Source organism: Rattus rattus, chromosome 4 (genome assembly GCF_011064425.1).
Source record: "Rattus rattus isolate New Zealand chromosome 4, Rrattus_CSIRO_v1, whole genome shotgun sequence".
Classification (NCBI taxonomy): Eukaryota; Metazoa; Chordata; class Mammalia; order Rodentia; family Muridae; genus Rattus; species Rattus rattus.
The window spans coordinates 64,801,903-65,090,260 of NC_046157.1; the positions used below are offsets into that span (position 1 = coordinate 64,801,903).

The 288,358-nt window shown below is 38.7% G+C and overlaps 1 protein-coding gene across 2 annotated transcripts; it reads right to left on the reverse strand.

The window, feature by feature from the left end:
• Nucleotides 1-131,418: 131,418 nt before the first annotated feature.
• Nucleotides 131,419-233,216, reverse strand: Usp25 (ubiquitin specific peptidase 25). Of its 2 annotated transcripts, XM_032900515.1 has the most exons (26): nucleotides 232,789-233,216; nucleotides 211,740-211,817; nucleotides 208,031-208,178; nucleotides 196,641-196,764; nucleotides 194,520-194,682; nucleotides 189,368-189,454; nucleotides 184,973-185,110; nucleotides 181,785-181,861; nucleotides 174,856-174,929; nucleotides 172,091-172,239; nucleotides 168,548-168,675; nucleotides 168,121-168,216; nucleotides 166,969-167,130; nucleotides 166,217-166,443; nucleotides 163,066-163,136; nucleotides 161,756-161,984; nucleotides 159,548-159,748; nucleotides 154,326-154,465; nucleotides 150,465-150,578; nucleotides 148,460-148,555; nucleotides 140,904-141,082; nucleotides 139,572-139,650; nucleotides 136,990-137,069; nucleotides 134,284-134,407; nucleotides 133,084-133,279; nucleotides 131,419-132,791 (listed from the first exon to the last, which is right to left on the reverse strand). In XM_032900515.1, exons 1-26 carry the CDS (start codon nucleotides 232,831-232,833, stop codon nucleotides 132,619-132,621), a joined length of 3,378 nt encoding a protein of 1,125 aa, XP_032756406.1. In that variant the 5' UTR covers nucleotides 232,834-233,216; the 3' UTR covers nucleotides 131,419-132,618. The 2 variants fall into 2 exon arrangements, with proteins under 2 accessions (XP_032756406.1, XP_032756407.1); XM_032900516.1 differs by lacking the exons at nucleotides 148,460-148,555; nucleotides 150,465-150,578.
• Nucleotides 233,217-288,358: the final 55,142 nt, after the last annotated feature.

A 288,358-nucleotide genomic window follows, 5' to 3' on the forward strand; every position in this document is an offset into this window, starting at 1 on the left:
AAGAAAAAGAACTTCAGACCAATTTCCCTTATGAAGCCCAAATTACCCAAGATACAATCCACAGACCACATGAAGCTCAAGAAGAATGATGACCAAAGTGTGGATGCTTCAGTCTTCTTAGAAAGGTGGAAAACATATTTACAGGAAGAACTACAGAGACAAAGTTTGGAACAGAGACTAAAGGAAAAGCCGTCTAAAGACTGCCCACCTGGGGATCCAGCCCATATGCATACTGCCACCAAACCTAGACAATAGTGATGAAGCTAAGAAGTGCATGCTGATTGGAGCCTGATACAGTTGTCTTCTGAGAGGCTTTGCCAGAGCATGACAAATATAGAGGCGAACACTTGCAACCAACCACTGATCTGAGAACAGAGTCCCAATCTGAGGAGTTAGAGAAAGGATTGAAGGAGCTGAAGGGGTTTGCAACCCCATAAGAAAAACAATACCAACCAACCAGAGCTCCCAGGGACTAAAACATCATCCACAGAGTACACTGACAGACCCATAGCTCCAGCTGCATATGTAGCAGAGGATGACCTTGTTGGGCACCAGTGGAAGGAGAAGCCCTTGATCCTCTCAAGGCTCAAATCCCAGTGTAGGGAAATGTCAGGGTTGGGAGGTGGGAAGGGCTGGGTGGATGGGTGGGGGAGCACCTTTTTAGAAACAGGAGGAGAGGGTATAGGATAAGGGGTTTATGAACCAGAAACCGAGGTTAACATTTGAAATGTAAATAAAAATATCCAATAAAAAATGAAGGAGAACCTAAATTTTTCATGATAAATAAGATTTTAGCAATTTATGAATACTAGCTCATTGCTATAGAATATTCTAGAAGGAATTCTTTAATCTTACAAGAAGGGAAAGCACACCAAAAAAAGTCACAGAGGAAAAATAAAGAACACCAGAACTGAAAATCAAAATTAATCTGAGAAAATGTCACAAAATCAACAATGACAGTAATTGATACAGATATTTATCCAATACCACTAAAAGTGTCTCAGTTTCTCCATAAAAGTCATAGCCTTCCAGACAGAATTAGGAAACAAGATTCATTCAAAAGCATCCCATCAAGAATAAGCCACCTTTCAGTAAAAATCAAGAATGAACCACCTTTCAGTGAAAAGGATGGAAACATTCAGAGAATCTCAGAAAAAAGCAGATGTTGTTCTCCCATTATCCTATAGAGAGACTTTGAACCAAAACTAGCCAGAAGAGATAAGGAGGGTTTTATTTTAATGACCTTAGAGTCATTGAACCAAAGCCTTTCAATGGAATATTACAATCCTAAATATGTATGTGTGCCTTAATTGCATTAAAGTCACACTGTCATTCTAAACCCACAGACTGAACCCAAAATAGCGAGGCTAGTGACATACACAGCTTACTCTCAGCACTGGACAGGTCAAAAAGGGGACACAGAGAAACCAAGGAGCTAGATGAGATCATAAATCAAATGAACCTAACATATACTTCTAAGTCATCAAATACTAAAAAGTGCACATTCTTCTCATCAGACAGACCACATGTTAGGATTCGAAACAATCCATATACTAAAATTGAAAAGATATCCTATATTCTGTCTAACCACAGGACAATAAAGCTGATATCAACACAATAGAAGTTGTAGAAAGTGCACAAATACACAGAATCTAAAATATGCAATAGTAAAGAGTACCAGGTCAAGGAAAGAACTCAAGGATAGTGATAGTGAGGATAGTGATAGTGATACTAATAGTGATTATAGTGATAATGATAGTGATGGTCATAGTGATGATAGTGAAAGAGTGATAGTGATGACAGTGATAGGGATAACGATGATAGTGATAGTGATGATAGTGATAGTGACAGTAATAGTGATTATAGTGATAGTGATGATAGTGATAGTGACAGTAATAGTGATTATAGTGATAGTGATGATAGTGACAGTAATAGTGATTATAGTGATAGTGATGATAGTGATAGTGACAGTAATAGTGATTATAGTGATAGTGATGATAGTGAAAGTGATAGTGGTGATAGTGACAGTGATGTCACTGGTAAGTGCACAGAGTAGTCAGAAGCACATTGAGTACTAGTCTCATGCACTTCACCCCTCCAGAAATATGCCCAGTAATACGGAAGCTGTTGCTTCTTTAAACTAATTAATAAGACAATGAGAAAAGTAATTAAGACGATGCTTTAAAATGCTGTTTACTCTTGCCTTAAGTTACTTAAATTAATACCATATAGATCTGTTAAAGAAAGAAAGAAGGAAGACTTGCAATTCGGTTGAGTGTAGCCTTATCTCGATTGTCCTTCTTTGAACGTCATCATCATTGTCTATATGTTTGGAGATTTAAAACCTTGCATGTTTTTTTCCAGATTGAAGTTAGTTATTTACAAATTTAGTAATGCACAGAGAAGTAATCTGTAAAGGGCTTCAAACTGAATGGGTTTAGAAAAGGAATGAACAATATCTTGGAAGATAAAGTGCCAGCTGACTGGTCTCTAGAAGGGATAGGAGTCACCATCTACAGCCAATAAGAGGAGGACAGCCAGCCAGCTAAGACTGAAAATTACCCATCTATACTTGGGTAAAATATTAAAAGTTCTGAAAAATCATTTTTATATTTTCCTATTACTCTGTGTTTATGTGCAGGTGAATATGGGTGTGTGTGTGTGTGTGTGTGTGTGTGTGTGTGTGTGTGTGTGTGTGTAGGAGCTGTCACTTGCATATACAGGTAGATGTGTGTAGAAATCACAGACAGCCTCATGGGACAGAATCTGACCCACAGTGTGGGTTTCTATCTGGCCTGGGGCTTTTGAATCCAGCTCTGCTGCTGGCCAGCGGGGCTCCCGGGATTTCTTGTCTACTCCCCCAGTACTGGGATTATAATGTATAATTGTACAATGTCTGGCTTCTTATATAAGTGCTAAGCATTAAACTCTAGTGTTTATGCTTCCTTGACATTCACCTTTACTGGCTGAGCCACATCCCTAGTCATAAAAACCAAATAAATATAAATTAATTAATTACAAAGAAAATCTAATATATTTTATTGATATAAGCTAACTGCGTAGGAGTTTTGGCTCCTTGGGAGCTGCAATAGATACTTAGTAAAGCAGTGAAAAGGCAGAATCTGTTAGGATGACTAGTCTGCAGCTAGAAAGTGTTCTACTTCATTAGCCATCTTAACTCTGATGTACCTTACGGATTCTTTTGCTTGTCACTGAGTCAAGAAAAGTAAACAGAGAGAGAAGAGATTTGGAATGTTAGCATTTGTTATGAAAAGCATCATTGACTCTAGGAACATAACGCTCTTAATACAAGGAAGAGCACAGTGGAAACTGGAGATAAGAAAACAGCGGCAAAGGGGAGACTATAAGACAATCCTTATTAAAGCAGAGTGTGCAGATTACATTAAAAAAACACACAGAGTAAGAATTGAAGAGATAAAAACAGCTACCTCCAAACTATCACCAGCTATAATCTCATAAAAACATATCTATTACTTTAAAAGGAAAATCCAAATAACGAAATTGAGTCTTTTCACGGCAGGACTGAAATGGGCTGAAATGACTTTCTCACATGCATTTTATCACCCATGGAATGATCATTTGAGTTCTTTCAGGCTATAAAACAAATACGCTTCAATTCATTATGCAAAGAGCCCCCAAGCATTTATTTTCAATGATTTTGTTTCCCAAAATAGACAAAACCCAATACAAATCTTGCATTCAATTAATTTTAGGCATGCGTACAATAAATATGTCTCAGATTAGTTCAAAATTCATTCGTCCCTGAAAGTAATTACAGTTTGGGCAGCTAAGTTTGAATTTCTAATAGAGAATTACAGAAAAGAAAATTAACGAACAAATCAAAATATATAATTTTTTTTTCCTTTTAGCTACTTCAAATTTAGACATACCACACCCTCCCACCTGAAGTTTTTTCTCCTCATAAGTCCAAGAACACCAAATCAAAGCCATGTAGGTTGTGGTACCAGAAAACACAAGTAAAAAGAATTTTCAATTGAAAATAAATTCTTCTCTCATTCAATACATTGGGACAGCAGCTTCTCCTCCTTCCATTCCTCCTGCTCATCCCAACTTCCCCTCCTTTCCCAGATCCTCTCCCACTCTGCTTCCTCTTCCGGTAAGAACAGGCCTCTACCAGGCAATGACCAATGAAGAACAAAACACGATGAAGTAAGACAAAGGTAAAAGAATCCATACTGAGGCTGGACAAGGCAACCAAACAGAAGGGAAAAGTCTGAATATGAGGGAGAAGAGTCAGACACAATGTATCCCACTATTAGGAATCCCACAGAAACATCAAGCCAAGAGCCATACCATGTAACCAGAGGACCTGGTGACGACCTCTACAAGCCCTGTGCTTGCTGCTTCTGTCTCTGAGCCCAAGCGTGCCCTGCTGAGTTGATTCGTGACCACATTCTCCTGCTGTTTTCCATCCCTCGACTCTTACAGTCTTCCCTCCTCTTCCCTAGTGTTTCCCCTCTCCAACAGGACAATCTGTATTCTTTGAAATAGTTCAAGTCGCCACACATTTTACCTGACGGGTGTTATCTTATGGAGTCAGTGCTTGCATAACAGAATGCCACAAGCTGTGTGTACTAAAAAATAGAAACTTATTTTCTCACAGGTTAGGTTGGAGGTTGAAATGTTAGGATGAAAATGGTGACAGATTTGAACTGCCCTGAAAACGTGTCTTAGGCTTACCACTAGCCAGCTCTTTGCTGCCTGCCTCAGAGTCACTCAATGCATGTATGACACTCTGTGGTCACTGTTGTATATCTACATTTCCTTTTCTTTTTTTTTTTTTGATATGGAAAATTTTTATCATGATAGGCAGATTTAAAAAACTTGTTTATCTGGATAGCATGCTGGATTACAGGTAAACCTAAACGTTCCATTAAAACTAAGTCAATTCTTTAAGATCATATTTCTGCATGGAATCATACAGTGATCCAGCCATGGGACATTAGAATTTCAACATATGAACTTGAGGCAATAGAACCCCTAAATACTGTACTGCAAAACACACACACACACACACACACGTGCGTGCGCACGTGTACACACACGCACACTGTGTGTGTATATGTAGTATATATTAGGGAGTAAAAGAAATATACTGCAAAATATGCCTATATCATATTCAAAAGTTATAACATTTTATATAAGGAATTTGAGCATCGGGGGATTTGGACATGCAGGAGCTATCATATATATGTATACACATATATTTATACACTTTATGGATACTTCTCTTTATTTTCAGAAGTTATATACTTACAAGTAACTGAAAGCATGATGCTGCAACATACAGATGAAGCCACTCTAGCAAATAGCCCCTCAGATACATCAGCTGTTACAACGCAGGCCAGCCATAGATTGCTATCCCAAAAGTCCGCAGATGAATATCTTCTCCAAACCATGGATATCACCTTCTAATTTTCTGGCGTGGCCTCGTCTATGTGTTGGTGATTCTCTTCCTTTTTTCCTAAATGTATCACATTGTTGATTTATTAACGTTAACTCTTGCCTGAACAAAGCTGATATACATTATAAATTTACATCCCAAGGATCTCAGAACTATTGCCTCCTGATATACAATACACATCATGCCACGTTAAACAAAAACATCCTATGAAATTCTTATGAGTGTGGATGAAGCATGCTATCTGGGAGCTGCTTTTCCCCCTTAGTGTATCCAGGCACCTTTGTGAACTGGGCTGGATTGGAAAGAATGAGGCTTAGCCAGGCAGATGGGGAGACAGGATTTTCTTCACCAGAGATGGTTTTCAATGGGATGGATCTCCTTGTTGGGGGGAATAAGAGCTATCTAAGCCTGAGGGGTGGTTAGGGGTTCTAGGCTGAATAATATTAATGACTGGAGCCAAGGGGCTAGGAAAGCATCATTTGCATGAAGTGAAATTTCATGTGCTTCCTGTATATGTTCTTATAGGTAGAGAGGAAGTTTAACCTAAAATCTAGCCACCAGGCTATGTGACTATCTTAGGGGCTGCAAAGGTGATGTGTGTGTGTGTGTGTGTGTGTGTGTGTGTGTGTGTGTGTGAGAGAGAGAGAGAGAGAGAGAGAGAGAGAGAGAGAGAGAGAGAGAGAGACTATTAGACTCCTAATGGTTGGCATAAAATTATAACTATATAGTAATGCATTTGTCAATCTTTATTAGAGAAGACTCTACTTGCAGTAAATGGTGATAAACACAAGGGCCAACAACTAGTTGAGGTCCAGGGAATAAGAAACTCTAGAATGCTGACCCCTAAATGGAACATATATATCAAGCTCTGTCCTTCAAATGCTCAGGGATCATTGCAGAAAAGAAGTAGTGGAGTATCAAAGCTGGAAATGGTGAGTGACTGCAAGGAACAGTCTCTCTGGATACAACAGGGTACCTGCATTATGAGCTCATAGAAGTTATTACAATATGCCTCAAACATGTGCAAGTCAAGGGCAGACAAAATTCAAGCATAGAGAGTGGATTTTATCAGAAAGTGTCATTACTAGCTAAGGATCTATTGACAATTGATATATTTTGGAGGAAGACATTGAGTTTTCTTGAAGAGTGCAGCCCTTAGTAAGACAATCATACTCCAGTGGAAGGCTATTTACCCAAGAATATTATGGTGGCACAAACTGATACTGAAGGGTTTAAAAACTGTGGGGAACACATGCAAAGTTAACTTTGGCTGACTTCTTGCTTATTATTAATCACTAATGAGTCTGCCAACATCTTTGTTTTGAGTTAAGACGTGCGTTATGTTTTGCCAAGTTCTTCAGCCTATGTATATAAGACTGAAAGAAATGGCCTTAGTCAGACACAGATACTGTGTACCACAAACTTGCCACATAAGCATTTGTGGTCATGGTTTATCTTCCTGGAATTGGTCATGCTTTGTGTTTCTTGCCTTTAAAAGCCAATGGAATAAATACACGTGTTCACTGGTGTGGTATTAACCAGCAGCCCTCCTAGGTCTGCCCCTTTTATCTTTCCTATTATCGTCCTCACTCCATGTTGACCTTGGAAAAAGGGAATTTGGTGTGGCGAGTATTTCTCAGGACATAGGAAAAAATAGATAAGGGAAAGCAGAAAACATAAGGGTGCTTAGAAAAAGGAAAAGTCAAAAAGAAAAAGAAAAAAGGGAAAGAAAAGAAAAATGGGAAATAGAAATGGGTATATGTTTTGCTAATGTAGGACAAGAGCAATTATATAGGGTGTTGTTGTTGTTGTTGTTGTTGTTGTTGTTGTTGTTTTAAGATTTTTATAGAAAAGGTTTGCCTTTGGTTTCCTGAGGAAGCTACAATAGACTTAGCAACCTGGAAGAAATTTGGAGAATGACTTCAAAATTATTATGATGTGTATGCACGAGGTAAAGTATCTGTAGATACTTGTAGTCTTTGGATCTTGATTAGGGTTAGGAGAGAAAAGAGGGTTTCAGAGAAGTAATCCTTCACCCTGTCCAGGACACTTTGGCAAATAAGAGAGAAAGCAAAAGTAAGCGGTCCCAAAGCAGCAGTCAGGGCTCACTCCTGTCCCGCTCTTCTCAAGCACTGGCCAAGTTCTCTCCCTCCCATCTCTGCTTCAGCCGCTGCAGAGGCAGCAACACTATGCTCTGACATGGGTGAGCTATTATTCAACGTTGCAGGTTAAGGTCTAAGGAGACATATTCATGGAAAATTATATTGATAAATGTAAATGTTGAAGGTTAGAGGATGTAAAGAAACTTGGATGATGATTTAGAAATAAAAATGCTTCAGTTGAAAGACGTTAAACATTGGTAAACACAAGTAAAGGTGTTTAAAGTTGATAAATGCAAATTATAAATGTTAGAGTGTCTAAGAAGGTTCTATAAAGTATATAAATGCAAGCTATAGAGATATAAGAAATGGTTTAAGGTATAGAAATAGAAAATGTTTCATATTCTCCCCACATGCTATTGTTATTTCACAATCCAAAATTTTAACATTGATCAATGGAATTCTGATAAGTTGACGGAAGATTGGCAGTTTACAATTCAGCCACAAGCTCAAGGTTTTAATTTCCCTTTGGCTGTTTTCCTGAACATTAAATATGTTTCTCATCATGCTAAATAAAAACCTGTGATGTAATATATATATGTATATATATAATACAATATAATATATATATATATATACACATTATATATATATATACATATATTTGTAAACCTAAAGCTTTTTACCTGGTCTCAGAGGCATTGAGTCTACCCCTGTTGTCTAATAGACACCTGTTAACTACTTTTCCTAAAATATGGATTTCAATACAATGGTAAATAATTATGTACATACTTTTGTAAACTTCATATAATCTTCATGAACTCAAGAGTCCTAAGACTTGAACCTACTTGTCACAGATCAAATGGACTCCAGATAAGTACACCTGTCTATCCTGATCCAATCTGAGAAGTGGCCAAAATATAACTTGTATAAACTAACATATATCATACAGTTTAAAAATTATATATATTAAAACATGTATATAATAACAACAAGCATGTTCACACATGCATATGTATATATAGATTATCCACATTAAATAGAAATTTTACAAGTTAAATATAAATTATGTACATTGAATATGATTTATATACATTAATATACACAGTAAATTTAAATCATACGCATTAAATGTTAATAATATACCCTAATTGAAAATTATATGTGTTAAATATAAATCATATATTTTAAAATATGAATTAAATATGTGTTAAATCTATAAAATATAGGTTATAATTTAGATAATATACATTTTGCATGTTCTTCAGGATAAGGAATTATGGAACGAGACCATAGAGCTCTAAAAAAATCAGCTACAAAAAATAAAGGAGAGCTGTATACTTCTTCACCAGAAAATTTTATTTAAATTTTTTAACCTTGGATGGCTGCTGAGTGTCTAAGGCACCCTATAACAAGGCACACTGATGCCCAGGTGAAATAGGGGATCGGCTGACTGGCATAAGGCATGGTCCCCATCCAGTATTAATATGCAGAAGGGGACATATTAGTGTTTTATCACTAGATGCTGAAGGAGCACGTGGTAATCAGAGTTATTGGTGAGACATGCTGATGCTGGACAAAATTGATGCTGACCATGATCTTGCCGAGTGCTCTGATGATGACAAAGGGGAAGCTGTATTGAACATATGTTCCTGACCCACCTCTTCTACATCCTGCTGTATGGGTAACACTGGAAGTGCTTGTGATGTCTAAAAATACTCAGATGTTAGAATGTCCTAGGTCTTAGAGTAAAAAGTACTTCAAATTAGTGCATTATACTGCTATGGGTCAGTGCCTACCCAAAGTTTTTTCTATAAATAGTACCAATACGGATGTTTTTTGGTGGACCCACATATTTGGAGGAAGACTGTAGTGCAAAGCTTTGAGATGGGAAAGCCTATAGTTCAGACTGGACAGGCTGCCTTGCAGCAGGCTTTTAGACCTTGTAGGACAGAGAACACAGGGACTGTGGAACCTATCTTTGGAAAATCAATCAAATGGAGAAGTTATTATTATGACCTTCCTCTTTACTTTAATATGACAGGTTATTATGACTCAGTCACGGGCTGGTCTGGAAATCAATCCAATACTGTACAAAAAAGTGACATTTGGCGGGGTGGTTTTGTACATTTTCAGAGACATATTTGGAAATTGATAGCTGCCTTGTGTGATGTTATAAAATTGGAACAGTTTCTGGGGTTAAAGTAAATATGAGATCCTGCATTACTCCACCTAATCTTTAATTAATTGGTTATGCTACCTTTTTTATTGGCTCTGATAATGAGTTCAATGTTTCTTGTTTTAATTGTCTTTTGTCCAATTGTGTTTCTGTACTGCATGATGGTCAATCTGTAATGGTAGAATATTTAACCAGTTTTTATCATGATCCCTGTAAATTTATTTGAATCCTGGTACTCTGAAAAAGGCTTACAAATATTGGAAGATTTAGATCACACTATGGCAAGGAGCAAACCTATAATTGGGCTGATCATTTCCAGTGTGGTTGCTCTCATAACTCTTATAGCCAGTGCTACTACTTCTGCATTAGCTTTAACACAACAGTTACATATAACTAGTTCTGTTAATCATCTTGCAGAAAACGTAACCAATGCCCTGAGAATTCAAGAAAATTTAGATAGATGGATAGAACAAAGAACTGACACATTATATGGTAGAGAATAGATAATGGGAGATGAGCTACAAGGAATGAAAATCAGAATCCATTTGGAATGTCATTTGAAAATGTATATTGGAAGTCAGTATAATTGGACCAAAGTAAAAAGGCACCTTCATAGTATATTGCATGATGCTCCTACTTCTTTGTTAGCCCTGCATGATAAGGTTGTAAGTTTAAGAAACACAATGCCTCTGTCTTTTGGTACTGCTGGCATCACAAATGATATTCTGAAGTAGTTACAAGCCATTTTTCCTTTACGGTCCTCTTTTACATCTCTCTTATTATGTATAGCAGGCCATGGCTTTCTGATATTTTATGGCATGCCTTTTACCAATAGTTTTGGAATATTTTTTTTTAAATCCAGAGCTTTTACAGATGTCAAAGCAGAGTTATGAAAGACCAAGCTCCAGTGTCTTCCCTAACAGAAGTTAGTAGTCAGTGATGGGAAAGATTGCATTAAAAACCTTCTTAACCTAAGACAGACCACAAATATAAGACTATTCATGTGCCAATGACAGGTAAGGGCTGGATTTTCAGATGGCCACCTAAGACAGGCACAACATTCTGCTCCATGATTGATAAAGAAAGGTAAGATTCTCTTAGAGGTGGATCAACCTAAGATGGGGCATGGATGTTAGGATTCATGTACTGATGATACCTAAGACAGGCACAGTCTTTCTTTGGATTGTGTAGACAAAAAAGAGAGACCTGTGGGAAACATATCTGGAATGATGACTTTGGCTGACTTCTTGCTTGTGATGAATCATGAATTACTCTACAGACATCTGTCTGTTTTTAGTTAGGACATGTGTTATATTCTGCAAGTTCCTCCACTTATACATATGTCCCTGAGAGACTGCCTAAGTCCGAAAGAAATAGCCTTAGTCAAACATAGATACTGTGTACAATAAATTCACAACATAAGCATTTGTGGTCATTGTTTATTTTCCTGGAACTGTTCATGCTTTGTGTTGCTTGCCTTTAAAGGACACTGGCAAAATACACTTGCTTGCTGGCATGGTTTTGGCCAGCAGCCCTACCATGCCTGTCTCTTGCAATTTTTCTATCTTTCCTATAATCACCCTCACTCCCCCTGTCATGGTTTCCACATTGACTGACATTGATTGTCTCTGACAAAAACAAAAGAGCACAAAATAGAGAAGAGGAGTGGATCAGGGAATAGTTGAGGTAATGGGAGATTGTGATCAACTACATTACATGGAATTCTCAAATAACTAATAAAAATATTTTAAAAACTAAATAATAAGGCAACAAGAAAAGTAATTAAGACAATGCTTTAAAATGCTGTTTATTCTTGCCTTAAATTGCTTAAATTAATACCAGATAGATCTGTTAAAGAAAGAAAGAAAAGTGGAGACTTGCAATTCAGTTGAGTATAACCTTATCTCTATTGTTGTTCTTCTGCAGAAAAGCACATTATTATCACAAGTACTATTTCTTTTATCATTTATATCATTTCATATAAAGACAAGTTGTTCATGATTTAGTCCCAGGAACAATTGTGCTTCTCTTGATGTAAAGGTTTTAGCATACTGAAGTAGGTAATAGTGTATATTACATTAAGCCTGTATTATTCATCTTGTCTTTAAAGAGTTGACTGTTCAGTTCTAGAGAATGTCAACGGTAACTGGATATGTCATACCAGCACAACTCCATAATGTCTGAATTAAAATATGTACATATATGTATCTAAATTATTAAAAAGGAGATATAGTTCATTTCTGGAATAGAAATTCTAGACTTTGTGGTATATGATAAACCATTAGCTCCTTTTGTATGCTGTTGTAAAATATGCTATTACCTTCTTTAGTATGCTAAAAATTCTTCATAATATAAAAATATTAATAACAACAAAAGTTGCATTTAAAAATTACAATTTATTCATAAATGACAGAAGAAAGTACTGTACAATTTTGTAAGATCTAGAGAGCTGAGCAAAAGGAACTCAGTAGGTAAGAGCACTTACTGCTCTTATAGAAGACTTGAGTTTAGTGCCTGGCACCATACAGAAAGCTACTAACCATCTGTAATTGTAGATCTAAGGGATCCAAATACCTCCTGTTTCTCAGAATAGAAGATCTTTACTGATCCTACATCTGATAAAGGGCTAATATACAATAAATACAAAGAACTCAAGACGTTAGACCACAGAGAGTCAAATAACCCTATTGAAAATGGGGTACAAAGCTAAAGAAATATTCTCAGCTGAGGAATATAGAATGGCTGAGAAGAAACTAAAGAAATGTTCAAAATCTTTAGTCATGAGGGAAATGCAAATGAAAACAACCCTGAGATTCTACCTCACACCAGTCAGAATGGCTAAGATCAAAAACAGATGCTGGCAAGGATGTAGAAAGAGAACACTCCTCCATTGTTGGTGGTATTGCAAGCTGGTACAACCATTCTGGAAATCAGTCTGGAGGTTCCTCAGAAAATTGTATATAGTACTACCTAAGTACCCAGCTATACCACTCTGGACATTTACCCAAAAGATGCTTGAAAATTTAACAAGGACACATGCTCCACTATGTTCATAACAGCCTTATTTATAATAGCCAGAAGCTGAAAAAAACCCAGATTATCTTCAATGGAAGAATGGATACAGAAAACATGGTACAACTACACAATACTAAGAATACTACTTAGCTATCAAAAACAATGACTTTATGAAATTCATAGGCAAATGGATAGAACTAGAAAATGCAATCCAGAGTGAGGTAACCCAATCACAAAAAAAAAATAGAAAAAAAGAAAAGAAAGACACATATGGTATGTACTCACTGATAAGTGGATATTAGCCCAAATGCTCAAATTACCCAAGATACAATCCACAGACCACATGAAGCTCAAGAAGAAGGACGACCAAAGTGCAAATGTTTCAGTCCTTCTTAAAAGGGGGAATAACAATATTCATAGGAAGAGATATGAGACAAGGTTTAGAACAGAGACTGAAGGAATGGCCATTCAGAGCCTGCCCCACCTGGGTATACAGCCCATATTTACATGCAGCCACCAAACCTAGATAATATTGCAGAAGCCAAGAAGTGCATGCTGACAGGAGACTGTTATATCTGTCTCCTGAGAGGCTGTACCAGAGCATGACAAATACAGAGGTGAATGCTCACAGCCAACCACTGAACTGAGGCTTGCAGCCTCCCCCATTGGAGGAGTTAGAGAATGGACTGAAGGAGCTGAAGGGGCTTGCAACCTCATAAGGATAATACCAACCAACCAGAGCTCCCAGGGACTAAATCACTACCCAAAGACTACACATGGACAGACACATGACTCCAGTTGCATATGTAGCAAAGAATGGCATTGTTGGGCATCAATTGGAGGAGAATCTCTTAGTCCTGCCATGGCTGGACCACCCAGCGTAGGGGAATGTCAGGGCAGGGAGGCAGGAAGGGGCTGGTGATTGGGGAGGGGGAACATCCTTATAGAAGAAGTGGTAGGGAGGTGGGATAGGGGCTTATGAACAGGAAACTGGAAAAGGGAATAACATTTGAAATGTAAATTAAAAATACCCAATAAAAAAGAAAAAATGTTCACATATCTATACTTTTTTACACATACATACTTACAAATATTTAATGAACCCTGATAAGTCTGTTATTAAAGATTAGTCATTTTAATGTACTATAATTCATGTACCTGAAGACCAGACTCCTGAGCCAACCCATGCAAACCTATGATTACTGTGCTTTGGCTCAGCTGTAGACTTCAAAATCCTGTATAGGATACTGGGTACTTAGAATCCTCACATGGTATGCTGTGTTCCATGTGTTTCTGTATTCCACAAAACTGATAGAAGGAAATTCAGCTGTACCACAGGCATGTATATTAACTATCAGTGGTCATTCTGGGACTGTAAAGACTCACAGCATATAGTAGCATCTTCAAAGAAAATAAACAATGCTGAAAATGCACTAGAAAAGAGAAATAATCCACCACTTTCCAAAGCAAATCAAATATAAGATTTCTTTCCTACAAGATAAATATTTGTATTTTCGCCTACTGAAAGAACTTATGAAGCTCAGAAATTCAGTAATTCTTTCCATAGTTTGACTATGGGTATATTTAAGCAAACCTACTGCTTTAAAAACATTACTTTGGAGCCATAAATTATAAATGTATTAGTTGAACCACAATTACATATTTTCCTTTGTGTATTGACACATTTAATTACTAAAATAACCATATAGGTTCTTCCTTTTCTCCCTCATTTTAGTAAAATTAAAAATTCCTTGTGCGAGGACCTGGAGAGATGGCTCAGTGGTTAAGAGCACTCACTGTTCTTCTGAAGTCCTGAGTTCAAATCCCAGTATCCACATGGAAGCTCACATCTGTCTAATGCCACATTCTGGTGTGCATATGTGAATGACAAATACAGAGGCGAATGTTCGCAGACAACCATTGAACTGAGAATGGGGTTCCCATTGGAGGAGTTAGAGAATTGATTGAAGGAGCTGAAGGGGTTTGCAATCCCATAAGAACAACAATACTAACCAGAGTTCCCAAGGACTTAACCACCATCCAAGGAGTACACATGGACAGACCCATGGCTCCAGATGCATATGTAGCCGAGGATGGCCTTGTTGGGCACCAATGGGAAGAGAAGTCCTTGTTCCTGCCAAGGTTGGAACCCCAGTGTAGAGAAATGTCAGGGCGGGGAGGTGGGAAGGATTGGTTAGGGGGAACATCTTCATAGAAGGTGGAGGGGTATGGGATAGCAGGTTTATGGATGGAAAAGCAGGAAAGGGGATAACATTTGAAATGTAAATAAAAATTCAATAAAAATTATATATAGTTTGGATTTGAAAAAGGAAAAAGTACCCGTATACATAAAATAAATAAAAAATGTTACAAATCCAAAAATATTACATGTATGACAGAGTAACTTTATATGTCTGTACATACTTTTATGTAATTGCTGGTCTTAGTATTTGTTAGAAACAAGTTTAGATAGAGAAAGAACAAGTCAGAAAAGCAAAAGTGAATGGTAAAATTCACCCATGTGTCCTGTAAAGTAGTAAAGAGAGGCTAAGTAAGGTTGTTTGAATGAATGTCCTCTCTCTCTAAGCTCACATATTAGAACACTTGTTCTCCAGGTGGTGGTGGTGTTTGAGAAAATTCTGGAACCTTTAAGGGGAGCAGCTTTCCTAGAGAGGAGGTATGACAGTAGGAGCAGTATTGATGATATCTAGTCTGACCCCATTAGCTGCTTGTTTTTTCCTCACTGCATGTAAATGAAAATATGATCTACTAGCTTCCTTCCATTTCACATACCATATTCCTGATTATATTTCACTGGTCAGAACTGGCCAGCAGTGCTACATAAATGATTAATTAATTAATCACCTAATTAATATATGAGAAATATTTTGTTTGCTTTAGTTAGGGTATAAAACTTAGTTTCCTAATCAGAAGTAACACTCCTTTCCAGGAAAATACAGGTGATTTCAAACAGTGCAACATGGAAACATCTGAGAGATGGCAATGTCCACTACCCTCCAACCAGCCAGTTACTAACTAAATACAATAATCAAATGAGTCCTAGACAAATCTCTTAGTACAAACTCCTCAGGAGGCCATAGTGATATTGTTCTGAATGAAATGTATTTTCATAATTTTCTCTTTCTTATGTTTGACACAGAAATGGGCAAAAGGGTATGTTATATAATACACACGCTCACACTTCTACCTAATAAGGAATGGCATCATCAAACCTCTTCCTTACATTGAGCATTTCATACACTAATTTAACTTGTATCTATTTTAAACTTGTTCCAGAGGGGTAAAAAGACATTGCAATATGATTCACTATGTTACCTGAATTTGATTAAGATGTTACAGGACTAATCTGGGGTAAATGTATTCTATGTTCTAAAGATAGGATTCCTTGAGAAAGATGGAAAGGTAATGTGTCAAACATTTAGTAGTCTGTTTTTATAACGAGTGGTAATTAAAAGCTAGGAAAAAGAAGTCAATGAAATGATTCCTAATGATATTCTGCTATTCTTGCAGATGGGAGCCTCAGATAATCACCATCACAGAGGATTCACCTGCCAACTGGTGAGAGCAGATGCAGTCACACAACACCCGTGGTGTCCTGGAATAAGGGGAAGGGAGGGTTGTAGGAGTAAACCCAAGAAGACCCACAGAATCAACCCACTAGTGCTCACAGGGGCTGAGAGACTCTGAGCTGACAATCAGGGAGACTGTGAGGCTGACCTAGGTGCTCTGCATAAACAGTTGTGTAGTTTGGAGTTCTTGGGACAGCTCTTGACAATGGGAGCAGGGGCTGTCTTTATCTCTTTGGCCTGCTTTTGGGACTCTTTCCATCCTAATAAGTTCTCACATCCAGGCTTAAGATGAGGTCACTTGTTCTCCAGGTGGTTCTTTTTTCTGAAGAGAAATGGTGGATTTGGGAGAAAAAAGGTCTTGAACCTTTAGAAAAAGAAAAGGAGGAAGGGAGAAAGAAAGAGAGAGAGAGAGAGAGAGAGAGAGAGAGAGAGAGAAAGAAACCTTTCCTAGACACAGAAAGACAACCATGATTGGTAAGGTGACAGCTGCTCAGGGAGGCAGGGTTCAGGGACTTCATTAGCCGTGGGACACCAGGGTAAGCACAGTCTGAGGTGCAGTGACAGCCGGGAGCTGGTCTGGGGTCCCTTGGCCTGCAAGGGAGCTAGGGAAGTCTGGTTCTCAGGCTGACACCCAGGTACCACTGGAAGCTGGAAGAGTGAGACTGACCCCATTTAGTCCAGGGCTGAGGGGGGAAAGAGGAGGAGCTTGATCCCACGGTAAGGGCCTTTTTGTGGCCTTGGCTTGGTGGGAGGCCAGAGCTGGGATGCAGAGAGACCTGACAGTGGCTCTAAGGCTAAGGCCTTCTCCATAGAAAATGAAAAGAGACAGTCCATGGCTTTAAGGCATTTATTATCTTAGAGGATAAGTAAAAACATACCCCACTTCTCAGCTTCTCAGGGTGGGCCTAAGATTAAATACCTTTTGCAGGAAAGAGTGTCTGAGAAGAATAGCTTATTGGATAAGTCCTCCAGGCCTTTGGACACCTTATTAAAATGGAGATCTGTCTTGATGACCATATTCCCTGTGGATTATTGCCCTTATTTCATAGGGGACTGGTCACAGAGGCCTGGTGCCCGTGAACAGGTGGAACTCCTATTGTACCTTCAGGATCTTTAGGGTCTCTAGCCTTAGCCCAACTGGGACCCAAGATACCTTTCATGGTCCCACCATTGGTACCTAGCTCAGTCTTCCTCAGAGAGGAGTCACGCAACAACCAGTGTGAGCAGATGCAGAAACCTGAAGTCAAACACTGGGCAGAGCTAGGAAACCCCATAAAATAGAGGGAGGAGGAAGGATTGTAGGAACCTGAGAGGTTTAGGACACCATGAGAACAAGGACCACAGAATCAACAAAGCAGGGCTCATACTGGCTCACAGATACTGAAGTGACAAACAGGGACCCTCTATGTTTCTGAGCCAGGTTTTCTGCTTCTATCTTATGGTTTTATAGCTTGGTGTTTTTGCCACAGCAGGAGTTGGAGCTGCCTTTGACTCTTTTAGCTGGGACCCATTCCATTCTACTGGGTTGCCACATCAAGCCGTGAAATGGGGGAGAGGGAGTCTAGTCTTATTCACTGTTAGGTGATGTTGGTGGATATGTCCCCCTGAGAGGCCTGCTCTCTTTTCCTAGAGCATCTGACCTTTCCTGCATAGTACCGGCCAGCCTGAGAAAGACACGAGGATTTTCAAACAGTATGGCTACTGTAAGAGGCGCTCAAACTAATTTAATTTGTCCTTTGCTCCTGAGGTATGTCTGAGATCTTAATGGCCCAGGGTTGTGGTGGAAGGGAAGCCTCGACACAGTATATTTCAAATGAGGACAGGAGTTAGCTACCTCTCCTCTCCCAACCTGGCACCATAAAGTAGGCAGCCCAACCATTAACCCTAGTAAGAATTTATTATCCTGACAGCCAGGCTTCAGCCCTTGTTTGACCTTTTGAAGGGCCCCCATCCCCACCCTACCATCCCTGACTATGCAGATGAAGCACCTTGCAACCCCTTTGTCCTGGTAAAATGATACACAACCTACAAACCTTGCCCCAGAGTCTTTGGTCACCTCGCCAGGGCAAACCTCCTCAGGATATAAATCATGCCTGATAATGAGAAATGGGGCAGCTTTTGAGGCGATCATGTTAGCATGAAACTGCTGCCTTTTCGTGTTCTAGGAGGCTGCCAAATATTGTTCTGAATGAAATGTAAATTTTCAGCAGGAAGGTTTTCTCTTTTAATGGCTTATGTTTGACACAAGAAATGGGCAAAAGGGTTATGTTATATATCTAGTTCCCTGACTTCCTCTCTTATGGAGGGTGACCAGGAACTGTATCCCAAATGCCTCTTTCCCTCCCATGAGTTGCTTTCAATCCTGGTGTTCATCATCAAACAAAAAAGTAGATGGCATCATCCTGTGAACCCCTTCTTTCATTTGAAACCATTGACCCACAAACCCATGAATCATTTCTTACCACTACAGAGAAGACAGTGAATTTAACTTTGCAAAAATCTATTTTAAACTTGTTCCAGAAAGAAATTGTCATAAAAAATATTTTACAAGACATTAACAGCAATGTCTTAAAAAAGACATCAAAAAAGAAATCAATTGAACGGCTGAGAAGACATTTTGAAGTTTAATATAGGAACGTGGACTTCCTTAGAAAGGTGTGCTAATAGGGCGCTTATGGGATTAAATAACAGGTAACCCATGGGACAGAAGACAAGAACAAAGCTACTACAGGAAGACTTGATCTACTGCCATCTAGTGGAGATTTAATTTCTATTTTTTTAATTTACTACCAAAAACAAGTCCAATTTTCAAATGCTACAGCTTTTAAATAATAAATTGTGTCAGTGGCTTTCAGCCTGTAGAGAGAGGTTACACTGTAGCCATAGCACCCTGACCCTGCTCTGAAGTCCTAACTTGAATATAATCAAGGAAGTTACACTTTCCAGTGTTTTATAGTTTGGTTTATGAGCTTATTTATTTTAATGACCTTGCTTGTGACAAAAGAAAAGGATGCTGGGAGATCTCCCTTCAGCTGCATTCATCATCCTGAGAATGGATACATTAAAAATGTTGATTTAAAGATGTCACATGAATAGCTGGTGCCACAGCTACAGCAGAACCCAGTCTCCTCTGATAATTATTCTCACTGAAATATTATAGAGGCGACAGACTTCCAGTCCAGTGTTCCTTGATCATAGTGCAGTGTTGATTTCCCTTTAAAGTGGGTTCATGACTTTAGCTTTATTTAAAATTCCTTGACCCTGCTATCTATTTCCCTTTCAGTATTTGAAACCTGGGTAGAAACAGAATCGAAAAGTAAATCAGTAAAAATGGGACTTGGGCTTTAAGTTGTAAACCTATTATGAGCAATGTATGTCAGCCTTGAGCGCCTTAAAAGTAATGATGAAAGGTCACTTTTGGTATTTCCTCCCCCTCTGCAGACTTAGTATTAGAGGCAAAGGTGACAGTACCAGGCACTTGAAGAGCTATCATTAATGATTTCTAAAACAAACTACTAATTTGACTGGCATGTATGAAAGCACACCATTGTCCCATGGGACTGTTTGACCCAGGAAACTATGTACTTCCCTAGCTCTACTCACTTCCTGTTCAGCAATAGGAGGAGGTAGCAAACAAGGAAGCAGGCTCAGAGAGGGTGGTCACAGTTGTTTTGTTTTTCTGGTTTTCCCTTTGAAGAATGGAAGCTAGCCATGGTTAAGTGCTAGAAGGAAAGAGCAAACGTAAGAGGACAACGGTGAAAGGAGGAAGAAGATTCATTACTTGAACAAGTCCCTTGCTTTGTTGGAAGGTACAGTCTGGAATCCTAAGAGGAGACACCACCTCCTCAGAAGCAGCAAGTGGGTATCCACATCACAGACGGCATCTGTTTGACAAACTTCATTTGAATTTAACACACAAAGAAAATATTTTTATATTTTTATATTTTTATATATTATATATAATATAATATTTATATTATATTTTATATTTAATGAGATCTTCATATTCAATCTTTATTTAGTGTGTTTTATAAATTTATAATTTAAAAATCCACATTTTAAGTACATCCCTTCTTTGTTTTTATCCACGTGGGTATTTGTCATATGAATCTCACATCTGGTCCTTAGCAGAAAGATATAGAACTGATAATAGAATGGGATTTAATAGTTTTACAAAAAATGTATAAAGTTTTAAAGCATTATGTAGCTGAAATAATTTAGATTATAAAATGATGCATTTTCATTTTTTTCACATTTAATTTTCAAATTTGTGCTAGAGAAAATGTTACTTTTATAACCAGAATTCTTTCTAAAATTGCAATTTAACAAACTATGGTTCTTTTTCTGAGTCTACCACAAATTGCTCAGAGAACTTGGACAAGCCAAAGATCGGTTCTTTCCCACACTTCTCTGTGCACATTTGAAAAATGATGGAATTAAACCATTATTTTCAATCTGTGTCAAACTCTGAACGGTTCTGAGTTTATGATGATATTGTTCTCATTTTAAATAAGCATGAATTAGTATATAAATTGCTGATTATTTCCTTTACACTCGTGAGTCATTAAAATTTTAAGATATTCAGAGGCTTTATAAAGACCTAAATAACAAAGAGTGTGCTACCCCAACAGATGAATAGCACTCAAAGATCCAGGATGCATTTTAAAAGATGAATTATGAATCTTGGAATAAGTGACTACAATCTATTCTCAGTGCAATAAATGACAAATATGTTTTCTATTCATACTTAAAAGTTAGGTGGACAGCAAAACATGTGACAACTACCAGAAAAAAAATGGTTTTCTGAGGTCCTTATTTACGAAAGGAAATGTGAAATCATGAACAACCTGCACAGTAAGCATAGAAACTGAACATGCAAGTAAGAGAACAAATGGGAGGAAGGAGAATATGCCCAGCAGGAGTTCATAGGACAAGTCAATCTCCTTTATGGATCAGATATTGTCTTCCATCCACAGTCCAGAGGCTGGTGCACATTTGAGCAAGATAGTTATTAAAGGCAGTATTCCTTGCCCACACACATATCATAAGACCGCAGAATTTTATCAGTAAAATGTAACTTTATCATTCCCTAATTGTACCCATGCTTTACCTTTCTGTCCTTTAAATACTCATGATTCACATCAGTCCAAATGCATGACACTCAAGCAAGCCTGATAGCACGTATATGAAATTTCATCACTCAGAAGCCAAGTCAGAAGACAATGATGGCGCTGGAGAGGTGGCTTGGTGGTTAAGAGCACTGAGTGTTTCTCCACAGGTTCTGAGTTCAATTCCCAGCAACCACATGGTGGCTCAAAACCATCTGTAATTGGATCCGATGCCCTCTTCTGATATGTCTGAAGATAGCTACAGTATACAGTATTTATGTATATAAATAAATAAATAAATAAATAAATAAATAAATAAAATAAGATCAACATTGTGGTGAATCATGAAATAACAATGGGTCTCGAAAGTATTTATATGAAATTTCAAGATTCAAATAATCTGCGATTTCAAAAAAGCTCAGTGTACATAGCAACATGAAATATTATCTCACCATTATATCCTTCCAGTATCTGAATTATTATTTTCTTCATATTTGCCAACATTGATGTTGTATACACCTCTTGACCACTAGTCACCTACTAGCCATTTTGATTGCTCCGTGGAATATTGTGGGTTCTCAATATTTCTGCTCAATGACTGCAAGCTATACAAGTAGTAATGCTGGAAATGTTCACATAGTATATTGTTATAATAGCCTATGGTGTTCTTAGTTATATTACTAGTTGTTAATATTTTAATGTGCCTATTTTAGACATTAAACCTTAGGTATGGATGTGAGGAAAATATAGCTGTTTTAGTTATTTGTCTTGTTATGATAAATACAAGAGAAACAACTTGAGAGTTTGGTCATGATTTCCATAGAACAGTTCATCGTGGTAAGAAAGGAGTGACAGAGCAGTTCCACTAAGGTACAAGTAAGCACAGGCCGATTCTCAGATAGTAGATTCACCAGAGACAGAGGAAGAAGATTGGAGTTAGAAGCAGGATAAAATCACTAACCTCACAGGTCTAGTAGACAAAATTAAATGGAAATGCAACAGAGGAAGCAAGGTAGATCCATGTCCTATGTACAGATGTTCCACAGTTGAACCTGGGAGGTATTAACTATGCTCCAGTAAGCTAGTCATGCACCTAGAGTGGTGCTCAAGTGTGCTGAACTTCAACACCAAGCTTTCTTCAATAGATATTCCATATTCTTCAACTCTCCAGTATCCTAGCAACTCCAATGGATCTTAGGGCTTCACCTTCCTGAGTTTAGATACAGCCATCTCAGGTAGTCCCATGTAGGCAATCTGGTGTCTCTGCATATTTCACGTCTCTCATACTTTTCTATAGAACCTTGCCACAAACTTCTGCCCTTTTGTGACTTCTTAACTGTTGCATTCTGCATGCCCAAAAGATGAGTGCCATGTGGCTAATCTTACTTCCTGCTGGCAATTCAAGATATACCCTGGTCCACTTTGACCCAAACTACAGTCACCGCCTGATGCTTGTGTGTTCAGAGTTGAGGAAATACCTCTACAGACATCCCTGTTAGAGTGTAAATTCCTGTGGTCACATTTTTTTAAAGAAATGTCATACAAATGGATCTTTCTACTTATAAACTGGAACCTTTGATAAGTAGGGTTTGCCCTCAAGACATCTTTTTCCTCTTATTTTAATGCTAAGTCAATGGATTCTCTTGGGTGAAGCAAATCAATAATAGATACAACTGTCTTGCCCACACCTACATTCTCCACAAGCTAAAGGAACTCACATACTCTTTCTTCCAAACTGGCAGGTTTCTCTGATCTTGCAGTCACATGGTTTTATTTGTTCTGGATTCTTATGTAAACCTAAGACCATCCAGGCCATAATCAGGTCACAGTCTGAACTCTATGTCATCCTCAACTGCCCTCCCCCAAATAAATTAGTCCAAAAACTTTCAATCAAACTTAACTCAATTTTCAGGACAGAAATAGTATATGTTCCTACACACATATAAGTACTATATTATTCTTTTCCCAATACAGTCGTTTTTCTCATTTGTAATATTATATGCATAGTTTTTACCCTTTATTTTCATCAGATTTTGGTCTCCCAAATTCTCAACAGAATCATTCATTAAGCTGTGTTTACAGTTTTCTGGGGGCTCTTCTAGCCAACATCTCGAGTCTCTTCCACAATCATCCCACAAACAAACTGCCTACGATTCACAAGGTGAACAGCTCAATGCAGCAATCCAACATCTAGAACCAGTTTTTTGTGTTAGTTACTTTAATCATCATAACAAAACTATTTGATAGAAGGAGCTCAAGAGACAGAGAGTTGATTATGCTTCATCATTTCAGAGGAAGCAATATCAGTGAATGCATGATGAAAAGACTCCATGGCAGCAAGAGTATATGGCTGTATTTTCTTATGTGGTGGCAGAACCACAAGCAAGACAGGAAGTAGAAAATCGTTAAAGAGGCTCAAAGCCCATTCCAAGTTATCCACATCTAGCTGATCACACAACCTCCCTAAACAAAATAACCAGCCGAGATTCAAAATTTCAAGCACATGATTCTGTGGGAGACATTTCATCTCTATATGTATAGATTGTACTATATGTAGAGATTGTTAATATTCCTTATTTCAGGAAGATACTGTAGGGTTTGTGATATTTACCTGTTAGGCTAATGTAGTGGAGACTATTATAAATGGACAATATTACTATATGACGAGCATTAGGACACAGGTATCATGAGACATTGCATTCCACTGACTTGCTTTACTGTTATTCTTTAGCACACACAATAGTTTATCAGGGTTTTTGTGTTTTTGTTTTTGTTTTTGTGAGGGCTATTTTATGTCATCTTGACACAAGGTATAGTCATCAGAAACTATTTGACAAACAACAGAAACAACAACAAAAATGTCCTCAATATCAGGCTGTATGCAAGAATTTTCTTAATTAGTGATTGATGGGGGATGGCCCAAGCCTTTGTGGGTGGTACCACCCCTAATCTGGTGCCCTGAGTTTTATAAGAAAGCAAGCAGAGGAAAAAGCCAGTAAGCGTCATTCCTCCATGGCCCTGCATCATCTCCTATGTACAAATTCCACCCTGAGGGTGTTTCTGTGTTGACTTCCTCCAATGATGAACAGTGATGTGGAAGTACAAGCCAATAAATCCTTTCCCTTCAGTTTGTTTTTGGTCATAGTGTTTCACCACAGCAGTAAATTCTAAGACATTTTTCAATAAGTATTTGGTGAAAATTTACATGCCAGATTTTTTTGTTGATATTGATATAAACTAGAATACACATGTAGATAATGGGTGAGCTTAAATTGGTGTTATTTCTGGCATGACCAACACATATTTTTGAAACTTGTTTCTCACCAGGTTGCTATGGTACATGACATGGTTAGGCTGAAGAGACAGAGGCAGAAGGAACAGCGTTTGAGTCTGAGTTTGTGTTTGTGGAGAGTCTGGGCTACAGGTTGAGGAACTGGACAGATGACTCAGCAGTTCAAGCACTTGCTGCTTTCAGAGGACCATGTCAGATTGCTAGCAGCCAAGTGAAGTGGCTCACAGCTGACTAGAATAGCGCCACCTCCAGAGGATGTAACTAATGCCTCCACCCTCCAGGGGTCCCTGCGCTCACATGAACATAGCCATATACAGACAAACACCTACTTATAATTAAAAACAATAATTTAAATCTTTGAAGATATTTTTAAATAAAATTTATTTATCCATGTAGTACCCACAGTTACAAAGCCAAAACAAAAGTTAGTGTTAGCACTATGCAAATGTCCTCATTGAAGAATTATACACAGGGGCTGGATCATTGGCTCAGAATCTGAGCAGTATATCTCTTACAGGGACCACGTTTGATTCCTAACGTCTAGAAGGCAGCTCACAACTATTTGTAACAACAGCTGTAGGGAATTTTTTTTTTTTTTGGTTCTTTTTTTCGGAGCTGGGGACCGAACCCAGGGCCTTGTGCTTCCTAGGTAAGCGCTCTACCACTGAGCATTTATAATCCCCAGCCCCAGCTGTAGGGAATTTTATGCCTTTTCTGACCTCTATGGGCTCTCCGTACATCTGATACACATACATACATGCAAGAACATACACCACACACACACACACACACACACACACACGCTATTAAATATATAGTTTTAAAACTCTTTAAATTATATATGAGAATGTTTGAAAACATACTTTAACCAGGATGTCAAAAGTTTGTTATATATTGACTGTATAATTCATAATTTAAATGCATAAAATTAAAAAAGAATCATAAAAGGTCACCATGGTATGTGATAAACCAGAATTATCCTGAAGAAAATGGAACGTTTGCCCTCGATAATATGCTGAAGCCTATTCCCAAATAGGTGATATATCCAGTTAATCAATTATAGAAGGTTAATTCAATCCCAGAAATCAAATTTAAGTAAGCTTAGTGAAGAATTTAAATAGTACATGTCCATCCGTGTAGCGGGTATAACAAGTCCCAGGCCAACCTGACTACACAGACCAGCCCTATATCAAAAATTAAAAGTAAGTTAAAAGTTAAGTATATTCTAATGCCCCCCAGTGGTGTGCAGCATAATCTCTGGTGATGTTTCATAGGGCATTTACTAATTGCTACAAATGAAAGGCTATAACAGAGAGTGTTTAAAAGCAGCAATGCTCCTGAGTAACTTAAAATGGAGCACGAGGGTGGGAGGTCAGTGGGTAAATCTCTTGCCATTCAACCATAAGGATATGAATTGAGATCTCCAGCACACACATAAAACAAAGGCACAGAGGTTGCACATCTAGATCCCTGGTCGTGGGAGTTGGAAGATCATTATAGCTATATCTTGCTAGCCTACCAGTGGACTCTAGGTTCAGTACAACCCACGTCTCATAGAGAAAAATCAAGGAAGATGTATAATGTCAACATCTCCCTTCCAAATGCATGTTCACACAAGCAGTGTATGCAACACCTCCACGAAAATCAAATATTATACATATGCAAGTAGATGTAAAAAAAAGTTATAGTAACTTCTGCTTTACACACACACACATATATACATACATATATATATATATATATATCAATTAAGTATATCTAAATGATGACAAATTTAGCCAAACCTTGCGGCAATCATACCACGAATAAATAAAAAAACATAGAGCTTGAGAAAGTAATAAGAAACCTAAATAGAGAGGTGTAATTCATTCTTTAAATGTACATGTGTATCATTACTACCGAGTTTACATGTTTACCATTGAAAATCTGTTTGCCTTGAGGTCAATCATCAGCATATTTGAGATTCTTTTATCCTTACAAATATGTTAGATTATCATATACGGAACTCAAGGTAAAAGTGTCGAGGAAGAGAGGGAGGGGGAAAGAGAGAGACTGAGAAGAAAGAACTATGTATATTACCTTTATAAATAAATATGAAAATTTTTGTGTTACTCATTCTTAGGGTAGGATAAGAAAGCAATCTGATGTAATCAACTTGCACTCATAATTCCTTGAATCCAGTAATATCTATTTGAAGTTTTGATTAGAAATATAAATAAAAGCAATTTGTCACTCCCATTATACAAGAGTTTATGTCCTTGAGGGTAGCGTTTTTAACATCCTCTGTTTTTTGTTAACACTTGACCATACAGTGGTTCTAACCAGGATTTTTTATTTGAGTGTTTTCTCAAAAAGAACTAAAATCACTATAGGAAAGTTCGCTGGCACCAAGAATCTGCTCATTGAATACCAGAAGCTTAGACTGTGGTTACGAATTTTAGGGATGCCATTGACTGGGGCCTAAATTCTATTCTTTTTTATTCCACATGTCTTAAATATTAGGATTACTCAAGAATTCCAAAAAATGTAGAAACAGTTCCCTAAAGTTTACACATAATCTGGGATGTTCATACTTTTTTCAAGTAAACACAGATCATAAAGGGAAGAGAAAGCAAGCTAAGTTGATGGAGTTGATGGTAAATATTATTAGCTTATCATAGCTATAAAATTATGCCACTGTCACTAAAAAACTCCATCTTTTTGGACAATAAAGGACATGAGTTTATTTTTTTCAATAGTATCATGATCAAATAAAGGTTTGGATCATCAGAATCTTTTAAGGTGGGTGCTACTATAACCATGACTAGACTGAGAACAGATAATTTTCATATGTTAAGATCTAAGGTAAGGGGGTCTAGAATCAGAACCAACCATCCAGCCAGGAATCATACCCTTGTAAACCTCCACCCTACTCAGCAGAATTCAGTGATCACTCCACAACGATAGGTACAGTTCTTCACAGTTTTCTCCGTATCCACATAAGCATTCACACATCTCTAAATTACTTCACCAATCACGCTTCTTCATAAATTTAGAAATAGTAAAACAGCTCATAAAATAATGAGCTGTTGTTCTAGCCAACAAAGGAGTAATTTTTAGAAATATAAAAGTAAATGAATCTTAGAAGAAAACTATACTAAGAAGCTCTAAATAGAGAATTATGAAAGGCAGACTGGAAATCACAGCACGACGCTGAAAATTACTAATAAAATCTCAACACCACATGGATGGTGCTAGTGTCTGCCAAACTCAAAGAGCTCTGCTTCCAAACTTGCTGGATAGCCCAGTAGCACTGTGTAGAGCTTTCAGTGTCAGGAATCCCGTTGAACAACAGACAAAATGGATTAAACTCAAGTGAAAGTCATGGAATTCAAAGTTATCACTTTTCTAGTCTTTTCAAACGTTATAAAACAAGGTACTTTAATTTGTCCTATACATTAACATATATTTATATAAGAGATTTGCATAATGAACAGAATAACAATGTTGAAACTGAAGTTGAGTGAAGTCTATTGTTTGTACATTTTTCTGGAATATGATGGAAGAGCATACACCATGTTTATATATATACACGTGTGTGTGTGTGTGTGTGTATGTGTGTGTGTATATATGTGTGTGTGTGTATATATATATGTGTATGTGTGTGTGTGTATATATATATGTGTGTGTGTGTGTATATGTGTGTGTGTTTGTGTGTGTGTTTGTGTGTGTGTTTTTGTTTGTGTGTTTGTGTGTGTGTGTTTGTGTGTGTGTGTGTGTGTTCCTAAATATAACCTGCCCAGTCTGTGTAAGAGCACACCTATTGGTTATTCAATACCCAGTGGTATGAATATATATATATATATATATGCATATAAAACAATTAGTGAAAAGGGGGTCTAAGAATTTGAGAGGGAACACAGAGGGGTATATGAAAGTGTTTGGAGGAATGAAAGTAATAGTGGAAATTATGCAGATTACATTATAACATCAAAAATAAACAAAAGGAAACTCGCTGCTGGTATAACACTGGACTGAAGTATGAACCAAATGAAATACACTGTAGCAGAAAGGATGGCACATGGCACACAGCCTACCCACAGGGAATAGTAGCCATTAATCCTCATCTTTTTGTTTCTTTTCTTGTATAGTATCCAGGCATGCATGTAAAAAAAATCATACTTAAGAGCTACAAGATGTTAGTGTCAGTACATAAAGACACTTTATGTGCCCCAACATATTGAGCACTGTGCTGAATATTGACTGTGTTTTCATGGCTGGCTAGAAAGTGGCACCAGAGTACACATATACTTTAGTCCAGTGTCATCTAATGCTTTCCCAAATTATGAACAGCTGATTTGTCCTTCGTCAGTCTATCTAATAATTCTGTGCTGGCATAAGTGTTTATCTCTACTTTCCTAAGTCAATACTTAATTTTAGAACAGGCATCGCAGATCATGGTATTAAGGGTAACAACACATGGGGAGGGTTTCCATTACTTCTCTCTAGTCTATCACAATTTTAATAAATGTAGAAAGACAATGATACTCAGGGGTCCCATCTCCAACCATGAAGTGGGGTCAATTACTCTTTATATGAGATGCTGAACATCTACTGTGCCACTCTCTGTACACTGACACACAATTTTATAACAGAAGATGTTGGGAAGACTCAACTCTTTTTCCTGTCTTCCATAAATATTTACTCCAAGTGGCCACAAGTTGGTTCCCTATATTTAAAAGTTTCAAATTCACCTTTAACAACCATGTAAGTGTAAACATTTCATTGCTGAGATAACTGGAGATTTTAGCAAAATAAAAAGGATCAAAACCAGCATGATTATCTATTTTAAAGTGACGCTCAAAGAACTCAAACCTATTTGACCACTCTTGTACCTTAAAATAAATTAAATTAATAAAACTCCCAGGTGTCAGCTTTGCAAATTAAAAAAATCAAAACTATAATTACTTTAATGAATATTAAGATAAATAATCGTTAATACTGATAACATTATACTATAGTTATTTTTTAAAAAAATTAAGATCTAGCCTTCTTCTTCATCTACCTATATAGAGCCCAAGCCCTGCTCAGAGTGATCAATTTCAAAAGCAAATACAATTTACATTAGGCCTAGATGATTACACAATCCTATCTTCCTGACTTTTCAAGTAAACATCATTCGGCAGAATTAAAACGTACTTGTCCAGTACTGCTAAATACTAAAAGCTATTTCAAGCTATTCCGGGAAGCAGAACGTACGTATTTAGAGCAGAAATTTTACTTCTCCTTACTTTTACAAAATATGCTTTTAAAAAGCTCGTTTCTGTGCATTTTTTAAAATATTTTTCCAAATTGAAAAAAAAATATGTTACATGTTCTAGTTCTTTCGTTTCCTTTTCTCAACAAGTGGGAGTCGACACTGCAATGGTTTTTCAAATCCTAATGACAGAGATTGGAAAACGTCTTAACAAGACCATTGTTTACCAAGGAATTAATTGCAAGTGTCAGAAGTACTATCACCAACAGGAAACTTATGGAGAAAAGTAGCAACTGCATTCAGTAAGGGCATGATACTAGATTACAGATGTAAAAGACATGTGTTAATTTCAACAGGAAAAAACTGGAGTCCATGGATCCTGACCTCTTGAACTTCAACTTTAATCGCTCAGTTTTCCCATGTAATTAACTCATTCATGTAATTGATAGTACAGTTTGATACCATAATTTCCTTGCCATAGTTACTTTGCAATTTCATTAGACAAAGTACACTTTTTTTGAGGTCTTTAAAGCATCAAATTCTGCGAGCTTAATTCTGCATTTGAAACTGAACGAATTACATTTTTCCTGCAACTGGTTATTGAAAACACACACAGCGACAAAGTTGTGTTCTTTTCTGAGCCTCCCTCTGAAGCTCCATTGAAGCGAATGGCACAGCACAGATATGGTAAAAACTGACATCCACAGTACCTAGCAGTAATAGCTGACAGCATTATAGCAGTCTCTGTAGGTCTTGCAATTTTTATACTGATTTAAAATATATTTATAGTTCATTAACTGGAATATGAAATCCAAATGTGGAAATGTAAGTCATTATTCTAAGACCTAGCAGCTCAAGGTCAATTCAATGTGGTCTCCGACTGTAAGGGTGTAGTCACACATATATACACATGTGACTATAAAACTATTAACAGCCACAGATGCAGGAATGGAGATACAAAGAGAAGGGAGGGGGAGAAGGGGAGATCTGGCTATGATTTGCAAAGATTTTACAAAATACAGACCTAACCAGTTGCATGGAGCAAAGGAAGACTTCAGTGGCTGAGAAACAGAAAGATGTTCCCTAGAGAGGCATCCTAAGGTGCCACCTGAGCGTTTGCTTTACAGAGATAAATTCAGTGACCTCATCAATGTGACAATAAGAGAATCAGAGCCGTTAGTAGAATTAACACCTAAGGCGGAATGGTGTTTTCTCCTCCACTTCATAGCCTTCCTGGGAAGAGACAACGCCTCTGCCTGCGCTGTGGTCTCCATCCTCAGCTCCATTTTGCCACACCCCTTATAGGACCTGGCTTGGATATCCACAGAAGCACACACACAACCATGCCCTCACCAAACACTTGACATTTTAGCAGGGTCTGGGCAAGCAAATACATTTAGGTGTATGCCCTTCTCCCCCTCCACCCAATACCCCATCAATTCAAAGGAATGGGAGTTTGAGCTGTTGTCACCTGGCATGCTCTATAAAATTTCAGCCCGTTTCCTTCAGCCTTCCACTTTTAAGCATCGGTTTTCCTAGCGTTCCCCAATTCTAAGAAATCATAATTCATAACAAGGGGGGAGCTGCAGAACTTTGGCTGACGAGGTCGTGCAGATGTTATTCCTTAAGGGGGACAACTGTGACTGTCCATGTGAGTAATGGCTGCAAGTCGGCTAGCGGCCAAAAGTTCTCTTATACCAGAATGTAGAAACCATTTTCGTACTGAAAGAGGGCCCCCAGTAGGATAATATATTATTACACATGATTCAAATTACAGGATCTGCAGCAGGGGAGCTCATGACTGATTCAGACAGTCGCCCCCTGAATACTGATGACGGGATGATGGAATGCCTCGTGAATTAAAAGGGCCATGGGTTTCTTGTCTAAACCCTTCATGTGACTACGCCTAGCATTGTGCTCGCTAAGCTTCTTTAAAAAAAATCGTGCACAGTTATGAAACCTTTGTTGGTGTTTTTTTTTTAATTCCACGTCTGAATAATTATATACGAAGCTTTCCTTTAATAAAAATGGACAACTGACCTTTCCTATCAGTTCTAGACAACCACATGCCTTTAACGGCAACAATGCAAGAAATAATGAATTAAGAGAATTAATAGTGAATTAATAGAAAGCACGCTGAAGTCTGTCCCAGTTTCACTCTTTAGGTGTCTGTAAAGTGAATAGAAATCTTTTCAGACAGCACAGTTCGGACTTTTTAAGTCATCTGTGGAACAAAGTACCTTATCCTGACCAACAGATCACAAATGTGTGAGACGACATTGTGCTTTCAAATGTTTTCTGTGGACAAACGGATTTTTTTTTTCTGTGACTATGATTTCATTTGCTCAACTCTGGTTAGATAATGATCCCATAAATTCGCTAAAGATATTGAACTATAAATGGAGATCAGGCATTTCCAGAGAAACATTAAAGCAGCTGTTATATATTATGCCTCCCGAGAAACAAATGGCTGTGTCATATTCTGAAATAATATGTAAGCTGTCCCCTGCACTTCTTTTCAAGCTGGTTCTTGTATTCAGTATTTCTGGTAAATGGATGCAAATCAGGTGCATTGTGCTGCGATGGGAAGGGAGAGATTTGTTCAGAAATGACCTCAGTTCTATTCATTAATAAGATGGCATGTTGGCCGAGAGCAGGGAAGAATGGAATAAAACAAGAGTGGACGTTCCTTCATCTGACAGACGTACATAGAAGCTTTTCCTTGGAGAAAGCACTGTATGTAAAATGGTCACTACGACATAAGATCTGAGAATGTGAAAGGGACCTCCAAGATGCAGATTACTTAGAAAAAAAAATCACCACTTCCATGCCCTCCCCCAAGCCCCTTCCCGAATCCCAATGACATTGTACAGCTCTAAGTTGCAACTTGAAGAAAACATGTATTTCATTAGAGAGTGCCATCTAATAAATAAAGTTTGGGATATTTTTCTGAGGGGTTTTCTTTCTTTCATTCTTTTCTTTTTCTTTTTTCTTTTTTTCATTTTAAGAAGGAGAAGACAATACTTGCAAGACCAAAGCAAAATAGCGTTGTACTTAGAACCACTTCTGTTACTGCAGACATCAGTTGGAGCCTGGGTAAAAGCTACCAGAAAGAACGTAGCCACATTTCCACATAGCATTTTAAATTATGCCACCAGATTAATGGTAGGACCTAATCTTGAGGGGGGAGGGGTAACAGGAAAAGGAGAAGGCTATGTTAAACAAAGTTCATTACTGCATGATGTAAATGAGTTTCTCACCAATGATGTCACTGATTGGCTGAGCTGCAGGACTGGCTTCGAGCATGGCCGGATTGGCTGCTAGCTCTTCTGGTGCCTGCCTGCCTGGGCAGCGGTTGAATCAGATACTTTCTGTCTCTCTTGTTGTCGTTTGAAGCAAATCTTGTTCAGCCCAGCTGTGTCTCCATAGTAGTGGCACCCTAAGAGAGGCTCTCCCTCCTGCTTCCCACAGCTCCTCTGTGAGGCCGTCGTTGCTGAGTGAATACCAGCCCTTGGCACGAAGCCCAGACAGCGTTCTCAGATCCATCTATAACACACACATACAAAAAGAAAAATAAAAGCAGTTCTTTCATCTGAATTGCATCCTAAGGAGGATTAAGGCTTCTATTGCGACTGATTTGTGTTCTTTCAATTTGATGGTTAAAATCGTTTTTGAAACACAGTATCTTCTCATCTGCAGCAGAATACCATTGGTTAAAATTGGATAAAACAAACAAAAAAAAAAAAGATGGGGGAATCCCCCTTTTCCCATGTTTACCTTGATTACAGAAACATACTTCTTCATTTTCTTCCTAATCACCATAACTGATGCTTTTGGTCCCCTACCAGAATTTTAAACTCTCAGCAGATTTCTAATTACAGCCAAGTCATTATTTTCAGGTAAAGACATGGGATCTTAATTAGCATTCTTTTTTTTAGCTATGCGAAATGAGACAGGGCATAAAGCAGAGATGATCTATGGAGAGGCAGAGAGGGAGAGGGGGAGAGAGAAAGTGAGAGAGAGAGAGAGAGAGAGAGAGAGAGAGAGAGAGAGAATATATCTGTATAGCTTTTATAGTTGAGCTGATACCCCCTCCAAGCTCTCCCTCCACCACCACCACCACCCCCCTTGCAAAATAATGCAGTCATATGAACTTTACCAGACAATGGAGTACCTACAGGCTCTCCCCTAGACAAGTCCTTTATAACAAGCCAGTGCTATGTGCTGCAGACAGTGGCCAATCGGCAGGCTCCTTTCTGCAGCAGGGACACAATAGGTGCATTGGCCACACTGTCCTCCTAGACCCTGACAGGAGTTCAGGTTCATTTATTGCACACTGGAAGGCACATATGTCTTTAATATTCACTGTGAAATTATCAGTGCGGCTGTCTTTATTTCACTGTGATTACACCAATCTAATTACTGCGCGAAAGCTGCAGGAGCTCTATTTGCACTGAGTGACGCATAGGCATGTATGCAGAAAGAATATGCACGAACATGCTGGCTCACTTCAGGAATGAAATCCACTGATTATTTCCTTCTAAAATCTTAATGCTTCCTCCAAAACACTCGGATGAATGTAGACATCATTTTCTGCCTCAAAGCAAAAGTATGTGGGGTGTGTGTGTGTGTGTGTGTGTGTGTGTGTGTGTGTGTGTGATTTAAACATTAGTCTGGTTATTTATTGGTGTGAGCTGTGGGGGTAGAATCTAGTCAGCAAATAAAAGGTAATTAAGGAGCTAAGGATTTTTCTGTATCACTAAGCATCAGAGTAAAGGAGCTAAGTGATCCACACGTCTGTCTGCAGCTATGCTTAGATGCTCATTTGTGTGCAATTCAATTGTGAGCATCTGCATACGCTCCATTTGTGCATTTCCATGTCACGCAACTGGCAGATCTTGCAGCACTAATTTGACTGCTTAAAAATTTAATTTTCTATGACTGTAAGATCAATATATTATAGCACGGTCTTGGGGCAAACTGCTAGTATTTCTGTGCACTTCATATGTACATACTCATAAACAGAATAGCAGAATGACCAGTGATTCTACAGCAGAGGAAGAAAAGACAGGATCCATCTTATAGAAGAGCTCATTGGTATAGGATACAGGCAGAAAGATATATGAGGACATTTCACGCCTGTTTTATTTTGCTCTCCAAATTAGAACAGTAACTGAAATACTGGCTATTTTTTTCAGGTGGTGTTTTATCCATGCTTACCTGTATTGATTGGAATCCATCAATAAGGCAGGTGCTTAAAAAAAAAAACAACCAGTACTTCATTTATACCCACATGAATACATGTATATATTATACATCCATACTGGAGAGTAAGAGGCCAAACAGCATTCCATAAATATTTATTTCATAATCCTCTTGTAATATATGGAAACTATGAAATATGGAATCAAGTCCCTTTTTGAGTACCGTATTTTAATGTGGCATTTACTAAGTGCTACCGTCATCTTAAAAGAAAAGGATGGGTCTTCATGTCTATACTTCCCAAAATGAAGTTAGAGTAAGAAAGAAGGAGATGATAAAAGACTAATGAGACTGAGAGATCACAAGGCTCAATCATAAACAACACTAATAAGACAAGAAAATATAACATTTTGTTTCTGAATTGGTACATGCTTTGAGGTAATAAGACCTGAAAGAAAAGGTATAAATTAGTTATTTGCTAAGTGGGTTGAAGAAAAATGAAAAAAATTAGCTAAACTTCTTGCTATTTGTATTGGTGATTTTTCTATTAAAATGGAGTTTCCCTAAATATTTAATAAAGTTATGCAAACTACTATATAAAAATTAAATTTAACTATATAATCTTAATGCTATTTATCTTGGTCCTGCTCTTACATACACATATTCATACGCATGTCTATATGCATTCACATAAGTGTACACATTCACATGTACACATACATATGACACATATATGTACAGCTGTGGCTGCTTTTTTTTCAAGCTGTATTCATCTACTTACTTATTTCAATTGTTTGATCTGATGATGCATTAAGAAAAGTAAAGGAAATCATAACTGCTAATAATAGTTTTAAGTAAAAATATAAATTAAAATCTGAAAATATTGCAAAAAATTTAAATTGCAATAATGCAAACAATATATTACAGAATTTGGGGAGTGTGTGTGTATGTGTAAAGAAATTAACTATGTATAACTTTAAACAAGATTAGTTGATTATCCATACTTGACCGGCTTAAATTAACAGGTATTTATAACCTCGTGAGTATCATAAACACAAAATTATGTACCTCGCAAGGCGTAAAGTCCTGCAAGTTCATAGCAATCCTGTTTGTGTTACCAGGTATATGTGAATTCAGTATTACTCTTCCTAACTTTCTCATACATCAATCATTGTTTAAAATGGTGATATCTTATTATATCATCTAAATGTGAAATAACTTTATAATTAAAACTTATTTGAATTATTTTTACTAGGGAAGCTAGACCTAGTTTACAGTTTACAGATTTAAAAGACTCATTTCAGATATGTGACATCCAACAACAATTAGTAACTGATCTGGTCTATTTCTACCCTCATGTTGCCTTCCTTATTAAAAATACAGCTCTGACCTGCCACTGTCAGAATAGTCTTAATTGGTTGAGTTTTACTACAGATAAGAAACTGATGGCCTACTCCCTTAAGATGAAAGACATTCATTTATAACTGCATAGGGAATGCCAGTGCCATCTGGGCTCACAAGATGGAGGCCAGCAAACTTCTTTATGAAGATCAAAAGCATAACCTGAAGATTTACAGTCGTGATGATCTCATCAAAAGAGTCACGTCAGCGCAAATTGGCTGTAAGGCCGTAAAATAACAGCCAGTCATCTTAGCCTTATAAATAATACAATGGCTTCTATAAGAAGAGCCAACTTGGAATGAAATGCAAAAACCAATAAATTAAAAGACAACTTGTCAGTCTCCTAAAATGACTCATGCTTTCAAAACAACTTTACTGTGTTTAATAGGTATGGAAAATATTCATAGTATAATTAACATCAAGAACTACACTGTATGCCTCTGCCTCGACAATGACAAACATTCAGATCACAGAAGACGATAAAGTTCATTTTCAAAATGGCTCTAACTCCAGCGTGTGCTCACAAATTCACAAGTTGAAATTTGTGTAGTGTGTCTCAGCACGGTCATAATGTAGCACGTAAGTGAAGTTTATTACACATCGGGTTTGTAAGACTAATTTGTCTTCTAAAAGTTTCAATTTTTTAATTAGCATTATTTTTGGTAAGGTAATTTTCATTAGTATAGTATAATAAATAGTGCCATCTAGATATCTCAAGTAAAACTGTTGCAAACTAATAAAGAATCTAGTTAAGAATATTCTATTTATTAAAAAAAGGCCACAGGACTTTAACAACTGTGACTATGATGGGCTGTAATCAGTATCTTTTATTCTCCCATAAATTACAAGGAATACCAGAAAACTTGGAATTATTAATATTAATTAATATTAATATCATTAATTTTTATTTTTTGATAGCTTAAAACATGTATCGAGTGAAGTTTGTTGTTTCCATCTCCCACTACATTCTCTCATCCCCTCCCTCCTATATCCAGAAACTTCCGAACCCTCACAAGTCGTGTCTTCCTTTCAAATGTTTTCAACTAAGACTTACACTGAGGTCCTAATATCATCTCCTTTTCCATTATTATTTTCAACTAAGAAAACTCATTTAAATAACATGTTGAATTGGATGAAAACATAGCCATGCTGCCATGTGGTGAGTCTTGAATCATCATAATGCATGATGGCTGAAGCTGCTATAAAAAGGAACATTCATAATGGATTATATCAGTACACACAGAGAAGAAAGTCGACTCTTACAGCACCAGTGTGCAGAGGAAGCATGGTCTTGTCAATTTTGGACAATGAGGGACTTTTGTTCACATGGCTATTCTGCTTGACAGGTAATAGTATGGGAAGCTAATTTGCCCACTAGCTTCTCTCAACGTTTTATTGTCCACAGTTTCTTTTGGCTTACTCCTTTTGTGGTGGCTAGATTATAGGCCCTCCAAACTTGTTCGCATCCCAGTAACCAGAAACTATAATATGTCTCCCTCTGTATCAAAGAGGAATTAAGGGTTGGATATCACAAAGGTTGCTATCCAGCTGCGCTTTCAAGAAGAAAATCATTGTACATTTTCTGAACTGTTCTACCACAATCCAGTGACTCTTTAAAAGTGGGAATGTGAAACAGAGAGGACTTGTGAGAAGTTTTAACAGTAGACCAATGGTTTAGATGCAATGATGGTTTTCTAGGAGGGAGAGGTAGCTGTCAGTGTGAATAGAGGTTGACTTCATCCTCTGATCATCCTAGGCAGGTTTTCACGTTGTGTACCCACTCCTTCTTAGGCTTCTGTTGGAACATCAACTCTCTCCTCTTCACAGTATTTTTCACCAGAGTATGTAAGAATCTTTCTCCTGTACACCATGTGGTCATAGTGACCTGATAGATTACCCTAGCCCTTCTTTTCCTTTAAAGATTGCTAGCCCTCTAGTTCGTACTGCTATGAATCTGAACTAATCATATTCAAAAGAGAAGGATTGTTTCAGTCCATGTCTGTTCATCAATATGACTCTGGAAAATCTCCTGTTTCCTTCACCAATAACTGACACCACCCAAACTTTCTGGTAGCATATGTAAAAACCAAAGCTTCCTATTAGATTCATCTCTCTAACTTTGCAAGTGATCTTTTATTTCCTTAAGGGAGGGATCAGGAAAGTAAGATGGCACTCTGAAAGTAGAATGAGAGTGACTGATGGGTTCTGAACCCAGGTTTAGGAAAACTAGTTTTAACCAGCAGTAGATATGGATAAAAATTAATGGCAAATGAATCCTAGATGCTTTGGGAAATTAAAATAGAGAGAGGTACAATTAAGAAACAGTAAGACTATATTTACAGGGAACCCACCCCACATTTGTGGACAAACACCTTCCCCTCCTACAGAAGAATGAAGGCCGACTACTGGCAGTCTAAAGATGTATATAGTGTAAATACTTACTCTACCCACACTGTTTTCCTCCACAAGTTGGCTCTTAAAGCGTTAGCCTTCACATGCTTAATCTCAAGAAAGATGAATAGAAGGTTCTTTAAAGCATAGGACTAAATTTTCCACAATTTATCATGCAAAGGCAATGACAAACAGTGTAACAAAAATTCAACAAGAAATGGTAATTGATTAAATCACCCTATAACTGTGTATTTACACTGATGGTGATAAAGTATGATTAAACTCAATGTGTTTCTTTTCTAAGTGGGACACAGCCACACTTTCTAAACATACTGCTTCAAATCTTTTCCCTTGTCTGATATTTAAATAAACCTGACTTGACAATCATATATAAAAGTTACCAAAGCTTTGTGTTTCTATTTTTACCAGTCGATGATTACATATAGACCAGGGTTTCCTACATAATTCTCAGTTCTATACTCTTACCCACAGAAAACACTATGGCATACTAGGCAGAATAAGAAAGTAAATAACAGAAAAAATTGTGCTAGAAAAATCATTAGTATTAACCATATTGCATGCTTGAAGTCCCAGTTGATAAGTCTCATCATGAATACAATATTTCTATGACCTTTAAAGACCCCACTGCTCAATCAGAAATATAAACCAAGTTTGACAATACAGGATAGGAAGAAAAAAATGCATGCTATGGGAAAAGAAGGAGAATAGTGAAAAAGAATTACTTCAGAGAAATCACACTTCCAAATGTTTATTTTTAACATTATTTAAAAAACTAGCAAAGCTATTAGATCCATGGGGTAGGGGAATTTAGATAACAAAAGTGGTATTGAAAAATAAAGTTGATGCTAACAAGAAACAAAATTTGTAAGATGATATCAAGACGTTCACATTTTAGGAAATAGGTTTTGAAATGATTAAATCATTGGCAGTGCAAAGCATTTATAACCTACCCAGTAAATATTCTGCAACTATGAAAACTAATCGCCAGAAAGGGTTTCCTAAATGTCCACCAAAATTAATGGACAAGGAATCACACCTACCATGCCATGCTAGTAATTCCCCAACATCTGACAGATTCTGGTTATGACCATGGATGGAGTAGCTGATATTAACAAATGTCTCTATTGGAGACACCTTTGCAGCTGAACAAAATATAAATATCAATTTACATATCTGTATAATTCCTGTAATAGTATTGAAAGGGTTGGATGACGATCATCACAAGTGAGAACTGAAGTGCTGTGGTCCTTGGGAAATGACTCGTGCATGTCAACCCAGTTCTGTATTCATCCAAACTTCCTTTGAATTATAGTTCCTTTGAATTATTTCAGTACAGAGAACTGGAGGCAAACAGGGAAGAGTCTTACTAACTATGGAAGGTGCACTCAGTACTGGAACTGCGGGAGTACCTGACACCCACTGATCTTACCACAGGATGAAAAAGACAAATGACACCAGATCTTCAAAATCTATATGTAATTTTCCCTCAAGTCAGTATGGCCCTCTTCTTCCATGCACAGAAGTCACAGACTCTAAGAAACACAGGTAGAGATGCCTGAAAACTGAAAATCTAAACCAAACCTTCCACCAGTTGTGCTGGATGGGAGAGGAATCCTCAATAACACACACATAGGGTTCTGGGATCTGTTTCATCCTGGAAAAGTTAACATTTTGCCCAAAAGGAGTAGGATTAAAGATAAATCAAATACAGTAACTGGGAAAAGTCATAAACGTAAATTACCGGCCACACATATTGGCAGGAAGTCCGATTTCTCATCCAAACTTTCATGTGTTTAACACAATAATGTTAAAGCATGTTTGTATAGAAAAAAAAAAAGAAAGAAAGAAAGAAAGAAAGAGAGAGAGAGAGAGAGAGAGAGAGAGAGAGAGAGAGAGAGAGAGAGAGAGAGAGAGAGAGAGAAAAAAAAAGATGCAGGTATAATGGTCACATGCAACTATTCTACACAATAATAATTGATATTTTATATTAGAGATAAGTGTGGAGAACCTTTGTAAGGTGTTATCATTAAAAAGTAATTTTGTGAAAAGTTTTCCTGTCCAACTTTTCCTGTTGTTTGATACAACAAACTTGGACATTTAAAACAAAAAAGGGTGGTTGGGTGGGGGAACACCCTCATAGAAGAAGGGGGAGGGGGATGGGATGGGGGGTTATGGACAGGAAACTGGGAAGGGAATAACATTTGAAATGTAAATTAAAAAATCCAATAAAAAGTATATTAAAAACTAAAAAAAAATGAACAAAAAAGGAAAAGAAAAAATCTTAACATAAGAGATTAAAAATCACATTAAAATATAAAAAGGCATGGAAGTTGAGCGAAGGCTGGTCCTGGAGCAGGGCAAGAGAGAGCAGTGGAGTCAGGGTGATCATGACTGACATTCATTATGCAAATGTATTAAAGTGACAGGACACCAATTATTCTTCTTATAAATATAGGCTAATAAAACATTAAAAAATCACACTCACTGATAAAAAGCAGATTAATGAATGCACATGTAATGTGTTCAATGATACAAAAATAAAAGCCCATCCACAGAATCCTGTACCTGTTGAAGATATCCATCAAAAATAAAAGTAAATTAACGAATGTTTTAGGCATGTGAAAACTTTATGCCCTCTTACTATATAAGAGCCGCAAAAGAGTTCTTCAGATTAAAGAAAATAATCATGAACAAAAGTGTCGAGAAGTAACATTATTATTAATATCAAAATAATAAAACGTGGTATTTCAGTCATTCCCAAAGAAAAACTCTGGAAAAGAAATGTCAAAAGCAGAAGGGCATAAATGACATTCAACTATTATAACAAGGTTATTGTACCACTAGGAAGGTAAGAAAATAATGGAATTCATATAGAACATAAGGTCAAATAAAAATACAGCACAAAACATGATAATCAGATCTGCAAGCTAATGTCTATATCACTATCTAAAATATGAATAAGAATAAATGAAATACAAACAAACAATATAAAGAAATTAAAAATAAAAAGAGTAACAAATAAATGGAACTAAAAGACAATAGCAAACTTCCAATGTAAAGTCTACAGTCTCAGTAACTAAGTTACTTAAACACAATACTCATTTCTAATCAAGATACACAAATCTGGTTGAATGCCATGTTTCTAGGAAAGGGCATAATTTGAGTAAAAAGATTTATAAGTAAAAGCCTGCAGAAACATATATCACAGTAATATTTAAAAAACAAATGAAACAACAAACACTTGATAAAGACAAGGAAATGGGTCAGCAGGTAAAAGATACCCGCTGCAATGCCTAAGGAGCTCAGTTCAACCCTTTTTATCCATGTGGAGAAAAGACAGGGGCAACTCCCTCAGGCTGTCCTATGACATCCTTACACTGGCATACTAAACTGAATAACTAATAAAAATTTAAACAAATTGATAAGAGGATAATGATCCCAGACAAAAGTAAAAGGAACATTATGGAAAGTAAATTAGACATTTTAGAATGACAAACAACTCAATTTAATAGGGAGGCATGGCAAATATTACAGCATATCAATCTGGTATCACAACTTTTTAGTTGCATAAAATAAATCTTTTTCATAAAAATGATTTCAAGAGCAAAAGTAATCAATATAATTTTCATAACTAAAGAGAATACTTCAAAAATCACTACATATTTTACTTTTTCCAGTTTTACATGGAATATCGCATTTAGGAATTTATGTGTTGAACCATAATCAAGTCTCACCAAACTTTAGATGACTATAATCAAACTTATATTTCCTACAAACAAAATAAAATTAAAGTAGAAATCAATACAACTCAGTAGATATAATGTCTCCTCAAAAATATTCAAGCGTTCAACTAATTTTAAAACCAAATCATGTAACTAAGAAAGGAAAACCAATACTCACTATTTTCAACAGCTTGTAGACACAACTGGCTAACCAAGTAGCATATGATAAATGTTATTGGTAAATATTTTCAAGGTTAAATGTATATGTTAAAAAATAAAGGTACTGGAGCAGTCATTCAGAGATGCTAGATTTAAAAAATAATATCTATGCAAACAGGAAGAAAGGTGTCTTGAGAGACGGCAAAAGGGATTCAGAGCTCTTCCTGTTCTTCCTAGGACACAGCTCTGTTTCTAGCATTTATGTCAAGTAGCTCAGAACCGCCTGCAATTCCAGGTCAGGGGAATCAGAGACTCTCTTCTAGCTGCCATTGGAACATGCATACTTTGACACAAACACAGAAATAAAATAAATCTTTAAAAAAAAGGAGAAATTATATACAAAAATTAATGATGCAAAAATGAGTCTACAAAAGGGAAATTCAAGATGTACACTGAGAATGTGGGGGACCTAAATGCTACAACTCATTTTTAAGAGTGTTTCAAAATCTAGTGTGATATACACTTCAAAGTCAGAAAGCTCAGAAGAGAAAAATGGGATGTAAAATCAAGAAAACCCAACATAGAAAACTGAAGGAAATCTCTGAGAGTGGTTAAAGGTTGTCTCAAGACAGAGATGTACTGTACACTTGGGGCATGACAGGGAAGGCAAGAAGAACAGGCTGGAGCTTTGTGACTCACAGATAACGAGCTACAATCAGAGAGAGTTATTTCTAACACATGAGGAGGGCATGTGCATATACTATGAGTGGTGCATTGTGTATGTTGGATATGCATGTGAGTGTGAAAATTTGTACCATCATGAAGATTCAAGGAGGAAGAGGACAGAAGACCTCCTCTACAGCTTTCTACAATATGGCCTTGGGTCAACTCTCCCCTGAGTCCAAGCTAGACTGGCTGGCCTTAACACGTGTGTCTCTGTCTCTTCCCGTGCTGAGGTTACAGGCCTACACTGCCATGCTGAGCACTAAAATGTATCTTGTAGATTTAACCTCAGGCCCTTATGTTGGCACAGCAAGCCTTCTCACCTACTAAGCTATTTCCCGGGGTCCATATTTTCTTAACCTTAGCAAATAATGTTTGCTGTTGTCTTGAGCCCTGTGTTCATATGGATTAATGAAAAATAGTGCTTACTTGTCTGCCATTCTCTGTTCTCTTGAACATGACCATTAATCCCACAGTGAAGCCCAGCTTTGACCTACTTAGAACTTAAGTAGCCCTATTTAAAATTAAGAATGTTTTGGGCTCATGCCCCTACTCACATTTCTGACAGCTGTTTAAAGCTAAGCCAAGAGGAGATTCTCAGATGATGAGAAAGTAATTTCTCATTATAAAGTCACAATTTATTACATGTAATAAAATCTAATCCTAACTTATGTAAGTGTAATTCTTACATAATTAATAAAAGTCAATAAAAACTTTCCAAAAATAAACATTGGGTCAAGACTTATTCTTAATGACACTGCAGTTCATAAGTAAAGATGGACCTGAAACATTAAAAAATATAATTTATAACTTTTTTATTTATTATTGAATGTCTGTGTAAATAGAATGAGATTTTTAAGGCAAAGCAGACTTTGTCAAATATTCATAATAGCATTCCATATTGAGCTGTCTAAATTATACACAATTGCAAACTTTCATTCAAACAGTAAGTAAATATGAGGCAGTTACCTTTCTTGAAAAGGGTTGATAAAATCTCCATCAGTAGAATTTAAGGGCAGACTGTGAACAAGCTGGAGTCTGCATATGTGAGTGAGTGCTGTATTCATGAACATAATTTTCAAACCTTTTAGAGGATATGCATCAATGTATTCAAAGTGGCTGTGCTTTAAATGCTTTGACAAAGGAAATGTGGATTTATTTCTTAGCTGTAGCTCTAATAAAATCAAAAGTAAGTAAAATGTTAAAAGCATGAATGACACCAAACATTTTGTTTAGCTTCATGATGATGAATGTACAGGCAAATGAATGTATAGGTATGGCTTTTCTGCGTGTTTTCCACATGCTTTTATATATATGTTGACAACAATGCAAATGATAGTAAACGATTTCCGTAGTTAGTAGGCAATCAATGCTAATGTCTGTGGTGTCCGTTTCTGTATGGCGTATTAGAAACATGGGGACTTATCCTCATCCTGTTCCTTTCTCTATGATTTAATCAGTACACCTGAAATAGAAAGGCAATAAAGTCAACAGCAAAGGAATACAGTGGGAATACTACAGGCTCAGAACAAACTCCTGTGGACTTGTGATGATATGAAGTTGAATTTCTTACTGCTGTCCAGCTCAAAACATATAGTTGAAATATATTATTTCCCTCAGTCTTCTTAATAAGTACTACACTTGTCTAAGTTGTATTTTATGATAAAATAGTTTCCAAATACATGACTGAGAAGTTTAAAGTTTAAAGAATTTTGAGATATATATATTAAAATATATATTATATAAAATATATATTATATATTTTAAGAATAACTTAAAAACCATTTAGAATTAAGAAAAATTTGGTCCACTCACCCACCCAAAGAGGGCATCTAACCACAGAGAAACTTGGTGTGTGAGGCTGGGGGATATCCACGGGGCCCCCACCTGCTCAGAAGAGAAGGGAACATGGAAAAGATTGTGTGAAGGGGTGACAAGTAGGGGGACAGGATGTAAAGTGAATAAGTAAAATGATGATGATGATGATGAGGAGGAGGAGGAGGAGGAGGAAGAAGAAGAAGAACAAGAACAAGAACAAGAAGAACAAGAAAAACAAGAACAAGAAGAATAAGAACAAGAAGAATAAGAACAAGACCGAGACCAAGACCAAGACCAAGACCAACACCAAGAACAAGACCAAAGACCAAAAACCAAAGACCAAAGAAAGACCCAAAGACCCAAAGACCCAAAGACCCAAGACCCAAGACCAAAGACCAAGACCAAGATGACCAAGACAACCAAGACCAAGACAACCAAGACCAAGATCAAGACCAAGATGACCAAGACCAAGACAACCAAGAAAAAGACCAAGACCAAGACCAAGACCAAGACCAAGACACCAAGACCTAGAACAAAATCAAGAGCACAAGAACAAGAACAAGAACAAGAAGGGTCTCAGCAAAAAAGAAGATGGACAAATGTCAGCATAAATTTGTAGGATATTATCCATGAGTAAAATTAAATTAGTTAATTAAACTTTAAAAAGTATATAGAATAATTGAAAGTAACATTTGAGCAGGTTTCAAATCTGTGCTGTAATGTGAAAATTGTGAATGGGTCAGAGAGCAGTCATTTAAAAGGGAAACTGAAATAAATTACTGAGTAAGAAACAAAAAAGTAAAAGACAGCATAAAGAAGGAGTGAAGCATTCGCATTTTGATCATCTGTCTTGAGTTTCATGTGTTCTGTGCATCTAGGGCAATTCAAGCATTTGGGCTAATAGCCACTTATCAATGAGTGCATACCATGTGTGTCTTTCTGTGATTGGGTTACCTCACTCAGGATGATATTTTCCAGTTCCATCCATTTGCCTATGAATTCCATAAAGCCATTGTTTTTGATAGCTGAATAATATTCCATTGTGTAGATGTACCACATTTTCTGTATCCATTCCTCTGTTGAAGGGCATCTGGGTTCTTTCCAGCTTCTGGCTATTATAAATAAGGCTACTATGAACATAGTGGAGCATGTGTCTTTGTTATATGTTGGAGCATCTTTTGGGTATATGCCCAAGAGAGGTATAGCTGGGTCCTTAGGTAGTTCAATGTCCAATTTTCTGAGGAACCTCCAGACTGATTCCAGAATGGTTGTACCATATAGAAGGGGAAGGGGAGGGGTAAGGGGGATGTTGGCCTGGAAACCAGGAAAGGGAATAACAATCAAAATGTAAATAAGAAATACTCAAGTTAATAAAGAAAAAAAGAAAGAAAGAAAGACTGGGTGCTAAAGAGAGCAATGCATTAAGAGGTCAATGCAGCTGGTATTTGCCTATGTATTTGCTGTATTCTGGCTGTGTCTCTCATGAGACATCTACATCCGATTCCTGTGAATGCCAGCAGCAAACCACTGAACTGAGAACAGGACCCCCGTTGAAGGAATCAGAGAAAGGACTGAAAGAGCTGAAAGGGCTTGAGACCCCATATGAACAACAATGCCAAACAACCAGAGCTTCCAGGGACTAAGCCACTACCCAAAGACTGATCCTAGGCTCCAACCTCATAGGTAGCAATGAATAGCCCAGTAAGGGCACCAGTGGAAGGGGAAGCCCTTGGTCCTGCCAAGGCTGGACCCCCAGTGAACATGATTGTTGGGGGGAGGGTGGTAATGGGGGGAGGATTGGGAGGGGAACACCTATATAGAAGGGGAGGGGGAGGAGTTATGGGGATGTTGGCCTGGAAACTGGGAAAGGGAATAACATTTGAAACGTAAATAAGAAATACCCAATTTAAGAAAGGAGGAGAAAAAAAAGAGGTCAATGCAGACACTGTCTTCTTGTAGGTCCCCAACCAAGACACCCGGTTCACCTGCATCTTTGTCATTGGCTTTATAAAAGTCTGAACCTGTGATTACCAAGTGTTTTGCTTGGATAGTGGAGGGAGAATTCTGCAAAAATTTTATAGAAGTAAAGAGCACATAGGAAGCAGTCTGCGTCTTAGACATGCTCAACCTAATGACACCACCATCATAAAGTAGCTTCTGGTTTTCTTTTTTTTTCCTTTTGTGATCATCAGGAGTCATTCCAAAGGCCAATTTCATACTCAGCAAAAAGATCCCATCTATTCTTAATGCTACCAATTCAAGCATGATGTCAAACATGATGATGTGTAATGTCACGCTGAAGCCTGGGCACTTCCTGTATACATTGATCTCCAAACCATGACACATCATTTGAATTCACTCTTTACAATGTAATGTCAATTTATTTTTGTTAATTTTATGAGCATATTCCATTCCCACTAATCTTCTTTTCTATGGGTTGTGTTTCTCCATTCACAATGGGTATTCCCATCAATTACTTTATCCTGTTATGTATTTGTTAAGCCTATTAAAATGCTTAGGATGTTAAGAGGTATGAGTTTTCCTCTTAGCACTGCTTTCATTGTGTCCCCTAAGTTTGGGTATTTTGTGCCTTCATTTTCTTTAATTTCTAAAAAGTCTTTAATTTCTTTCCTTATTTCTTCCTTGACCAAGTTATCATTGAGTAGAGCATTGTTCAGCTTCCATGTGTATGGGGGCTTTTTGTCTGTTTTTGTTTTGTTGTTTTATTTTGTGGTTTTGATTTTTGTTTTTGTTAGTGAAGACCAGCCTTAGTTCATGGTGACCTGTTAGGATACATGGGATTATTTCAATATTCTTGTGTCTGTTGAGGCTTGTTTTGTGGCAGATTATATGGTCAATTTTGGAGAGGGTACCATGAGGTGCTGAGAAGAAGGCATATTCTTTTGTTTTAGGATGAAATGTTCTATAGATAGCTGTTAAATCCGTTTGGTTCATAACTTCTTTTAGTTTCTCTATGTCTGCTTAGTTTCTGTTTCCCTGATGTGTCCATTGCTGAGAGTGGAGTGTTGAAGTCTCCCACTATTATTTTGTGAGGTGCAATGTGTACTTTGAGCTTTCATAAGGTTTCTTTTATGAATGGAGGTGCCCTTGCATTTGGAGCATAGATATTCAGGATTGAGAGTTCATCTTTGTGGATTTTTTCTTTGATGAATATAAAGTGTACTTCTTTATCTTTTTTGATAACATTTGGTCCAAAGTCTATTTTACTCGATATTAAAATGTCTACTCCAGTTTGTTTCTTGGGACTGTTTGCTTGGAAAAGTGTTTTCCAGACTTTTACTCTGAAATAGTGTCTGTCTTTTTCATGAGGCATGTTTCCTGTATGCAGAAAAATGCTGTGTCCTCTTTCCTTATCCAGTCTATGTCTTTTTGTTGGAGAATTGAGTCCATTGACGTTGAGAGATATTAGGGACCAATGATTGTTGATTCCTATTATTTTTGTTGTTAGAGGTAGAATTATGTTTGTCTGGCTATCTTCTTTTGGGTGAGTTGCAATTAGATTTCTTTCTTGATTGTTTTAGGTTGTAGCTTCCCTCCTTGTGTTGTAATTTTCCATCTATTATCCTTTGTAGGGCTTGATTTGTGGACAGATATTATGTAAATTTGGTTTTGTCATGGAATACCTTGGTTTATCCACCTATGGTAATGGAGAGTTTTGCTGGATATAGTAGCCTGGGCTTGCATTTGTGTTCTCCTGGGGTCCGTATGACATCTGTCCAGGATCTTCTGGCTTTCATAGTCTCTGGTGAGAAGTCTAGTGAAACTCTTATAAGTCTGCCATTATATGTTACTTGACTTTTATCTTACTGCTTTTAATATTCTTTCTTTGTTTTGTGTATTTGGTGTTTTGACTATAATGTGATGGGAGAAATTTCTTTTCTTGTCCAATCTAATTCGAGTTCTGTAGACTTCTTGTATGTTTATGGGCATCTCTTTCTTTAGGTTAGGAAATTTTTCTTCTATAATTTTGTTGAAGATATTTGCTGGCTCTTTAAGTTAGGTATCTTCACTCTGTTCTATATCTATGATCCTTAGGTTTGATCTTCTCATTGTGTCCTGTATTTCCTGTATGTTTTGGGTTAGGAGCTTTTAGCATTTTGCATTTTTTTTTACTATTGTGTCAATGTTTTCTATGGTATCTTCTGCCCCTGAGATTCTGTCTTCTATCTCTTGTATTCTGTTGGTGATGTTTGCATCCATGAATCCTGATCTTTTTTTCTAGGTTTTCTATCTCCAGGGTTGTCTCCCTTTGTGATTTCTTTATTGTTTCTATTTCCATCTTTAATTCATGGAGGTATTTTTTTTTAATTCCTTCACCTGTTTGGTTGTGTTTTCCTGTAATTCTTTAAGGGATTTTTGTGATCCTCTTTAAGGGCTTCTATTTGCTTATTTGTGTTGTCCTGGATTTCTTTAAGGGTGTTATTTATGTTCTTCTTAAGGACCTCTATCATCTTTATGAGATGTAACTTTAAATCCAAATCTTGATTTTCTGGTATATAAGCAGTATTTGCTTTGGTGGGAGAACTGGATTCTGATAATGCCAAGTAGTCTTAGATTCTGTTGCTTAGGTTCCTGCACTTGCCTCTGGACATCTGGTTGTCTCTGGTGTTAACTCGTCTTGCTGTCTGTGACAGTGGCTTGAGCTTCCTATAAGCCTGTGTGTCCACACTCCTGGAGACTGTCCTCCCAGCGTGATCTGGGTACAGAGAGCTATGTCACAGGATCAGTTCCAGGCACAGGCAGAAACTGGAAGTATCCTGTCCCAGTCTGCTTCTGGGTTCCTGTGTCCAGAGGGCTCCACGTAGGTTCCTATTATGCCAGGAATGTAAGCAGACATGGTGGTCTCCCCTCTGCTCTCAGGCTTGTCTGCACTTCTCATGATAACATTTTAAATGAAAACAAATAATATAATCCATAAAACAGAAACAACTAAAATAATTATATCAATAACAAATGGAATGACGGTCATAACGCTTACTCTATTGGTGGGATTTAGGTTATTTCTAAACAACTACAAACCATTCATACAGTTAGACATGTGCTGTACTGTTGTGCCAATGACTTCTGCTACTAAAAATTGTTGCCTAAAAGATGTAGTAGTGTTTTCTGCTTTCTTATTTGCTTCCAAGTTGGCAATTAGATTACACATAGTAAATGGTGGTCTGAATGAAAACAGATGCATAGGTTTCAATACTTGTTCCCAGTCACTAGAATGATTGTATAGGGGCTAGGAGTTATGGCCTTGTTGGAGGAGGTATGTCTATGGGGGTAGTCACTGCTGTTTCAAAAGACCCACATCATTTTTATGTCTACCTCCTACTTTAAGATCAGGATTTAAGCTCTCACCTGCTCCATGCCTTTGCTCACCTATCATACATTCTTACCCTATAAATTTGTAAGCCCCCAAATTGACTCCTTTCTTTTTTAAGTTGCCTTGGTCACGATGTTTTATTACAGTGATATAAAAGTGAAGAAGATAGTATATTACTGCTATTTCTTTTGTTATCAAATTAAGAAACAAAAATTAACACAGCAAAGAATTAGAGAGGGAAAATGATAGTCCTTTCTCTGGATGAATAGAGAAAATAATGGATTAAAATCCAAAACACATTTCTCTAGTTTTACCTACATATTTCTGAAAAACACATTTCTTGCAAAGTCTGGTTCCTGAACAGCTTCCAGTTTTGAAAAAAACAAAGTGGAGAACACTCAGCATTCATTTTTACACATGAAAATCAAGTGTTACTAATTGCATAAAGGTGAAACCGAGTAAAGAGAGCCAAGCATTACACCACATGAAATTTCTTCTTTGATAAAATAGAACAAAAGACTACAAAACTCTTCACTGTTCCTCATGAATGGGCCAATACAAATCCATTCCTGGAAAATACATAACTGGTAAGAGTAGCATGCTCTCTCATGCAGAAAAAGGAAGCGGAGTGGGGTGGGGGCGGGTCAATGTGCTTCTGCAAAAAACATTAAAAAATATACTATGATGCAAACTTCCTGTCAAACGATGGACACCCCAGCTATTTGCCTCCCCAAAATTGGCCTAAATGGTACTCAAATGGTTTAAAATAAAAGCACCAACTTACAAGGACAGAAGAAAATGGTAGAAGGACTAAAAGCATTGTAATGAGTGCAGTAAAATCTTGGAGGCCAGTATGTAATGGAAATAATAAGAAGAGAAAGATAAGAGTCTTTTTGGAGAGAAGCCATAGTAGAAAAACCAAATAGAGTCATAAAACTTCAGGAAAGACCAGCAATCAAAAGAAATGACTATGTTCAGATAACAGAGAGGAGGCATGTGGCCATCAGACATAAGATGGGAAGATTGGTAGAACATTTGAAACAACTATTAAAATAGCAGATGCCTTTGTTGAGGCTGGATAATACAGTGTTCAGCTCCAAGATTTCTTTGGAAGCTGAGCCACAGAAATGGTTTTTTATTTACAGATGGGCATAGATTATATGCTAGCATTTTGATTTAAAAACATTTAATCCTTATAGTTTAATAAAGTAGAAAATAGAATGAAAGTTAAATGATACAAGTCTGCAGAATATATAGCAATAATACTTCTAAACTTCAATCCCCATACAATTACCTCAGGTAGGAGAGAATTGAAAAAAAGTACAAAATCTTCAAAATATGGTGGCCCTGGGGGCTGGAGAGATGGCCAGCTGTTAAAAGCAATTCCTGGTCTTATGAGAAGCATTTCATTCTGAGCATGCACATGGCAGCTCACAACCATTGGTCACCTCAGCTCCTGGATTGTTGCTAAAAGCCTTCGGAACCTCATAGGTGATACACGTGTGGGATGAACTTGCATATGTACAGGAAAAACACTGTACACACTGAATAAAAATAAATAAATGATATTTAATGAAAGAGTGACCTTGCCTTTTCTATCCCTTCTTAGTTAATGCAAAAGTCAGAACACCTTGACAAAGCAGAGTTTCTATAAGCAATTTGACCACAGTTATTAGAACTATTTCCACATCTGTTTGTTTTTACATTAAAAGAACTGGATGGAATGAAACAGTAATCAATCAAGACCTGGAAAAAAAATTGAATAGCATCAGAAGAATCTATTCCTAGCTGGACTGGAACTCACTATGCAAACCCAGTTGGCTTACAACTCCTAGAGTGTATCCCTTTTCTTCCCTCTGGGTACGGTTATGAAGGGTATATGTCACCACAGCTTGTTAAATTATCAAAAGAAGTTTGGCCTTTGTTCATGTTTGGCCACTGAAATGTTGAGACAGTCACTTCAAGCTTTTCTTTCTTTGTTATGGTGTAAGGGAAATAGGCAGGTTGTGTAACTGATTTAACATACGTGGGAAGCAAACATTTACGAATAAAATATATAGTAAGGAGAATAAAACAACACGGATTGGGGAAACAGGTGGAAATTCTGACTCAAACCTGCTCCCCAACCTTCCCAGTCTCTGGACTTCCACTGTGGAAGACAATAGTTCTATATGAACTATGATAATTGATAATTGTATAGTATAGTAATGTGCATATGTAAACTGATATAATAAACATATATCACACAATGAACCTCTTATTATATAATATATGCAATAATGTGAGTATTAGTTGTAGTACATGCAATATCCAAGCTGTTTAGTCTTTAGGTAGTAGTGCCATGCTTTTCCTTTAGGGTAAATGCCTCTATCTAAATAATGTTTGAGCTTAATCCAAAATTTAAAATAGGAAATCATCGACTCCTTCTAAAACTCATTGGGAAACTCATGTTTTACATGGATGTAGACTAAACAAGTATAGAACTTTCTTCACACACACACACACACACACACACTTATTATACTGAGTTTTATAAATTTAAATTTATAATTAATAGTATACTTTGGTCTTTGTATATTAAATATTCCCCAATGTATGAAGACTATCAGAATATCATATATAGCCTAATTTTAACATTTTTATTAATCTTTAAACTATAAATATACCCCATATTGCTAATAAAAAGTCAAGATATGATAAATTTTAAATATGAAAATTTTAATTATTTTATAAAGACCAACTTTGTATTATTTATTAGTGATATTGGAAAGTCTTTTCACTGAAACTTCTTTGCCTTAAATGTTATATACTTTTGGTGGTTGAGGTGACTTAGTGGGTAGAAATGCTTGCCCCAAACTTGATAACTTATGTTGTATCCTTGAAACCTATCTTGGGGAAAGAAAGAAGCAACTCTTGCAGGTAGCCATCTAAGCCCCATTTGCATGCCCAAGTACACACACACACACACACACACACACACACACACACCATGCTCATATTTTCAAATAATATGCTATCAGTTTTACATATTTTATGCTTTCCCGCTTCATTTTGTTTAATAGATTTAATGATCTCTTGTTAATTATATTATATTTTAATGAAGCGTTTTATGTAAAGCTAAATGAAGTAATAAAAGCAGTAAGACTGTAATTAATTCAAATCTGAATTTCTAAGAGCCAACACTACTTTCCAAGGGGTGTGCTACTCCCGTTTTATACTTTCTGATAGTAAACCTTCAACATCTTGTAAAATCTTCCGAACCTTCATGCTGCTTCAGTTGCATCGGCTTCCAATGGAGTGACTACTCTTCTATCCTTGTCACCTTGCCCATCAGTTGTCACTTCATTGTAATACACAGCTGTACTGAGTAGAGCAAAGTCTATCAATGAAGAAATTTCATGGCTTGCTTAGTTTACATCTCCCATTGCCTTCCCTAGCAATAATTGATATAGTAATGCTGTGTCCATTTAAAACAACCACATTTAGAGGCTGGCGACATGGCTCAGTAGTTAAGAGTATTTGCTACTCTTCAGAAAATCCAGGTCCAGTTTCCAAAAGCCATGTTAAGTGGCTTGCAACCACCTGTATCCCCAACTCCAGGGGAATTGACACATTTTTTTGGCCTCGGACTTTACCCACACACATAGGCCATGCTAGAAGATACACACATAAACACATAAATAAAAGTAAAATTTAAAAATATAAGACATCCAGAATAGTTTTAAATTGCCATAAACTGCATAGTTTGTACTTCCTGTCATATTTGCACAAATATATGGAAGCATATTATTTTTATGAAAATAGTTCCCATAAAGATCAATATGTTATTATTTTAGAGAATTGTTTTCGAGTTCTGTGATCAATGAGACTATAAAACAAGGTTTACTCTTGAATTTCAGACCTCAAGCTAATTATTAATCACCTTCACATGAAATTGTTCAGACTTCATTAGCAACAGTTAAAATTCTGCATTCTTTTCTTACAAATAAAGGCAAGTCCAAAAACTATTTTCTTTTCTTTTCTTTTTTTATCTTTATTAACTTGAGTATATCTTATTTACATTTCGATTGTTATTCCCTTTCCCGGTTTCCAGGCCAACATCCCCTTAAACCCTCCCCCTCCCCTTCTACATTGGTGTTCCCCTCCCCACCCTCCCCCCATTACCACCCTCCCTCCAACAATCACGTTCACTGGGGGTTCAGTCTTGGGAGGACCAAGGACTTCCCCTTCCACTGGTGCTCTTACGAGGCTATTCATTGCTACCTATGAGGTTAGAGCCCACGGTCAGTCCATGGGTAGTGGCTTAGTCTCTGGAAGCTCTGGTTGGTTGGCATTGTTGTTCATATGGGGTCTCGAGCCCCTTTAAGCTCTTCCAGTCCTTTCTCTGATTCCTTCAACGGGGGTCCTATGTATTCGCTGTATTCTGGGTGTGTCTCTCAGGAGAGATCTACATCTGGTTTCTGTCGGCCTGCACTTCTTTGCTTCATCCATCTTATCTAATTGGGTGGCTGTATAAGTATGGGTCACATGTAGGGCAGGCTCTGAATGGGTGTTCCTTCTGCTGAGGAATGCCAAATGGCTGAGAAACACCTAAAGAAATGTTCGACATCTTTAGTCATAAGGGAAATACAAATCAAAACAACCCTGAGATTTCACCTCACACCAGTGAGAATGGCTAAGATCAAAAACTCAGGTGACAGCAAATGCTGGCGAGGATGTGGAGAAAGAGGAACCCTCCTCCATTGTTGGTGGGATTGCAGACTGGTACAACCATTCTGGAAATCAGTCTGGAGGTTCCTCAGAAAATTGGACATTGAACTACCTGAGGACCCAGCTATACCTCTCTTGGGCATATACCCAAAAGATGCCCCAACATATAACAAAGACACATGTTCCACTATGTTCATAGCAGCCTTATTTATAATAGCCAGAAGCTGGAAAGAACCCAGATGCCCTTCAACAGAGGAATGGATACAGAAAATGTGGTACATCTACACAATGGAATATTACTCAGCTTTCAAAAACAATGACTTTATGAAATTCAGAGGCAAATGGATGGAACTGGAAAATATCATCCTGAGTGAGGCAACCCAATTACAGAAAAACACACATGATATGCACTCATTGATAAGTGGCTATTGGCCCAAATGCTTGAATTACCCTAGATGCATAGAACACATGAAACTCAAGAGGGATGATCAAAATGTGAATGCTTCACTCCTTCTTTAAAAGGGGAACAAGAATACCCTTGGCAGGGAATAGGGAGGCAAAAACTATTTTCAAAATATTATGTTCACCACAATGCAGGCAAATCCAGACCATAAAGTACTCACAGTGTGCTATTATTTTGTGAATCAATGTTAATATGTATCCAGAAGTCCTTGCAAATTTAAACATCAAGGAGATGATGTTGTCACTTTATCTCCTAAGTACTGTATATATGAATTGATATTCTCTCAAAAATTGGGAAAGTTACAGCATTTTCAATATTTTGATAACTAAAACTCATTGCTGAGATATTGTGTAAATTAGAAATAACTACTGATGACTGATTTTTGCCCCATGTCAAATTTCTTTTTTTTTATTTCCCTCAATGGATCAAAATAACATTCTTATTAAATGTGTTTTACTTCAGGTACTTTCAATTTTCATTGATATAAAATTTTAGCATTCTTAAATATTCAATGGTAAACTAATTATAAATTTATTGAAATAATTTATGTTGATTTTTATTAGAAGATAGAGATAATTTATTTTACATTGTGTTAATTGTTATATGCTACCAAAAATATATTTCAGGTTTTTCTGGGTATTTCTCTCCAGCTTCAGAAAATACTGTAGGAGGCAATTTGTTATTTTGTTTCATAACATCTTTGCTGTTTTCTTACAAATTCCAAAGTCTTCTATTTATACTATAGCCAAGTATTGTTATTAAAAAAAACTTTCTGTCCTAGTAAATGTCTCAAATAAGAAACTTAAGTAATGATTTGTATATTTCTAATAAATAAAGGATTTAATGAAACATGGAACACTACTTTTCAGGAATTTATATCCCATGATTCACATGGGTAGAAATGAAAATGTTTTAAAAGTGAGCATACAGAGGCCATGAAGTACCAAAAGATATTGTGGCACCCTTTGGCCATTAACTTAAATTAATGTGTGTTAAATATGTCTGTTAAATATGTTAATATGTCTGTTGATGGCCTAACTACTTCACATCTCTCTATAGTCTAATGCTTTGAGAATAGAACTTTGTAGTGCTCCAAGATTAGTCAATTAATTGGATTGGACAAAATGGGACACTAGTAACTCTGAAGCACATGGAGGCTTGAACACACATGTGTGAACTGGCCCTTCTATCTTCACCAAGTGAATGTTCTTGGAAAATCAAAAAAGAGCTTATTTATTCTTGTAATATAGACCAGCACCATCTCTAAGGTCAGTCAAGATTCATGAAGGCACATAGCTGGCTTGTAGTTGACACAAGTCACACAAACCAACTCAGATCTGATGATGAAGTCAACTACATTCTACTAAACCATATGTTAAATAGATTTCATTATGATTATCATTGAATCTCTATAGCCACAGAGCCTAGATTCGGTCGAATATAATATCATGTTGTCAAGTGTATTGATCATTGCAACTTGGAGTTACTAGCTTTCTTCTTACCATCCATGAAATGGAAATAGATTTTTCAAAAAGTCAGATGAAATTTTGAACAACTTCCTCAGATGAATTGGTTAAATATAAGCTCTAGTGGATTTTCTGTTGCCTCCCTTCTAAGACAGTATAAATAGTGCGACTGGACTTTATTTTCTAGGCAATGTGAAAGAATGGGGCAATAGCAATGCGTCAGTGTCCCTCACATGCAGTAACCATCACCGTGTTTGTGTTTTCTGTACATTTATTTGAGCATAAGTAAGGTTTATAATTAAACATAATTGCTACATATTCTTGCTTTTTATTCTGAACCAAGAAGGGTTGTATGAGTTAAAAGCATAATAGTCACAATCACTGAGATCAGCATTAAGTGCATATCAGGCCTTTTTAAATAAATCTGAGACTTCTGAATAACAACAATACTAAGAGAAGGAGGTTCTTATATATTGTCTTTTAGAGTCATCATCTACAAAACTGAAATTTAAAATTGGTGTTACAGCATCTATACTTTATAAGACAAAACAATTTTGATAATATTTTTTCCAAACTAGTTTTTAAAATGTACATATGTAGGGGGTAGTTCTGATGCTAAGGTCCTAGTCCCCAATTGGTTCTTGATCAATCAGTGAGGATGCCAGGAGTCAATTGTTGGGCAGAAGGAAAGAGGAAGGACTTTTGGGTCCTCACTGGCAGGCTAAGAGATTCAAGGGGGGAGAAAGATGCTTTGGAGGGAGCAAAGGTGACCAGCCATGTGAGATCTCAGGCAGAGTGAGCATAGGCCCCTTCCCCAGGTGGGAAATCAGAAAGGCAACTAAGCTACAGGCAGTTTGGGGTTTCTCATCAAGGAGAAGGTAACTAAGCAGCTAAAGTTGAGGGCAGATTTGGAGTGCTGAGCTAAGAGTATTGGGAAGGGCATGCTAGCCATGGGAGATTAGAAACACCCAGAAACTGAGTCAATAAGGCAGGTTGAGAAGTAAGTTAATGTGGATGTGTGTCTTTCAACCACAGATCCAAGGGAACCTGGGCAGGGCTAGTAGCATGGTCTGCCTGGAGCTTAATGAGGGGTAGTAAAAACAACACACTGTATACTCAGGGTATATACATATAAAATGTGACACGTTAATGAAATGACACCAAATTGATGACTAGGTCAGCAAAATAGTGAAATGAGTGTTTAAGAGTTACGTTGAAAATCAAAACAAAGCACCAATATGTGTTATCCATTTAGCAAGGATTTATGATAACCCTTTCTGTTAAAGGTTAAACAACAATGACAATTCCATATTACGAAGTAAATTCTTCAATGAATTTAAGGGAAGATATCAATACAAATTACAAATCTTAATATTATTGTTGTCCAGATAAATTGTATGAATTGGTTTTGCAGTGATGTAACACCCAAATAACAGTTAGGTAAAAGAACAACAATTTGTTATTGTTCACTTAACCATGTAGGTCTGGTCATCTGGGCTCACCTGCTGTGGCTTCTCCAGTAACTCTCCAGGAAGTGGTCCAACTTCCATAGCTGGTTGACAATAGACTGGGTAGACAAGGATAAAGGAACTTGAGACTTTCATTATTAGCCACTTATTTTTAAAGTCTACTGACAGCTAGAAGGATTCCAAACATTAGCCAAAGCTGGGGTAGATCTTGAGAGTGATACTCGGAGCTTGCACAGTTCTCTTTTCATCTGTATTTGAAATGCTCAAAGAAATGGCAATTTCTAACTCATATGATAAAATTGAAGTGTAGGTTGACAGGGGTATAGAAAGGATGGGAATTTTTTAGTATTTTAACAAAACGCCCTATTCACAATGTCAATATCTTCTAATGAGCTATACTAAATATTGGGGCTATGGACATTTAATGTACAAAGTTAATTTCAGCATTAAAATCATAGAAATTATTTTCCCAAATCTTAGAATATTTATTGTAAGTAATAATGTGTCAATATTTTAAATATAAATGCTTGTGCTTATAATATGAGATGGAAAATTAAAATAAAATGGTATGAAAGTGGCAAGAATAAAGCTAAATCAAATCTTTAAAGTAATATATAGCAAATATTTGTATTAAATGTGTTTATTTATCAGTCCGTTTTTGACATAATTTTCACAGAATGTCAAATTTATTGCACATTGCCCTCATGATATGGGATATAAAGTAACTAAATGCAATACAATTAAACTGCTCTTATAGAGGACACTTTATAAGAGAATCTTACAGAGTGATATCTGTGATTTCAGGGTACAGGAATATGGTATCAAATTTCTTTGTCAAGTAGGATTTGAAGCTTTTCACTTGAACAATGAACCTACAAAGCAGAACATGGGTGTAAAACACGTCTGGGATATAAAAAACCAAGTATCCTCCTAAGGGATTCTGTCTCATTCTGAAAAGAGTTGCTAAATGTTTTCAAACAAGTCTAGTGATGGTTATACATAGGCACTAAGCTCTAGGCTAAATTAATATTAATTATTATTGTATTACATTATCTTTGTATTCAGTCCTCCCTAATTAAAAATCCTCTTAAATCCTAGACTAGAAAATGAAAGCTATTCTCTCGCGGTTAAGTATATTTTTTTATTGTATAGCATTGAGCTTGATCTGTAATTCCAGATAACTTAGGTTATTATGAAAAACTAATCCATGTAACTCTAACTTTTCAATAATTGGACATAATTAGTTAAGAACCTTATAGTCCCTCAGGGGCCTATGATAATTTGCTACAGTAACAAGAGGAAACAGACATATTTTATGTAATGAATGAAGTGGCTATATAACACAACACCTACTTGTCTACTTAAATTTCCTGAATAGGACTTTGGAATGACCGTTCTAAGTTTTAAAATCACATAGAGTAACATTTCCTTCCACAGCAAAGTATTAAAAAGATCTGTTTATATTTTATTTCCCTGAATGGGTATTTTTATGGAGAAAAGAAGAACTTAAGGAAGAGTGACAGAGTGAATAATAAAGCTCCTCAGAGTTCAGAGATACACAAAACTAATGAAAACATTCCAGGAAATGAAAATAGCCAAGAGCAACCAGGCATAAAATATAAACCACGATGGAGATACATGAAATGGAAACAAATAAAAAAGAACAATTGCTTCCATTTCTTCTTTATGTATTGATTATTTTGCCTTAAAACAATTTCCTTTGTTATTAGGTAAGCCTTTATATAAGATCCATACTATTATATAAAACATCTTAGGTTGTTTCATATTTGAAGTTTTCACATAGAATTTATAAATAATGCCAAAATAATTTTGGCCAATTTACTTTCATGCCTACTGAACCACACTATATACGTCATGTCTTAGGACAATCTCACATCACTCATATAAGAACTACCAAGAAGAAATTTTGTTACTATTAAATTTTGAGTCGACAAAAATACCAACCATACATTGTTAATAAATTGTTCAAAGAGTAAGATATTAAATAATGAAGTTTGGTTAATTTTGATAGTCATTCTGTTCAGCAAATTGCACAGTACTTCTGGGCCAATGTTTGTGTCAGGCATAGGAACAGAAGAAAATCCACCTCAAATAGGTAAAAAGCCCTGTGAGAAATCAGAAGGCTTCAAACTAGCAGCAGAAATAATGGGGATAAGACAAAGACTCAATGAACAAAATAATTATTTGCCCTGTATCTTGGTCATTGTTCTATGGCTGTGAAGAAACACAATGGCCAAGGCCACTCTTATAGAGAAATAATTTAATTTGGGGCTGAATTAAATTTTCAGAGGATTAGTCCATGATCATCATTGTGGGAAGCAATCAGGCATGGTTCTACAGCAGCAGCTAAGAACTTTACATCCTATATTCTTGGGCATCAGGAAGAAAGACACTGGGCCTGTCATGTGAAAGCCCACTCCCAATGGCATACCCTCTCTAATAAGGATCTACCTTCTAATCCTTCCCAAACAGTTCCACTAACTGATGACGAAGCATTCAAATACATGAGTGTATCAGAGGTGTTTTCATTCAAGCTACCACAATCTGGGAGTTAACCGTGACTAGCTTTTGTTTACCCTTTCTGACTTTGAGTGGCTTGTTTTCTAACATAAAAAATAAAGCACAAAAACAAACAGGAATGAAAGACATAAATAAAGAGTTTAATTTGTCAAAAGAAGATTGTAAATGCTTTGCAGCAGCTAAGTTCAAAAAGCCGGATATTACAGTATCTTGGACACTTGAATTTAATAGAGAAAAATTTAGGTATATAAGCTAGATCTTGTGGCTATGGTTTATTTGTAATATCAAACAAAAGGACAAAAACTGGTTTTATAGCTGTATAATTAATAGTAGTCTGAATGCTTATGAGAAAAAAATACTAAGAACTGATCTGAGAGTTTGCATTATTGTTGCTATTTTTTTTTTGCAGTTGTGTATTTCTATGTGTCCATGACACGAATGAATGCATATGTACATGTTCAGGTACTTATACATGTGTGCCCAAGAGCTATGCTTGCAGAGACCTAATGTCGATGTTGATTATCTTCCTCAGTTGTACTCAACTTTATTTTCAGTTGGGGATGACTCAGATCGAATAGTAAAAGCACAGGCTAGAATGATGTGCAAGTGAAGGAGGAGTCTGGGAAAGGGTCCTATGAAATACAGAGAAGGCAACCATGATGGCAACTACATGGAGTTCACTAAAGCAATTTACATATTTTGATGGCATAATGAGGCTTCTGACATAGAGTTTACCTTAATAATTATTTAATCATATGTACTTTTATTTGTTTTGAAAAAATACAAGACTTTGAAAAATACCACTTTCCTCAGTCTCAATGCAAAGTAATCATTTCCCAAAAGTTAACCCTCCAGCCTCTGTGTAAGCACAAGCATTTACAGAACAGCAAATTGTCATTCTGGTATTTTTTCTTTTTCTTTTTGTTTTTTTTTTTTTTTGGTTCTTTTTATTTTTCGGAGCTGGGGACGGAACCCAGGGCCTTGCGCTTCCTAGGCAAGCGCTCTACCACTGAGCTAAATCCCCAACCCCTCTTTTCCTTTTTCATTCATCATTTTGTTTACAGTTCAAATGATATCCCCCTTCCAGGTCTCCCTTCCATGAACCCCCACACCATCCCTCTCTCCTCTAAGAGGGTGCTCTACCACCCACTCTCCCACTCCCACCTCACTCCTCTAGCATCCCCTTTCTCTGGGACATCATACCTCCACAGGACCAAGCATCTCCCCTCCAACTGATGCTAAATGAAGCACTCCTCTGCTACTTACGTAGCAGGAGCCATGAACCAGCCCGTGTATACTCTCTGGGGGTTTAGTCCCTCGGAGCTCTGAGGGGTCAGGTTAATTGATACTGTGGTTCATTCTATGGGTTGCAATCGCCTTCATCCCCTTGAGCCCTCCCCCTAACTATTCCACTGGGATTCTGGGCTCAATCCGGTGGTGGGTTGTGAGTATTTGCATCTGTCTTAGTCGGATGCTGGCAGAGCATCTCAGAGGACAGCCATACCTGGCTCCTGTCTGCAAGAGCATCTTGGCATCAGGTTGTCTATACAGTTGTCAGGGATGACTGAGAACCATGGGAGGACGTGAACAGTCCCATAGGCTTGCCATGCTTCCAGGGGAAAATTGCGCCAAAGGTGATTCAAAGAAAGTCAGCCGCAGAGGAATTGACAAAATAAGACAGTATGTTAAGAATTTGAACAACAGGCTGACAGAATGTCGTGCTAGCTAGAAATAGAAACAGAAACATCCAAGGACTAAAGAACTACCCTGTTTACTCTGGGGAAAAAAATCATTTCCAGTCCCTAAAGGTTCATTTTCAATAGTATTTTTCAATTATTCTTTGAAATTTTTCGAACATAAGTCCCATACATCTTGATTGTATCATCTTCCCACTCTTCCATTTCCCCGCAGGGCCCCATGACAAAACCCCCTCTCAATTTCATGTCCACTTTTTGGAACAAGTACTATTCTCGTGAGCCCAGTTAGAATTCCTCAGATATACATTGGTATACAACCACCCGCTGGGCCATGGACAACATACCATTGCTTGTAGCCCCGAAGAAAAGTGATTCCTTCTCCCTCAGCAGCCACCAACTACCAAGAACATCTCCTCTAGCTCTGAGGCCTCAATATTGCTGATTCGGGCTGGGATTTCAACCCACTTTATCTCACACAAGACTTGTGCATGTAACTATAGCTGTATATGTTCATGTGTGTAGCAACATCATATCCAGAAGGTAACATTCATCTTGTTCAGACATTGAAGTACCTGAAAGGAGTCTGTTTGTGACAACCAAACTCTAGAGATAAAGACCTTTCATGGACACTATCAAGCAAAGAAGCTATCTTCCAGTAAAGGAACAAAAATATGAATAACAACAGAATCCACCTTGGAAACACATCTGGAGATGATAATTTGAGATAAGTATCCATCTCGAAGATGGGGAATTTGAGAGCCTCCAGATGAAACAAGTAGTTCCATTTAAGGTATGCTACATTTGGTATTGATAAATATTTCACAATGAATACAGGAAGCATGAGAAATAACCACAAAACCCCCTTCTGTATGGTCTAAAATAAAATAGTTCAGTAATAAAGATCATCTTTAAGCATTTTATGCATCAGTAATAGAAATTCAATTAAACATTAAAACCTACTAATAAAAATGTCTCTCTAGATGTTATAAATGCTACAATTAGTGTAACATTTCCATATAAGCAACCAAATATCATCTGTATGACTGCCATTGTAACTAAATATTTTATTTCACTTCTGACAAAACAGGAAAAATATAGTATGGACTTTAATCCAACCAAATAAGCAAACTATCCTTCATTTTTCTAAACCAATTTTGATACATTAAATCCATGTTGCTATATATCACTACGAAAATGTTTTAAAAGCTAAGGATAAGTAACCATATAAATGGTGGGAATTATGATGAAAATATTAAAAGTTCTTTTCTCTGGAATGCTGTTGTTAGGGAGGGCAATAAGAATATTCCAAAAGGATTTTAATGAAGCTATGTCATATTCAGAGAACAGAAGTATTTTAGTCTTCCTCTTATCTCCTTAACCACAGTGTGTACCCACATACCATGGCATCGGGGACACATGGAACTGGTTTAATTTAGATTTTAGTTACATGCTGTATCATCAGGAACTGATACAGCAACATAACAAACAGCATATGTGAGCCTCAGCCACCCCTGAGGAGTCTGTCCTATGAAAGGCAAATGTTCAAGAAACAAAATTAATATTAATATCTTCTGCAAAAGTCAAAGGGAATACTTCTGGCTGGGCTGAGTAATCAGAGCATCTCCTTAAGTAAAACTGCATTTATTTCACATGAGGAAGGGGACCTGGTAGTCTCAGGTATTTAGTCTTCTTAGCCTAATTCCCCAAACTAACTTTGAAGTAGTATGCAGAAAGCTCCTCCTTGAGAAAATGAGATGCGATGCATTAACATGGCAGACTCGTTGCCAGGGAAACCAGAATATTATAGAAGAAGATGACTGTCAGCGGTGCAGAATTTCTCCACGGTAGATGTGCTTAGAACTCTACCACTTTATGACATTTTGGAATGCTCAACTCCAAAGATCATAGTGAATAATAACAAACCTAGAAACAGCACCCTCATGGACCCAGGCAGTGCCCTTCCCAGCTCTCTAAAACTGAAGACCTACGGATGAAGGTTTAAAAGCCTTAAAAGCTTGAAGTGAATGTTGAAAGCTTATTCCACAACTGCTTCAGTGGTCTAGTTTCCTGAAATGCCATGTTCTGACCTCACGTTTTAAATTTTTAAGCTTAATATACTTATTTATTGTGTGCATGAGGGGTTGTGAGTGTGCATGCTCTAGAGCACACATGCAGGGGTCAAAGGACGACTTGCAGGACTCTGTTTTCTTCTACCTTGTGGATGCAGGAGGTTAAACTCGAGGTAAACTGCACAGCAGAATGTCGCTTTACCAACAGAATCACCTGGCTGATGCCTAACCTTATCTTTACCTCTAGAATCAAACTCATTCAAAATGTAAAGGGCAGTTTCTATGTGTTCAATTCAGTGCTGGGCCTACCAAGATCAGTGCTGGGGTCTACCTAAAATCGGTGCTGGGGTCTACCTAAGATCAGTGCTGGGGTCTACCTAAGATCAGTGCTCGTGTCTACCTAAGATCGGTGCTGGGGTCTACCTAAGATCGGTGCTGGGGTCTACCTAAGACCAGTGCTGGGGTCTACCTAAGACCAGTGCTGGGGTCTACCTAAGACCAGTGCTGGGGTCTACCTAAGATCAGTTCTGGTGTCTACCTAAGATCAGTGCTAGGGTCTACCTAAGATCAGTGCTAGCCAGTGCTGGGGCCTACCTAAGACCAGTGCTGGGGTCTACCTAAGACCAGTGCTGGGGTCTACCTAAGATCAGTTCTGGGGTCTACCTAAGATCAGTGCTGGGGTCTACCTAAGATCGGTGCTGGGGTCTACCTAAGATCAGTGCTGGGGTCTACCTAAGATCAGTTCTGGGGTCTACCTAAGATCAGTTCTGGGGTCTACCTAAGTACTTTCAGGTACATCTCATTCTCTACTAAGATGACTGACAGCTTGCAATAAACCGTTCTCATGGAAAGGTTTTGGTTGTGGTTTTATTTCTTATAAACCTCCTTCTTCCAATGAGCTTTGAGCCAACCTGATTAGAACCAAGTATTCTCTTTCTGATAGTGGACTGATATTTAATATCAACTGTGTTACTGGACACATCTTTTAAAGTGATAAAGTGACTGCAGTCCTTGCCATTTCTTAATTTTCTTCACAAAGAAGTTTTCCAACATACTGCTTTTATCTGAATATTTATGTCCTCTCCACCCCAACTTCACATATGACCAGTGGATGATGGCAATAAGATTGGATTTTTGAGGCTAAATGTAGAATAATGATTGATAGTGCTTGCTACTTTTCTAAAAGGCACAAGTTTTGTCCTAGTACCCATGCCAGGCAGTTCCCAACAACCTATAACTCCAACTGCAGAAGGCTCAACACTTTCTTCTGGCCTCCATGAGTACTGAACTCATGTGTGTGCATGTAAACACAATATCTCCTCTTTCTCTCTCTCTCTCTCTCTCTCTCTCTCTCTCTCTCTCTCTCTCTCTCTCTCTCTCTCTCTCTCTTTTCTCTCTCTCTCTCTCTCTCTTTCTCTCTCTCTCTCTCTCTCTCTCTCTCTCTCTGTCTCTCTCTCTCTCTCTCTGTCTCTCTCTCTCTGTCTCTGTCTCTCTGTCTCTCTCTCTCTCTCTCACACACACACACACACACACACGCACACACATACAAACATACACACATACAAAAATAAATATAAAGCCTAAATGGTGTTAAATTTGTTATTACATATAATACATATATTAATTACATGGTTTTACATCATGAGATTCTTACAACTAATAAATGCATAAGTGCATCATTTTTAATTTCACACTGTTCCACTGCTGACCTACTGCATATATTTTAAAATTAGAAAACTATAAGGTTTCTAATTTCTGCCTATTGGAAACAGTATTAAAATGGCTCTAAGTCACCATATGGGCAAGATGCACCCACATCTTGGGTGCACACTTCATCATCCATTTTTAAGAAATATTCAGCAGTGAAGTTGCTGAGCTGATGGCACATGGTTACATGTGAAGAGTTTTATTCAGCTGTCGTCAAACAACAGTCGGATGCTTCATTTGCCCTCTCTCCCATTTATTTCTCATAGAGTCAGTTAACACTGGCCATGTGCTTGCTGTGTCCTGGGCAATGGGTCCTAATGAGATGCAGAAGAATGGCACCATTATAGCCAGCTCTTTCCAGAATACACAGTTGAGAAACAGGATAAACAGATACTGTAAATGCAACATTATAAGCACTGAGTTCTAATGTCATGCTCAGGGCTAATTAAGGGAAACTATGCTTCCAAACATATATTAAAGCGTCAACTTTTATATGTGTTTTCTCACTGTCTGGCCCCAGGCTTCATATTGGCTGGGTTTTACTGCATTTGCTCTGCACAGAAAAACAAATCTCGGCTTTGGAAAACTGAAGTAGCTTTTATAGGTGTGATTTCTATGATCACAGTTCAGAGACCTTTAGCCCTGTGACCATGACAAGTAAATGTTGAGTCAATTTCTCAATATGTAGAAATGAGGATAAAGGGGATTTTCAGATTGTAGCAAAGATCTGTGTTAAGTTAGCCTGCTTCCAAAGCATTTCCTAACCAGACACATTTTCTTTAGTGTTCTACTCTCAAATACCTCAGTGTCCTTCAGGGACATCTGGTAATGGGGACATCTTTCTCCCTCAGCAGAAGAAATTGAGATGTCTTTAATATTTTCTTCCTGTTTAAACTTTATATATTCATTCTAAGGGATTCTTTTAGTAATTTTTTATAGAAACTCTATTTTATTCTAATGATATATTATATTCTGGCACTTGACTTTGAATAACTGAAGAAGTTACTGTAAACTGAGTTCCTAAAATAATGTAAGGCACGTTACTAAAAATCTTCCAACAACAGTGGACAATCAACACACACACCAATATTTAAGGGCACAAAGGACAGAGTGTGTTTAATGTTGTGAAGTAAACTCCTGCTTCAGACTGTTGAGGTAAATAAACAGATTTAATGACTTTAACTTTAGTACTTTTCACTCATGTAAATATATAAAAAGTCACAAGTGACGTATTCCGATCCTCTCAGGCAATTCATTAAAACTAATCACTTTTCCCATTAATTGTTCCGGAGCTGGTTTATAGTCCCATCACAGATGGCACTTGGTATTTTTTTATTTAACTGTGATAGTGTTTCTAAAGAGCAAAGTATGCCATGTTTGCCTGTTTTTGTTAAAAAGAAAGACGTCGAATGGAGAAACATGAAGTAAGTGTTGATTAGTATTCGTGCCTTCAAGAGAATAATCAGCTGAAAGGCTCTTTAGAGTTTAGAGCTCACATAAAAGAGCTCTCAATGCGAAACCATCTCAACCATTTGGAAAACATAAAGAGGGTCGTCGCTAGAAACATGACGCAGAGAGAGGATCTGCTCTGACCTATGGAGCAGCAGTGATACAAGGTGGACCAATGTGGCTCTTTCTGGGCAACACATGCTTCCCTCTTAATCACTCAACCACCAGTACAGATTCTGTTCCCAGACATATTTCTCTAGTGGTTCATTTAATTAATACTGTAGCATAGAAGTCATTTAATTTATCTAAAACCAAGTCTATCTAAGTGAACCTTTATCATACAGAGGATTTGTGGAGTGCCATGGAAAAGAGAGAAATATTCTATCTCGCTAGAAAATATTCACAAAGGGCTTACAGTTCATGTGATTTAATGAATAAAAAGCAATACACTTTTAATGTGTTATTACAATCACTGTTTCCATTTACACTGGGTTTTTAAAGCTATTTAAAAATTCATATTTTAAAACAGCAATACAAAATCACTCCTAAAATTGAATGATATTGACTTCTCTTTTTCCCAAGTGCACCTTAGAAAATCTCTTCAACTGGAAGAGAACTAGTTTACCGAATCATAGTAAACATTCTGTCTTAGATGTAAAACATGATTCTTGCAAATAAAGTATCAGTGAACTTACTATTCTATAGAATTCACTATTTATTTTCAGGTCATAAAATCCAACAATAGCTTCAAAGTCAGATCCATTTCCAATGCTGGGAGACACAAATGCAACACTAATGTTAAGGGAAGTTCTGGAGGAGTTACTTATATTCACGGACAGTTTAAGGAAAGGCGTTGTTTTGATGAGAGAGAGAGAGAAGAGAGAGAAAAAAGAGCTCCAACAAAAAGAGAGCTATGTTTAAACTATGAGGTTAACAAACTGAACTGACCAGAGCACGGTCTATAGCTCTCCATTCACAGTTCATCCAGTGTTGTGTTTAAATCTTTTATATGCCGACTTGAACAATGAATACATTTTTATGAACAACATGATTAGAAAAAGCAACTTATAAAACCAAAATTATATGTGTGCTTATTACCTAAGAAATAAATCTATATTACATTTCTCTATCCAGTTTGGTTTCCTATAGAACAAAGTTTTATTTTTCTAATTCCCACTAGCTTTAACAGTCACTATTACCTTTTCTATAAAACTTTGCTCTTTATTAAATGCTGCATTAATAGCTAACTGGAAAAATAAATATTCCAGGGCAGTCCCACTTTAGACAAACATCTTGACTCTTCTTCCCATGTAAACCAGTGTCTAATTGACACTATGTATTAGTGTTCTTAGAAACTTTGACCTACTGAATGCTTTGTATCCCTGATGTAAAACCTGTTGCTTGTTCAAATTCTTACAAAACATGTAATCACTCGCCCTATAGTGTCCATAGGTAAAAATAAATTTGGAAAATGGATCCACTCAAATAAAATGGGATGCCATATAGTTAGTTCTACAAGTCTGTAATTACAGAAGGAGAACAATACCCTCTGCTAAAATCAATGCATATAGATGGGGGGGGTAATATAAAAGACAAGATATGTTGAGAACCAAATAATTCCCCCATGGTTCGGGAGCACTTGGGGGCATGTTTTGAGAAAATCAAAATTTGTTAAACAGGAAAGGTTTCTGGGTCAGTGAGGTGACTCATGGGGTAAGGTACTAGCTGCCAAGCCTTATGTCCTAAACTTTGTCCCTAGGACCCATCTTGTGGAAATCAACACCTATAACATATCCTCTGGCCTACACACACACACACACACACACACACACACACACACACACTCTCTCTCTCTCTCTCTCTCTCTCTCTCTCATACACACACACACACTCTCTCACACACACACACTCTCTCTCTCTCTCTCTCCACACCTCTCTCTCTCTCTCCTTTTCACATCTCTCTCTCTCTCTCTCTCATACCACACGCACACTCTCTCTCTCTCTCACACACTCTCTCTCTCTCCTCACACACACTCTCTCTCTCTCTCTCTCTCTCTCTCTCTCTCTCTCTCTCTCTCTCTCACACACACACACACACACACACACACACACTCTCTCTCTCACACACACTCTCTCTCTCTCTCTCTCTCTCTCTCACACACACACACACACACACACACACACGCACACACGCGTGTCTCCCCTCCCTATATTAAACATAAAAAGAGCAATACTTCCTTTACTTTTGTACAGTTTACATCAGTCTTGGCCTGGTCCACTCTAAGAAATAGTATTAAAAAATTATTGTGAACTCAACTTTAAAAACATCTAGCGAGAAATCCAAATAGCATATTTTGTAGGAAAAAAAAGATTTTGTCTTGTACATAACACACATCTGATTTGAATAAATGAAATTTTTTGGTTTTTGGTTATTCTTCCCTGCATGGTGTTTTAGGACCTGGTCTGAGAGAGACTTCCACTGGGTGATTGACACCTTACATCTCACACAGGCCTCAGTATTTGCCACAGAAGAGCAGGAGCGAGCTCACGAACCTAAAAGTTCCCTTTCGTGGAAGCACTTCACGTCACAGTTCATCAGTAATCTGTGTCCCTGACATGCTCTGAAACATTTTAAACAAAGGCAAAAATGTACATTGTGATGAAGACTCTACTACTCCTATTTTTATTATTATTATTATTATTATTATTATTATTATTATTATTATTATTTTATCATTTTCACCAAATATTTAGTTTACATTTTCCCACCTGTGACGGTATCTCCACATGGAAGCAACCTGGAGGCCCAGCATACATGAGTAAAATCCATTGACGCCAAGTAAACCCGGGGCTTTTCATGGTCCAGAGACCTGTAAGTGGAAAAGCTAACTTTCCTTCCCATGTAAATGTATTTACAAATGCTCTGCAAAACGTGAACTCTCTGGTTCTAAAATGGTTCACCCCGTTTTAGAAAGGAAAGGAATGGGCAGCATATACAGCCCAGTCAATCAGAGCGCTGACATTTGCAGAACTCAGGGAGCGCACAGTGGGTAGCTGCTGTTCCTACTGGATGAAAGAAACCTTTGTCTAGTTTGTTACTTTGGCTCTATTCTGAAATGCGGGTCTTCAAGACTGCGCACCTTTTCAGCTCTTGCTCACCTCGGTGTGGATGTGAATCAAGGCCATTTTCAGGCTTGCCCAGTCAAAGGTCTCTCCAGTCAAGGCTGTGGTTTCTTCAGCAGTACGTCTCCCTCAGATACTTAAGAGGCATCTTTTCTGTTTGTTTGCAGGCATTCCTAGGTTAGTCACCACACCCACACTAGCAAATACCAGGTCTGCAAAACTCCTAGAGTTCATTAACGTCTAAACTCCGTCCTTCTGTTTGCTCTCAATTTGACTACTTTAAAGTCTATCTGTCATAACAAGTGGGGAGATCTCACCTTAAATTTTTTCTAAGATGAGAATTTTAATCAATTTAAGGACTATAATCAAATGAAAGTTTTTAATTTAATGATTATTACACATAGCATTGGGAAAAAAATCATTTCCCTTCCTATTTAGGCTCTAAAACACTGGATTTTCAACAGTGGACTTATGCATATTTCTAGATCCACTTACTTCTTCCAATCAGTTTGTGAACCAGAAGACTATTTCTCAGGTTTACCTTTGTTTTATAATAACTTGTAAAATGGACAGAAGTGGTAAGCATCACTTTCTTAAACAATAGTTCTATTTATAACTCTTATCCAGGAGCTAACAGTCACCTAAGCTCTGCTCTGCCTTTCAGGTTCTGATCGGAATACTCTCACCAAATATTTGATTAGAACCAAATGCATGTACTTTGTCTCTGCCAGAATGGACTTTCTCAATGCCTATGCATTACCTTCCAAAGGCAGACAAGTGCATTGTACTCGAGTCCTGTTTCTAAAAGTAACTTCTGTGTAAGAGATTATAGGTGACAGCCAATTATACTATACACCTGATACAGTGTTCATATCTAAAATATATAGAGAACCCCAAAATCATGGATATCATGAAAACAAATAGCCCAGTTAAAAATGGAATACAGATCTAAACAGAGAATTCTCAGAGAACTCAAATGTCTGACAAACACTTAACGAATTGGACAACATCCTTTGTCATTTGGAAAATGTAAATCAAAATACTCTGAGATTTCATTTTATACCCTTCAGAATGGCAACAATCAGTAATACAAGTTACAGCTTATGCTGGCAAGGATGCAGAATAAAGAGAAACACTCCTCCATCACAGTTGTGGAAGTACAGCATGTATGGCCACTTTGGAAACCATTTTGGCTATTCCTCCAGGAGCTGGGACTAGATTTATCTCAAGATCCAGCTAGACCATTTTTGGATATGTCACCAAAGAAGGCTTCACCCTTTTATAGAAACATTTATACAACCATGATCATTGTTGCTTTATTTATAAAAGCCAGAAATTGGAAACAACCTAGATGTTTCTCAACAGATAAATGGACAAAGAGAATGTGGCATATTAAGACCATGAAAAAAATTTAAATCCCCTGGTATATAATACCTATAAAATTTGTATACTATACAAATATTGTGTGTATGATAATATTATATAATATATAAAATAATACCTACTATTTGTGTATACTTTACCGGTAATTTGAAAACTACTGCAAAAATAAATCAGAAGCCATGAAGTTGGAGACATTATTACACTTACCCTGCCTCAGTAGACACTACTGTAAAACAGAGTTCTCGACATTTGCTTTACCCAGCAACGTTTAAACATACGAGGCAGAAACAAAGAACTTGTTTTTTAAGCCCTGAAATGTCTTCCTGCCTAACAGCTAGCAGAATAAAAGCTCTCTTCTTCAGTAAGAAAGCAAACAGTGAGCAAAGCCGTAAGGTCTCTGCAAACACGCAGTACTATTCTCCGGCTAGGAGTCCCTGGCTCCAGGCATGCTGGAAAGAGTCTTGGACCAGAGGAATAAACTAGTAATAAAGACACCATACTTACAGTGACCCTTGAGCAATTCCAGATGCACAAGCAGAGCTTCTGCCAAAGCTCATCTGAGAGGAGTGGGCTTAAGAAGTAAGAAGTGCCAGGGCCATGGAGTCTTACATGGGCCTGAGGGAGAGAGAGAGAGAGAGAGAGAGAGAGAGAGAGAGAGAGAGAGAGAGAGAGAGAGAGAGAGAGAGAGAGAGAACAAGAATCCAGATCCTTGGAATGAAAACATAACAGAAGATTAATTTTCTTACTTAAATTTTTTTCCAATTTCATAAGTGAGCACATGTCATAAGCACATGTCATTTTCTAGGTTCTATATTTTATTGTGTGTTTATCAGCAGCTAGACTCAGCCTTGTACTTATCTTTGTCTGTCATTATACTATTTTTAATAATCTGGTGAAAATTCCTACGTTTTATTTGTTTCCTCTGTTTCTACAATTAACTTATAACCTCTAGAATCAACTGTTGTATTAATTTATCGTTAATATCAATTATGTATTCAATTATAATATATTGTTAATTATTGGACTAGTTGCTGTCAAATCACCCTTTGTTGATTTCTAAAAGCTACTTTAAATTATATACAAATTTGTAACACAGTTTAGATCTTCCACAGTTATATTAAATGAAGAACCAAGGTCATGACCACCATGTAATATTTCACACACCCATAGCATTATGAAGATCGTCTGGTAGTCATTTTTGCAGAGATATAAAAATTTTATAGTGCGTACTTTCTGTGGCTAAAAAAATACCCATGATATCACACTTTCAAATATACTCAAAATCCAACAAGAACTTTAATGTTGAGTAGAAGTAAAACATTTTTATTCTCAAATAAATTTGAATGACATATATTCATCTAATAGCACATACATTATAAAGTTCATATTCCATCAATAGCAAACTGAATCTTAGAAATTGTTCCTAAGTGAGAGTTCTGGATGTGCTAACCATTCCCTTTAGACCTAGCTTTATCAACTTGACAATGTACAGATATCTCAGTATCCTACATAATTCAAAGTAAATAAGAGTAAAAAGTAAATAACTCACACACACACACAGTGACAGAGTACAGTGCCTTTCTATCATTCTGTCCCAGCCATTACACAGATACAGAATCAATGAAAGCTCACCAATTCTCTTCCCGTCAACTCATCAATATAATTTTTATATTTGCTGCAACTTCAGGGCTATATTAGTTATTAGTGATAGAGTGGTGACATGGCTTCCTTGGGTCACAAACAGTTCTAAATCTTAAGCCAATGAAGAAAAGTATAGGGAAATGCACAGTGTACATGTACGTGTGGGGTCCAAACTGCAATCCATGGAAAGGAGAGGGTTATCGTAGGACTGATGCAGGAGTTACAGAGAGATAAGACACCAACACGTATGGTGTTAGGCAGACAGGAGCTGGGCAACACCCATGCAAACAGTGATATGTACTGGTCATTCACCGGCAGATACAAGCATACAGGCAGGTGACACGCAGACCACACGCAGTAACACACGGGTCCACAGTATAGCTGATGAAGGCAAATGGTGAAGGAAGACCTCTGATCTCAAAACCATATTTATCTAAAACCCACACAAAAGTAGCACTTTTGCCGGAAGTAGTTGTACAGCACATTAGATCAGGGTTTTCATTTAGATGTCCCAGATTTATGATATCGGCTATATTTTGGTGACTCGTGGTGTTCTAAAAGTCCAGCAGAAAGCATCTATGCCCACCCAAAATATGCATATCAATACATACTGTCCAAACATAAACTGGCTCATAGGGCCTCTGTTCCTTACAATGTTCTGTGAGTACTTAATTCCGGAAAACTTTGAAAAGATGCAGGCCCTTGCTATTTGACTTGAGATTATACCTTAGGCAGAATCTTTGTATACATTGTATTCCTCTTCCTTAAAGATATATATATTATTCTCTATATATATATTATATTATATAATATACATATAATATTCTCTTCCTTATTGAGATATATTTTAAACTGTATGTGCTTGTGTGTATGTGTGTGTGGACATGTGGACATGTGAATGCTGGCATCCACTGAAGCCAGAAGAGGTGCTACAGGCAGTTGTAAGGTGAAGGTTCTGGAAGTGAGCTCAGGTCCTGTGGACGAGCAGCAAGGACTCTTCACTGCTGAACCATCTCTCCAGCCCCAGCATCCTCTCAATCCTGAGAGTCAAATCATAACTCATTACTTCTCTCCATATTGTCTGAATTCCCGGATGCACACTAAAACGAGTTCATAAAAAATGTTAATTTATTAAACACACTAGTGAAGGTTTACTGGGCATGATTAGTACAGACCTTGCAAATCCATACAATCTTGAAAAGGCATCTCCCGGGATGGATCTGTGTTTATTCCAAATACAGATTCTTGGAAATCTTGTAAGCCATACACATATATCTTGTTTTTCTTCTATCAAGTGAAGGAGAGATGAAAGTTACTGAAGACCCATGAGGAGATGAGACATGAATCAAATGCACTTTAAAATTACAGTGTACTAAATCGTAACGTCATAGAGCACACATTTAACCAGTGTCATAGTTCAAGGTTTTCGTGATTAGAGACTCAAAATAAATAAAATATTTTATCTTAAATGTAAAACCTAATACTCATGTTTCTACAATTAAATGAAATTAAGCTGTTTCTTTCTAGAGCGCGTGCGTGTGTAGGAGTGCGTACAATTTCATATGTTAGAGATGGGTCTCTGACTGCCCTGGAGCTTCCTGGGTAGTGTAGGCTTTCTGGTCTCTGAGCCCCAAGGATCCACCTGTACCACCTTTCCCTGCCCTAGGATTGCGAGCACATGAGCCTATAGTTGGCTTTCCGTGACCTCTAGGCATCAAACTCGGCCCCATGCTTGTGCGGGAAGCACTTTACACAATTACTTTTTTAAAATCTAATACAAGCTCTTTTTCTTTTCTTTTGTCTATCTACATCCTAATTATGCATACCTACATCCTAATATATGTATATTTGTCTAAGTGTTCATTGAATTCAAAATGAAAATAGTGCTTATTTCAGGCATGTAAAATTTCTTAATTGAATATAATTAGAAACCTTTAGGTGCTACAGTTTAAGTATATAAATATGCACATATTTGATTAACTTTTTGTCATCATATGTGACAGCTTAGTTGGCTTCTGTTGGTCCTTAGAAGCTTACGGCTGTGGTGATGACTTTAGTGTATATGATTACAGGGCATTTGGGAGAATGACTGTAGGATCACAGTTACAAAAGCTAACTTTAACCAGGCTCAGAAGTCCTGGCGTGGAAAAACACTATTCCCTTTATTCTACAGCAGCAGGCACTTCCTGAAACATCTCAGCTACTGGTCTCAGTTTCCCCAATCCATAAATGGTGATGTTTGAGACCTTTCAGACTTTTACAGTCTGAATTTCTGGAAAAAAATCTGCTGGCAACATATATCAAGGAAATGGGAAATTTGTGTTCTCAACCAAATTTTTTGTCCCCAGCATAAGATTATTCATTGTTTCTATATGCTCTACAACTTTGAAACATTTTTGGCAATAGGGATAAATAATTGAAAATGAAAGATGTATAGATATGGATTTTATATCGTCATAAATAGAGGTATATAATTTTCTATGTAAACATTATATTATATTAAATATTCCCTTAATAATACTTAAATAAATATTAAAATACATTGTCTTTAGTCAGATAGTAAATTCTGTTAGTTCTTGATTGTCTTCTAAACTGATATCATAAATAATCAAGTAATTATTTGGGAAACAGAGAATTTCTTTACTTCAAATGATACCCTGAATTAGATTTCTCAAATATATATAAAAAATTTTATTCTCATGTGAACTTGCATAGCAATTAGTGGAAAGAAAAGTAAACAAGAGAAGAATGAACCTTCCCATCTCATACAAGAGCCAGCAATACTCTCACTTCATTAATACAAAAGCACATCTGTCATGTTCATGTTAAATATTTATTAGTAGTGAGTTGGTTCATGAAATACTGGTGAGAATATTTTTCATGAGGAAAATTGCCTTTAAAATAAATCTTGTATGTAATGTTATACGCATTGGAAGTTGAAGGACAGCTCCCAGGGGAGCAAGCTAACTGGGCTCTTAGGTATGAATATTTTTTTTAAATCTACCCTCATTTCACCTCCTTACTGAATGCCAGATTGTTCCATGAACTGAATTCATTCCAGTCCGAACGTACTTAATATGGATAAACATTATAGCAAATGTTAACAAGGCCAAATTCTACTAATATAAAAATTTAAAAACAAATAATCATAAGGAAAACAATTACTAACTGTGTCTTATAACCAATGCCTAGATGAACTTTTACAATATGCTACTCAAAAAATAACAAAGTATAACTTTCTCAAGTCCTTAACACTCATCATTTGAACGGCTTTTAATTTTTTATGATGACTCCCAGAAAAAGTATATCACATATCATATATGTGGGAAATGTTTGACAAAACCATACCTAACCTTACTACATGTTATACACTTGCATTTTATGTTACATTTTATTACCTTTTTAAACCACTGTTTAAGTTCGAGTTAATACTTTTCCAGACTTAATGCAATATCCTGAACCTCAAATTGTAGTAGAAAGTAGAGGCAGGGAAGTCTTTAAGAAAATACAAAAGAGAGGAAACAGAAAAGTAAAATGGTGTTGGGAAAATGAAAATAATGGATAAACACAGAGAGAAGAAATTAGCAAAGCTTAAATAAACATTGCCAGACAAGAAGATTAAAAAAACAGTGAGGGTTAATCTTTAGCTAGGGGCAGCCTCAGAAAATGAAATCTCCCCAGGATTTCTGAAAGCTGATAACCTCACAGATATCACTAGAACAATGATATTCAGTTAATGTATAAAATAAGTCTAAACTACAAACCAAAGTCAAAGAATATTTGTGAGTTTTTAAAAATTATAGCATATTGCATTTTATATTCAATGGCTATTTTTATTATTTTTGAGTCTTGATGAATTAAGGATGAGTACCCATTCCATTTAATAGCTCTGGAAAGTCAAACGCTTTCCCTATAATTTTCAAATTCCCTTGTGCTCTCAACTTGCATTCAGTTCTTAAGATCACCTAACAACTGTGCAAAGAGCCCAGATTTCAAAGTTGGAGGGATTATTTTATGTATGAGTCTAGGTTGGATCACTTCTGTAAAAGGGATAAATGACAAAATGTAGTAGAAACACTCTGTAAATCAGAATGTCCCAGGGCACTGCAGTTAACCTCAGACAATCACATTTTCACAATCCCATAGAATTTCAAAAACTTTTCCATGGAAGAGTCCATTTATAACACAGAACTGTTCCTCTATATTTTTCTAAACCAGTCATTTAAATATAGATTTGTCCTCTTAGTCACCCCATTGCGAAACAGTTCATTTGCTTTCTGCCTTGCACTGTACTTTCAGAAAGCCCTATGGTGATCAGCGAAGATTCTGCACAAGTCTTCTGGACATCTACAATATGAGGACGATGTTTAATGAGATCTTCAAAAATTAAGTGATGCAGAGATTGAAGGATGTCTTCATTTGGGGCAAGACTGAAAACATGTCTATACTCTCCCGTGGTTTTATTATTTTAATTATTCTCTATGTTCTAGCTGCTACATTCCTTTGGTTCTCAAGATTCATTCTGGGTTATCTTGAACTGTATGACCCTCACTGGTGACAGAATGTAACTTCCATGAGGGCAAGGGTTTTTGTTATGGTTTTGAGCAGTATTCATGTGGAGCCCAAAGCAGTATTGCTTACATTACTGATATTACATTGATGTTTGCTGGATAAAGCGAAAGTTTCATCTTTGTCTTTACTCTTTATATTTTAAACACGTACCCAATCTCTGGATTCATCCGGCATGTCCAAATCTTCAGTCTAGAATGCAAACTCTGATATGAAGAAACATGGACTAAGGGCTGCTTAACTAAGGTTAAGAATAAGGCCTTCCTGTCTTCCTCATAACATATGTCATTCATGCCTGACAGTTTTGTATGGAATCAAACCTTTGCATTGGTGAATAGGGAATGACTCTGGGATGTTGTTTTATCTCTCTGTGACTGTCTTCATAGTGGATCACTGAGGAGCCCTTTTATTCTCTCTACTTTATTCTTCAAGCTTAGAGCTTGAAATCCAAACAATGGATTTTTTCCTGTGTTTTCCTTGGAGCTGTGATAAAGTAACTGTGTCCTCTACTGGACTGTTAGGAAATTGAAAGTCATATTTTAAAAGGCAGGAATATCTTTAAAAGGGAACAAGAATACCCTTGGCAGGGAAGAGAGAGGCAAAAGATTAAAACAGAGACTGAAGGAACACCCATTCAGAGCCTGCCCCTTACATGTGGCCCATCATAGAGACCCAATTAGACAAGATGGATGAAGCAAGAAAACCGACAGGAGCGGATGTAGATCGATCCTGAGAGACACAGCAGAATACAGCAAATACAGAGGCTAATGCCAGCAGCAAACCACTGAACTGAGAACGGGACCCCGTTGGAAATTTGGAAGAGCTTGAAGGGCCGAGACCCCATATGTACAACAATGTCAACCAGAGCTTCCAGGGACTAAGCCTTAAAGACTATACATGGACTGACCCTGGACTCTGACCTAAGGTAAATGAATATCCCTAGTAAGGACCCTGGGTCCTGCTATGAACCCCCCAGTGAACTAGACTGCCGGGGAGGGGCAATGGGGAGGGGTGGGGAGGGGAACACCCATAAGGAAGGGGGGGGGGGAAGGGGATGTTTGCCCGGAAACCGGGAAAGGGAATAACACTCGAAATGTACATAAGAAATACTCAAGTTAATAAAAAAAATAAAAAAAAATAAATAAATAAAAGGCAGGAATATATTTATGTCTATCTGGGTAACTAAAACCTTCCAAAAGTTATCTATCACTTAAATTTTGGTCACAGCTTCACACTATATCCTAAGAAATGTAGGACATATGTGTGCCCAAGGACGAGATAAAGGGGTGGGGCTAAATTCACCCTATCATGACTTGTGGCAATAGTCTGTCTTGTGGAGGAGAGCTTCACTACTGCCAAAAGAAGGCGTATATCCATCTGAAGAATGTAAGTATCTCTGACAGACCTTAGACGCAAACCCTGCCATAAAGGCAACCAAAAATGTATTTATTCTTTGAAATTTTCATACATATGTAAAATGTATCTTGATCACATATATTTATTTCCCCTGCCCTACTCCCCAGTATTCCCACAACACATCTCCCTTCTAATTTCATGTCCTCTTAATTTAGTTTCAAAAAGACCTAATAGGCAAGGAGATAGGGGTCATCCAATGGAGATTGGCAACCTACCATTGACCACATTTCCAAAGAAAAGTGACTTTTTTTCCTCTAGCAACTGCCAACTGCCATGTGCTACCCAAGTGTTTCTTGCCAGTTCAGATATGACAAAAAAAATTATCCATCAACATTCATGGATATTCATGTTGACCACATTAAGTAGCAGAAATGTAAATATTATCTATTTGTTGAATTCTTCTCTAATGTTTCATCTTTCATACCATGCATCTAAATTCGCTTTAGAGTCTGCCTATGATTCAGTAGCTTAATCATAGAAGAATCTCTGATGCTGACTCATACTCTGTTCAGCAGTCAGTTCATTACGCCCCGTATGCATAACTGAGTAAGACCAGTGTTTGTCCTGGACTATATACTGATATACTTCTTTGGGGGAAAGGAAGAATTTTTAAAACATGTCTGCTTGCTAAAAAGTATAGATTGAAAAATACAGCATTGATAAAAATGTCTCTGGAAATAGCTCAAATATTAGCTCAAAAATTTTATTTCTAGTAATATGCACACACACACACACACACACACACACAAAGTTATTCTGTTATTATGTTCTTTTAGCAAAAATAATGATATTTAACATACCGAGTTTCAGGTTCTTGGCCATGTTAACAGAGTCATAAGTGGATTCTATTTCGTGGGGTACACCCCAGATCAATCAAACAGGATTGATGTCCACATGAATTCACAGACTGCAGCAGCATGCACAAACCTTCACTGGTTTAAACCCAGACAATGCTTCCAGTACTGAGCAGAAAGTAGGCATGGGGACTCATCACTAACCGCAAAGCAATTTACAATGAATATTTACTTCCAAAAGGAAAAAAAAACATTTTCTTCAATGAATGTCACTGGGTATTTGAACCATATTCCATGACACACCCCATGCCCAGGAATAGTTGTCAAAAAAAAGAAGAAGAAGAAGAAAAAGAAGAAGAAGAAGAAGAAGAAGAAGAAGAAGAAGAAGAAGAAGAAGAAGAAGAAGAAGAAGAAGAAGAAGAAGAAGAAGAAGAAACAAACAAAACCCTTTATGATTGTTGTTTGTTTTTTGCTGTTGTTGTTGTTGTTGTTTTGTTGTTTTGATTTAAGGTTTTTTGTTTTGATTTTTGTTTTGTGTGGTTTTTTTGCTGAGAAAGAAAGTTGGTGGAGAAAAAAATTCAAAAACAAAATATAGTATATAAAATATTTCAAAGAAAGAAAAAGTGAGAAATTCACTTAAAATACATCAGGGAAGACACAAGAATATACTGATGAATGGTAAGTGAAGTAAAAACTCATAATTTGAAAACTACATAACTTGATATCTACTGAAACTTTAGAAAATCTAAGGTTTTTTTTATTTTTTATGGCACAGAAGTACATAATGCCAGCCCCGAAAATCAAATAAGACCATTCCTTAAGACCATGTTGATAACATACTACAGGGATTTTGAAATGATTTGCCATGATTAAAGAGGGTGGTTTCACCACACATGCATTAGAAAAAGAGGAGAAAGCCATGCATGGGAAACGAGCTAAAACCAAGGATGAGAGTGGAGGAATAGTGTCTTCACTGGGCCTTTTGACATTTAACCAGATCGATGCACTTTAACGTCCCCTGCAAATAAAATAACAATTGTGCTAGTTAAACATGTCCTCCCTTCCTCCTGGAGACACGCCAAGGCTCCACAACTAAACATTTTATCTGTCCGAAAGGAAGACCAGGCCACACACATATGCCCTCTTGTCTGTTTCCATCTGTGTTAGAAACCTTAGCGTTTCGGGTAAGTTACATATTGGTCTTCATATTTATAAAAGCAGTGCAATATTGGTCTTTGCTCCCATAACTTATTCTCAGTTCTATGGGACTTATATCAAGGTCATCAGTCATAATTTTCATACATTTGATGATGTAGTTTAACATATTTTATTGAGCACGCGGTACTGCTGGTATACATTATTTTTCCTTTTACTAAAAGTTTTAAACAGGCAAAAAAAAATTCTGGACATCTGTAATAGGATTTCAAAGCCTAAAGAGATATTAGAGATCACCCAGCATCTTCAATTTTATATATAGAAACTACGACCCAGGGAGCTGAGGACAAGCTATGCTTACTGAGATGTGTTACAGAATCAGAAGGGAGATTGCAAAATCGGGAAGCAAGGACATCAGTGTTGAAATCAACCCACAGCTTATAAGTGTGAAATATGAAGAAATTATTGAGCCCTCAACAGGCGATTGTGACATATTTAAAGTTCACTGATCTGTTTGTGAAATTAAGTTTATTCATCTGGAAAAAAATGGAGATCATAGCGAAAAACTTTCCAGTTAACTGGAAGACACAAGGATTATGTATTAAAATGCTTTAAAAATAGTTTCATTGCTATTTCAACTTACTAGCAGAGTTTTGGTTTTTTTTTTTAAAATCCTCAATCTTTTTCTTTCTTACAAGATATGATGTCCAAGTGAGCTATTCATGGTCTTACATGCCTTTAGTTAAAAAAATAAACAAAAACAAAAAACAAAAAAACCCAAACCCTGCTTCCTGCCATTGCTCTTCAATAATGTCCTTATGACGCCTACCTAGATGTTTAAGCCATAGAGTGGGCCTCAACATTGAATTTGAGATGCTACAAGCAACCCACAGCGAAAAATTCAGGAAATGCTATATTCTAGGGCTTTGGACTTGAGAGTCAGAGTTTATGGATATAGAAAAAGACTTCTAGCCAGGTCTGTAGTAAGAAAATCTGTTTATCCAAACATTCTTTGCCACACTTAATAAGTGATGGCTATTCATAACTAAACAATTAAACGTTGCCCAGATAACTTCTTCCCTAAGAACTGCATATGAAGGCATTGCAAAAGGCACAGAGGCAGGGGTTAATGGAATGGATAACTTGGAGATGATGGATTGGCCGCTTGTAAATGTTAAGTGTCCAGACAAGTGGCTTACTTTTAATTTGCACGATTCACATTCAGGCTATGTAAGTTGCAGGAAAAGCTAAATGAATACAGAACTTAGTACTATTTAAGTACCAAAAATAAGGACTGAAGAGTAAGGTACTGGTACTAGCTATCCACCATTGTTACTGCAATGAACACCTTGAATTTGTAATTTTAATCCTTTGGTAGTTTTTCCTTAGTGAGTTACATGTCTTAATTATATATCCACAAAACATTATTCTGTCCCATTAAAAAGTATCTCAATCTGTATATGGGAAACCAGCAAAAAGTTTCTTAAAATTAAAACTGAATTATCAAGAAGGAAGCCTTCTTCCTTGATGGACTCGAAAGTATCTGTCAGCATCGATAAAGAAGTGAAACGTCAGAGCTTCTTTTAAGCTCTGAAATTGCAGAAGCCACGGTAAGGTCTCTACTTTAAAAAGAAGGATTTTTCTACAGGTAGCTAATATTTTACAGATTACAAACCATCACCTCACACACATGGACAGAGATGGACTGTCGTGGGTGTAACTTAATCTCCACATTCTGGCCATCTCAAATCTCTAGAGTGTCACTTTTGGTTTACAATCCAGTTACATCACAATCCCTCAATAGAGTTACGGCCTGCTCTCTAATCTCTCCCTATCAGGTATCCTGTGAGGAAGGAAGTTGCAAGGCCCCACAAGAAAGCAACCGTGGCATGAATGATTGCATTCGGTCTCTTTCCACAACAATATCTGTAAGTCTGGGAGTGATAAATGGAGCCCACGTTATAAATGAGCAACAGGGTCAGTAGCACCAAGGAGCCAAGGGTTCAAAGAGAAGGCACAGCGCTGATGGGTTCAAGAAAAGGCCACATTCTGCTGGCGTGCCTCAGTGCAGATAAATCCTCCGAGATGGCTTGTTGCAATTACAAAACAGAATTAGAAAAGGCTGTTATTAAAGAGCCAAGATTTCTGTCCAGGAGTTGAACAAAGAACATTGATTAGCACAAAAGACATCCTTTTTCCAGTGGGGAAAAAATCCTGACATGACAAGATTCCTGGTGGAAAATATCTTCAAATTGCTAAACGATTCCTTGACACTGAAAGACAAGTAACTGGATAACCTGTTTATTTTCTTGGTGTTCTTTTTTGTAACCTCCTATAAACAGTTATAAAGAGTTCAGGAGACACTGAATAGCTTCTAGAGCTCTTTAGGCTGCTTCTTTGCCCTACATAAAACCTCCTGTGGTGAGTTAAATAAAATTAATATGCCCAGCACTTATGAAATAAAATAAATGACATCTCCAAGATTATATCTGTTAAAGACCTTGTAGGATGTCAGAATGAAATCATCTAAGAAATTCCCATTTGCTTCTTACACAGGGAAGATCATGAAACACCGTAACCACACCGTATGACTAGTAACAGGGAAACTAGGCTTTGGATGGTACGATATTAAACCCCTGATGCCTACTTCAATCTTTTGCCCAGGAGGTGTTTTTCTTAAACACATAATTACTGTTAGCCTTAGATGGGAGTTTTTCCCTGGAGACAATTATTCTTCCCCAGGCTCGATTGCTGTAGATGTCTGTGTAGGTTTCAGGGTCTGCTTTTGCTTGACATTCACTTGTTCATGAAGTCCATTCGCATCACTCGACACTTTGTTAGCATCGTGGTACAAAACTGGGTTAGAATATAGGAGGGAAGTAGTCGTTTCAGTTTCCATTTCTCTTCAGACAGAGAGATCTTATACCAAAGAACTCGAAGAGAGGCAAGAGAACACCCTGCTTTAGTTCTATTCTCTTACCAGGACGTCATGATCCTAAGACAGCCATGGAGATCTCTTCCTTTGGAACAGTCCTACAAAAGGGTAAAAAATAATGCACATTTCTCTACGAGTGACAAAATTTATGGTAATGATTTTCTCTTAAACAAAATAGGGTGTAAAGTAGCTTTAAAACTGCACATAAAATATAACAATCAAACTTTAACACATTTCACATTAATTTTTAGTGTTTTTATGTTTATACATTTTAATCGAAATATAATTATATCACTTAGTCTCTTCCCTTTCCTCCTTCCAGCATCCTTTCTCCAAGACTCGCTCCCTCCAATTCTTTTCCTATTCCTTCACTCTCAAAGTGATAGCCTCACCTTTCCCAATTATTACTGTTACATATACATGTGCATATGTTAAAGCTATATAAATATAACCTGATGGGTACATTTCTATTGCTCTGTGTGTACATAGCTATAGGAATGACCACTTTGCTTTGGGAAAACTAGGCACTACTTCCTTTGATAGGCTAACTCTACCAACAGACATTAGTTGCCTGTAGTTTGTTGTCTAAGTGTGAAACTCTGTAAGTTTCCTTCTTCAATGTTAGCATGTCTTTTGATATTGCCACTGTCCGGATCTTGTTTGTCAAGACACTTCTAGGCAAGTTCCACAGCAGACTTCCTGCTACTCTGACTCTTGCGATCTTTCAGACCCTTCTTCTGTGACACTCCCTGAGTCATAGAGGTAAGAGTTGTGCTGTACTTGTATTTTGGGGGATTACAAAAAAATGCTAGCACAATTGTGGAAGATGACAGACCTTCACTGTTGGTGTAGATGAGAATTGTTGCAGTCACTCTGGAAATCAGTATGAAGAATACTAAACAATTTAAAATATAAATTACCATAAGGCCCAACCATATAGCTCCTTGGTATGTACCCAAAGAGTCCTCACCCTGCTCCAGAGACACTTACTCAGCAATGTTCTTTGTCACCATATTCACAATAACTAGAGAGTGGAAACAACTTAAATAGCCTTGACAAGATGAACAGATAATAAAAATGTGGTCCTCAGACACAATAGATACCATTCAACTGTAAAGAAAATTGATATCATGAAAAAATTATATCAAGTGAGATGAGTCCAGACCCAAAAAGACGTGTGTCACATGTTCTTTCTCATCTGCAATTCTTAGCTCTAAATCTTCAGTAATGAACATATACCATGGAATAGCCACAGAAACCAGGAAAGTATGAAGGTTACAAATGTTGTTTGATAAAGCTTTGAGGATTAATATTTTTTTTATGTATACCCAAAACTATACCGAATACATTTAAGTATCTACACATACCTGGAAGGAAATTTATGCCACATGATCTCACAGTGCACCTACAAGAACTGTGAAGTAGCAAAAGTCCTGTAGCCAGTAGGAGAAAGCTCCTTTTGAGTTATTGGTTACAGTTGTCTAGGAGACTCCAGAAGCAATACACATAACTATATACGTGTGTGTGTGTGTGTGTGTGTGTGTGTGTGTGTGTCCTTAAACTTTTGTAATTCATAAACAAAGAGCACAGTCCGAGAAGCATTTAAACTCTAATTTCATATGTGATCATTTTGAGCATGCCTACTTTCCTAGGGAAAAAGAATCAAAACTTTAAACATTTAAATTTTACCACAAAGGCTCAAAAACTGATTTATTCACTGTATTTATATCGGTCTTCAGGTCACTTGCCTACTGACCTTGAGAGTTCCTGGCTGACTGGCACTGAGTTCCTATTACAGAATCCTTATAAGTATCTGGCTCTGGAAATGCCCTCAACCTGTTTCCTTTCGGTTTGTTTCAAAGGTGTGCCTTTTCTCACAAGAGTAAATGTAAAATGCAAATTTTAATATTTTCAATCAAATGCACAATTGACAATCTTAGCTAGAAGAATGAATCTGGGGACAATGAAAACACAGGTGACAAAGAGTGAGGGGCCAAAACGCAAATGCATGTGAGCCTATGGTAAGTTGTGATCCAGTGGAAGAGTGTGGTCAATTTCAAAATGCCCCCACGTACTCTGTACTCTAGGAACGAAAAACATATTCAATGAAAATCTCGGTCCAACAAGAATCTAAATCCTTTCCTCATGCTAGAATATTCTAATTATGGTGGCTAGAAAATCCAAATGGTAGGGTAATTCGCACCTCTTTGGTGCGAATGTGAACGAAACATGGCAACCATCAAATGCCCTAGCCCCTTGCTGCTGCTGCTGCTGCTGCTGCTGCTGCTGCTGCTGCTGCTGCTGCTGCTGCTGCTGCTGCTGTGTTGCTGCTGGTGGTGGTGTGGTGTTGGTGTTGGTGTTGGTGTTTGTTGTTGTTGTTGTTGTTGTTGTTGTTGTTGTTGTTGTCCTGGGTGCCTTTCTTTCTGTTTGGACAAGGTCCTCCATGAAGATGCCAAGTGGAGAACGGCTCGTCATCTCTTTACCATGGAATGCATTCCTCCCGCTAACCCGTCCTGCGATCGTCACTGTGCCGCTGAGCATCTTTCTCGGGGCTTGCACTCAGCTGTTTAGCCCTCCTAGTTCAAGCGTCACAGTAAAATGTTTCCTTTTGTCTTTGCTAAGGGACAAGCATTGCCTGCAGTTGGCTGGAGACGGAAGACTTAAAGCCTACGTTGAATTTTATTGTTGTTGTAATGGTTTTTACCATAATGAAATTTAAAGCATTACCAGAGGGGGGAAAAAAAGCCGTGCCCTGTAGTTGGGTACTGCTTATATTTCAAAACACGTTAGCGTGAAGCTACAGGCAGATCTAATAATAGAAATGAACTTACCTAAAGATGCATTGATTTTTATATTAGGTCATGTTGAGAATTTACAAAGAACATCTAGTGTACAAAACAGAAATCCTCTTGAGAATAGCATTGATTGCAAGAAGGTAATATTAGAAAAATAGAAACCCTTTCCTCCCAGAATGGTCCACATTCATATAATGGATTTAGTGCACTGAATAGTTTAGAAAAGGTCATCTTTCAGATAAATGATAAATTTGATGAATTTCAGTAGATTTAATCATCCCTTGAGATTTTATCAAAACAATAGAATAAGAAATGGATACGAGAAAAAGAAATCTATTCTACCCACATAATTTGTTTACCAGAACCAGTGTCAGTTTACTCGTGAAAGTATAAATTTCTGTTATCATTTAATCTATTGGCTCAAGAAAGCACCTTACAAAATAAACCCTAATCCTTGTACTACAAACTATAATAATTTCATAGCTTAAAGATGAACAGGGAAATTTTATACATGGTATAAAAAGAAATATGACAGAGAAGTAAGACATCTGTGTGGATTCTAGAGAGCTGACCTACGAGACAAGCAAATAGATTGTGTTTTTAATTCTTACCTTATCGTAAGCCTGAAATCAGCTTCCAACAGTTGACCATTTCGCATTTATAGGTTTGTGTGTTTACATAGGAAAGCAAATCCCGTTGACAGGTTTTTTCTTCTTTAAGGTAAATTGTTGTATATTCCGGTAATTTCATCCTTTGGGTTTATATTATCTGTCCATATATGTATCCTTAATTTTTATTATAATTTATTTAATAGATTTCATTTTGAAATATTAGGAGACAGCTTTAGTTTTTTTGTGAAACCCAATCCTTTGTTGAGTTTCTCTTTATCTCTAAAGAAGTTCTGGTTAGGGCGCAAGAGAGGACTCCGTGGTTAATTCAAAGTGAGGAGGGGCTGAGGAAGCTGAACGTTTCCAGCAGATGGCAATGACAAGCAGAGGCAGAGTTTGGAGTTAAAACCTGGTCAAGTCAACTGCCTCCTAGGAAAAACATCAAAGCCCTTAATTGGAAAGTTCCAGAAGTCAAAGTTCCTCAGAAGAAAGAGTAAGCAGTAGGCCAAGGCCTCCCTCACCTCAAGAACCTGGAACTCACAGACAAGAACTGCAAGACGCCTATTACAAACATGTGCGGGAACTTACCAAATAATGGGCACGGCATGAGGAAGAGAGGAATCGCATCAGAGAAACAAGGAAAGAAAAAAAGAAACCTGAATTTGAGAGAAAGACTTATAAGGAGGGAAGAAGGAAGAGTGGGAGGAGGAAATGTTTTTATAAAATTATCAAAAATTAAACAATTTTTGAATGAAGTCGGAGAAGAGGACAGGATGTACAGTTATGGTCAAATAGTTCAAATTTACATACTATGGACAAAATGAGTTGTGAGGATGAATGGTGTTAAAATTTGCATGTTATGAAGGTATTTAATACCACCAAATACTTTAAAATAGTTAATGTGGCAAATACTATGCCTGTATTTTACCACCAATGGTAAAATATAATATGATAACTTAAAACTTTAAAACAGAATCCAATAAGATATCTAGGGACAAATACAATAGTGGTTGAAATGAGAGTATTATCAGATGGTAAGAGAAGGTTTAATGAAGATTCAATACATTTATATGTACTTAATACAGACACCAATAAGGAAAACTGTCAGCTCCATTCAATACACCCAACGTACAGCTCAGTCCACACACATTTCCTCACACAAGCTAGCAGATCCCCTAGGAGAGATCATCACAAACCATCATCACTGTGCTCAGGAAATGAGTGTTGAGTCTGAAGGCTGAAGAGGATTGGAAACCTTCCTTAGAGAAAAGTACAAGTATGGGACAGTGTTTTGAAAACCTTGTAGCAGTATCAAATCAATTCTTGTTACTTACAGCTCACCTAAGGAAATCCTCCAACAGTTCCCTATGTGTATTCTTCATACCTTCGTGAGGAATGGTAGCATGACAGACCCTGTTGAACGTCCCTACTAGAGACATAAAGTCGATGAGACACAATCACAGCCTTCAAAAGAAGTTAAAATCTAGGTAAAGTACTTTGATGTGCAAGTACGTGTAAAAAAATTTTTAGACTGTTAAGTATCACGCAGGGAGGGCTGGTGCCCTGTTCAATCCCAGGATCATTTCAGGGAAAGTGGGATTGCCAAATCAAAGCTGGTCTGACCTTAGCAAGCTCCAAGCCATTATGAGTAATTCAGTAATTCCTAACTACACACAATTCACACACAGGCACAGGCACAGGCACACGTGCATGCACTCTTGAGCATGTGCACACACACACACACACACACACACACACACACACACACTAAATGCTTAAAGTTTTGAATGGAGGAACGCTGCATGCATAGACTGTGCTGCTCCAAGAAACCAAAGGTGTGGCATATACCCCTCTAAGCTGTTGGTAAGAGAGGCCTTTGAGTCTCCCACTATATTACAGGTTATTGCCACTGTTTTTGATTGCACACCAGAACAAACGTTTAAGGCCCTATTGGGGAGGATACTTCATAGTTAGGTTGCAAGACGCTGGGAACTCAATCTGGGTCTGAGCTAAAAGTTTCCTCTATGATATCTAGCTTTCACAGGACTCAAAGATGCTACTCAAGCTGCTGGGAGAGTCCTACCACTGCTGTGAATCTCAGGAGCTACTGTGTGCTCACTGGTGAAATATTGGCATGACTGTATTTGAAATAACAGGCTGCTACTATTAGATTTGAAGTCTGCTTCACAGAGGAGAATTCATGAAGACACTGAAAATATCACCAAGAACAGTGCCTGAGAAGCTCGGGACCCTAGGAAAGAACTACTACTGTTTTGATAAATGGGCATTGTGTCAGACTATTTAATACTTACCTTTTTAAAAATCTCTGTTAAATTGTTTATTTACTTTCCAAAAGTTGCTCCCCTTCCTGGTCTCCCCTCCCCAACTTCTTCACCTCCTCCCCCTCCCCCGACCTTTGAGAGGGTGGTCCTCCACCCGTACACCCTCCACCACATCACCCACCAGCATCCCTCTTCCCTGGGGCATCAAGTTTCCACAGGATTAATCATATCCTTTTCCACTGAGGCCATACATGGCAGACCCCTACTACATATGTGCTCAAGGCCACAAACCAGCCCATGTATGCTCCCTGGCTTTTGGCTTAGTCTCTGGGATCTCTGAGGGGTCTGGGTTAGTTGTCACTGTTGGTCTTCCTATGGGGTTGCCATCCTCTTCAGTTAATTCAGTCCTTCCTCTAACTCTTTGATAACCTCAACCAGTGGTAGTTTATGAGTATCTGCATCTGTCTTAGTCAGTTGCTGGTAGAGTCTCTCAGAGGACAACCATGCCACGCTCCTGTCATCTACTCTATGGCATCAGTAATAGTTTCAGGATTTGGTGTGCACACAGGATGGATCCCAAGTTGAGCCAGTAACTGGGTGGCCTTTCTCTCACTCTCTGTTCCATTTTTGTCCTTGAATTTCCTTTAGACAGGAACAATTGTGGGTTAAAATTTTTGAATATTGGTGGGTAGCGCCCTGCATCAACTGGGGGCCATATCTATCCACTAGAAGTAGTCTTTTGCGGTCCCATCTCCCCACTGTTGGGCATTTCAAGTAATGTCATCTATATTGAGTCCCGGTAGCTTCTCATATCCCAGGTCTCTAGACTTTCTAGAGGTTCCCTCTACCCCCAATTTGCACTGTTGCATATTTCAATTGATTCTGACCCTCTGAGAGTTCTTTCTGTCTCTCCCCATACCTGATCCTTCCCCTCCTTTTCTCTCCCCACCTCCCACTCAGTTTCCTCTCTCCATCTGCCTACTACAATTATTTTGTTTCCCTTCTAAGTGGTTTCTGGTATCCACACTTGGGCCTTCCTCCTTGTTATGTTTCCTAAGTTCAGTGAGTTGTACTATGGGGATTCTAAACTTTTTGGCTAATATCTATTTACCAATGAGTACATGCCATGTATGATTTTGGGCCTAGGTTTCCTCACTCTGGGTGATATTTTCTAGTTACATCCAGTTGCCTTCAAACTCCATGATGTCCTCATTTTTACCAAACTAGATAAGATGGATGAAGCAAAGAGGTGCAGGCTGACAGGAACTGGATGTAGATCTCTCCTGAGAGACACAGAGGGAATATGGCAAATACATAGGCGAATGCCAGCAACAAACCACTGAACTGAGAATGGGAAGGAATCAGAGAAAGGACTTAAAGAGCTGAAGGGGCTTGAGACCTTATATGAACAACAATGCCAAACAACCAGAGCTTCCAGGGACTAAGCCACTACCAAAAGACTATACATGGACTGACCCTGGCCTCCAAATTCATAGGTAGCAATGAATAGCCTAGTAGGGACACCAGTGGAAGGGGAAGCCCTTAGCCCTACCAAGGCTGGACCCCCAGTGAATGGGATTGTTGGGGGAGAGAGGTAATGGGGGGAGTATGGGGAGGGGAACACTCACATAGAAGGGGAGGGGGAGGGGTAAGGGGGATATTGTCCTGGAAACTGGGAAAGGGAATAACATTTGAAATGTAAATAAGAAATACCCAATTTAATAAAGATGGGGAAAAAAGAGCTGACTGGTATTCCATATTGTGAATGAACCACATTTCGGTATCCATTCTTTGGTTGAGGGACATATGGGTTGTATTTTGCTTCTGGCTATTACAAAGAAGACTGCTATGAACATAGTAGAGCACATGTCCTTGTGGTATGGTGGAGCATCTTTTACCAGGAGTGCTCTAGCTGGTTCTTCATTCACTAATGCTGACCTCAGCCTTCCTCGACATCTATTTGCGGTAGGCAGCAATGAATGAGAGACTCCCACAACTGAGCCATATATGAAAATAAGTAACTGGAATATTCAGTCCGAAATGGGCCTTTTATATCAAGCTACCACCATCTAACGCTTGGGACACATTGCTGAAGAGGAGAGAAAAATAGGAAGGACTGCTGAGAACAGAATCTTCTACACATGACAACCAATGGTACACATGAGTTCTTGGAAGCTATGATTTCCTGCACCTGATCTCTGCAAGAATGGCCCCATGACCACGTCATCACACATGACGGAGCAGCTCACTGGGCCCTATTCCTTACTGAGGATCTAATGGGGGTGGAAATAAAAGAATCAAAGTAGGAGAGTCATTACAACAGGAGGGGTGGTAAGAGAGAGTAATTGCAAAGAATGACTAAAATTCAATAAATAAAGATATAAAATTGTTAAAGAATAAAATGTTTAAAATAAATAACCCATGTGTTCTGCCTCCTCTTTAGAAAATAAAGTCTACTTCTCTGAAGATACTTCCAACATAGCAGGCTGGGGATACGACCAAATGCTGCAGGAAATATTTAGGGACCATTACTTAATTAGCAATTCTTTTGAGCCTTGGCTAAATTAAACTAAATAAAATCATTTTGTATTTCAGTCATTATAGAAATTTACCTCCTTGAAAGTATTGTGTGCATTCAGTTGTACTTCATTTCAAAATTTCGTTTCCTGGTAATGATTTTGTTAGTTAAGGAAGCAAATGTTACCTATTTATGAAAACTTGGTGCTTTATCAGTTTGCTTCCATCAGAAAAGTTCATTTATTACAATACTTTCTCCCCAGAGAATCAGAATGTCTCAGAAAAAGTCTGTTAATCTAAAAATTTTAAATGCTAGATGGTAAAAGATTTTGGTGCACAGGTAGATATGTATTATAAGTTTAATTATAAGTGTAATTATGTATTGGTAAAGTACACCAAGACATTTGCCATATGCTAAATGACATTTAATTACTAATAAAACTTAGTGTTTGTGTATTAATTATATACATTATTATACTTTTATGAATATTAATTATTAATGGTAATTTTGAAACAAATAAATGTTTCTACATTAAAAAGTAAAAAAAAAAGGTCATCAAAGAAAGGCATTGATATATTTGTACAAATAGTACGAGTGACTGAAATCTCTAGGAGATAGGATATGGTCATCAAATTTCTCTTCAAACAACAGAAATAAAATGACTATTTCTGATACCAGCCTCTGTTGACCAGCAATCGTAAATGAGATTTTGAACACATTGCTAGGTAACTTTCATAGCCCACTGTTAGAAGTCACCTAAATGGGTATATATATTCCAAAGTGGTACAAGCACAGAAGGAGTGTTTTCATAGAGAAGAGACGAAACTTAGAGGTCAGAGTTAGAGGGAGATTTTCTTGGGGCCTTATCAAAGACTATCCACATGACACACTGCTTTGTTGAATGAACTGAAACCTAATTGGGAAACTGATAGGTGGTGCTGACTCAGCTGTGAAAAGGCTGTCATCAGGAAGTGACATGAATGTTGCAATTATAAACTCTCAGCTTCAGCTGTCACTTGAACAAGACTGGGCCCCTCAGCCTTCTAGTAAGTATGGGAGGCGGCTTTATGCAGCCCATTTTTACCTGTGAACCTGTGGGCAGTAACACACACATTCACACACACAGAAATCAAATAATGCCCCCCCCAGACCAAAAGCCATAATGTATTTTTGCTTTCTCTCAAGCACTTTATTTTCTCTATAAAATACTATATAGTTATAAAAATTTTGTAATCCATATACTTTGGATTCTGGACCAACCATATTCAAGAATTCTAGATATACTTAGAAAACAAAGAATATCAATGGAGAAATAATCCATGGTGTAAAGATACCATACCATATTTTCTTCATCCATTCATCCTTTGATACACAGCTAAGTTTTTTTTTTCAATTTGGGGCTACTATTAATATAAAAGGAATGAACATGGTTATGTAATTGTTTCTGGAGTAGAATGAAGAGACCTTTGGATGTATGTGTAAGAGTGTGTTTTAGCTAGCTCTCACGGTAGACTGAACCCCACCTTTCTGAACAACCACTATATTGATTTCCATAGTGAATGTACAAGCATGCACTTCTACCAGCACTGGATGAGTGTTTCCCTTACTCCACATCCTCCCTAGCATAGGCTGTCGTCTACTTTATTGACCTTGAGCCTTCTGGTTGGTATAAGTTGCAATCTCTAAGTAGTTTTGATTTGTATTTTCCTGATAGCTAAAGATGATGAACATGTCTTCAAGTGTTTGTAGCCAGTTAAGTTTCCTCTTTTGAGAATTCTCTCATTAAATTTTTACATCAATTTATAATTGGGTTAATTGTTTCCTTGATTCCAGTCTTTTATTTATTTATGTATACAAATATATGTGCCAATAATAATCAAAGAAAAAGAAGCATCGCTTTGAGAGTGGGGTACAGGGGAGAGATTTTTGGGGAGGATATTTGTTAGGAGCTGAAGGAAGTAAAAAGAAAGAAAATAATGTAATTCCACTTTAATTAGAAGCCCATTTTAAAGCATTTATTTTTCCTGATATAACTATATGGAAGATGATTATGTAGCTTACAATAGATCATCAATGACGAGATATAGAGGAGGTTGTTATATTGATGAAATTTAACTCTCAGTATGACCTGTCCATGACACAGTTAAGGCAATCTTTGGGGTAATGAGCCAGCTGGAGAAGAACCAGATTTGAAATATAATAATCCCAGGAGAGGAGGCCCAGGACAGAAAGCTGGAGGCAGTTCGGCATTGGCTAATACCATGCTCAATCATCTGCTACATTAAGTTTTGGCCAGGGGAGCTAGCTGGAAAAATAAAGCAGAAACTTGCTCATTACACAGGTGTAAGTTGACTAAAAAGAGAGTAAATTGCTCAATAATTATCACCTTCTCCCTAAGAATCCCTCCATGAGCAAATCCCTCCATATCTAAGAGCAATGTCTTTCATAGAATTCTTTGGACACAAAGCAAGAAAAGAGGGAACACACCCAAAAAGAGCTTTCAAAAAGACCCTAAAAATCTTCACTTTGCTCCTGTAGGTTTATTAGATGATGTTTCCCACAGAGGAACAATTATAATTCTCCCTTCAGATCTCTCTTTCAAGAATTCTTCTAAGTCATCCAAATATACTCCTATTCCCCCTTTCAGACCAAGAATAATGTTTAACATTCTTAGAAACTAAAAAGAGAAACTCCCTTCAGCCCCTACTAAGTGCCCTCCCTTCATTAATCTAAGTATCTGAATTCTACTTTTGTCTTTCACTTCTAAACTCCCATAAAATCTCTCAAGGTAAATCAGCCAACATGAAACACCAAGACACCTCCTCACAAGCCAAAGGAAGGGCGTGCTGCTTTTTTTGTCTCTGAATACAAAAAGAGGCTAACATCTTACACCAGCTACATCACCAGAATTCTGATTTGGATATTTATTTTCATATTTTACTTTAAGGAAAATTGGTAAGTTTCTTTTAAAAATTGTTTATTTCAAATAACAGTCAAAATTGTGTTAATAAAGTTTTCACATAGTTGGCTCCCTTTCCATAAATTTCCATCAATATATCTATGCTTCTTTCGTATTTTTAGTCTTATAATTAATTTGACCCTCTACTCCCCTATTTCTCCAGGCTCACCAGAAGAGCAAACCTGAGTTGTGAGCATTGTCCAGCATGGAAGACCTGTGCCTTCTGACAGGTCAATTTTGCCAATAATGACCATCTGTTCTTCTGGCTCTAGGCTTTCTAATTTACTCATCATTGACCTGAATTATGTAAGACTAGACTGAAACAATCCTCATGTTTAATCCCCTACTGTACATACTTCACCATCAGCAAACATTAATAGTCACTTCTGTATCTGCTCTTCTCTAAATCTAAGAATTGAATGATCAAGCTTTCTTCCATTCTACATCTATTTCTCCTCCAGAAAAATGATCTGTATTGGCACATGACTCCTTCTGAGGCATGGCATTTTGGTAGGTAGACAGAATTTAAAAGATGCCTACCAAAGATATCCCTCTATTTATTGTTAGAGCACCAGACCCTAGTAGTGTATGTAATGAAGACTGTTTTAAGTCCATACCAAAATTCTCTGATTTCTAACTCTAAATGTGTATGGATTTTATAAAGAGGGGAAGAGTAGTGAGCAAGAGAAGGAGAAATTGAACAGATGGATCTCTACCAGATTCCTGCTAGGTGCTGTACAACTCAGTAATAATGCTGTAGACTTAGAGAGAACATCAGAATCAGTCCTACAACCTACACAAGTTTCTCTGTGCTGCGTGTTTGACCTATTATAAATTGGACTTTCCATGACAGCCTTCAATTAATTTTCTACAGTAGCTCACAGAACTTATGGAAATATTGTCCTTAATTAGCTTCCTTTAAATGATGTTACCAAAAGCAACTGCATGGAAAATTCAAGAAAGGCAAGGTAAGTGGGAAGAAGCGTGGTAAGTTCATGCCCTCTATGGTTAAGTCAACCTGGAGGAACCTTGCTGTGCTCAGAATTCCTTCCAACTCAGTTCTTTCTGGTTTTATGGAAATTTCATCACATAAACATGATTGTTTATGAACTCAAACTTCAGTTCCACTTACCTCAGAGACACTGGATGTTAGGGTAGGACTGAAAGTTTCAACCTTGCAACAGTCACTTGGTCATTCTGTGTCTTTCTGCTGCAAGGCAATAAACATGGACCTTTATTTTAAACAATAGAAGACACCTGCAGAAACATTTGATCATACATTATTATTTGTGTGTCATGTGTGTGTGTGTGTGTGCGTGCATACAGAAGAAAATTTCTCTTGGGAAAAATGCACCTGTGTTTAAGATTAACAATATTATATTGCTAGCACTTTTTTAGCACTCAAGAGTTTATAAACCCTAGCAGGACCAGATTATGAGAAATTTTGTTGCTGTTGTTGTTGCTGCTGCTGCTGTTGATGCTGTTAATTTGTCTTCTATGCATCTTTGTTTCTTAGGAATGTACTGAAAGTTTATTAGGTCCAAGAGCTCTCAAGAGATGCTGATACACCCCCCTCTGTGCAGAGGAACTTAACATTGCACACCACAAGGGTGGCTTTTCCTCTATGTGGGACAGGTTTCACTTGCATATCCAGATGGCTTTCCCACTCACATTCTGGAAATCCTTGGCACAATGTGTTCTTTCAAAAAATATATCTACAAATAGCATAGAAGGGAAAAGAAAAATAATGGGGGTAGGGGCGTCAAGTGGGGAGGGAGCTGGGAGGGAAAGAGTGAGTAGAACTCAGGTGATTGAACAAGGTGTATGTGGTTTAACAGGTTCAGTCATCTGATTTCTCCCTACAGTCCTTTACTCACAACTAATCAAAGTTCAGAGAATGAGTGACTTTGGAGTACTCAGCCCCAGATGGGACATTTATTTATTCCACCTCTCCAGGCTCGGGAAAATCACAAAAGATGAGTCAGAAAGATTGTAAGAGTCAGAAGTCAGAGATGACAAGATTAACTTTCAGGCATGCCAAGGCTATTGAAGTCACGAACTCACAATAGCGGTGACTGTCTGCAGTAGATAAAGCTGGTCAACATTCCAGCACAGAGAGAGAAGGACATCAGGAGACTCTACCCTTAACCAATGATCTGTAGTTGATGGCTATTGGAAAGGGAGGGTCATTTTTCTACAGGGGCACAGCCTCTCACGGGCTGTCCATGCTCCAGCAGATAGTCCCCTATCAATGCCAGATGGGCCAGCCAATCCAACAGTCACCCTCTCTCTGCCTCCTTCTATGATGCCTGTGCATAATGTGCTCTTATGAGCTGAACACCTCTCCAGCTCTCAGCTCCTCTTAAAACCAAGTGACCTTTGATGTTCAAGGAGCATAGGGATAAAAACAAATCATGAAAATTAGAGAAAACGTTCCTTTTCATTGCTCCAAATATGAGTGGTTTGCTTCAGTGATGTTTTAATATGTTCTAATTGCTGATTTATTATTTTAAGTTCCTAGCAGAGAAAAAACATTGCAAGCATTTTTAAAGGTCCTGTGAAGCTGGACACAATTCCTTACATACAGCAAGGCCACAGATCGATATTTAAAACACTTCAAAAGTTTAATGAGGTTTTTCTGGGATGTCTGGCTGAAAAGTACCCAAACAGTCTGCGACAAGAAGCTAGTGTGCTTTCTGGTAAAGAATTTTTTTGGTCATGCTGGCATTGCACAATTTGCTTAAACCTGCCTACCATTTAGGAGGTTACCATTTGCCAAGCTCACAAAGGAAAGGTTTGTGAAGGAAAAAATTCACCCTCTCCTCCTTTAGCCTTCTGTATCTTGTCCAAAACAGACTGAGGCCAAAGCCAAACATTTAAGGGTTGGGCTCAATTGCTCTACTTTAAATAGGAGTCACAAATAAAACTGTCAAGCAGTAAGAATAAACGCAGGGAGCATCCTGCCCGATGCGGTAGACTTAGTCTAGCCAGCATTGCCAGAGCAAATACGTCCATAGGGCTCAGTCAATGACTGGCAAATTTTGCCTCAAACACAACCACAGCAAGTGGAAAAGAAATCAGTCCTCAAATCCCCTCAGCGAGGCTTCAGATGTTGTAAGCCCTGTCTGCTATTGCAACCTAAATAACATTTCAGACCTGTTTTCTCCCCCGAAATCTGAAAATAGATCTAATCACATAGTTTCACATTAAGAATTAAAAAAAGGAAACAATCAATTTTCCCTTAAATCTGGGCTCACAACAAATACACAAAGACAGCTTAAAAGGGAACATGCTTAGACACAGGAAGGATAAGGTTTACTTCAACACCATGAAAAAGAAAAGAGAAGAGAGTCTTTAAAGAAAAGCACATTGTTATCCAGTAAATTTCTACTTTGGTGGTCTGCAAAAGCCAAGGGTGTTTAGAGTACAACAATTGCTTCAGCCACAGAAACATGTGTGTCTCCTCAGGGAGTTGTTTGGGACTGGAGCATGAGGATCATCTGTGATAACAAATGCCTACTTCAGACTAAGTAAACTAGGAGTTCTAGGAGGAAGCCCCAAGAGACTCTCAAGTCCAGCCTTGTAAACTGAAGCCTGCCAACAAAGAGAAGGTTAAAAGGTTGTGAGGAATGTTCTCCAAATTGCCTGAAAAGTACTATCTCCTATGATACCTAATATACACCTAAACCTATTGTATACAAATCCACAAGAGAAATATCTGGAAATGTGTGAATTAATACTATCTCAATACTCTTTGTCTTTAGGAACCTAGTGTAAGATTTGAGTAAAAACATAAAAATTTTTTACCAGGATCCATGGGGACAACAAAATATTATTCAATCTGAGCTCTAAATTACAATAGAAGTCTTGCTCGAGTAAGAAAGTTGACATGAATCAAGGCATGGTTTAAAAGAAACTCAATTTTCCCTATTTCAAATTAACTCAAAGGAAAACAGGAGCTCCATGAAAGGTTTAAAACAGAATGGATGCCTAGACCACAGTTCAGGGGGCAAAGGATGGAGATTTTATAGGGAGAATTGGATTGGCATAAATTAAATGTTCTTGTGCCATAATCTTCTCTTAAAGTCACTTTTCATATCATATGGGGTGACCTCTGTTTATTTATGTCATTGTGTTGAACTGGATTCCAGAGCATCTTTCTAGTAAAGTCTCTAGCTTCACAAGCTCAGATGCTCATACAAACTGGCTATGCAATACCATATAAAAATAATCGCTTATAAACATCTATTTAGATAGCTACATTGCAATCAATGACTTGAGACTACATTGCTATGCTGGCTAGTTTTATGTGTACTTGACACAAACTAGAGCCATCAGACAGGAGGGGACCTCAGTTGAAATATGGCCCTATAAAATCAGATGTAGCATTTTCTTAAGTAGTGATTAATGTAGAAGGGCCTGGTCCATTGTGATTGGCTCATACCTAGGGTGGTAGTTCAGGTATCTGTAAGAAACCACGTTCAGCTAGACATGTAGGACAAGCTGATTAGCAGCACATGGTCTCTGTATCACCCTGCCTCTACTTAACTACTTGGTTTAGTTCCTGTCCTGACCTCAGAGGTTGAACAGTGATGTGGAAGTATAAGCCAAATACACCCTTTTGTACACAATTTACTTTGGTCACAGTGTTCCATCACAACAATAGCAACCTCAACGAAGACAACTGTTCACCACTCCCTTCTTGGAACACTGCACTGCTCCTGTAGCACTCCTATAACTGACTTCAACTCAAAGACGGCAAAGGTGAACCGTTCGCATTTTTCCTTGGAAGACTTCACGACATTAGTGGCAACAAGCATCCTGGTAAGTGACTAATATTCTACAGATATCTGCAGGGAAATGGTAGCTCCAGTAAGCCAGGGTGGTACCAGGGACCATGTGCTCAGAAACACAAATGTATATGCTGCCAATGGATAGCTGGTTTCCTGGAACAGAAGTCTAGGGCGGTCCCATGTATTTTTTTAAATTGGTAGTTCAGACCCTGAGAGCCCCAAGGGTTCAGGATTGTTGAACTTTCCTGTGAAGTTCCTATTCCCTTTGGTCCCACAATTCTTCCTCAAGAGTCCCCAAGCTTGATCCACTGTTTGCCTGTAGGTATCTGTGTCTGAGACAGCTGCTGGCTGGAGCCTCTCAGAGGACCATATGCTCCTGTCTGCAAGCATAGCAGAGTATCATTAATAGTGCTTGCCTTCAGGATGGATTTCAAGTTGGACTGATTATTGGTTAGCCTTTCCCTCAGTCTCTGCTCCATCCATCACCCATGACTGTTTTCTTGAAGACAGGATACATTTTGGATTGAAAATTGTGTGGATGTTCTCTATCTCTGTCATTCCAGACAGGGGTTCCTGTCTGGCTACAGGAGATGGCCTCTTCTGATTCCATATTCCCAATATAGTTATAGGGTAATCAATGAGGTTACCCTCATTGATTCTTGGATGCCTCCCTTAACCAAAGTCTCTTTCTCACCCTGAGATGCCCTTCACCTCCTCAGCCCTGTCAGTTACAGACTTCCGTTCATTTTCATGGCCATCTCTCCTGTCCTTCCTCACAACTGATCCTGAAAGCCCCATTCCCCCTTCATATTCCCCTTCCCTATCAGTTCCCTCCCTCCATCTACCTCTTAAGACTATGTTATTCCCCTTTGAAGTGTCACTCAAGCTTCCTCACTCGAGCCTTCGTTCTTGTTTAGCTTATTTTGAAGTTTCTGTGAAGTATAGCATGGTACCTGTATTCTATGACTAATATCCACTTATAAATGAGTACATAACCATGCATGTCCTTTTGAGTCTGTTTTTCCTCACTCAGGAAGATATTTTCTAGTTCTATCCATTTGCCTATTCATAATCTTGTTTTTATTGGCTGGATAGTATTCCGTTGTGTAGCTGTACCATATTTTCTTGAATCATTCTTTAGTTGAGGGACATCGAGGTTGTTTCTAGTTTCTGGCTGTTTTGAAAAAAACTGCTGTGAACGTAGTTGAGCAAGTGTCTTTGTGGGATGGTGGAGCATCTTTTGTGTTTATTCCCGGGAGTGGTATAGCTGGGTCTTGAGGTAGAACTATTCCAGGTTTTCTGAGAAAATGCCAAACTGATTTCCAAAGTGGTTGTACAAGTTTGCACTTCTGCCTACAGTGAAGAAGTGTTCCCCTTGTTCCACATCCTTTGCATGTGCTATCTCTTAAGTTTTTGATCATAGCCATTCTGGTAGGTGCAAATGGAATCTCAGTGTTGTTTTGATTTGCATTTCTCTGATGACTAAAGACTTTGAACATTTCTTTAAGTGCTTCTTGGCCATTTGAGATCTCTATGAATCTCTGCTGTGAATTCTCTACGTAGTTCTATACTCCATTTTTTTTTTAAAAACTGGATTATAAGGGTTCTTGGTGTCTAACTTCTTGAGTTCTTTGTAAATTTTAGATATTAGCCCTCTGTCAGATATAGGGTTAGTGAACATACTTTTGCACTCTGTGGACTGTCAATTTGCCCTATTGACAGTGCCCTTTGCCTTACAGAAGCTTTGCAGTTTCCTGAGGTCCCATTTATGAATTGTTAGTCTTAAAGCATAGCCATTGGTGTTCTGTTCTGGAACTTGTCTCTTGTACCAGTGCCTTTAAAGTTATCAAACTAGTCTATCACATCTAAATTGAGCCTCCCTCAAAATCTGAGAGCAGTGAAAATTTTCCAACAAATGTTTTTGTCAAACTGCATAACAAGTAACTAGCAATCTAATTTCACAATTAGAACAGTCTTTACTACAAGTATTCTGGTCCTCTATATTCCCCCATCAGAATTCATCATTAATTACTACTCATAAAATTCTAATATTTTTCTTCCCTGATTCTCTAACTTTTTTTCAAGTTCCCTTCCACAAACTAATACTAAAACTTCTGAACCACCCAGAGTACTAATATCTGTCCAATTATAGGTAGCAATTTTTATGTTATATAACTTTGTATTACTGCAGTAATTTATCTGAAACAACTTACCAAGAGAAAGTTCAATTTTATATACTTGTTTGAAAGACATCAACCCATGATTGTTTGTATTTTTAGCTTTGGGCCTGTAGAAGGGCACAAAAGCATGGTGAGAATTGTGTAGTAAAGCACAGCTGCTCACCTTTCAGCCATCAGAAAGCAAAGACTTAGTGGAAGAAAGAGTCCAGGGTCCCAATAGGACTGTCCAGGGACTGTGCCAATGACTTACCACAGTTTGCCACACCTCCTAAAGCTTTCGTCACTTCATCAAAACACTATCAGCTAGAAGTCAAGTCTTTAACAAATCAGGTTGAAAAGACATTTAAAACCCAAGCCAGACATGGAATAAACACAGTATTTTCTTACATACTTTGGTGTTATTTGAGAAGATAAAAACCTGTACAAGATTTCAAAATCCCAGCATGGATAAGAGAGAGGGTCACAAAGTCCCTCATTAGAGGAAGAGCTTTGGCAAGATGGTTGCTGAGAGACAGAGAGTCTATTCTTTTCAGGAATATGGCTCCTAAGAGTTCATGTATGTCCTAGTAGATCTCCTACACCTGTGAACATACACTGAATTCAGTGGGTTTAATAAAATAATCTATGAATTTGGGAGAGATAGTAATGGGAGAGATGAGGAAGGAATGAAGGGAAGGGACCATGAGTGGAGTTTATCAAAATAGCTGTGTGCATGTGTGAAATTCTTAAACAATCAAAAGTCATTTTTATTAAAAATTAATATCACTACAAATAAAAAAGAGGTAACTGCTGATAGCTTATTTAATCTTTAACCTTCATCTGAAGGAATATTTATTTTTTGTGATTGTGTGTTAATAAATTCAAAGCAATGATTCTAGTTGCAAGGGATTACATAGGAGTCTAGTTATAGAAATTTTTCAGTATGTATGTAAAACATAATTTTATGAAGCAATATAATTATCTGACATGTTAGAGTTTCATTGAGGGTTTTACTATGTATATTGTGTTTTACTGGTTTTTCTAGAAAAGAACTCTCTTGAGAACAGTAAACTGCTGTCTAAATTGCACCTTTCAGCCCAAAGACTCGGCATACAAGGTTGTGAAAAGTGAGATTTGCAATTTATATTTTGTCTGAGCTTTTATTTCAGGAAAATGTGTATTGTCTTTCAGGGTTTGCAGATCAGTAAACTCTGTCCATAAGTTCCATTAGTATTTTATTAAGGCTATATTTTTCTACTGGAAGAAGAAATGTGAGTTCTCCTACTGTATCATGAAGACACCACTCAACACTAGAGACATCAGAAGTTAAATGACTAATCCCTCAATAGCACCCTCCTGTACTCATCTGCACCAACCTTGTTATTTCCCTGTGATTGTTTTCATCGTCTGCTCCATGTAGGGATGTTGTGAGACACCGACTTGCATGTACTCTTCTGCTGCCGCTCATCAAAACTTGTTGCTGTGAAGCTGCTGACCCTCAAAGTTCACCAAACTCAAACCTTGCCAATGTTAAGCACTAGAGTTGGGAAGAGCTACTTGAAAGGCCACAGGTGACGAGGACACGTAACAGGCAGGTGAGGAAGGCACCAGGAGGTCACTGTCATGGAAACCATCATGATTCCTTCTCTCCACTCTTTTAGTGGGCTAGAGTTGGCAGTGTAGTTTTGTGGAGCGACATTAGCTGAGAAAGAAGACAAACAAACAAACAAACAAACAACAACAGCAACAACACATGGCCCTGGTTTCCATAAGAGAGACAAAACAAAGATTGTTTGACCCCAAACAAGGCTAAACTACATTCTCATTTCCTCATCAAAGTTTTTCTTTGCCTTTTCATTTGATAGTTACTTTTATTCTTCAACATTAATCTTTTATTGTGCTTTTCCACAATCTTTTTTTAATCAAAAAGTCTTATAGTGACCAAAGAAAAGAAATATGCCAATTTTGTTTTTCAAATGCTTCCAAAATTAAAATAAAAATAAGGGTTGAATAACTTGATGTATTACTGTAATTACCAGATAATAAAATAAGGACTTAATTTTTCTAAATTTTAATAAGAACCAAATTGGTATCAATCTACAAATAAAAGACCTACTTATATGATATTAGTATAAACTCCATAAGGAGATCAAATGAACTTTAAGAGCAAAATCATGATATCAGAGGAGAAATCAGAAGCCAGATGCTTAGATTCTGTCAGTGGTTTACACAGATAGCAGGAGGGTCAAGAAACACACACAGAGAATTTTGTCATACTCTATTTCTGACATATGTACTAACTCTCTTAGTGAATGTTGAAAGACCTTAATACTGAAATATCTATCAGATAGTATTGAGTAATTTCCCCAATCATTTTCAAACCCAAGTCTATATATCTAATATTTATTCAGAAAATTTCTAAACCAAATGAAAATGTACATTTTTGCATGTGCTGTCAATTCCAACATAGAATATTTAAGGCCAGTAATATTTAAGAACATATCTGATAAGTATCTTGGAAATACAACATAGACACTTTCAACTTAACTCTCTTCTTGATGTGTGTGTGTGTGTGTGTGTGTGTGTTGTAATTTTACTCATCAGATGTTAACCCTAGCAGCTGAATAAAATATGCTATCATAGGATGAGCAAAGATGCTTATTTACTTAAACCCACATTGTCGTTTGATTAAATTAATATTCCTTCTACCATAATTGTAATGTAAAAATATGTATCTGAGTTTTAGACAGTGATCTGATTCATACTCTATTTGTAGGTTTGTCTCCCAATCCTCTGCTTATACTCTTCTGTACTATTTGTCACCCTTCTGCCATTATGCCAGGAGACAAACAAAACCCTACACGTCATAGTGATGGCGATAAAAGCTGGGAAGTACCTTCCTCCCTGAATGATAGAGTGGAAAGTCTCCAATAAAACATGGATGGTATGAATCAAGAAAAAAAACATATGTCTAGCAAATATTAATTATGTTTATTACCAGAGACTTATGTATCCTGACACATACCCAGAGTTATATGATTTTATGTATTAAATAATGGCTTCTATTCTGAAAAGCTGGCAGCTGCATGGAAAAAAGCAGGCAAACAACCCTTGCCCTGTAATGCCCCTTAGACATTATTCAGGGGAAGGCTGTCTTCTGTTCCCCAAGGATTCCCATTACATGTTTTCTTGTTGTTTTATCATCAGACTCTGCAGATTCAGAAACATCCATATTAAATGAGCAAAAAGTTATGAGTTCCCCATGAAATACACCTTTTAAACAAATCGATGTTGAAGAGACTAAAACACTATTGATGGGATATTTTGGATAAATAAATTAATAATGATTAACTGGGGAGGTAGAAAAGAATACTGACACCAAAAAACAAAAATGGAGGAATTTCATTGTAGAAATTCACGTTAGAATTTATTACACTATTGCCTGTGCCTTGGACTGCTGGCTGTCTAACTCTACCTGCCCTTGGGGGTTGGAGGTGAGGTGGGACTGTGAGAGCAGTGGGCACAGTGAGAAATGCCTAACAAGCTCTCTGAGCACTGCTGCAAGCTCCTTTAACACCCTCCCCCTGTGCCCCATTGGTCCAAAAATGCATCTCTTCTAAACGGTAGTTTCTGATTGGCTGGTATTGTCTGTGCCAGCAATCTTTGGTCTCTCAGGCAGTCCTCAATGAGGTCCTCTTGTTGGAGACGCTTTTGTGGCTCAAGACCCCCAGCATATACACAGAGGTGACCCAGCTCCCCCTGCTGCAGTATCCCATGACGTTTGCAGATCACTGGCAAATGGAACACAGTTCCAAGAACTGCTTTACCTGCCAGGGTTCTGTGGTCTGCTCAAATTCTGCCCACAGTGTGGAGACTGTGCCCCGTAATAGAAATTATTTCCTTGGGATATCAAAGAATTTAGTCAGTACACAAATGTTAATGAATGCCTACTACCAGATACGCCAAGCTGTAATGAAAGTCAAATAATACCTATAGTTTTCTAAATATAAATGCTTTGTGGAAACATGGCTTTTCAAACATGGCCCATAGTAAGATGCTCAAGGAAGATAGTCACAGTGCAACTTTCCATCACTCTCCACAGATGTTCCCATGAATTGATGGCTGATGTGTGCAAAGATGAGTATAGTTTCCCTACAAAACTGCTGGAAAGTTATTGGTACGCCGAGCCTTTCAAGTCTGGTCATGACTTTAAATACCCTCTGGGGAGAGTATTTATGAGCTTTCATAATACAGAACTTTCAGGAAAATGCTGACAGCTTGGATATTTTCCAGGCCACGCCTCCCTCCTTAAACTGAAGCAAATGTGCCCATAGTCAAATAGTAGACTCAGAACTTGATTGAAGAAAGTTTTCTGATTAGACATGCCGAGTACATTTCAACACTGATCCCAGGTTGTATATGGGAAGCAAAAGTTTTCTGAGATAACCCTTTCCTGGTCATAACTTTACCCTGGCTGTAAATATCCTTACTACTTTATGTATCCCTAAAGCCACATCCATACACCATAAAGATGGGAATTACGATTTCAATGCTAGGTCTTGGGAGAATTGAAACATCAAGAATTTTAATGTTCCTCTAGAATTTCTTCTTTCTAAAGCAACTTGATTTATGCAGATCAGGATATCTTGAGGTTACAAGTAGTCAAGTAAAATGAAATCTCAGTGCTCACAGTCCCGGCAAAATCACAAACTTCTGTCATAAGTGGAATATCTTGAGACGCAAAACTTTGAGTTTCTTACACTCAATACTGTAATAAAAAAATGTCAACTTGGCAACATGAGTAAAGAGAAAGTAAACCAGTTAGCAGTGCTTAGCACATAACCACAGTGCACACAGGGACACACTTTGGAGCTGGTTCTGCGTAGAAATTCTGTAGAAAAGTTCAATAAGCCATTCTATTGTTTCCACTGCTACTCCCCAAAAAGGTGAGCAGTCCTGTGCCTTCACCTTTAGGACAATGGAAGAATGCACACGTAGGGACAGTGTCACCAAGACTGGGAAACGTTTCTGGGGATACATAATAGGTATAAGTGCCCACAGCAGTTTCACCAAGCCACATCCATCTCACCTCTACCTACAAGGCCTCAGGGATTTACATTTCGATCAGTTTTATTTCTTCCTTCTTTTCTTCCTGCAATTTCTTCTTTTCTTCCTCCAATTTCTTCTTCATGCTGATCTCTTTTTGTTACTTCTATCTGGCCCACTAACACATAGTTGAGACTTTATTGTTCTTTCTTCCTTTGATTATTACTAGCGTTCAGAGTTCCCACACATCCCACACATGTCATTTTTGACAGTCTCTTACATTTTCGCCATTGCACTTTGTTCTGATTCATCCTCCTCTCCCATTTCCCTTCCCTATGTCCTCACCCCTCCTCTGGTCCCCCTCTTCACACTTAATAGCCTCCATCTCAACACACCACATATATTCCAGTTCTCCATGCCCACCCACAGTAAAATGCCTTGCTGTCCCTGAGATCCCGCTTTTAGTTTCATAAATTATATACATGTGTACATATGCATATAAATCCAGATTCTCTACAAGAGGAAACATGAAGCATTTTTCTGAGTCTGGCTTCTGGTAACACAATGATCTTCACTTATTGGATTTTCCTTCAAATGCCGTGGTTTCCTCCTTATCTACCAAAACATCATTCTTAGTTTGGAGAAATGAAGGAGAGGCATCGACCCTTTCTCCCATTATGTTCAGCCATTACTCTAGACAAATTACATACAAAATATGGTAATAAAAATCAGGGTAGAAAGAGATTTAAAAAGACAGTGAATCCAAGAGCTTAAGCGATGTCATTGTAGTGAGGTTATTACTTATGATTTTTGCATGTTTTCCAGACTCAAATTGAAGTTGCAGTTTGGAAATGCTTACAAACATGAATATAATAACACTTCAGCAAAGCCCACTTTATCCTGTCCAAATGATCTGGAGATAAATGTCCTAATTCACAGTAGCTCAAATCCCAACTTCCTCCCAGGACAACAGTCAGTAGGAATTCTCCCATGGTCAATGGCAAGAGGCAGTCCTTTATAAGTGACTCCTGCTGTCCAGTCAACAAATGTCAATGGGAACTAGAAGGTCTATGTCTGTCAAGCTGTACTGAACACTGCACAAATCTGTTGTATCCATGTAGACTGTATCCTGACTTTTCATTTCAATTCTGTTGTAATAAAACCGATCAATAAGACAGCAAAGTGGAACAAGAAACTACTCTGGATGAAGAAGAAGACCATCATGAGAGGGAAGCAAGAGAGGATGATAAGGAACAAATATGAAAAAACGTTATAATATATAGGCATAACAATGTTACAGAGAAATTCATCATTTTATACAATGATTGCCTGAAGATAACAGGAAGCAACATGAAGAAGTAAGAGAGAGAGGGGTGGAGGGAGAGAGAGAGAAGAAATACCATCGGTTCTCCCTAATTCACCTAAAGAGGGCCTACTAGAGGGTTGGAAATTTCTACACTGCCTCTCTTCCAGTCAATGTTACTGCTCGCTATGAGGAAGTAACAGGAAAGCCTTCAAGCCACAAGGCTTTAGAAATGATGGGGCAAGATAATCTAAGTTCCCACCTACACCCTTTGGTAATGAAATGTCCCCTTCCCAAACACTAACTTCACGTCTTTGGAAGAGAGCCCAGATTACAACTCTCACCTCACACAAAGGTAGAGGTGATTCCAAGGTCCTCTGCTACTTCAGAGGTTGCCTGCTAGCCAGGTGGATATATCTAAGTATGTAGTATACATTCTTGTAATAAAGTATATAGAAATGACCAAGATATAACAACTCACATTAACAGGAACTTGGAAAATCTGAAACAATAGACAAATACTAACCTAGTCAAATGTTAAATGATAGCTAAGGAAATTAATAATTCTTATTTAGCATATTTAGTGGTTGGTTTCTCAGTGTAAGGAGGTTGCTCAATTAAAGGAGACCTAATAAATTAAAACTAATATTCTAAAGAACATGTTTATATAATAGTCACAACATCAGCAATCATAAAAAATTTAACAGAAGCAGTTAAGAGGAGCCTAAGACGAAACAAAAGCAGGCAGGTATTAATACACATTTCACTTCATCTGTGGACCTTATTTTCAACTAAATTATAGATAGGGTTCATTGCTCACAAAAACATATTTTCCTTTACCATCCCTCTAACTTGTAAGCATGTATCCCATAATCATCATAAGTACAATTATTATAAGTTCATCTCTAAATGTGCACAAATTAATATTACTCAAATGCTATCAAGTACAACTGTGCCCATTATCTATGGAGCCTACTGGTGAGCCAAAGCAGTCATTCAAAGTGGAAAATGAAGTAGTTCTCTGTTCAGCCTGAACTACTCTGCTTATTCGAAGGTTCTTGGGTTCCTTCAACATCTAGTTCCTTTAAAAGCAAACCCAAATTATTTAACTGAGTTTGACAGTACTGAGATACTCGTTCATTGCAAACACTCTTTCTTCTCTACCCTTTTAAGTCATTTTTATTGGGTCTTTCTTGATAGGACAATGGCATGACACAGGGACTTTTCTTCCCCTGAAGAGACTATAAAGGTCCTTGTAAACCTTTCCACTCTAAAAATCAGGCTTGAGCCAGCTGCCATCTTTCAGGACACGACTGTGCTCCCCTCTGGATGTGTTTCATCTGCTGCATTTTCTAAAGTGGAAAAAGAAATCTGAATGATTTTCAGACTTAAATGCAAATATAGAAAGTTACCAATTTCCCTTCCTGTAGATTCTGTTTTAAGGTGTGTTGACCTTGGAGACAGGCCTTATTAGTAAGGGAGGCTTCAGCTTTATTATTAATATAAACAAAGGAAGGAAATTCCTTTTCTGTAATCATCAGTTCTAATGTGCTACTGTATTCATTAGGAACTTTATCTGAGAAAACAAATAATATCATCTACCATGGAAATAAAAAAGCTTACCCCAATCACAGAACATTAAACTTCATTTTTGTTAGTCTCCATAGAATTAAGAGAAAGAACATAAATCATAATTATTTCAAAATTAGTAAATCACAAAAATATAGGGAACAGAAAGTTACTTAGATGCAACATGAAGGCAGCATTTATTTTCCTTACCAGATACTGTATTTTAAAATAAATATCTACACTATTCACATAGCAACTCTATGACAAATACGTAGAGAAATAGTCACTGCTTGGTATGCTGGTTAAATGTAGGGTTAGGGTCAGAAATCACGTACAAGCTTAGCTGTGAAGTTTGAGGTAAAATGAGGCACCCTAATACCTCTTCTTTGATGATACTACCTTTCCTCTTCTACTTAAATTACATATTTGTTCTGCATGATTCCAAAACATATAGACACTGCTAAACCTTCTAAAGTAAAATATGCAATGTGGCTGAAATCTTAGGTAAGCTCCAGAAATCTTAGCATAACAGCACACTTACCTGCATAATATATTCATTTTATTTTCATGGTTGTTAGGTTTTTGAGTAATTCCTTGGTGGAGGAGCAAGCATTGCTTCCAGTGAATTCTGCCTTTGTTGCTTGTGTAGCTACCAAAACACACCCATGACAGGAGGAATCGAGAACATTACGGGGCCCTATCCAGAGTACAGGGTTTCTACAAAATGCCTAAGAGTTAACAGCTGTGTGAACTTCGACTCATATCAAGATTGACTTAGGAAGCGGTTCTTTTCCATCCGGCCGACATCTAGAATCCTTCCAAGGGCTTTTGAGAATTCTCTTCTCAAACAGAAGGGAGAATTTTATGGGAATTAAAATGGCATTAGGAAAAGTAGAGTAAAACAGAAATTGTTCCTGAATAACTTTCATATGTTACTTTACAGTGTGTTATACACGCAGACGTAAGTGGTGGCCTTCTCCTTATGCGATCAGACTGGGTGAGTACAATTCTCTGTCTTAGATGATTCAGCAGCACACGAAAGTCATCTTGGCCCTGGCTCTGCATATGCAATCTGAAGTCAATTTTTAAGAAACCACAGATTTTTCCTTCAGGGAAGGGACTGTTTGTGGCTAGGTGGTTTATTTTGTAAGAAAATCATGCTTCAGCAGAACATTTTCACAGGCTGAATGTGAAAATTACGGCACTGTCCCTGATTGGAACCTAAATATTTGAAATGCATGTTACAAAGTGAGACATGAACTATTTCTTCTTTCCGCAGTTAAAGAACTTAGCTAGCTATATGTAAAATTGGCTGCCCACCAACTGGTATTGCTTGATTTATGAATTTGTAGATCCCATGTCTTGCTAAACCCTTCCCTTCACAGGAAAGAGGAATTTCACTTGCCTTTGCCAATTGTAAATTGACTGCCTAACAGATCTCACCCCACCCTCCACTGGCCTGCTTTTGACACTGGAGATGAACCTTGCAAATAGCTTTCCATTGACAAAGGGTGAGCTGTGAAGAATTGTGAACAAGTCTCTTTAGAGGTCAACTGGGGGAGAAGAGGTTTTCTCCCCCTGTCGTTTGCTCTCTTTGCAGCTTCAGCATGCAGCGTACTGGACTACAGGAGGAACCCATGACAGGATTTCTCAAGGGCAACATCACCAACATTTTAGAAGCCATCTTTCCAGCACTTCATCCCCTTAGCCACCTTCCCTGAGAATTAACAGGGTAACCTTTCCCCTTAACAGTTCCCAAACACCATCGAAAGTAGCCTCCGAGCCATTTCTCCTGGCAATGTGTCTAGGTGAAGTTCTCCCCCACCCAGAAGACTATGGTCCTAACAGGCCATGGCCTTGGTACTCCAGCAGCAGGGAGGAGTATCCAATTATTCTATCCTCAGCTGATCTTCCTTAGGCCTAGAGATAATGGCTATTCACTACCTCACTGATTCGTTATCAGTTAGAACTCTTTCTCCATTAGTGGTTAATGTGCACAGACTATACTTAGCACCATATATTTAACTTTCTCCTTTAAATTATGTTAATGGTCCCCTTCTGTTGATTGGTTCTTGAATAATACACACTTTCAAACCACTATAAATTCAGCAGGTACAAATCTTATCATTTAAAACATCACTCATAAACCATAATAATGCCCGGAATTTTAGAACATTCCTTTCAAAACTTGTGGTCTCATCTCATAGAAGTTGAGATTAGAGTTGTGGTAACCAGACTGGGTAAAATAGGGAGGAAGGAGGGATGGACAAAGGTTGACCAATAGGCAGCACTTCAGAGCCACAGTAGTACACTGCAGAAAGCTGGACAGAGAAGAGAGAAGGTGGTTTTTAAACTATTTTGATATTTTATCTTTTTATTTATTCTTCTCTCATATATTACAAGACTACTGCAGTTTACCCGAATCTCTCCCCGCACCTCTCCTTTACTCTGGATCTAAGAAACCAGCAGGCCTTCTAGGGACGTCAACCAAACACTCCATAACAAACTACAATAAGACCCAGTGGGGTTGGGGATTTAGCTCAGTGGTAGAGCAAGCGCAAGGTCCTGGGTTCGGTCCTCAGCTCCGGAAAAAAAAAAAAAAAAAAGACCCAGCACATATTCTTACATCAAGGCTGCATGAAATGACCCAGCAGGGAGAATAAATGGTCCAAAAGGCAAGCAAAAAGAGTCAGAGCCAGCACTGCTCTCACTACTAGGTGTCCCACAAGAACGATGAGCTATATAACCATATTGTATATGCACAGGACCTAGATCCCGCCCCTATAGGTTCCCCAATCTCTGTGAACCTCTGAGACCTGATCAATTCTCCCGGTGTCCTTGATCCCTCTGGCTCCTCCAATCTTTCCTCCCAATCTTCCAGAAAAAGTTCTTACCATGGAGATTTGAGATAATGCACATTTACGCTGATTTAAAAGTGAAAACATACAATGGATACATGTGTCATAGTGTTACATGTAATGCTGTATGTGTGTATGTGAATACATATAACAATATCTCAAAAATTTAGTATCTGATAAAAACAAATTTAAACAAAAATGTTGTCCTACAACTTTTAGGCTTACTTAATAGCACAAAGGTGCCACTCAATATATATAATATATTACATATTATATATTATTATATAATATATAATAAATATGTACATATTTTACCAAATGAAGACATTTGTTTCTGTTTGAAAGCAATTTCACTTAGTGAAAAAATTGCCAAAATACTCACACAGACATAAATATTAAAATACTAACTTAAATGACATCAACTTCTTCAGTTTGGAAATTAGACCCGGGGTCTTGCACATGCCAGCTGGTTCTCTGCCACTGGTCGACTTCCTAACCTGTCAGATAACTGCGTATCTTTAAGAAGTAAGTTCCTCTAATTAGAGTGTGTATATCAAAGCACCTTTGAAGTTACTAGAGTGGAAAGCCATTCCCTATCATCTCAACTATTGAGGTCGACAGAATCCTGATCATATTTAAAGCTATTAAGGATCATATCACATATTTAAAATTAACTCTTTCATACCCTCTCCATACAAATGTATGTTCTTTCCCTTGTTTGGTACAGAATTCATTCAGATTTTCAGAGCTTACTTATTCAGATTTTCAGAGGGACATATAGGATGTCCATCCTAGGTGCAAATGAAAATGTATGCAGATCTTACGCACTTGGCAGGAGACGTGGAGAACTAGCCCCAGAAGAGCCCCAAGAAGGTCTTCTCTGGAGCTCTAGGATGCAGGCACTGTTGGATTCCTCTCCTAAGGAACTGCAGGAAGTAAGGGGCTGCTGGAAACATTCCTTCATCCTTTCCTCCTTCCACTCAAAATACATTATCCTCAGAGGGTTAGCCCAGTTTCTTTAGCTCAGATCATATGACCAATCGTTTAGCAGAGAGCAAAGATTCATGGATTCCCTGTCTCACTGACTAACCTACAAAGAAATAGCCACCTTATATAATGGGTATCAAGACATTGTTAAAGCAGAACTAAAAGTTCCCCCAACATCAAAAGCTTTTCCAATACATAAACCATTTACATCAAACTATCATTCTGTACATATGATGAAGTGTCTAAGTAGACTATAGTATACACATAGACAATATATTTTGGGTATGTATGTTAAAAAAAAGGAATGTATGACTTGCCCAAAGACTAAAAAGACACATTTTGAGTAATACTCCTCTGAGTTTTTTATGGAAGATTACTATGAACAGTGTCCCATCTGTCTTAGTTAGGGTTTGTATTCCTGCATAAAACATCATGATCAAGAATCAACTTGGGGAGGAAAAGGTTTTATTCAGCTTACTTTTCCACATTGTTCATCACCAAAGTCAGGACAGAAGCTCACATAGGGTAGAAACTTGGAAGTGGGAGCTATTGCAGAGGCCATGGAGGAATGCTGCTTACTGGCTCGCTACCCCTGGCTTGCTCAGTTTGCTTTCTTATGGAACCCAGGACCACCAGCCCAGGGATGGTACCACCCACATGGACCCTCCCACTCTAGATCACTAATTGAGAAAATGCCTGACAGTTGGATCTCATGGAGGCATTTCCTCAAGGGAGGCTTCTTTCTCTGTGATAGCTCCAGCTTGTGTCAAGTTGACTCACACAACCAGCCAGTACACCATCATACCAAAACTATCAGGCACAGTAATATGCCAACTACTAAAATGCACCCCACTTCCAGCATAAGAGGAGAGGAGGTCCTGCGGTCTGCTTCTATCCTTTAACTACTTTACACACTCAAAAACTCGTTTGGATTATCTTCATAACTCACTGTCTGAGTCATTGGTTTTCTGTGGCTTTGTGCAAATAATCACAATCCTGGTGCCTTCCAACAACTGAATTGTTTTTCTTAGTCAGTGCTTGTATTCCATTGATTGAGGTACTTCAGGGTAAGTCTTCAATATCAGTTAGATTTAGTGCAACTAATCAACTAACCATGGATACTGGGTTTTAGCTTTGAGGTGTAGTAAAAGGAGGAACAAAAACCAAGCTAACAAGCGCAGAGAAAGTCCAGAATCTTACAGCACTACCAACACTAGCAACCAATAATGAATGTTGAGAGCAGGAGAAATAGCCAAGGGAAGGGCACATCAATTTTATCAAATTCAAATATCAAATGGGGGACACCAAGAACATACATAAAGTAGTATTGCACAGACTGGGATGCTGTGTTTATGTATGTAGGAACACATATGTGTATGTGTATGTATGTGGTATATATGTATGCATGCATGCATGTATCAACAACTAATGAAAAGAGGCCATGTATTTGAAAGAGAAGATGTAAGGATAGGTGGGTTTGTATGGAAGAAATGATATAATTTTAAAATCTCAATAAATGAAAAAGAATTTTCAAAAGGAAGGTTGATATTTTTATATACCAGAGACTACCAGAATTTAGAATAAAATGCAGTTTCTTGAGAAATGGTTCTTCAAGTTACTGTATGTGCAGATGCGGTAAAGGGACAACGTTCTTGGGTAACAGCAAACTTCCTGTGTTCTGCCAGGCTGTGCCACACTCCTTGATCTTCTCAAGGACAGTGATGTTCAACATCTGCTCAAGTTGGGTAAGATGTCCGTGCAAGTTTAAAATAAACAACTTTGATTTAGTGTTACCTCAGTTTAATTTCTAGTTATCAGAGAAAAATGCAAAGGGAACGGGGTTTTTACTTCTCTACTGAGCCTTATCCAGGAGGGAAGTACAATTTTGCCATAAGAACGTACAGCACCCTGCTAAAGAGCAGGGCGTAGACAGAGAGCGCGCCCTTTCTGGCTCCGGACTCCTGACGGCTCACAAGCACCAAATTACCTAACAATAGCTTTCCCACTGCAACTACTTCCTGGCTGTAGTATTAGAAGGTAATGGTTTAAATTATATCATATTTATTCAACATTTACTATACGCTTTTGTTGATTTGAAAACAAGCATATTGCTGGCCACAAAACCTACATTCATGCACTGATCTTACCATGAAAGGTTATATAATCAAGTCTTGGAGATACCAAAACACTGAAATGTCTCGTGGAATATTGGAAGTCATCCTTGGACAGAGGTTTTGAGAACAACTATGTGAGCACACACAGTGGATTGCCAAATGCAATCCAAAGGGCTTCGGCAGTATTAGGTTTTGTCTTTTACAGCTACACTCCGCTGAGCTAGATAGAGTAGAATTGCAGCGCGGTCAATCATTGCCAGTGAAGACAGTTGAAAATCAAAACCCCAAATGGAAAAAAATCTGCAATTAAAAGAGCTGTTACACTAGTAAGAGCAGCGGGTTTGCCACAGCTGATTTGTATCCAGGATAGGTACAGTGTCTTCTTAACTACAGCTAAGAGACATGGACACAAAGACAGGGTGGAAAATTGTCTAACACTGTTAACTCTTTTGGTCATCTTGTTCTGTTGACTAAGCAATTCGTTTTTTATAACTCTTGAGAATAAAGGAGAGAGAGAATATATACATATATATTCTATAACTTTGATAAAAATGTAAATTAAATAAATATACACGGAATTTAAATGTTCATGGTCTCACAACATGAAAACAAAACTACTTTTGAGACTAAAACACACACATTTGAGCAGGATAGGAATTCTGTCTTGTAATCTTATTTTACTGTGCATAAGTTCTCAAAAGCAGGGTTATGACACCACCTACTGGGAATTGAGAAGAAAACAGCTCAGCCATCTAAACATAGCTATTCTCTTCCTTGAACTAGAAGCATTTTAACAGTTGTTATAGAGAAATTTAAAGAATGACAACATTCATGATGACAATGGCCGAAGACGACAAGTAGCAACAGATTGCCATCACGAAATATACCCCTCATTCTTTTTGCTGCCCCCTCCTTTTGGTTTTCTCTCCTGTTGTTTGATGGGGAGAAGAGAGCATTTTAGTTCTCCTTTTTCCTCTGACATTGAAAACAGTTTCCTTTCCCCCCAGTACAGTGATGGACTGGCCCTGTTTGAACATTTTCTCTAGTGTGTGAGGCATCTTGCTTTCTTGCTGTGTGGTCAGCAATCCTGTTATAACCTCCTCTTTGATACTCTCTGAACTGCTGAACCCACTCCATCATGCCTCTGTGGTCCCCACCTAGGTTTAGCAGTATCTCTCACCTCAGTGTTCTTACTTAAGGGTGTCTCAAAGGTGACTGTTCCTCCATTTGAGAAAAAATTGTCCCTTAAAGTAACATATCAGATCTTACCTCTTTCATTTGCCACTCGGTATTTTTGTGGGTCTCCTACCAACACAGACCTTTTCTTTTTGGGTTAGTATAACCACACCATTTCTCCCTTTCCTACCCATAAATCCCTCCCCTTCTTGCTCTCTTTCAAATCCTGGCTCCTTTTTATCATTAATGGATATTACATGCATGTATGTATATACATAATATGTATTCCTAAATATAACCTGTCAGTCTGTATGTTACTTGTATATGCTTTCAGGGCTTACAATTTGCTTTTGGATAATCGATTGATGTGTTCTTTTCTGGGGAAGACTGCTTCATCCACTCTAAGCATTCCTGTTTGTCTGTAGTTCTTTGTGTAGGACTGAGGCCTTTAATGCCCTCCAACTCAGTTCTGGCCCTCTGCTTCTCTGTATCATCATATTAAGTTACAGCGAATGCGCTCAGTGCTTCACAGAACTAAGGCCTCTCATCTACTCCCCAAATTGGCAGTGCCCATTGAAAGCATGTAAACCAAACTTTTAAAATGAAATCACATACTGGAAGCAATCCCAAAGGACTCTGGATATCCCTTTCAAATCACACATCACACTTAAATGGAACCATTTCCTGAAATAGTTGGTCATCTTTATCCACCTTCTATTTTTAATTTAGTTTAACCATCTGTGAGTGCCTTCTTGTAATTTGGCTTTGACTTGGATTTTGGAACATTTAATACATGAAACCATTCTGGGTACAAAACTGTCTGGCTTCATTCATTCATGATTTATTCCCATTGATATAAGTGGCTTCAGTTGGCATGCTTTTAGTTCTGGGTAACAATCCACTGCACGCATATAGTGTAATTTGTCAGTTTACTGCTGACAGATGTAGGTTGTGTCCAGATTTGAAAACTCCCACCCGGAAGTCCCGACGACTCGCCCAGTGATTGGCTCCTTGAAATCTTTATTCATCAGGGGAAAGTCCTGCCACAGTTGCTAGTACATCATTCAGGAGTTCCTATGTATTCTTCTATTATCCATATAGTCAATATAATTGACACACATGTATGACTCAGTTTATATGTACAAAAAAATCTTAGAAATAACATTCTCTGCTGTCTAAGTCACAACCTGAGAACATCTCAAGGAACACAGCCTAAGGATCTTACCCAACCCTACCTTTCACAGTTTTGTTAGCTGGACTCAGCCCTCGTGTATCTTGCAGATGTCTTCACTGAGCACATACTTCTCTAAGTTCCTGCTCTGCAGCAGCTCTTTCTGTTGCTGCTCTGCCATGCTGCGGACTGTGCTCAGTGCTTCGTTCACAGACACACACATTTCTACTGAGTCACAGCCCCAGCTCTAGGGACTTTTCATCTTACCTGCAGCTGCACAGATGCTTCAGCAGTTAACGCTGCACGGTGTTCTTGCAGAAGCAACACATTTGCCTCACAACTGCCTGCAACTTCAGCTCCAGGGGATCTGACACCCCCTTCTGGAATATGTGTGTGCATGCACACATACACAAATCAAAAACAGCATCTTTTCAAAATATCTTTCTGGATCGATTTTGCACGTGGAGAAATTGATTATGCTCTAAGGTCCTACTATTACACTACCGTCTAAAAGATGTCTATGATTTAGCCGTCATGGGACCGAGAAGAGTTCCTGTCACAGGTATAAACTCAGAGCTGGATGCAAATACACAGACAGCTCTTTTCTCCCCGACACGGAGGATGGTTCAAAGTTGCAATACTTGAGAGTAGAGAGGACCAGGATATAAGAAAAATTACCTAAAATTTCAGGTCAGAGAATTATATGACTACCATGAAAAATAATTTCCATCAATTTTTTAAAATAAACAACCTGTTAGTCCTTGCTGGTCTAATGTTTCAGTTAATTTTATGTATTTTTTTCCAGCAAGGCAGGGACAGAATAATTTTCAGGACTTACTATAAGGACGGGGGACAATTGTCATTAACCTGTTTTCACGGTGTCTCAGGCTTTGATTTAACTACACCAGCCTCTCCAAGAATAGTCAGGCAAAGAGCTACAGCTCACTTAAAATAGGTTATCTGTGCTAGCATAAATGCTGGTACGTTTTAAATTAATATAATAATTACTTAACTAAAGATAATTAATATAATAATAAATATTTTCATTTTATTTCTAAGATGATGAATATCAACAAAACTAAAGGTGATGACTTTTGAGTATGAAAAAAATGTGAGGTCACAAAGGTAAATACTTATCTACGCCAGAACACTTGGAAATTTACAGTTAGGCATCTGTTCTTTTTTTTCCTTTCCTCTCCCTCCCTCCTTTTCTGCCTCGCTCCCTTTCTACTTCCCTTTCTCCATTCTTCTCTGGAAAAGTCAGAAAAGCGTTCCAACACAAGACTTACCTAAAGGATGGTAAAAGAGCCTTGAGAACTCTGCCAGGAAACGCAGGACACAAAAAGAAAACAAAGTGAAATTTTTGGCTAGGATCTGGCGGTAGAGAAGCACCCAGTACTTCTGTGTGTCTCAGGTCCTGATGCCACAGACCACGCCTTCCATCACAGGGCTAGCATGGCCTTTATTTGAAGGAAGGTTAAATCATGTTCATGTTCTCTGCCACCTAAAAAGTATCCCAGAAAATCCCAGTGGAAGATGGGTATCAAAGGAGAGTGTGTTGGGAGCGAAGTCTAAACTATTAGACATGAAAATGTGTAATCACAATATTTTAAATCAATGCTAAAACATTAAATAATAGTAATACTACCAGCTATGATAGTTGTTCAGACAAGAAGACAAATGGAGCTGGTGCGCTTATAAATATGAAATTTACTTTAGAAATTGTACTATGAAATTTAACATAGAAATGCTTAAAGGCATTGAATTGCCAAAAGCATTAAAGATAGACACAAAATGAAATTACAAAATATTAGGAGATACACTGGTACTTTTTATAGTTCTGTCCAGGGAAAATTCATTCTCAACAATTATGCCCCCATCTTTATAGTAAGTCCTGAAAATTATTCTGTCCCTGCCTTTCCAGAAAAATACATAAAATTAACAGAAGCATTAGTCATTTCCAAAGGCTGGAAGTGTAAAGAGATCAACAGATTTAATTACACAGAAAGGGAGGCAGATATAAAGGGGCAATGAGGAAGCTTACAGTGACTGTTGTAACGACTGCTTGCAGTGTAAAATAAATCATTAATGATTCCTAAAGTGTTCCTCTGCAAATAAACATGAACAACTGAGAGAAGAAAACAGTGAGCAGTGAGGTACTAATGTGTTCGAGTACTGTCACAAGACATCAAAACTTTTGTGCACTATTGGAAAATATTGAATACCAATAGAATTGTGTGTTATTCTAACTTGTGAAAGAAATGGTCCCCAGGATGCTGTGGGTAACAGTGAAAAATAGAACAGAAGCACTGGTGTAGTTTATACGTTGTGATTCATACACAAGTCACACATTTAGAAATGAACAAGACAAATAGACCAGAAGCAGACACACACATCAACTTTCATCACTTTCATATGCTATATATATATATATATATATATATATATATATATATCAGCATATTCTGCATATTAGATGCAGTACATCAGTAAGAGGCAGATTCATCCCCTGGAAATATACATACATCTATTATTACATTTCCATGGTACCCTGCTGGAGTAGGCAAGCCATTTGGAAATTGATGGAGACGCAACATTCTCAGGAGGAGCTTCGTCTTTTTGAGCGCCACCTTTCAGTAAGGAGTCCTTGAAGTGTTTGATACTGCTCTCATTCAATAAAAAAATCAAAGAACAAAGCAGATTTGGGCTTTTGGCTGTTGTTTTGTTTTGTTTGTTTTTTAAATTCTGCTCAAGCTGCTCAATCCATCCAGATTATAGTTGACCCAAAGCTCACAAGGTAAACAGCAAAGACAAATGCGTTCTCTTCCCATGTAAAGCAACCTCCCTGAGTTCGAAGCTGCAGAGCAGCCTCAAGGATGACGACGTTAAAGCCAACAATAATAAAACGCGGTTAAGTCTCCTCCGGTTGGTCTTAAAGATGGAGTCAGTCCTCTTTGTTGCCCACAGCATAAATCATTCTGGGCAGAAAGCAGTTCTCAGGCAAAAGTCTCTCAGAGGCACAACCAGCCTAACACAGCGGCTGGCTCCACGCGCCATCAGGCTCCAGTCTGTTCTTCACGATCTATTTTATTCTCTTTCTTTTAGTGATAGCGTATTTACTAACCTCTACTCTGGTTTCTGCTTCATTGTTACCTGGCAAAGTGCTGTAGACATCGCTAATCTTAAGTGATGAGCTTGTTGGCTCGATGTGTTTATGTATGTAATGTATGTATGTATGTATGTATGTAATGTATGTATGTATGTAGTATGCATGGGCTTATTCCTGAGCATGCATATAATGTTCCACTGTGGATCCAGACAAAAACTATATACATACAAATGCAATAGAACACACACACACACACACACACACACACACACACACATACACACACACACAGAACCACATAGACTTATACAGCAAAAGGTTTCAATCACAAGTACACGTTTTTCAAATTTTGTCTTTTTTTATTAATCATTCCATATGTTTACATCTTAGATGATATCCCACTTCCTAGTTACCCCTTCACAAATACCCTATCTCACATCTGCCCTCTCCCTGTCCCTTTTGTATCTGTGAGGGTGTTCCACTACCCACCCACCCTCTCCAGCCACAGCACTCCAGCATCCCCCTATGCTGAAGCATTAAACCTCCACAGAACCAAGGCCCTCCCTTCCAGTTAATGTGAGACAAGGCCATCCTCTGCTACATAAGCGGCTGGAGTCATGGATTTCTCCCTGTACACTGCTGGGTTGGTGGTTTAGTCCCTGGGATCACCGGGTAATCCGGCCAACTGATGTTCTTCCTATGGGGTTGCAATCCCCCTCTGCTCTTCTGGGCCTTCCTCCAGCTTCCCCACTGGGGTCCCTGAACTCAACAGCAGATGCAGGCAAGGATGTGGAGAAAGAGGAATAATCTTCCATTGTTGGTGGGACTGCAAGCTGGTAAAACCACTCTGGAAATCAGTCTGGCAGTTCCTCAGAAAACTGGAAATAGTTCTACCTGAAGACTCAGCTGAACCACTGCTGGGCATGTACCCAAAAGATGCTCCAACATATAACAAGGACACGTGCTCCACTATGTTCATAGCAGCCTTATTTATAATAGCCAGAAGCTGGAAAGAACACAGGTGTCCCTCAACAGAGGAATGGATACAGAAAATGTGGTTCTTTTATTACAATGAAATACTACTCAGCTATTAAGAGGATATAATGAATTTTTCAGGCAAATGAGTGGGATTAGAAAATATCATCCTGAGTGAGGTAACCCAGACACAGAAGAACACACATGGTATGTACTCACTAATAAGTGGACATTAGCCCAAAAGCTCACAATGCCCATGATATAATCCACAGATCATATGGAGCTTAGGAGGAAGGAAGACCAGGGTGTGGATGCTTCAGTCCTGCATTGAGGGGGGAAGAGTGTGATTGAGGGGTGTGGAGGGAGGGGGGACCTGGGAGGAAGAGAGTAGGGGAAAGAAATAAGGGGGCAGTATCAGGATCTTCAGAGGACAGGATAAAGGAATAGAGGGTCAGGAAATAAAAGTATTTAGCAGGAGGGATGAGCAGGTAGTGATAGGCACTGGAGGGCCCCAGATGCCAGGGAAGTGATAGGCTCCCAGGACCCAGTGGGGATACCTTTAAGCCCAGCAGAGAAGCAGGCCCCCAATCGAGGGATGGGGACACCCACCCATCTCAAAGTTTTTAATCCTGGAAATGTTCCTGTCCAAAGGAAAGATAGGGACAAAAAATAGAGCAGAGGCTGAAGGAAGGGCCATCCAGGGACTGCCTCAGCCTGGGAATCCATCTTGTCTGCAGACACCAAACCTGGACACTGTTCCTGTTGCCAAGAGACGCTTGCTGACAGGAACCTAGCATGGCTCTTCCTCATGATGGTCTGCCAGCGCCTGACCAATGCAGTGTGGATGCTTGGCGCCAACCACAAGTACACTTTAGACCCAGATATAATACACGCATCCCTGAATTCTCACTTTTGGAGTCAGCATCTGTATGAAAAGGATCTTTCGAGGGGACTAGTGTATAGCTGCTCACCTGTTTGACCGGAGCTGAAACTGTGCCCTTCTGCTCTCAGCTCTGGATGCTGAGGCTGGACCTCTAAGCTTCCGTCCTCAACCTACTTCATTGCTGCTTTCATTTCATGTCAGCTTTTGCCAATTAGTGCTAGAGGTAAGTTGGAAGGCAGGAAAACCAAGGCTATTTCCTTCCCTCGGTTGCTGATTCTCTCCGCGCTAAACTAAGGATGTAGTTCATTGTGGTTTTGAACAACTTTCAGGACTTCCAGAACTATCCAAATGATATAGCCAAACGGTTCAGTTTCTAGCAGAACTGAACACCAGTGTCAAGCTGCCTTGTTGAAGTGCCATGGTTCTGACAACATTTGTGCTTCTTAGGACTGTGAGATTCATCCTGTATTTATATTTCTTATTATCTTAAGTCACTGTACCTACAGCTGCCTCACAGCTAGTCTGATATTCCTTCATCACACATGTGGCGAGAGGTGCTACCTGGAGAACAGACAGTAGGGCTGGAGAGATGGCTCAGCGGTTAAGAGCACTGACTGCTCTTCCAGAGGTCCTGAGTTCAATTCCCAGCAACCACATGGTGGCTCACAATCATCTGTAATGGGATCCAGTGCCCTCTTCTGGTGTGTCTGAAGATAGCTAGTGTACTCACATATATGAAATAAATAAATCTTAAAAAAAAACACACACACACAACAGACAGTAAACTGGTTTATGGCAGAACCAAGATAGAAAGCAATACTAAAACCTAATGTGTTCTGATTGGGATTACTAAATATGCTTGACAAATGGATATTATTCCAAAAGTGAAATGTCCACATGGATGAGGGGTTGGGATAATCTTTTTGTGCACCTTGTAAAGGTTTTCTTCATTTATTCAGATGTTGATTTTCTGCGCAGGCAGAGGGCTGAATGCTGGCTGGACTTTGGTGTTGTGATTTTTTTTTCTTTTTTTTCGGAGCTGGGGACCGAACCCAGGGCCTTGCGCTTGCTAGGCAAGCGCTCTACCACTGAGCTAAATCCCCAACCCCTGGTGTTGTGATTTTTATGGATACTGCCTGAGTATTTTGTAAGCATACATCTGCATCAACGTCTGATTGGCTCCCTAATGATCTGATGGACAATAGCTGGGCAAGAGAGGAAAAGCAAGATCTTTGAGCTGAGATAGGGACTCTGGAGCAGAATTTGGCACAGGGGGTTTTGCCCTAGTGACATGGGGACACAAAGAACAGATACTGGACTGAGTGAGAGGCAACAGGCCATGTGACAGACAAGGACTTGAATTAGTCAGGTTAGAGCTAGCTAGGAGTCAGCCAGCTAAGGGCTAAGCTATAGCAAATAGTAAGTCTTCTGGGTTATTACTGAGACAGGTGTGTCAGAGACAGTCAGTCCACTGATTATTGAATGACTGAGCATCATTCCAATGAGAACGAGGTAAAAACTCATAGTAACCAATGAGTTATGTGGGACCCCTGAGTGGATGAAATATGGCCAGAGTGACTAAGTGATATTCTTTTAAAGTAGCTAAAGGAAAACATAGATTCAATAACTTGAGGGGTAGAAAAGATGCAAAAAGTGAATAAGAGAAGTTGCTAGATATTTTGGCAGGTATTCGAGCTATAAAAAAGCATCGTTCCCCTCTAGAGGAGTCCGGTCCTGCCATAGAAAACACACATATGAAGCCGCTCTATATGGAGGTCACAGAGTCAGCAGTGTGAAAGGTGTGTGCAGGGGCAAGGGCCAAGACAGGCTACTCTTCAATAAAACCAACAGTCCAAAGGCAGCTCTGGGGCAAGAGCCAAGACAGGCTACTCTTCAATAAAACCGGTAGTCCAAAGGCAGCTCTGGGAGGTCCAATGGGCTACAGTCATGAGATTCAAAAGCTCCCTTGAGGACACTTGGCATAAGTGAGGATTGATAAGATTTTTTTTTAAATTCTGGATTTCTCGATTTATATTTTTCACTGAGGCGTATAAGAGAATCAGATTCATGGAACGATGAGGAGTTTAATTTGGATATGTATGGTTCAAGTATCTTTGAAATATCTACATATATATATATATATATACATATACATATACATATACCATGAACATGCCTATCTTGTCTGAAATATCCACATCTCATAAGACAGACAATAGAAATACACCAGTCTAACACCAAGAGGAGTTTTCAGTCAGAAATTACTGACTTATGAATTAGAAACACTACAGGTACGGAAAAAGTGAATGGAAGAAATGTTTTAGGAAATCACAGACCTCGAGGAGCAGGACAAAAGTAACTAACACGAAAAAAACTGAAAAAGAATTGTGGGGGACAATAAATTAAGTGCTGGGAACCCTCTACGTGCAGTGTCAGATTCAAGGGGAGCACATGACAAAACAGGCGTGCTTTCCATCTAGGGAAAAGAAACACTTTCAGGCCCTGCTGTCCCACTGAAAGACAGTCCATACAAAACCTAACTCATCCATGCTCCTAAATTACCAAGTATGTCAAGTTAGGACTAAGTCAATCAAACACTAAAAAATTTGTCCAACAACTCTAATTTTGTGTGTTGAGTTGGTTCTCACCTAAAAAGCATTTTAGTAATAAAATACAGGGCTGATGGAAGAGGGTTCATGAATTCAAGGACATCCTGGTCTGCATACAGTGCTAGAGCTCGTTAAATAGGAGAGAGCCTGTCTCAAAAAAAAAATGCCAGCAGAACTTAATTAAACAACAATGCCTTCTACATACTTGATACACAAATTAATGCTACTGGAGAAGCAGTAGATAATTAGAGGGAAACAATTGTTTTAGAGACAACCCGAAAGATCTGAGATGACTATGGGTTGAAAGAAAGGCCTCTTAAATTGTTTCTGCCAAAGAGCAAACATCTTTGAAGCCTTCATGGAGGTGAATGAAATAAGATGTGATGAATATGGGGTCTGGAAGAGTAGATGAAAGTAGTGATGAGTCCTTGACGTAGAGAAAAGGTCACAGTGGGACAGAGAATGTGGACATTGGTACAGAGGACACAGTATCCCACAAAACCAACTTGCTAATTCCTTAATCTTGAACTATCAGCTTCCAGGACTATGAGTAAACCGGATGAGTATCTTGAAATGTGTAAGTTCAACTAAGTAATTTTTTTCTGATTTGATTTATATTATTTTTTTTAGAATACTGTGTTACCCAAAATGTCCTCCTATGTCTTGTTAAACTACACATTTACAGATCCACATGAGTTGATGGGCAGCCAAAGTCCCTTCATTTTTGTTGGCAAGGGTAAGGAAAAGTTTTAATCTGTTATGAGAGCTGGCAGAATGAGAGATCTAACATGGTAATGGAGGTCTGCAGTGTTCATTAAGAGCCTAACTAGGATATTTAAAATATTGGCACCAGCGAATGTGTGTTCTACTTCACATAGACCCTTAGTCATGACTCATTATTTCATTTTTGAAACCCATTGTTACCATATAACACAAGGCAACATCAAACATCAGACCATCGTGCCTCTGCCTCCCAAGTTGGGGAGAGGGTAATCTTTTCCCAGATATTTCTTGCTATTACATCATTATCAGTGTTTTTAATTTTGTATTTTTATTACCTATCATTTGAGAGCTAACAGGAGAAGGAAACCAACTGGCTTCTGGAAAGTATGAGGACTGTGTAAAATAGTTGGCTACTACAATTTTAAAACAAATGACTCCCTCCTTCATCAATGCTCAAAAACAAAAAAAAATCTGAGTTGATATTATGCAAACATAGAAAAATATACCATCTGGGGGTAGATTAGGGAATTGGGAAGAGATGTGAAAAAGATAACAAAAGTATCGAAAGTACAATGTGAAATGAAACTAATGCACTCCCACCCATCAGCGATGCTGGTTCCATTCATTTAACAAAAGTGTCTCCTAGAAACACTTAGCCGAGTGTCAGACAAGCTCTTTCTGGATTAGGCTGCTACAGTGGTTCCTAAGATAAAATAAAAGTGGTGTGGCAAGAAAATAAGACATCTGCTAAAGGGAAATGCTAACACCTTATCCTTACATCAAGAAAGGGAGAGAACCAGCCGCTTCATACTATCTGCACGGAAATGTGGCCTGCACACTCCACATGAAAGCCCCAGCCTTTGGTGTGGACTTAGAAATGTGGCCCTGATGCAGCTGAATAAAGCATTGTGAGGTCATGAAGATGGGGTCTGCACCCAGAATGACTGTAGCCCTCAATTTAGGGAAAGCTGAGATGTGTGTACAAAGAAAAGGCCATGCCGGGGCAGAGAACAGAGGAGACAGTATCCCACAACAACCAGCAGGCCAATCCTTAATCTGCACATGTAGCTTCTAGACCTGAGAGTAAATAGTTTTGCACTGCTTTGTTTCATGGCCCCAGAAAGCTGTTAAACATGTGCTGAAGAAAGTTGGATCATGGCCATATCAAAGAACATTAATTTACCTAACAATACGAAGAAAGATGGAAAATAAAATATAAGAATAATAAATCACCCTAGAGCATTTTTTTGTTAATTTTGGGGGATAAGTTTCGAACTTAGGGGCAAGTCAATAAATTTGAATAAAAAAGCAAAGATAGCGAACTCCTGGAGAAGCAAACAGGGAAAATCCTTATTTTCAGTGATCTCAGAAATGAAACACAAAAAGTATCACTTCTTTGAAACTACTCGTGAAGAAGAGAGGAAAATGTCAATACAGAATCAGAAGAGAGTGACATCAACAGAATATTAAGATACACAAAATGTTGCTAAGTGTTTTACAATGTCAGATGGTTCACCAACTTCGGCACATGGGAGAACAAAATATTCATGGGAGAAAATAAAGAGACAAAGAGTAGATGGAGCAGGGACTGAAGGAAAGGTCATCCAGAGACAGCCCCACCTGGGCATCCATCACATATGCAGCCACCAAACCCAGTCACTATTGCTGATGCCAAGAAGTGCTTGCTGACAGGAGCCTGATATGGATGTCTCCTGAGAGGCTCTGTGAGAGCCTTACTGATACAGATGAGGACGCTTGCAGCTAACCATTGGAATGCACAAGGGAACCCCAATGGAGGAGCTAGAGAAAAGACTGAGGAACTGAAGGGGTTTGCAATCCCATAGGAATAACAATATCAACCAACCAGACCCCTCCAGAACTCCCAGGGACTAAACCACCAACCAAAGAGTACACATGGAGGGACCTGTGACTCCAGGCACATATGTAGGAGAGGATGGCATTGTCTGGCATCAAGGGAGGGGAAGACTTGTTCTTGGTCCTGTGAAGACTTTTCCCAATGTAGGGTAATGTTAGGGTGTTCAAGTTGGAGTGGTGGGTGAGAGTGGGAGCATCCTCATAGAAGCTGGGGGAGGGGTATGGGAGAGAGGGGAAAGGGGATAACATTTGAAAAGTAAATATACGAAATATCCAAGAAAAATAATTAAAAAAACAAAAACAAAAACCTCTAACACAGCATTGGATGGTTTTGAATCCTAGTTATGAGATGGGGCTCAAGAATTTTCAGACAGGTTAAACAGAGCCAACCTCTTGAGAACCAGTACCCTTAAATACAGCATATGCTAACTTTGAATTTAAAGAAGATGCTGCTGCCAGAATACCTTAGGTTGAGTCATGGTTTCTGGTCCCCTAAAGCCACATATATTTAAGTCATAGGTTCTTTCTTAACCTATTTCTACCCTAAATATTTCAAAATAATAATAATTGAATATTGACCCTACCATGAACAAACAGTTCTATGAGGCTATGACTCTTAAATCACAAGCTACAAGTTATACTTAAAACTCAACAAGTAAGAACATTTCAGTGACCTAAACTGAACAGAGTAAATGGCCCTAAGAAAGCATGTTGGGTGTCCAGGTATGGGTAAAGTTCATTTATATCCCTAAGTTATTTCAAATTCAATCCTAGACATGAATAAATTTGCTTGTGAAATTTTGTTTCACTACTGTTTAGTGCAAGCATGTCTGTGTGCGTTCAGAGCACGACCTGTGGAAGGCAGTGCTCTCCGGCCACCCTGTGGGGTCCCTCACTGCTCGTCGAGCTTGGTGGCAAATTCCTTTACCCACTGAGCTGTGTCACAGGCTCATGAGCTAGTTTCTTATGAACTGAATATAATACTACTGTCTTAGTCCTGAGAACCACATAATCCGCTGCATGCACTTCTTGACACAATAATGTCAAAACCTGGCATCTGACTCCTTTGTGCCCTGGCCGGCAATTGCAAACATATATAGCGCAGTTTGCCACTTTGATAGGGTGACATGTGTGATAGCTAGCAAAGTGGCAACAACAATGTAAGGTTTCTAGACTTGTAAAAGGACAAGGACTGTAAACCCAAACACTTTAATGCCCATAATATGCCACGCCTCATTTACACAATGATTCCTCCTGGCTGCCTCACCGCACAAAATTCCCTTTGCAAAATTATATCGCAGAAGTCATTGTGTCAGCTTCCTCTGGTGCAGAGGTTATCAACCCCCTTGGAGTCATACATCAGGTAGCCTTCCTATCAGATATTGTAATTCGTAGCAGTAGCAAAAGTCTAGTTATGAAGTAGGAACAAAGGAAGTTTGTGACCGAGGGTCACCACAACGTGAGGGACTGTGCTAAATAAAGGGTCAGAGCTTGGAAGGGTGAGGAGCCCTGGCCGTGCTGTTGGATCTTTGGTGACAGGCGCTTGCAGAGCGTATGCTTGGCGACGCGATAACAGACAATAGACACACAGGGTAATGATATAGTTTACTATGCTAACAAAGTATCAGTTATAAAGAATTTTTATAAATTCAAAAATAGATCGGTGGTAACATGATTACCTTTAAAGCATTAATCGAGATTTTGATTCACAACATCACTTCATTGATCTTAAAACAGTAGCTCCGTCCATAAAATAGTCTACGTCTTTTACCTTTTTTGAAAAAAAAAAGGAGGCGAATAAAAAGTTAAGATTCTTATAATTACTAGTCGAACTATCAATTTCATTTCACAGCATTGATTAGTAGAGGACATTTCTCAATTAAAGTAGTATATAATTTACAAAAATAGAATAATTATATAATGAAAAACATTGCCCTCCATTATGAAGAATACATGTATGTGCATGTATGTGTGTATATGTGCACATTTTTTTCTTTTTAAATTTCTCAATAGCCCTTATTCAAGTACTTTTTCAGTTTTCTCTTGAAATAATCACCTTGTATTATTTACACATACATAAAAGAACAAACGTTTAATCTAAGGAAAGGTTAAAAGTTTCAGTGCAGTTTGACTTAAAACCCAGTCACTCACTTCAATGAAATCTGACTGGACATAACATGTTTAGGTCCAAGAACTCAATTGATATGGACACATCGAAGTGCTAAATACTTAGTACATTTCCAACATGGTTCCATTACACTAACACAAAAGGGCTATTGTGTGCACCACCCAAAGTCAACCCCACAACTACAGTCCTTTATAGAACTAAAATACACACCATTATACAATATGCCTGCTTACAAACACATAGGTAGCCATAAATAAAACTTTATTCTTTGACTTCATTTACAAGCTACCAAATAGTATGTATCGTACACAGTGCTGAACACTTAATGGCTTAGTCTTGAAAGTTCCAGACTAAACGGAAAGCTGTTTGTAAAGAAAACTGAGAGGCAATACTGCAATGGAAGGCAGCAAAAGCATAGCCTTGCCACAAGAAATCAATTCATTTGTAATTATACATCGGTTTCGGATAAAACAAGGGGAGTGCCATGCGATTCTCAGGTTTATTGTTTGTAGTCTTGGCTAAGGTCGGCATAGTCGTTTTGTCTTTTGCAGTTATTAAAATAAAAAGTTAAAAACTCTAGCAGCAGCAAGCAACCCCCCTGGCAGGAAGCTGGGGTGAGAACAGAGTTTCTATGGTGACCATGGGAAGTCCGGGCAGTTTATCTTCCATCAGCAGGAGTGCGACTGAGGGACAACATGATTCGGGCGAATCGCTCGCAGAGTTCATGCGCAGAATAGGAAGGTAACTTTGGCGGCTCATGGAAACCTTTAATCTCTGTAGAACAATCAAGCAGTTTTGGCAGAAAATCCGTCAGCTTTTCTTGGAGGTTGGCTGCAAATACAAATAGATTTATCTAAACACAAAGAGAAGTGAAAGGAACGCCTCTTGTAGGCTTCTCATAGAAGATGAAATTGCTTTCATTCTAGGGATCTGAGCTTTGCTTTTGTAGTTTGATTTGTAAGGCACATGGCAGCAGAAATGTGCACACCTCAGCTTTGAAGGAGGGAAGTGGCTATAGTGTGGCGGCGGAAGAACTCCAGGATGTCAAAGGAGGCCAGAGATGACAGAGGGCCTCCTCCGCTCCTGTGCCCATCCCGGGTGCCGAACAGCACCGCTCACTTACATTCCATTTCTTGCCCCAGGTATGAACACCAACGGTTCCTCATATCTTCCACAGCAAGGATATCTTTCTCTTCCATTTCATCCACCAGCAACAAGGGCAAAAAGGGAACGATAAACTCATTCATAATAATTAAGCCATTGCTCACTTCTCGGTCCTCTCCAGATTCGAACAGCTCTGCCGCTTGCTCATTTAATTTCTTGATGGAATGAGAAAAAAAGGGACACATTTTGCTTCCTCTTACAGATAAGAAAGGAGGACTGAACATGGTAATACTGAAGACAACATGAACAATATGTTCAAACAGTATCAGAACAAATAACAATCAGGTATAATGCCACCAATTATATACACCAAACACACACACACACCTCTCTCAGAAAAAGCTACATAGATAACAAAGACAATAGAAAAAGAAAAGAATTATCTTCAAATGACTCAGTGAAACCTGAAAAAACAACACTTCACACTAAAATTAACATAAACGAATAGTTCTAATTTCTAAGAGAAAATATTTCATCAAAAGATCCATTTAAACATTATTTTCTTATATTTAATGCATATAACAAAACAGGACAGGTTTATTCTCATCTTTCTTAAACGGAAACACAATTATTACTTAGTGGTTTGCATTATCGATGAGAGTAATGCTAGCAGGAGACAGTGGGTCCAATGTAATCACATTTTAGGGGAATTTCATGTGGGGGAGCTAGTTGATTTAGTGTGCATTAATTAAACTCTCTACATATGTAAAGTTATGTAACGTAGAAGAAAATTTTTTGAAGGTAACTTTAAAAATCTTCAATAATAATAATAATAATAATAATAATAATAATAATAATAATAAATTTAGAGAGACTAAAATATTTGAAAAAAAACTATCAGTCTCCCACTGTAAATGAAAGGAAATATGTTCAAGGAAATTTTCAAGCTAAGTCCAGAATGACTGACTACTCTCAGGAAACTAATTGTTTGCTGTATAGAATGTCTTTCTTCATGGTCTAGTCATCCCTTTATAGCAAACAGGGAATGGCAATAGAATGATAAAATCTGGAAATACAAGCAAAGCAATAGTTTTTCATTAAAAACACTTTATGCAGAAATTATGATTTTTATCCAACAGTGTTTACAAGTTGATTACCTCTATGCAAAACTAAAATATGCCTAACGAGAAAAATGTAAACACCTGAAATTTCTACTCACCAGTAAACACTCTCTTCTGTAATGTGATATCAAGTCCCCATCATGCCCTCTGTATGGACCCTTGGACAAGAGCTCTTTGTTATTCTGATAAGCACAGATAAGGAACAGCAAGGAGTCTATATAACTTAAAATAAACATAATATTAGTATTTAATTATTACCAAGCAATCTATTAACTATAAAACAATTGTATATACCTAAGTGTCTATTTCCTATAATAGAATACGTTCAATACATCAAATGAGCAATAACACCTTTTTTAACAAGAGCTAAACCTGAAGGCAGGAGAGTAAAGCAAAGAACTAAAGACCATGGGAGAATGGCCTCGGCTGCAGGAGTCACTAGGCCTTCTGTTGTCTCTGTATACTGCGATTTGATGCTTTCCACTTAGGACCAAAAGTCTGATGTGAGGCCAACAGTCAATGTTTTTAACACAATATTTTCCTATGAAAAGATTACTTTTGTTAACTTTATACTTACACATATCATTTGGTCCATGCAATGACTATGTAAGTCAAGTTTTTGTATGTAGAGAAAAAATTTTGGCCACTGAGAAAACATAAAAGAAAAATGCCCAGAGGAGATGACGGACAGAAAGCAGAAACCGTACTTTCAATTTGGAAACTTACGGGACCAATTAAGAAGGGTTAAACTGGGAAGGGAGAGAGAGGTTAGGACAGAGGAGCTGGTATGGGAAGGGATAAATAACACCAAAGACCCCTTAAACAAGATAAACTGAGGCTTACTACACAAGCTGAATGCACACATGCATGCATGTATACATATATAGATACATACATACACCTACACACACACACACACACACACACACACACACACACACACACACACACACACACACACTAAAACAGAGTGATATTACGACAGGTCATCAATGCCTCTACTAGACACCTGAAGAAAATAAAGAAAAGAATAAAGAATCAAGGCCAAGGGCCTTGACTGAGTGACTTCCTTTGGAACTGCTGGCCACTGAAGTTTCCACAGACCCCTAAACATTACAGGATGCCCTGCCTTTAGCAACACTCTCGACTTGATGGCAAGTCCCTGTCGCTGAAAACAGCACAGCTACAACAAGGACTAGCCTGGCAAGACAGGCTACTGACACGACAGTGGCACAAACATTGCATAGGATTTATGTGCCCTGGAACAGGATGAAAGTCATAAACGGCAGCACTTGTAGGCTAAGAAGCTGGGGCTAGACAGGGCGTAGGCCCTCAGCAAGAGCTCTGGTATGCAGAATGGACACTAAATGTTCAATGGATGTGCCTGTACTACTAAGAAACTGACGTCATTATAGACACTTAAATGGTCATCCAAGGTGTACCTTGGACAGTTGGACAGTCATATCCTAGAAATAAGTGCCCACTTGTCATTAGAAACACGGCATCGCCTTAGTGGGAACCTCCTACAGTCTATTAATGCAAGTGAAGAAGTAGGTCAGTAGTTACTTTACTTGGCTTCAGTAAGACACTGCATTGAAAATAAAGCAGTCCTTTAAAAAATCACTACGTTAAGTATTTTGATACTAATAAATTGAATAAAGTATGGAGAAATGAATATAAACTAGCAAATTACAGAAATGAAAAGTGCATAAAATGTTTTCATAAGAGTTATAATATTGATTATTTTATTATTTTTAGATGCCTATTTGTATATAAAAGAAAGAAAGGGTATGGATTTAGATGGGTAGCAGAGTGTGGAAGGCATGGGGGAGGGGAAATGATAATTATACTATATTAAAAATCAATTTTTCAATTAAAAATAAAACAAAATAGCAATTTTATAGTTAAATACATTCAAATTTTAAAATTATCTTCAATTTAAAATGTATGTATCATTTAGAAGTTTTTTTTTTTCTTTTTTCTTTTTTTCGGAGCTGGGGACCAACCCAGAGCCTTGCGGTTGCTAGGCAAGCACTCTACCACTGAGCTAAATCCCCAACCCCTCATTTAGAAGTTTTTAAAGAAAAACTTCTTTTTTTGTGGGTGTGCAGTAGGATTAAACCTTAGGCCTTGTGCATACTAGGCAAAGAACACTATAACTGAATACCTTCCTATCACAAATGCTCTTTCTATGGTACCTGCGGATTCAGATGTAGACAGAAGAACGGTTTCTGATGTGCGTCTAACTAAGAAGAAGAAGGAATATACTAACCACTGATGTCCCATATGCTGAGCCCTTCTGTTCTCCGCATTATATAGTAGGGTTTTATACAGAACTTTCAATTAGAGTCCATTAGGCTCTATCAGGCATATCCAAACTCATGGTCATAATAAACAATGTAAAACTCAGTCATGGTCAATTCAGTGGGCAAGGAAAAAAAAAAACAGAAAAGAGTAGACATGAATGCTTGTAGGAAATTGGGAGTGGGGAGCAGTTGGAAATGTCTGGGAGGAGGATGGGAGTGGGTGGGTGGGGTCAATGCGATCATGAATATGCAATGTGTCCATGTGTGAAACTATTGAAGAACAAGAATAACAAAAACACAAATGACAACTTTTTGGATTTAGAGTAAAAACAAAATATATTTTATAGTGAGAGTATTTAATATTGTATTAAATTTGCAATATTCTATAATTTAAAACTTTCATTAAAATATAACCTTCATATTCTGCATCAGGTAGCAATTACTGAATAGAATTAATGATCAGAACAAACATTTTTCCACATTTGTTCACTGTCTTACCTTTCTCTCTGAAAGTTTTCTAGTCCAATTATGAGATACATAGTTGTTTCTCTGAATTTCTTATAATCTGCGTGCCACTCCTGTACATTAAAATATTAAAAAAGAAAAGAGTAAAACTATGGTAAGAATATAAAATGATAAACTGTTCTGATAGTATACAAACAGAGAAATGAATTTAAAATTAAAATAATTTAGGTGGCACAGTACTTTTTAGTATGATGATGACGACGACGATGATGATGACGACGATGATTATCATGTATTTAGTCATGGATAAGAAATTAAACAATATTACCAGAAGGCCAAGAATAGAAGATACAACATAATGAAATGGCAGGATGACCAAATGGTTATTTTTCTCTTCCTATAAAACATTCTTCAGTATAAAATTTACTAATATTAGAATTGTACAGACAGGAATATTCTATTGATAGAGTTCTGTCCAGAGCTTGAACTTGTTGCTTGATACAGAATTTTAAGGAAATAAAAACTGTCAGGGTTGGGGATTTAGCTCAGTGGTAGAGCACTTGCCTAGCAAGCGCAAGGCCCTGGGTTTGGTCCCCAGCTCCGAAAAAAAGAAAAAAAAAACTGTCATAGGTCACTTATTCATTATTATTAAATAGGAGGAATTTTAAATGCTCTTCAGAGTACTCTAGGCACATGGTGAAAAGCAAGTCCCCTTTCCCCACAAACAAAGGTAAACAGGGGTACTTAGAAACAGCAATAACAACACCACCCCATTTTTTAAAGAATGTTTCATCCTGTCTGCAGACACCAAACTCCAACACCATTGCTGTTGCCAAGAGGCGCTTGCTGACAGGAACCTGGTGTGGCTGTTCCCTGGGAGGTTTAGCCAGCACCTGACCAATAGAGATATGGATGCTTGGAAACCACCATCAGAGTGAGCTCCAGAACCCTGGTCGGGGAGCTGGGGAAGGACTGGAGGAGCTGAGGGGATTGCAGCCCCAGAGGAAGAACAAAGTCAGCCGGCCGGACCGCCCAGTGCTCCCAGGGACTAGACCACCAGCCAAGGAGTATCCAGGGAGGGATCCATGGCTCCCGATACATGTGTAGCAGAGGATGGCCTTGCCTGACAACAGTGGGAGGAGAGGCTCTTGGTCCTGTGGAAGTTGGATGCATCTGCATAGGGAGATGCTGGAGGGTGGGGCGGAAGACAGTGGGTGCGGGAGCACCCTCATAGAGGCAAAGGGGACCAAGGAGGGGGAGGTTGGCAGATGGGTGGTTTGTAGAGGGGTGACCAGGAAGTGGGATATCATTTGAGATGTAAATGAATGGAATGATTAACAAAATGAAAAAGAGGAAGAAGAGGAGGAAGAGGAGGAGGAAAAAGAACCTCCTACAAATAAATAAAACATCACACATCAAAAAATAAAATAAAAATAAAAATTAGTTCAAAATAAAAAATATATAGGGTTCATCTAAACAAGGTTTCACCAAAGCTGGAAACCGGTTCTGTCTCCATTCTGATGAGCAAATGGAGAGGAGAAGGGTGTTCTCTACATGGCCCTCACTCTGCACAAGGTTTTAATTACTTCAAGTCATCATTTTGATACAATTAGTTCATCTTCACAGAAAGGTAAAATTATACAAGATCATGTTACCTATGCTAGAGGTGCCTAGAACCTCTATGCAGCAAAATTAAAAGTTTGTAAATAAGACCAAAGATTAATGAAAGACATACATAAAAGTAAATTTTTTGAACTTAAAAACTACACTTTGAATCTGGTCAGTTAAAAACATGTATTCAAACCAATGTAATAAAGGTTTTGTGCACACACAAAGACAAATCCCATGAGCCATGATAAAAGTGTACGCACTCATAGACTCCACCGTCTGAGGATCATAACTTTAGATGGCACAGATACCTAAAATGATTGTCTAACATCTCTCTAAAATATATGAGGGAGCAACGGGAGGGCAGAAAACATCGCAAACAATTGCTGTAGATAAAATGGCAGTTTAGCCTGCAGCTCTGCTCTGCTGTCTGAGAGCTGTAAACTCCTGTGAAACCTTCAGTCAATTCATCCCCTCTCCTTGCGCCCCATGTCCTCCTGGACAAACCAGTAATAATAAAACAAGTAACAAGGAAAAGCATGCACCACCACATCTAGCTGTTTTGAAACATTCTTTCAAAAATGTATTTGTGTGTGTGTGTGTGTGTGTGTGTGTGTGTGTGTGTGTGTGTGTGTGTGCGAATGTTGTCTGAGAGGGAGAGAGACATGTTGCCAGGGTAACTGTGTGGAGGTCAGAGGGCCACTCGGTCATTGTCCCATGGAACTGGAGGCTAATATCTGGATGAAATCAGTCAATACAACTGCAGTGCTCAGAAGATGCTCAGTAGGCCCTTCCTAAACCTGCAATTTCCACATTAATGCAATGAATTGCACTTATGAAGCTAGAAGTGATTGAAAACTAGTTTATGAAATACAAGAGCACTTATAAACATAAAGTCCAAGGGTTTTCTTTAAAGTGTTTCAGTCATTTAAAACATGTAGTTCTATTCTCCTTTCTGACATATGGAATGTGTCAACTAGAGGTCAGTATTTCCCCAAAGCATATACCTCATATTCCTCCAAGTTCACTTCTTCAGGTTTGATCATTTCCAGTTTGGCTTGGGCAACTTTCATTATGTTGTGACACCTTCAAATATAAGAAAAACATTTCTAAATCAAAAACAAAATCCATAAAAACTGTAAAAGCATGTTGCACAAAACTAAATTATGAGACACAGAAAAACAAAACCTCCACAAGTGCCGGGGGATGGAGCAAGGGTTTGACGTCCTGACCAGTCAATCCGCACAGCCCACAGTGCCAGAGCGGGCCTCCGACCTTCACACGTACACCACGGCGGCTTGCTTCTTTCCCTTCACCACCCCAACCCCACAGAGACAACTTCGCACATGTACCATGGCAAGCAAGACTTACTCCCAACCCCCAACAATGCACGCAAACCTGAATAACTTTTTTAAAGAATTAAAAAATAGCTGGATACAATGGTGCACACATTTAATTCCAGCACTCAGAAATCAGATTTAAGATTTCTGTGAGTTTACGGCCAGCCTGGTCTATACAGTGAGTTCCAAAAGTCAATGAAGGTTATAAAGTGTCTCAGGAAAAAAATAAGTAACATTTAGTAACTTGAACCTCTATATCTAGAATCTTTTGTATTTCTTCTTCTTTTTTTTTTCCAGAGCTGGGGACCGAACCCAGGGCCTTGCGCTTCCTAGGCAAGCGCTCTACCACTGAGCTAAATATCTAGAGTCTTTTAAATGAAATTCAGACTAATGAGAGAATAATTAACATTACAAGTGTTATAGCACATTCTGAAAAAAATTGTTGCAGGTGAAAAAATTAAATATTTTATATCATCCTCCATATCAAAGAATTATCAATGTCTATTTTCTGTATACATGGCTAGACTTTCTTCATGGATTGCCCAGAGAGGCAAGCTCACTTTCCAGTTTTAGTGGCTACTGGGAAAATATGGGAGATGCTTGAATCTTTGTAATCCCAGAATTGGCTTCTCACAGTACTGGTTAGAGATGTTACTGTATCTGATAAATCACACGGAAGCCTACAATAAAATTACCTGGCCTAAAATCCCCACAGTATAGATGCTGAAAAATCACATTTTCTTCCATACAAGAGTGCTTTCTTTATTCATAATTTGAATTATCCAAATTACTTTTAGGTAAAACTTTAAAAGGGCATAGCTAGAAATTTTAGTGAAATGGAGATGCAAATACCAAATTAATGGGGGAAAGGTTTGTGCTCTATTTTATTATAGTTTTTGCACACACAAAAGACAGACTTGTGATTTGCAAAACCAAAGTAACCAGAACAATAAGAAAAGTATGAACACATCAAGTAGATGCTTTGTGTTTTTATATTACCTTTCATCAAAACTCAAATTTCTATCTCCAAATTGTTCGAGTAATGTTTTCTCAATGATTTTCTTTGGTGCCTGGTTCTGGATAAAGTAGACCAGGACATGATGTAAACGATAATCTGTTTCTGGTGGGGTATCTTCTTGGGCCAACTTGACCAGCCTTGAATACTCTAATTTTATTGCCTAGAAAATGAAACAAGGCAAAGATTTTAATTAATTATAAGTTGAAGTTCTTCACTATTTTCATGGTAATTAAATGTTCATTTTTACCTTTTAATGTATAAGCTGGCTCATTTACATGTCTCCACATTCCAGACTTTAAAAGAATTCTCTGAATGACCAACTACATAGAACCTTCCTTATCCCATCATCTTTCAAATGTTCTTATGTTTCTACACACAGAAGTGATGACACAGTGTGTCTGCACATGGTGTGGACTGCTTTGTGAAATGTAGGCTTTTGTGCCAGAGCTCCATCAAAGTCTGTCTTGGGACATCACTAGAGGTGCTGTGTGCACTGGCAGCACTAGATTACATACCAGAGTTCCAGAGGAGTTGGACAATCCTTGAACACCCAGACCCGTACATGAAAGCGAGGCTTTTGTGGGCAGTTACACTAAAACTACACCTATTTCACCAGCAGTCACAGTAAGGTACTTGGGTCCTAGTCACCTCAAGTGACTATGACTGCTACTAGAGTACTTGGATTTTATGACTATAGTAATAGCAATGATACATGCTATAATATCACTTGCTCTTTAGCCATAAAATGCTTCAAAAGAACTCATAACACAGAATATTAATATATCTTTCAACATATGAACACAATCTAGATTATATAACTGAATATTTGTAGACTTACATATCAAATACTGCTGAACTAATCAGATAAAGACCACATCATTAAAAATAACTGTCAAAAATTTCCTTTATTTTTATATCTAAATTCTAGCTCTGCTAATCATAAAATACCTTAGGTTACATACAACACACATTACAAAAATTTTATTCAATTTAAAAGTGTATTAGTTTTTTCCCTTCACTTTCTTTTTGTGTGTAACTTCAAGTAATCCTATAAGCTATATTGTTATAGAGGAAAAATAATTAAAAGCATATATTGAAATATTTATGGCAAATAATACTTAAGGTTAGTCAGTTCATTCTAAACAACAAAGCCTTACAAATAGAAGATGATGTTCATTTGTTATAGTGATACAAATCTTCAAAAGTACCTTTCTCAGGGAAGAATGACTTTCCCCTCCAGATATACTGTCAGGCACATAGAAACTTTTCACTATGATTTCTTTTAAAACATCTTACTTTTTAATTTTTGGTGAGGAGAGCCACATGTACTTTTAAAAAACAATGTATTCTAAACATTAGAAAAAAATTATATACCCCTATATTTTATGTGCTGATCTTCTAGATTTACTCAGTAAGTCTCTTAATTTTCCAAGGTGAATCTAGTCACAACACTTCCCATTTGTACTTTCTCAACTAGTAACAGCAATGGACAGACAATCTGGGCCATTTCTACTAGCAGTTGTATCCAGCTGCCACTGGATTAAAGCTAACATGATGAACTGCCTCAAATGAGTTTCTATCATGTTTCTAATTATACTTTTTATTACTTTGGCTGTCTATATTGAGAAATATTTTAAGATAATTATTGTAGATATTGCAATAATATAACATACTTATGAAATATTATAATCAATAAACCTTGTTGACACTAAAAGGCTCAATGTCTATATTCCAGTAGACATTTTATTATGAAATAAAATAAAGCCTTCGACAATTAACTTGATAAGGTGATACTTAACAAAGGAATTTCTTACCATTATCCTAACATTAAAAATATATACTAAAGTCTATAGTCAACCTGATAAAAGCAGCTTTTTTTTTTAATCATATAAACAGCTATTATGAAAGTAATGAGATTTTTTGGAAGAACAGTTTAATAACATAATCAAGAGACTACATTAAAATTTGTTTAAAAGCATAGAATTTTAATAAGAGAAATGTTTAAAAATATATTTGTTTATCCTAACTTGCAAGTACCATCTTGTAATAAAACAATTATGCATCTAAGAACAATGTAAAATATAAGCTAATTATCTAGCAAAATGGTGAAACCTTATAGAAAAGACATAACAAAGGACACCAGATTGAAAAGCCATATCTGGTGCCTTTTTAAAAATAACCCAATCATTAAAACATAATTTCCAACTGCATCTTAAATTAACACTTGAACTCAAATTCTCTAAGTGTTCAGCAAAAAAGTAACAATTCTAAATAATCATAAAAACTAAAAAGTTTCACAAAGTATTTCTTTTATAAAATGAGCATGTGGTTTTTTTGAATAAAATGTCAAACATACTAATGATGCCTGAGGCAATATGTTCATTGCTTAGAAAAATATACCAGTAAAATACAGAGACATAAACAATGCCAGTTACCTATGGAGAATTATTGTATGATAAAGGTGGCATTTTAAATCAGTATAAAATAAAAGATAGATTATACAAAAAATCTTTGGAAGTATTAGATCTTTTTCTATTTGAAGAAATTTTAAATCCTATAATCTAAGTCAAGCATGAAATCATAGAATAAATGATTTCAGTAGTTTTAAAAGCAGTCATAAAGGCTTTTTATGTTTATTTAAAATGTACTTACTAAAATTCATACTATAAAGAAGTATAAAATACAAATTATAAACCACAAAATGCAACTGGAAAACTACTACTGAATTATCATATACTTAATATAGATAAATAAATCTTCCACAATATAAAATAGACAAAGACAGTTATGTTAAATACTAGCAGGCAAAATAGTTCTGCAAAGACACTGATGCTTACACAAATCTAACTGTCAATACGCTGAAAACCAATGATACAGTGAAGGCGTACGACAGCCATTTAACAGCACTTAAAATTAGCAAGTAATTCGGCCTTGTAATTCTAGTCTCCTATATTTGTGCCAAGTATTCAGTGACAGAATAATGTTAATAACTGGAAGTGACTCAAACATCCAGCAACAAAACTGTCAATTGCATATCCCAACCAATAATTCAACTGAATTGTTTGTGACAGATACTATCTAATGACGTCCTCCTAAATAGATTATGTATTTAATTTTATGATGTCTCAATGAAAGCACTGTGTCTGATAATTTAGTATATTGTGCAGGTTGCAGAATTAAGCTAGAAAACTTGGATTTAAAACTAGCCACATCACCACAGAGACCTTATACCCACTTCTCAACCTAGAGCAGTTATGAATTGTAGGAATGCTGAGATTCTGGTCCCATGGTCTCCTCAGTGTGTCGCAGAAGGACACATCATTTCCAGGTGTGGTGTGCTCTAAGAGAATGTTTAAATTCATTTTTCAAGCCCAAGGGAAAACAATGTGGTTAATGTATGAGCTATGGCTTACAAAACTGCTCACCACATTATAAAAAAATAACTACAGAAAAAAATAAGGTGAGGACACAGAGAGAGTAACCCTACTTTAAGTTACTAATATAGTAAATAAGTTTAGGAGTAGAAAATTATAAATATGTGGATAAGTTTAAGTAAATATATCTATCCCCAGAAGGAGACAGAGAGAACTATTCAGTCTATACTTTCATGCCTGTATTAGTTGTTGAAGTAGGACTTTCTCTAAGAAGACTTCTAATATCAGCTCCTTTATTTTATGTAATCCCTCCTAATTTCCTTTGTTCCTCATCATACAGATTGCCATTTAATAAATGTTTGCTTCCACACTAGAAATCAAGATTCGTCCAGGAAGAAACCCAAGCTGAAACTCTATTGCTGGCTCCCACCGGGTTCAGGGCCATGCCTTATGAACCCTAATATCAATCAAGCACCTTATGAAGGGACGCCAGTGTGTCCCACGGCAGCGCATTCGGTGATACAGAACACTAAACATGCTCTGGAGGCAGACACACTGAAAAGAATGAAGAGCGAGGGTTCCAATGTATACGTACAACGTCACATCAACAGGCACACTACAACAGAAGGGCACTGTTCAATTGATGGAGGGAGGAGACTAAAGGGAGGAGACAGGTGATGCAGGAGCACCTCACGAGTTCCACTTCCTGGCCTGATTGGTCGTTACATGGGCATCTGCTCCTTCTGTGGTAATCTACTGGGTTATAACCTACTACTATTGTACTTTTAGGTCATTTTATAAATTAAGTTCACTTTCCATATCAGAGGTAAAGAAAGGTGAGCAGTGGTAATAGGTAATAGTGGTAATAGGTAATAGGTAATAGTATCACTTGGGATTATTACTGGGAGGCAATGATACCCTATCAAGAACATTATTCCATAACGCAGAAGTCAGCTTATCTCACAAGGGTATTACTGTAATAGCTACAGACAACAGTTTCAATTTTTTTAAAGATGCTTATGTCTTTCAAGGAAAATAAACATGCTACTCTCAAAGTAATAATCACCTAATGCTCCCACAGCATGTACAAATACTTAATTACTACCAGCCCTTTACAACTGTCCTTTGATTTTAGCTCTCTCTTTGATTTTAATTTTTCTCATTGGAGCAATTTTAATTTGCCTTTTTGGGGAATCTTTTCTTTAAACCATTTCACTTAAAGATTTTATACATAAAATGGAAACCGATCTTCTCAAAAGAAGACAACTTGAAAAGGGATCTGGTAGAGAACCTTAGCCCCCTCTGCCTGCCTATAACTCTTTTGTGATACACACATACAGTAGACTCCTGTGGGAAGACCTCTGTGTGACTCTTTCTAGGTCAAGGTTAAACATACCAGTTCACTTACTCAAGCCTAACCTGCATCCTTTACTTCTGTTTCTTGTAAGATGACGTTTCCCACAGGATAATTTCCTATGATAATTCTTAAGGTAATCACCGCCAATCAAATCTATCATTGGAAACTCATGTGTGTGGTGAGATGTCTCACCACATAAAGGCACGTGTGTCGCCGCATGACTGGCATTCCAAACTCCACCCACAGAGCCCACAGGAAGGCAGAAAGGGAGAACAGACTCCATAAAGTTGACTTCTGACCTCTACATGTGATTCACGGTGTGTGCACCCCCCCCAACACACACATATACATTCTAACAGTAAGTAACATAAGAATTGGTCAGATCGTAACTCATTAATAAGTATAGTGCTTATCAGGCTCAGAGTCAAAAACTTTTCTCTCATAATCAATAAGTTCTGTAAGGTCAACTTAAGGTTTTCCTGATAATGTTAAGACACAGAGCAAAACACCTTTCCATCAAGTTGTTACATATTTAGCACTGAAGAGAACAGACCACACCGTATATACTTCAGGGAACACAGGGAGGGAGAAGAGGCCATCATATAAAGGCCAATACTGAGTTTCCATGCTGGTAAGCGCCAGCCCATCCTTACAAGTGATGTGTGCACACAGCGCTGATGAAGAGCACCAGAGAACTGTGGACGGTTTACGGGAAGGATACCCCAGGAGGTCTAGATGTAATAAAGACCACAGGCTCACATGTCAATAGCCACTCTGAGTCTTCAAAATGCCAATTTTCTGTAATGAATCTTGGAAATTCTTACTAATCTGGGATCATCAAAGATTGTAAAGGGTGGTATTTACTATAAAAATAGTAAAAAAAAAAAAAGGGCACGTTTATTTCACTTTAAAAAGGTAGAGCATAACTAATGATCTGTCTAGCCAATCCCTGTTTCACAATCTCCCTTCTCACTCTCTTTATAAGCTGTCCCTTTCACTGCACATCAGCACCTGGTACTCCAGGGTGTGAGGAATAAATAGATGAAATACGGAAAATGCATCACGTGAACGTCCCAGGTAACAATAGCTTGAGCTATGCATGGGTAAAGAAGAGTCAAGCTGCGTTTATACTGCTCTGAAAATGCAAAATTGAAACAGCAGGCTGGAGAGGTCTCCATGGTTAAAAGCACTGGCTGTTCTTCCAGAGGACCTGGGTTCAAATCCTGACACCCACATGATGGGTCACAACCACATGTAACTCTTGTTGCAAGAGAATCTATTGTCGTCCTCTGGTCTCTGAGGGCACTGAATCAAAGTGCGGTAATGGAAGCAATGCTGTAGAAATGTAGGCAAAATATCCAGTGACAGAAAATAAAAATTAAAACAAATTTCAAAATGGTAAAAAGAGAGTAAGAGAAGACTCAAGCAACTGGTAGAGAGAGGAACTGATGTCAAATACAGAAAACTATGCCAAAAAACTGCATATTGGGGGAATATTAAAGGGAAATGAAAGGCAAAATGAGGGAAGGAAATAATACCATCGATAGAATCAGACACTCATAAAGAACACAGTAACACGTGCAGAATCTATTCGAATCTCCTTTTGCTTATTTTTTTCTGGTGGCCTTCTCAACTATTTTTTTTAAAGAGGAGAATTTATTTTAAAATTTTTTTCATTGTATCTTACAAGGCTGATCAATTTGTTCTTTAACCATAATTACAGATGTTTGCAACTTAACACTTCAAGTTGGATATTCAAAAAGTCCATGGAATTAAGTAAAATTGATGAATTCCAACAAATCCAGATGGAATCATTGAGATGGCAAATTAGTGCACTGCTTCTGCTCTATACACTGCTCGGAGGGTCCGGCTTCTGAGGAAGAATGGGTGATGACAGCTCACAGAAAACGAAGGGAACGTTTTAGAGTGTAGAGCATGCATGCACAAGCTAGCACACGCACACACACACACACACACACACACACACACACGCACACACACAAGGTCTTTTGGTAAATCTCACAAAGTAATGCCTCACACATAGGACTTTCAAATAAAAGGACAAACAATACAGCTCTGGAGAGTGGGCACACTTAAAAGTGAATGTGTGAGATGGTGAAAGGAATCAACTGGATGGTCTCCCACTCCTTGAGATGAGGAGAATATTTAAAATTCAGAATAGATGAAAAGCAAGGAAGAAGCAAAACATAAGAACTGAATAAATAATTTTCAAAAACAGAGAACTGCTTTAGTGTCAACAGGCAAATTAAAGGACACATAGTGCAATACTGACCCGCAGTCTGACCTCTACGTAAGAAATAAACTACGACCAGTGGCAATTACCCAGGCCCAGCTACTGCTCTCCAATGCCCTTAATCTTTGGATTACATTACTGGCAATGAATGAGAGACGCTACTACAGTAACTCAAGTAAAATGTTCCCATTTCCTTGAATTATTTGCATTAAAAAGAAAAGAAATTCTGGATTCTTACACACAGCAGCTCCTAGAACAGCAGATTGTCATAATTCACAGAGGAAAACAGAAATGTATCTAAAGGGCTGGAGAGATGGCTCAGTGGTTAATAGCACTGACTGCTCTTCCAGAGGTCCTGAGTTCAATTCCCAGCAACCACGCGGTGGCTCACAACCATCTGAAATAAAGTCTGATGCCCTCTTCTGAGGTGTCTGAAGACAGCTACAGTGTATCCATATACATTAAATAAATAAGTCTTAAAAAAAAGAAATGTATTTAAAGAGATAAGGTGCTGTAAGACATCACAATATTTTCAATGAAAATGTTTAGTACCTTAAAGAACCCTGCTTCAGGGCCACACCTGTCATACACACTCCTGGATTTACCTATCGCCATGATAATGCCTTGCATACTGGGTGTCATCATGATCTGCCACAGAGATTGAAAGTAAGCATTTCTGAATGGTTAACAGGAAAATGAAGAAACAAAAGCAAAACACCTTTAACAAAAAGAAACAAACTATTTACATGCAACTTAAAGGCCCTTTGTTCTTTAGCGCTTAGGAATCAAATGGTGCATTTATAAAAGAGCAAATGTTTTCTGATGCACAAGGGAAAGCACCATTCAGTCATCTGAGCAGTGGTCCAGTGGCTTACAGGACGCCCATCTGTACAGAGTACAGAAAGCGTTCCTTCTAAAGTGCAGAATTGTAAGAAGACACCCCCTTCTGGACAAAGCAGAAAATGAATACTTTTCCGAGAGAACCATTTCAAAGAGGGAACCAACACTTAGTAAATCCATGAAGAGCTTGTACATTTGCTCAAGGACTGTGGAGTCTCTAAAAACTCCAGTTGGATCCCACTCCTGCTCCAGGGCTGGGGAGCTTCGTACAACTGTGCATCGAGTGTATTGGTAAGCAAACCAAGAGTCTCGAGGCACATGCGCTGTTAGGCAAGGACTCCAACAGAGCACAGCAAAGCGAGCAGGTCTAAGTAGCGGAAGGAAGCTTTCCCACCAAAGGTAGTACTGAGTGAGTAATCACAATCCTTTCACAAAGGCCAAAACCAGCTCACACTGAAAACAAGCAATTTGGTGCTTCAGAGTAAATGAGTACTTTTATTAGCTTGGATCAGTCTGCATGAGCGCAAACATGGAACAGTGTAATATAGTACTTCACATACTGTATACGATATGTAAGCCCTATTTACAAAATGGATCATTCTTGGCTATTTGCCTTTTAAATGTCTGAAATAAGTACCACGACCCCGTCTCACTGCGGCTACCCCTGCGGATTCCCTAAAACTATGACTCACACTTGTAGTTTGGATTATACATGGAGGGCTGCTTGTGACCTCCACTCACTGCCTGCTTACACAAGTCCTCTGATCAGTCCCTCTCTCTCAGATCTAGTCTTTCTGTAGACATGCTTTCTCATATTGGCACAGTGATACTAATATCTTTATAACAACTGTAAGTTTGATGATTAATTTTTACATATTCATAATTAAAATTCAGGAAGAAAATTTTCAGGAATGAATTATATTTAACATCCAGCTCTTATCCAAAGATATGAACACTAAAAAGCTGTGGTATCTCTCTGACCATAAATCACCCTGGCCTCCCCATCTCCTACTGTCAATATTCCAAAACTGCTCATCTGTCCTCTCTCAAACGCAGAAAAGGACCACATGAAAGAATTTCAAGGGGAAATACATAAAAAGGGATGATAGTAATCTGATGGAACAAAACAACTGAGTTTCAACTGTATTGAAAAGAACTTTATCATGAGAAAGAAAAACACAGGAGGCTGGTGGAGTAAAAGGTAACTGAGACAAGCAGAAGAGAAGGAGGACGATGGGACGACAATAGAAAAGAAGGCAGTACCAGACATCCTAGCTGTTGTTACAGCGAGAGTCATAGCAGCAAAGCTCTCAGTTATCCACCTCGCCATCAATCTGCAGGGCTTTCTGGTGGTAGGGAATGATGGGCAAAGTATACAGTAAATTATACAAGTAGTTTAGTAGTATGCTAGGAAAATAGTTATTTTGAAATGCAAAATGGCATTATACATGTAACTAAGCAAATCTTACTCTAATTCTCAGCCTGAGAGTGAAGTGACGTTAAAAATTCATTCTTTCCATCTATTTCCGAGGCTTCACCCTTTCGTCCTACATTGGGTACCCAGGTTCTGTTAGTAGCCGGTGAGGCTTCAAGCACGAGGCAAAGCTGGACGTTGTGCAGCAACAGACATTAAGTGTGTGGCACAGGCATGCCTATGGGCTTGCACATACTGGCAAAGTGTGGGTGCAAACCGTGCGGAACACTGCAACCAAGGTACCTCGTCATCATACCCTCCCTCCTTTGACTCAATCATAAACTTCCCTATGTGAGGAATCTGCACCTCTACAGCTTGCTGATTAGAAGGGGGTTGGCTGGTGGTATTTTCAGGTTTCTGCAGAAGAAAATCATTGGTAAGCACATTAGCAAAGAAAATGACGGACACAATCTCTTTATGTACAGAGGCTTATAATCTCTTTCCATACTGTATTTACTACATAAAAAATGAAACCACTTAAAAATAAACATTAGCACCAGGTTTAGTAATCAAACTGTAACACAAAACTTAGCCTTTCTCTTTGTACTTTGGATACTTCAGGTAGCTTCTCACCAAGCATTTTAGACTTAAAGTATTTAAAAATAGCAAAGACCAGAGTCACACTGAATGGTGGGTAGTATTTGGAACAGACAAACAGTGCTAGATACTCCAGAAAGTCTTTGTTGCAATTCTATGAAAATTACCCTCTAATTCCAGCAGTTTGCAAGGGTAAGGCTTTCACACAGTCTTGTTCAACCAGCAGGTTTAGAGTGTGAACGTCTATTTCTCAGTCAGCAGACGGCAAAAGCACAGGAAGGATCTGGGCAGCTTGCTTCAGCCATTGCACTGTGCGTCAAAGCTTTCTTAATCAAAAATAGGCAGGAGCTCAAATATGAAATATGAATAAGAACATTTACAATTTTTATTCCTATTTGAAATAGAAGAGGATTTTAATGTTGTACATATCTTCTTCTATTCTACATATTATATATATTTACATATATATATTTAATATACATAATACATATTTAAATAGACTTTAACAATGAAAACACAAGTAATGGTCAAGAATAGTATTTGTTCTTTTAAAAGAAAGGTTTATCTTAAAAGTGTTATTTTGTAACACATTTTGGGTGCTCTACTGATCAGAATTTTCATCATCTACAAAGGAAGTACTCACCCTGCACTGCTATTGTGATCACGAGCTTATATTTAAGTATCTTGTGTTTATCAGCTGTTACAAATAGTAGATATAGGCAAATCATTACATTATTTTAGTAAAATACCTTTAATAATTTATACTGCAATAATTTTAAACTATTCATACTATCACATATTTTATAGAGATGAATGTGTTGTAATTAAAAATAGTTAATACATCTAGCATTGAGACATTTTGTGAGGTGTCCATTAACAAAGGTGAAAAGTAAACCAGTAAATTCCAATCCATGCTGGGACTTTAGTGGTGACTTACTAGCAACCCAATTTATGATTTTAAAGGCAGAAAAGGGGACCTGGAGAAATGGCTCCTGATAAAGAGCACATCCTGCTCTTGCAGAGAAATTAAGTTCAATTTCCAGCACCAATGTCAGGTATGTCACCCTACCTCTAACTCCAACTCGACAGGACCCAATGTCCCTTTCTGGATTCCGTAGGACACTTGCACCTACGTGTGTACAAACCTGCATGCAAAGACTCATGTACGTATAATTATGTGAAATATAATTGAAATAAAAAATACTTCAAAAAATAGCTACCAGGACCTCTGTCTGGGGGGCGGGAGGAGTTCAGTTAACAATAATAAGCCCTTTTTGCTACTGTTAAGTTTCAAAAGCATAACGTTGACACTGATAATCCTGGAAGGAAAGAGGTTCTACAAGCACAGCAGAATTCAAACTCATTCAGCATATTTTTCATATAAACTAGGTGAAGGTGTACTAAAGTAAATGTTTATTTTTAATTATCTATTATTTCACCCATAGTGAGCAAATTAACACAAACTAAACAAAGGCCATAAATGAGGAAGGTCAGACAGAAACCATTAAAATAGCCCAGAACTCACTGGTTGTATGGTTTTATAAAAATCGTTCTCATAGAAGGGACTGAGAACACGAGTCACAGGACTATAGAACGTATGTGTGACTGCAAATCCAACCCAGAGCAAACTCTCCTCCGTCAAACTGAAGGGACGGTGGAGTTCATGAGTGTGGTTTGTTGTATTTTGACATCAGGAGTCCGTCTCATGTCAGCGGGGCACTGATATAGCGCCCCGTTTAATAATTAAATACAAGGACTCTACTGACAGAAAACAGGTAAAGTGGGTAGGCCAAGCTGACCGAGCCATCTGCTTTGCAGACTCCCAAGTATCAGTTAGAAATCAAAGCAATTCTCTAGGAAAGCCAGCTGCCCAGACATTTGAGGACTGCTGATAGCCTCTGTGCTTCTAAGTCTTCCGAGGAGTCTCCTCTGCAGCTGGAACCTAAGGTGCTGTGTACCTGAGGGGACGGAACCTGTACACCTACACCCACTACCAAAATGACCCAAAACTACACGAAATGCTCAGCATTGACCTCACTCAGTCCCTTTAATTTTGAAGAAAAAAAGAAAACTGTAACTCAAGTAAAAAGTTTACTCAAGATTGCATTTCTAGTAAGAAAGGAGATCATCCCAAAAGTCACAGAAATGGTATCTGAAGTCTCAGGACTGTCACTGTCATTCCTGGTCTATGCTAAGTATAACTGGGAAAAGATAATGGGAAGAGGTTGCCAGCGTCCTAAGCAATAATCCCGAGACTAAGAGCCACAAACCACTCAGATGCTAGCAGCTCACAACCCTTCCACAGGTCCAGACTTCCCACCGCAGTCTCCTTTCTCTCATACCTGAGCTAATTTCTAAGAAGATACCCACACCAGTGAATCTAGGTCATGTGAATTAATGCGACGGCTACGTGAGTTAGAATATTTATAATTAGCTGAACTAAGATGAAACATGATTCTATATTACAAATTATGATTTTGGTTTTCTGACCCAGCTAAAAGTATGATCTACCTTAGGGTTTAATGACTGCAGGCGCCGATTTATGAAGACCCCAAGTTAAAGTTTTATACTGGTAAAAGTATGCTCCCGGTGCCAATTGTCTGTCCTTGTTTCCCAGGTTTTCCTGTTCCCAAGGCCCCCAAGAGCAGAGTTTTCAGACTCAAGAGGCAAAGTATTTACCAAGAAACAACTTAGAGTTAGCAGATGTTCTTAAATTATTTACATAATCTAAGACACTTGCAGAATTTATAGCCTTAAAATATTTTTAATTTTCATATTAAGAAGACTGTAATATATTTTCTGTTTATTATTCAGTTCATTATAATATAACTTGTAGAATGACTTATTTACTGGAAATTTTGATTAATGGGTGTCTTAAGGTAGCAGGCTACGCTGAGACTTGTAAAGTACAGCATCTTGTCATGTAAGTTTCTGAACTATCCTATTGTCTCTAGTTCTTAAGGACAAGGATCTTCTCCTAATGGAGCTCCAATAAGCCTGCATGGGGCTGTCTATATTAACTACTAAAAATGGGGTGGGAGTCACAGTACAAAATTCTTGACGTGTTTTTTAAACTCATACTCACTGACTCAACCCTACATCTCTGGTCAATTTACTCCCATTCAACAAACTAAAGTGCGCAGAGTTTCTATCCAGGATAGGCACAAACTGCACATCGGATTTATTTTCTCGTAATATTCTCACTTATTGTTAACTACTTTCCACAGAACATTGACAACTGTCTTTTAATTTCTCAATTACTGCAGTATCAGTATATCACAGACCAAGGGGAAAAGTACTGTTGAACTTTGTATCTCTTTAAATTCCAAGTCAAATGAAAAACTTAGTCTGTAGTTTTTGAGTCTTTTTAGACCTCTGACAGGAAAACAGAAACTGAAGAGGGCATTTTATTTAAACTCCTAAGCTGAGGAACTGACAGCCCACACTCCCAGATCATGCTCATGGCAAAGGCACAGTGTCCCCTGACAGCAGGCAGGGCGCTCCTGCATTACACTGTGAGAACGCAGTACATGGCTGTGTTCCGAGAGCCAGGAGAAAAGTTCTTACCGACTGCAAAACTGTCTCTGGCCCTTTATCTTCGTGATCATGTGATGCCTTGGCAATCACTCGGAGAGTTTCTTCTTTCCAGTGTTTTGACAAGTCACTCCTTGATGGCTGCTCTAGATAGTCTGGTCCTCCTGCTTGTGCTTCAGGAGAAAAGAATCAATTGTGTATCTAACATAAATCACAAGGCGACATAAAAATGCACCCTCCAATGTACCGCATTTATCCAAGAACTTAGCAACAAAAAGTATCCAAAAAAGGACAAACAAAACCAAGAGTATTCAACTACTAAAGAACACACACACATTATGTCTTATGTAAGGAAACTTTTCTACATGAAAAGTACCAATCTCTTTTGAATAGCCATCCAGCTTTTGCCTAAAAGAAGAACTGGATTGTCACTGCGGTTCTGGTACGGGGTTCCACAATGAGTACAGGTGAGTTGGCTGTTTGCCTATTTTTCCATTTATAAATCCTAACCTGAGGGAATCCTACCATCTCCATTTTGACCCTGCCCCTTGTAAGCTCTCGGAACAGAAATGATGCCAAGTTCACACACTGATGCCAATATGAATTTGTGACTTCAGATACCATTGAGGAGAAAAATTCAAAGCACACTTCCCACTCTCCCTCTCTTCCGAGGTCTGTATCACAGCTCCAGCACTATTCTGGATATCCAATCAAAGCTTTACATCCCCAGGCTTCAGCCTTTTCCTCCTATGTCATCCTGCATTCTCTGCCAAAAAATGGCCCACACACTAACACTTCTGCATATACTAAAGGACAAGCTTGCCCTAGCTTTTCATACGCTTCCTGAATGTTCTACCACTTTCTGGAAATGAGCTTATTCACTCACGTATCAATTCTAGAGAAGAGTTCCTAGGCTCCGCCATTACTTACATGTTGGTTTGAGTAAGTCTACAGTGTGTGTTGTGAATCCATTGTGTCCCTCCTTGATGTAACCTCTTTGTCGCCTCCCAAAATATGACAATGTGGAGACTCCAAAGAGGCAAATGACTCCTCCTCGAAAATAAAAATCACTAACAGAGGAGAATCCTGATTCTAAAGTCACACAGACTTGCCCTTTAAAGACTACTTTACTTCAATTATAGCTTAACAATTACTTTATTTAACGCTCGTATCCCCTGCCACCTGTAAAAATCTCATTGGCAAGCATGCTATTTCCCTTTTGCATTGCTAATTCTCCAAGGCCCTGCATGAATAGGAATGTAATTTAATACAACAAAGAACTGAGCAATTTCATTAAAGAATGAACACGAGGAATGACAAGGTAAACTCTCCAAATTGCTACTGGAAATAGTGAGTCATTGAATAATGACCCCAGGGGACAAAACAGAGTTACAGGCAGCCCCCACTTAACATTTCACTTTTATCATTAAAATGTTTTTCATTCAAAATGTAGTACTGTAATTTTAATATACACAAATGGGCATTCATCTTGCCAACAGATTTTAATAAAACATATGTGTGCTAGGCTCTAGATCTCCAGGAGTAGCCAAATGAACAGTATTGTCATCTCTTAAAATAAATTGTGGACAGTCACTAATTAAAATTTGAAGGATTTGTAAAAATTGTAACAAAGCGTAATTTGGATGAGAACCACCATATAGATTCATATATCTGAATGTTTGATCCTCAGTTTGTGAAACTATTTGGAAAAGATTTAGAGGCACTGGAAATAGATTGTGAGTTTCATACAATTCATATATTCTCATTCTCTCTCTCTCTCTCTCTCTCTCTCTCTCTCTCTCTCTCTCTCTCTCTCTCTCTCTCTCTCAGAAAACACAAAGAGCCAGTCAGATTACACACAGCACAGCAAACAGAAAGCTTCTAACAGAAGATGGTGGTGGGCAAAGTGTTAACAGTCTTGAATGCTATAAATGTTTTTAGTTGACCAAGAGGTAGAAAAGGTTCTAACACAAAAGGAGCTTGAGGAGTTTGCCAGAAAAGAAGTAGGGGCTATGCAAAGCTTGGCTGGTATGCAAAAGTCTCTCAGTTTTATCACTAGCACATACAGAAAACTACAGTGCTGCATTTGAATGATAAACTAGAGAAAGTGGAACTAAAGTCAAGCAGTATAAGTTACTGGAGCAATACTGAACGCACTGAATGGTTACACCCTCCATAACAGACAGCAGTAAAGGCACACAGAAGCAATGGGATACAGAGTATTTTGGAAGCCATATTAGGAACCAGAACTTGAACACAAAGGTAATTCCAAGTTTTGTCAGGGTAATTGTGAAGATAGAGATGGTTTTTACTATAGGAAAACTAGAAGTAGAGACTGCTTAAAGGACGTGTATATATATAAAGGAAATAGGGTAAAAGAAGCTACTTCCCTACCTGTATAACTATTCCCTCCTTGGTGCTGATGTGTTCAGTGTCCCTACTGAGGAGAGGGTATAGATAGTGGAGCCTACTGGAAAGGGCATTTCTTTCTGGATGGCTTCTTGCAGGAGCCATAAGCTTTATCCTTGGGGCTTAGGAAAGTATTTTCTGGTTTGGCAGTTTCTTTTCACCATATGGCAAGAATGACGGCTGACAGAATAATGACCTTAACACAGTAAAGCAAAGGCAATCATCGGGCCACACATTGTCTAACTAGCGGTCCAAGGCTTAGCAATAGTAAGCTGTCTACGAGGGAGAGTAAGGTTTGTAGGAGCACAGTCAAATCCGCTGTAGTTCATGAGGGCCACGATGGTTTTCTACATAGAAATGAGATTCCAAAAAACTTCATGGGTAATATTAAATGATTTTGACCAAGCATCTCACAGAACTACTTTCTCTACCTTGAAAAAAATAAGATAAATGTTTATATATTTCAACTATTTTAATTCCTCATGAATTAAGATGAATCTATATGAGTCTATTATTACAATATATTAAATGTAGTGATATTCATAGTTCATTCATAGAATTGAACTATGGACTCAATATACATTCTTGGGATTGTGTTGACTATTAAAGATTTTTTGAAAGTTATGGCAGCTGATTTGTGTCTTAAAAGACTCATAGGCAGGATTGTTTTAAAATGAGGAGCATCCAGGCAGAGGAAATAGTTTTATAGAAACAATTTTAAGGACCAATAAAGGAAGAATTTAAAAAGCCTGACATAAATGACATTAATAAGCAAGTCAAAATTAAGTACTTCTTAGGAGAAGTTACAAAAAACATAATTCTGAAATAGATTGAACTGATCTTGAAAAGACTCATAAAGAGTTTTTGATATTTAAAGGATCTTAAAGTAATAAATCCTGTTATCTCATTAGCGATGTCACTGTTGTGGAAGAGTCCCCTTCATGTGAAAGATGTGAGGAATAGGATTGCAGTAAAAGAGGGAACTAGCTAGTCCCTTGTAGTCCTAGAAACCAGAGAATCAGTCAATGCATAAGGTAGAGAGAGAGAGAGAGAGAGAGAGAGAGAGAGAGAGAGAGAGAGAGAGTTGTTTTCTAATACCCAAAGGTAAGCACTATTAAGTTTTTTTCCTTTGGCATTTTCTACTTGAAGACATAACCAATCTAATAATTTTGATTTAATAAAAAAGCATGGTTTTATACACATTTTTAAACTTAAATAAAAAGCATTTTAATGACCTTTCTTTTACTAAGTTGTTAAGAATGAAAGGTCCAAGAAATCCATGTTGCCACACATATGGGCAATTTCTCTATCAGGGTATGCATCCGGAGGACAAATGCTTGACTTTACCACATACTATGCTCCAAACTGATGATGCCATAACCATGAACCACATAAACCTCACACTATTTCAGTTGCTTATAAAGAGAAAGAATCTAATGGGCAAAAATAACGCATCCCCCAGGATCCAGATGGAGGACCTGGAGTGATTGCTTTTGCTTTCTTTATTCCTGGAATCTTCCTTGACTTCTATCATTGTTTAGTGGTTAGGTTCCCAACAACTCATGTGTTGGAGGTGTATTCACAAGATGGTGGTGCTTTCGGAAGGTGGTCCAGTAAGTGGCACTCTAACGGCAAGTAGGTCGCCAGGGCACACAGGCCTACTGTGGGGAGCCCTTGTACTGATTCTTCTTTTCCCTCATCAGCAGAAATCGAGTAGCTTGTTCTCCCTGTGTGATCTGCACCATCGTGTTCTAGCAAGCCATAGACACACAAGGAAGGAAGCCAGGAAATCATCCTTTCTCCCTAAGATGCTTCGTCTTAGATAATTGATTCAGTAAAAGATCCCATTACAGAGGGTTGTGAGCCACCATGTGGTTACTGGGAATTGAACTCAGGACCTGGAAGAACAGTCAGTGCTCTTACAGTGAGCCATCTCTCCATCCCCCTGGCATTCTTTACTTCTCTAAGACACATTACTTGGTTAGAGTTCAGTATTTGGCAGCACATGGCATTCTGCCCCTTCCCTAGAGGATGGAGCTCAATGCTCAGGCACCTATGAAGAGTCCTAATTGGACGCTGGGTTATGAAAACAAGAAGACATGGTGTGGGGAGAAGGAGGAGTTGAAGAATGGGTTGCATATGATTTATACACATTCAAGTCAGAAATTATGAAAGGGTAATTTTTAAAAATTATCAAAAATGCCTTTATTAAGGATGGACACTAGCAATGACATTATTGAAATTTCCACCAGGAAAATTACAATTTAGAAAGGATTCAAAGGCTCTCTGCTATATAGTGTTCATTAAACTAATGAACTGTATTCCCAATCCTGTTTGGTAATCTCAGAGTTTTTAAAACCCAACCGAATTGCTCTTCCAGAATTATGGAGTAACTATGGGTATGTTAGTGTTGTCCGTTGAGAACTCTTTCCTAATAGCCAATTTGTTTCTTTCCTATACACAGTGATTGCCGCTTCCTGCCAAAGTACAGCAGATGACGCGAAGCACAGAGAGGAATCTTAGCTGTCTTCAATGAGCGAGGAAGCTGACCTGCGGCCATCATAAGTGTTAGATGTTTGCTAAGTCCTATTGCTTCCTCATACTTGACTGCAGTTAAACTTCATGCTTTGATTTTTTACATGTGCCAACATTAATGCCTAGATATCATTTTTTAGTTTGGAAGAATTTTAAACATTTACTTTGACTAACATTATTCTGCTTTAAAAAAAAATTGGGTAGAACACAGGCCCTACCGTTGTGCATAACAGTGAACAGTTTATAACAAAACACAATAAAAGTAACTGCTATCCCTCGACAATAAAATATAGCTTAGTAAGTGGACAAACCTGTGGGCGCAGAAGACTCTGCTTCCCGCAGCTTCTGAGCAGCCAACAGCTTTTCTTGCAGTGCTCGTTGGGCGAGCTGTGTGTCCCAGTCTTCCAGCTCCTTCTCGAAGCGCTGGTTGTCTTCCTCCACAAAATCCCTCAAGTCTGGAGGTAATGTTTCCATTCCAACAAGGGCCTGCCCAGTCTCTTTATTGAACTCCTCTGAAAATCAGATTGCAAAAAACTAGTATAAAACTAAGAATTAAGGGGAAAATGCAAAGCTCAAAAATAGAATGCATATCAAGTGGAACATAAATGATAAACTATTAGTTATGATATAGAGTTATCATAACAAACAATATCACCTACATTTTCTTCAAAAGTCTAAAAGTGCTCAGACAAAGACATGATTAACTGAAATGACTCTAAGGGATTCTGATAAGTTCGCATGACGTAACCTCGCTTTTGCTGTTATAAGAAAACATCTGACCCCTGATTATGCAGGAGGTAACCTTTCACCAAAGTAAGAAGTAACCAGTAATTTTGTTAAGCTCAAAGTAGAACTAACACTGTTTTTTCAGGTTAAGGGGCTAAATGCAACGTAAAAACACATAAACTATGAAGATGATCAATGCAGCAAGATGTTCTGAAACAATATGTAACTAGTACTTAAATACTCACCACACACTGTTGAGGTCTGTTCTGTTGCTATGTACTGTAATGCTGTACTGAAGGACTAGGCCTAAGAGTGAATTCTCACATTCACAAGCTTTCGTTCTGCCAACCTTGTTCCTTAATTTAAAACTATTGGTTAAATAAAAATGTCTCCAGCCAGTTACTGGAGGGACTAGAGGTAGGTGGGGTTTTCAGTTACCTGGTTGAGGGAGGGAGAGGGGGCAGAAGAAGGGGGAGAGAGGAGAAGACTCCATGGGGTAAGTTAGTCATGAACATGGCCATGAGGGCTGTCCAGATGGAACATGGCAAGTTATAACTCAGGGTCACTGATGGGGAGATAGAATTTAATAGTTTAGAGGGTAGATATTTGCCCATCTGTAGTGCATTAAAGGCCTTTTACAAAGATAAAAGTGTTGTGTCTTTTATCTGGGAACTGACTGATCAAAGGCAAGGGTGGAAACCCCTGATTAAGATTAAATATTTCCTACAACGTTACACTTTAGTTATAAATGGACGGCCTAGTTAGGCTTGGTGCCTGGCTACATACAGAAGGAAAGTTGACTGTCTCTTTAGCAAATCTTTACTGGGTATTTCTTTATGCAAAGCCTACATTAGAACAACAGAAACAAAGAGACTACAGTATATTGTCACAGAAATGTTTGGCTTTGAGCCAGAGATTACAGTGTGCAAACCTAACCAAACACTCTTCACCCCTGAGCCATCCCTCCAGCCTGAAATGTGTTTTAAGAACACCTGAATTGGTATTTTTGGAAGTTCACAAGAAACTTTGCAAGAGGAGATGACAAGAAGCTCAAATGTCAGTAAAAGGACAATGGTCGTGGGATTGGAGCAAATGTGCGAGGCCAGAAAACAATGGTTCTTTGCTAGGGTAAGGTGTCAAACGTCAGTCAATGTGTAGATGCGGTAACAAAGGAGGAGGAACACATTAAAATTTATCTTTATTAGTAGCTGTGAGTACAATGTGACTGCCCCCATGTGGGTCCCAACTTGGTGTGTATTATTTCCTCATTTCAGCGTCTCATGAATAATTCTTTTTTAATTATTTATTTTTATTTATACAAGTACACTGTCCCTGTCTTCAGACACACCAGAAGAGGGCACTGGATCCCATTACAGATGGTTGTGAGCCACCATGTGGGTGCTGGGAATTGAACTCAGGACCTCTGGAAGAGCAGTCAGTGCTCTTAACTGCTGAGCCATCTCTCCAGTCCTCATGACTAATTCTTAATGCAATTCTTCACCCTTTATGAACTCATCACATAGCCAAATCATCACCAAAACGTCTTACTCAAGAGTCACACTGCAGGACTACAAGCAAAGCTCAGCATTTGCTGCTCTTGATACCTGGGTTCAGTTTCCAACACCCACACAGTGGCTCACAACAGCCATCTCTGACTCTGGGACAACTCCTATCTTCTGGGGACAGACACCAGGTTCTCACACAGTGTACTTGCATACATTCAGGTAAAATACTCATACATACAAGATAAAAAGTAATCTCTAAATGCCAATGATGACGGCACGTCATCTTACCTTGTATTAAGAATTGTGCCTTGTCATTTATGTACATTAAGCAGTATGCACTGGCATTTCTATAACCACCAAAAGAGTCCCTCACTAGTTCTTCCCATGACGACTTGGTCACAGCAATATCATTGTACTTCATCCACCTGCTCTCACGATGGTCAAAGATGTACGCCCAGTAGTGGCCGGCATTAGCCTGGCCCTCATGAACTAAGACAGCGTGGAGGCGGTAAGGGACCTGTTGTAGAAAGAACAAACGAAGTTGAACTGAATGATATAGTCTACTAAACCATTTCCAAAGGACACCTGAAAGCTACCTATGTGAGGCAAGGTGGGGGCACATTTTCTAAATAGGATAAAAGTAGCTGGGGTTAAAGCTTTGAGGAAAACAACAGAACAAACAAACCATGCACAATTATTAAGGGAGAAAATCTATGGAAATCAAATAAACGCATATACAAAAGGTGTAAGAGAAAGTAATTTTCGAAACTGAAAATAGACTGTGCATGTTGGTGGCTGGCCCACTACTTCTTTGTACTGAACAAAGGAGTTACAGTGAATACTTATACACACAGTTTCTCAGTCTTCACAATTCTGGGAGCTAAAAACCAGACTGCATAATCAATGCACATCCAGAGTAAACGTTCATGTTTGGTTCCTCTCTGGAAACTGTTACTATGCAACCCTCGTGGGCCTGCTACTCACATAAATCTTTGTGCTTCAACATCCTGAGTGCTGGGTCTAAAGACATTGCTACCACACCCAGAAAGAAGTTGAGTTTAACTGGGCTTCAGAGTTTCTCTCCAAACTATTTATCTTTAAATTGTCATATATTTTCTCCCTATGGACATATTTTTCTTAATATGTCTGGAAAATTGCTTATAAATTTTATTATAGAATTTTAAAAAAGAGTAAACTAGGTATGGCATGAAGGAAATCTGTTATAAAATTTTGTCAGAAATTTTTTCCCATTAGTTTATACCAAATATATTGCTTATTATAACAACATTTATCCACATTGTATGACAACACATGGAACAGGAATTGGTGTGAGATGAATAGGATGAAGGCGAGCGGGGAAGGATATCTCAACAGTCAGGGGCACTTGCTGCTGTTCCAGAGGACCAGAATTTATTCTCAGCACACAAGTCCAGTGGTCCACAACTGCCTGTAACTCCGGCTCTAAAGTCATCGTACACCTTTGTCCTCTCAGGCACCAGTACACATGAACATACACATAATTAAAAATACATCCTTACAAACAGTACACAGGTGAACGGGAGGGTGGCAGCGGAGTGACACTGACCAGCGTCACTTACCTGGATCATGGATTTGTCCGAGTACATCAGTTCGATCGTTCGATGGATTCTAGATATGCTTTCCTGCAGGTCTGCGGATAGAAGAGGGGACGCAATAGATGATAAGGTCATCTGGACTTCTACTAAGATAATAAGACAGGGACACCAAGGGATTTTGTAATCACACTAGCGAGGAAGAAAAGTTTCCTAGACTATAAGACACTACTGTTGTAGGCTGTAAGGAAAGAGATGTTCAGAACGAAGATAGGTAAAAATAAAACAAGCAGAAACCACACAGCTACGAAATATGCAGAGCCAAGAAAATCAAGCTGCACTCAAGTTTCTACAGAAAGGTTTCAAGGAATGTTAGCACTCACCACCCTATAAAGACAGAGCTAGTAGTAGAGAATATATGAAAAAAATGACTGTGTGTGTGTGTGTGTGTGTGTGTGTGTGTGTGTGTTATACACATCTGTGCCTAGAACACTAAAATAGCCAAAGGAAATAGAATATACTACAGAAGTTCCATCTCCCATTATTTCTACTTATAGTAGAAAAGAAGTCTATTAAAAGTCTTCAAAAACTGGGTGTTCTCAGATACATTATTTCATAATTTTAAAATCCGAATAATGTAAGTAACAGTAGCAATACATTAAAATATCATAGAATCATAACATACTGTTAATCATTTGAAGAAAACAAGGAAGCAGCCAGAAAAGGATACTACAAAAATATAGCTTCAGACTCTGGGAAGACCTATTTTAGACTGATAGAAAATTAAGCTACAAACATCAACTTTAATCAACATCAAAAAAATCCAAAACTAGATGCTACAGAGATTGCTATGTAAGAGGCACCGGCTGCTCTTCCAGAGGACCTGGGCTTAATTCCCAGCACGCGCATGGCGGCTCCCTAAATGTACTCTCGGGGAGGGGTCTGATGCCCACTTCTGGCCTCCACAGGCACTGCACACAATGATGCACCAACACACATGGAAGCAAATCACCCACACATAAAATTAAAAATTAAAAGAAAAAACAAATGTAAATAAAAACCCAGCATAAAGGCCAAATGACAAATGAGAAAAATAATACCTATAGCATACACTGTAGGCAAAAGACTAATGTCTGAGTACATTTTCTTTTAGGAAATAAAAAATTAGAAAAATTGCTTAATATAAAAAAAATAGGTTAATGACCTGCTTCCCAATTTGTTACAGGAAATAAGTGGTGTGTGTGTGTGTGTGTGTGTGTGTGTGTGTCTGTGTGTGTTTCTGTATATATAAATCTGTCTAAAATGTTTACAAAAGAGGAAAATAAGATAAATAAGACATTTTTAAAAGTACAATCAATGTACTCATAATGAGGGTGAAGCAAGTCAAGATACTGAAAGGTCATTTCCCGCCTATCAGACAACTCCAAAGTAATAAACTACACTCAGGGTTTGGGAGTATCCTGAGAGTATTCTCTCTCATACAGAACTATTTTAAAATACCCAAAATTTTAAAGCCTATATACTTTAGCTGAGAAATGGTATTTTCAGAAGCATATATGTATGTGTGTAGTGTATACACATATATATGTAATAGGTCAACACTTTCTGCAGTTAATACATGAATATTAAATTATTCCCATACATTGGAATACTATACAATGGTATAAAAATCAATGTTAGTGTGTATCAATGCTATTATGTTCTATCACTAGGAATGAAAGAGAGAGAACAAGAATGCCAAGTCTTTCCTGATCCACAGTGTGATGTGCACAGAGCCTTATGATACGAATGTCCCCAGGCTCCTCTATCTCAAATGACCCAGAGTGGCCTCATCATGCCCCCTTCCTCTCCCAGGTAGGGCCTACAAGTTTGTCCATTTGAAGTACATTTTACTCAGTTATTTGTGCTACTGGGAATTAAGTGGCCAACTCAATTCCTCTCTCCTGCCTGTGGTCATTAACCTCCATGTGTCTGTTTTCTTTTCATATTATTTCAAACATTTTCACTTGTTTTCTTCCTTTGTGCAGTACCTGACTGACAAAAGCTTATCAGCATTTACCCTTCTGAATGTAAAATTTTGAATACAGTCTGTTATGTCCAGAAGGGAATTATTCAATTTTCAAACAGCATTCAATAAAGTATTATTAACTATTATATCATTAAACTGTGTTTAATTAATGTCAGCAAGTTCAATATTTAAAGATTTTTATATATGCAAAATATTAAAACAAACTCTCTACTTACTAAGGCTAACAATGCAAGTATTTACTGTATTAAACTAGACTTTTCTTTATACATATTTCTCTATAAAGTGTCAATTTGGCTAGCTAAAAGAAGACAGCTGGTGCTATTTAATGTAATTTCATCCTTTTAATATAAAATTACAATTTCTGTATTCCTGGTAGCTGAAATTTAGAGTTAGTAAGGTATATTTTGACATGTAAAAGGAACTATAATATAATCTACCATGAAATACTATTTTGTTAAAATCAAAAGGTTCATTTTAACACTTAAAGAAATGAATTCAAAATAAAGTTTCCTTCATGTACAGCTCAGCAATACATGTGTCATCCATATACACTCCCACACAGCAAACCCTTATTTTGCTGCAGACTTCCTGAAAATCTCCTACGGACTGCTGTTGGGTCCATGGATCCTATCTGTAAATCTCTTAGACTAGATTAAACAATGAGGCTGGAGATGGGACTCCGCATCTCTAGCATGGTTAAACCTCCAGGGACAAACAAAAATAAAACTTCACTTTTTAAGTGGTTTTCTTTATACTCAGAGGGAAACAGTTACCCCCTCTTCGTTGTGCAAGCATCAGATGGAGTTTAGAACCGATGAGTACAAATTCTGAGGCTCTATGACATTTCCCCAACGGAGTAGCTGTGAATTCCAGTTTGATATAAATTTAGAACACTACACTGGCAAATCAGACCATCTGCTCCATCATTAATCAGCTAAGTAATCTGGGGAAACCCTTTTGGTGCCTGTGAACCTGACACTAACAGCAAAAGAATGCAGAGTCAGATCAGTGTCTCCCACAAAAGCTTTTCAGAAAAGAGTTTTTAAAAGAAGGAAAAGTACAAGTGTTTAAAATGAATTCCAAGGGATTTTTCCCTTTCTGTATAAAACATCATCTGAAGTGACAGCAACCAGTCTGCGGGCTTCTTACCTCGTGTGTCATTTTCTATTTCCGTCCTCCAGCGATGTAAACAGCTCTCCAGCACAGACAGTTCTTCCTCTGTGATGTGCCTTGGTGCCGGATGCATGGGCAAGTCTGGAGGGATCCGCGACTGAGTGAAGGGTTTGTGTATCACTGACCTCAGTGACAGGGCAGCACCTGATGCAGGTGACGAGCTGGGCAGGTCTGAAGCAGGGGTTCCCTGCTGTTCTGTTGTGCTGTGGTTTCAAGGCATACACTACTATTAGAGCTCCAAATGGAAGGCAAATATATAGATAGCATTCGAGCTCCTCATAATTTCAAGAGACAATGATCTTAAGAAATACATGAACTGATCAAATATCCTGATGAGACATTCATATGGGAGGACTAAAATCTTTTGAGGATGAAACTGGCTTTAAAACAAGAATGCCTTCTTATTTTTAAATGGAAAATCTAATGTATATTCTATCTTTGCAAATACAAACTTGCATTACCAGAAAGAAATTTGTGTCCAAGAGCATTATTAACATATTATAAACGTTCAGAAACTACAAACCAGAACATTGAATGTATAATTGTGAGCAGAGACCATGTATAAAGATTCCACCAGATAAACACAGACCTGCTGAAATGATAAGGGGTAAGCAGCTAAGTTGATCCACTGTTTAAAGGTTTCTTGAGGTTAATCACAACAGCACAGAACCCGTGTGAAGGCACCACAGGATACAGGCACCGAGCAGCCTGCTGCATGGGAACGTTACCTTGGTAACGACTGTGATGATGTGGAGCCACTGGTTGAGGAAGTAGCATCGATATCATCCACGGGAGAGGTGCAGACAGGCTTACTGGAGGCGAACTCCAACGCATACTGTAGAACATCGACCAGTGGGAATCTTTTGGGACCGGAGCCATAGCTTAAATATCTATTAATAAAATATACAAATGTTTTTCTACATTGTCAGCATAATTTGTGGCTTTAAGTCTTATAAAATAAGACAGCAGTGGAATTCACTTAAATAAAGAAGGTGAAACTGAATATACATTCAAGAAATGGACTAAATGTTCTCAGAAGGAAGGACAGCAGAGCTGATCAAAATGCAAGTCATATGTGTAGCTGCACCTAAGACGCCATCCTAAACTGTGCCCGGTGGGAAACAAAGTCGGGACCATCTGCAAACATCCTCATCTCTTGAGCCTTAGGGGCAAGGTACTCATTTCCTCATCACTTACCCCATGAACACTTTTCACACACGTACTGGAACTTAAGACTAAAACTCACTGGAAATATATGTTCACACTCAACATTTTATGTTACTAACATGCAAATTAAACCTAATTCAGAAAGTTGTACGTCACCAACTGGGATTTCAGCCTTAGACTTCTCTGGCCTGCACGGCACCCACATTCCACATTTGATGGAGCTGTGACTCGTTCTTACAATGTTCACAATGTTCTTACACATGCACGCACAGCCCCTCCCTTATGGTGTGCAATAGCACCCACCCACTCGGCACACACGTCTGTGAGCCGCGCATGCCCTTCGCTGACCAGCTTCTTCCTGAGTGACTGATCCACTGTGTGACTCCTGGGAGGCCAGGTGGGAAGAGTGCGGATCCTCTCACTCAGCTGCCGCTCCTCTCAATCCAGTGAACCCTGTGCTCTCTGCTAGCCTCCTTACCTCCACTTTCAGCACCAGGGGAACAAGGCGGTGATAATCAGATCTTTCATTTCAATTTCTAAAGTAATCATCTACAGTCTACTAAGGATGCAATCTAGTTTCTAAAATAATTAATCAAAATTAAATCCAGAATGATTGTATACAATATAAGTTACCCGAAGCATATTTAAAATGAATAATCTAGGGAGTCACAAGCACTTGCTTTCCTGTCATAATTTCACGAAGGCAGAAATACCTCTCTAATCTTTGTTGTAATACTGTGAGGTAATCTTTAAGTCTCTTGATCTCTTCACGTTTAATTCTTGTTATTTCTCTGTTTCTGTGCATATACCTACCAAGGAAAAAAATTAGCCAGCATTAATGTTCCCAAATATCTCAGAAACCAGTATGATGTTAAATTTAATTATCACTACAAAAGATTAACTGAAGTTTTATAAGATATCAGATATAAAACACAAAACTATTTTAACATTTAATATATTTACATTCATAACTATATATGAATAAGAGAAAATGAATGTGTTCCCTTAACAAATAATAAAACAGACACATCAAGCATCAATAAACTTTAGCTGGAAGGAAATAACGAATTTTTCTATACAGTTACCCTCCCCTTGTTTACTCAACAGTTGCAAACCTACCACATGTTGTACAAACCATACCTGTCCAGGTATAAAACTTGGGGAAATTCTAGTTTATTGTGAATTTTTTCTGGTCTTCCCAATGCCTGATTAAATTCAAATCTTGACAGTTCAAATGTTAATACAGGTGGCAATTCAGTGAACCAATGCTGAAAGAAAATGAAAACAGACACTTAGCCTCAGTTAGGTTTCTCATCGGAGTTTTAAGAACGAGGATACCATCCTGGTGCTGACAGCACACAGAGGAACTATGATGTTTTCCTTACAGCTGAACATCTATCTGAAGTTCCCATAGCCTTTGTCTAGAGGAAAGAGGGAAACCTTATCTACACAGTTGTAACATTCAAAATTCTAACTCGGAGAAAAGGACTCCAGAGCTCCGTCTTCTGTCTCATGCTGAGTGACACTTATTAAAACTTATTAAAACCAAATGTCAAATCCACGATTTGATTCCAAGGGAAAAATACTTGTCTGGCAAAAATGTTCAGTGTTCTCATCCTAAAATTGGAAAAACATTATCTTCCTATTTTCTATTTTTTCTCTTCCTATTTTTACCTTGAATCTTACAATTACACATTATACTGATTTATGGTAAACATTTTTCATTAGCAAAAAAAATTGTAAAAACTTTCAAATACAAACTAGCAATTAATGAGTCAAATTTCTTATTGCTCTAAGCATGTCTTAACCACCCACCCCCTACATGCAAAATTTGGAAGCTCTTCAGTGAATCAGGAAATTTAACATTTTCAAAAAGCTGGTTTTCATGGAGCAAGTTTAATTTTACAAAAGGATACTATTTGTTTTAAAAAATGAATATTTACATTCACAAACCAACAAATATAGAAGTATAAAGTAATAAATATTTTCAAGTATTAATATGTATAAGCCCTGCAACTAGAGACTTCTAAAGGAAGCACTGGTACCCACATACAGTTATCATAGCTTCCGATGCCAAAAAATGGTACCATATACCCTTCAATGAGTGTGTACGGACTTAACCTGAACTGACTACAGGAATAAACATTGCAGGCTGATGAAAATGGCCTGCACTGGAATCTTGATCGTGGTAGTTTTCTCCAAGCAAAGCTACTAAAAATAACTACTTATATGTAGCTCCTTATTCCTCCCCAAACACTAATAATTACTGGCTAAGCAGAAGGTGAAGTGAGCATGAGTAAGGTTTTGCTCAGTTGAAATATAAGAAACATGATTCCTGAGAGTCAACCAAGCCTAATATAATACCCATCAAAAGATGTAAGAGAAAAGTCGCATGCTAGCATGCAGCAGAATTCTTCTTACACAGATTTATTTGCATTTTTATTTCTGTGAGTGTGTCTGTGGCTTTGGCCCTGTCCATGACTCTGCCCATGTCTGTTTGACATGGGGCCTACAGTCCACCAGAAAACACTGCATTGATTCACTGGAGATGGACTTCCAGGAAGGGGTGAGCCTCCGTCATGGGAGCTTGGTACTGAACTCAGAACTGGAAGAGCAGGGCACGCTCCTAACTTTAAAGACATCTTTCCAGACCCTACCCTTTACTTCGTTACCATATCTAGAGATGCAAACTAAAACACTGTCCTGATATCTCGTTAACAAACTTCTGATTGAGCCTTTAGCATACTATTCCACACACCTTTCTCTGCTACACAAACAGGCGAGTATAGTTTTAGAAGTATGACTTCCTTATTTTACCTCAGTGTGTTAACTATCATCTTTACAACTAACTTGAGACAATTTAATTTAATTGATGAGAACCTACAGTGACTGGGAAAAGTAAGGTGACACAAATTGTGCTAAGGAGTCTTCTGCACTGTAACCCCTGAAAGGATGCTCACAGAACATTAGGTAGCATCCCTGTATTGGGAACACATCATCTCCATCAGCAACAGCCACATTCGTTCTACTACAAGGTGAAAATGTTTTATTATCTCACTCTACAGCTCATGGGAACATGATAAAAAAAGGTTTCTTAAATTCACATTAAGGAATCATTAGTTGTATACCTAGCCCTGAACTATTAGCGTTTTAAGTATAGTAGCATATAAATAGAATTGTATGCATCACAATATAGTAATTTATTCCCAAAGTAACAAGTGCCCAGTTCTTATTAATATAAATTAACATTATCATGTAATGCTTCTTTTGCAGTTGGGTATGGGAACGAGAGGTGTTTAAAGAGTCTTGAAGGCCACAGCTGTCTTGCCAGACTGTCCTGAATCCTATATGGACCCCAGGCTAGCCTTGAACTAGTGATCTTCCTGCCTCATCCTTCGTAATGCTGGGATTAAAAGCAAGCACCATTTTATTCTTCTTAAGCAGCTGCTCCATAGCCACACATTGTGTGTTAAAGTCTGAGAAATTTTAATGAATTATTATATTATTCGATATGCAGTTGCCACTGTCCTGTCCACTAAATATGCAACAGGAGATAGCACCATGAAGATCCACACATCCTCATACATGGAGCACATATGTCTGATATCAGTCAGACATCTTCACAGTGACTGAAAGACAACGATTAGTACTGCTTTCTATGGTGGTGTACACCTTCTCCACAGACAGGTACGGATAGATGAGAAGAGGAGAGAAGAGAAGAGAAGGAGAAGAGAAGAGAAGAGAAGGAGAAGAGAAGAGAAGAGAAGGAGAAGAGAAGAGAAGAGAAGGAGAAGAGAAGGAGAAGAGAAGAGAAGAAGAAGGAGAAGAGAAGAGAAGAGAGAAGAGAAGAGAAGGAGAAGAGAAGAGAAGAGAAGGAGAAGAGAAGAGAAGGAGAAGAGAAGGAGAAGAGAAGAGAAGAGAAGAAGAAGAGAAGAGAAGAAGAGAAGAGAAGAGAAGAAAGGAGAAGAGAAGGAGAAGAGAAGAAGAGAAGAGAAGAGAAGAGAAGGAGAAGAGAAGAGAAGAGAAGAGAAGAGAAGAGAAGAGAAGGAGAAGAGAAGAGAAGAAGAGAAGAGAAGAGAAGGGAAGAGAAGGGAGAAGGAGAAGAGACGAGCAGAGAAAGAAGAGAAAGAGAAAAGAAGAGAAGAGAGAAGGAAACTGTTGGCTTTGGAAATTAAGTCAGCCATGTATATAAACAGGTTTGGGGTGTATGAAAGTCAGTTCTTTCACACAAAAAAACCTAGGACCTTCCATTTTACCTTATGCAATCAAATAGCAACCTCATAAGAACAGACATGTCTGCTCTGTAGGAACGGAGGCTGCTATACAGAAGCAGACAAATCCCAGGAACACCGGCTCACAAGGGAACATGTGCTTAGGTTAAAAACTGACCTCTGTTTTTCATTTTTGACTACCACACCGCTGATGACCAAACACGATACGTCAAGATAGACAAAAGGACAAAGTGTAAAGAGAAAGGTAAAAATTTTATTTCAAATCTAACCAATTACATATCAGATATTCTGTACAAGTTTCACAAATATGTCTTAGATTGCCATAATTACATGCAAATATTTTTGAGTCTTTTGTCTGTCATTCCCAGCTATGTAATCAGAACCCTGAATTTACATTAGGCCATTTAAAGGAGAATGGGAAGGAAAGGGATAACAGAAATGGTGACCTCACCTCTTGGCCCGATTTTCCTGAATTATCCGAGTGTAAGGACTCGATCTCTCCTTCGATCATTGCAGCTTCCAGGCACTCATGCAGGTCTTTGAACCCATTGACCTGGAGCGGATACTGACCAAACATTTCAGTGTTTTCGAATTTTTTTCCTAGAGGATGGTTGGAGAAGTTAGTTAATGTTCCTCAACTTGGCTTTTCGGCTATTAAAATTGAAATTATTATAATATAATATATAATATATATATGAAAGAGCAAGAGTGACTGCACCAGAGCAGAATGGGTGAGTAGAACTTTTGTACACACACACACACACACACACACACGTGATAATGGGTTAGTAGAGCTTTCCTAGTGGCATATACATATTATGCATGTGTATTCATTCACACCTAGCCTCAGACAGTAATTAAAATTCACATGCATATGAGCTGTCAGAATAAGACACTGTGCTAACACTGTATGTGTGTATATATGCTCACATAAACTTGTGTGCATGTGTGTTTAAGTGTAATTCAGTCTCATTGAAAGACATCACACACACCCATTTGTCATAAGCCAACTAATGACTCAGTAGGACAACTGTTTTTATTGGATATTTTAGGTATTTACATTTTATCCCCTTCCCCCACCTCCCATCGCCCTCCCTCGGCTCCTATGAAGATGCTCCCACTCCCACCTAACTGCTCCCCCTAGATGAGAGAATATAAAAGAGTTAACTTAGTGTTAAGAATAGAGAGTAAAGCAATGAAGACTCCCACAAGGAATTGACATTTAAAGTGAGATTTGAACTTTAGCAGTAGAGGGTAACTAGGCCAGATTGTTGGGCTGTGCAGTATTCTTGGCTAAGGAACAGCAAAGTCAGAATATTAAGACTCCCAAAGTTGGCGGATTAGTTACGGAAACAAAGAAGGATCAGAACATCTTGAGCAGGTAATATAGTTAGGGGAGAGTTAAGGTTTACAGTGTCTTCCAGTCCTCTTTATAATTTTCTTTAATTGTATTATCAATCATATTCATGAAGCTAAAGACGCAGAAGCCCTGTGCCTTGCTTTGCTGGAAACACACATTTAATATACAAATCTGAGCATGAACAGGGGCTGGGTTGTAGACAGGATGCACACAGCACAACAGGAAATTGAGGATTAGAGTGCTATATTCCTCCATGGACAAAGGATGGATTCCAGGACTACTTTCCCTCTCTGCTCTGGAGCAGTAAAAGTCACTGATTCAGAGTGAACAAGAGATTTCCCTTTCAAGAGTTGGGTATTACTGTTTCCTAACTCCTTGCTTTCTAATAGTGTGACATCACGGTGGTGAATATGACTGCCTAGTGAACTGTAGGAAAGATTATACCATGCCCTGAGGAACCCACCGTCACATACAATAAGAAGCATGGGCATGCGTGCGCGTGCACACACACACGCACACACACACACGCTCATTTGCACATACATACAAACATCTATTTTAAAATGAATGTAGTGTCCTAGAGGACAGAGAAATTTGTTTTTAAGGAAGAGGCAAGATAAATAAGAGGAGGAAGAGCCAATCACTAATGCATTATTAGATCACTAAGAACTAAACTGGATTTAGTGTATTTGCTCATAAGTAGAAAATCAATAACTTCACAAGGTCTGTCTTTGTTAGAATTGTGGAGCCTGCAACTAAAGCAAAGTGTGGAAAAACTATAGAGTGAGCAGGCCAAAAGCATCTCCTCACCACAGGGCATACATGAGTAGGAAGTAGTTAGTGCTTAGACAAAAAGACTAACAAACATTTTCTTTTTAATTTTTGTGATCTGAAGTAGCAGAACACATAGAAACCCTGAGCTGAAGTAAAAAGGAGAGGAGATGTTAAGGACTCAGAAGGGGGAATAAATGAAACAGAGCTACCTAGGAGCATGAGACCAGAATCTAAGAGCATGAAGGGACCTCCATGATGGTTTTCCCATATTCTAAGTTTCCAAAGACAAAGACCAAAAGAAGACGGTGAAGGTGTGAACAGGTAGAGCTAATGAAATCTTAAGTCCATGTATAAAGGGAATTACTTTCTTCTAAGAAGAAATTAAAATGTTGGACTTAAATTCAGAATGTTGGGTAGATGTTGCAGACTTCAAAATAACTCCATGAAAATTGGAAAGATATTTTCAGAAAATGAGAGGAATGAAATGACAAAGAAAGAAAGAAAGACAGAAGGAAGGAAGGAAGGAAGGAAGGAAGGAAGGAAGGAAGGAAGGAAGGAAGGAAGGAAGGAAGGTAGCTATACTTGCAGTGAGTAGGGAAATGAAAACAGTCCTTGAAGAAATGGTGAGCAGACTGTGTAGCTTTGAAGTGGAGGTACACAGAGTTCACTACGGAGTTCCTTCCTTTACCTCACAGTTCAGAGTTCTGTACTATCAGTGCAAACACACAAAACATCACAACTACCCTTCTGTGTAAGCTTCACTCAGCAACATTCAGGCACTCAAGATCAGAAGAGGGATGCTGAAGAGATTTACAAGAGTCAGGGGTCAGGGAAAAGCAGATTTAGGGATCCGTAAGAGTGATCTTGATGGACACCAGGAGGAAAGGGGAGTGAGAACAGAGAAGGCCTGAGAGGATCAAAAGGTAGGGCACTGGGATGGAAGGTGTCCAAATGCTGCAGGGGCATTGATAAAGCAGTGGCTACAAGAGGAATACACAGTGAGCATCAGCAAACACAGGCAACGACAAAGGAACCAACAGAAAACACCCTGACCTGTAATAAAAGCAAACAGGAAACTTTACCTTCAAGCACTCCCATGGCTAGGAATCTTCCGTAGAACAACTCTACCATAGGGTTCTTTGGCTTCTCTTCATCCCTAAAGCGTGTTTAAAAGATATAAATATGCTTATAACTTTCAGATCTCTAAATAATTGAGAAAACATACAAATAACCATTACATGGAGCAATGTATGGCAAGATAATATCATTTACATGGCTGTCACGCACGGCACACAGCTCTGTTATTTACTGTGTACCCTGGACACAGCACTCAAATTTATTCTTCAATTTCTTCACCTGTCAGCTAAAGATAATTACAGTAATTGAGCTCGCAGGACAGATATGAGGGCTGACTGAGTTACTGCAAGGGACCTACACCAAAGACAAGCCAGCTCCGTCAGAAGGTCACTTCCTGTTATCGCTGTCTATTTCCATCTGAGACACACAGGCCTCTAGAACACTGGCCTTATCGGGAAGAGAAGAGAGTGTTTAATCCAAATTGGTTTTTGGAAAAAACGCTAATTCTTTCCCCACATTTACATAGAGAAGTCACAGATACCACAGCAGCAACTGCCACCAGTGAGGAACCCAACACCCTGCCTCTGAAGGAGGGGTCCACGATGTGGGTATCCATTCCCACAGTCATGGTGTGGGTATCCGTTCCCACAGTCAGAGGGCTGTATAGCCATTGCTAGAGGTCCCAAGCCGTGCGGCATGAGATAAGCCCTTTTGTGTTTGAAGGAAACAGGGATGACCAACAGTCTTTACATTATCTTTTAGGATTTGTATTAAGCGCCTTTAAAAGAAATTATTTTCCTAGTCTATATAAAATGTTGCTGTATTCACGACTATGGGAATTTCTCCTCATTTTTGTGTTTAAATTAATAAAACAAGCTTGTGAAGTTCTACTTTCAGTGAGAGAAGCAAACATCAGGTTCTTGCTCGATGTATGACACAACTCATCACAGATGCTTAGATGCATGTAAAGTTACCTAAGGCCTTACCATAACCCCATCCTGTACGGGCTTCCCTGTCTGAGTATGACAACTGGATACCTCATATGTAAATGACTGAGTATTTGTCTGTTCCACGATTAACTTCACTTAACGTGACTTCAAGGTCTGTCTGTGAAGCACCAGAATCCCGCTTTACTGGAAGCTGAATAATACACGCTTTTGTTCCCTTTATCAGCGGAGATTTGGCTACTGGGTGTACCACTGTCATAGCGTGGATCCATAAATACTTCTTCAGACTGTGTTTTCAACTCACTAGTACACATGCCCACAAGTTAAGATGCAAATTTAGAGAGTCTATTTTTAATCAGGAGAATTATCACAGTATCTTCTTTGCCTGTTATTCGATTTCCTTTATCAACATTGCACAAAGTCCCTACTTCACATTGTTGTCATTCAATTCAACCATGGCAAGGGTGAGAAGTCTTTCAACTCACTCTACAAGGCAAGTTAAATAAATTGCTTACACCAATACAATGAAACCCAAACTGGGACTGGATCTTGCTAGACAGAGAGATAATTTCAAATAATTTCTTTTAAAGGTGCTTAATACAAGTCCTAAAAGATAATGTAAAGACCGTTGATCTTCCCTGTTTCCTTCAAACACAAAATGGATTATCTCATGCCGCACAGCTTGGGACCTTGAGCAGATGGCTGTACAGCTAATTTTCACTGCCAGGGTGACACCATGTGCTGATGACTAGCAGAGGTCTCTGTTGCTCTGCAGCCCTGGGTAAGCAGAGACTATGGACCCTGACTTACACACGGGGGCATGACAGGAAAGAGTAGAAGTCATTAGTTTGGGGGATGTCACCCACACAATTATATAGCCCCACCAGCTAATATCTTATAAACTTGAGGTGTTTATATACTGCAACAACTTAATCTGTAGACATCTTTATAATTAATGTTTTTCTAAATTAGGCAATCAAAGTTTCTGGAGATTGATTTGACTTAGAGGAAAACATCCAAACATTGAAAACTCTAATTCTTTGGATATAATTACTAATATGAATTGACATTTCCATAAAGAAAATCAACATTCTAGGCCTCTTTCCAATCACCCAAATTAACTCTTAGAGTAATGACCTATCTGGTGACTTTTGACTTCATGCCTTTGCAGAAGCAACTAGGAGTGAATGGCTATACTAATTCTGAATGCTTATTACTTCTTCCAATCCGTGTGTGAATTCTCCATGCTCTGCACTGAAGGATTCCATGGCTTTCCCTGGACTGGGATTTCAGAAACTGTCTGCTCTGGTCTTCTTTGTATCGTCCCGAATGCTCTTTACTCTAAGCCTCAGAAGGGACCTCAGAATGTGCTCACATCAGTAGAAAAAGAGACACACAACTGAAAAGAAATCAAGAAGAAAAAAAAGTGGGAGGTAAAGGAAATAAAGTTTACTACCAAAGTCAAAGGCAAAAGAAACTTCACTGAGAAAAATGATAAGAATTGTGTTGGGAGTATGAACATGGTTATAACAGAAAGGTTATAAGAGAAGAACACGATAGTCTAGAGAGCACGTGAATCGCTTGAGAAAACTGTGGTGAGTGTCTCCCTAGGTGTTTGGGACCTCTGCCTCAAAGATAATGCATGTAGATCTGTGGGGGAATAGGGTACTTTCTTATCAAAAGAGAAACAGGATCCCTCCCTCTATATACTTACATTCTGGCTTTACTGGCCAAACAGAGAGTGTTCCTCAGGATTGGCATAGCAAGGTGTCTCAAATCAGCTAACATCACAACCAGAAAGAATTTAAACTACTCAAAAGTAAATGAGGATATATTTCTGATGAAACTTAAGATGTAAACAAGAAAAGCAGGAATGGAAAAATCCTGTTTTCTGAACATTTTAGAAAAAAAGACAAACTTGGGCACTAGTTTAGAAACCATGAGTGGGACCAAAGAAGTGTAATAAAAAGTCATCAAAAGAAGGGACAAATAAACTGCACAGTGGAAGGTGGAAGGACTAATAGAGAAAAGGTGATCAAGCAGTGTGCTTTCAGACCCACTCAGGATGGTTACCTGAGAGGAAAACTAGGACTTTCCGGGTAAGGATCACAGTACAGAAAACCCCCAAGAGCAATGGTGAAGTGACTGCTCAATCTGTTAACTTGATAATCAATTAGTTTGGGGCACTGGAAGGTTAACTTATAGAGGGCCAGACACATGCGACCTCCTAAGACAGACACCAACTCTGAGGGAGCACGAGCACAGTGACCTCAGACTTGGGAACACCATGGTCTGACGAACAAGCCCACCTATTCCAACATGTGGGTGAAGAGGGATGAAACAGGACTGAGGAACAATGTGGAGAACCCCGCTCAGCTTTCACTAACCTTCACTGTGTCCCCAAAGGAAGACATTGGAACGACAGCAAATGTAAAGGGCAAGGATAAACAAACAGGGTAATATGAAAACACTACAATTTAACTCAAGCCTTCTGTTTATGTTCACTTCTGCTGACGCAGTAAATACCAGGCCGAGAAGCAGCTTATGGGCAGAGAAGGGCTTATAATCCTGAACAGGAGCCATCGCTTCCGGGCAGTGACCACGGCAGGAGCTTCTGATGGCTGCTCCCATTACATGCACAGTCAGAACCATAGAAAACTACCGCCCGCATGTGCCTGCTCACACTGGCTGGCTTTCCTCACTGTTGCAGAATGTAGGGGCTTGGTTCATGCTGCCGTGCCACCCACTCAGGGTAGGGCTTCCCACCTTGATTAACAAGAGATCCCCACAGACCTGCTCACACGGCAACCTGATCTAAATACTTCTTCAGTCAAGGTGCTCTCCTCAGAGGAATTAAGATGTTTCTGACTGACCATTAAAACTAACCATCATACCTTCCTAAAAGAAGGAATGGGGCGAGCACACACACACACACACACACACACACACACACACACACACACACGTACATATGCATGTTACTGAACCCCAAAGGTATATGACACCCCAAAAGATGTAGCATCGGGAGCTCAGAAGGCTGGAGATGGCTCACTGCTTAGGTATGCTTCTCTGTTCCTGTAGAAGCCATAGGTTTGTTTCCCAGCATCCTCAAGGCAGCTAAAAGCAACCTGCAACTCAAGTCTCAGGATTTCAACTAGATCTTCTGTCCTGCACAGGCACTGGGCCCTTACATGGTATACACACGTTCAGTTAAAACAGTCACACACATAATGAATAAGTCACTTAGAAAAAAAGATACAGCATCGAGAAATATATTCAATACTTGGGACACCCCCAAGTCCAGAATTTTACTGCAAAGGCACTGTCTTCACTGGATGCTAGGTCTTAGGTCCCAGGAACATCAAGAGCAGATTCCATGCTTAACTTTCACAGGAAGTTTTAGACATAGCTAAGAATTTTACTGCAAAGGCACTGTCTTCACTGGATGCTAGGTCTTAGGTCCCAGGAACATCAAGAGCAGATTCCATGCTTAACTTTCACAGGAAGTTTTAGACATAGCTAAGATGAAGCTAAAACAAGAACCCGCCTTAGGAACAGGGTTTCCTGGCCTTAGCAGTTACACAGCAAATCACATTCCTAGAGACTTTCTCAGTCAGAAAGGGTATGTATAAACTTTTCAGCTGAGCACTGATGACCTCAGCATGAAATGACCTCAGAAGGAAAGTGCACACTAAGAGTGTGGATGGACAGAAAGGGACCCCTGATGATAGGGCAGCCAATGTCTTAAACTTCTACACTAACCAAAGAGAAAGCAGCTTCCAAATGCCCATGACTGAACAGTTTGTCAAATGTCTAATTTCTTCTGTCAAAGACTACAGGCTTGATGCCTGGTTGTATGTTTTTATTAGCAATACAATATTGAATATTTTCTTTTTAATTTCGACTTTATCATTTTTTTGTACTTACGTAATGAATTTTACTTTTTCACTTCTCACTCACTGAAGTGCTGTCTCCTAATAAGTCCCTTCCTACATTCAAGGCATCTTTCTGTGTGTAATCCCCTGAGGAAAACTAGTTTCCTGCCAGAACATGACTAAGAGGTTATTTACTGAGAAAGATCACATTATCAGATGCTACAGTGAAGAAAATGATGCCCTGGCCCTACCAAGTGTTATGTGCCCCAAATCCCTCAGTTCCCACACCGAATCCACAAGGAAATGCCGATGGGCCCAACCGTGTGCAGCTAAGCAGCTACACTGAGTCTTTGAGTGCCCAGGCTCTGCCCTGTAAGAAAGCACCTTTCGTGCTGTGTATCTCCCATTCTCTGGGTCTTCCCTCTGTGCTCCTCCCCTCCTCCTGTGCTGTGAACTGAACCATGAAGAGTGGTATAGCTCTCCCACTTAGTGCTGAGCACTTCGTTATTGCTAAGTCTCAACGCCCTGCCCAGTTAACCACAACCTACTGCAGAAGGAAGCTTCTCTGATTAAACGCTGAGTAAGTTCCTCCGAGCTCGCTTTCAATTCACAGACAGTTGTCTACAAGCAACTCACCATTACATGCTGGTATTCTGCAGAATTAAAACCATTAGGGTTTTTATATTTTAGTCTATGCTTCACCCCAAATTTCTGCCATTATTCTAAAAACAACTTGAATCAGAATTATATTAAATTGTGTGATTGATACCGCAGGGTCAGAATGCCAAAGGTTGTTGGTGCTTGCTGTGGATGTGCCCTAATAATTTTCTGAAATCTAAAATAAAGCTTCCTCAGCTCAGCATCAGCTCTGCTGGGGAGCTCCAGGTATGCAGGTGACAATGCCCCGGTGCAGGGGAGGTTACTATGGAGCCCACAGACACTAAAGGGCTGAGACCTTGCTTTTAGTATTATTAATCCATTTGTATGCACAAGGCAAAATAATCTAAATGGATTTTTAAATTATTTAGAGGATGCTTTAGTCTTAAATTTCCGGATATAACTCCTTTGAATTTTTCCTTAAAAGATCAATGAAATGTTTCAAATGACTTAAATTCACTGCAAATTTATCATTACAAAACAATAAGACTGAACAAAATTTAAACAGAAAAAATAAATAGGAAAAGGGAGTTATTTAGGGGGAAAAATGGAAGGAAGATAATATTTTTGAGCCTAGGGTTTCCACCTATGTTCTCCACACTGTTTAAAGCATGCTGCAGATTCCATGAGAGAGTCTTCTAGTAGCAGTCTGAATGGCTGTCTTAAAATACACAAAGGGGGCGCTGGAGAAATGACAGCCGGCCACTGTGCTGGCTGCTCTTGCAAGGAACCTGGATTTAATTCCTAGAATGCGCACGGTGACTAAAGACCTCCTAGAACTCTAATTTCAGGGAATCTAATCCCTTCTTCTGGCTTCCACAGGCACTGCACACATATGTGCTCCACATACATACATGCAGGCCTAGCACTTATAAACATTAAATAAGGATAGGAAATCTTAAAATAAAACACATGGGGAAAAACATAAGGGGCAGATAGGAGTGCAGCCTCAGAAGCCTCGGCTACCTCCAAGCCAATGAGAGATCCTCCTTTAGAAAGTAAGTGAACAGCACCTGAGAGCCGACCACACCCCAGGTTGACCTGTCCCAGTCCCAGTCCCCACATACACACACAAAACAGTCAAGGCTTCATGCTTGGTCGGAGAATCTGGAGGTAGAACTGTTCATCCTGCCCTTGGGTTCACAGAAAAGGACTCAGTATGAAGGAAGGTATTTTTAAATTTATGTCCAGCTAACCCCTTCTCCCTCAAGGAAACCTGAACCCAGGAAAAATGCATAGCTGCAAGATTAGTCCTTTCAGATCTTCCATCAAACCTGACAGTAGAAACTGAAAGCTACCTGAAAATTGTTACTAAAACTTCTACACAGCCTTTGAATAAGACAGACAATACTGGGCCCCCCAAAGTCTTTCTTGATGTATGTTTGGACTATACCAAGAGAGCAAAATGACTGTCAAGTACTGACTTCCCTATCACTAAACATCATAGAGACTTACGTTTCCTCTTCAGCTTTCATTTGGAAGGCATCTTCCAGCCAATCCAATAACTTGTGTGTAAACTCACTCACATCTTGCTGTGGAAAAAAAAAGGTTGATTGGTATTTGATCCCACTAGTAACGATACTAGATGCTATAAAGTAACACTTGCAGGGAGTCCCGACTCAGAAAAGTGTCATGTGACTGTCTCATAAAATACACCACAGTTTCATAATTTAACCAGGACATAAAGACTTTTAGAAAATTTTATAATCTTACGGTTTTGTTTTAGGAAACATACACAGTCAAATGTAACAAATGAGTTTATAAAAATAGTTACACTCTGCAGTGAATCAATGAAATGAACAAAGTTCTTTTACTAAAAAACTGTTTTATACAAAATTATCATTACGCATTCTCTTAGAAAAAAAGACTAGTGCTTTTTGACGGATATCTTTTTTACATGTTTTTAACACATACCTACTTTTACCAAGCTATTTAACTTTAGCAGTTAGGAAGCCCAACTGAGCCTACAATGCTTTAAACCTCAAACTCATTCTACATTCAGAAACAGATAAACATTCCTTTACTTACTACCATCCCTTTACTTGGACACTGATCTCCTAACCAAAGAAATAAAATAAAAATAAACATGAGAGTAAGTGGCAGCCACATAACTCACAATTTACACAATGTGGCTTAGAAGAATGCTTTCACGAGGGAAAGAAAGACCATTTCATGATGCCAAGACCAAATAGACGAATGCACATAGGTAATTTGGTTTCACTTTTCAAAGTGGCCTCAAGAACAAAGCATGTATTTTTTTCCACCTAGTGCTTAGATTAACTAATTTACCTATAAAGTCTTACTGTTAAGGTCTAGGCAGAGCACATGACTCTAGTGTTACATAATCAAATATCAGTAAACTTTACTGACTAATATCAGTAAACAAATCTATTTGTATCCCCTTAGGAAAAATAGCAGCAAAGAAAATTTTTACCCACTTAGAACTTCAAAAAGTAACTTTAGCTGATTATGGGTCTTTGAAAAAATAACCTGGTTGTTAAAAATAAGCTGTGAATTCAGCTTAGATAAAAGTGATCCTTAATCTAAGAATGACCGTCTATGAGGAGCAAGAGAAACAAGGAAGGCCATGTGAACACAGAGAGAGTGAGAGCAACACTAGCATTTTAGGGCCAAGAACACCAGAAAACGACAAGAGGAAGGGAGGATGCTTCTTCTGTGAGAGCCATGTGCCAGCATGTTAATTCCAAACCCGGGGAATCCCAGAGTCACTGGGTCTACGAATAATTTTCCCTTACTTCTGAACCATGAGATTTAAACTCATTTGTAAATGTTCATATTCTTAAACAATTTTAATCTTGAAGATTGGACCTAAAAAGAACCATCATTTTCTACTTATCACGAGTCTTGCAAAGAATTATTCCCCATCCTTTTATGAAACCAACCTAAATTTTACAATTCAATTACAAAATTTTAGCAAAGTTCCTTAGGATGAAAAAGTGAGATCTTTATTGTAACAAAGCACTTGTGAACTGCAGGAAAGGGACAAGTACAGTTGACAGAAGTGCCACTCATCAAAGAATCACCCTTAAGACTGTGCCTCGCTTCCAGACATGCCATATTCTAGAAGAATGTAAAACAGAAGGCCAAGGTACTTAAAACTAATCACAATATTCATTTTACCTAAGTAGGCATTTCACCCATTCACCAATGTGTATGTCAGAAAAATCACCCCTGTACCAAAGTAAACTGATATGTATCTACTTTTATAGATCTCCAGGGGACTGGAGAGGTGGTTCAGTGTTAAGAGCACTGGCCGCTCTTCTAGAAGATCCAGGTTCAATTCCCAGCACCCACATGACAGCTCGCACTTGTCTGTAACTCCAGTTCCAGGAGTGCTGACACCCACACATATACACACATACATACAGATAAAACACCAATGCACATAAAACAATCAATCATTAGAAAGATCTCCAGAGGGGAAAAAAACAAAGCAACAATCATACAACTATTCTATACACCCAAGAAAAAGCATTCACACTACAGCATTTACAGGCACAGAGTGGCAAAGTCCAAGCCATGTTCATGAGGATTTCATTCTTAGGGAAGAGTCCCACATCTGCTCCACCCTTCAGGGGTAACATACAGAGCGATCAATGGCATCTGTACAACATAGGGCAAAAAAGCAAATGCAGAAAGAATACAGAAGAAAACTGTCAGAGAATGGAAGTGAGCTTGTGCAAAATTAATTTATAGAAAGAGCGGCAACTAAAACGGACTGCCACCCATTCCAAAGAGAAGGCTAGAGAAATAAGTTAGAAATGGGGAAATGAAGAAAAGATATCCAAAATCAGAAGTAGTGTTCATGAACCCAAGTAACATAAAGCTCACTGCCCCAGGCAGGGCTGGGGAGCCCCTTCCATGTGTACCCACTCCAGGCCATCTATTTCAATATTTGTTATTTTCTACAAACGTGAGCTCCTGCTTATGTTCTGGATCTCTCTGACTTTTCAAATAGCAATGCTGTTTTATAGACACTGTTTTTAGAAGAAATCATCTCAAACATTGTTTATACCAAATATTAATAAAAGGAGACTATGCTAATACCATTAAAAGCAAGAAAAATAACTAAAGCAGTATTTAAAAAAAAAAACTCATAGGTAATTAAAGAAAACTATTTTCTATCAGCTAAAACAGGGTCAAGAAAATCATATCTAATATATTGGCATTTAGATTATGACAAGTTTGTTTAAATTGCTTCTTGAGGGGCTAGAGAGATAACTCACAAGTTAAGAGAATGGACTACTCTTGCAGAGGCCCAGGTTCAGTTCCCAACATCTGCCTCTAGCCTCCACACACAACAGGTACACAGAACACAGGCAACACAAACACCCAGATATACAACATTTTAACAACTTTTAATTATATGAATATTTTCAATTTTGTTCAGTTTTTCCTTATCAACTCCCATCATTCTACAAATTACGCCATTTCCTTATCTCATTACCTCCAAATTGTTCACTCTTTGTTTAATTTAATTTTTTTCCAAATAATAAGTAGTGATTCCATGGCTTCAAGTTAAAGTTAGTAATACCATCCTAACTCAATGGACACCCTCACCCTCAGAAGGGGAAGACTTATAAGGTTAAGTGGAAACAGCCAGTTAAAAGACAGGAGGCTACCTGCTGTGAGTCATTTGATTTGAAGGCATCCTTTAGAATCTCAACTGCTCTGGATGGATCAACATATTTCCTCTTGGTACCAACAAGGAGTGCAAACAGATACCTCAATTCCCGCATAAAAGGCAAATTCCGATGTTCCTGCAAAGAAAAGAGAAGGGAAAAAAGCAACCCAATACAATCAGCAAACTCTTCACTGATCAACAGACACTTCCACAGGAACCAGAAAGCAAAGGGCATTTATGAGGACGAATCTGGCATTATCACATTAAAAAAGAGTAACAGCTTCAAGACTCAAAGGAGTTAACAACTACAAGAGAGGACCTCAAGCCAGCCTTACAATTTCTGCCAAATGTTACATATTCATAGCAAATTATGTCACTACCCAGCCCAGAATATCCACCCCATTTAGGTCTGTTCATTATAGTCTTCCATTCATCAGGGTGCAGCTGCCACGACAAGGGCAAGGAGAAGAGTCCGTGTTTAGTGAGAGCACAGCGCCAGGCACCATCTGAGTGCCCTGCTCCAGTCATCCCACTAAACAAAGGACCCTGCTCAGCCAGGGCCCTCCAGACCCCTCCAGGCCAGCAGAGCCTCCAAACGCCACATCTCCTGGAACGAGTGCTTTGAATAAGGACCACCAACTGCCACTTGTCATACAATGATCCTATTTATTGAACTAATATTAAGGCCCTGTGTAATCAATGTCCTAATAAACACTAATACCCCTTTATATATACTACTTTATACTTATATTAATATAATTATTTCATGCATTTATTTTGGAAATTATAAGGTTTAGTATATACTTATTGTAATTACTGTAATTTTTCAATTTAAATGTTTAGTAAGTATAATGTTAGGAAAAGCATTAGTCAGATCAAGCCCTAACATAAAATCTTAATTTTATTATCACTAAGATTACACACTTCTCAATGGTTTCAATATATCTTCACTTTGCCACAAAAATCAGGTATTCAATTCTTACTGGTTTATTAAACCAAACCTGGAGAAAAAAGCTTTTAGTCTGTATTTATTCTAAAACAACAACAACAACAAACAAAAAAACATTCTTGAAGTGATTTTAGTAAAGCTTCAGGGCAGAAATTCAGTTTTCAGGATAATAGTATTTGTAACAAGAATTTTAGCATAAATCTTAAAATACTATTAAATATGGGAAGGCTTTTAATTTGCATAATTGGTATTTCTTTAACAAAATCAAAATAGATAATTTCATGTAACTGATGCCCAGAGTACTCAAACCTAAACAGAAACCACTGTTCTCTCGTGCACTCCAGGGGGCTCCTGAGAAACAAGGCCTGACAATCTCCAACCTTCAGACACAACAGAAGCAATCCCACATAAACTAATCCTGAAACAGAATTTCTCAGCCATAAAGAACTCCCAATATCACTTACTTAAATATAATACACGCCATCAGCAGTAGTAAAAGACAAAACGTGCACATGAAAACAATCCTTTTCCTGTAATACGTTCAAGTCTTTCAGTAACTGCACTTTATCAGTTAACTTTTAAACACGTAAGTACTATAAAATTTAATCTACACAATAACTTCTCAAAATACTATTTCCTGGATCTATTATCATTCCTCCCATGACAAGTGAAAGTGCTCTGTATAAAGTATAAAGACAAAAGCAATAGAGACATTCTACTAAGATTATTTGGAAAGTAAAATATTATGAAACCTTTGTCTCAGCCCATCCCTGTAGCTAGAAAAATCTGACTATCAAAACATTTAACATTACACAATAAAACAGAGCAACTACTTTATTTGACTAAATTATGAAAGAACAAGCATGTATAAAAGCTTCAACACTATTTTTATTTATTTTGTAAACAGTCTTGTGCTATAAGTCATGCAAAATACACACCATTTAAAAAGCACACAATTTCCCAAACTCCACTGTGCATCATCACCATCAACATAACAAACCTATTTATCAACACCCCAAACTACACCCACTCCCTAGTCATCTCAGCTACAAGAGGAATGCTGGACTTCCTGGATGTTTCTAGAAATGGAACCACCGTCTAGGTATTTGCTTTAGTCTGGTTTGTGCGATCAGTACACATGTTTAGTGCTTTATCTACATACAGGTGTACATAATCATTTGTTATAATTTGCTGCTGTGTGGCCTTGCGTTGTGGTTTAAATACAATTCTACCCAAGATGCTCTTCAGCTGCTGCTTTAAATAATGTGAAAATTCTTGTAAAGACACACACTGTCATTCTTTTATAAAAACTTTGGAGACCTTGGATTATTGTCAGCTCAAAGAATATCTGTATGTAGAACACGCTGATCAGACAGTTTTCAGATACCAAGTATCCTATACTTGAAATGTATCAACAGTTAAAGGAACAGCATACTACTTATATATACTATATATAATATCTTTATAATATCTACATAATATAGTATATTATACTATAGTAGTTCTATACTAACCTTTTTCTAAAACACAAACTGACTTTTAATGCATCCTGACTCTTACTTAAAATGTATGCAATGTTTGTGGAAAGCTTTATTTTCTTAAAAAGATAATTTAGCAAATGATATCTCTGTAATAAGATTAAACCAATCCCAGGTATATTCTGCATTTTAACAAAATGGGCTTTAAGTTCAATGTCATGTCATATTAACATGTCATGAGTTCAATGCAAATTCACTATTAAAAGAAAATGGCTAATGTTATATGGAAATCTTTAAAAAAAAATATTTTTCACTATCTCCAACTAATTTAACATAAAACTATGACTGACAATTCACCATAATTGTGACACACCAGCTTTCTGCATAGCATCTTTTATAAAATGGAAATGATAACTCTCCTTCCACTGAGAGAAATAAACTTCTCTACAATGGGCTCACTAGCACTCCTGTAGTGTGTGCTCAGGACGCACACCTCTAGGATACGCTCATCTCAGAGCGCTGCTTCCGTGTGAGCTCAGGACGCACACTGCTAGCATGTGTTGAGTACCCTAAAGGACCTCACAAGTAGCTCCGCTAGAGAAACACCGAGAGTGACTAGCTTTTAAGTAAGGTCACACAACAGACTCGGTTTCATTCAAACTATGAAAAAGAAGAGACTGGAGTTTCATAACTTAGTAAAATGAAAGAAATAAAAAGTAAGCACCACACACACGATTCTATAGTTGCAAGTAATTCTAAGTAATGGCATATAAATTATGCATGCCTTCTCCTGGGACTTGAGAAGGGAGAACTGATGATACTAACGTGATATGGACAGGCAGCAGTCCAAACCTTCCCTTCAAAATTCTTACACTGGGAGAGCTTTGCCTCACTTCTCTAGCACTATGGAGTGGACAAATTGTCCTGATTTCCCTTTAAAAAGTAGTTATTCTTTAGCCTGTCCCAGCCCAGAAATTGTAGCTTAAACGTTGGCTTTATTTCAGGCTTTATTTCCTCTGATGTACATTATAAATATTTCATGTATTTACAGAAAAAATGTTTTAAAAATTAAACACTAAAAGGAAAATGTAACTAAATAATTTATCACTGTAACAATGGGTCACATGAGGTTCAGGACATCACTGAAGCCTAAAACTTCATCTCCTTTGTCTTCAGCCTGTGTCTTTAAGGCCCCTGGCTTTACTGGAGGTTACTTGATACCTGCCCCAAACTACATCAATCCCCTACAAAAAGATTTTACACACGAAGTAAGAATGTATGCGTGCAAATCAGTCCAATTTTTATTAAAATTAATGAATTTATAAAAATCAAAACTTTCTTTTAAAACATGGCTGCCAATAGCGTGTAATAGACACTTTTAAGTGCTTTGCATGTTTACCATTTAATCTGCTCAGCGCCTCTGTTACTGTTACTGTCTCCACTACAGAGGGGGAAATCCCAGAGAGAAGCCTGACTTGCTTTAGGGCCACAGCTAAAAACCCAAGCAATCAGACCCTGGAGTCTGCTCTCTTATGTCAACCTCAACTACTCAACTCTAACTTCCAAAACAGGATGGAGACGTTTTCCCTGGCAAAGAGCATACAACCCAATTTTAAAGGGTTGTTCTGGACATCAGGTGAAAAGAAATGCTGATCGTAAGGAGAGTATTGAGAAGTCGATTAATGAAGACCTAAACCGGAGCAAGTCACCTGCGAATGGACTCTATGACAGCCTGAAGGGGGACATGTCCTAAGCTGGGCACGTGGAACCGCTCTGCTCCCGTGACACGCAGAAGAAATCTCACATTTATGATATGGAAAGGGAAAGGAAGTTACTACAATAAAGATAAATGGCAAAACATTAAAATTTGAACAGTTTCAGAGTTAATAAAGAAGAGCTTCCAAAATACTTAGGAAAGAACATAAGTATCATAATACTTGGCTTTTAAAAATCTTTTATAATTTACCTTTTGGTTTCGGGGTAAATCTTGAGCATTTGATGGAGGCTTGTAATTCAGAACTAATCTTCTAAATTCCAAAAGATTGAATAATGACTGAAAAAGAACAATTTAAGATACCTAAGAGGAAATTCTATTAATGGGATTGTGAATATCACTATTTTCAAGGCTCATTCTTGACAATTCTATTACTTATATAAAGAACGGTGGCAATTAGCACAAGAATGCCTTTTTATGAGAAGTCTTTTTATATATTCTAAAATAGTATCTCATTTAAAAATAATTTTGCATGGGGGTTTGATTGAATTGATCCCAAGGCCTTTTGCATGCAAGGCAAGTACCCTAACCACCGAGCTACATTTACTTCCAACATATTACTGTTGCTATCTAACATTTATCCTACATGCAAAGTACAAAATTATACAGGGACATCTTTCTTTAAATCATACAATGTCTTACTTATTGAAACTTGTTTATGCCACTATGTCATTAACAGGAAGTTTTCTTGAAATAAAATGAATAAAATCCAGTGGAGAGATTTTTACACATGTTCTACTTCAGATTATGTACCTAGAAAAATTGAGTGCAAATCAACTTATTCCTCAGATGCTCTGTGACAGAAACACAAAATGTTATTCTCTTGATAGCTAAGAAACCACATGCAGGAGACGAATGCATAACTGTAAAAACAGAGAAATGCAAAAGTACTTAATAGGACAGACACTCATAAATAGGACAGACTTCTGGAGCACAGTTTTGTTGGTGTGTCAGCTGCTGGAAATTGAATTAGGGCTGTGAATTTTTCTCTACCACTCAGTTCCAAGTAAAAGTGTTACTTTTTAGTAAAGTACTTCATAATCCACACCATCATCATAACAGCTGTTCAAAACGAAAACTACAATAGTACATACTAGAACACATACTTAATAAATATGAACTCATCTGATCATCTCAAGATTCTCCTTAAGAATACTTTATACACAAGTAGATATGTTACAAGTTTTACAGTGTAACTGTACTGCGTGAGTCACATTTGATACGGTATATAAGCTGTCACAAGCAGCAACAATGTATGAAATTCTACAAAATATAAATTGGATTACTTTATACAGCATAAAAGCAGTATCTCAAATGAATGATATTAAATTATTTTTAAGCAGATAAATTTTGGGAAACGGCTCACCACTTAACAAAACAAACGAACAAATAAACAACAACAAAACGAATGAGAAACCAGGAGCTGGCAAATAGAAGACCGGGGAAGCTAAGGATGAGTGGCCAAAAGCGCTTCCTAACAGAAACTATAGGACATGAGACAGGATCTGTGACGACTTACAGCTCCCTCCTCTTTTCCTTGTCCCTTGTTCCCAGGTTTTATTTTGTGACAGGTTGTACTGCATAGGCCTGGCTGGTCTGCCAGGCTGGATTTGACTTCAGAAAGATCCACAAGCTTCTGCCTCCTGATGCTGAGATAAAGCCCTGTGCAAGCAATGCCCGGCAAGTTCTATTGTTGTTATGTGGGTTTTGTTGTTGCGTTGTTGTTCTGTTTGGCTTTGGTTTTGATTTTTTCTCTGTATAGCCCTGGCCGTCCTGGAACTCAAACTATGGACCAGAGTGGGCTTGAACTCAACAGATCTGCCTGCCTGTGCCTGAGTGCTCTGAGAATTGAGGGCGTGAGTCACCATCCCCCAGCTCCCAGAGAAGATTTTTTTTAATTATTATGAGCACATAAAAGAATTCATTTTCTATTCTTGTTAGTTTTGTTCCTTTGAGAAGGGGTCTTGCATGCCACCCAGGATGGCTCTAACTACTAAACTCTAATGATTCCTCTGAGTGGGCCATTTGAAATGAAGGGACACCAGGAGCACAACATCGTGCCTATCGCAGTTATTCATATACATGGCTTGAGGCATGCTAGAGGACAGAGAAGAAAGGGCACCTCCTCTTATATGATGGATCACCATAGAATTGTGGACTAAAAGGGTAGCAGGAGTGTGAATCAGAGAGGAAAGAAAAAGAACCTGAAGTCAGAACCTCAGCAGGGAGGAAGAAGTTTAAAGCCAAAATTTAAATAAAGAAAAAGGTTTGGGGCCCAGTAGCGAGAGTCAGGCAATGAAGCAGGGAAGGGGATATGGGAAAGCAGAGGTTCCAGACGTATGAAGGATGGAAAGGAGAAACAAGCAGGCATCACGGCCCTCTCTACACACACAGCGGGAGACGGGGGTGCACAGCCCGGACTCGCTGGAACTCTGCAAGACTACAGAGATTCACAATGACTGCATGCTCTGTCAAAGGGGACACAAGATGGCAGGGGTGAGAAATAGAGGAGAGGAAGAATGCTGGAGGCAAGCCTTGAGGAAATGGACGACAGCTTAAGGTAGAAGTCGGAATGACTTGTGCGGAAATGAGAGAACCCTGCGGAAGAACAAGGAGAATCCACTGCTATGCTTTGAATGTTCTTCGGAGTGGCTGTATGAGAAACTGCTTTTCTCCATTCTATAAACATTTACTAAGGACGGACTAGGGGATGGCCAGCTCATTTTCCTAGCTCGCTAAAGAGCCTGCCTTCTGAGAGGCAGGGGCTGCTGTGTGCTCATCGGCAGAGGGACACATTCACCTTCATCTGGTTTCACAGAACTCTGCAGGCTCAGTGAGCGCCGACCCTCAGATGGTTTGGAACTGAAACTCGGCAGAGCATTTATGTCAGTTGGAAGGAACTCCGATCAACTTTGTAAATCCCAATAAAAGCTGTGAATGCTAATGGAGGCAATGTTAAGTGAAGAGTTACATTTATAGGTAAGTAGTAACTTCTCAGCTCACACCTGAGAAACGAGCAGTGTCAGAGAAAGAAAAAATAAAGATTACAATTTCTAACCAGAAAGATAGAAAGTCCCCTAAAATCACGATGATCACTGAAGATACAGTTAAACATACACCTCTAAGTGAACTTGTGACATTTGCCACCTACACAGATTTCCACAGTGTGAAGATTTATGTTTTCCCTAAATATAACTTGTATAAGGTTGTGACAACTTAGCCTTCTAAAGGTTGGAAATTATCTGTGTGGGGTGTTTAGGCTTCTGCTAGAGAAATCAAATGTTCTTCAGAAGCTAAATTTGCTATCATGGGTGTAGTCACTACTAGACTCAAATAAAAATTAAAATTAATAAAATTACTAGTGTCTAAAGGAAAAATAAGTCACATGCAAGCTTGGTCACCTAGTGAACTTACAGTAGACAGGGTTTCTGTCACATTAAACTGAAAAAGGAAGAGAATAGGAAAGATGGAGCTCCTCGTTTCTGTTCATTTATTCCTTCAAATGGGAATTTCCTGTGAATACTGTCAGCAGTGAACAGCATGTATCTAGCTAACAAATACTGCCTGTAGGACTTCCTCTTCTTGAATGTCTCAGTGAAAAACACCAGACCCTGGAGAAGCATTGGTGAGCACAGTGCCGTGTGAAGGCAGGACAGCACTTGCAAGAACTTCTGTTCTTCACAGGTCAAGCTCTGTAAACCATGCCACTACTATACGAGAGAAGAGAACAATCTGTGGAGACTATCCTAAACAACTTGTAATGTCTACAGGACTCCAAAGTATCAAGAAATGTTAGCTACTGCTTTGGCACATGCGTGAAGGAACAGTTCAGAATGAAGCCTACTGTGGAAGAATCGCTACAGATTCATAGCGAAGCAGATATTTCATAGACTGTTAATGTGTGAGAAAAGCAAGTCGGGAGCCATTTTATTTATCAGTGTCTAATATAACATCATGAAGATGAGGCGTAAGTCCAGAAAACCAAAGGAAATCTACCTGAATTGTACATGTACCACAAGCAAAGGGGGTGGGGCTTGAAACCTATACTACATTGTAGAGAACAAAAGTTAAAATCACAGATTAGTCACCTAGCAATGACAGACAAGTTAGCAGCAAATGAACGGTGTGCAAGCTGAAGTAATCATAAAAGCAGACTCAGAAAGCTACAGAATAGGCTCTTGTTTTGAGCATAAAAACAAATGACACAGATGCCCAGTGATTTCTAAGGAATAGTAAACAAAACACTTATAAGAGTTAACTTATAAAACTCATGAAATTAAAGAAAATATTTAGAGAATATTTATTTAAATTTAAAATTGGATTACTCATATCAACAGAGAATGAAAAAAATTATTGCAAGCATTATTATATAAAAAGCTAAAAATCAGAGATCACACTAAATATATTACAAAAAAGTCATTCCTCTTGAGACAATCATAGGTATGGGCATTTACAAACATCTATTTTGGAGAAAACTAACAAAACATACCGCAAGAATTTTCTAAGGTAAAAATAAAATGTGTTAATCTCCATTTATCAATATTTATTCTTTTTTAGCATTCCCACATATGTACTGTGATGTATTTGCACATCAACACCAGCCTGAAACAAAATGTCTCTTCAAGAATCAATTTGTAAACATTTAATTACTACATGCACTCCTGTAGTACTGTGACTGTTTCCCTTATATAGAAATAGGTCAGATCTGAGCCACAGAAGGTTAATTCTAATTTCCTACCTTGGTTATAATCATTTTATATACTTTCAGAGAAATACCCACGAAATTATCTTCTTTCTACCTCTTCGGGAATCAATAAAACTGCACCAATTCCTACCAGCAAGAAACTAGGAGAAATTAATACTACATAGCTGGGAGGAATTCACTTACGTTCTATTGAAAACTTCATGGCAGATATTACGCCTGGAACCTCAGTCCTCAGGCCCGCCTGTGCTGTGTGTGAGTATCTTGTTTGCAAATTAGACTTAAAAAAAGTTTTTAAAATAATGAAATCTTTATTTAGCCAGGTGTGATATCTCATACTTATAACCCCGGCACTCAAAAGCTGAGGCGGGGTTCTAAGTTCTAGGCTAATCTGGGCTGCATAACAAGAACCAGACTAAAACAAAGAACAGGAAATAACAACAACACAAACAAAGAACAACAACAAAGGCACACTGGGAAATTTAAAGACAAGGTCTAGGGCATACGGAAATCAAGCTACTCTATGCCACATATATGAAAATTCTCCCTGAGTTTCTCCTTAAAATGTAACAAGAAACATCACAGCCCACCCCCTGCTCCTCAGGCCCACTGACTGAGAGCTGAGCCTCCATCCACCCTTACCTGAATAACTGCGCTAAACCAGCAGGTGTTGCCCACGTTCTTCAGACCGACTGGAGCCTTATCTTGTCTTTTCCGGTCATAAGGGTTTCGAGAATCCCGCCAAACTTCTATAGGTGTTCTCTTCAAACATGCTTTATTTTCTGCTATGCTGGCTTCAAGAACTCTTAAAAATGAAAATATGATGTTGAAAAGGATTTACTCTATTACAGAACCCTCTAAGCAACACCTATGATGGGTGAGCTTTAAAGACTTGTTACACAGTTCTAATATGTTCAAGTAATGTTATACTGACATCACTCGAGTAGCAGTTGAATATCATTAGGAACATGACAGTGGCAATAACAACAGACCAAGGGAAGTAAAGATAACTTCCCAAGAAAATTTAAATACAAAGTTTCAATCAGACTAGCAATATAATCACAATTCTTAACTTCCACACACGCATGCGCATGCGCGCGCGCGCGCGCGCGCGCACACACACACACACACACACACACACACGGGAGGGGAAGGGAGAGGGGGAGGGAGAGAGGGAGATGTCCATGAACCATATGGTGATCTGGTGAGTCTACATATGCAAGACTGGTCCTCAGAGAGTACAGTGAAGATGACACTTCCTTTACCTAGTGGCCTTCCAGCCACTTGTCCTAACAGAAGGCACGTTTGTGTGGTGACACAGTATAAACAAACCTACCATCCTTCCAGCCCTTATCACTAGAGCAATTCTACCGATCCACAGCTGGAGCCACCACACGCTCTCAGCACTCAGCCACCCCGACACCACACTAGACTTTCAATATGCTACTGTATGCAGGTATTTGACAGTATTCCTACCCTGTTACATCACATCCTGCAAACGCGAATGCCACAGTAGGCTGGCAGAAGATTCCCACTTCTCACGTTTGTCTCTTGACTACGTCAAGGGACTACATGGAGCTGTTAACCTAAGAGGTGACATCTAGGCTTTTGTAATCATATTCTAATGAAATTGCCTATTCACCCTTTTCTTAGAACTATGCCAAAGTCAACCACTTTGTGACTTAAATAGGTTTATATTGCTTTAATTAGAAAAGACTGACAAGGGCTGCAAAGATAGCTTTGTTGTTCAGAGAAAGTACTAACATAGCCAATGACATAGTTTTCATCCTCAGTTCTGCGATAGACAGACAGACAAAGAGACAGATGGACAGACAGATCCTGCCAATGACATATAAACACTTATAAGTAGAGGTGGGAGAATTTCAAGTCACCATTAGATACACAATAAGACTCTGTCTCAAAATTTACAAGGAAGTAAGCACTTAACCAAGCAGCAGGGGTTACACCTGGAGAGAAGAATCATAACCTAGCAATGTGCATTTGTATGGTAGCAGTTCAAATATAAACCCAGGAAGCATCCAGTCATTTTCAGAAAAAAAAAAAACAAAGCTCACAACCAAAATAACAAGAAAACAAATGACACAGAATTATAAATGTTAATCTGTGATATCAAGTTCTACATAGTTTCATATTCTTACGTTAATATAAACTGATATAAACAAAAGTTTATGTGAATTTTTTTTAAAAAGTACATTTTCAGCAAGTGTAACTTTTATTTTATGACATTTCTCCTATATCACATTGGTGAACCCAAGGACCCACGGTCTCAAACAAAGAGAGACAGCCTCCAAGGAACCACTCTCAGAGCTGGCCTCTAGTCTCCACACACAGGCATACATGAAGATGCTTACATACATACAAAGGCACTAAACTACCCGACATAATTATATACCACGTGTCCAAAACACCATTGGCACATAACAAAAAAAAAAAAACAAACCCTCAACTCCTATAATAAATTTCTTGTAAAAGTGAACTGAACAGTAGGTTCAAATGACATTACAGGAGGAAACAAAAATATTTAAAAAATAAATTTGTGACAAAATTATGTGCTTCACAATTACAAAGTAAATTAAACTTTCAGAACTAAATGATGTTGGGTGACATACGACATAGAAAGAATAGAGGCATGTGTTAATGACTTATGCAGGATGAGGTAGGTCCTATTGATACTAACGTTAAAATCCACCCTTGGATCTGAAATAGAGAACTCCTCACACACAGGCTTTACACTGTCCTCACCTGCTGATGGCTTGTTCCTCATCGGTTATGCCAGTCTCCCTGAACGTCCTGTTTGATTCCGCCAAACTCAAAGCAATCGCTCTCTGAAGATCATCTTTGTCGTCTCCAGTGAGATCAATCACATCTGAAAGGCAAATTACCTTTCTCAAAATTCAGCCAAACAAATAAAAAGGAACTCCTATCACAGAGATTTTATGCCTAACAAACCTTGCCAGGCCAAAAGCTAGAACCAAGTTAATTCTCTACTTTTGTAAGAATGAATATATCTTTAACAACCCAAACATGGCTACCATTAACTACTATTGATAACTTCATAGTTTCTTCTATAAATCTTGAAAAGTTGTGAAAACAAAACCTTGGCATTTGTTGGTTTACGATGCAATCTCTTATTAAAAGCCAGTAAGCAGAAAGATTGCTGGGAGTATGGTTTATCAATGAAAAGGAGAGTAAGCATCTACCAAATATTTACATTGGCGCTCTCTGATTTATGTTTATTACACAGACAACAGCATAGGGGTGCGCGTGCGCACATGTAAGTTTGCGAGCGTGTGCATGCGCAAGTGCGTGCGTTTGTTTTACAGTCAGAATAAGCCACACTCTTGAAAGTCAATATCTCTGAAGAAAAATGTACTAAAGGGAGATGTAAAGAGCTGTCACCTTATGCTTTTTACACTTCAGTACCATGTGATCAATTTAGGACATATGTCCTTTTCATTGAAAACAAAGACTTTTACTTAGACATACACAAATGAATGTATTTCCCCCATTTCTTAAAAGAGACCTTGAACATTACAAGTTCTACTTCTATAGCTGATGAATAAGAGCTGCACCTTTTATGAAGCTCAGTAAAATGTGCTCAGCACAGTGCTGTAAGGTGTACTGGTCAGCTTCCTTGACAGAGAAGATGATGATGACGACTACTATTATTACAATATAAGCAACGAAATGAATCAGTCCAGTGAGAAAAAGAATGGGTAATCAGAATTGTCTTCAGGCTTTGGACACAATTTATGTTCCTTAAACTTTAAATGTGTTTAAAATATCACAGGAGAAAAAAAGAAGAGGAAAAATAGGAAAAGCTGCTTTAATTTTATTATTGCATTTGGACAATTAAAAAATCTTTTTATTGTTACCTACCACTTTTTCTCCAAGAGAAACACACAAGAACTTTTAAAATATTATAAATAGTTGCTATAGAAAGGGTTCTTTAAATGACCTCATATACAAAAAACTTAATAAAAATATAGTAAGTTGTGCTACAAAGTGTTTAATTCTAACTGGAAAAATAGTTCAAACACAGGTCACAAGATACAGTAGCTGGAATGACGGGGCACCTCACATGCCGTCAAGTACAAGGTTTTGTGTGACCCAGTACACGGTCCTCAGGACACAGCTCAGGAGGGCACGGCTGTAAAGAAGGCAGGGCTATGTGGAGAGTATTTATACAGGAACTATAAGGAGGAGCTACAAGAGTGGAGCTAAAACAGGGAGGAGCTGTACGAAGGTCCAGCTTCCCAGTCCAGACTCAGTAGTGGAGGAGAGGGTGGTTCCAGTGGCGTGAAATGCATCACAGAACAAGAGCCAGCCCAGCAATTAAAATGGCTAGAACCTAGACAGGGATGGAGAGGAGATACATGTTACAACTCCCAGGACACTAGAAAATCAAGCCTTAGGAACAGGATCAATTCGTGCATGAATTCCATTCCCTATACTTCTACTGTGCTTCCCTCATGAAACAAACAAACATGTCTTCCACATTCACTTGCAAAGAATATTGTGAATAAAATTCAGGTCACATCAATACCATTACTAACAAGAAACTCTGAAGGCAGAAGCAATACAGTGGCCAGGATCCTATTGCTGCACTGTTTCCAGTGTGAATGGATGTGTGGACACTGTTCTACAGCAGCAGTCCAGTGTCTAACTGTAAGACACTCACCAGAAAGTGAAGCTGGTACCCTCTTAGCTTCCAATACCTAGGCAGGGGCCAAGTCGAGGTTGCATCTAGTTCTCTTCCACTAAGCCAAAGCTACAGTGAGAAGAATGGACTTGATCAGAGTCACCCTACAGGCTGTTCTCCTTGTGTGGCAGAGAAATGAGAAGCACTGTGAGGGTCAATCCTGCAATGATCTGAGGTCACTACAGAAGAGCGAGCTCAAGACCTCTCCTTCAATTGCAGGCAAGATGTTTCTACATCCTTTAAATTCCTTCTATAAAATTACTGAGCATATTTGCGGTTTCATGACTAACTGACTAGAAACCTACTTAGAACGAGTACTAACTTATACTGGTACTCTTTTAGGATCTATGAATTGGACATTAGTTAACACAAAAGCAAACCTTAAGAGAGGGCAGCATAATTTGACCTATCCCCTAAGTGTAGGGATAACAGGTCCCAAGTCTAAGGTCATTTCTTACGTCCCATTTTCCCCACACTCAATTCTTCGGGTGTGATCTAAGCATCCTGACAGACACTTTGACGAAGAGATGAGAAGTCCTGGGGGTAAGGACTATGATCACAGTACATGAATATGAAATTTGTCTGCGACTCTCATTATTCCTCCTCACTCTCACTCTTCCTTCTACTCTTTCTCTCTCTCTCTCTCTCTCTCTCTCTCTCTCTCTCTCTCTCTCTCTCTCCTCTCTCTCTTCCTCTCCTGGCTTGACACGATAAAAAAAAAAATTCGTCTGCTGCAGTTGATGTGTGCACTGCTGATGCAGAGCGACAGGAGGAAAGGATTGCATCTTAGGACAAATCAAGACACCAGTGCCAATGTGGAACCCTCTGTTACTTATAAATAAACATAATCAATTCGTTAAAAAAAAACCCGGCTTTTCTTCTGAGTCAAAACTCTGATCCAAAAAAGGTAATTTTACTAAACACTGAATCTTAATTTACAAGGTTCTCAAATTGTTAATGACTAAAAATGTACAATGTGTGGCAAAGCCTACTCTAAATGCCTGTCAAAGGCTGGAGTTGCAAACTTTTCATACCATATCGTTCACACCATTTTTAGTTGAAAGAACAAATGTCATACTACAAAGTATGAATGCCCAAACTTCAATTTCACCAGTCACTGCAGAGTGACTTATTAATGACTGCGAAGAAACTCTCACTCAGGCTCAGAATTTTGCAAATGAAAACAATATTTCAATTAGTATGATCCTGCCAGTGTCTCAGAATCTAAAGGCTTTTCTGCTAAGGCTAGTTCATAACCTGCCAACAACTTGGTATTTTTACGTAGTATTCTTCATAATATAGATGGAACTGCAATTATCATTCCAGCCTTACAGAATCATGTATGGGTGAGAGATCCATGGGAAGGTAGTGGTAGATTTTAATGTAGAACAGGACCAGAGGAAAAGCAATTAATGATTAGCAGACACCAGTGTGACTGTGGGTTCACACTACAACTCACCCTTCAGAAATGAAGAAACACCGAGTTTTGAGACAGTAAGCAGAATATCTAGTCTGAATGACCAATTAAACCTTTTTCCAAATGACATCTGTATAAAGCCAGCCTTCTTCACATAGAGAACCAAGGCGAACTACGCCAGCAGAATGCAGTCCCTCCAACACAGGTCTGAGATCCCAGCTTTTCTCCAACACCATACACGCGAGACGCTTGCAGCAGAGTATACCCTTTCACTAATTTGTTTCACAAATATACTTTATATGAAATGTTTATGTAAACATAATAGATTGCACTTTTGGTAAAAATTAATTTTCTAAGCTTCTTTGAATTTTAAGTTCTAACTCAGAAAATATTCTATATCAACAAAAGCACTTTGAGGTGAAACAAGTCTGTGAGTTTATAGGACTTCTGAGATCAAAAGTGTGCCTTGTTATTAAATACAAACATGCCCTCCAATACATTTGGCTGGGTAGGATAGAGGCTTTTGTAATCTGGTTTTTATAACCCAGTTGAGGAAACAAAAAGTGCAGTCGCCTGAAGAACATCAGGAAACATTGCTACAAGCCCTGTGTGCCAGTCTCCTCTGTGAGGAGGCCAGGGCATGGCCGCAAAGCAGCGTCTGGATAGATGGCCTTGTCCTCCACAGTGTGGCCTGACCCAGTGTGCGGCTTTCTCAGTCTTGTCTCCACACACATGCATATTATCTGCCTTGCCCTGACAGCATTGCAAACAAAAGACATTTGTTCCTTCCCCTGGTATAAAAGGCCAAAACGGCCTGAGCTACAAGGACCACACTCAGTGGTTCCTGCTTCCCTTCTCTCCCTCCGCATCTCTAGTCCTCCAGGAGTTGGACAAACAGGAACAACTTTAACCCAGATGGGAATTGGAGCCTGCCTCGCCTGCTGTTAGGCAACAGAACATTTTAATGATGGAAAAGGTTAGCTGAGAGCAGATACTATCAGTCCTTCCCTGAAACGTTTTCTTCCAGCAAAGGAAAAGTTCTCTTTGCAAAGCCACTCTAATTACAATATTCTTCATGGTGTTCCCATTACTCTCCAGAAAGCTGTGTGTCCTCTCCCAGGACTTTCAAACAATGTCATCACAAGGAAAGAATTTTATGACCTAAGCACATAGCAAATTATTTAGATTTTAAGTACCATTTCATTTTATAAGAAATTAGTAAGTAAAAAATAACTTTTTTCTATGATTGATACATAGTTAATTTTCCTTTTGTGATGGCTACTTTTGGTTATCAGTGTGACGACATCTGGAATTAACTAAAACTGAAGTGGCTGGGGACCCCTGTGAGGATATCTTTTTCTTCATTAAGTCGTCTGAAGTGAGAAGACCCATCCTGAGATGAGAAGACTCACCTTTAATCTGGGCCACACCTTCTGCTGGCAGCCTAAATAAGGACAGGAAAGAAGGAAGCCTCGCTCTCTGCCGGCTTGCCCTTGCTCCTTGCCATGCCTGTCCCTTCCCTGGCATTAGAGCCTGCTTCCTTTGAGTTCTGGCAGGTACTGAAGACCAGCTGACAACCCCAGTCTTGGACCTCCCTGAACTTCCTTTTCAGGAATTAGTAGAACAACAAGTACATTAAATGCTCCATCTACCAGTAGTATAATGAAAACTAGCATTTTCTGTATGTTTAGAAAAAAGGTGAACTGAACTTGGCTATAAACAATTGGTAATTGGCAGAAGAAAGTTTAAAGTCAATATAGTCTTGGTACAAAAAAAAAATCCACCGAAATACCAGTACATTATATTCTTATATGTGTGCCAAGGTAAGAGTTCAGGAAAACACTGCAAAGGCCTTGGCTACCTACTCTCCCTGAGCTACTATTGTGAGAGCAATGGTACTTAATAAACACACTGGCTGCGTATCACTGCAGTCAACTACATGATCATCGGAGCCGTTACCCACATGTTTAAGATTATCTAAATTAAAATAACTTCATAAGTCAGGAATACAGCACGTGTACTCATCTTTATAAATGTTTGCTCTCTAAGAAATTACCATGAATTTCATATACATTACACACACACACACACACACACACACACACACACACACACACACACACACACACACACACTTCTATGAGTCCCAAATACATGTATCCTATCGGATTTTACACACACTTTCAGCCCTTGCATGGTTTATAATTCACTTCATCATGAGTTCGTTTACAAGTATACCATTTGACCCAAAATCTACTTGAATGACAATGTAAAGATTTTAGCTTGAAAAGGTGAAATGAATGTTTTCATTATTTCTTTATCTACATGAATTTAAATCCAAGGGAATGTTGTATTTTGCTTGATAAATGAATTTTGTTTGTAACCAATAAAAACTCCTAGACTCTCTGTGGACAGTTGAGAGCGAAAACATTGAACAGGAACTTGAGGAGACCTGGGTGATACGGTGGGTGTTAGAAGGCTTGTCTCACATGTGCTAAGGTCCCGGGTTTAATCCCCAGTACTGAGAGGGAAGAAAGAGAAATGAGTTTGAGGAGAGTTGAACCACCAAGTTGGAATGCCAAACCAGAACTGTACACTGCACAGCCCGTTTTCGGGCAGCCCAAAGACCAGGAGCACGGTAAGAACAGATGTAAGAACACAGATGAGAGATCAGGGTCCCGCTGACCCTCACAAGTCCAGCTTCAGCAGCCTGAGTCACTGTTCATCCCATGAGCCAAACACAACCCTGTCTCAGACTGCGCTGCCATTGTATTTTCCTCAGGCAGCCTGTGAATCCCTTCCTCACCTCTCAGGTATCTGTTCAAATGTCACCTCACCTAAGAAGCATTCTCTGAGGACTGAACCTAAAATAGCAGTTCCTGCTCTGAACCACAAGCCACACCCACGTTGCCATCTTGGCCCAGGAATTCTGTTCTTTGTGAACTTGTGAGAACTGGCATTATTCATCCTCACTATCCTCCATAGGCAGACACTGTAGTTTTCTATGGCTTACAAAGGTCCCTAAAAGTACTGAATTATCAGTATGTAGGTACCAAACACACATGGAACTTAACACCCAAATATGAAACAGAATTTAAAAAGTGGGCTATGTGTAGGGACAATAATAAGATATGAGTATATGCTCCCATTTTCTACAGAGGACAGAAAGGCAATACATTTGTAAAATACTTCCATGCAAAAAGATACTCTCCAATTCCTCCCTACTCACAACTATTCTGACTGCTGAACTCAGTCTCTAAAACTGTTCTGTGTGAACAGGACTTTTTACAATATTATAAAATATTCTACATTATGAAATTTCTACATTATATAAATTTAATTTTAACTCCTGGAAACTATACCAAACAACTTTAGCTGGTCCAAACATATGTCTGATCTTTTAAAAAGTTACTAAATTCATAATAATAGCATCTGTAAAGAAAAAAAGTGAAATGATTTCAAGAGTGATGAGGGGGGCATGGGAAAGGGGCTGTGAAGGGGGGATCAGGAGGAGGGGGCTGTGGTCAGGGTGTAAAGTAAATAAACAAATTAATGAAAAAATTCTCATTAATGTTCTGTGTCTCTCAACTAAATGGTGAAAAATCTGAAGTTAATGTTCCCTGTTAGTCAACAACTTCAACACAGTGACAACCATGGCCCTTGAGTACAGTACCAGTCTAGAAAACAGAAGCTGCTCTGGAAAAGGTTGGTCCATAGTCCACATCAAGTAGCATACACCTAACCTGCTCTAAGCACCCTTGTGGATCTAATCAGCTACACATTTTCATACCGTACTAATCTCTAACTGGCTGTTGGTGAATACCTAATATAGTTTCAAGCAACATAAATTTCTAGACAGAGTTGTAACTTCCTCTGAATTGACTTCTTGTTTTCCCACCTAAAGTTGTTTTTTTGAAAACTGTGAGGAATGGGCAAAGGTAAGAGACCTTAACTCTCTGTGAGAACAGAAACTCTGCCCTCACCATCTAGGCTATCAGCAACCTTGGCCAAGCATCCAACAGTTACCTGAGTCCTAAGGTGGGACCTCCAGGTTTTCTCATTCTGAATACAATTCAGCGTGTATAGAGGGAGGGCACCTACAGCAATTCAAATGTTTGAAGAGCCTACTACTAATTAGAACCCATGTCAATGTAGTATGCCAGCTTCTCTGAAGGTAAATAAAGCCATATTACTTCCTACATTATGATTTCCTACCAAAATCTCTCTTATCTTTTGATGCATATTTTGATTGCTCAATTGTGGTGCATCTTGCTCTGGCAAACATATACTGGTTTTGCCCTGTTTTTTAAAAGCTTAAAACAATTTAATAGTTGTGGTATAAAAGTATTACTAAAGTTTCAAACTGGGCAAAAGCCTTTAAGTCATGGCTAAGACAGTGTGTGTCAACCCCAAGACCATCACCGTTACCCTCTGACCATTACAATTACAATAGCCAACAGTGTGCACTGCAATTTGGTCTGATTCACTTGTATATGTGGCAGGGGTTGATGTGTGTGCAGAGGGTCAGAGGCACATGTCAGGGAGACTCCCCAGTTACATCCCATGCTAGTCCCTAAGTCAGGGTCTATCATTAAACTTTGATCTAGGCTGGAAGCCAAAAAGGACCAGTGAGCGTCTTCCTCTGCCTTCGACATCACTGGAATTACACAGGTTTTGCATGGGGATTTGGGATTTTAAACTCAGCCCCTCATACTTGTGCAGCATACTCTGTACCAACAGATGACACTGCAGTGATCTCGTGTGCGTTCATCCCCAGTGTGAGCTCCAGCAGGAGGCATTCCTTCCAAACTGTGCAGGTTAACATGGGTCAGGATTATACAGGTTATGAAAAGGTCTAGATTTTTTGCTAATTACACTGCAAATAATTTGAGCCTTTTCCCAGAATATACCACAGTTTCACATTCCAATAGCAAATATTACCAAAGGGCACCCAGTTGAGTAACTGTGAAGTTCAGAGTACAAATTTCCTTGAAATTGTAAATTTTTCTCTCAAAAATAAAAGGTAAAACTAGAACTATGAGATGGGTCCACTATTAAAAGTATTGAAAAGGTAATTAATTCTTCAATATTACAGAAATGGGCCCAAATATGAATGTTCTTCATATCAAGTAACATAACTTCTAATGGCCTTTGATGGTCACAAGATGCCTAAGTAAAAGTTTAATCCAAGCCCCAAGTGGGACGGCTAGAAAGCATTATGGCTTCTTTTTCTCTAAAAGAGGCACTCGGGCACAAATAGTTATGTTTACATTTACATTAAGGCAGTAGCAGAGCAAAAATTTTCAGTACAGAGTAAAGAATCTTTTGCCAGTACCGAGGCCAGTAGGCTGGGAACATGACTTCAGTTACCCTCAAACTTTGGGCTAAGAAGAAGGAAGAAAGTAATAATTTACTGAAAATAAAACTTTGCCATATTTGAAACAAACTATAGGAAAGTTTCAAATGTCAATCGACTGCAAATAAAGTTGAGAAGGTGCTGAAGAGTGAAACAGTTTGGTCCACATCAATGCCTGAGAAATTCCTGACTCTTAGACCTGCAGCACTCAGTTCTGTGAGCAAGTCTGCACTTAGGCTCTCATTTAGAACAATTTTCAGTGTTCTATCTTTCCTTCCATGCACAAGATTCCACTCTATAAAACTGAAAACACACACACACACACCCTTCATTTCTCAGCAATAACTTCACAGTTACACCTACGAATTTCTTTACTTAGTTCACAATCTCACTAAGTTCATTGAATCAAAGCTATTTCCTAACAAGAGCTATGCTTCCAAAAAGTTTACAAAACATGATAAAAACAAATATTGCTACTAAAAGTAATGACATTAAAGTGTGACCAACAGGATCATTTTGCAAGCACACCATTAAATTTCAACAGGTCTGTATCTCAATGATCATAAGTCTATGCACAGGACACATATCCAGTGAGCTTCCAGCTTAGCACGGTGCATTTTATAATGGAACCACAGTGCAGACAAGGCATTCAACGTGACAACCAGCTGAGGTGCAACCAGAAACTCCAATCACCTACCTTTCATTCCAAGTGAAAACTAAAATTACATAATATTTTTCTAGAGCTATAACCAAACAGTGGTGTGTGTGTGTGTGTGTGTGTGTGTGTGTGTGTGTGTGTGTGTGTGTGTGTGTGTGTGTGGGGGGGTGTTATCAGAAGATATCAGCTTTCTGAATGTGGGGTATGCTCTCTCTAAGGGACTCTGCAGGTCACCATTGGTGTCCCATTTGCACTGGTCCTTGACAAAAGTCTTGAACAGGTGTTAGCGCTTGGCTTATGTACTACTTCCTCCTTTTGCACAGCAAATAGGCCTTCCATCACAGCAGTCTCACAATTCCATTCCACTTGATTTGCAAATGGCAGTGCTTAGAAGCACACCCTGGATGCTGGAAACACACTTACTCCCAGCAAGAAGACAGGGAGAAAACATTCTCCAGCAAGTAGCAGCTGAACTAACGTTTCTTCCAGTTTTAAGAAGCTTTCTTTTTACTTGGTCCAAGACTTGGGAGAGGTTCCAGGGTAGTTACAAAGCTGCCTAGTGGTTTCAGACGCTCATTCAGGAGGAAGAGGTAGCTTACACCCTCGAAAGCCATGTCATCCGGATCAAAAAAGAAGCCTAGAGAGAGGGAGGTGTAGGAGGCCTGCAGGGGCAAGCTGACCAGGCGGGTCACGGCAGCCTCCACTTCGGGGGAATAATTCTCAGGAATCTGAGAGGCTATGGCTGATCCGGAGTATGGAGCTAACGGCGAAGACGGTGCTGGCTGACAGCAGCAAGGATATGGTCCCAGAGACCATGACTGGAGAGACTTGTAAAGGTGACTGGAAACTAATAAAGTAGGAGTCCCTGGGTCTGTCCTGTCCAAACACTGTTGGAACAAGATACAGATCCACCAGACCTCCAAGGCGCTGCCCTTGAACTAACTCTTAAGATTAAAATAACACACACACACACACACACACACACACACACACACACATATATATATATATATATATATATATATATATATATATATATATATATATATATAATATAAAGCCTCAGTCTGTCCTGAACTCTGCAGGAACAAGAAGGCCTGCCTCATGCAAGCAGGATGGCTCCTGTCGCCCGTTAGCTATGTGGAAAGGAAAAGGGAGATGCGCTCTCCTGCTTTGTTCCTAATCATTACAGCCTCAGAAGGAACCCAGACGTGAGTGATCTCACATCTCAGATCTACAACACGTAAAAATAAAAGCTTACACTTTACATATACCAGCTTTGTACTTTGGGGAGCTTAAGAATAAAACATGGCCAAGCACATATCTTTAACAATACCAGCTGTACCCAGTTATGGAACAAGAGCAGGGCATTGCGGGTATTAGTACACACTGGAAACTCAGTGCTACATGACAATGTTCACGTGATGAGGATAAGCTAGTGCCGTGTGCAAAGCCTCTCGGGCATCCTGACGTAAGTGTGCAAGCGAAAGGGGAAGTCTCTCATGTGTCTTCACTGAGGTGCACATGAGAATGGATGGTGTCCCCAACAACTCTTTCACGTTTTTATTGTGTCTTTCCATTTTGAATAATGGAGGGTTTTGATTACATGATAAGCTTCTCTTCAAATCTTTATTTTCAATGTGGAGTGAGGAAAGTTTTCTAATACACTAAACATAAAAACGTATACTCTCAAAGCGATACTCAGCTTCTACTGAAAGTGAAAACGCGGTGCCCTCTTAAAATGCTATACTTTCTGTGAAAATGATTCACACAGTTTTCTTATAATTCAGAGCTATGTTGTCCATGAGGGACTCATACAAAGATATATAACTTAAATAAAATTATTTGTTTTTAACCTAGAAAAATATTATGTCACCAATAAAAATGTATATTCATTTATTTTTGTAGTTATGCTTCACCTCACTTAATGAGTAAACTTCTACATTATCAACAAAAGCATTTTGATCCATGTCTATGAAACATTAAGAAGAAAACTTACTCGCATCTGCCTGGCTCCCGACGCTGATGTACCTGTCGCTGCCCGGAAGTGCTGCTGTCTGGTAATAGGCGGTCTCCTCCTGTGGGGGGGTCTTGGCATTCTTTGCAGTGAGGAAGGCCACTGCTAATTCCAAGTTTCCATTACTATCCTTCAAATATCAAGAAAGGAACACACAATGATTTTGGAGTAATGGCATATAATCACACAAAATGTACATAATTTTACCTATAATATTATGTAGCAAAAATCACTTTGATTTGAAATCATTCTAATACAACACTAACTGAATAGTAAAAATTCACTACCCGCAAACTATAATACATTTCTTAGAATAATATTCATTATTTGATATTCATTATTAAGATTTCTAATACAGCGCTAAAATCAATTGTCTATTTTCTTAGTTTTCTATTACTTTCTTATCCATTTAGAAAAATCCAATCATGAGCTTGCAATTTGAAACAAATTAGTAACCTAGATCCCCTCTGGATGGGGTCCATACAGTGAGAACTGATAGTTAAAATACAGCTTCTCTAACATGGATACTGGATGGACAGCTAAGAGAAAACTGAAGCAAAATGTCAAGGATTCTTAGGACATCAGCGGTATTAGAACTTTACGGAAAGGCAGGGAGAACTGCTAGACAAAAATACTCACTGCTATCAAGACCACACACACACACACACACACACACACACACACACACACACACACAGAATCAGTGTTCATCAAAAACACAGACCCAAATATGCAAGAGTTCATTTAGAATTGGAAAAAACAATGAGTTATCTTTAGATGCTCTAAGGGACGGATGATAAGTAAAATGTGAAACTACCTCAAGGCAGCTAACTGAGACAGCACTATAAACTCAGATATTAATCAAGTCATCTCTGCACCAGAAGCCAGAATGTAAAAGACCTCACAGTTTGAGATTGCACATCGTATGATGCTCACGTTAAAAAAGTTTGTGCTGGCTATGCATTAAAAAGAAAACTACAGGGGCAAAGTCTGATAAATTATTGCTAACCTATTAAGAAGACATGATTCTGGGATAATTGATAATTGCAAAATAACCAACAGCCAAAGGAATGAAGAAACAGGTCCTGCCCTAGATCTCATTCTAGCAAGGAGTTTGAGGAAAGGGTGGCGGGAAGGCAACAGTGGGCTGTGAAGTGTGATTCCTTTATGTGCATTACGGGGCTCCTAAGTGACTCATCCGAGTTGCACACTTACGATAGATAGGCCACTGTTAGGTAATGCACTACTCGCCAAAGGAACCGCAGTGAGGCAGCATTTACTGTGTGTCAAGAAACCTGCTAAGTCTCTTGAATGCCCTGCTTCATGGAATGAAAACTCAGGCACAGCAGGGATTTTACAACCTGGTGGCGATTTAGCCTGTATGACTAAGTACAGATTCTTGTTAGGATTTGGATCTAAAACATAATTAATTCACAGGCTCCTGGGTTTGGATACTGATACCCCACTGATGGCAACATTCTGAGAGGTTGTGTAAGTTTCTCAGGAGTGAAGATGTGTGAACACGGTGAAGTGAGGGCGGAGAGGGTCTCCCAGCTCCCTCCCAGGTCGGCTACGGTGTGAGCAGGCACTCGAGCTCCTGCCCCCGTGACTCCCCACCACGAGACAGCGCTCTGAAACTGTGAGCCAAAACAGACCCTTCCTCCTCTCTGTGCCTTTTGAAAGTGATGTGTGTGTACGTATATGTCTATGTATGTGTGTATGTGTGTGTATGTCTATGTATGTGTGTATATGTCTATGTATGTGTGTATGTGTGTGTATACGTGTATGTATGTATATGTCTATGTATGTGTGTATGTGTGTGTATACGTGTATGTGTGTATGTCTATGTATGTGTATGTGTGTATGTGTGTATACGTGTATGTATGTGTGTGTATGTCTATGTATGTGTGTATGTGTGTGTATACGTGTATGTGTGTGTATGTCTATGTATGTGTGTGTATGTCTATGTATGTGTGTTTATGTGTGGAGGAGTGTAGTGCCTGCAGAGGCCAGAAGAGAGGAACTGACCTAGTCGAGCTGAAGTAAGCCAATGACGTGTTAGGAACCAAAATGGAGTCTTATGCAAGAACAGCCAGTGCTCTTCCCACCGAGCCAACTCTCTAGCTGTCCTACGATACGTCCGTCGGGTATGTGGCCGTGCGGTTAAGGAAAGTAGCTAAGGGCATTTCCAAATTAAGGTGATGAAGTCAGCAGCTGTGGATCCCAGCACACGGGACTTCTTGGTATGTTGCTAGAAGAATCAACTCATTACTAAACCACTGAGAAATCAGAAAGGCCATCAGTTGGAGTTTAAGTTCCGTATTTACCCTATTACCAAAGTGGAGATGAAAGTTTGTGAAGAAGAAAAATCACTTGCACTAAAGGAATGTGGACAAGACTTAATTGATCTATATTTCTCAAATTGAAAACAGGGAGGGGGTTTCCTCCAAATGCACAATGGCGAAGTGATGGGCTACGCCCTCATCCCCTGTGATCTCCTGCGAGAGGCATTTTCTGAAAATAGCCTTGGAATGGGTTAGTCACCTATTTATCAGAATGAAAGAAAGACTGGCAACTGTTGAAATGCCACGCTCCCAAGAACTGAGGCACTGCACTCCGCTGCTCTAATGACAGCACGTAGAGCTCAGCACTAACTCCTTCAGCAACCCCGTTTCATCTGCTTCCTTCTGACGAACAGAACCAACCAAAGCCCCAGCAAAGCAGCGGACACAGCCTTGTTCAGGCTGGTGGTTGCTGCGGCTTCCGTCCGGCTCCTCCACACACCAGTGTGATTTGGGGTGGACTACTCGGTTTCTCTTTCCTCGACTTCAAAGTGGGGAAGGGAAGTATTTATCTCTTGGAAATACAAAAATAAACAAACAAACCCACATAAAGAACTGAAACCCTGGTTATTGCTACCATTGATGGTATTTATAACCACGAAAAACTTTAAAAAGGCAAATATCTCTGGAAATTAAAGCCCTGTGGGTCAAAATCGGGGACCATTTTAACTTTTCCTCATAGATAAGTTACAAAGGCTTGGGTCTCTGCGTGTGACTACGATGATAAAACTCATACAAATGAGGTGAAATACAGCTCTTTCAAGCATATACTTCATTGGCTTGATCCTTCTCCCTGCAAACTAACATGGTATTTGACTCATCTCCATAAGGAAATGTCCTAGGTATACTAGGACAACCAAAATGACACATTGGCTGTGTTGCACATGCTACTGAAATTGTAGGTGGGATATCCTTACGGCATAATTACACCTGAAGGACGTTAGCATGCGTAACGTGATAGCTGAAAGCAATACATATCTCTCAGTCTCAGAAGGACAGAGATGTAAGCTTTGGACTCTACTGATTCTCTAATTTGTGTTCCTTTTTCACATTGTATTCTAACCCACACACTCAGCCCCATTCATATGCTAAAACATGGTTGAATAACATTCTTCATTAACACTGAAATTATGCACGACTATTCTACGAGAAAAGTATCTGATAATAGAGGGGTTACACATCACTCAAGGTAGCACCACTCAAGGTAGAATTACCACACATGAAAAGAGGCTCTAGCTTTATCCAAGACTGCTTTCCTCTGCCTCTACTAATATCATACGGTTTAACTAATACAGTACGTAAGAGAGACAAAAATACGCCGCAAATTAAACTGTAACTCAAGGCCGTACCTTCAGGGCTTGCTGCAGTATCTGGGCATCATTGATCCCAGTTATTTCTCTCAGCTGATTCAGAAATGTCTGCTGGTGCTAGAGGGCAGAAAAGAAATCAAAATTATTACAGTACGAACTGAAAATATTTGTAAAGATATTTTATTTTAGAAAAGAAAAAGAAAAAGAGAAGAGCTAAGCCTTGGAAGACACAGAATAAAAATGCCACTCGTTTGGAACAAGGAAAAACACCACACGTCAGAGAGCCCTTCTGCTACTCTCACATTTCTACCCAGCCTTTTTTTTAAAGACAGGGTATCGCTATGTAGCCTTGGCTGACCTGGAACTCATGTAGACCAGGCTGGCTTTGAACTCACAGAACCTGGAGTTAAAGGTAAGTGCCACCACGACTCTACTCCTGTTTTTCATCCTCAGTTTCTACACTCTTTCCCTAGTAGCCTCATTGAGCTAACAGTCTTCCTTCTGTCTGCGTCTTCTCAGTTGACGGCTCAGCAAGAATCCAAACCTTACGCCTGGGCACACCTCCTGGGATGGTTAGGAGACGCACATCTCAGGGTCATAGTAAACCAGTAAATACATCCCAGGGTTCACGGAGCCAGTCAATGACAAGAAGACCACCTGATTCTCCGATCTACCCGCCATAGAACAGGCTCAGTTGAACTGGTTTGGTCCACTTCCTTCCCTTCCTCCCACAGTCTATGAGTCTAGGGACTCTCATTCCCTAAACAGCACAAGACTCTGCCGACAATGCTTGCAAAGATCTTCTATCAACAATCCCCACTTCGTGTCCTTTTATTTTATTTCCTAAAACATGAGTCTCTCAAACAGTGGGACAGCCCTATGAAATAAAGTACAGAAAATATAAGACAGTAAACAAGCCTCATTGCTAGAATAATAACCTCCTGGATTATTACGTCAACATAGTTTAGCCTTTATTCAGTACCAATTCAGATGGGAACCTTTGGGTACTCTTAACCTACTGGGTGAAAGTATGCTTTAAAAAAAAAGAAGTATTTACAAAGTTCCAGTCTACAAAGAATCAAGAGGAAAAGTAGCTCTGTACTGGAAACTATATAGCCTCTTCATTTACCAGGAAATCCAAGTTAGTATCACTGATGATGAAACAAATGGCAGTATGCACCTGTTGACACACTGCAGTCTGTGACAGTTTGACACCACTACGAAACCTAAATCTAGTCTTCCAGACAGACCAGCCAATCTCAGACAAGGAATACATAGAAATGAGGTGTTCTATAATTGTTAGGATGTCTACACCACCAAACACAAAGAGTGAGTCTCTGCCAGAAAGGAAATCCAGAACTATTGCCACACAGTGCGACCGGAGAGGCTGGCCGACGCTATGGCATGCCCTGCAGAGTCAGTGGAGGTGCCTGGAGAAGCAGAGGCTGCTCAGTGGATGACAACATACTGGTGTCACATTCCTGAACTGGATTGTTGTATGGGAACATCTTTTTCCTTAGAAAATACCCTTGACATGTTTAAGTGACAGAATGGACAGAGTGTATGATATCCACAAGTGATTCTCAGAAGCTCCATTTAAAAAGAAAAAGAAAAAAAAAAAGCCATGGAAGTTCTTTGCATTAATATATCCAAATGCAATGTCCCATAAAAGTTCTAGAAAATTCAGCAAAGAACAAAGGAACCTGCCTTCCTTAAAAACTTAAGACTACTTCAGCTTAAGGTCTGTACAGATTAAAGTGTCAAGCCACTAACCCTTTCAGAGGAATTCAGAAAATAATTTTCTGGTAGGCAAAATCCACTTTAACAGTGAAATCAGAGATGCATTAATTCATTCAAAGAAAGAGAAAAGGCAACAAAGAGAAAAAGCATTACACAGATACTGTTAGGCCACTGTGACTCCTCCATGCCATCTAAGAACTCCATTTCCATAAAACTCTTAAGGAACCAAGGTAACAGAAGCACCTAACAATACAGTAGATCCTAAGATACAAATGAAAAGTAGGTAACGCACCAGGAAGTACCCAGCCGTTCAACGAAAGAATCAAACTGACAATTTACAGGCCCAATAAGAAAATCCTATTCTCTTTAAGCCTCTCCTATTGATTCGTATTGGGAAAAACTGCAGTAAAAGTGACAGGTGTTTTGTTGTTGTTGCTGTTGTTGCTGTTGCTGCTGCTGCTGCTGCTGCTGCTTTCTGTAGTGGAATGCTTCAGTGCCCATATCATGGTAGGAAAATGCTGAGGGCCTATTTGCAATGTACAGCGCCTACAACCTCAACACTTTTTCTCAATGGCACATGTAATCATACATCTCAGAAAAAAAATACTGAATATCCCAAGGAAACTCAGTTCTTTGTAGAAATGTTCATAGCTATTCTTCACAATCCTGGAGTAAGGGGGAAAATCCAAATGTCCTTTATCCAAGAAAGCAGTTGTTAAACGTTAATGTTAACAAGATGACCAAATGTGCATGGTACAATATAAAGACCAACATCCCACCAGCGACTGATTCCAGAAACAATATGCCTCAGATGGTTTTATGCAATTAAACCTAGACAAGGTATGAACAAGGCAGAAATCTCTTATTTAATAACGAATGCATGGCTCTCAAATATCATGACGCTAGAAAGAGAGCACACTAAATAATCCGTAAATACAGTGATGGTGCTTTTTATTTTACTTCCTTCCTCTAAAGACACATTTCCCTGTGGCGATGAAGATAGACACTCGTCAATGGCAAAATCGAGGCTAGCAGAAATGGGATGCATTTGGATGGTTGGAATTGCTCTACAGTTCACAGATGCCTTACTAGAAGACCCGGACAGCCCACTGAAGTCCACCCAACCCCGGCAAAAGGGGCAGATGTGGAAAAGAGCCACTCAGCCTGCCTGTAAGTCAGTGAGCGTGGTAACAAGGTCTTGGTAAGTAACCAACACTACGGTGATTCCTATGGCACTAGTTGGCTGGCACTGAGTTCACTAAGAATTACAGAGAAGTCATGGAGAGAGATAGAGCCTTTGCAATTTTGCTATATATCATAAATGTGCAGTGTTTTCTTTTTTATGAGCAGTCAGTCTGATACATCACCAAGAGCCCTTCCTATTCCACCGTGAGTCATGTTTTCACAAATTTTTGACTGAGAGTGAACATAAGAGGAGATAAGGGGGCGGGACGCTGGGAAAGGGGAAGGGGGTGAGAGAAAAGCTAGAGACAAGTTTCTTAGAGAAACTGACAAGAAATGGCGGGGGTGGGGGGTTCGCAACAGAGAAAACTCCAGGAGAAGTCACCTGGCTGCAAAGCTGTCCCCTTTGTCATTAGCCCCACAAGCTGTGCTCTCATCTCCTGCAGCTGTGTCCATATTGCTGATATTTCTGCTGTGATTATGATCCCGGTTTGTCTTGGACCTTCGTGTGACAGTTAATCTTTTCTGTCAGCCTGACTGGCTTTAGAATCACCATGGAAACTAAATCTGGGATGCCTGAGAAAGATTTTCCAGATTAACTTAATTGAATTGGAAAGACCCACCCTAAATGGGCAGCCTGCACCATTCCATAGGCTAAGGTCCTAGACTGAATTTTAAGAAGAGAGAGGAAGCTGGGCATAATGTCCTCTCTGCTTTCTAACTGTGGACACAATGTGACCTATCAACTCCTGCTCCTGTCACCAGAACTCCTCTGCCATGATGAACTGAATCTCTGAACGCTGTGAGCCGAAGGAAACCCCTCCTTCCTTATGTTTTGATGAAACAATAGGGCAGCTAACGAAGACACTTCGCTTACCAAATGTGTCCTTTGATATACTCTTATCCTCACTACGAGCATACTGCACAGACCTCTGCTGTTCTAGCAAGTTCAGAAGCAAGGTGGACTCACTCCAACCTCCTATTTCTGGAGCCCATTATTGAGTGCCAGTGGCCTCCTCTACATGGATTTCTCGGGTGCTATAGGGCAGAACATGCCAGCTTCTACTTGATCCCACAGCTGGGCCAAAGTACAAAACAGAATTCAACAGATTTGGTGGTTTGTGGATGCCACAAAAATCAATAAGTGAAGATGCCAAAATGCACAGACCTTCAAGCTCTGCTTTGTTATTCCCACTGCACAATGACATCCTTCTTTCGTACAACTGCAAAGTATAGCACCTCAAGGATAAGGAAACAAGGTCAACTTCAGTACACATCCTTTACTTCTTCAGTTCACTATGGAATGCCCGCCTTTTCCCTAATGTTTCAGAAAATGTGGAGATTCCACTGGAAGCTACCTCTATGGAATACTGGAGCCGGAGGGAAAAAGGAATAGACAATGGTTAAATATTACTAAATATTGATTGGTACAGGCTTGTAGAATTGCTAGTTCTGTGTTGAGCTTTACTTGATTACATCTACATTGTAAATATCCATTTAATGCTCTTTGAATGAGTAAAGACTACAGAGTAGACCAGAATGACAGGAGCCTCCCTTACGGTTAACAACCTCAAGAACCATCAGCCAAGAAACCTTCGCTCACAGCAGCCCAGCTTCTCTGGACATTTTACGATGACTCTGAGAACAGTACAACAGCTGTGGTGAGCAATCCGGTCATTGCAGCCCTGCTGCAGTTACGAGCACCCCAGTCTGTACTAGCGGCCGAAAGTGCCACTGTCAGCAAAACCAGTCTCCATTAACTCCAGCTGACCCCAAAGCCATTTCCATTCAAACCAAAAGGGACGGCTTGATTAATACAAATGCCAACTTTAAATTGCAGCAAGCACAGAATCCTGAGTGGTGCAAACTCCTCGCTACAGAAGCTTCCTGGTTCACTCTGTGAGTGAGTCCTTCTCTGGTACTTCCAGCTGCTGCAGCCTGAGAGCAGTAACAGGGCTTCCTTTCAGGCTGCAGTCCTTGGAGCAGTCTTTCTCTTTGAACGCTAACACAAGGTGGTGGCAGCACCAGAAGGTCAGCTGCAGAGTTCCAGAAAGCAGCCAGGGACAGAAACTAAGTAAGCAGAAGAGGCCAAGACAAACCCGCAGTGCAGGCTCTGCACACTGGAGGGATTCCAGAGACATGGAAGCCTTAGGAGCCAAGAATCCCAGCACCCGAAGCCTGAGGGCTGTAACACTACCTGCAGTCAAGATCCTAAATTCCAAGGATAGGTCTCAGTGCTGTAACACTAAACTCCTCAGGAGCCGAGGTCCCACCATGCACAGCCCACCCAGGAGTTATCTCACTAGCAGACTGCCTCTACCGTCTACCCTTTCCACTCACTGCAACCAAAAATGAAGGAGAACAGCAGCTGTCAAATGTTGGAGCCACTCGTGGATAAGCGAGGACTGCAAGCCTCCAGCCTGCATATTTAAAATTAAAAATAAAAACAATTAAGTCTCTGGTTTTAAAGCCTAGTTCAATAAGCCCTAGCTCTCAGGGTTTACAGTCTACCAATGTAGTCTACACAGGTCTTGGGTATTCAAAGGACTAGGGACAGTTAGCACTAGAAAAGTCTCTCTTCACTGCTCACATCTATTCAGGCAGAGCAGGATGGCCCCACTCAGCTCCATGGTAACTTAAAGACACCTTGGTTAAAACATCAGTATAACTGCCAAGAATGCAAAAGTGGGGATGGCTAGCAGCAGAGGGGATGGGTAAATTGTTCGCCATGCCTGTTATATAAAATACTGGTTTCTAAATGCCTCCAGTTCATAATCTTAGCATGTGCTCTGTTCCCCAAGAAGTTCTTCTTATTGAAAGTCCCTGAAATTTCTTCAAGAGATTAGTACGTGCAGAGACAGGAATAAACACAGGTCTTTGAAATTCAATAGTTACTGTCTTTTTCAGATTTTCTCAACTCAGTCAGTCACTAGCAATGATGTGAAAACTGAAAACTCTGTGCTTAAAGTCCAGTTATGCTTACGTGAAATATTCAATGGTTATAAAAGTAAATGGTTAAAAAAGCAACACAGACTACAAGGTAGGGAAAATGGACTCACAGTTGAGTGACTCTTTAGTCACCACTGGGTCCTGCCACTCAGTTTCAAAAATCAATAAAATTCAGGTTAGTACAAAGAAAAGAACTCCAAGGTCTCTATCCCCTCAAAGGTGGCTACGGCCAGCAAATTTTAAAATGACCACTAGGGGAAAAAAGTCTTCAGATTTTCTAAGAATAAAGACTCAAACCTCATACTTACAGGCCAGGCCCTGAGTGGCAGGCCTCTAACTTCTACAATAACGACCCCTCATTCTACTGCTTTAGGGTGAGGAGCATGGGAGTATTTCCTTTTGAAATGCATTCTGCATCTACTGGTAGCAGCAAACTTCCATAATGAAATTCTGATGGTAACTAAGAATTCACTGAAAGAACATGGCCTCTGGCAGCAAAGGAAGAATTCCCCAGAACCCTCCAATGATTACTTAAAGCTATCAAAGGTGACTGAAAGAAAGGACTGGGACGGAAATGCTTCTGTGAGACTGGAAAAGGTACTACATGACAAAAGTCTTCCCAGGTGTGTGGAAGATGTCAGACTTCCGTCTTCTCTGGTTAAGGAAGAGTCAGTAAGGATCTGAAGAGGGTCAGGCATGGTGGCACAGGTCAGTGGTACTAGCACTAGGGAGCCTCATGTAGGATTGTAAGGGCCAGCAGGGGCTACATAAGGATTAAGGAGACGCTGTCTCAAAGAAAGAAGAAAGAAGGAAGGAATGCTTCCTTTTCCCAGCAGTAGGCAAGATGACTGAAGAGGAGCAGAAGAAATGAACCACTCACCAATTTACCTACTACAGCGCGTACTTGGAGCAGCGCCGGACAGAGCTTCTGAGCAGCTGATGCAGTTGCACAGCCACAGCCAGGGGAAGAACCTGAAACAGGGCACTCAGCGGAAGCAGCACTCACTTCTGAGCTTGAGAAAGGCCAAGGGAGAGAAGCTACCCATCAAAGCCCTCAGGTGGTGAAGAGTCCACTGAAGGACATGATCAGCCCACCAGCAAGGGTAAGGAACATGGTGGGCATGTACAATGGTAAGACCTACAGCCAGGCAAAAAGTTAGCCAGAGATGACAGGTCGCTCCCTGGGCAAGATGTCCCTCACCTAAAAGCCATGCAGCACCAGCCTGCTATGTATGGCTGCCACCCACTCCTCCTCCTTACCCCTCAATTATTCCTGGCCAATAAAGACTCATGTTTAGTCCCTGAAGAATAAGGAGAATGAGGAGGACGAGGAGCACGAGGAGGACGAGGAGGACGAGGAGGAGGAAGAGGAGGAAAAGAAAGAAGGGAAGGAAGAGAGGTAGGGGAGGAGGTAAGAGAAGGACAAAACTCTAATAGATAAGAGCAGTGTGGACTCAGGTGAAGTTGCAGAAACCCAAAGGAAGGCTAAGTCCGAGGGGCCTGGACTCCATCAGAACACAGCCATTGGCATGCTACTTTCTGAAGTCCAAACCTTCCTGTCTTAAGTCCAACCTTTCCTCTCACTGGACACATGGGAAACACAAAGGAAAAAGAAAATCGTCACTTCCTACGGCTTTTTAATCATGTGTTCATCCAAACAGACTATTTTATGACTTCTACAAGGAACTGGTGGACAAGTCCTTTGCGCAGTTTTCAGTGTGCTTTAAATGTTCATAGTTCTAAAGACGGAATTCTGAGGCCTCTGTTCTATCTCCAACCTCATCCTAGACTCTCTGTTTCCCTCTGTCACGGGGAATCTTCAGAACACCATTCTCTTTTCTAATGCAAAGGCCTTTGGACATTTGTCATCTGTCAAAGTTACGACGTTTTTCTTCAGATTTACATAAATTCTACCATAATATAGAAAGGTTGGTCACCAGACAATGAGTTCAAGTAAGAGAAGGATTATTTTGATCTTTGCTGTAAGTCTGGTGCCTAGGACAATCTTAGCACACAGAGCTCAATGTTAATTATTGTTAATGTAGTAGGGCTATACTGACACACATTAATATTGATTACATTCATTTTCTTTAATTTATAACATATTTATTTAAATTAGATGAGAATATTGACTAAGATTAATATAGCAGGTTTGCAAAGATAAATTCAAGTCCCAGGGCTTGAATGCCCCCACAGGAAAGAGGGACAAGTGAAATTTTCCAACTCTTAGATCCTAGAACACTGAGACATGGTCATGCAGCTTTCTCCACCATGCTCTGCTCTCTCTAGAATTCACAGGCTTCACTCCATGAGTTGTCACACTTAATGCTAACCAACACCCGTGTTTAGTGGTAGAAGGCTAAACTTTTCAGAGCACTTAATCAAAACCAACTCCATTCAATTAGCCCATTCAAAAGCAGAGGCAATGGAGATCACTGAGGTGAAACAAGGAATGCGGGCTCAGAGTGACAGCCTCAACTTATTTGCTCTCTCCTTTGTTTGTTTTGTTTTGTTTCCAAAGTCTTGCAAACCAAGCAAGTATTGGGTAATTTATGACCTAAACTAGTTTTGTCTGCAATTCTTCTGGCCATTTTTATTCACTTTAAGAAATAACCCCCACAGTGATCCTCAGAGTTCCTCAGGCAATGCTGTGGCCACCAGGTGAAGCTCTTCTGTGGGGTTTGCAGTACTTCAGCCATGCCTCCACACAGAAATCTGACAGAATGCTGTATTTTCCTTAACCATTTCCACTCAGCCTTAGAAATGACAGCAGTTCTACACTTAGTTCTAACTCTCTTGCTTTTAAATATAAATATTATGTATATTATAAATTTATATATATTCATAAATGTATATAATATCATATATATATATATGAATGAATGACAGGGGAGGGATATAAACAATGTTAAGAAAGCGATTGTGGGACTCAGGAAAAAAAATAAGAACTAAGAAAACAGACGAGTTGATCTAAAGGGAATTACCAACACGAATAAGGAATACAGCTAGTCCTCAATAAATGTAAGTTTCCATCCTTCTCACTCAAGAATTCTTATCTGCACCCGTCACCCAGTTCTTCAGTCCTATCTGCAATACACCACAGCATTTCATGAGTTCCCCACCCCTACTAAACGGCAGATAAAACAATCATGAGTAGGAACTGTCAGTACATGTCTCCCTGTGAATGTTACTACAGCACTATAACCAAAACTCCTACCAAAGTAAGTACATTGTGAGTCCAAATAAGAACCCTACAGGAACAAACATGGTTTCTATGGGAACATCATACATATTCAGTTCCAGAAGCCAAACTGGCAAAGTCTTTTATTACACACTCTGATTTTAAATTAGAGTACCTACATTCTAGAAAACACGTAGGTAAACAACATTTGAGAATCAAGTCATACATTTTAAATAAAATAAGCATTGAGCAAGTATAGTTCTCCTGTTGTTATATATGTACTTCTAATTTCTTATTCTGTTTGGTTGGTTGCTGATTTTTTTTTGTTTTGTTTTGTTTTGTTATTTTTGGGGGGTGGGGTGAGACAGGGGTTCTCTTTGTAGCCCTGCTTGTATTCGAACTTGCTCAGCAGACCGAGATGACCTGAACTCAGAGATCTGCCTACCTCAGCTCTCCCGGGCTGGGATTAAAGCTATGTGCCACCACTGCGTGGCTTGTATCTCTAATTTCTGTATGACATCATCATAATTTTAAGTGCAAACTATACAAATGAAATGAGCAGCTTTGGGCCCTGGGAGAAGGCTCAGGGCCTAAAGGTTGTCACCCATGCATGATGACCTAAACTTGGTGGTCAAGTAACCCCGCAAAATGACCTGGACCTGGCACTGGGGAGGAGTCAGAAGAATCCCTGAGGTGGCCGGCTAGCCAGGCAAGAGCAATCAGTGCACTCCAGGTTCAAGAACTAGACCTGCCTCAGACCATTACGTAGAAACAGGAAGGCAGCGCAACAACAGTCGTCGAGCTCACACACCTGCACACACAAAGCGAGGATGAATTTGTTAGTCAAACACCCTCATCCTACTTTCATTTCCTGTTGCTATAAGAAAACATCCTGTCAAAAGCTACTTAAAGGGAAAGGGCTTATGTCAGCTCACAACTCCAGGTTAGTTCTGTCATAGTGGACAAGTGAAAACACTAGGTGCTTGAAGCAGGTAGGCGGTGAGCAGTGAGAGAGAAAATGGGTGCACGCATATGCTTGCACCTGGCTCACTCTTCCTCTCCTGCACAGTCCACGGCCCAAACACAGGGAGTGATGGGATTCAGAATGTGTGGGTCTTTCTCATCTCAAAGGAATGGAGATTATCCCCCCTAAAACACACCCAACAGGTCAACCTTCAGTGAGACTCCCTTTCCAAGTGATTACAGATTGTGTCAAGTTGAAATCAAAACTAACCAATTTTTAAAGGAGAAATTTCAAATTAAAGTGTCTCAGGATTCTTCACAGTTTAATGTCACAAATACTTCCTTAAAGCAAATCCATTTTTTGTCCTATTAATTACATAATGGCTGACTCATGTATAGGCACAATGTTACTGTGCATTGTGTAAAGATTATCCTTGTATTATCCAAATGCTGGTTTCTATGAGGCCCTATCTGGTTGCAATCTGCAATCCTTATTCTGAGAACCTCTTGTGAATCTCTTGTCTCAATGTTGTGTAAACACTGCTCCTAATTATTCCCTGATTGGTCAATGAAGAAGCTGGCCAGCCAATGACTGAGCAGAGGAAAGAATAAGACTGGACTTCCTTGCAGTCAGAGGAGGAGGAGGGAGAGAGAGGAAATGGGGATTCCCCAGAAGGAGAAGGTCCAGGGGACACCATGAGAATTCACCTAGAGCAGAGAAAGCCACATCAGTAAGTACTAAAATGTAAATATCTCAAGCATTTTGGCTGGGAGGTACCCAGATTAGTTTGGAGAATTAAAATAGATTAATATGGCTCAGTTGTTGTGCCTTAAACCTGTTAAATAAATCTAATAGTTCTCTCAACTATTTTGGAGCTAGCTGGGTTAAGAGAAAAGCTGAAACACATAAATTTGCACTAACATTTTGCAGCCCCCAGAAGAGGTTCCTGGAGGATCCCCTGGGACTGAAGCTATAAGCTGCCATTGAGGTGCTATGAATTGAAGCCACCAGGTCCGCTGGAGAGCACTCAGCACTCTTAACCAGGGAGTCTGCTCTGCAGCATCTCTTTTCAGTGTCTGAGACACTGAAACACTAAGTTGCCCATGCTGGTCTTCAAATGAATCTGTAGCCCAGCCAGATGACCTGCCCCTGGCCTCTTTTCCTGCCTAGCTGGTCTTATAGGTCCATCCCATGAGCCCTATCCCTTCCTCTACTAAGTCTTGATCAAACTCTCTACTTGGCGAGAACTTGAAACCCTCTTTATAATCTTTTGTGTTCTCTTTTTATCTTGGTTGGCCCTCAGCTCCTGACTTTTTTTTAATTATAACAATATATTGTTATATTTTTTAAGAAAGTAAATGTCAACAGAATTAGGAAGGGAAGATTTAACCTGAAGAGAATAAATGCCTAGGGGAAAAGTCTTTGAAGGTGAAATTTAACCATGTAGGTTAAATACTCTCCTACAGTATTACTAGGCGTCTAATTGAGAATACACAAGGCTGAGTTTTATTAAGGAACAGGTAATGTAATCATTGGCCACTAGTGACTGAACTCAACCTGCCTACTCCTGTCCCTTCCCTGGAGCTTGCAGTGATAAATCAAATCCTCTAGTGACACGGTTAGTTTTTCTGTCAAGTAGCTCCCATCCTGACACAATCCAGACTCTCTATCAAGCACCATGAGTCATCTTCCTAAGGTTAGAAAAAAAGTCAATTTTAAGAGTTTTCAGGACTCTATGTCAGAAAGCAGGGGGAAGATGGAATATTTGTTTGATATTCTGCCACAATTCTAGTAGAGCTATTTGTAGTAAACAGGAGATAATATCAGATCACTTCAGCTTTCCTTATCTTTGCTCTTTCAAAATTAAGAGTTTCTTGTTAATAACCAAAGTCTCTCTGTGTATTAGTGACGCTCCACTTCACCCCTGCAGTTGTCTCCCTCCTCCCTCCCTTAGCGTTTAGCTTCTCACTGGACTCCACAAACACAGACTACAAGGTTTTGTACGCTGTTTCTCAATCTGCATATGACAAAGGAGGAAGAAATGAAAAGACAGCCGTGGCACCCACTGGTGATTGCATACTTATGCACAAATTTTGAATAGACAAACTTGGAAGCAATGGATATAAACTGTAAAATACAAAATGTCTCTAAGATGGAAACCACAAAGTAGGAAGCAGAAAGATTAAATTTTAAATTTTAAGAATGGAACAAACAGAAATGCATGAAAGAGAATAGAAAGACTCAGGATGCTAATGAAAAGGGGCAGTGCTGGGCATGGTAGCACATGGTAGCACATGGTAGGTAGGTAGCACATGGTAGCACATGGTAGCACATGGTAGCACATGTCTATAATGCCACTACTTGGGAGACAAGGCAGGGAGATCTTTGAGGGTTCCTGCCAGCCAACCTGGTCTACATAGTGAATTTCAGAACAGTTATCGTTATGCAGAGAGATCCTGTCTCAGAATTTGAAAGAAAGAAAGGGGGGGAGAGAGAGAGAGAGAGAAGGGAGAAGGGAAGGGAGAAGGAGAGGAGAAGGGAAGGAAGGGAAGGAAGGGAAGGAAGGGAAGGAAGGAAGAAAGGAAGGAAGGAAGAAAGGAAGGGAAGGAAGGAAGGGAAGGAAGGAACGGAAGGAAGGGAAGAAAAAGAGGAAGGGCCAATCAGAAGACTGATTCTGGGGAGGAGATGCTCTGGAAAATGGCCTGACTTTCTTCTTTTCTGGCCACCATGATCTGAGTAACTGACTTGGACGGGACCATGATGTGCACAAGCCTAAAAGCAGCAGGGTCAACCAATCCATCCTTCCTTTCATTTGCTTGGTATTATTTTGTTACAGCAAAAGAAAATGTGCACAAGTAACAGCTGGACTATAAGGAAAACCTTGAAATCAGAATAAAAGGAAAAATGAAAAGAAACAAAAACAGGAATTTCACAAGCAAGAATCAGAGAGCTCAACAAGCACTGGGAAAGATAAGCAAATAGTTCATTAATGGGAACACGGTTAAGCTTCAGTATGCCCAGAAACACAAAAGGATGACCACAGTTTCACCAAAGTATTCACAACCTAAAAACTGAAGAAAACATTTTCAACCTTATGAAATATATCTTTCCAAAGAACTGTGGCAAAGATCACACTTAGTGATACAAAGCATTCCCAGAATACAGTGAGGAACAATGCAAGAATTCCAAGCCAATGTTTTGTTTTGTTTTGTTTTCCAGAAAATACAATAAAAAATAGAGCAAGAAAAAAGAATCAGAAGACACACACACACACACACACACACACACACACACACACACACAGAGGTGGAGAGAGAAAGAGAGAGAGGAGAGAGAGGAGGGCGTAGGGGACAGAAAGGGACAAACTATTAGAACTAGTGAAATCATTTCGCAAGGTCACTGGACATAGGTTATGCAAAAATCAATTATAATCTATCTGTCAAAAAACAATTAAAATACAAACCTAAATAACAAAAAAAATGCCCTCTAGAATAGTATCAAAAAAGTCTCACTAATAAATGATACACCAAGATCTAGAAATGATATGCTGTTAAATTAAAATCTAAATTAATTGGGAACTGTAGAATGGTGTTAGATTAAACACATCTATGCACTCAGAATGGATCTCTATAAAGCAACACAATCCTACTCAAAACTCCTACCTTCATTTTGCTTCATTTTGGTTCAACTGTACAAAGACCATTAGAATTTTGCATGGAAATGCAGAAACACCAAGAACAGCCAAAACATTCTTTAAACAAAAATAATGCTGAAGAACTTCCCCTACCTACTTCAAAATGCCTTCTTAAAATATGGCATTTGTGACATTATATACAATAAGAATAGAATAAAAGAAGGTGAAAATAACAAACCTACTCATGGATGGTCAATTTTTCAGAAAGAAATTACCTTAACTCAAATATTAACGATTATCCTTTCAAACATAGATGCTAGAACAATTACATATCCACATGGAAGTGAATCTTGAAATTCTGTGCTTATAGCATATACAAATCTTACTATATTTTAATATATACATGAACCTTCTTATACCTCAGAGCACAAACAATTTCCAGTGAATTATAGACAAACATCAAAGTTAAATTAAAGCCTGTGAGAAGAAAACCGGAAAAAGTAAATGTAGTTAAAAGTACTAATCCGAGGGAAATGCAATCAAATGGAACAGCAAATATTTTTAATTCAAAAAAATGAGTAAGAAAATAAAAAGATCAGTCACATCTAAGAAAATACAGGAAATAGGCAAAGGATTCTTAATCCCAAAATTAGGAAGGTAAGTAACAATTTGGCAGACAGGACAGTGAGATGACAGGTACAGATCTTGTCCCTAAGCCTGGTGACCTGCGTTCTACCCAAAAATACTGATGAGAAGAGGGACCTACTCCTGCAAATTGTCCTCTGGCCTCCTCATGCATACATGACAAGTGTTCAAACAAACACACACACACACACGCGCGCGCGCACGCGCACACACACAAAGATACATGTAAACAGAAATAGTGAAATAGAAAGTACCTAGAAGGTAGGGACGAAAAGGGAGAAAGAGAGAAGTGGGAGACTCCCTGTTTTTGAATAGTGAGCTTACAAGCCTCTACCTACTTCCCCAGTCAAGGAAGGAGTACAAGACACACTACCTACAAAGTGTTCCACCTAGAATACAACATCTTCCTCCCTCCAGATCAGCAGATCATGAGGTTTGCCCAAACCAGCACCAAGGATGCCCAACAAAAGCTAACAGTAATATCTAACTAGCTGCCCTAGAGTCACGTCACATAGGACAGGACCCTGTGACCAGAAGGAGCTTCTTGGTGGGTATCCCCAGAGACTCCTGTCCCTGTCTCACAACACACCCTCCGAAGCTGAGGTTGGCCACCAGGTGACCTGTTTTCACCTGCTCGGCAACAGCAATCCAGGAGCCTGGGTTCACGGCTGTCCACCCTCCAATGCCAGCCACCCAAGGCACAGACACAACCCTAGTTCTGCAGTGCCATCATTAGCCTGTAGCTGATGCTCCACTAGCTAGGAAACTGGCCGGTTGGTTCAGAGAATCTGCATGATGCTCAATGTCTGCTGACACTAGGCAAACTATGCTGAGCTGCGGCTTCCTTCTAAAGACACAATCATTGAAGCAGTTTCTAGTTTGCCTTTCATCCTCTTTCTCAGTACTGCACTGTTCCACTTTCCTTTTTATTAATTATGTTATTTACTTACATTTCAAATGTTGCTCCCCTTCACTGCCCTGCTCCACAAGGCTTCACCTCCCCCCTCCCCTTCACCTCTTCAAAGTGTCAGGGAAAGTCTTGAGGGACTTCTAGCTGTAATCCCCAGAACCAGCTCAGAGGCATCAGAGGACGATACAGAAAGCTCGGAGCTCTAGCCCAAGTTGGTTTTTACATCACCTCCTTAAGGATCTAAGGCATTTGATTCTGCGTGTACACTGTCGTGAAATGAAGCTCTCACTATGTTTTACATACACCACTGTGCATTCGCTGTCCCCATTCCTGTTAACAGAGCATCAAGTCCGTCCTGGTCCTTCTCTATATAGTCCTCTATACATATCTTTCCTGCTTCAGTGGGAACTTAGTTCTTAATTCTGCAACCAACTCCTCCCTGATGTCTAATTCCCTTCACCTATCCAATCCTTTTCCACTGAAAAACTACAAAAAAAAATACCAACAGATGCAGTGGGGGAGGGGGGTTACAGTTCAAGTCAACCCTCTTCTTTCTTGTCCTCAGATGGAGGAAAACCTACAATAGTTTTGCCCAATAGATAGATAGACAGATAGAGAGATCTCCATAATTCATCCCATACCTACCATTTTCCTCCATGTTGTTTCCAAACTTCTTTACCAACTAAATTACAGAAAGTGGATTTTGTTTGTTCTTGGCAATGGTAGCTTAAAAGAGGATCTCACTATGTAACCTAGACTGGTCCTGAGACTGCACATGTATGGCAAAACATCTATGATGATAATATTTTATACACTGGTAATAAAATATACATTAGGAAGATTTCTAAAGTGCGTGTAAATCAATTATTAAAGAGATAAATTGAATGTTTGACTTGAGGCATGACAAAGAAAATGGTTCCTAGTTTTCAGCAATGACCTCTTTTTAAATCTTTTAAGAAATAAAATGGATCACGAGACTTCGCTTTACAAACACATTTATACTTCGTATTTAGCTCTAACAACAGCTTTAACATCTTTACTACTTCAATTGGGAAAAATAGTCAGCTGGTGCTACTACCTAACTGGGTACTATATGAAAAGCAATATTTAAAAGTGGTTCAAAACATAATCACCAAAAGAAGATTTCAAAAACCATTAGTCATAAGGAAATACAAACTAATATGATTTTCCATTAAAAATGACTAAAGCATATAAGAGTAGCAAGACCAAGTACTGAGGAATTTAAAATCTAACTGGTCTTCTCTGAAAGAAAGTGTGGCAGTCTGGGTAACAATTTCAGAGTACATTTTAACTTTTCTGTTCCTATGTATTTGCCTAAGACCTACTCAAAGACCTGCTGACAAACTTTGATTCTATATGAATTTATTATATTTATATTTTATTATATATATAATAAAATATATTATATATTACCAGAAAACTAGGAAGATCCAGAAATATACCAGTGTTTCCATGTAGCCACAACCATGGAAATATTCAGAAACAAACTGAACTATGGAAGACATTTGAAGCTCAAAAACATTTTAATAGCAAAAACAAAACAAAACAGAACAGAACAGAATAGAACACCACAGAGAAAGTCTATGGTTCCAGGTGAAAACCAAGATTTGCCCAAACTGACCAACCTCAAATCATAGCTTAGCATGCTCAAAACACTTACGTCTGTCTTTCCATCAGAGAACAGCCCTCAGTCTAAATGTTACTCTGCGATACAGTGCTGAATATCTCACATAACTTCATATCTGTATCCAAAAGCACTCAGTAAAGTCCAGCTCATTTCGTTTTGAGTGACAGACCATGAGCTACGGTTCACCACTGCTGCCCCACACTGAACGACAGACATATCCTCACACTGGATTCCTAGCCTGGGAAAAAAATTCAAAATCCGGTTTCTGCTAAGTGCATATCTCATCTGCACTAAGCCCTAAGGACTGTTGGAACTATGATCAAACAAGCGATGGGCCAGCTGGGTGTCTGGACAGATAAGAGCGCTTGCCTTTCAAGCCAGGGGCCCTGAATTGAATTTCCACAACCCTTGCACAGGTGAAAGGAGAGAGCTAACTACAAAGCTGTCCTCTGACCTTCAAATACTTGCTGGGACACGTTTGCCTGCACTCAAACTCATGTATCATGTGCATACATGCTCATGTAATAATAAGCCAGTGGTCAATGCTGGATGTGGTCCTTTATCACTTCCTACCATAGACTTGGAGACTCTCTGATTTTGGTAAGATTGCAACCTGTCAGGTACAGGGATCCATGTTTCTCTCTTCCCAATGCTGGGTGAGTTACGAATGGGAGCTGCTATGTCTGCTTTTTACATGGGTGCTGGAGACCAAACATACATTCTCGTGTTTGGGAAAAGGACAGTTTACTGATTGACCCAAGGTCTCAAGCCCCCAAGATAGTATTTTTTGGTAAACTGATTTAGTGGTTTTGAATTGTGGTATGTTGTGTTTAAAAATAGGATTGATAACCATTATATAAACATTTTTTCTTTTCCCTCCCGCTTCTCCCTCTCGCTATCCCTCTCCCCTCCCCCCTTCTCAAGACCACTATAGTTTAAGTTGCTTTGCAGTCAGCTGGGCTTGAAATGAGAACCTTTCTGCCCCAGCTTTCTTTCACTGTGATGAGCATACCTGGATAGTTATGGCAAAATTGATAGGATTTTTTTTCTGACTACTGTTCTTGTATTTATACACAGAGCAAACAATGACAGTTCTTCTTGAATAATCTGTTGTCTTGATTTTTTTCAGTTGAAGAGAATATTTATGCCTCTACCTAGCCTCATGCTACATTTAAAAAATAATGAATGCCTGCTTAGCTCCATTAAACACTCAGATGTGAAGAAGTTTCTCGTGTCTACAAAGTGTAAAGCTTTCCAAGAAGACTTAGAGACACTTCATGAGTTGCCCAAGGTCACAGAACATGATTTAGATCTAATCCACAGCCTGCCTCGTTTCTTCTTACTTTCCTGGCTTGGATGCTTCTCAAGCCGCCACTGTTTATCAGTAACCGAGTGTCATTTTTTACTTGGTGATCTAAGCAGTCTCTCCACTTGCTTTCCTTCCCAATCACTTACAAATATTCATTTTAAACATCTCCTGAGTGCTACCACGGGTCAAGAACAATGGTAAGTCCTGGTGTGCAAGAGTACAGGTAACTCACTCACCAGGATGCCTTCGTGGTGAAAGGCTCAACTATCAGACACCTTGATTCCTGGGAGGAAGTTACCAATCCTTCCCGAAGGAACCAGGCTTTGGGATGTGAATCCATGTATCTAGTTTCTTCTAAGATAAAAAGATCCTACACCTAGATAAACATCAAGCTCAAAGGAGGAAGAGACAGGTCCAAGAACAAAATAGCCGCAGGTTTACCTGTACTTCAAGCACTGTCAAATCCTCACCTCAACCATCTCAACCCTCTCAAAATCTGACCTCTCTGCAGTTTTCCAAGATCTCCTAACTTCCTGACTGGGGCAAACTTCAGGAATTTAGCAGAGGCTACAAGAAGCCCCTTCATATTACATTGTCACAAGTTACTTAACAGAGTAACAACAACAACAAAAAGAAGAACGCGAAGTTTTGTGTGTACTCTTTTTAAAAAGATACCAATGTTACAGCTCTTTACAATAAAGGGAAGAAAATCTTGAAAGCAGAAAATCATGCCAACAACTTTAATGGTCATTTACTTAAAATTGTCAACAGCTCTGAACACTTTAGAGAAGAGGGAAAAAGCAGTTTAAATTCTATCTACACAGCAGCTTCTCCAGATAGCCCCTCCTTTTCCTGACAGTCTTTGAAGCTTGTAAGTAAAATCAGTTTCACTTTTGTTTCTTCTTAAGTATGGAGTTCACTTCCTACTTCTTAGGGTGAAGCACAAGCCCTAGCTTCTAAAATAATTTTAAAACTTCAACTTTTAGTTATATTGTTTCAAAAGCATACTGTTTGACCCTGTTCTAATACAGGTAACAAAGTAACAGTGTATTAACAAGGAAAAGAAACACATTTAAGAAAGTACAGATGTAGTTCAGTTGATTGAGTTCTTTGCTAGCATGTATGATGCTCTAGGTTCAGTCCCCAACACCATTAAAAGTAAATATTGTGTATGTATAAAAATGTATGATATCGCTTTTAAAGAATTCACCAATTATCAATGAAATGATCTAATATACTTACATGCTAAAAACAGTATCACAACGTTAATATTTTGAATAGTCTCTTTGGAGAAAGGAGGCTCATTAATCAGAAATATTGGAGTAGATAACAAAGAACTTTTGGTGATTTAATTCTTGATTCTACAGTTTTTTATACAAAGTTCGGAGCCATTCCGGTAGTTATCTGACTATGCAAGGAAGTAGTTTAGTCAAAATGAATGACAAAAACCACAAACTGAATAAATTTCTTGCAATTTTAAAGTTTAAGAGAAGCAAAAAAAACCAGCAACATTTCCCACTTTGAAATGAAGTTTTAAAATGCAAAATGAGTACAAACAAAATGCTACTGAGTCTATAGCTTAGTATTCCTAAGATCACATGACCTAATCAAAATTCCAACACATATTCAACATCAAAATGTAAAGATCACAGTGTTCTACACACAGCATACAGAACTAGGAGGCCAACTGTTTTCTTCGTTATTGCTATTCAGTCTTCATTTCTTTGGCCACAAATACATTACAGTTTGCAATAATCTTTTCAGTGTGCAAGTAGCATAGACTAAAATAGGCTCCAAAAACAACTTTAACAAAAGCGCCTAAAATAACAATGCACTATCCCTACTTTCCAAAATTCTCTGGCATCTTTGGTTATCGCAAGGAACATAAAATTCTAAAACTATTCTAATGGAAAAAAAAAAAAACTAAAACAAAAGCAGTCTGTTTGAACGTACTGGTCTATTTAAGTACAACAGGCCCTCACTTTAAAGACAAGCTCAGGTAGCCTGCGAGTACCCTGTGTCTAAAACTACAGCAGGGTGTGGCATCCATTACACCCGATGAGCCAAACAGGACTCTGGCTGTTCACTGTAAACCTAATTGCTCCTACATTTAGAATTCAACTAAGCCAACATTTCCCTTGTGCTCGAAATGCTTTTCGCACCAATAAAGCGGGTGGGCCGGGGTGGGGGGTGGGGGGCAAAACAAGTCATGACCATCTACTCCTCAGGGCATGGAGCAAGCTATGATGGAGGATTTAAGATTCTGAAAGTAAAACCTAGAATTAGCAAGGTGCTATTTTAAAAGCAATATGTGATGACCCCCCTAACTCAGTGTGTTAAAGAGTAAAGAATGAACGAACAAGAGAGCAAGGTCAAACTTAGGGGACAAAAGATTTGAATAACAGCCATAAAGATCTTCTTACACGAGATAGTTTCTATAGTCAAGAGAGGAGGAAAGAGAGAAAGAAAAGAAAAAATAACCAACCAAATCCTCTATTTGTATAGATTCCACCCTGGGTTGATGTCATGTACTTGCCCTGGAAGACAGGTAATTCGTTTTGGGAGGTTAATTTTTTGCAGAACAGCAGGCCTGGAATAATAAGCCCTCCGAAAGAGAAACTGTCCAAAAGGGGTGACAAGTGACATTCTTGCAGAAGAAAGGAGACTGGAAAAGGAAGCGAAGGAGAAGAAAGTTTAATTACTAAGCCTGGCAGAGTACTGGAGGAATGCGGGGGTCACTCTGGGGACGCGACGCCGTCGGTTCCAGGAGAACAATCCGCAGAAGGGAGTGGACGCAAAGCCTCTCACTACTACACACCCCGCTCCGCACGAAGCCCCGCGGAACCGAGCGCGACGCCCCGGGATGGCCCGGCCGGGCGGGAGGCCACGCGGCCCGTCGAGGAGCGGCGGCCAGCCGGTGTCTCACCTTCTGCGCCGCGCTCTGCTGCAGCACATTCTGCTCCACGGTCATGGCCCCCGCGGCGGCCCCGCCTGTCGCGCTCTACCGGGCCCGGGGCAGCGACGCGGACGGCCCGGGAGGACAGCGCCCCCGCCAGCCGGGCGCGAAGGCGATGGCGGCGGGCGAACGCGGGCCCCGCGGGCAAGCGGCGAGACGCTGCCGGAGAGCGCCACCGCGGCCGCCTCAGGTCCTCTGTGCCCCGTTCCTCAGCGCCGCTGGTCCGCGGCGGCCCGGCCCATGGGCGCAGGCGAGGGAAAGCACGAGCAAGCCGGGCCGCGTCACGCGTTCGCACTCAGCTTCGCCTGACCGCTCCGGGGGACCACTGCGGGCGGGTGGCAAGCGGACGGAGGGAGCGGCCACCCGGAATGGCGCTGTCCTCCAGCCGCCGCGACTCCGCCTCCAGCCCCCCCCCCGCCGCCGTCACCGCCCCGCCCCGCCCCTCCTGCCCCGCCCCCTGCTCTGCCCCACCCCACCCGTCCCTAACCCCTACATTGTGACCCGCGAGGGTTGCGGGAGGGGCTGTGCTGCTGCCCCGCCCCCCCGATGTGCCCTGCTCGTGGTCTAAGCCCTGCCCATCTGGACAGCCAGAACCGCCCATCCTGCAGGTTTCTGTGTGCTGGTTTGGGGCTCTTACTAAACTCTGACGTTCTGACCCCCAGTCTGAGGCTACAGCCATGGGATAGTATATCAGATCACCCTCTTGCTCAAAGTCTCCAAACAATCTACGTCCTGTAATGTCCCAAAACCAGGGCGGACCCAGAACTCCAGTACTCCCTATGTCATCTATGCCTTTCTAGGAATTTTCACAAGCCATGAACCAGCTGGAAAAAAAAAAGTTAAATGAACAGAGCGCTGTTAGATGTCCTTCTGGGATGTACTTTCCTCAACTGTTCGTTGCATATATCGGTATTGACATTCTGTGTTTATTTCATGCACTGGAATGCGTGCCAGTCACTGCTAGGCTGGGGATTTAAGGTTTATTTACTGAAGAGAATATAAATGAATAGACATAAGGCAAACAACATTATGAAAGAATCACTGCCTAGATGATGCATAATTCTAATATCCTTGTTGCCAAATTAAACAAACGATTAACTATCGCATGTGGAATAGTCTACTGTAAATGGAGTTGTAGGAAAAGCCTAACTGAGAAAGAAATTTGGAAATAAAATATCTTCAGCTGCACAAACTAAACTAGGGACAGAGTAAGGGTGCAGCCCAGGCAAGGGTAGATTAATGTGTGCAGGGTTACAAATACAATAATACAATGCAGATACAAATTAGGGTGTAATTTAATCCATGGCAAAGAAAACAAGCTTGATAAAGAATCAAAAAAAAAAAAACCACGTTTTAAATAGTCATAGTAACAAAAAAACAGCCTTGTAATAATTAGAGATTAAAGATACATCTCAGTAGTCACAAGCATGGATACACCAGGCTATAAGTTTGATCTTTAGGACTACTCCTTTTAAAAAGTTAAAATTAATGTTAAAGAAATATTACAATGCTTTTTTTAAAACTACTGCCAGATATTAAACATTAATTTCGGGAACTTGGTAGTAGTATAATGACCCTCAGAGTTCCATTCTTTAGTCTTAATTTTAAAATCTCTAGTACTTTAAATAAAGGATTGACGGCCCACCTGGAACGTTCATTTCCGGCTCATTTCTGAAGTTTTTCACTCATTCAATGATTTTTAGTACACTGTCAATTATCCAAGTACATGATTTTTGAGATGACATATTTTAGGTTAACTGATATATGTTTTCTTTGGAATAATTGGAGGAGAAAAATTTGTGAATTAACATAAATTAGTACAAAAGCCCGTTTTGCAAACTCATTTTCAAAATTTGCATCTCACATATCTGCCTCATTAGGCACAGCAGCTGAGACTGTGCAGTCACAGAATATTACATAAGAACTCCTACCCTAATACATTACTTGACATTATTGATATTTGGTGAAAAGACATGGTAAACATCATGTGAAATAAAAATAGCGTGTGATCATGCTATAATTTGAGTATTTCTCAGCAAAAGCATACCCTACTTAAAGTCCCAGTAACAGTATTGGATATTGGGGCCTAATAAAAGGTGAATATGGTATAAAGATTCTACCACCATAAATTAATAATGAGTGAATTATTATGAGTATTATAAAAGAACAAGACCCCTCCTCTTTTGTCATATCGCACATGCATGCGTGTGCTCAGGCATACACACACACACACACACACACACACACACACACACACACACACACACACTTTCTGCCATGGGATGAGGTATCACAAAGGTCTTTGGTAGATGTAGGTTCAGCCATCCATCCTAGACTACTTACACACTGGGACTATAAGTCAAATTTTTTGGTATATAATTAGCGTACCAGTCTTAGGTTCTCTACTACGTGAGCCTAGAATAAGGTAAGGGCAAACCCAAAATCAACTTTTTTCTATTGAGAAAAGAAGAATGTTTCTAGTATTCATTATTACCTTTGGTGTGTACGCATGTGGACCAAGTAATTGCTCTTCTAGCTTAACTATACATTTCTCTTTGTTTAGAAAAGGCTTGAGATCTATTTCTGGACACCGAGAGCCTACGATGTTGACAAAGATCTTTGTAAGACATTTATAAGAAAGAAGAGCTCACTTGATTCATAATGGAAATTTGCGTTTTGAAAATGAAAGTCTCAAATCTACCTTAAGAGTATCAGAATTTTTTCCACCTTAACATGCAGTGATAGCCTAGAATTATTTTATCACCACCTGGAGTAAACAATAAGCAACCGCACAAAGAAGAGATTCTATGATGTCACAATGGTACTGTTAGGCGATAGAATACTCATAGATGAGGAGCCATAGAAGAGACCAGCTAAGACAGGTACATGTGCTTGTTAAATCACATGAATGGCTAGGAAGCTTACTTATGGATAGTTCTGTGGTCCATATCTCTATATGTCAAATCATGTCCCTGTTATTATCTCTAGGTATCAATAGCCCCTCCCTTGGTACTAGGTTACTATACTCGATTTTATATAACAAATGACTACAGACTGGGATTCTTGATTGTTGTGGTTTGCCCTGAAGTTACTGTATTTTGATGCTAATTCCACTGCCCCAAGGACAGTTGCCTAGTCAGTACTCAGGACTCAGGTGACTTCACCAGAACCACCTCTCCATTGAATTTGTAAAGTAGTGGTGAGGGGCAGGTACAGGATAGAAGGAGGCCTATCATTGGAGGAAAAGGAAGGATGGGCTGGAGAGAAGTTAGAAGGAAGAGGAGGAGACTGAAGGAGAGAGGAGAAGAGAGACGAGAGAGGGGAGAAGCCGTGGCAGGACAATATGGCAGGTGATGTTAAGATTCTGCTCTGTATTTACAGGTTGTTATTAATGTTCTCAAGGGATGGATGGTACCGGGCTTTGTATGTTTAAGTGGGCAATTATATCTTACCAAGTGGGTCAAAGATTGTTGTGTGTTCTTTTATGTGAGGGTTTGAGTGCAGGAAAGTGTGCGGCTGCTGGGCTGTGTTTCCACCAAGACATCTAGCAGACATCTTGGGGCACCACGGTACAGACCTAGCGGGGGAAAAGACCAACAATACATTTTTATTTTTATATTTTTACAACAACATTGATGGGAAAAGATGTCTCTATTGTTCTGGGGGATAGAAACCTAAGAGTAGAGATCAGACTAGTGTAGGTTTGCCTTGCTGTTTCTCTCCTTAGCTTCCAGATGGTCACTTTCTCTGTCCCTCTGTATTCATACGCCTGCCATACTTACATCTTTTTCTAAGAATGTTAGTGATATTGGATGATCCCCGAAGAGCAGTCACACATTTGAACTTCTTTATAGATTTAGATCCTGAAGTCTGAAGGTCTGGTATTCCAATGTATAAATCGTCTGGAAAGTTACTCCAGTCTAGCACAGCCATGTTCAATATACTTTGCTTCTTCATGCACACCATACTCTTGTGCCTTTAAATAGTCTTTGCCTGCCCAACCCATAACCTCTTAGATTGGTAAGAGTTGCTTTGCAATGTCAGAGGGTAGTTACTCCACACATGTACTACCACGATTGACATTTCCATTAGAAGAGCTTTGCTGAAGACAATGGTCTCTGAATTAAAAATTAATATACATATAAATCAGCATAACCTACATTGTCGCATGGTTCAGTGGATATAGATACTTGTCTACAAGTAGGTCAACCTGAGGTCAATCCCCAGGATCCCCAGCGTATGGTAGAGAGAACCAAGTACATAACAAGCTGTTTTCTGGCTTCATCCCCACATACCTGCACTCATCAATAAATACTTCTCCTAATCCATATAACAATGTAAACTATCAGTTATGAAGTATTCTCTGAAAGCAAGGTTTGCCCAGAAAAAAAGAAAAAGAGACTGCATGCATCTTATTGATTAACAGCATAGAAATAGATGGCTTTACCTCACCTTGAACAAGCCCCAAATGATTCTCTCACAGAGAAGATGGGTTACAGTCCTCAGACGCTTTTTATTACCTTTCTTCCAGATGTATAAAAAAAATGGCAGGCATAAATTTTCTAAAATTATACACACACACACACACACACACACACACACACACACACACACACACACATATATATATTATGCAAAGGAAACTACATTAAAAAATGTCATCTTACAGGCTTTATTTCTCCACTTTCAGCATGCAGAGTGTGTGTGTGTGTGTGTGTGTGTGTGTGTGTGAAAAGAAAAATCTTGTATATACTTAATGAAAACTTTAGCTCTACCATCTCGGCCAAGTTGTATAAATCATCTACACTACCCACACTCCCTTCAGATTCCTTGACCTTTGTTTTACTCTAACTTGTGGAGAGTATACACTTCTTGCATGTACATGCCCTCAAGTCATGTGACCTCAGCACGTCCTTGGCTAATGAGAGGGTGGGTGGCACACTAAAGCGTGGGAGAAATGGAAAGGTTAGGCTACTCTTCTTTTGCCTCCAGCTTAACAGTGAGGCACCCCTTAGACTGTATTTGTTGATTGGTCTTAGATCTTACCAGACGCACTTCCTTATGTTTGGTTTTCCTGCTAAGTCGGGTTTTGAGATATACGTACTTTATCTCTACTCTTTATTTTTCTACTCGTGACACTATGTATGCTTTCTGTTTTCAGTAACTCCATCACCCCCAAGAACAACTCTGGGTCAGCCTCTCTATTTCTCCAAAATTCAATGGCTACTCAGAAATCATGCCCGCTTTGCTCTTAGCTTAATAGGAGTTCCAGGACAAATTGATAACCATTACCCTAATGAAAAACGGGTTCCTGTCCTCCCTCTGGTGCAGTGGCTACCCTCTCCAGGCTTTTTACAAAAAAAAAAAAAAAAAAAAAAAAAAAAAAAAGCCCATCATTATTTATGGATGGAGGAAAGAGAGGAGCTGTAGCAAATATATATAATCCCTGGAGATGAACCCCTGTTACCCAATTCAAAGAGCTACCCCATCACTTCCCCTTATATAAGGGACCATGTGCAACCGATTTAGCCCTGAGAAAGTCAATAGGCCCTTTAGTCTTTTTTTCAGACAGTGTATATGCTGTTAATTTGCTCCCCTGTTGTCAAATTAGACAACAATTTACTTTCCTCTCTACACACACATATTTCCACCTTTTTATGAGAAACAGCCACTCCCCTACATACAGCCTATCAGAACCCACTGTCCCCTGCCCGGCCCGACATCTGAGGGAAACGCCCTTGCTGATCAGACTGCCTGGAGCAAGCAGATCTATTTCACCACACACACACACACACACACACACACACACACACACACACACACACACACACACAAAGGGCCTTCTCGCCTGCTTCCTCCACATTCCTCTTGCGCTGCCACAGAGGATAATAAAAACATGCTCCCTTTGTGCATCCCTTATTACTATCCCAGCTTTACAAACGATGGGCACCAACCCCTCAGGTCTCAAATCCAATGCCCTATGGCAAATTGGTGTCACCTTACATTCCTTAATTTGGCAGGCAAAACTATGCCTTGGTGAATGAACATTGGCACATGTGTTTTGTATGGCCTACAGCCCAAACAAGAGAAAACTCAAAAAGGTGAATTCACCATAAATTCGGCACCCACGGGCTCTCATGACCATTCCCTGTGGCCCTGCCTTTACCAGCTCCCAATTCAAAACCTTCTGCTCACAATGAGAAATTTCCCACCACACAAGGATTCCTCGCAACACCCAGGGCCAAGGGATAAAGAAAAGAACACATCATGCCTTTAAAGGCTTACTTATAAAACAAAAAGCAAATGCCTACCCCCACCTAGCACACAATTAATGATGCCTCTGACTACTTTAAATATATTTAACATCTAAAAATGTGCCAAATACCCTCCTATCTCCCTCCATTAGCACACACCAGGAACAACCCCTCCCATTCTCGTATAATTCTAGACCCCGATTCCATGTCCACTATCCCCAGCCCATTCCTCTGCTTTCCCTTAGATAGGATTCAGAAGGGAGCAGACCCTGCTCCTGACAATTGGAAGATATTTTATGTGTATCTTTCCACGGGATCAGCCTAGGCCTATTTGAGTCCCTGCCAGAAATGTCCGACATCATCCCACCAACCAAGAAAATAGCCTGCTTCTCGCTTGACAGATCAAGGAAGAAGGAAGTGGAGGAGACAACAGAAAAACAAGATCTGCTGAAAGGACATCCAGGACCTGGTGGCCGCTGCCCAAGCTGTGTGCCCTCCCAATACCCAACAACCGGAGATTCTTTGCTAGGGAGACCTAAGACAAACACAGCAAAATCATAGGAAGCCAGGACTGCCCACTTGAAGGATGCGGAGCCAGGATGGAGATTCCTCTAGACCCCGATTCCATCTCCACAATCCCCAGCCCATTCCTCTGCTTTCCTTTGGCAACACATGTGACTGCCTCCAGGAGACCTCCATCAATGGAGGTTGCAGACATTGGGGTGTAGAATTGAATCCACCAGGCATGGTAGTGCCATACTTGACCATCTTAAAAGTCATTTTCACCTTTCCAGCACTCCCTGGAAAGATCAATGATGAGGAGTTTTGGTTAGCTCTACCGTAATGTTTATGCTATATAGCCTGCAGTTGACATATGTGTCTCTCTCCAGCTTGTCCCTGCCTCCAAATCAGTCTTTACTGATGTTAACATTCTTCAACAGGAAAACCAAATTCAGAAGGAGGTCTAAGCCACTCCCTCCTTGCAGGGTGTCATGGTATTCTATCCCCAGCACCTCCAGGCTGCAATTTACCTGCAACATACAGCTGACCTCTGCCCTCTAACCACTCAGCCCAGCTCCTCTCAATGCTTCTTCTGTGTTTCGCTCTTCTGGCCACTACTGGCAGCTTTTCCCATTAGAATCTTGCTCCATGAACCTCATGGAGACTTACCCACACGAAGTCACAAAACATCCCTTTCTTCAATCTACCCCTACCCTTTTGTTTTATAGGACCTTCTTCAAGATCCCATCCTACATGTCCCTGTAACATCACTGTCACAAGTTAATATGTGCTAATCCCCCACCTTCTCTGGTGCAACAACCCTACCAGTTCCTGAATTATACCCCGTTTTTAAAGGCTTCTACACCTCCATAATGACTGTTTCCCAGCTTTAGCTCTATGAGCCTGAAGAACTTACATTAGAGCTGTGCGATCTAAAGAAATGAGAACTCTTCATCTCTCTTCTCATGGGTCTTACCAACTTGATGGATGCTTCTGGTGCAGTCAGAGCAGCCTTCCTCTAAACACAGCATGGCCAGTGACTTCCAAGATAAACGTGACAAGGCCATGGCTTCCACCACAGACAGTCTTGAGTCCCTCCAGTGATAAATCACCTCCCTGCATGGATTGTTCTCTAAAACTAGAGGGCCCTGGACTTAAAGGACTGATGAACAGGGAGGGATTTGCCCTGTGTTAGGGGAAAAATGTTGCTTCTCCATCAGTAAATCTGGGCTAGTGGAACCAGACTTACAAATGCTCAAAGATCTCAGGTGAGATCTCTGGGCATGCTATGCACCCAACACCTCTAATCCATAGTACTCAAACCCTCTGGTAGATTGCCTTCTCCCCATCTTTGACCCCAGACTGGACCTTTGGAGCCATCCTTCTCCTGGTGCCCTACTCATCAGCACCTCTAAACCCATCCATTTTAACATTACAAAAATCACTGCCACCTGGACTCTGGTTCAGCATCAAACCATTCCCACATAGAAGCTGATGACGATGACACTGCTAACCCCATTAATAAAAAAAGTGGGGGGATGTGGGTCAAATACCATGGTGGAGATTGCGGGGAGGTGCGGGAGGGGGGGTGATGAGCCTGGAACAAGAGTGAGAGCAAGACAGATTCAAACCTTGAAATTCTTACCTTGAGACTAGCAGTAGTAAGGACGGATCCCTCCCTGTTGTGGGCCTGCATGCCCCTCAGTATATAGCCCTGTGACACTGACGTCCAGCACCTTCGATGTAGTCACATGGCCTGATAGCCACATTGCAACTTTAACCTCCTCTCTCCCTTTACAAACGTGTCTAGCAAGCCCCGAAAATTTCTCTTCATGAGATCCCAGCATCTCAGCCCCAGCTAATAATGTATGGTTATGTTGAAAACTCAAAGCCGCTCCTTGACGTTTGCACAACTCTTATTACCCCCAGAATTAAAGAATCTGTGAATAGTGAAAACTGTCTCAGACAGAGCATCCTCACACCACCCCCAAACTTGGCACTCAAAGCAACTAATTTTAACTCACCTGTCGGGACTAGTTTTCTTTCTTTCATTCAGTGTGGTGATAATACATGACTCACCCCAAAGGCATAAGCAGAACTGGACCCTCATCTACTTAGCAAAAGCATATAAACAAGAGTTCTAAGAACATCATGGTATGAGTCGTACGTCTTAAACACGATGCAATTATGTCCTCCTAATGCCTAGCAAACTACTGTTTGCACAAAAAATTCACATTTATGCACAGAAGCTACAGTTGGCCACAGGTTCTATCCTCAACTCCTCCCATGCCATTCTCCATTCTCTCTCTCTCTCTCTCTCTCTCTCTCTCTCTCTCTCTCTCTCTCTCTCTCTCTCTCCTCTCCTCTCCTCTCCTCTCCCCCTCTCCCCCTTCTTCCCTCTCCCCTCTCTTCTTCTCTCTTCTCTCCTCTCTTCTCTCTCTTCTCCTCTCTCCTTCCTTCCTTTTTCTTTTTCTTTTCTTTTTTGTTCTGTTTTTGTTTGTTTTTTTGTTGGTTTTTCAAGACAGGATTTCTCTGTGTAGCCCTGACTGTCCTGAAACTTATTACTCTGTAGAGCAGGGTGTCCTTAAACTCAGAGATCTGCCTGCCTCGGCCTCCCGAGTGTGCCACTACCGCCTGGCCCTTTCAAAAGCTCTTTCAACATTTATCTTTCATCATGATTTTTCATGAATGTTGTTTTTTCCACAAACATGATTGAGTTCTTACTATTCAGGCCTTTTGAAGTTATCACTAAGATTTTCTTGGTATATTAAAGTTAATAAATGTTTAGGCATGAGATAAACCAATTCCAAATCTGGATGTAAGAGACTAGAATGTACTCCTCAAAATACATTGCTGGCATGTTCTCCACTGGTTATTCTGAGAAACTGCAGACATAGGCATCTCTCTGGAAAGCTGGCTTTTTGTAGATGAGAATTAGGACTATCTGGGGAATCTGTGTTAGTCGAGAAGTCGTGTCAAAAGGAAGGTTATTCCAAAAGTATATTAATTACCATCCTTAGTCTATGACAAAATACCTCTCAAAGAAATTTAGGTGACAATGGCTGATTTGTCTCATGATTCCAGAGGTGATAGCCTACTAGGGAAGGGAAGCCGTGACAGAGTTGACATCGCAGTGAGGACTTCAGGCTGCTGGAACCATTGTGGTTCCGATAAGCTTTGGTTCAGCCACCAACTCCTTGTCTTCTAAAGGCTCCATAAGTGTACAAAACAGTACAAGCAACTAAGGATCAAATGACCAAACATTTGTCCCTATGGTGGACATTTCATATTCAACCCATGACAAAGAATTCATATTAACGAGACAGCCATTTTATAAGTTGTTGGTGCTAACATTGGTGGGTTTTTGACTTTAAAGAGGGATTTTGACTTTATAGCCAGACTGGCCTTGAATATACAATGAAGCCCAGTATAGAGTGACCTGGAAGCCATGGAAATTCTCATGCCACCCCTTTCCAATTGTTGGAATTGTATGCATAAATGTTAAAATTATAAGCACAATACTTGGCTTAAGACAATCTTCTTTATTTTGCATTCCTTTCACTGATTCTATCATAACTTCTATTGCCACACTCCACCCCAAAACACCCATTTCCTTATCTTTACCCAGCTCTAAATGCTGTATGAGCAGCTGTCATATGGGTCAATTCAAACCAGACACACTAGATTATGATTTTTCTCATTGTTGGAACTATCTTTTCCAAGTGTCTAAATAAATATGGTTTTCCTCTTGTTGATCTGTCTGTTGTCAAATTAATTTGAAGCCCAGAAGGGTGTTGGACATTTTTGTACCTCCTCCTACTAGATAAAACCTGTAGATAGGCAGGAAGAGGAACCAGTCAGCTGGTATTGACTACTCCAATTCCAAGAAAACAAGAGAAACAGCGGGGTTAAGTGAGGTTGGTTGAAGAACTTGGCAGTCTAAGAAGGGATTGTGCTACTGAAATTCCAGTAATAGTTTAATAAGTCAGATCATGTACAAGTGACCTTGCCTAGAAATTCTTGGGCAGCAATTGCTTCAGACCTTTGGTGGATATTTGTACATTGGCTAAAAGGAAAATGCACAAAACTTGTATGTAAATATCACAAAATTAAAATATATATTAAAGATATAGAAGTCAGATGATATACTATGAGCATGTAGAACGAGAAGCCTTAAATATTAGTCAGAAATGATGTTCAGATTTGCATTTAGAATAATGGCATTTATATCACATGTGTGACCATTAAGCATAAATGAATCAAAATGAATTTATAAACAAAATAATGCAAATTAAAAGAAAATATGCATTCCAACTTTCTAGCCTTCAGAAACTGTTTAGTATGTATGCTTCATGTCATGTTATCGAAGGAGATATGAATATGACAATCTCCTATTGTGTCTTATTAATCTGGTCTAATTTTTGTATAAAAATACAGATTTTTAAAGTTAGGTTTGGCTTGATAGTTCTGTTTAAATCTGCCAACGCTTTGGCTTGCACTATTATGTTACAATGGCCTCCTTGACTGTACCAGAAACAGTTCAAGATGCTCACATATCCCAACACTTTGAATCATATCAAATTGTCATGCACTTTTTTCCTCTAAGTGTTTATGAACCAGTTTAATATTTAAGTGAGATCCAGTAAATGGTTAATAGCCATTAATGAAAGAGAAATCAAATGCTATGTTCAAGTTACATAAATAACTGTCAAAATATCCCATTGTCCTTTTATGTTTTCACGGCTAAGGAAACACTCTTTAGCTTCTCTTTCACATGATTGATTTGTCACCATCATCCCTTCTGCACCTTGTGGATCTTGTTTACTAGAATCAATATTTCTTGACCACAAGTGCTGTGATACCATCATGGTGGAGATTGACCAGTGGGATATCTACTCACTCACTAATGCAGAGGTAGTGTATACAGGATGGAAACACTAGACCAAGAAATGATTCACCTTCTGTGCAAGACTGTACCATAGAGTCATACATTTTGCCACACTCCTCAGTGCATTTTGTTTAATATTCTCAGACTATAGTTAGCTATGCATAATCAAACCACGATGCTCAAGTAGCATTGAAGTCCCATGGAAGGAAAATTATTTCCTTATGATTGAGAGAACGCAATCTCCAACCAGGGTGGGGACCTAGCCTTCACAAGGTTGGCCAAGTCAATTATTTGACCATTTGACCATTGAGGGAAGTATTGTTTCTCAGGAAGGCCAGTTCACCTTAAGCCACACTAAGGAAGTTACAGACATATTTTTCCTTTAGTGAGGTAATATATTTTTCCTTCCACACATTCCAATTCATTAGTCCTTATAAGCTGCCATAAGATTCTGTCAGGTCTGCCTGCTGAGCACAAGTTTCTTTCTTTGGTTCTATCTTTCTTTCTTTCCTTTTTTCCCTGTGTTTTTTGTTCTTTCACTGGCCTGGACCAACGATGCTTTTTCTGTTACTTCATGCTTCCTTTCTCTTTCTCTAAAGCTCTCCTTCCCGCCTTGTGGCTGTTAGTCTGCTATGGGCCTACCTCCAACCCATCTTATACCAAACCCTAGTGCTTTCTTTCATTTTCCTTGCCATCTTTCCACACAGGCTGCCAACATGTACAGATTGCTTGCTTTGGAGTTTTTCTTTTAAACTCTAAAAAAATTGTCCTCAGACTTCCTTATTGAGTCCATTCTTTTATTCATGAGAGCAAGAATGTTAAGAGAGAATCCCAGCTTCCCCAGGAACGTGTGATAACTGTGACAGAACTCCCAAAACTTTTCATGAGGGAACATGGCTATAAACCCAGTCTACACACAATAGAATACGTTTTGTTTTGCTTTTCTTTTTTTTAATTTAGGACCCCTCTACTTTCCAAAATTGGCCTTTGTCCTGGTTTGTGAGTTAGGAGAGCTAGTCTAGATTTCCATTTCAAGATGATACAGTCAACAGCTGTGGTGCATGTGTTACTTGCTATGCCATGTGCTCAGTTCTTTATTCTGATCATTTCACTCTGATAGCCATCCTAAGAAGTTAGACTTAAGGACACTGTGCAAAGAGGGAGAAATTGCAGTGGGTTGCACTGAAACCAGTTACCCTAAGGCACACACTTACACCCTGTTAGGTTGGTTTGACCCCAGGTAGGAAGTCTGTGTGAACTCAAATCTTCAACCTTCCATAGTGGGATTGAATATTCTCAAAATGGGATTGAAGAGTTCCTGGAGTTCCTCAAACTCCTCCCAGGTTGACAAGTGCAACCACTCCCTCCTGGATATGTGCGTGATGGCAAAGTTTCTTCATAGGTTTCTGCCTAAAGCAATAGAAAGGACAGGCAGATCAGAGAACTTCATAATTCTATAAATATTGACAAAAAATTTAAAACAGTATCATTCTTCTCACAGTTTTGCTTTTGTTTTCATAAAATATAACTATGTTTCATAAAATGTTTATGGTAAAATGTAGTAATGCTAGGTGTTATTCACATCACCATGATTCTAGTTAAGCACTGTAGAAAGTCGGGGAAAACTAAGGGAGCATAGCAAAAGAAAGACGATTCTCATCCTAGAGTTTTATTGAAGTTTCTTCCCAGCTGAGAATCTAGAATCCCATCACAAATAAGCATATTTGTTGTGAAAATCCCCTCCATGAAGATAATGTTCATTTTATATATAAATGTTTCAAATGAGAATATGAAAATAGCAATGGATCATGCTTAAGACCATAAGTGTTCATGGGCTCTGGGTACAGTCTTTCTCTCTTCCTAGCTATAAAGCTGGACTTTTAAAAGCTGCCCATAAGGATCCATGTTTACATCAGCAAAAGCCGGGTCTTAACCCTATGACTAGTACCTCTACGCTAGCAGATTCCAATCCTAAGACCTCTCAATGACTACTCTATTTTTCCAAAAATGAGTGAAAAGAGGGTTTGGTTCTGTAGCAGGTCTAGAGTCATAACTCAAAAAGAGAACCACCAAACGATTGTTTAGAAGATGCTATAGCTTGTCTTCCTGTATCTGTGGTAAAATATTCTGACGTGAGCAACTTTAGGGAGAAAATATTGATTCTGGTTCATAGTTCAAAGGCAACATCTATCATGATTAGGTAATCAGCGTGGCACACGATGAATGCAGTTGGTCCCACCGCGTCCACAAACAGAAGGGCAAGAGATAGGAATGGATGTTACTGCGTAGCTCCTTTTCCCCAGGTATGCAGTTCAGGATTCCATGCAGGGAGTTGAATAACACAGTGTGTGGGTCCTCCCGCTTCTATTAACACAAGGGAGGAGTTCTAATTCTGTAGAGCTGAGAGCATTCTCCATCACAAATGCATGCTATTGCAGCACTCAAGCATGACTCCATCTTAGGAAACCCACACTCATTTCTGGGTTTGTACTAACCTTCCCATGTATCCTTTTTCTATTAACTATCATGTAATTAACATGTATTAACATATCTCCCTAATGAACTTCAACTTCACTTTAGTAATCTTCTCATGAAATCCTTCTCTATGACAAATTCAAGAATACCCTAAGGGGAAAAAATCTCTGAAGAAATTCGAGTGGAATGCATGTTATAATAAAGTAAAGAGGGGCCTGCTGGTGGTTAAAGGTGTAGTAGTGAGTGTACACGTCCCCCCTCAGAGTGCCCAATTGTTTGGTACCCACATAAAAACCAAGCTGGACATCTGCTTTATATGTGCAGAAAGATCTAGGTTCAACCCGTGTATGTTCTTCGGTTGTTGTTTCAGACTCTCAGAGATCCAAGTGTCCATGTTAGTTGACTCTGTTGGTATTCCTGTGAAGTTCCTATCCCATTTGGGGTCCTCAATCCTTCCTCCTATTCTTCCACAAGAGTCCCCAAGCTCCATCCACTGCTTGTCTGTGGGTCTTTGTATCTCTCTGAGTTAGCTTCCAGGTGGGACCTATCAGAGGACAGATTGCTGCTGGTAAGACCCTACTGTTAAAGACATAATAATACACTTTGGTTTTAGGACAAAAAGGAATCAATCACAAAATGAACAAGAAAATCCTCTCCCTCTTATCTAGCTTTCATGCTGTTTGATGAAGTCAGGCTGCTTGAGAAGAAAGCCATCAATGGAATTACTTGAAATGGATCCCATATGCTACAATACTGATCTAACTGGCAAGATACATGTGCCTACCAATGCATTAGTGCATGATTATTATATGAGGACTATTCCACAGGAAGGCAATAATGTCTAGTCTTGTAAAAATAGCCTAAAAGTTCATGGCTGGATGTAATGGGCCCTGGAGGTAGGGTGGAATGCTACTGTCCTTTCACTAAATGGAAATGTCATTAAACTGTCTTTTAAATATACCCATAGATTAGTGGTACTCTCACCTTTGGTCAGAAAAACGAAACTCCCATTTGAAGTGGGAAGCAGTCAATGAAAACACAACATTTCAAATTACTAAGGTTAAGTGCTTAGCCATAAGTGAAAAGTTTATATCGACTGTTACAAGGCTCAGAGAACTTCTTGGAAGTTGGGGCAGAAAGAATAAAAAGGACAGGATGTAGAAGAATTCTGTGAAACGCTATCTTCTGGACATGACACAGTTAGCAAAGGCATCAATTCAGAGGAACTATGGTTACTTGCACATAGCTTACAGGAGGTTAAGCCAGTCAATATTCTAGATGGACAGGACAGGGGTCTTGGGGCTCCACTCATAGGTGAACAGCTATTAGCAACTTACGGGAGAGAGGCAAGCTCAGGGAGAGGCAGCCACTTTTGTTAGGAGACATTGTTACTCACAGATGGCCCACGCTTTAGCGGATGGTCCCACAAAAATGTGCATGAAACCTCTAATTGGCCTCAGTGGGTTAATTAAAGAAAAGATAACCTGAAAATATGAGGGCAAGTCCATAAGGAGTCAGAAGAAGTAAGAAGGGAACTGAGGAACTAAGATTGGATATGGTCGAGATTCATTGTCTATGGGTATGAAGTTATAGAACAGTATATAAAGAATATTCTTAAAAGAAAGAAGTTGTACCAAATGTCTTTCTTAGAACAGTATATAAAGAATATTCTTAAAAGAAAGAAGTTGTACCAAATGTCTTTCTTACTCCATACATACCATACAGTGGATGAGCTTTAGGCTAAGAACCATCATATATTTCTAGAAAAATAGAGACTTTGAAATGCGTGTGTAGAAAAATTAAATAGAAGATGTTGGTCTGCTTTTCCTCCTGTTGAAAGGATAAAAGATGGACTCTTTGAAATATTATAAAGCTTGAAAGGAAAAATTAAATATATGATATTATTATGAGTTACCATAGTACTTCACAGTAGTCCAATTGTGAAAGTTAGTTATGGTAAGTAAATACCATATTCTTGATAAAAAATAATAGAAAATCAATATTTAATACATATAATAAAATGCACTTAATGAAATTCTAGTGTAACAACTGAAATAACTTCACATGGCTATTCTTTTTCACATATAATTCACATGAAAATAGAGTGCATTTCATGTCCCTGTCTGAGGTCAGGCTATGAGAGAAAGTCAGGCCATGCACTATCCTCATCCTACACATGAAAATCTGCTCTTAATAGTAGCTAAGTAATTTGTCAATATCTCAGAGCAAATGTACAGGCACACTAAACTGTATACTTATCATAATGCCTTAGTAAGTACTCATCGAAGAGGAAAATAACTATTCCTAGTCTAGTGTCTTAGTGCCAGTGTGACTTAAAGAGGGAAGATTTTAGAATAATGTCTTACCTGCAAGGATTATTTGAAAGAGAATTGAAAGGATATCGTGTAGCACTGATTCAGAATTTGTTTATACAGCTCTTTAAGAGAGCAGTATAAACGAAGGTGATGCATAGACTTATACTAAAGGCTCCTATTCAATCTTAAAATGTTTTCCATTTTTAAGAAAACAAATATCAAGTCAAGAACATAAATTATTATATAAATAATATATATGTGACAACAGTTAGTAAAAATATAGCAACTTATATGAAACCACAAACTTCCCTCAACCATTTACCATTTTTCTTTTATGTCATGATTACTTTGAGGTTCCGAAAATTTATTGCTATTATACAATTTCTTTTCACAATTCCACCAAATTAAACATAGTTTAAAAGTTCTGAAGGGTGACGATATTGTAGAGGGCCTGTGTCGAGGATAACATTTTGTTAACGGTGGCAGTCAAACATCTGAGCTCCGAGTTTGAGTAACTAATCATTATCTGACTTGTGGTGGCAGTCGAGGCTCCTCTTACGGTGGAAGACAAAAGTTCCAGGACCTTGGAGAATACCCCACGAATTCCATTAACAAATGCTTTTCTAGACAGACAGCATCTGCAGCTGGTGAGGTAAAGACAGATCGTTTTAATTTCGTTCTGGAAATGGGAATAGTTGGAAGCGAGAACCCGGTGGGAATTACGGACTGAGGATTTCCAGTGTGATCTCTTCATCTAACTAGAGATATACACTGTACTGCCCACTGAAAATTACCTCTTTTGCTGGATCTCTAAGTTCCCACCGTTTCCCATTTCTTTCTTTCTTTTTTTCTCTATCAGATACCAACACACTTTTTAAATTACAACTGATTTCCATTGTTTTTAACAATGAAGTCTAGTTTTTCTAAGGTTTGGAATATATATATATATATATATATATATATATATATATATTGCAGTTTTCTGTCTACTGCTTCTAATTTTAACAAGTTTCTATGGAAAATCCCTTCAATATCTGGTCTAACAATTGAGTAGTGTCCCCAGAGGAGGCATATGTCTATAATGCTTTATGAAGGAAGATTTGTTAATTTGAACAAGTCATGTGGACCACATGATGACTTGTCTTGACTTTTAAATTAACGGGATATAGAACCAGTTTGGATACTCACCTTAGGGCACATATGTGAGACTACTTCTAGAGACATCAAATTGAGACTAGAAGAAAACCTGTGGACTAAGTAAGGTTCCAGACTGAATAAAAAGAAGAAAGTAAGTAGGAGACCAACTTTCGTCTCCCTGCTTCTGATTGCAGATGTAACGTGACTAGGCGTGTCATGGTTCTGGTGCCCCATCTGAAGTTACTCTTACTGCCAAGCCTTTCCCTACATAATAGAAAGCACCTTTTAACTGTGAAGCCAATGAAATCCTTCAGCAAGGGCCAAATGGGCGTTTAATTCCTATGCTTTCAACTGCTTAAGCTAGAACCCAGACATTCTCCCTCAGCACGGAGTAGTCTTCTTCATCCGTGTCATTTGTTTAGATGTTTACTTATTTAAACTTTATGCTTAAATTTTTAAATAAAGTATACATACGAACAAGTTTTCTCTCTCTCTTTTTCATCATTAATCTTCTTTTACAGTCTAGTCATTATCCCTCTCCTGTTCTGCCCCCTGACAGTTCCTCATCCCATTCCTCTTTCCCATCACCGAGAGGATGTTCCCACACACCCGTAACCCCCAACACCTTTCTAGGTCTCCCCATTCCAAGTCTCTCAAGGGTTAGGTGTGTCTTCTCTCATTGAGGACAGATCAGGCAGTCCTCTGCTGTATTATGTGTCTGGGCCTCAGACCAGCTAGTGTATGCTGCCTGGTTGGTGCCTCAGTGTCTGAGAGATCTTGGGGGTCCAGGTTAGTTGAGACTGCTGGTCTTCCTATAGGGTCACCTCCTCCTCAACTTCCTCTAACCTTTCCCTAATTCAACCACAGGGGTCCCCGACTTCAGACCATTGGATGGATATAAGTATCTGCTTCTGTCTCAGTCAGCTACTTGTTGGGCCTCTTGGAGGGCAGCCATACTAGGCCCCTGTCTGTAAGTACATCATAGCATCAGTAATAGTGTTGGGCCTTGGAGCCTCCCATTGAGCTGGACCCCAATTTCAGCCAGTTACTGGACCCCCTTCAGTCTCCTCTCTATTTTTGTCCCTGAAGTTCCTTCAGAAAATCTGGGTCAGAGTTTCTGACTATGGGACGGCAACCCCATCCCTCCACTTGATGCCCTGTCTTTCTACTGGATGTGGACTCAACAAGTTCCCTCTCCCCACAGTTGGGCATTGCATCTAAGGTCCCTCCCTTTGAATCTTGACATTTTTTTCACCTCCCAGGTCCCAAGTTTTAAAACTCCAAAGGATGCAAAAATTTCTTTTCTCCTTCCTTATTTCTTTCTAGAGAGAATTATAACTACAAGTTTCTTTCCTTTTAATTTGTAATTTTTTAACGTAAGGATAAAGTATCCAGAGAAAAATACGACCTTATATACATTATACGCTTCTCTTTATTTAATAGTCTGTATTATACATTATATGTTATGTATCATGGGTAATATATGATACATGTACAGAAGATGAATTCTTTTTAATTTAAGGGGCTATAAGGAAAAGAATATATCTTTTACCCAATCCCTTCATTTTCCCCCAAAAGGGAATATCATACATATTTAAATAGGAAACAAATGTTTTTATATCCATAAAAACACTCAAATACTTTCATAGTTTGAAGACACTAGTCAAGATATTTACAGCGTGTATCGGGCTCTTTCAGTTCTGTGCTATGATCTCGATGTCTTCATGTTCTTTATCCTTATCCACAGCACAATTTATGCAACTCAAACTAATAATTTTTTCAGTGAAAATGCACAGTTTTTATGGGACCTGCCTAATACACGGGCACTTTGTTCTTAAATCAAGCTAATCTAAAAACCTAGGAAATAACCATTCCTCAGAAAACTTTTATCTCTTTGACTTGTTAGAGTTTTAGAATTTGTCAGACATATTTTGTGATTACACAGCATTCCCTTTGCAAATATTGGTACTCTCAAGACCTGAGCTATATGCCTCTTTACAGAAAAGCATTTAATGTATTATGTAAGATAACCAAAAAGAAAGAATAAAGCAAAAATAGCTCATGGCTAACAATTTGATTTTGACTGGAATGATGTTTTCCTCTGGCAAATTTTATTTTGTTGAAGAACATGGAACTAAGGGAAAAAAGGAAAAAAAATCACTTTAGTATTTCAACTACTTTTACTGCCTGTTCAACTCTGACAAAAAATAAATCTGAGAACTACTTACACTGAATAGATGGAAAATGGTTAAACACTCATGCCTCTGCTCAATTCGGGCACCTGCACACATCAAAGCTTGTATCTGAGAATTGCTGGTTTATAGTTTTAAAATGCAGCAAAAGGAAACTACTCTACACTTCACTTTAGGTAGAACTTGCTCAGCATGACAACCTTACTGCTTAAATATTAATCGATGTCTTTAAATATTAAATGGAAAGGCTCTGTGATACTGCGCATGCACTAAAACATCTTGCTCTGGTTTCTGAGTTTGGGTGTTTCAATGTTGCTATTCTCTCGTTTAGAAATCAGCAAGAAAAGTAAAACTTAAGGACAAAAATTCCACTCAAGGTTGACCAGAAAGCCAGAAAGGGAGTATACATATTGAAGCTGAGAACTAAAAGTTGAGGGAATTTGATGAGATCTTAAGTCTGTGCTCAGATAAATAAAAGCTCAGTAGTGAGTAGCTCAGAGTCCTTAGGTATGAGGTGAGTGGTTGTAAAAGGCAAGTGAACTCTTTGTAGGTGGAAGACAGTGATGGCCCTTTGGGAAATGATTTGCTGCTATGATCTATGGAATACTCTGCACACTACTAAAAAAAAGAGCGCATTTTAAAACTATACTCATTCTGTTCTCAAAGGTTAGTGTTTTGGGTTTTTTTTTTAATGTTTTGAGCACAATGAAACACTAATGACTGCTCACATTCCTGTGCCTACTTTTTAAAAAATGAATCCTCTTCTAGCAGTGATAGAAGATATTTTAGTTTCTTTTTGGTATAGAATGCTCATCCGGCCCATGCCCAGAATTTAATGATAGCATGAGTCATGCAGTGAGTATGAATAAATTCCAGTGTTAAGAATGGACATTGACACTCTCAGAAACCATTCTGAACGCACAGTTTTATGTCAACTGTTGTATTAATTCCAGAGCACAGGCAGTATATAGCTTGCATTTACTGTTCTGACACTCAACCTGTTCACAATTTTTAAAGTAATGACTTATAATATTCTTGGGTTTGTGTGCGTTTCATTTTATTGACATACATTTGAGCATAAGTTTTAGGTCAGTGTGGGCATGCTCTAGAATATGAACTCTTCTTCCTTCTCTGCCATTCCTGAGTAGGAAATAAGTAGCATTCTCCAGGCACCAAAGATTGCCAGGGATGCTGCGCTGCCTCACATAGGCCCAGAAGTAGTAAGGTCATTGACTATGGGCTGAACTTTTGAAACTCTAACACAAAATTAGCACCACCACCTCGTCACAAGTCCATGATTGCTGTTCCTTTGTAGATGGCCTCAGGTCTGCCCATGATTCACTGGACCACAAACAGAGCCATGCTCCTAGGAGAGGCTGGTTCTCATTCTCCCAGGGGTTGTCTGTTCCCTGTAGCTCTTCTCACCTATTTGGTGTAGTGACTGAAAATTGATTGACAGGTGACTTGTTCACTCAGCCTTTTGCCAGAAAGACAAAAGATTTTGGTTTTGTTTCTATAGAAACTATTAAACTACACCATCACGAGAGAAATATATAACACTATAAAGGGACATATTTTCTGTTCCACTCATCTGACCAGAAGTAGCCTGATTTTGTTTGACAGGATCTTAAGGATATGGTTGGAAATGGTGAACAACAAACACCACTAGAATGCATATAGATATAGAGATAGACATAGACATAGAGAGACTTATATAAACATAATATATACTATTGTACATAATAATATATAATATAAATATATATTTATAATTATCTATATATTTAGAGTTGATATGAGTTGGTTTAATGTAGCATAAAGAAAAGAAAAGAACATGCAGAGGGACAGAAAGCAGGGGTAGGGGAGCTGTTTAGACTGGGAAGAAAGTGAGAAGAATTGCTTATTGTAAAGAGGATTTTATTTAAATCTCTGTGGGTAATTTGTTGTTTAATTTCTTCCCCCTGCCTCTTATATTTCTGTGGCAAACCATACACTTCCTGTAACTGCTTGATGGAGTGTTGTGTGTTATATAAAAGACTCCGAATTGAGACAACTTCTGAGGAGGAAGGAAGGAAGAATGACCCAGAACATTCCATGAACGAATTTCTTAATGATAAATGATTTGACATTAATCCCCAAATCACTTCTCATTCCACAGGAACTTAAAAGGAGCGTGTTAATTTAAGTCACTGTTGAGATGATGACTGGGGTGGCACTTAGCTTGTAATGACATCTGATTCCAACTTGCCCTGCTATCTAGACTCCATGGCAATGTTAGTTATTCCCCTCTCTCCTTCTATCTGTGTAGTTTCTATTACCATTTTTGAGTTGTTTGGACAACCATCAAAGTGACCAGGGGTTATTTTGAAAGTTAATTTCCTAGTTCTTCAAGAGATGTGACATGCATCTCTAACAACAGCGATTTGGAATAAAGGCAATTAGATATGGGTTCATGTTTCCCCTATTCAGGAAAGTTTTAAAGGATTCTCAGACATCAGATGCAAGACAAATGATGAGGCAATCACATAGGGAGAAAGGTCAGCAGGTGAGTTCATCTCACCTACTGGGTCCCTCAGAGCACACATTTGGGGTTCCTTTTAATTTCATCTCCTTAGTAAAATGTCAATGAATTAATAAGGCTTGGAGGTTTGCTATTTCTGTTTTGGACATGTCCATAAAAGGACATTCAATGTGTGTGATTAGTAAAGACATGAGCTAGTATAATGGTGAATAATCCAGATGTGAGAGGAAAGCTTTCAACTCCATATCCACACTCAAGTCACCTCTTAACCCTATAAGGAGATGGCTGAATTCTGTCCAAGTGCATGCAGACTGGAGGCAGATACTTGTTCTCACAGAACAATCAGGGCACAGCACTCCTGCTGTCCCATTCAATCCACTTGGATTGGGAAAAATCTGGGAGTTGATGACATGGACACGTGATATAGTTCTGGATTTGAGTCATGGTGTATCGCAGGTAACACAGTATCTCTAAGAGTAGCCTCCCATTTGAGACTAAAAATGACGGTATTATTGTGCCTTTAAGAATTAGTTTTTTAGTGCTTTTGGGTTTTTTTTTGTTTTTGCTTTTGTTTTTTTTTTGTTTGTTTTTTGTTTTTTTGTTATCGTTTTTGTGGTTTTGGGGGGAGCTTAGAAGCACTTAGAGTATATGGATGACAAATACCAAAAGACTATAGACAGATAGATAAATAATTCAGAAATTGTTATACTAGGCCAGAGAGAAACAAGGAAAGGGATGGAGAAGGTGAACTTGGTAAGCCCATGTTTTCATTACCTGCAGCTGATGTTTAGGAAGTCTGAGTACTGTTCCCACATTTCTCCAGTAGGTAAGAATATAGATCTTGGAGACCACAGGAAGCACAGGAGAAGGAATCAATAGCAATGGTTAGGAGCAAAGGAGAGTAGACTGTGTGGTAGTCTTACTTGATCACATAAAGAGTGTCTGAGGTGGATATTGTAGGCGATTAGGAAGTTACCTTGAGAGCTGAGACACAGGTGTCTATATATTTGAACACAGCCAGTGAATGAGAACATTCTAGTATGTGGGGGTCAAAAGTAACACACACTAGAGGCTGCTGGGGAGAGTTAGGGAGGGAAGAGGTACAGCAGAGGCTATAGATCAGAGTGCCTTAACCCTGAGCGAATGGCCTTGGGACACCAAGTTCCACAAACAACTGCATCCTGGAAAGCAGTCTGCCCTCTATGACTCACCGAATCCATCAACGCCACCGCAGAGCTCTACTCCAAAGTTTGTACCTTGTTTTGACTTATTCTGCTTCCTTGTTTTTGATTTTCGAGGTACTAAGATTTCCCTCCTGTTCTTTGATATTTATTTGTTTTCACTCTAAGCCTGATTTTACTGGCCAGTTTCAAATACTCCTAGTGAGCACATTTTATAAGTGTTTTCTCTAAACACAACTTCCAGATGCACCTTTTCCACTTTGCCATACGTATTTGTTTCAATAGATAACAATGCATCATTCACCTAGAAAAGAGATTTTATCTAAGGTAGTAAGCATCTACACACATTTCAGTTATATCTATGTGTTTGAGGATAAGGAAATACCTAAGAGTAATGAACCCACAATTAGATGAAAACCACTTCTGCTAAAGAAAAAAGTCAGTGACAGGGAGGGAAGAACAAAATATTTCAACACCTTTAAAATGTTTACTTTTTAGATTGGGAAATAAGAGATTTATGTTTCTCAATATTTAAATAAAACAAAATCTATATTAGACACACTTCATAATACCAAGATCCTAAATCCAAGTGTTTAAGATCTTTTCACTTGGACTTTAATCCCCTTTTCATCTTAATACTTATCAGCTCTAATAGTGTTCTCTGTTGTGTCTCTGTTTTCATCAACAAAGGTCTTTGCCAAGTGCACCTGTTTGCCTTTCTCTCACTGCAGTATCCTTCTGCCAGGGATGCATTTACATTCAGTCAGATTTTCTTCTCCAAATATTTTCCAGCCTTTTTGGCTTACAGAACATTCTTGTTTGTTTGTTTTTTTTATTGAATATGATCTCTCTGTCCTCTCAATATGTGTGTGTGTGTGTGTGTGTGTGTGTGTGTGTGTGTGTGTGTGTGAGAGAGAGAGAGAGAGAGAGAGAGAGAGAGAGAGATCATTGGCTGTCTGTCTCTTCAAAATGTATTTGGATGATATTTTTCTTGATATATAGCTCAGTTGTTCTAACCTTCTTATTAATTAAGATTAACTGGGAAAATCATTAAAGATGTTGTAGTATAGGTCTTGACTCAAATGCTTACACTGACAGAAGTTTATACAGTTTCCCAAGAGATTCCAATATGACTGGTAGCGTCTGAGGACACTCTATTGCCAGGTGCCACATCTTATTCAGGTCTACAACTGTACAAAATTTCACATACACAGCCTGGTAATAACAAGCACGAGGAATATATGATTAGGTATCTAAATACCAATTATCTTAAACGTCAGTAAGAAGAAACTGATGACCTTTTGTTCCGATAGTATATTACTATGAAAGAGCCACTTAGCAGAAACTTGACCTTCGATAGCTCAGTGCCATGAATATTTGGAAGCAAGTTAACTAAATGTTCAAACATGAACAGCTGAACTGAAATCGACACTGCCTGCAGGGATATAAAACCCTGGAGTCCAAGGAGGAAAGGCCATAGCTAGAACTCTTCCTTCCAATCCTTGACACCTGATCCTTAACCCCAGAAAAGACCAAAGCAGTCACATAGGGTAAAGCACACAGCGCAAAGAACATACAACATTCATTAACATTATAACAGTACCACATATTTTTAAAAAGTTTGTAGACTATGGGAAAACTGTAACCCTCCCCCTCCTAGTGTATGTGCATGTGCATGTGGAGGTTGACTCTCCCATATGGATTTGTGAAAGTCAGAAGTTGACATTAGATGTCTCAGTCATTTTTCTACCTATTTTGAAATATTTTTTAATATTTTTTCTCACTGAACCTGGCCTCCACCATTTTGGTTAGACTGGCTTGTAAGAAAAACTTAGTGATTTGTGTGTCTCTGGTCCCTAGCAGCAACAGTGACACACGTGACTTTACATGTGCACTGAGGATACAGATTCGAGTCCTCGAGATTGGGGAGAACTCTTTCCACTGAGTAATCTTCCAAATCCATCTCTCTAATTATACCAATTAAGTCTTAACTATATACAATCTGTATGGTTCATGGCCTTGACACCATAATCAGGTGATTTTGTTAAGCAACATTCCAGCAGAGAGAGAGACAAAAAACAGAGACAGAGACAGAGATACAGAGAGAGACAGAGACAAAGATGCAGAGAGAGGAAGGAGAGCGAAAATAAGTGAGATTCAACATAAATTTTCAAAAAGGAAATAAGTAGGCAACTTTTAATATTTCTTCTAGCCAGACATTTTTCCATTAAATTATCTACCGGTCTGTCTTCAAGCTCAGTGACTATTTCCTCAGCTGAATCTATAAAATCCAATGTCACAATCCATTATATCTACTAATGTTGCTTCCCTTCCTCACATCTTTTTATTCTTTCCTCTCTTTCCCATAATCCTGTTTATATGACTCATCTAGTCTTGATTAGCACATTATTTACAATTACAATTTTTGGTCTGATAATATCAAAGTGGTTGTCATATCTGATCCCCGTTACTGATGATTGTTTGTCTCTTCAGGCTATCTTTTCCAAACTTTCAGAAGACCTTGTCATTTTGTTTTTGTGTTATTGAAAGATGGGGATATATATATATATATACATATATGTGTATATATATGTAGGAGTTGAGTTAAACTCAGAGCATGGGAACATATATCAATCTGGTAGTATTTTCTACTGTGCCACGAGTGCCAGAAACTTCGAATGCTGGAATAATTTGTTTTCCTAGAACTTCCATAAGCATGTTTCTTTAGGTAGTTGGCTCCTCCCAGATTTTATACAGTTCAGTGTGGTGCTTCCAATGGTGATTAGTGTGATACAGCAGGGAGGGGAACATTTTATAATGTCCTGATTAAACTTCTTATTTAGATGGTATCTGAGTTGGGTTTCTATTGCTAATAAATAAATACCATGACCAAGGAAACTTATAAAAGAAAGAGATTAACTGGGTCTATTATTTTAGAAGGTGAGGGTGTATGATGATGGAGTAAAAATATGGAGATATGTAATTAGGGAAACAGCTGAGAACTCTTCTTGACTCACAAACACAAGGCAAAGAGAACACTGAAAAGCCCATCCTTGGGTGACATGTCCTTTTTTTTTTTTTTTTTTTTTTTTTTTTTTTTTTTTTTTTTTTTTTTTGAGCTGGGGACTTAACCCAGGGCTTGTGCTTGCTAGGCAAGCGCTCTACCACTGAGCTAAATCCCCAACCCCGACATGTCCTTTTCAACAAAGCTACCCCTCCTAGTTTCTCTCAAACAAATGCACCAACTGGGGATCATATTAAAATATACGAGCCTATAGGGGTCCACTTTCATTCAAACTGCCACAGGTGGACTTTCAGACTGTGACTTTCTCAGGAAATTCTCCAGTGGTATAGTCTTTCCACTTCATTCCAGGACACTGACTTCTTTTCAGTAAGAACTGAATGCAGTGGAACATAAAACCCTATGCCCCAACCCTTTGGGGTTTATGTGAATTCTAGGGTGGAGGAGGAATGCATTGGGAAGATCCTCCTCATCACTGGAATGAGGCTAGGTGCTTTTCTTGCAGGGAAGCATTCGTATATCATGGGTTCTCCTCTGTTGGAGTCAGGGGAACCCTAATCGAGGAAACCTAGAGGAAGTACAAGATATAAAATGTATGAGATGTGATCGAACACTGAAGCATCCAGGAAATTCTTATGTGCCTTCAGCAATTCATCAATATTACTACCCCAGAGTGCCAAGCCTTTTGTTTTTATTTTGTGATTATTTTTGTAACAAAAAATGGTTCATTAAGAATTTTGTTTTAATCATATTCGCTCCCCTGACTCTTCTCAGAGCCACACCCTATTCACTATTTTGAGAAATTTATTACTCTTTATTACTCTTAATTTATTATTCTTTGTTTGGTTGGTTGTTTTATTCAATTCCTTCAAGTCCAACTTCTGTTGGCTGTACCATCTTGTTCAAGTGTCCCTCCGCAGGAGTGTAGTCAACTTACCAGAGTTACATTCTTAAAGAAAACTGACTCTCCCTGAATGGAGAGAGAGGGTTGACATGAAGGTCCACCACGAATGCTGGACCTTCCACCATAGGAACACCACTGATCGAGTTCCGTGTCTTAAACTTACACAGGCCTCCCTATCACAGGCCGTGTGAATTCATATGTGTACCTGCCATGCTGTGTCATGAGGATACTTTTCTTTGTTTTGTATGTTGTTGTTCTTGGTTTTTTGTAGTCATTTCCTAGCTCTTGCTTTTACAATATTTCTGTCCCTTCTTTTACAATGACCTTTGATCATTTTAGAGGAAGGAAGTGATAAAAATGAACATTGTGTAGTCGCTTATTCTCTCTGAGCCTTGCCTAGAGTTGGATCTTTCTGCTAATCACTGTCTGCTGCAAGTGAAGGTGTCTCTTCTAAGGAGTGCTTTAATCTGTGGCTGTAAAAATCGCAAAAGTCGATTTTCCCCCTAGGGCCTATGGTCTGTCTAGACATAGATTGTTGGTCATGATAATAGGGTCAGAGATGGGTTTCATCTTGTGGAATGGGTCTTAATTCCCATCAGAGAGTGGTTGGTTCTTTCCGTGATGTCACTGTGGCTCCAGTAGGTGTACACTGGCAGGAGAGTCATTACTGTAGCCTACAGGGTTCATTCTTGGGTACGGCTGTTGGATTACTTTTATCCTAACCCATCGGTGCGGGTAAACTGTCAAAACTCACAGAAATGCCAGAAGCTATGCCAGCTATCCAAATAACTACGAGCATATTAGGAGAGTTTTCTCAGGAAACTTTTGGAAGATACAGTAAGAATACTAATGGCAGATGCACCTCATTAGAATGAGTTAGAATATCTTAATGTCCTGAGTTTTAATGTTGTTGTTGTTTCTTTTGTTTTTGTTTTTTGTTTTCTTTAGTTTTTTACTATGAAGAATTGCAGCTCTGGGAACAGTTTTCTAAAAAAAAAAATCAACAGACAGACACATGCCTCTTGTTTTTTCACACAATTTGTTTACTCTAAAATGCTTTATTTTCACGATAGGAAAATGTTTTTATGTATTAGTTTCCACCAGATATCCCAAAAACTGTGATATGTTAACCTCTCTCTTTAGGGTGGTAGGTTTATTATACTGGTGAAATAATTTGGTGAATTAATTAATGATCTCCACTGGTTCCCTTGAGTTTGCAGTCTCCTGTTAGGCAGCATGCACTTTTGAGGCCGATGAGGACATAGTCGCTTTTCCTGTGCTCCGCTTCCTCCTCAGCTTTAATGAGTTCATCAGCCATCAGGTGTGATATCAAATATGTTCCTCTTTTATGCCAAATGAATAAAGACAAATGAAAATGCCCAAAAGTCAAGTTTCTTGTATTTATAAAGTTTAACTCTTTATTAAAACATACAACAAAGTCACTACTATAATAACAGTTCAAGACAGACAAATGAGAACTATATCCCGTCTCTTCAGAGCTGGGAAGGTAATAGATGTGGTCAGGTGTATCCAGGGTGATGTGACCATAGACTAGAGAATACAAACAAAGGGCTGGAAGGTGTTGTTGGAAATATAGCTTGGAAAAGATGAAATCTGTCTTTCAATAGGATATAAAAAGTAAAATATAAAGTATTCACCCGTGTTCCTTTTACGTGATGAGATACACAATTACCTACTTTTGAAAAATTAAATCAGAATTAATTTTTCCCTTTTATTTTGGTGGGTAAAGCGTGCTTCAGTGCTCCATGACAAGTATTTGTAGAGCAGATGGCAGGTCTGATCAGTGAAGCATAGGTCAAAAAAGAAAGGCAAAATATATCTTCTGTGGTTTGCTCAGTAATTCTCACAGGCCTCTCATGCCATAAGCAACTTCTGCACTGAGCTACAATTCTCATGTTTAAATATAAATATTTTCTTTTACTACAGTCCTAAACTTTAAAGTATAGAGGCTACCTATTCAAATGCACATTATAAATTCTATGATCCGTTTTACAAGAATGTAAGAGATGTCCATTAAAGCCCATATTTATATTCAGTTTATCCTTTTAAGTTGACTCTATAATTAAGCTTTCGCCTAAAAGTTAACTCTAGAATAGCTAAATAAATATAAGTAGGTGCTAGTTTGAGGCCTAAAATTAAAATGCTTTAATTAGAAAAAATATTTTGATATAACAATTTGAAAGTAGAAATGTTAGCCAATATTTTAATATGATATTGTTTATCTGCAATACCTAAGACATGATGACTGGTTGTTTGGTTGTTTGGTTTGCGTCTTTTTGTTTGTTTGTTTTGTTGTGTTTGGTTTTGTTTTATGGTGTTTTGTTTTGTTTTGTTTTGTTTTTGAGACAAGGTCTCACTATGTAGCCCTAGCTAGCCTTGGAACTGGCTTTGAAGATTAGGCCTGGAATTCACAGAGATCTACCTGCTTCTACTTCTTGAGTTCTGAGATTAAAGGTGCATATCACCACATATGGCATGAAAAATGATGACTTAATATATCAAATGTAACATTGACAAGTTAGAATTTATTAATTAGGCACAGTGATTCATCTTCTGAATGGTTACTCATTTCCAAAAATTTTAAGTTAAAAAGCAAATGCTGATTTACATTTCGACATTCTCTTTTTTTCTCTTAGAGTGTGTTTGTTTCTGTGGATGTGTGTTTTATGAAGGCGTAAGAAGGATATTGGTGTTTTGCTTTATCTCTCTCCTCCTATTCCTTGGGATTTTGGTTGAGATTCACTTTTATTTGGGGAGGTATTGTTTGTTTTCTGTTTTATTTATTATTACTTTTATTTTTTTACAATCCCCTCCTGGCCTGCCCTCCCACAATTCCTCAACCCTTTTCCTTCCTCCCCTTGTCTCCAAGAGGATGCCCCCCACCCTACGTCAGGTGTCCTCACTCCTAGGGCCTTAAGTCTCAACGGTTAGGTGTGTCTTCTCCCACTGAGACCAGGCAGTCCTCTGCTGTGCATGTGTTGGGGATCTCATATCAGCTGGTGTATGCTGCCTGGTTGGTGGTTTAGTGTCTGAGAGATCTCACCGATCCAGGTTAGTTGAGACTGCTGGTCTTCTTATGGGGTAGCCTCCTCCTCAGGTTCTTCCAGCCTCTCCCTAATTCAACCACAGGGGTCCCCAACTTTAGTCCAGTTGTTGGGTTTAAGTATCTGTATCTGTCTCAGTCAGCTGCTTGTTGGGCCTTTCAGGATGGCCATGCTAAGGCTCAAAAAAAGAGGAAAGAGATTTGTTTTAAATGAATCCCAAGTTTGGCTTGAGGCTAGCAGATCCCAGTGTTCTCTCTCTGTCTTTGCCCCCATATTGCTTGCGTTATGGATGGACACATGACCACCCCTGGCACTTAGGGACTTGCTCTCAGGATTTTAAATTTCTACTGCAAGTGATTTTAATCATTCAGGCATGTCCTCATAACTCTCTCTTGACTAATTTCTCTCCACACATAAAGATGTGACTACAAAATCAACTTTCAAAGGCAACTATGGAAAAACCAAGCAGCAGACTCTTTCTGTGTATTCATTCCCAGGACACTCATTCTCTCATAATGTCCTCCATTCCTATGCAAAGAACTCTGGACTTCCTATGTCCTTGGCCCCTTAATCTATTCAATCTGGACATAAAATACTTGGCTTATTCTGTATAAGTAATTATTTCCTTAGGAAAATGAGTGTTTATTTCAAAGCCGCTCTCTGTGTGGGCGCAGGGCTATTGGTAGAGCCATGTGAAAAGCAAAATATTTCTCAACAACTGAAAAACATTCCTGACTTTCAGAAGGTTTTTATTTTTTTTTCATTTCGAAAACAATTGTTTTCAGTCATTTGAGAGGAAATATAAGTGGTAGTTTATTTGATGCTGGTAGTGGTTTTATTTTATTTTTTTTTCCTTTTGAAAATTGCCACCAAGTACAACGAGAATCATGAAAAGGAAGTTGTTTGAAGTGGCCCATTGTTTTTGATGAATCGAGTTGGTTGCTTCAATGTAAATTTCACAGTCTTAATTGCTTATTTGTCTCTCCATCTCTGTTCACTGTCCAGTTCCCACACTGTTAATTTACGACATTTTTCAAGTTAAATTTGTCATTTCTGTTTTCACAGAACAACAACAAAGGATGTGTCTTAGGGAAAAAAATGTAGGTGAAGTCAAAGACAACCACAACATTTCTCACATTGCACTTCTTCAAATGCTGTTTTGTTTTGTTTTGTTTTGTTTTGTTTTGGCAAGACAAACCCTCCAGAGGGTTATTACAGGTTGAATTCCATTAGATGGATATTTGTTATGTCTAGCATGCAGGAGTAACACGTGCACTAAACCCCTGTTTACCCCTGTTCTTGGATCTTTGGAAATAAAATCAACCTCTCATACTCTCATGAAGTCTTCCATCCCATGGTCTCTCTCCTCACAGCTCTGCAGAGTGACCATGCTGATCTTGGACATTTGTTCCCTCATCTCTTGCCATATATTCTTCCTTTAGTTCTTTCGGTGGACTCTGCTGACCTCCAGCACAGGCTTCATTCAAACTCTATTGTTTTTCCTCCTACAAATAGAAATCTCAAAGTACTCACTTTATTTTATTCCTAATCACTTTCCTAGTTCCATCTCAAGAGTCATGTCTCCATTAAGGTTTCCATCGCCTTAGACTAACTGCTACTCACTTGTCATATACTATCAAAGTTCTCTTCATTTACACACAAGAATCATGTTCTGATCACATTTTTCTCCCATGATGACTATATGCTCCAGGAAAACTGTTTTGTTTTCCTTCACAACTGCATCCAAATTGTGAACACAGAAAAATATGTTTTGATAACGTGGATAAAAATGTGAATGTCAAATTTTATTTTAGGATGACTTGGTTTCAACCCCTCACATGAGAACAGAGGCATGGTTTCTCATAGAAAAGTGGCTAACTTCAAAATAAATTTTTACAGCAAATATTTTTAATTATTTATGGCAGATAATATATAGGCTGGCCAATTCTCAACTCTGTTTAGTCATTTGCTTTTTATTCATCATTATGTAACACATGTGAGGGGTTTTTAGCAGAGGTATAGACCTAGCTGGACTCCTTTCTTTGAGAAGTTTATCCAACTAATGAATATTGTTGACTTTGCACTGAACAAGTGGCCTGAGACAGTTACGTGCGTGCAGGTTTTATTTGTGTCAGAACCTATCCTTAGTGGAGAACATGCAATTAGGGTATGATTGGCATACCCTAATGAATTATATCATTTTCTAGGGGACCAATACGTTTGGCCTATTCAGTGTTTCAATCATTGTAATGGATATTCAATTCCCTTGCAATGAAACAAGCTGCAACCTTCTGCCACCTTCTCTCCTTGATGACAGTTGTACACAAATTAAACAATGATCAGTATCTGTGTTACGTGAGGGCTTTAAAAAATACATCTGTACAATTAACCATGTGAAAGTAGTAACACTTCAGATGTATTTGAACTTTAAACATAAGGCAGATAGTCTGGTATTCTCCCTAGACTTGAAAAATAGATTTTTTGTTCATTCTTCTACATTTTTAAAACACAGTAAGAATAAGAATTAATGAATATAAAAAACCGTGCCTTATATATCATTGTTAATCTGCAGTCAAAGAAACATTTTAGGAAGCATCCAGATTTCGCCAAAAAGTAAGAGTTCCTACCCAAATATGAAGACAAAGATGGATTGTGCCTTTGGGAAGCAGTTATTGAGGGTTAGTTTTCAATGATGGGAAGGAGACTAGGTCATAGCGTAATAGGGGATGAGACAAGAAATTCAAAGGACTCAAGGCAGAGTCAATGTTGGTATACAGCAGCACAGAGATTCTTTGAGCCCAAAGCTGTTCAGAGAGGCTGTGGCAAATCATATCAGGTTTATCGCTAAGTTAACTCAAAATCAAAGGAGGCTTTGCATAGTGGTGATGTAATGGTTGAGCAATCATCCCCGTGCCTAAGTGTAAAATAATCTCCCCTTGAGCCAGATTAGATGAAAGGACACTAACTTGGATATTGCACTAGTTCACAGAAAGAGATGATAGTTGCGTGAATCTCAGCAGTAGCCACAGAAGTCTGTTGCCTGTGTCCCGGACTCCTCGCTGCCTGATCCTATCTGCCCTTGGGGATTGGAGGAGAGTGGCAGAGTCAACAACACAGACTCAGGGAGCACTGAGAAAGCCTCAGCAAAGCTCATCTGAGCACTGCTGCAAACTTTTTTAGTATCCTCCTCCTGTGCCCCATTGGTCCTAAGAAAGCATGTCTTCTAAACAGCAGTTCCCCATTGGCTGGCATTGGTTGTGCCAGGAATCTTTGGTTTCTCAGGCAGTCTTCAATTAGGTCCTCCTGCAGGAGATGCTTTTGTGACTAGGTGGCCCCAGCTTTTACATAGAGGCACACCAACCCCACATCCCTGTTCCTGCTGCAGAAGTCAAGCCATTTTTCCATATAGTATGCAGTCTTAAGTCTAAATGCGAAATCTCCAGATGAGCAGTCAACTTATGCAAGTATTCTGTTTGCAACTTCTGTTCTCCACCGGCCGTGCTCAGAAAGCATGCTATGATTATAGCTAAAGTAATAATTTTGTTCCATATATAGGTTCAGATCATAGACAACACAGTGATTTGGTTCCAGTCAACCCAGTGATTTGGTTACTGCCTTTATGGCTGCTAGGCAAAGGTGGTAACAATGAATTGAAAAGACTGTCATAATTTTCTGTTCACAAGGAAAATCCAACTATGTTATTACTTCCAAAAACTAACGTTTGTGGAAGAAATAGCAAACATATATTGGCATGAAATTGGCTATTAACTAATATATACAAAAAATAGAGTTTAAAATAATAATCTTAAATATCTTTGCATTCTGAAAACACCCTTGGAACATGAGGACTTTGATATACTAATTGCAGAGCACAATATCTCTCTAGTCAGTTCACCCCATTACCCAATCACTTGTCGTAATAATTGTTGACAATCATAACTCTTATGTTAGAGAGATGAATGTTTCAGGAGGTGGGAATGTCATGGATGACGTAGTTAACCCCTTCCTGGTTGGCACTGATTGCAGACTTATCAACCTCGGTGGCGAAAGGAATTAAGGTTGATAATTATCACGATTTCATCGATGAGAATTTATGTGCATAGGGAAGATTTTATATTACTATGGCATGAAATGAGATTGATTTCATCAGACTATAAAATAATCTCCAAGAAAATCCAGGAGGAGTAAGTGATTTTTAAAGAGCTGGCTTTTTCACATGGCATTTTCTTGAGAAGCGTAAACTCTTCTGAAATATTTTACATGTAAGAATTTATGTCTATATCTGGAACCACAAACGCATGGTTTTAAGGAGTATCAGATACTCAGCTTTAGAAATTCATAAAACATCATGCCTTTCCTTTTTAAATAACAAATTACTGATAACATCCTCACTTTATCTGTCATTAATTTTAGACTATGACTATACAAACACAGAACATTTTATATTAACAATTAAAATGATAACATTGCTGGCTTGTGTTTTCACATTTCAGTAAAGATAAAAGTTGATTATTTTGTAGAATGCATTCTTTTTCCAAATTATTTTCTCCCTTTTCAGTAAGGGAGAGGTCATCAATGGAACCATATGAGATGCTTTACTTTATTGATGTTTTTACACTCTAAACTTTACCTTAGCTTAACTGGTTCCTGTAGCAGTATTCTTTTTCTCATACCAAAATGCACATGATGCCAATTTTAGTTCAAAAACTAATGGTACCATGAAGAATGCAGGGACAGTCGGACAAGTCTATAACTTCACTCTCAGATGATACAGAAGTGGGAGGCAGCTAGATGGTGGTAGGTAGATAGGTAGGTAAGTAGGATATTTTATATATATATATATATATATATATATAATAACATCATAAAAGCGAAAAATATGGATCAAGGGTATTTGGAGGCAGCTACATATACACAGCAGCTCAGAACCATCTATAACTCCAGTTCTAGGGAATCCAATGTCCTCTTTTGACCTCACTGGGCACCAGGAACACACACATGATGTAAAAGCATACATGTAGACAAAATACTCATACACATAAAACAAACAGGTAATTTTAAATGAAAGAGTATGTGTGTGTGTTATGCAAAAGAGCAATGTTTAGAGGGTGTTATTATGCTATTTATACTTTCTTTTTTCTCAGAGATTTTGGATATCATTCTGTTTCTCAAACACTTATATCAACATAAGCCTCCCCATTTAATTCACTGGGGAAATTGGGAGCTCCTTTCCTACAGTTAAATTTTCACTTGGTAATGTGACTACTATGAAACTTACTATTTATGAGTTTCTAAGTGCTACAAACCACAAAGCATCACAAAACTAAACAAAAAGTAGTGAGCATTAGGATATTAGGCTTATAATCTAGAGGAAGAGTCCACACTTGGATGGCAGACATAAATGTACATGGCATGCAATATAATTAATATATATTATATATGATAATACAATATATTATAGAATAATATACATTTATATATGGAATTACAGAAGACTCTATAATTCTTTATAGAACCTTATATTTTATATAAATGTAGTGCCATAATATAAAATATACATTGTACATATTCATATATATATATATATATAGTATTGTTTTGTTCATGTGGAGAATTCTAGCATGAGTTTTGCTCATATTATTTTTACTCAGGAGTTCTAATATATGTTAAATGCTTTTTGTATGAATCAAGGTTTGTAGTACAGTTGTTAGAGGGCAATGACCTAGTATCAATTGTATTTTTAAAATTGCTGTTCTAAAGAAAAATATATAATTTATATGATATATGTATATATTTGTATGTATATTACATATATATAAATTTATGTTCTAACATATAAATATATACATATCTATGTAAAAACACTTTTTATTTAGTTTTGTACTATTATGTAGTTTGTAGCACTTCTAAACTCACAAATAATAGGCTTCATAGTAGTCATAGTATCAAAACAAAGTTTGATTGTATGGAGGAAGCTCCCAATTTTCATATGAAATACATATGTATAGTTTGGAAGGTTCCGATCAGTCCCACCTTTAACTGTGTCATGTGGAGACCTTTCAGTTTAGCCCTTGTGCTGCTGGGAGCATCCCTTGGCCACTCATGGGCACTTTCATACTTGCGGGCACATCTTCCTGTTTTATCTAACACATCCTATGTCCTAGTTGTTGCTTCAGTCACTACCTGAAGGAAATTCAGTAATATTTCTTTTCTTTTTGAGTAGACAATGGGCCTTTGAAAGGCCTACAATCTAAGGCATTGGTGTCTATTCCAATGGCAGAAGGAAAAGTAATCCTACATGTAAAGAATTCTAATCCACAACATGGTTGCTCTGGCAAAGATCACATCCCAAGACCTTCTAGGTCTGTGTGATCTGGCTGGAATGTAGACACAGGACACATCCTTCAGTCCCTCTGGCTGGACGATAGACACATCCTTAGTACCAACCTCCAATCCCAAACATCGTAAGTAAGGTTAGGTTATAGAAGGAAGCAGTCCCGTTTGAAAGTGACATCTAATTGACGGTCAGACAAAGAGGTGAATCAGAGAAATATTTATCAGAACATGTCAGGATAGGACATGCCCAACTCTCATGCGAACAGTAAAGAAAGGTGATGCCAGAAGATCAGAAAGAGAGAGAGAGAGAGAGAGAGAGAGAGAGAGAGAGAGAGAGAGAGAGAGAGAGAGAGAGTTCAGTTCAGTTTTGTGCCATTCAGTTCAGTTCAGTTGAGTGAATTCATCTGTTGTCAGTTCAGTTCAGGTCAGGTCAGGTCAGGTCAGTTTAGTTCCGAGCAGTAGAGAGGCCAGTCTGAATCAGTCAGCTTGGACAGGAGTTGGAGCCAGAACAGTTGTGTTGAACCAGCCAACCAGAGTTCAGAAAGAACTAGAAAAGGTTAGCTTATTCAGCATTAAGTCTCCACAATAACAATAATATCTGGAGAATTAAAGATACATTTACACCTACACATAAGTTAATGAATTTAATTTGTAAGTATTTACTACTTACTATATGGAAGAACTGCATGCTATTCTGAGGTGAAGAAAATGAATCGACATGTTTATATTTGTTGAGATAATTCTAAATTGGTGAAATATTACCTATCTTTAGATTTGAAAATATTGTCTTAGTGTCCTCTCCAAATTTGGCTTCTAATTTAATGTTAGAAAGTTAACAGTTTGTATAAAGATTTAAATAATTTCAGAATGAAACTATAGAAAGCTGAAGAAATATAAACCATATCACTCATGTGTGTGAGAATAAGGTGGAATGTTTTCTTTTGTAGTTCTTTTATTTTTTAATTGAATATTTGATGTATTTAAATTTCAAACGTTATTCCCTTTCCTGGTTTCCCCTCAGGAATCCCCCTCCCCCTGCTTCTATGAGGGTGCTCTCCCCCCCCACCATTCCCCTACACTAGGGAGATTCAACCATGAAATGTTTTCAAAGGAACAAAAACTATGCAGCAGTGAGATTAGTGTGGGTAAAGTCAGCATTGAATCATGTCTATTTACTGGACTAAAGGGCAGAATTTGAGAAAGGTTCAACAAATCCTCAAGTTCTTTACTGCTCCAACCCTCTCTAATCTAACTTGAGAATACATGCAGTTCTGCATTCAGTAAGGTTAAAATGTAGGACTACTAATTAAAAAAAAAACCCTCAGAGTCAAATGTTAGCAATAATGTAAATGTGTCACAGACGGCTGAGTGAAAGAGAAAATAGCAACAGTATAAAGGATGAATTACGGATCACTCTAGAGTTAACAGAGTAATTTTATTTGCAGCTGTGTGAAAGTTTCCAGGACAGGCTAATTTTGTAGAAAAAAAATATGGTAGATTATCCCAAGTTATTTCTGCAAAAAAATAAAAGCACTATAAATAAAAATGTAAAGCAGAAAAGAGACCATTAAAAATCATGATTAGTTTAAGGAATGATTTTACAATTAGAAACATTTAGAGTTTCAGTTTTATGTTTTCTATCTCCTTGGTATTTGATATTTCATTGATCACAAAAAACCACATATTTGAGTGAATAAAATGTTTTAAAATTACTGGAATATAAACTTATGAGGAATTAGATTGACAGTAATGCTTTTGGCTTTTTCTTCTAGTATCTGTATTATGTATCTATTGTTATGTAATAAACATCTCCACAGTGTCGCAGCATGAATGTCTCCAACAAGCAACACCAATATCCCAGATTCTATAAGAAGCTTAGGCAAGGCTCATAAGGCATCCTGTGGTTACATTCCATTAGGTTGCAGTTAAGTTTTAGGCACGCTTTGGTGCCATCTGAAGGTTTATTTGGATGGGAAACTAGTTCTAAAGTTCCCTAAACACTTAGGTTTCTCCATAGGGTCATCAGAGCAGGTGACATGACGGACTGTCAGAGAAACCAGTGAAACTGTCATAATCCTTAAAATGTCAATGCAGGTGCAGTAATCTCTAACAAAGATGATTGGATCCCCTACAGTTGGAGTGTTGTGTGCTGGGAACCAAATTTAGATTCTCTGGAAGAGCAGCACGTGCTTTTAACTGCTGAGCTATCTCTCTAGCTCATACACATATAAAATATTTAAATGGGATGTGTGTTTTTGTCATCTTGATACAAACTAGATCATCTGGGCAAAGAGAACAGAATACCTCTACCATGTTGGCAGTAGATAAGTCTGTGGGGTACTTTCTTGATTTGTGGTGCTACCTTCAACAGCGTGATTGGAAGTATAAGAAAGTTATCTGAATGTTATCCGGGAGAGCAAGCCAGTAAGCAGCATCCCTCTGCTCCCTACTTTAGTTCTTGCCTCCTGTTTCCTGCCTTGAGCTCCTATCTTGACTCTCCTTTTTGGTGGAGTCAGATAAACCCTTCCCTCTATAAGTTAGTCTCAGTCATTGTGTTTAATCACAGCAATAGAAATCTTACTAGGACTCCATAGGACTAGTTATTCCATAATAGGGACCAATACCACAAGTAGATATCACTTGCCTGTAAGCAAAAACTTCCCCACCAGGAATGGGTTATCTCCATTAGTGGTGTCTCGTAGACCCCCAAACACTACAGAATGTTGTCATCTCTCTTGGTTACCTCCAGAACTGGGAAGAACCTATGGATAAAGACACCATGCACTTGAATCATAAAACATGGATAAATCAATCAAACACTGACTTAGGAACTTCACTACTAACTCGAAAGTTTTTGAAGCATGCTACCAGAGGAGAAAAGTATAAATCTTATTCGGCTGCAAACACTATGAGTCTCAATAATGACTGTACATGCTCTCCGGTACCACAGTGGCACAATGTTAATAGGAGTGATCAGCTACTTTTTGATGGGATTTGTATTGCTCTGCAGTACAAAACCTATGAGTGATACCAGTACTGACAAGAACTTTAGCTAACTAGGTTCTCAGTCCTAGGGGAGAATCATTCTGCTAAGTAAACATTGTATTAAAACAACTCCTAATGACTTATTACTATATTCATATATTAGTGAATCTCTTATCCCTTTCCAGTGAAGTTTCTTCCTTTTTTTTCATATGTATCTTTGTATTTGTATTTGTGTGTGTGTGTGTGTGTGTGTGTGTGTGTGTGTGTGTGGGTGTATGTTTGTATGTATTGTTAGTCACCATGGAGTAGTACTATTTGGAAGGATTAGAAAGATTAGAAGTTGTCACTTTGTTGGAGGAAATATGTCATGGGGATGAGCTTTGGAGTTTCACTAGCCTACTCCAAGCCCCATTCTCCCAATCCATGTCTCTGCCAATGGCTCAGTATTTTGCTTTTAGCCTGGCTAGATCCCTCCTTGATTCCTCCATGATACTAATGTAACAAACCTCTGAAACTGTAAGCAGTCCGCTAATAAATTTGTGTTTTGTTTTCATAATATTGCCTTGGTTGTGTCCCTTCATAACAATATAACAATGCCTAAGACACACAGAAGCCCTCAACTGGTCAATACACAGAAAACAAAATATTACAGAGTGCTTACCTATAAAATGGGACCTCTGTATTATACACAACTCCCAAGGGTCAGAGATTCCCCTGGGGATGTGCAGAAAGATTGTAGTAGTCTGAGGTTGTGGATGCATTTAACGAAACTGTTTTCCGGGCACAATGCAGTTGTATATATGAACTCACAGAGATAGTAGCATCGTGTATAATACCTGTGATCAAGCCAGATTAAAATCGCAGGATAAAAGGGCGAAGGTGAGAGTGGAGCTCCATTCATAGCTATGGAGCTACTGGCATTTGAAAGCTGCTGGGAAAGGAGGTCGAGTCAGTTTTCTTTAAGGGTGTAACCACTGATTGGAAAAGCACACCCAGGGCAGGCTCCACACCCACGAGTATCTGGGAAACAGGAATTGGACTGTATAGGTTAAAAACAAACAAATATGAATCTAGGGGTGTCAGGAAGTGAGGGTGGAGCTGGGAGGAATTAGACGAGGAGGGTATGATTAAATTAACTGTGAATATTTCAAATACTTAATAAAATATAACTTAAAATGTTTATTGATGAGTAACAGCAGTCTATCAGTGCCATATTGTCTCTACTTGAAGTAAGACAAGTCAGGAAATCTCCCCCACACCCACAAAACAGGTTTAGTGGCTATTTGCCACACCCTTATCAACATAGAAACAAAATCTAAGTTGATGTGTTTTATTGACCCTTTGAGAAGCAAAGGCCATTCAATGTTTTCAACATTTTCTACCCCATTAAAGGGTATAATGCATCAAAAAGGAACAAGTGATTCTATACTTTCCCTTACTTATTGACATTAAACAAATTAGCTCTTTCAAGACAACAGGATGCCTTTGAAGATTATCAATTAACTTTAGAATTCATGAAAGCTATCAGTTAACATTTCACTACAGTTGTATTATCTCATATAAAAGATTCTATTTAACGTTATGAAACATTTCTTTCAATTTTTATGTTTATGTATTCTCACTTTTGAACCACACATAGAAAGTTAAGCTCATATATCCAACATGGTCACTCACACCTGTAATCCCAATACTTGGGAGGCTGAGGCCAAGAGGACTATCATGAATTCAAGGTTGGCCAGGGCTACATATTCAATTCTAGGGCAGCTTAGAATACAGACCGAGATTCTATTCAAAAAGAAACAATAACAAATACATAAATTATTGAAACCAATAATGAGCACCCCTTTAGGGGAAACGCCCCTCCTAGAAGCTCATCTGTGAGGATCATTAAATTCCTCAGTGGACTGGGCTACAGGGATACATTTATGCTGGGGATCAAACTCAAGGCCTCATCCTTTGTAGGCAAGCACTCTAGCCCTAAGCTATATCTCTTAAGTGTAGTATTCTAAAGCTTTATTTACACGATGCATTGGAGACAGTTTTATCTTAGTGTAAAATAAAATAACTCAACTATCTTCTAGACAGTGGATGTATCTTTGAATACAAATATTTAAAATACAAATATTCATAAAATATCTTTAGGCATCACATTATCTGCTTTCAAATCACACCAGGCAGTCATAATAACAACAACAAAAAAATATGGTGCTGGCAAGTGTCCTCCATCGACACGTAGACCAAAATAGAATAGAGGACCCCAAAATAAACCTGTGCATCTACAACCATCTGCTTCTCAACAAAGGTGCCAATTAACATACATTGCAGAAATGACAGTGTCTTCAACAAAATCTTCCAGTGCTGGAAAAATTGGGTTCCACATGTAGAAGAGTAAACGTAGAGCTCCATCTTTCATCCTGTTAAAAAAAAATATCTGAAAATTTATCCAAGACCAGAAGCCTTGACATTACTGGTAAAAATAGGAATATCACTTAAAGGTCTAGGCATATTCAATGCCGTTCTGAATAAGACTCTAATAGTCCAAGAATGAATAGCAAGGCTAAAAAATGGGATTGCATCAACTAAAAACCATGTCCTTTGAAGACACTTGATTAGTCAATTAGTCAAGAGAATAGTAGAAAATCTTTGCCAACCATTAATCTGATAAAGGATTAGTATCTGGAATGTGCAAAGAACTGAAAGGAGAAAACATTTGAAATGTAAATTAATAAAATGTCCAATACAAAAATACAGTGTTTTGAAAAAAATAAAAGAACTGAAATGTCCACTTAACAAATATAAAATAACCCAAACAATCAATTTTCACAAGAGATGCAAATGACCCAAATAAATGAAAACCATTTTCCTCTCAATTGGCTCAGAAATCGTGAAGGAAAGAAATGCTAGATTTAAAGCTCTCAAAAATGAGTTAAATTTTGACCTCTCAAAAGATACACCAAATTTGTCTTAGAGAATTATTTAAATACAGGGCCATAGCAAACAGCATGAAGGCAGTTGTATGAGACTTTGATCCTATGTGTGTCCTGATACTGAGAAGAGATGACAAGTGAAGGGAGAGGTAGACATCTGAGTACTGCTGTCACATGCCACCAAATGCATGAACTTATCAGATCTTGAAAGAGATAAGAAACCCTCCTAAGAACTTCCGGAGGACCATGTGTCCATCAACATCTTGGTCTCCAATGTGCTCTGAAGATGTTCTAGACAACAATTTCTGTTTTTGAACTACTTAGTGTATTGTTACATTGTCCCAGCAACTCTTGGAAGGAAGATTTCTTCTGCCTTAGCCAGTTAGGATATCATGACAGCACAGGCTTGGTGACTTATTATAGGTAGAAATGCATATTTCATAATGCTAAAGAGTGGGAAATCTAATATCAAAGTACCAATAGATTGGTGTATGCTAAGGGCCACTTCTTGATTTACAAAGTTCCACCTCTTACTCAGTCTGCACATGGAAAATATTGAGGTGATTTGGGGTGGTACTGGGCATCTCACTCATGGCCTTGTACATATCCCGTTTGTATTCTACCACAGAACACCCTACAAGCCCATGAGTCTTCTTTTAGAAGGGCATTCGTACTATTCACACCAAAGAAAATTCAATCTTCAAAGGACTGAACTCATTATACTGAATAATGGATTAATATTAAGTAGGATGGGGGAATGAAAAGGCCTAGTCCTGTAATTCATCAACAGTCACAAGACCTCAACTGACGAATTCTGCACTCCGTTTTCTTTTCCATGTCATGACTAAAAATAATCTGTGGAAATTTTCGTCTTCTCGTTGTTGGCAGTGAAACTGCTGAGTTAACATTTCCAAATCTATGTTAAAGATACCCTAAAGTATTTCAGTGATCACTGGGAAATTATCTGGATTCAACAACTGTTTTAGTAATGTAAGTCTTCTCCCTCATGTGAATGAATAATGCACACAAGGAATTGTCAAGCTCTTGAGTATACATGTGTACTGCAGAGTTTTCTTTTTAAGAAATTCTATTTTCATACAGTGAGACACTCAATACATAGTTTTGTGTTAATTTATTCTTTTGGAGTGTTAGATACATTTTTGATAACAGCCCAGACTCTCCTGAAACCTATGATGTAGCCCAGGATGACCTTTGGAATTGTCTCATACCAAGAGTGCTGGAATTATATATAGGGGCAAGCTACCGTTCCTGGCCATTATGTACACTTTGATGAGAATACAATTTGTCTGAAAAGACTAAAAGCAGATGAGCACTAAAAGATTTAATATTCAAGAGTCTGACATCAGTGCCTCAGTTTAACTGCAGTTCTATGCAGAAGAAGAAAAAATGAATCCTGTACTCAAAGCATATCAACGTGTCTTCTGGACGGCAGCTCTTTTGTTTTGCTGAATTATCATCTTAGAGGGAAAAAAAAGCAAAAGCAATCGTGACTGAAATATGACACAGCATCACTTACTAAAACCAGGAAGCACACAGTAGGTTTTACTTCACAGGGGTCTGTAACAAAGATATAACCATTCCTCTTTGCCAGAGCTTTGGAGATAGGAGAATGTGCTTCGTGGCAGAGGAAAGCATCAGTGGATGCAAAAAAGGGGGAGGAATATGTTTATTCAGACATACAAAATAATTACATTTCCAAAGTATTTTGTGAGGACATTGAAGCAAGTATCATCTGTGATATGTTTATCAAAAAAAAATATAGACATGATAAATCAACAAGGTCTAAATTTAACTTAGTTTCCCAGTGTGCACCATTGCTAAGCACAATGTAGTAAATGCCTCCCTTTTGTATCTGTATTCAGATGGAGAGGGCAACCGGCATATTAATATTTGTGTTTCAAAACTGACTTCTACTGCCTTGTCAGAGCATTCCAGTTCCAAGTTCTTCTCCAGAAGCCTTAGCAAGATGTCCTGTTCATAGTAGGAACACAAGAGAGTCACCATGGCGGTATTGTTTGAGGCAGAGATCTGAGTTGGGAGCACAGCTTCCACACCTCTGGGGTTCTGTATCCTGGAATAAAAGGGATGGCATGCACACACGGTTACAAAGAGAAATATGGATAGCTTATTTTAAGAGAAAGGGGCTGGCCCAAGAGACTCACGCTCCTTCGTGGATCAGTTCCACAACAGTTGCCTTCGCCCCAACTGTGAATGGCTGTTACAAGTAGCCCTATGGAGAACGGTTTCCAGTCTTTTGGGCCAATTGGTTCTTTTGGGTGTTGGTGTTTTGGGATGTGATATCTATGTGTTTGTTTATTTATTTATTTATTTATTTATTTATTTATTTATTTTTATTAAAAATAAAGTTTCTTATCCAATGCTTTCTCATTACATTTCTCCCACTCATGGCTTCTCCTTGGTCCTCCCCATCACTAAATCCCACCTAAATCCATATCTTTTTTCTCTGTCACTAGACAGCAAGTGTGCATTTAAATAAAATAATAAAATAAAACAAGGTAAATCAAAACAAGCCAGAATGGTGCAAAAGAACAGCAGCACAGCCTGTAATCTGGATCCTTTTCTGTTCTCCTTCCGGGTTCTGACTGCTGCTACATAAAATAAGAATGGCAAAAGGGTTTCTTTCAGTATTTTTTCTTTTTTAACTTTGGCTTTCTAGTACTTTTGAACCACACCTAAGTTAGCAGCCTTATGTTTAAACTCAGAGAGAAGCTTATTTCGAGGATTTAGAATTTCAAGGAACCTCGTCTTCCTTCCGCCATCCTTTCATCTGTCCCTGCTTTCCCTCCCTCCCTCCTTTCCTCTTCCCCTCTCTACTTCCCTCTCTTCCTTCCTTTCATATGCATTGCTTAGCCCAAAAAATTTATTATCAGCAAAAGACAAAAGGAGAACAAGGTGGTGGAGCTACCATAATGAGGACACTTTACTGCCTTAGTCTGAGGTCATGAGTTCAAACACACTATGCATACAATGCACTGTTACATCTACCTGGTTACCTGATCATATACCCTCCTGTTCCTATGGCTCCCTTCTTCTTCCTGGCTGGTCCCCCTCCTACTCTCTTGTTTTATTGTGTGTGTGATGCAGGGAACTATAGATGTTCCACGCACATGATTACATGTCCTCACCATGTCCAGAAGACAGCATTTCAGGGGACTCCTCTCCATCCTCTAGTAGTCCCCAGAGTCTCACAAGGGGTAAGAATCATGTTCCATTTAGGCCTGAGTACTCAACAGTGAACACTTTCTTTTTTATTTATTTATTTATTTATTTTTATATGAGCATTACAGATGGTTGAAAGCCAACATGTGGTTGCTGGGATTTGAACTCAGGACCTTTGGAAGAGCAGTCAGTGCTTTTAACCACTGAGCCATTTCTCCAGCCCGGCAGTGAACGCTTTCAACATTTGACCAGTTATCTATCTCTGTATTAATTGTTGCTATAGGAAGAGGCAGAACTTCTGTGGCCAAAGTTCATAGCAATACTAGTCTGTGGGTGTAAATATTTAGAAGATGGTTTGGTTATAATAACCCTTTAGCTTAATAATGGTAGGCCTATGACATAACTGTCATAGATTCTGCCTCAGGTTTACAATTTGAGATGTACATTTCTTCCCACAAAGCAGGTCTCAAATCCAATTAGAAGATGACTATCCCCAATACAACCAAGCCACTGCTATACCAATGGGAACATCTTCACGAAAGGTCAATATTGTAGTAATCATGGTCCACACCTTGGTAAGACTGGTGATGCCCACCACCAACAACCTGTACAGCCTTTTCTGGCATCGTAGAAGCTAGCCTATAAGGTAGAGGCTTCTACATTAGTTACATTAGATGCTTTGTTCATCTGTGTCCTGCATCTCAAGTGTGTGGCATTTTCAGAATGAGAGTCATAATGCCTAGGTCTGGTGTGGAACCAGACCAGTGGCAATAGCCTTTACTGCTGTGAGAACCCCAGCGGTAAACAGTTCACAAGGAGATGTTTCACAGGTGGTTTTTGGGTTGTCCTTTATTCACCTCCCACTCCTCAGATGAGTATTATCCCTTCATTCAGGATACCTTCCTTAAATGATCTTTACATATCAGATCTTTTGCTTACCTTATATTTTAGTAGATTCCTACATGACTTTGTATTTTATCAAGCTCCATCCCATTTCCCCCCATGCCTCCCATCTCTGCTTAACCCTTCCTTTCTCTATTGTTCCCCCATTAGACTTTCATATCACAAGTTTTTTCCCTTCCTTTCCCACAAAGATATACTGCCTCTGCCTCTTACAGATCCTTTCAAGCTTTCCAGCATCTCCAGACACAGCTTAAACACAAAATTCAAAGCCATGACGAATGTATGAGAGAGAATATTTTGGTGTTTGCTCCTCTGGGCCTGGGTTAACTGACTGAGTACAACTTTTTCTCTAATTTCATTTTTTCTGCATATTTTATTATTCTTTGATGTTGAATGAAATTATGCTCTATATGTGTACCACATTTTCATTACCTATCTACCAGTTGACAGAAGCATGGGCTTATTTCTTTTCCTGGGTATCATGAATAAAACAGCAATGAATATGGGTGAGGTAGCACGTCTAGGAGAATATAGAGTCTTGGCATATTCAAGAGTGGAGTGACACAGCTGGGTCACATCTTACAGCTCTGGTCTCAGACCTGTGACACTCAGATGCTCTTTAGATTTTTTCTTTGCAGCGCTCACCAATCTGTCAAGCCATTAAGTTCACTTACAAAAATGGAGAGGGAAGCGAAGAGATATGGAAGGAGGGAAGGAGGGAGGGAGGGAGGGGAATGAAGGGAGGAAGGGAGCATTTCATTACTTTAGAGTTTGCTTTGGTGTCGTTTCCATGGTGTGGCTTCTGAAATTACAGGATGGGACATTTGAAATCAGTCTGAATGCTGGGGAAAGAGAGAAACTCAGTTATGCTAGCCAGTTTTATGTTGATCTGACACAAACGAGAGTCATTTTGGAAAAGGGAACCCCAACTGAGAAAAGTACTCCTAGTAGATTGGTTTGTTTGCGAGTCTGTGAACATTTCATTGATTCAGGATTGGTGTGGAAGGGCCCAGCTCAGAGGAGATGGCACTGCCCATGGAGTTGAGACCCTGGGTGCTTTATGAAAACAGGCTGAGCAAACCTCGACGTTCTCATTCTCTGCCTGTGCATGAGTTTCTGCTTCCAAATCCTACCCTGCTCGAGCTCCTACCTTAACTTCTCTTTGTTGAACTATAAGCTGAAACAAACCCTTTTGTCTCCAAGTTAAATTTCATCATGGTATTTATCACAGCAATGGAAAACCTAACTGAAGTGTTGAGTATTGTGATTACTGGTCCCTCCTTGAGATAAAGGTTCTACAAGTTAGTTAGTTGGTTGGTGTTGTGTTGTGTTGTTTGTTTGTTTTTAATAGGCAAAGTAGGCAAAGGAGTCTGCCTTGGTTACTTGAAAACAAATGTGGCAAGATATGTGTTGAGTTGGAATTCCTAAGAGAAAAACTGACAAAAAGTCAAATGCTGGACTAGAGAATGTCTGAAAAGATTTCAGCCAAAAGAACAGTTTGGGGATGGTAAAAATATATATATGAAAAAGACCAAGCTTATCACACTGATGGAGTGTTCGTGTCCCTGGAATAATCTGTGTAAATTTCTCTACTACAAAGAAGTATTTGAAAATTGTTTGCTTAACCCACTGCTTACTTCACAACCCTGTGTAGTTGAGGGAAAGACCCTCATCACAGCTGCAGCTACAGTGCGTTCTCATAGCCTGTCAGACACAGGAAGCCATTGTGAGTACTGTGAAGTAGGCCTGAGGGCAGCCTCATATTCTCCTGGCCCTGTGCTAGGCGGACCACCTTTGAGTAGGATTGGATGCTTGTCCCATGGGATGCAATAGGGCAAGGGAACTACCAATGGAAATTGTGGATTCTAGGGTGCTAATTAAGGCAGTGACTCCCAACTATACCACTTACCCCAAAGTGCTCTGTAAGCAAATAAAACATTGCTGCATTTATTTGTTCATTCATTCATTCATTCATTCATTCGCTCATTCATGAGTGGAGGTGCATGTATGTCATGACACACATGTTGTGGAAGTCAGAACAACTTATGGGAGTTAGTTTTCTCCTTCCACCAGATGGTTTCTAGGGACTGAACTCAGTCCATCAGCCTGGATAGCTCATAGATTTACCTACCTCACTAGGCCCCAATATTTCTTTTTCTAGGACCACTTGATAGAAATGAGGGGAAGTTTTCATGCTACATTGAAACTTATTACTCTTTACTTTCCCCTTCGATGCTGATGCCTGAGATTAACTGACACTTGCTTGGGATGGATATTGACAAGTCTATTTTGAGTGTTACATGTTTTACATGTTTACATGTTTGGAGAAACGGCCGAAAGGACAGTTAACATATAAGAAAGATTTTTTTTTAATGTATCTATCTTAAATGGCCAAGAAGAGTCATTTTCTAAACCATATAGTATAAATTGAAAATCCCAGTACGGGGGCAAAGCTGGCCCTTTGCATTGTGGGAAGGCTCAAACAGCACAAGAGGCCCACACGTGGTATACACCTTGACTGTTGATTGGCTGCCTTAACGACACAGTAAATCCTCATGGCTGACAATACTGCCACAGGTGTTGGCTGTAAAACGTGGAGAAATCAGACTGGGTTTGAACTGTGAGCTGTTTCCCCATTGCCTGGCCTCAGGGATAGTGGCAGATATTACGCAGGCTTCTGGGAGTGCATTAGCACCAGCATTCCTACTCAGCTGTGTAGCCTGCGTGCCACACTGTCAGTGCATCAGGGAGGGTGTGCACATGATGAACTCTTCGGACTCGGAGGGCCTATGTTGATACCTGGTTCTTATCTGGTTGATTTCTCCAGTGAAAAGAGTATTGTTATTTCAGTGTCCCACGTCGGGCTGCTAAAAATGTCAACAGAAAAATGTAACTCTTAGCCTAATAGGGAATAAAGAGCAGTCGCTTCTGGAGACAAGTATGTGGAACCATGGCCTAGGAGCACTGAGTATTGTCGTCCCAGGATTCATGCTCTAATGTGACATCAGTTTCAAGGTTTGTTGTTGTTGTTGTTGTTTTAAGTAACAGAACAATAAAAATCATGAATCAGGACACTTTTCAAATACATTACTGATAAAAAGAGGTAGGTGAATTAGAGTCGAGAGAAATCTTACCTAAAGGCCTCAGAGGCTATCTGATGGCTTCCGGAGCCTTTTAGTTGATGGAAGCTAGCTGTCTGTTTGCACATTCCAAAGGGTTTACCCACTAATCACAAGGATGTGAGATCAAACACAATGGTAGGCAAGAATCAGCTTTTAAGAGCTCTAAAGAAAGTTCAGAATAAATTGTAATTAGACCTGAACCTGTAACATCCAATCTCCTCTACAATCATAGAAATTCAGATCAGTTAGTTAGTTTTGCAGAGTTTAGTGTAATGTGTGTTTTGTTGTTACTGTTGTTTGTTTGTGTGTTTTCCAGGTACTTTTGCCCACGTTTGTTGCATAAGCCCACTAAACTCATTGAACTTAGGTAGAATCATACTTTATTTTGTTCTTGGTGCCCTGTCTGAGGTAAATACACATTTATTCATGTTTGCCCAGGGGAAGGTAATGCAACAGGATATATTCTGTGTTCTTTACTATATTTAAAATATGATATTTTTGAAATGTTTATCACCAAATCATATTTCATTTAAAATTTTAATTTCAAACACACTCCAATTAAAAGTTGTTTCCTAGAACTTCCATCCAAGTCCTTAACTGACATTTTTCACCCATTCTGGTATTTTTGTTTACATAACTATGGTTGCAAATAAATAGTGCTTATTTATAAGACTTGCTATGATTGGTGCAACAGATACAAGAAGAGTAAGTATTCATTAAATATCAAATTTCCTTTAATATTTATTCACATACCATTGTAAATGAAATGCACTTACCATAATTATATTTAATGTTTGAAACCTAATAATGAAAACCTGTTGAATTATTTGAAACTCAAAACAGTAGTGATCTATTTCACCATAGCAGCAGATGGTCGAAATGTGATCGTGGAATTTTATGAATTTCTCTCTGATTTTTGTTTCCTATGTGTCCACCATAAAAAGCTTTTGCAATAACACTGGTATAGGAATAACACAGTTGAAGATAACTTCTCACCGTTCCAGTGATTGTAACCATTTAACTTGATTGTTTTATTCCTAGCATGCATGTATTTCTCTGCTCTGAAAAGGTTCCTGGCTTTCAAACCATTACCCTGTCTTCCTACTAATACCAGACTCTTTTATGGTTGATGATACTGGATCTATATATTATTTCATGGAAGTCACATAAAGTGTTTAGGTGCTGTGCTCCAACCTATTTACTTTATCTATGTGATGGTTTGTAGATGCTTGGTCCAGGGAGTGGTGGCAATATTAGAAGGTATGTCCTTGTTGGAGTAGGTGTGTCATGGTGGGTGTGGGTTCCAGTCTTGATGATAATGGACTGAACATCACACCTGTAAGTCAGTTTAAATTAAATGTTGTTCTTTATAAGACTTGCGTTGGTCATGGTGTCTGTTCACAGCAGTAGAACCCTAAGACGATCTACGTGCATAGAATGTGTTGGCAAGGCAGTGGGCACGTCACATCAGTTAGTGGACAAAACAAAAAAAAGATAACGGGAAGAGAGGTGGGGATGGATCTCTGAGGAGCTGTGGAAGGAAAGACTGAATCTGATCCAAATATTGCATTTAAAATGCTCAAAATTTAATAAAAAATATTTTTAATTGAAGATCATGGGGGGTATTCTTGAGACATTTTATGTGTGTGCTGAGACAAACACATTCTCTTACACAGGGCAAAGGTGCTCTAGGAGGCATCCATTCCAGGGATCTCTTTTCAGCTCCTTGCTATTAAAATAGAAGCCATTTTTTTAAAAAAAGAATTAAACTTGTGTTTCAGAACTCAGGCTACAAAGACAATCTCTGTCCTGGGACTTTAGCTGTATTTCTAAAGGTGCCTCAAACACTCAATGAACGGGCCTTGGGTTTGTTTTGTTTACAGTTACGTGGGTTAATACAGCATGGATGTTTTAAACCATTCTGGTTTGTATTTCCTGTTTCTAGCAAAATAGTGCACCTCGAATAAGCAGTCAGGTAGCAACACCCTCTTCTGGCAAGGTCTCCTGCAGACTGAGTCTTACTGACACTTGCAATCTCGTTCTTGCTGCTCTCTGCTACCTTCGGCGCACTCCTAGAGTACTGCTTTCTTCAGAAGAGTTTTCCAGGGGTTGGGGATTTAGCTCAGTGGTAGAGTGCTTGCCTAGCAAGTGAAAGGCTCTGGGTTCGTTCCTCAGCTCCGGAAAAAAAAAAAAAAAAAAGAAAAAAAAAAAAAAGAAAAGAAAAAAAAAGAAGAGTTTTCCAATTTTTAATTCATTTGATTTCATTTACTAATTTATTTAGATTTTTATCTTTCAAAACTACGCAGCATTATTTATATTTTTATATTGTGCCACTTACGGTGGTATAAAACTCATACATATAATTTTAGGTCCTCATCTAAGTTTAAGATCATCAGAAATATTTAGTACAGTAAGGTATATAATCTCAATTTAACAGATTGATTATGTGTTAAAATAAACATAAACTTATTTGTTTATCTTCTCACCATGTGATACCATTCATTTGAGAAATCGATACCTGTAATTTGTCATGACCCTGTATTAAACAGTAAAGCAGGTGAGGTAACTACATAAAATACATGGTTGAACTTGTGAAAACACATCGAAATATTGTGAATGTAGACTAAAACATTAGTCTACATCAAGTCACTGCATATCAAGTAATCAAAAATATAAAATCTCAATATGAATATTCATTAGATATTAAGGGTTGTTTTCACTTTCTAGGGGGAATTTTTGGGTATCTTAGGGCAGACCCTCTCCTGAAATTTTATACTCCATACTCCTATTTGTAATGATGCTGTCCGTACATTAACTAAACATTAGCAAAATGTTTCATAATTTCACACATTAGTACCCTGTGTAATTATGGCAGCCATAATTTAAGATAACCCATGAGCCAAGGTTAAAATACTGGAAGACCCTTACACACACACACACACACACACACACACACACACACACACACACACACACACATGCACGCAAAACTATGTGTAACTATGAATAATCAACGTCCCTTCAGTTGTGAGAGCATCAAGCTGCTAGAGACTGTGAGTAGTAGAATCATCTACAGTTGAATTATGCAAGGGTGGGACTGATACTAACATGGCACAAAAATTGTTTCATGTGCACAGGCTGCTAATAAGCTTCAAGGTCTTGGTTACTCTAACCACTGATTAGTACGACCAGATTGTCTAGGCCCAGGCTCTTTCTAACATGTCGTAGTTTAAGGATTCTTAGTCCCAATGCACATTTGGTAATTGTTTCTTTACCACCCTTTCATTGATATTCTAAGTAGCATTTGGAACATGTATGTCCTGTGCTAACTTCCCTAATGAGTTTTTCAGTATGCTGGGAAGTGGCTAATACTGTAACTTCAGATTCATGCCAGCTGATTTACTTTTTTTTTAATCTTTCTGCATTACTGATATAAAATTGCTTTGACCTTTTCCACAAGGTCCGAGGATTTCGTATCAAGCACTTCCCCTCAATCTGCCCCTATGCCGTTCTCCAAATGCTGACCTCATTAATTCCCTGTCATCAGAAACGGTAGGAGGTATCCCTCAAACATTCTGACATCCATCTCTTAAGCAGGTAAAGTAACTCCTGCCAGATTGCAGTTGGGCAAGTCTGCCCTTTGTACACACAGTTTTTAATTCCCAGATTGGAAAGGGTTCGGTCATAGCTGCCTTTGACATGACTCACCAGCTCCTAACCTCCCAACGGAGCTCTCGCTACTCCTGACTTCACCACTGACAGCAGACACTCCAGTATTTCCACCTGCCACTCCACGTAATCCTCTCTTCCACACCATGACCTTTTCCACAGCCTGCCCCTACCTCTTTGCTCGATAACCGTGCCCCACAAGCTGTTGAAGGTTTTTAAGATAAAGCACGATAAATGAATAGGGCGGAAATGAGGAGTAAAGGATATGAACTTGGTGAAAGCTCAGGACAAGGATATGGCAAAAATCTACCTGTTACTGAGACTGAATGTGCTGTCATACATTTGCCCACACCCAGTTCACTTAACTTCACATTTACGTCCCCGAGTCCCATTCTTTTGAAAACTAACATCTCTTAGTAACAGTCACATAGGAACAGTTTTCCTTTTCAATCTGTAAAGTTGCATAATTTAAAGGAAGTGTGAGTTTCATGAAAACAGTGACTAAACCAATTCCCCTATTTCCCGGGTTGTTGTTCATGTGGCTCTACCTTTTCTATAATCACTGATTAACGTTCAGATAATTTGTCTGAGCAAATCGTCAAATCGACTTGCATCCTTAATATACAAGAAGAGCAAGCAAACTTAGATGGTTCATAAAATTAAGGGTGTGGTCTGTGGAGGAGTGTGATCGGTAACAAAAGACACTTCAGTACAAAACGCTCAAGCACAAGAAATAAACCGCAAGAATAACAATGCAGGGACGAGTATAGAATGGTAACCATAGAAATACCTTGCCCACACATCTAGGCTTTCAAAGCTGTCACTAATAGCAATGGACATTCACTTACTAAGAATGTCTGGGCTAACGTCCATTTCTGAATGGAGAACTCAGAGAGAAGAATGCTGAGCTCGGGAGAACACAGAGGGCGTGTGTGTGTGTGTGTGTGTGTGTGTGTGTGTGTGTGTGTGTGTGTGTGTGTGTGTGTGTGGGGAGCAGAATTCAACCTATTCTGGGTGGTGGGGTCATGAAGCAGTTAGGAGAGAGATGAAGAGACTCCAGATGTCGGACACAACAGCCACAAGCTATGGAGGGGGGGTAGACTGAACGTTCGCTCAGCAACCTGTTGAGGGAGAATAGTTAGTGACTGAGCTAGCAGACTCACATTCCATAGGCCTGAGATTCCAGGTCAGTAGCAGCTAATCCCCGCAAAATGTCATCTCTGCTTAATTCACAGTCTATTCTCAAGTGCTTTCCTCAACATTTGACGTAGGAGGCCATAAATTATCCACAGTTATTAAGAGTCATATCCATGTACAGGATTTATTGATGTCTTCGAGATAATTAACTCCTGAAATTGGAGTTCAGTACAGTGCAAGGGTACCGACGACATGATACATAGCGTAGTGTGGTGTCTTCCAGAGGTGATGTCTGCAAGGTCATTTGACAGCTAGGGCTGCTAATTTCCAGGACCCACACAAAGGAAATAATTAATTTCTTAATGCTACCTTCTGGCATAATGGATGGCAACTTGCTATGTTTAAAAATATCTGAGTCAGAACTACATGTTATTATGTCCGAATATTTAAGATAAGCTATGTTTCAAAGGTACATGGTTGTACTTTTATTATTATCTAATAATAAACTTTAATATTTAGAACTCAGATTTTATTTCAAGCTACTTCTTGGAGATATATACTGTAGACTTTGGACTGAACTATTCCTGACCAATTAGAGTTTCTGGAATTCTATTAGCTTATTCATTCAACAATTATTTCTAAAGACCCATCAGACATTTATATGATTATCTGGTTGGATTTTGTTGCTGTTTTTCTTGTTGTTTTTCTGATACTCAACAGTTAAATTAAATTTGAGAAGCGCATACCCACTCATGGATCAATTTAGTCTTTACTTAATCATCTCTCTGTTAACTCTGTGCAATGT

Excerpts from the sequence above, each read along its gene's own strand:
- Usp25 (XM_032900515.1), bottom strand. The coding sequence starts at position 232,833 with ATGACCGTGGAGCAGAATGTGCTGCAGCAGAGCGCGGCGCAGAAG. Across the intron at positions 161,985-163,065 it reads CGGACAAATCCATGATCCAG|GTCCCTTACCGCCTCCACGC; the intron begins GTAAGTGACGCT and ends TTTCTACAACAG. Across the intron at positions 137,070-139,571 it reads TGAACTTGGAGGAATATGAG|GAGTGGCACGCAGATTATAA; the intron begins GTATATGCTTTG and ends TTTAATGTACAG.